At 44.2% G+C, this 221,733-nt stretch overlaps 2 protein-coding genes and 1 pseudogene across 19 annotated transcripts; 1 reads left to right on the top strand and 2 right to left on the bottom strand.

The window, feature by feature from the left end:
- Positions 1 to 790: 790 nt before the first annotated feature.
- LOC110498349 lies at positions 791 to 3,447 on the bottom strand (annotated as a pseudogene).
- A 1,755-nt stretch (positions 3,448 to 5,202) lies between these two features.
- syne2b (spectrin repeat containing, nuclear envelope 2b) lies at positions 5,203 to 148,056 on the top strand. 14 transcript variants are annotated; one of them, XM_036954791.1, is made up of 132 exons: positions 5,204 to 5,390; positions 13,120 to 13,255; positions 19,787 to 19,848; positions 21,612 to 21,707; positions 22,031 to 22,108; positions 22,203 to 22,295; positions 22,452 to 22,654; positions 22,886 to 23,085; positions 23,451 to 23,551; positions 23,904 to 23,993; positions 24,995 to 25,072; positions 25,498 to 25,611; positions 25,816 to 25,953; positions 26,195 to 26,359; positions 26,456 to 26,568; positions 26,660 to 26,828; positions 26,961 to 27,057; positions 27,237 to 27,436; positions 27,610 to 27,774; positions 27,891 to 28,028; positions 28,156 to 28,257; positions 28,482 to 28,658; positions 28,935 to 29,093; positions 29,194 to 32,193; positions 32,284 to 32,418; positions 32,859 to 32,984; positions 33,456 to 33,652; positions 34,741 to 34,822; positions 34,908 to 35,023; positions 35,248 to 35,371; positions 35,467 to 35,781; positions 35,983 to 36,578; positions 36,681 to 36,839; positions 36,976 to 37,126; positions 37,269 to 37,427; positions 37,556 to 37,723; positions 37,870 to 37,971; positions 38,156 to 38,350; positions 38,599 to 38,806; positions 39,467 to 39,579; positions 39,848 to 40,050; positions 40,266 to 40,373; positions 40,486 to 40,756; positions 40,841 to 41,170; positions 41,361 to 41,690; positions 44,240 to 44,569; positions 44,760 to 45,089; positions 49,398 to 49,718; positions 49,916 to 50,245; positions 50,433 to 50,762; positions 50,903 to 51,247; positions 51,868 to 52,046; positions 52,131 to 52,446; positions 54,238 to 54,402; positions 56,559 to 56,906; positions 57,112 to 57,248; positions 57,584 to 57,713; positions 58,253 to 58,426; positions 58,520 to 58,861; positions 58,934 to 61,531; positions 64,716 to 64,913; positions 65,171 to 65,326; positions 65,570 to 65,811; positions 65,993 to 68,069; positions 68,181 to 68,515; positions 68,680 to 68,824; positions 68,919 to 69,119; positions 69,361 to 69,620; positions 71,852 to 72,011; positions 73,785 to 73,940; positions 74,074 to 74,214; positions 74,388 to 74,564; positions 74,834 to 74,971; positions 75,157 to 75,342; positions 78,434 to 78,547; positions 78,762 to 78,914; positions 79,013 to 79,159; positions 79,325 to 79,429; positions 83,396 to 83,488; positions 83,726 to 83,830; positions 84,925 to 85,539; positions 86,926 to 87,117; positions 89,775 to 89,978; positions 90,893 to 91,027; positions 91,177 to 91,292; positions 92,315 to 92,426; positions 92,559 to 92,693; positions 92,938 to 93,093; positions 93,270 to 93,464; positions 94,072 to 94,173; positions 94,515 to 94,634; positions 95,078 to 95,278; positions 95,474 to 95,647; positions 96,508 to 96,639; positions 107,733 to 107,926; positions 108,396 to 108,534; positions 108,651 to 108,866; positions 109,211 to 109,363; positions 109,478 to 109,639; positions 109,938 to 110,093; positions 112,179 to 112,322; positions 112,451 to 112,621; positions 114,559 to 114,692; positions 114,777 to 114,981; positions 115,134 to 115,316; positions 115,448 to 115,567; positions 115,654 to 115,808; positions 115,975 to 116,122; positions 116,315 to 116,409; positions 116,644 to 116,875; positions 116,963 to 117,157; positions 118,938 to 119,063; positions 119,593 to 119,748; positions 122,549 to 122,707; positions 123,469 to 123,635; positions 132,160 to 132,322; positions 132,988 to 133,175; positions 133,310 to 133,460; positions 134,212 to 134,394; positions 135,127 to 135,264; positions 135,402 to 135,596; positions 135,852 to 136,158; positions 136,323 to 136,391; positions 136,904 to 137,040; positions 137,188 to 137,311; positions 137,506 to 137,717; positions 137,873 to 138,073; positions 145,116 to 145,244; positions 145,519 to 145,725; positions 145,916 to 145,990; positions 146,244 to 146,293; positions 146,525 to 148,056. In XM_036954791.1, exons 2-132 carry the CDS (start codon positions 13,171 to 13,173, stop codon positions 146,733 to 146,735), a joined length of 30,414 nt encoding a protein of 10,137 aa, XP_036810686.1. In that variant the 5' UTR covers positions 5,204 to 5,390; positions 13,120 to 13,170; the 3' UTR covers positions 146,736 to 148,056. The 14 variants fall into 14 exon arrangements, 13 of the variants coding, with proteins under 13 accessions (XP_036810693.1, XP_036810686.1, XP_036810691.1 ...); XM_036954796.1 differs by having other exon boundaries at positions 40,841 to 41,048; positions 41,569 to 41,690; positions 58,520 to 61,531; XM_036954787.1 differs by having other exon boundaries at positions 58,520 to 61,531; positions 64,719 to 64,913.
- erb2 (estrogen receptor beta 2) lies at positions 146,877 to 183,445 on the bottom strand. Of its 5 annotated transcripts, none has more exons than XR_002469643.2 (10): positions 183,149 to 183,445; positions 159,699 to 160,207; positions 159,313 to 159,509; positions 155,835 to 155,951; positions 155,357 to 155,680; positions 154,331 to 154,469; positions 150,766 to 150,899; positions 149,589 to 149,797; positions 149,171 to 149,406; positions 146,877 to 149,082 (listed from the first exon to the last, which is right to left on the bottom strand). XR_002469643.2 is itself a non-coding variant. In XM_021573115.2 (10 exons), the coding sequence occupies exons 1-10, from the start codon at positions 183,185 to 183,187 to the stop codon at positions 149,027 to 149,029; spliced, it is 1,935 nt and encodes a 644-aa protein (XP_021428790.2). In that variant the 5' UTR covers positions 183,188 to 183,426; the 3' UTR covers positions 146,877 to 149,026.
- Between the last annotated feature and the right edge of the window lie 38,288 nt (positions 183,446 to 221,733).

The raw sequence follows: 221,733 nt of genomic DNA, 5'->3' as shown, positions 1-221,733 counted from the left end.
TCCTCTGAAACTGACATTCATCAATATACTGTAGGAGCGTCATGCCATTGAATTCTCTTGAAATATTATTGATTGTGGCTAAATTTACTAATTTAAAGCATTTTAGGTGTACCTTCTCTTTGGTGTACTCTAAGTAAAGACATTGATTATCAGACCTAAGATCGACAAAGAAAAAGACCAAGCTCCCTTTCCACTCAGTAAGGACCACTATAGATCATCCATTAAAACCACCAAATACAGTATGTGGTAATTATTTTACAGCGGTCAGTTAGAGGTGGATTTGGGTTCAGCATGGCCTTTGCGAAGGCTATCAATGTTCATGTTTTTGTTATAATTTCCCTTTTGAGTGAAAATCTTATCACAGAATCTCAGCAGAGGAGGGGTTCACCATAATCTTCACCATCATAATCAACATCATCACCTTCATCCTTATCATCGTCATAATCATCATCTGTTCCTTCCTCTCAGATCCTGCCTCCTCTTTTTCCATTAGGACGTTGCAGTGTGGTGTGTTGCACCAGTGCCCCCCAACCCCCCACACCTCCCCCTTCAGTCCTCCTGCCAGGAGCTGTTACAGGTCCCCCTTCCACCCTCCTCCCCTCTCCCCCTCCCTCCCCCAGCCAGAGGAGGAAGCGACGGTAATGTCAGAAACGATTAGAAAGACAGGGGCCGTTACAGCAGCTCTCAACAGGGCCACAGAACTGTGCTGTCTTGAGACACACAGCCAGGTCTTCTAATCTCGCCTATTTAGGCTGTGTTTGACAGTGCTGTAGATTGTCAGTGAGTTTGATTAGGAGACCCAGGAGACATGGCCAGCTGACACAGAGACACAGGTCTGTTCACTGTTCCAGGTTAGGTGTACTGGGTCAAACATGTTGGCACTATGTATTTTTTACCTTGTCCAGATTTACAGATGTGACGTGGAGTCAAACAAGGATTAAAGATGGTAGAACTGTTGTTGGCTTTTCCATGGTAATTTATAACAGAGATCTCTTCATTTCCTCTCAATGATATTTTCCATTCTAAGATGGTGGAACTCTGTTGATCCTTTAATGTGGCCTTTTGGATGATCCTGGTGCCACAACATGAAATGCCCAAAAGCAATAATCACAGAGAGACTGTACTATTAATATTAATATCCGGGGGAAGAGGGTGATAATGTCTGTGTTTATGTTTCGAGTCTTGAAGATTTTGTGATGAACCCAAGAGGCACTCTAAATGAGTCTGACACCCCTGACACCATAGGGTGTGTGTGTGTGTGTATTTTTGTTGTTGTATTTTTTCAAATTCGGATCCCCATTGGCTGTTGCCAAAGCAGCAGCTACTCGTCTTTGGGTCTTTCTTCGTGAGTGTGAGTGTGTGACACTGTGAGCGAGGGTGTGTGTGACGCTGTGAGTGTGTTTGACTGTCTAGGGAGTGCTCCACAGCCTCCTAAACCCCACCCACATAGTGAAGATGCTCCAAGCATGAGAGCTCAAACACAGCCCTGAAGCACCTTAGTGACACCGGTTACATAATGCTCCTTCTCATGCATATTCATAACGCTTAGAAAAACAAGTTTATATCCTCTATGAATGATTTCAAGTTCATTATCAACCACTATGCTTTGAATTTCTTGACTCTTTTTATTCTTCTCGTCTGCTTTTTCAGTAAAGAGAGCTGAGTGAGCTATATCTTATTGAAATAAACTATTCAGAGTCAGATTACATAATGTGTTAACATGTTTCAAGTTTTTCCAAGTTGCATAATGACTTGAAAAAGAAATAGAAAGGTGATTTATTCTATGGAGAGAATGGAAATGTCCAGTGCTGCTCTCCCTGTCCAGTACTAGTGATGGCAGCAGTTAGACATAGGTGGTACACTCAGTGGTGCTGGTCAGACACACTCCACAGCGGTGGTGTAAAGTACTTAAGTAAAAAATATTTTAAAGTACTGCTTAAGTCGTTTTGGGGGGTATCTGTACTTTACTATTTATATTTTTGACTACTTTTACTTCACTACATTGCTAAAGAAAATAATGTACTTTTTACTCCATACATTTTCCCTGACACCCAAAAGTACTCGTTACACTTTGAATGCTTAGCAGAACAGGAAAATATTCACCCACTTATCAAGAGAACATCCCTGGTCATTCCTCCTGCCTCTGATCTGGTGGAATCACTAAACACATATGCTTCGTTTGTGAATTATTTCTGAGTGTTGGAGTGTGCCCCTGGCTATCCATAAATTTAAAATACAAGAAAATTGTGCGGTAGGGTTTGCATAATATAAGGAATTTGAAATGATTTATACATTTACTTTTGATACTTAAGTATATTTTAGCAATTACATTTACTTTTGATACTTAAGTATATTTCAAAACAAATACTTTTAGACTTTAACTCAAGTAGTAGTTTTCTGGGTGACTTTCACTTTTACTTGAGTCATTTTCTTTTAAGGTGTCTTTACTTTTACTCAAGTATGACAATTAGGTACTTTTTCCACAACTGCTCCACAGTCACACCTCAGGGCTACAGGGTAGGTGTACATGGGGTCCATGTTGGCTGAGCAGGTAGGCAGCTGCACTGTCACCAGGTGTGTCTTGTTGTAGGTACACACACGATGGTAGGACTCTATGTAGGGAGGGTCCAGGACAGGCTTCTGAAGAGACACACACAGAGACCAGGTTAATTTCGATTAACATGTTCGTTCATTCAACAAACTCCACAATTAAGTTACTCCATTGGAAGTACAGTTTATGAGAAATTAGTTTAGAATATATTTGTTTATTACTTGCTTTATTTTGTCACTGGTCAATTTAGCCTTTAGCCGGGATACAGTGATGGATTGTTCTACAATAATCATCACGCTGTAGTTTAGTACTCATAATTAAATAGTTTACAGAGTTTGCTGACATCTACTGATTTGTAACCGTTATCTGCAGTCTGACTGCATAGGACTCTCTCCTGCTCTCCGTCCTCACCTCCCAGGTCTCACAGCGCCCCCAGCAGGTGTCCGTGGTGATGTGCAGCCCGCCACAGCCTGGTTTCCTGGCCCGGAAAGTAAACTCCGGACAGCAGAGCCAATGAAGCGGGCAGGTTGACGGATGAAGCCTGGATTAGTGTAATGCCATGATCACAGCACTGTACAGCACAGCTGCACAGAACACAACCTGCACAGACACCACAGGGTTATCTCTATATTGCCTAACATTACACTCTCTCTCTATCTCTATATCTTTTATCGAAGTCTTCAAATAGTTTGTGTATAGCGAGTTAATGTGGTTAGTATTTTTGTACTTTATTGTTGGTATTTTAATGAAAAATGTAAATAAGTATTAAGCAAAATCTTAAAAAATGAAATATTCCAGAGATCTCTGATTGCTGACCCAAACTCCATAAAGAGTAAGTGTGACTGATCTAACTAAAGTGTTATAACTCACCACTGAGTACCTCTCCTCTGGGTCATCTGGGCTCACAACTGGTCTCACTGCAGTAGATCTCCACTGAAGAGGACTACCACTGAACCTCTGAATCAGGAGCTGCAGTAACTCCGGTAGTTGTGATGTCTCTGACAGCACCTGCTAATGGATCCCAGGGAGGAACTTCCAGCTATTTATCCCAGCATGTCACGTCAATCAGGAGCCAGTCAGGGAATTAGTAACCTGACTGGCTCTTGCCAGAGAGTCAGGCTCCTGTCTGATCCCCCTTAGGCCTTTCTACCTCATCAGCCCAGTCACCTGTGAACTACAGGCCATTAGCCTGATTAGGGACTGTGGCTGCTTCTTTGTTCATAGCGATCCACATAGAAGAGGGGGGAAACACAATCATACCTGTAGATCTACACCCAGGCTAATTTAGCTGATGGACCTCAGGAGCTGTTCTTACACGTGAGATCCTTTCCCTGGACCTGCTAATTAACTTGTGTGTTCTTATCCATTTCAGTACAAGTCTGTAAATGTAATTACATTTTGTAAATATTAATTTATATTTTCACAGAGCACTTACTGTAGCTCTAATTTGGATGTTTAGTGTGTGGAGCCCATGGAGACAGGAGTATTTTACGGTCTGGTCTGATATGTGTCAGCCACAGTAACGGAGATGAGAGCAGGGAGAGAGAGAGAGAGAGACGAGAAGACCTGATGGTTTATTTGGATCAGTAAATACTTCGCTCATCATGAAATGACCGCCTCCCTCAGGATAATGGGGATTGGCGCAGAAGAACTCAAGTACTTTACGTAATGAACCTCAACCTCCACCCAGTTATGGTTAGATTAGAGTAGCAGGGAGGGATGATGAGTCAGGGATGACTCCACCTGATCTCAGTCATCTAAGCCCCCTCCTCACTTCCTGGATATCACATATTACCTGGCATTTTCTAAAGAGTTCTAAAGTTCAAGCCATGTTTTCTAATACCTGTATATCTCTGGCTCTGGTTAAGATGATAATACAGTGACCTCTTGTTCCTGCTGGCAGGACTGACTATTCCCATAAATCAAAGGACCTCATTCAACCATGGACGTTTAGTTAATGATACTGTATGAGTTGTGGGGTGGGGAAAAAAATTGCAATTCTCAAAAACTATACAATGATAATGGACTGGCTGCCTTTGCTGTTGTCAATAACTGTACAAAAGGCCAGGTGTATATTATGTTTATTTATTTTTCAATTAAATCTGCAATAAATACTAATTTCATTACATGGCCCCAGCAGACAGCAGATCTTAAACTGGTGAGACAGTTTAACGTTTCACTCTGTTCCAGGCATACAGCAATTGATATGTAACACTGACACTCTAGTCTCTAGTCAGCTATAGAGACCAATTGGAGGAGGAGTGTGGTGTTTATTTGCTAGTGTAACATTATTACGATTCCATCAAAGCCGCTAGTCTGGCAATAGTGTTGCTGAAGAACATGCCAGATTTAAAAAGGACACTCCAAACCTACCTATCCATAAGATCTGCGTTTGGTGAAGTGGATGGGTTTTTATATCAATATAATACCTGAATTGTGAGATGTGATTTGAAGAAAAAGTTGTTCTTGCAGTGACTATCAGTGTTCATGTTGTTGTTCCACTGGTTACAATGGGATACACTTTTGTAGGCTATAGCCCCCAACCCCTACAGGTGTGACAAAATGGGGAGTATGTCCGACGTGACTGGATGATATATTTAGCTGGCCGGACTCGGTCTGAAACCCACTCCTCGATCGGTAGAGGCTCTCTTTACTCTCGGAGTTGTGTAGACATCTCCACATTTGCGCGCGGTGGGAGGGGTGTAACTGTGCTGGTGCTTCACAACTTGTACTGTACAGCGCACTCTGTTTTCCTTATTCCAATCAATGAGTATTGCTATTGCCGGACTTGTATCTGATTGCCAGACAACTGAAACACGTCTATTCAACTTTGTTACATGTAAGTAGACACCTTTTGGCGAATGAATGATAGTGGCTTTCAGTTTGGAAAGCGCAATATTACTTTACTTACTCTGAGGAAGCTTTTAGTGTTTGATTTTAGGCCTATTGTTAGAATATTTGACCCTCTATTCACCCCTCGACTTGTGTTCAGATGATCATATTAGCCAATATATCATTGAATTAGCATATTTGAGTTTTGTTCCCCCCTCTCTTCATAAATCGTGTAGCCTATGATGAGTTTCTCATTAGGCAACTTCACCATATTTTGACAGAACTATAGGACGACAGTATAGCCTTCATTATTAAAATTCTTCTGGTCCATACTTGTCTGCCTCAAGGACTCTTGACATTACAGAACTTGGGTTTGAAGCGCACTAGAGCGGCACTGAACACGTGCCCACTGGTGCTCTATTTTAGGCAGTGACAAGTTCACGAAGTCGACACGCCTGTCGTGCTATCTAGCATTTCGCTAGTCAAAGTGCACGACATTTATTCTTAACTCGACCTATGTGAGGAATATTTTAAACTCTAATGGAAAAAACTATCCTCCCACTGGGCACGGACTTAATTTCAAAGTCTAGTTTGATTGACATTCGGTTGAGTTGTGAACTAACGTGAATTCAACGTGAAACCAACAACAAATGTCACCACGTCATTGGATATAGGTTAAACGTCGGGTGAAAGAAAATACAACATTCCCTTATATTGATGACTTTTTGATTATCCAATCAGTTTTCCTCATGGATTCAACTTCATCACATTGCCTTTTGTTGTTTAAATTAGTGGAACATTTGATTGACCATTTTTTGCCTAAAAACAAGCTTGTTTGATTATGTTTAACTGTTCTCTCAACAGTGTATGACTGGCATTTTTATGGGACACATTAAGTTTCATTCATGCAGCCAATTTGCAAGACAAGACCCTCTGATAGTTTCTTTATGAATGGAAATAATGCTACAGGTTATTTTTAGCTGTAAAAACATTATACAACTACTTGAATTAGCATGGACTCTTTTTCAATGTGATGAAGTTCTTGCATTACTTACAATTGATCAAAGTTACTGCTTTGTTGCTGTTCTATTTGAGATCTTTGCATTTTACTTTTAAGTTGTTGATTCGTTAAAAAAATGGTAAAAAAAAAAAAAAAAGTTTCCCCATAGGAGAACCCTTTTTGGTTCCAGCCAGGTAAAACCATTTTTCGTTCCAGGTAGAACGCTTTTGGGTTCCGTGTTGAACTCTGTGGAAAGAGTTCTACATGGAACCCAAAATGGTTAGACTCAGAACCAAGAAGGGTTCTTCAAAGGGTTCTCCTATGGGGACAGCCAAAGAACCCTTCTAGTTTCTAGATGGCAGTTTATTTTCTAAGAGTGGACACTGGTTCTCCTGAGCACATACCATAACATTAGGTCAGGGAAATGATAGTCATGATTGATGTTGGATTGACTTGAGTTAGACCCAGAAAGTAGATGCTGTGAAAAGTCAGATGTCTGGCAAAGTTTACAATGACTTTACTTGTATTAAACTTTGCCTTGAAACGATCAGAGAGACCAAATATTTCAGATTGAATAAATTCACAGAGATAGCCTAATCTGTCAGTTAGTTTTTACAAGGTGGAAGTTGATTTGTAAAACTTTTTCTTAGTATAATTTCCCTCATGTTAACGGTCTCATGTCCATTTTGTCAACCATAGAATCTGCTTGGACCTGAATGCTCATTAAATGATTATCTGACATGTAAAATCATGCTTCCTGGTTTATGGAACCGATGAATGAAAGCTACAACCAGAGGGAGATATACAGCACAAGCCCAGTCAAGTAATTGGTCTCTTTGCCAATAACAATGTCTCTGCACTGCATATTGGATGTTAAATACTAACAATGAAAGGCAGAACGGATCAGAGCAGTATGACTTAGTCATTATGAGTGGGAGTCATGTCCTTGACCCTATTTGCCAACCTGTTCCCGTGAGGCCTGGGCTAGACTGGCTGAGTGGTTCTGATATGGGGAGGCCTGTCTGTCTGTCCTCTGCCTCCTCTGAGTCGGCAGATTAAAGAAAACAATGCCCTCTCTCTGTTGAACACTCATGTCTCTCCACAGGCTTACACAGGATACTGCATATGCCCCAAACTGCCCTTCCCAGTGTCCCTTTCTTTAAATGAAACGAGAGACTATTTTTCCTCACCCTCATCTCTCCCCATTTGTGTCACGTGTGTGTCAGAATGCTTGGCTGGATGGGTGGAACTAGCCCAACACACTACTGATTTATTACCCCTGTTCAAACATGACAAAAGGTCTGTGTGCCCTCAAGTCTTGACAGCATTAAAGCCACACTGTAGTTTTTTGTTGCCAATTACATACACAGGCTGAAACCAAACAAATGCACCAGCAAAACAAATATTGTTCAATTTATGCAAAAGAGGACACCAGCACCTCTTTGATATATCCCTTGCATAGGCCCTCCCCCCCCAGGCCTCCAAAAACAAAGAAGTGTTAGGCCTATACTGTTGACGGAAATAGAGGATATGGTGCGTAACCCTCCACCTCGTTGTCCAGCCATGGAGTCATTAGGTGAATGGACTGGACATGTGTTCCATTGGACAAACAGACGGTTCTATGTCATATGTCTGAAGCCTGTGTTATTGTGTTATTGCCTCCCCCCCTGGTCTTTTTCCAGTGCATTGTTACAGTATGTGTTTTTGACCCCCACTGTATCCACAATTAGAGCAACCCTGTATGACTTTGTCTCAGGGACACACAATCTCTGTCCCCCTCTCTCTCTCCAGCTGACATTAACCTTTGGATAGCACAGATGCCACACTGAGGATAGCGACAACACAGTTTAGCACTATGATTGAATTGAGTTGCTTCTCAGTCCTGACACTACGGTCTTTCCACAAAATGAGTGCCTTTTGCGTCCCTTTGTAATTTAAATAAATATTACATATGATATTAAATCAATCCTGTTATATTAAATAAAGTACCCTTTAATACAGACCACGTGTAGAATTCAATCAAATGATTTTTATTGTGAATAAAAACTTACTAATGTGCCAAAAAACAAACAATTACTTATCCCTCTGTGCACCTTCTGTAACTTCTAGAACCATTTAACCCCAAAATATCTTCCAAGTTCTCTCCATCATTCCAAAGCCCTAGTTATTTTGTTGCTTTGACAAAGTCATTTCTGAAGATGATTTATTTAAATTTTTTGTGATTTTTCATTTTATGGTCAACCCTGTTATTTGAATTTAGCTCTTGTTTTAATATACACTGCTCAAAAAAATAAAGGGAACACTAAAATAACACATCCTAGATCTGAATTAATGAAATATTCTTATTAAATACTTTTTTCTTTACATTGTTGAATGTGTTGACAACAAAATCACACAAAAATTATCAATGGAAATCAAATGTATCAACCCATGGAGGTCTGGATTTGGAGTCACACTCAAAATTAAAGTGGAAAACCACACTATAGGCTGATCCAACTTTGATGTAATGTCCTTAAAACAAGTCAAAATGAGCCTCAGTAGTGTGTGTGGCCTCCACGTGCCTGTATGACCTCCCTACAACGCCTGGGCATGCTCCTGATGAGGTGGCGGATGGTCTCCTGAGGGATCTCCTCCCAGACCTGGACTAAAGCATCCGCCAACTCCTGGACAGTCTGTTGGTGGATGGAGCGAGACATGATGTCCCAGATGTGCTCAATTGGATTCAGGTCTGGGGAACGGGCGGGCCAGTCCTTAGCATCAATGCCTTCCTCTTGCAGTAACTGCTGACACACTCCAGCCACATGAGGTCTAGCATTGTCTTGCATTAGGAGGAACCCAGGGCCAACCGCACCAGCATATGGTTTCACAAGGGGTCTGAGGATCTCATCTCGGTACCTAGGCTACCTCTGGCGGGCACATGGAGGGCTGTGCAGCCCCCCAAAGAAATGCCACCCCACACCATGACTGACCCACCGCCAAACCGGTCATGCTGGAGGATGTTGCAGGCAGCAGAACGTTCTCCACGGCGTCTCCAGACTGTCGCGTCTGTCACATGTGCTCAGTGTGAACCTGCTTTCATCTGTAAAGAGCACAGGGCGCCAGTGGCGAATTTACCAATCTTGGTGTTCTCTGGCAAATGAAAAACGTCCTGCACGGTGTTGGGCTGTAAGCACAACCCCTACCTGTGGACGTCGGGCCCTCATACCACCCTCATGGAGTCTGTTTCTGACCGTTTGAGCAGACACATGCACATTTGTGGCCTGCTGGAGGTCATTTTGCAGGTCTCTGGCAGTGCTCCTCCTGCTCCTCCTTGCACAAAGGCGGAGGTAGCGGTCCTGCTGCTGGGTTGTTGCCCTCCTACGGCCTCCTCCACGTCTCCTGATGTACTGGCCTGTCTCCTGGTAGTGCCTCCATTCTCTGGACACTACGCTGACAGACACAGCAAACCTTCTTGCCACAGCTCGCATTGATGTGCCATCCTGGATGAGCTGCACTACCTGAGCCACTTGTGTGGGTTGTAGACTCCGTCTCATGCTACCACTAGAGTGAAAGCACCGCCAGCATTCAAAAGTGACCAAAACATCAGCCAGGAAGCATAGGAACTGAGAAGTGGTCTGTGGTCCCCACCTGCAGAACCACTCCTTTATTGAGGGTGTCTTGCTAATTGCCTATAATTTCCACCTGTTGTCTATTCCATTTGCACAACAGCATGTGCAATTTATTGTCAATCAGTGTTGCTTCCTAAGTGGACAGTTTGATTTCACAGAAGTGTGATTGACTTGGAGTTACATTGTGTTGTTTAAGTGTTCCCTTTATTTTTTTGAGCAGTGTATATACAGTATGTGTTTTAATATCTTCTATTTTAATAGTCAAATCATAGTGTAAAATCAGGTCGAGCATAGTATACATTTTTAACCTCTTGAGATGGGGAAAAGTTTTATATGTGCTCTTTATGACAGAATGTTAAAATTAGGTAAAATCAACTGTTATTTTTTTGGGACCAAGTTACACTTCTCATAAGGGACCAAATTGGCGAAATGACCCATTAGCAGTGGTGGATAAGGCCTCGCCTCGTGTTTATGCATTTTAAAGTTCACCCTGTGTTTATTGCCATTATTCTCTGTATAAGTTATATAGGGAGAGGTGAAGAGCTGTAGGTTAAGACTCTTATTGTGTATTGAGTATTTTGGCCACAGTCACCTGTTTCCTTTTCATAGCTGTCAGTCAAGTTTGACAATTGAGAGAGAGCAAAGAGTGTGGAGCGAGCAGAGAGAGAGCAGAGAAATTAAGTAGACATCTTTAAAGGTCACACATATTTCCTATCACTTATTTGCATCCTTGAGCTACATGAAACAAGACAAAACAGAACTTCCCCGACCCCCACCAGAGACAGAACTTAAACTGATAGAAGCAATCATGGCTTGAGACTCAGGTTAGGACAAATTGTGAAGAATTATTAAATATTAAAGCATTCGATCTCTCACTAAAGGCTTCAGTCATACAAAAGTTATACTTCAATCTGAACTGGTGTCAATGGTGTATTGGAGGTGAAGGCAGGTGCAGGAGAGCAGAGTATAATGAACAGGCGCACTTATATTATCGTTCCAAAATCGAGAGCACTCCATAAATCAAACGGGCTAAAAAACGGAACATAAAAGTAAAGCGCGTAAACTAACATCACATAACATGAAACAATTACGCACAAAACATGATGGGAAACAGAGGGTTAAATACAAGTAGATTGATTGGGGAAATGAATACCAGGTGTGTATGGAAACAAGACAAGACAAATGGATATATGAAAACGGGAGCGGCGATGGCTAGAAAGCCGGTGACGTCGATCGCCGAACGCCGCCCGAAGTCGTGACAACTGGTTCTCTAGCAGATTAGTAAGAATTTCTCACCCCATGTTCAAGAATGGCCTTTTCCGTTTATTTAGATTACAACCTCTCACGTTCGGTTATTTGAAAATGAAATCAAAATATTAAATTCACACAGGACACCGAATAAGGCAGGAGAAATACTCCAGATATAACAGACTGACCCCAGCCCCACGACACATAAACTATTGCAGCATAACCAACTAATTGCAGCATTACCTCAAAAATGGAAGAGGCAAGTGGAAGTGGGATAAAGTAAGGAACTTGCCTGACAGCCCTGCATTAAGAAAATTGCGATAAATAAACAAAATCTACCAGTTTAATTTAAGGACCTGAAAAATGACAGCTGTGTCATAGATTGCTAAAATAATGTAGTTGTGAAGATATTTTGATGTACTGATTCCATGGCACATGGTTTATGAACTGATACGCAAAATGACACCTGATTCAAAACGTATAATATTAAAGTTGATCTACCCCCTAAAAAAATCTAATAAAATACATGTTTGGCAAAATGTTGGATTATGCAGTCTCCTGGTGTTCTCCATGTTGTGATTTCTGTCTTCACCCTGGTGAGTGGTAGGGTTGCAACAGTCATAACAAGGTATAACTGGGGAACAAGGTATAACTGGTTAACACGGTGACGGTGATTTACAGGCTTTAAGTGTGAATACATGGATCGGTATGCTATTGCTACTACTGAGTGAATTTCAGTATGTGTGCATCTCATTGACTGTTCTTGTGTAAAGGGTATTGCATTAAATTGAAGGTGTCACTCATAAACAATAAACTGAACAGAAGCAATAAATATTCTCTACACTCCTTATGTCAGTGTTATGTCAGCGTTATGTTAGCGTTATGTCAGTGTTATGTCAGCGTTATGTCAGTGTTATGTCAGTGTTATGTCAGTGTTATGTCAGTGTTATGTCAGTGTTATATCAGTGTTATGTCAGTGTTATATCAGTGTTATGTCAGTGTTATGTCAGTGTTATATCAGTGTTATGTCAGTGTTATATCAGTGTTATGTCAGTGTTATGTCAGTGTTATGTCAGTGTTATGTCAGTGTTATGTCAGTGTTATATCAGTGTTATGTCAGTGTTAAATCAGTGTTATATCAGTGTTATGTCAGTGTTATATCAGTGTTATGTCAGTGTTTTGTCAGTGTTATGTCAGTGTTATATCAGTGTTATATCAGTGTTATGTCAGTGTTATATCAGTGTTATGTCAGTGTTATATCAGTGTTATGTCAGTGTTATGTCAGTGTTAAGCCACTGTTATGTCAGTGTTATGTCAGTGTTATATCAGTGTTATATCGGTGTTATGTCAGTGTTATATCAGTGTTATATCAGTGTTATGTCAGTGTTATGTCAGTGTTAAGCCAGTGTTATGTCAGTGTTATATCAGTGTTATATCAGTGTTATGTCAGTGTTATGTCAGTGTTAAGCCAGTGTAATGTCAGTGTTATGTCAGTGTTATATCAGTGTTATATCAGTGTTATGTCAGTGTTATATCAGTGTTATATCAGTGTTATATCAGTGTTATGTCAGTGTTATGTCAGTGTTATGTCAGTGTTATATCAGTGTTATATCAGTGTTATGTCAGTGTTATATCAGTGTTATATCAGTGTTATATCAGTGTTATATCAGTGTTATGTCAGTGTTATGTCAGTGTTATGTCAGTGTTATATCAGTGTTATATCAGTGTTATATCAGTGTTATATCAGTGTTAAGCCAGTGTTATGTCAGTGTAATTCAGTGTGTGCCAAATGTAACATGTAAATATGATCCTATACCGCACGTGTTTCAAACAGGAGATTGACGTATATGTGTGTCATGTTTGTCTCTGTTAATCTCCAGAAAGGTGCCATGCTGTTGGGGGTCCGTGGATGAGCCCCCCTTTCAGGAAGCATGGCGTCGCCAGGAGACAGAGATGCACTGGTGGAGAGGGGATACATCCCCCTGGACATTGACAATGTCCACATACTTCTGCAGGGTCAGTGACTCTCTCTGTGCCTTCCTCTTTCTCTCTTTCTCCCTGATTCTCTTTCTTTCTTTCTCCCTGATCCTCGTTCTCTCTCTCTCTTCCTCCCTGATTCTCTGTCCCTCTTTTTTCCTTTCTACTCTACTCCCCCTTGACTCTGTGTTCCTTTTGTTGTTTAAACAATAAAGTTGATGTAGTGTTGGAAAGCAGCTCTGTGGACATATTGTACATGAGGAGAAAACAATCTAGTTATTCATGTCTTAATATTTGAGCTAGCGTGTTTTCGTTTCTGAGGCAACCTAATATTCATCATAATAATAAGGATTTTCTCACACCCAGGGGAAATTTCACAATCGTATTAACTTCTCTCACTCCAACTTGTGCCTGTTCTGTCCTGTTTTGGCTCAAAGTAGTCACTTTGGGATGTGTTGTGTTTACTGTTGAAATGTAAACCCTATGAGATATGAGTCATATGTCAAACAGTCATCCAAAGGGGATGGAATTCAGTAGTGGGTCGTGAAATGTCATGTTGCATGCCTATGAAGCCACTGTCTCCAAGGCATCTCACAGTTTTGCATACAATAGCAGAGACTATTCACTTTGTGGTTTGAATTACTATATAAGACCTGTGCTTTTTTTTTATCAGCTTTTCCTGTAAGGGTTTGTCTCTATTTGGTTGCTAGTAGAGAACATTTGTTGATTAGCTATCAGTTTTCATTGGCAGAGGAGAGGGTAATGGAGAGGTTGATTTGGTCTCCTCTGTTGACCTTGGGAATGGCACAGAGGCTTCTCGTCTTGTATGTTGGCACTGTATGCAGGTATTCTTCCTAGGGGGATAAATATGACACTGCCTCTCTGACTATCTGCCTTGTCCCTGTCCTCATGCCCCTTTTCTCTCTCTGTCTGTCTGTCTGTCTGTCTGTCTGTCTGTCTGTCTGTCTGTCTGTCTGTCTGTCTGTCTGTCTGTCTGTCTGTCTGTCTGTCCGTCCGTCCGTCCGTCCGTCCGTCCGTCCGTCCGTCTGTCTGTCTCCCCACTTTCTTTCTCCTTTTACTTTTACTTGTATGTTGAGTGCCATTATAGAGAGGCCATCAGCAGTACTATTTCAGACCCACGACTGTTGCTCTGTTAACCTTATTTAAAAACAACTGTTTCTGGATCTATTTTTCACAGCTATGCAATTACCAGATGATGCAATGTACTGTGAGGGGTGATGTATGCTTATTGCCCCACTGACAAGGCAGCTTGTAAAATAATGGTCTGAAAGTATGTTTTTCTTTGCATATTTGGAGTCGTAGCGATACAAGAATGCAGCTAAATATAGTTCACATGTTCACAACTCACTGATATTCTCACACATTTCTCGTTAGGCCGTGGTCAATTCCTAGACCTAGATTAGCAAGAACAGGATTACACAGGACATTTCCTAGAAAATAGAAATCCAAGCTGGGAAAATATGCAGACTAATGTTTTCCGTTTCCCCTCCCCGTGGGACTTTGAGGGACAAGGAGAGTCCTGATGGATGAACACTATTTACATACGGCTGCAGTGTGATGGGATCTGACTCTTAAATCTCTTCACGTTTTGTTATACATACATGTACTGTATGTACAGTGGCAGTAGAACGGGAAGCACTTCCCCTCCTTTGAATGTGAGTGACTAGTTGAGTTAGAAGAGGTTCTCCACTGTCTGCTAAGCTCTCCCACTCTTAGACTGTAGGCAACAACAGCTTTCATCACAGACTGTCCCATGTCCCGGGATATCTAGAGATACACATAATGGACGTTGTATCATCAGATAGATAAAATCATTAATGATCTAAAGCAGGTAATGCAGCACCCCTCTTTGATGGACTCTTCTCTTTTGTGATGGCACTTGGAGGACGACTTGAGAACCGGGTTTTGTTTGGGCAGGCGGGACCAAATCCACCACGCCTTAACTTTTTGGATGGGTGGAGCTGAGGTGATACCATTCACCTGCCTCCCCAGGAGGCGCAGCACAGCAGGCTGGCAGGGTGATTGGTGGTTATACAGAATCCACTCACCAACGAACTTCGCATTCCAATGATACATTTCCCATTGGATCCCATAGCTGCTTGTCGTTGCTCTTGTAGAATACCTCACATCTCAGACAAAGGATGGTATCTTGTGTATGCAAACCATGCTTATACAGCAGCAGAAAGAAGAGGTTTAGCTTCTTTGTTCAATTTTCAATTTTTTTCTTGTCTGATGCAGCACTGCTGTTCACATCATGAGTGAGTACATTGATATTAGTTTGTATGGCTGTTACATTTCTGAAATCTGTGATTTCTGGGGGTTGAACTTTTCTTGAGCAAAGAAAATATAATGTATTGGAAAACAGAATATATTAGTCTACTTGTTACAACTGTCATACTTCAACATAATGCTTTGTCAGCTGTTCATTTGACCAAATACCTGACCTTGTCAGATGAGACTGGTTCTCAGGCCAGATCAGGTCTCTTTCTCACTTTGTTGTGATTGTGTGTCAAATATCAATTCCTTTATGACCGCCCAATTACAGTTTTCTTCAGAACATCCACTACCATGCAAAAGTTTGGGGTGACTTAGAAATATCCTTGTTTTGAAAGAAAAGCATTTCCTCTGTTTGCTTCTGTTTGGTTACGAGAGTAAACGGTAAACAGTTTCTGTTGCAAAACGTTTCGCAACGGTATGCAGTTAATGAATACACCCCAGCTACTGTACCTTAATTGTGTGTCTATGTTGAGCAGGTTGAAAACAACATTGCTCAAAAAGGCTGTGGTTTCAGTCATTTGGAAAGTTGTTTTTTAAAACTGATTGGCAAACCAGCAAGTGTGTGCCAACTCTCGGATTTCTTCTTCTTGACACGCCAATGTTGAACTTCTCAGCATTTATCATGAAAGATTTGTTTCACAGATGTTTGTTGAATGCTCATATGGAAGGCATCCACCTATGTTTGCAACTGTTAGAATATGTTTGAAAGTTTAAAATCGACCATGTCTATTTTTCTAGTAATAATAATATATTTATTTGTTATAGTGCTTTTCATACAGAATATAAAGTCGCTTTAAAAAACAAACCAAAATTAATTCAGGGAGATGGCAATTGATGGGAGATGGTCTTCCACAGCAGGTAGCCTAGCAGTTAATAGCTTTGGGCCAGTAACCGAAAGGTTGCTGGTTCGAATCCCTGAGCCGACTTGGTGGGGGAAAAATCTGCCGATGTGCCCTTGGGCAAGGCACTTAACCCTAATTTCTTGTGTAAGTCACTCTGAATAATAGCATCTGCTAAGTGACTAAAATGTCAAATGTAAATGATGATCAAGTCAAATCAAATTTTATTTGTCACATGCGCCGAATACAACAAGTGTAGACTTTACCATGAAATGCTTACTTACAAGCCCTTAACCAACAGTACAGTTCAAGATGAAGAAAATATTTACCAAGTAGACTAAAATAAAAAGTAATAATTAAAAGTAACACAATAAGAATAACAATAACGAGGCTATATAGAGGGGACACCGGTACCGAGTCAGTGTGCAGGGGTACAGGCTTGTTGAGGTAATCTGTACATGTAGGTGGGGGCGAAGTGACTATGCATAGGTAACAAACAAACAGCGAGTAGCAGCAGTGTACGGGGAGTGGGGGAGTGTTAATGTAAATTGTCCAGTGGTGATTTTTCTGAATTGTTCAGTGGTCTAATGGCTTGGGGGTAGAAGCTGTTGAGGAGCCTTTTGGTCCTAGACTTGGCACTCTGGTACCGCTTGCCGTGCGGTAGCAGGCGTCTCTGACAATTTTCTGGGCTTTCCTCTGACACTGCCTATTATTTAGGCCTATTTAGGTCCTGGATTGCAGGAAGCTTGGCCCCAGTGATGTACTGGGCTGTTCGCACTACCCTCTGTAGCGCCAGGCGGTGATGCAACCGGTCAGGATGCTCTCGATGGTGCAGCTGTAGAACCTTTTGAGGATCTGGGGGCCCATGCCAAATATTGTCAGTCTCCTGAGGGGAAAATGGTTTTGTCGTGCCCTCTTCACAACTGTCTTGGTATGTTTGGACCATGATAGTTCGTTGGTGATGGGGACACTAAGGAACTTGAAACTCTTGACCCGCTCCACTACAGCCCCGTCAATGTTAATGGGGACCTGTTCGGCCCGCCTTTTCCTGTAATCCACGATCAGCTCCTTCGTTTTGCTCACATTGAGGGAGAGTTTGTTGTCCTGGCACCACTCCAGTTCTCTGACCTCCTCCCTATAGGTCTCATCGTTGTCTGTGATCAGGCCTACCACTGTTGTGTCATCAGCAAACTTAATGATGGTGTTGGAGTCGTGTTTGGCCACCCAGTCGTGGGTGAACAGGGAATACAGGAGGGGACTAAGTACACACCTCTAAGGGGCCCCAGTGTTAAGGGTTAGCATGGCGGACATGTTGTTGCCTACTCTTACCACCTGGGGGAGGCCCATCAGGAAGTCGAGGATCCAGTTGCAGAGGGAGGTGTTTAGTCCCAGAGTCCTTAGCTTAGTGATGAGCTTCGTGGGCACTATGGTATTGAACGCTGAGCTGTAGTCAATGAACAGCATTCTCACATAGGAGTTGATTTTGTCGAGGTGAGGAGTGCGATTGCGTCATCTGTGGATCTGTTGGGGAGGTATGTGAATTGGAGTGGGTCTAGGGTGTCCGGGAGGATGCTGTTGATGTGAGCCATGACCAGCCTTTCAAAGCACTTTATGGCTACCGAAATGAGTGCCACAAGGCGGTAATCATTTAGGCAGGTTCCCTTCACTTCCTTGGGCACAGGGACTATGGTTGTCTGCTTGAAACATGTAGGTATTACAGACTCGGTCAGGGAGAGGTTGAAAATGTCAGTGAAGACACTTGACAGTTGGTCCACGCATGCTTTGAGTACACGTCCTGGTAATCCGTCTGGCCCAGCGGCTTTGTGAATTTTGACCTGTTTAAAGGTTTTGTTAGGCTACCGAGAGCGTTATCACACAGTCATCCAGAACAGCTGGTGCTCTCATGCATGCTTCAGTGTTGCTTGCATCGAAGCGAGCATAAAAGGCATTTAACTCGTCTGGTAGGCTCGCGTCACTGGGCAGTTCGCGTCTGGGTTTCCCTTTGTAGTCCATCATTGTTTTCAAGCCCTGCCACATCCGACGAGCATCAGAGCCGGTGTAGTAGGATTCAATCTTAATCCTGTATTGACGCTTTGCTTGTTTGATGGTTCGTCTGAGGGCATAGCCGGATTTCTTACAAGCATCTGGATTAGTCTCCCGCTCCTTGAAAGCGGCAGCTCTAGCCTTTAGCTCGATGCGGATGTTGCAATTCAGAAAATGAATAGTTTGATTGGAAGTGACTTCGATGGTACGGCCAGGGAGGGAGAAACATCAGTCAGACAGGCAGGCCCGGAGCTTTTCATCAGTGACCTGTCTCTGAAGTTCACAGCTAGGCTTACTCCTCCTCTGTAGGTAGGCTGGAAAATCCACCACTGAATGTGTAGCACCCACTTGGGTGATGCTTTGGCAGCTATAAGCACCTGAGAGACCACCACACCTCGGCAGTAATCAGTAACAGTCTCCTATGAGGCGAGCCTCTGTCATCCCCTCACACCACAGTCCACATCCTTCCAGAAACAGGAATAGACCTGAGTCACACACTTGGAGCAGGTCCTTATAATTAACATTAGACACCGACTGGAGCCAAGACTGGCATTCTGTAAAACAGCTTAATGGGTCTATCAGTCTCTGTCCTTTTATCACAGAGCTCAGTAGAAAAGACTGGGATGACTTGGATAGGGGCTTACCATGGAGTAGTTTAGTGGTGCACAATAGTACAGGGGGCCTACATCAAGTGGGCTAGAAAGAGCAAGTATCAGATGAACACATCACCATTCTGATATCAAGGACCTATTTTGAAGACAGTTGAAGGTAAAGAAGATCTGTCACAGAGGAAGTGGAATATACTATGTTTGAGGTGTTTGTGAGAAGCTGGGGATAGTTGACTAATGTTGGGATGCTTCACTCAGTCATGGACCTGATGGACTTTGTTGAGATATATAATGGTGAGTGGGCCTCTGCCAGTAAAGCTGGAAGTTTATATTTTTAACTTTATTTAACTAGGCAAGTCAGTTAAGAACAAATTCTTATTTTCAATGACAGCCTAGAAACAGTGGGTTAACTGCCTTGTTCAGGGGCAGAACAGCAGATTGTTTACCTTGTCAGCTTGGGGATTTGATCTTGCAACCTTTGGGTTACTAGCCCAACACTCTAATCACTAGGCTACCTGGCCGATATAACTTTAAATGGGTAAGAGGGAAGTTATTGGATGTGTTCAGCAGCATGTTAGACATGTGACCATGATTGTGGCGTGTTTAAAAAGCTAGGAACCCTCTGGCAGCACCTTGAGCCTTACTGAAGGTTTGTATATTAAAGAAAACGTATTGCTGCTATATTTCAGGATTTGAATGCATCACATATGTACTCTTGGGTGTTTATTTATGTAAAATATGATACAATATTGTCATATTTCTTTTGCCTCTCCCTTTCATAGTGGAGCAAGAGCAAATTCAGAAGAGAACCTTCACCAACTGGATCAATGCTCAGCTCTCAAAGGTAACACTGTCTGCAATACTGTATGTCTTCCACTAGCACGCCTCACTCACTCACTCACACTTACTCACTCACTCACTCACTCACTCACTCACTCACTCACTCACTCACTCACTCACTCACTCATCCACCTGGAGAGAAGGGTTGTGTTGATCTCCTGCTCATGGTAGAGGTCAGTTGTGCATGCGTCAGGGGAGGGGCAGGGTGGAATCATGTAAATATAGCCCCTTGGAGCGTGGTTTAGAGAGCACACACAGACAGACAGCAACAGAAGTCCCCCCCAGCCCTCCCACCCCGTGGAGTCTGGCCAGCACACAAAATCAAATCAAATGTATTTATATAGCCCTTCGTACATCAGCTGATATCTCAAAGTGCTGTACAGAAACCCAGCCTAAAACCCCAAACAGCAAGCAATGCAGGTGTAGAAGCCCCGTGGCTAGGAAAAACTCCCTAGAAAGGCCAAAATCTAGGAAGAAACCTAGAGAGGAACCAGGCTATGAGGGGTGGGTCCTCTTCTGGCTGTGCTGGGTGGAGATTATAACAGAAAATGGTCAAGATGTTCAAATGTTCATAAATGACCAGCATGGTCAAATAATAGGTCTGGGACAGGTAGCACTCCGGTGAACAGGTCAGGATTCTATAGCCGCGGGCAGAACAGTTGAAACTGGAGCAGCAGCACGGCCAGGTGGACTGGGGACAGCAAGGAGTCATCATGCCAGGTAGTCCTGAGGCATGGTCCTAGGGCTCAGGTCCTCCGAGAGAGAGAAAGAAAGAGAGAATTAGAGAGAGCATACTTAAATTCACACAGGACACCGGATAAGACAGGAGAAGTACTCCAGATATAACAAACTGACCCTAGCCCCCCGACACATAAACTACTGCAGTATAAATACTGAAGGCTGAGACAGGAGGGGTCAGGAGACACTGTGGTCCCATCCGATGATACCCCCGGACAGGGCCAAACAGGAAGGATATAACCCCACCCACTTTGCCAAAGCACAGCCCCCACACCACTAGAGGGATATCTTCAACCACCAACTTACCATCCTGAGACAAGGCCGCGTATAGCCCACAAAGATCTCCGCCACGGCACAACCCAAAGGGGGGCGCCAACCCAGACAGGAAGATCACATCAGTGACTCAACCCACTCCAGTGACGCACCCCTACTAGGGACGGCATGAAAGCACCAGTAAGCCAGTGACTCAGCCCCTGTAATAGGGTTAGAGGCAGAGAATCCCAGTGGAAAGAGGGGAACCGGCCAGGCAGAGACAGCAAGGGCAGTTCGTTGCTCCAGAGCCTTTCCGTTCACCTTCACATTTCTAAGCAAACAGCTGGAGGCAGGGCTTTCTCCTATAGAGCTCCATTTTTATGGAATGGTCTGCCTGTGGGTTGACATGGATCCACATACCGCTGTGGGTTGACATGGACCCACATACCGCTGTGGGTTGACATGGACCCACATACCGCTGTGGGTTGACATGGACCCACATACCGCTGTGGGTTGATATGGACCCACATACCGCTGTGGGTTGACATGGACCCACATACCACTGTGGGTTGACATGGACCCACATACCGCTGTGGGTTGACATGGATCCACATACCGCTGTGGGTTGACATGGACCCACATACCGCTGTGGGTTGACATGGATCCACATACCGCTGTGGGTTGACATGGACCCACATACCGCTGTGGGTTGTTTAGTATTAGTCACTATGTCTTATGAAAGAGACTAACAGCAGCTGTTCTGTGGTCTTGTCTCAGAGGATTCCCCCGTGCATGGTGTTGGACCTGTTCAATGATTTCCGGGACGGGTCCAAGCTGCTGGACCTGCTGGAGGTGATGAGTGGCCAGCGGATGGTAAGTCTCTATCTCTGTCACAGATTAACTCTTAACACACTCTACCGTAGATACATTACAAGTTCATCTCAAGTGAACTCTTGGAAGGCTAGTCCTAAATAGACAAGGAGCACCTGCTGTAGTGTCTCCCCCTCTTTTTCTGGGACTGTATTTTTCCTTTTCTCTTAACCCTGTACATCAGCATCAACCCTTTCCTCACAATAACTTATTTTCTATTTTCCTCTCCTCTCCCTCATTTCATTGTAGGTATATATGGCCCTCTGTCATCTCTTGTGCCCTTTGCCTTTGTCTATGGTTCTGATGTCTGTTGTTGTCTATTGTAGAGTCGGGAGAGAGGCAGAGGCATCTTTCAGCACAGGAGCAACATTGAAACAGCCCTGTCCTTCTTGAAGAAGAAATCGGTAAGAGTTTTCGTGCTTTGGTTCCAAGCTCATGTGAGTTGCAAAGCCATTTGTGTTGAACCGCTGATAATGTTAAGCTGCCCTCCTCACACAGATCAAACTGGTCAACATTAACATTCCCGACATCATTGACGGCAAACCATCCATCATCCTAGGCTTGATCTGGACAATCATTATGCAGTATCATGTGAGTCTCAGTCAGAATCAGCTGTAATCACTCTTAGATACTTGCTTTTATGAGAAAATGTATGCAGGAGCTACATGTCCACGGTAATACATTGTTGTTGTAGTTTTTGTCTATTGTTCCCGGCTGGGCTACTTTACTAAACTTTTCTTCCTGCAGATTGAGGAGCTGGCCAGCAGCCTGTCGTTCAGCTCCCGTCAGTCCTCTCTGGAGTCACTGGCCAGCCTGGACTCTCGCTCCACCCTGTCGGCCCGCTCTACTAGCAACAGCCCCGTGCCCCCCAGGGGCTCCCCCCTACACCAGCGTTTCCGCGTCTCTGCCAAGAAAGCTCTGCTGCTCTGGGTCAGGGAACAGTGCCACAAGTGAGCCCCCTTCCCTGTTTAGGCCCTCGGCCCTCAGGCCCTCACCCTCCCGTTTAAGCCCTCACACCTCTCATATTCACTGTCCAAATTAATCTCAAGATGTTATTGTTTTGGTTCCTGATGAGACCTAATGCCTCTACACAATATCACACACATTGACATTCACTGATGAAAGGGTGTTCTGTCTGTTGCCATTATTGCCATTATTATATAATGTGGCACCCTCCATAGGGCTGGCTGTACTCTGAATGTGAAGGACTTCAAGGCCAGTTGGCGGAGCGGTGTGCTCTTCTTGTCCATCCTGTATGCCCTGAGACCTGACCTGGTGGACCTGTCCAAGGCCAGAACCAGAACTAACCGGCAGAACCTGGAGGAGGCCTTCCGCACTGCCGAGCGCGAGCTGCGCATCCCCAGACTACTGGAGCCCGATGGTGTGTGGGTGGTGTTCACATAACCTAGGGGGAGGGGTGACATCTGATGTCTAGCTCAGTTCCCTGGTTAAATCAGATATGTACTCTGTTGTTGTGCTTTTTAAGCCTCATTTACACTACCTTGCTAACATGTGAGTTTCATGTTTCATGTATCAAGGTTTGTCAAGTCTACACATTGTATTGAAATGTGTCTCTTATACGTCCACTGTGTCCACATTGTGATCAGATTAGCTGGTGCCTCCCCTGTATGCACCAGGTATAAACAGGGCTTTGGAAAGCCACTTTAGTGCATCAAAATATATACTGTTTGTCTCAGCTGCTTTGGCCAAAAGTGTGAATTTCTCAAGGAACTTTTCTTGGTGTAGATGTCGATGTGAGAGACCCAGATGAGAAGTCCATCATGACCTACGTGTCCCAGTTCCTCCAGTACTCCAGAGACATGCCTGTGACAGAGGATGACATGCAGGTTTGTACCACACTGTCATCTACTCACTCTCTTTTAATGGCCTTTTATTTGAAATTATTTTTGTAACACTGCTCATAGCTAATCTAATCAAATGTATTTATAAAGCCCTTTTTACAACAGCAGATGTCACAAAGTACTCATACAGAAACACAGTCTAAAACCCCAAACAGCAAGCAATGCAGATGTAGAAGCACGTCCTATCTGCTCCACTTTTGTTTTGGCTTTCCTCAGGTTCACTGTGTACTGTGGCTCCTTGTTGTGACTCTTCAGTATAATCTCAATTCTTCTCACTTGAATTCTGTTTCTTCTACCTCACCTTTTCTATTCTTCACTCTCTGTTGTATCTATTCAGATGTACTATATGACTCCTCCTAAAAGCCTCTCTCCTGTCAACCTGCCCACTCACTTCACTCCTGCCATCGCTGCCTCCCCTCTGCGCCAGGTAGCCTATCCCTCACTTTGCCTACAGCACTGTTTATTTCACCTCTCAGACTTCTGTGAAACATGTTACATCATGTAAGACATCTGAAATTAATTCCCAATCAGCACCTCCCCCACTGCTACGGAGTTCTACTTTGGTTTGAAGTTTAAAAATGACTTAAAAAACAGTTTTCTCAGTAACTAGTATGTTTTGAAACAGAAGTAATGTCTCTTGTACTACATTTTTGTGACGTCAGTGGCCTCAGGTTTGTAGTACCCCAGGGACAACTGTACAGCTATACTTTACCACCAACAACGAATACCCTATACATTACTCAATATAAAATATCAATCAAACACAATGCTGTCCACAATGGCAACATACCTGCAGTACAAACAAACACATGACACCTATTCCAGGCATACCAACAGAGCTGTATAGAATACTGTCTTCCTTTAGAAAACAATTTAATTACTCAAAGCCAAGATTACCTCTAAATGTCAGAGTGATTAAAGTCAGAGGAAAAATTAGGTTGTTTTACAACCAGTTCACCCTGTTTTCCCTGTTCGGTTGCTGCCAGCCCTGAGCTACAGGAGGGTGTGTTGCTGTTCCCCACCTTAAAAATCAGAGTGGCAGTAATTATTTCCACTGAGACCAGGGTATCTCATTTCATGTCTCAGCGGACTCATGCCAGATCAGGCCCACTGTTCAGCTCATGTTTCCTGCTGTGTTTCAGGACGGCCTGAGGTTGGAGGTTCAGCATAGTTCTAGTGATCTGGATGTATAGGATAGTTCAGAAGTCATCTGAGAGACCATGTGGTGAACTTTCAGATCCCTTGAAGCCCAATTCCCCATGATGTGCCTTATTTCTTTTTATAGGGGTTTGTTTCGAAGGATCCTTTTCTGAGATATAAGAGGATTGGAAGAGAGAACATTAGAGTTTGTCATGTTATCTAGAATCTTCCCTGAAGCCTGAAGTACCTAGCCCCCATTCACTGTCTATCTGTCAATTCTCTGGTCAGGCTCGCCTGCTCCAACCCCTACTTATGAGATCAGCTCCTTGTCAAGAACCTGAACCCTCCAGAGCTGCTGCTGCTGCGGTAAACCCTGTTCATCTCCTCTCCTCTGCCTCGTCCCAAGGCTTCCCTCAAGGCTTTCCTCAAGGCTTCCCTCTCCCATAACTGTCTAAACAACGATCGGAAATCAGCTGTTTCATTTCACCCCTGCCTGTTTCACAGACTGCTGTTTATTTGGACACATCTTAAAAGGAAGATACATCTTAAAATCATCAACTCATGCGAGAGGGAGAGAACTTTACATACTAGAGTTGAGCTCCACCTTACTCCACCTTACCCACTAATACTTCACTTCCCATGTGAAGAGGTTCTTTGAAAGGTAATCTTCAGGCTACATAGAGTGGAAAGGGTGTTTTGAAAGTTTAACGTTAGGTTATGGGTAGGGTTAGTGCTTTATTTTGGTTCATAATTTGTCTGATAACTCATTCGTCTTTTTGCTGTGACTCAAGACCACAACCAATCAGAAGACCCAGGAAGTGACCTGCTGGCTGTTGCAGGCCTATCAGGAGTTACTGGAAGGCTGGGACTCCACAGAAGGCGAGAGCTATGCAGAGAGATACCATGTATGTAGTACTGTACAGTATGTGGATGCTGCTAGTTGGATTACAAGTTGGACTGTCTATCTTTTATATGGTTTAGGGGGAAACATTTGCATTCTATTCAAGTCTGATACTTAAATAGTGTTAACCTCACAGCACTATCTGAGAGCTTTTCCTGTTTGCGTGCATGGGTCTGTGTGTGTGTCTATGTGTTTGTGTGTCTTCCAGGTGTTCCAAACCTTTGTGGTGTCCTTTAACGAGCAGCGTCGCCCCGTGATGCCTCTTCTGACAGCCATGAAGCGCACCCCCCAGCTGAGTGAGGAACAGAGGAACCTCAGGGGGGCTTGGGACGCCCTCGCCGAGAAGGTCTGCTCACTCCTCACACTGGTTATCTTACACACTAAGTCAAATCACATGATGTCCTGCAATATAATTTAATTATCTTGGTGTACTGATAAAGCATGATATTCCGTGTTGATGTGGTTTCGCAGTAATCATCTATTTATGCTTTTACAGTGTACACAAATATATTGTTTTGTGTGTGTGTCTGAGTATGTTTTTTCATGTGTTTGCTTGGTTACATTTCTATGGGATTGTTCCCGCCCAGCTGCGTGAGTATAAGACAGAGCTGGACCTTAGTCTGCCTGCTTCCCTGGACATGGTGGGCCGCTGGCTGCTTAGGGCTGAGGGGGCGCTGGCTGAGGAGGAGGGGGACCCTCAGGACCACGCCCGCGCCGCCGAGGAGGCCAGGGAGAAACTGGATCTGCTCAAGGTAATATCTCACAATCTGCATCACTAAAAAAAGTTAATTGCCTCTTAACCAACTTGTAACATTAGTCCTTTCAATCAAAATGTATATTTTTTATAGACATCCCTGGACGAGATGCCCCAACAACTTAAGAACTTTCAGAAGTTCCAGAATATGGATGAATATGGAGCCATCCTGGTGCCTACTGACAAACTGGAAGAGATGAAGAGAAGGTGTGCACTTGTCTACCTGTTTTTCCCATAACTGTAGCGTGAATGTCCGAGAGAGCCTCCAACAACCCACCTCTCTCTACCTCCTCCTCAGGTTCACCAGTGTAAGAGTCACTGCCAAGTACCATGGGATCAAACTGGAGTACCAGGAGCATCGGCACACAGTGCTGGACCTGCTGGGCCAGATCAGCAGCAAGCTCCGTGTCTGGAAGAGACCCTACATATCCCAGGAGGCTGTGCGTGTGCTGCTGCAGGACTGGCATGTGAGTAATCTAGTTTAATGACAGAGTTTGACGACTTTCTGTAGACAAGAGGCAAACTGGATTCACAATAGTATAAGTTATAGCCGGCCTATATGAAGTCATTGACTAATCTCTACATTTGTTTTCTCACAGGAGTTAGTGGATAAACAGGACCTACCATCCTTGCTGGAGGGGGCTCTCCTTAAATTGAAGTTTGTTGCAAGCAAATATACTAGCAAATCTGCCCTAGGTAAGAAGACTGCGTGTGTGTGTGTGGTAATGTGTTCTAATTCAATACGTTCTGGTCCAAAATACATCGCCAAAGAAAGAACTGTGTGTACCAGTCTTTCTAATGTTCTTCACAAATTGATTTATTGATGGTTAATTGATTGGTTGATCTAAGAGAGGTTTTCCTGGCTGTTCCCCCAGCTGCAGACTCCAAATACATAATGTGCCAAGTGAAGGAGTTGGAGGAGGAGGGTGCTGTGGCTCTGGAGGGAGTGTCTACGGTGAAGAGCACTATGGGCCGTGTGCTGTCTGCCTGGGACTCCTACTGTGACTGTTACAGCTCCCTGCAGGCTTGGCTGGAGCAGGCCTCAGCCTCCCACACGCTCGCACAGAGGCCAGAGGTACAGACAGAAACCCTCCACTAATCTGCAACCTTGTCCACAATGCAGGGGTATACCATGCCTGCTCTTAACAAACCTATTGCCATTAGTTCCCCACATGTGTTCCTAAAGAACAAAGTGTTCAAAATTATTATTTTGCAATAATGATGATGAGGTGTTTGTATGTTGCTTAGGTAACATCTGAGAGTATGTCAGAGTGGAGTTCCCGCCAGGCCCATCTGAATGAGGTAGGGAACTTCCTGGTCCAGCTGACTGACCCCATGACCAGCCGAGCTCTGGCAGATGACCTCTGCAAGCTCAACCTGCATTGGGCGGACTTTATCAAGATAACACAATTTGTAAGTCAGAGATAACACTTCCATTACAAAGTGAGAATGCAATGTTGTTATGCTCTCTAGTTCAATTTCGGTGAAAATTGTGTTCAGTTCAAAAAAAGCTGTTATTTTGCCCCAAGGCTGTTGTAGCTGTGCCCAGCGGAGCTGCAGCCAGACCCCAAGACCTCCAGGCCCTCTTCAGAGAGGCCACCCAGATCCTGAAGGAACCTGTAGAGGCCATGTCTGGGCCCCTGAGGACCTACACGAAGAAACTACAGGTACACTGTTATTACAACATTATTACAATGGTCTCAGAGTTTTCTAACTATAATTGATCCTTTGGTATACATTTTCTTCCACAACACAATGCATTTTAATGGTGCTGTCTATTTTGACCTTGTTCAGTTCATGATGAGGAAGATAAAGGAAGTGGATATGGATGCCCTCTCCCCCTCCACAGAATGCTCAGCTGAGACTCTACAGAAACTGAAGCTGGCTTTACCTGAGGTGAGGATGATGACTTCCTTCGTATATTTACTTTAAATATGAAAATAACCTTTTTTTATGCCTACGGTCCTGTTTCTGGTCTGTGGGTTCTTAATATCGCGTGGACAGACTACATAAACACAATCGAGCATCTGACCAAATTACGTAAGATTTTTGTTTGCGGTAATGAATGTGTACGCTGTTTGTTTCTATGTGTGTGTGTGTGTGTGTGTGTGTGTCTGTAGGTGATGCAGACGCTGGTTGAGGCTGAGCAGGTGTGTGTGGAGCTGCAGCACAGTGTGTCTGGTCTGGACTGCCGCCTGGCAGAGCTCCTGCACTGGGAGACAGAGGCCCGGGACCTCTACCAGATCTTGAAGGCAGGAGAACGCAGGGCTTTACGGTGCCAGGACCCCCGCGCCAGGGTAAGACTTAGACAGGGGCCAATAGTAACATACTAGACTAAGGAAAACATCATATAAGTGCCAAAGGAATAAGGTAAACAGCAGTAGCTTTACTCGAATAGTTAGCTAGCCTGGTTAGGAATGTAGTAACAAGGTATGTAAGCATGTTCAACACAGGGGCTAGACAAGCATTGATAGTTATGTGCTGGGTGAAGATCAGAGTATTACCTTGTTTATGAATATTGTCATTTACTTTTGTAATTTAGTGGTGCTCATAGTGTTTGCTGTTCTCTCCAGGTGCTGATCTCTCGTGGGCTGCAGCTGGAGGGTCAGGTGGTGACTGAGGAGCAGGATCTGCAGGTGATGGTGATGACAGGACAGAAGAACTCTCCCCTCCAGTATCTCCTTGTCTCCGCCATGCAGGACAGAGTCAGAGCTGCCGTGGCTCAGTCACAGGCCAGTATTCCCTCTCTCACATCTCTTATCACTTTCCTTTTTCCTTTATTGACCTTGAGAGAAATTGTGATTGACACAGCTATCTTTGAATTAATTACAGGAGGCAGTTGGGATGCTGAGCTCTCTGGGAGCCAGAAGAGACAGAAGCCAAAGCCCCACAGAAGACCAGCCCCCACCCAAGATCTTCATCCAGCCTGAAGAGGGGACTCAACCCGAACAGTCCCTATCACTCTCTCTTGCCAGGCATGCAACTCAGGCTTTTGCTCAATTAGCATCTCAGCCTGATGTGAAACCACAGCCCCAGTCCCAGCCTTCCCCTACTCAACCACAAGCTCAAGCTCAGGCCCAACACCCACCAATACCACAGATTATAGTCCAGGAATACAGAGAGAAGAAGGCAAGTCCCAGTCCTCCACTCCTGTATTCCTATGCACAAGCTGTGACTCAGTCAAAGGGCCGAGCACAGTCACCTCCAGAGCCACAGGTTGCTGCCCAGAGCAAAAAACACTCTCCACCCCTAACCCAGAAACAACCACTAGTGCAGCAACCACCATCTCAACAACAGCGTCCAACTCAGCAACAAGTACTCTCTCAGCAACAAGTACTCTCTCAGCAACAAGTACTCTCTCAGCAACAAGTACTCTCTCAGCAAGTACTATTTCAACAACAGGTTCTATCTCAACAACAAATATCTGCTCAGCAGCAGGTTCAAAGCCAGAAACAGGCCCAACAATCAGCACAAGCCCAGAAACAGACTCCATCTCAGCAACCGGAAAAGACACAGAAGCAGCCTCTAACCAAGGAAGAGATGCTGAGCTGGAAGAAGCAACCTCAGGCCATGAAGAACCGACCCTGGCTCCAGAAGAAGGTCAAGGATCAGGATCAGGCTTCAGCCCAGGCTCCATCCCAAGCTCCAGCCCAGGCTCCATCCCAAGCTCCTGCCCAGGCTTCTAATCAAACACAGGCTCAACAACAGCCAGAGAAACCAATCATGTCTCAAGTCCCTGTCCAGGTAGTTCCACAGCCTGCAGGAACACCCAGGCCCCAGCCTCAGGCACAAGCCAGGACTATGTTTCCTTCTCAATCACAGGCCATGTCTAGTGCTCAGGCTCTACCCCAAGCAGGGCCACAGCAAGTCCCCCAGGCATATCTTTATGGCCAGCCTCCTGCCCAATCTCTGACCCAACCCCAAGCAAAGACCAAGAGCCACACTCAACCTAAACCAACGGCCCAAGCCAAACAGCAACCCAAGACTATTATCCATGCTCCATCCCAAACCATGACTCACACTGAACCCCAGCCCATAACTCAATCTCAACCTGTGACCTACTCACAATCACAGATGCAGGCCATGTCTCAATCCCGGATGACTCAAGAGAAACCCCAGCCACAGGTCCAGAAACCTCAGCCACAGGTCCAGAAACCACAGCCACAGGTTCATCAACTGATGCATCCACAGTCTCAAGCTCAGGCCCAACCACATGCCCAAGCATGGGCCCCAGTCAGGCTGCCACAAACACTCACTGAGACGCACCGGCTGGGCCTGCATCCACAGGCCCAGTCTCACCCCCAGGCTCACCCACAACTCCAGGCCCAGCCTCACCCTCAAGTTCAGCCTCACCCTCAAGTTCAGCCTCAACTCCAGGCCCAGCCTCACCCTCAAGTTCAGCCTCACCCTCAAGTTCAGCCTCAACCCCGGGCCCGTCCTCAACCTCATGTCCAGCCTCACCCCCAGGCACAACCTCACCCTCATGTCCAGCCTCACCCCCAGGCTCAGCCTTATCCTCAAGTCCAGCCCGAGGCCCAGCCTCATCCTCAAGTCCAGTCGCATCCCCAGGCTCAGCCTCACCTTCAAGTTCATCCTCATCCTCATCCCCAGGCCCAGCCTCAATCTCATGTCCAGCCTCAACCTCAGGCCCAGCTTCACCTACAGGCCCAGCTTCACCCCCAGGCCCAGCCTTACCCTCAAGCTCAGTCTCACCCCCAGGTCCAACTTCATCCTCATCCTTATTCCCCTGCTCAGGCTCAACCCCAACAATGGGCCCCAGTCAGACCCTTCAGCCCAATTTACCCTCAGCCAAAGGGTCATCCCCAGGTAACCCCAGTCAGACCTGAACCACGGCCACAAGCCTATCCTCAGCCCATCATGGTCCAACGTCACCCTCTTCCTCAGGCTTGCCCACTAGGTCAAGCTCCACAGCAGCAATGGGCCCCAATCAGGCCAGAGCAAGCCCCCCAGGCATATCTTTATGGCCAGCCCTATGGCCAACCTCAAGCCCAAATACAGCCCCAAAGCCATGTTCAACAGCAGCCTCAGGTGAGAGCTTACAACCTTACCAATGTTAAGGCCCAGCAAGGCCAGTTCCAACAGCAGCTATGGGCCCAGCCCCATCCCCAGCCTCAAATTCAACCCCAGCCATATTTCCAGCCTCAGCCACCTCCCCAGACCCAAATTCAACCCGCAACCCATTTGCAGCCTCAGCCCCTCTCTCAGACTCATTCTCAGTCCCAGATCCAGACCCAGCTCAAACTTCAGCCTCAGCCCCACTCTCAACCTCATTCTCAGCCCCAGATCCAGCCCAAGCTTCAGCCTCAACCCCCCCCTCAGCCACAGCCTGAGCCCCAGATCCAGATGGCGCCCAAGCCCCAGACCCATATCCAGCCTCAACCCCACTCACAGCCCCAGACCAAGCCTCAGACTCAGCCCCAGCCCATGATCCAGCCCATGCCCCAGCCCCAACCAGAGCCACCACCCCAGCCCAGTATCCAGCCCCAGACCAAACACCAGCCACCTCCCCAGCCCAATATCCAGCCTCTTCCCCAGGTCAAGCTTCAGCTCCAGCCTAAGACCCAGCCCCAGGTCCTTTTCGAGCCTCATCTCCTTCCCCAGTCACCACCAGATTCCCCAGAGCTCCAGATGAAACCCCCAGCTCTGGCCCAGGCCCCACCCCAGGCTTACACCGAGGCCTATGCCAAAGCTCAGGCCCTGGCCAGGAACCAGTTTGAGGAGGCCAAGCACTGCCTGCAGGAGCACATCCTGGCTGCCATTAATGTCTTCAAAGACAAACACATATCTATCGAACAAGTTTCAGTTAAGGAGGTAAGAAATTTGAATACTTTTTTTGGGTTTATAGTTGTTCTAAAGCTCCGTTATTACCCAGTCTAATTGTGTTTGTGTTCCCTCAACCAGGAGACCCTGAGGACCCTGGACCCTGAGCTGTTGAAAGTGTTCCTGAGGGCAGCAGAGGGTATGGAGGCCTTCTGCACCATGCCTCAGCTCAGAGATATGGAGTTCTTCACACAGTCTGTCAGGACCCAATGGGAGGTAGGGTGTGTGTGTGTGTGTGTGTGTGTGTGTGTGTGTGTGTGTGTGTGTGTGTGTGTGTGTGTGTGTGTGTCTGTGTCTGTGTGTGTCTGTGTCTGTGTCTGTGTCTGTGTCTGTGTCTGTGTCTGTGTCTGTGTCTGTGTCTGTGTCTGTCTGTGTGTGTGTGTGTGTATTTTAGGATGTAGAGACTGCATGAATTTGTTTTGCAGATAGCAAAAGCATATCATTCTGTGTGTATGACCATCTTGTCCCTAATTATATTGAATTCATTCTACACGGCATGTCTGTGTGATATTCACTTGGATGAAAATCTGTTCTGAATCTTTTTGAATTTACTCCACTCTGTTTTGTTATTCGTATGAGCAATGAAATTCCTAACAAGCATGCTGCTGTATGTCATCAGATTAAGTTTGCGTATGCTTTTGGTTTTTGTCCTGTAGGCTGTGAGAGCTGAGACAGCGGCGTTTTTGCAGCATTTACGATTTGAAATGAAGAGAAAATACTTTAACACAGCTGCCTTGCAGTGTGAGATGCACTTTAACTCAAAATTAGCATCCAAAGCGAAGGTAAAATAACTATAACCTAACACTAACCCCATTGCATGCTCTGGTGGACAGGTGCATGAAAGAACTGGTGTCAAAACTGCATGCACATTTTTGGGGGGTCTTCTGCTCTCTATTCATCTATTGAAGTTCTATAAATGGTAACTAAGCAATATCTGCTTCCTGATGCTAGATCAGAGAATTTCATATAACTAATGGGTTGATTTGACATTTTGAAGGCGCTGACTTTTAACCCGATTTGACTGAATTACAACTTTCTGGTTCCACGAGTAGCTCTCCTCTCCCCTTTGTTGAGTTAGGATTCTGGTCTCGGGAGTTGCAAAAGACAGTTATGTAGTAGGCAATAACTTCCAAAATGATACTCTGCTGGGAGTTGTGGGTTGTTTTCAAACACCTGTGGGTTGTTGACACCTGTTGGGTCGACAGTGGCAGTACATCAGACACCTGTAGACTGATGACTCTCTTGCGCTCCAGGCGTGTTTCTCTGCAGAGGGCAGCCTAGCCCAGGCTGGGCAGCACCTGGAGGCCCTGAAGGAGCTGTGTGACACCCTGAGCCCCGAGGATGCCCACCGTCTGGCCCAGGCTCAGCTCAGGGAGTGTGAGAAAAGACTGGCCGCCATCCAGCGTCAGTTCAGTGGGGACAGGGATACACCACCCCCCGACACACCTGGGTGAGACACAGAGGAGAGAGACAGGATTAGGCCCATTAGACAGGATTAGTTGGCCGCCTGGGGCGGCAGATTGATGAGGGCAGCATTTTCAGAGCTAAACTGACCAAGACGCACCTCCAACAACACATAACACCTAACACCTAACATAATCCTGCCCAAAAACAATGACAATTTCTCTCACCCAGTGACATATGGGCTATTTAGTTGAGCACTGATGCTACCCCGTGATAAGCAGTGCCCACTTTGTCAAAGGCGATGGGCGGAAAATATTTAGCTTGTCCAAGCCCCATACTCCTCTGCATTATGTTGTTGGAGAGACGCACTGCTGTGGCGCTCAACCAACGTTCCGTCAAAAACAGAAATCATTTAGCTTATAGACTATGGTAGAAAGAGTTTGTGGCGTTGTCTGTAGCCTACAGGCTGGAGAACACATTTATGACAATGTCACACTTTTTACATCATGGACATTTCTCCGATCAAATAGCCTAACCTAGCGCACAATCAAATAAAAAATGCTTTTCGATTTGAATATGACATGTTAACAAACAATATATCCTAAAACAGGACAGGTTAAAATAAAATGGACAATATAGAATAGACAATCATACTACTCGCAAATACTGTCTGGGAGATTCACCCCTGGGCTAAATTGTCATTATGATTAGTGATTTCAAGTTTGTACATTTTACAAGATGCATCATAGTTAAAAATAAACTACTTTTGCATTTCTCACTGTGTAAACACATGGATTCTATTTGAAAATAGAGTTGGGTAGCTGATGCAGAGCTTAAATAGCCTAAATGATTAGTCACAGTAATCAGGACCAATAAAGCCAATGCATCTGCTTGTTTTACAAACGGTAGGCCTACCACATAGATGGACATTCATAAAATTCCATTCGGGCCACACAGTGTAGGCTACACTATTCTAGTTTTGCAGGGGAGGAAGGCGGCAATTTGTTTTGTCTGCCTAGGGTGGCAGAACGACCAGGGCCGGGTCTGTGAACAAGACATTAGCTTCAAAATGTATGACTGACAATTGCAATTGCAATACTTGACTGGATTGTTTTTTCAAAACATTTCCAATAGAATTCCTCTTGACCTGGGGAAAGATCTGACCCCACAGAGGGAATCTACAGTGCAGAGTGACAAACCTCCAGGCCCAACTGAGGTAGGACCTGGTACCTATAGTACCTATGATAAAGACACATGCACTGATTTAAGAAATAATGTATCTGATCATTTCTCTTTTGTAGGTTTCACAAGTTGTTGTGAAGACAGTGGTTGTTGAGAAGAGGGTGATTGACGAGAAGGAGATTGACAAGCAGGCAGTCATAGAGGAGGATCCTGCCAAAAAGGAGGCATTAGAAAGGTAGGCTTGCGGCTTGGTGAGTGTAAGGCTGGGTGCAAGTCTATTCTTGCCTTAATCAACTCTGTTGTTTTTTGAATTACCAAACAAGGCAATGATCATTTATTTTTTAATTCCAAAACAGTCTGGAACTTAGGCTATGTTGATTGCACTAACCAGCACTGGAAATATCACAATAAACCTCAATTGATCAGTTTCTTCATCATGCTGACTAATTTCTCCCTCAGATATGACATTACTAAGAAGACTGTTCAGGCTCAACTAGCCAAGATCGAGCAGAATTCCCAGAGAGACCTGGCCGCTGACTCAGTCTCTCTCAAAGACCTGCACACACGTCTACAGGAGATACAGGTACACTGCATATTACTTGACCTCTTAGTTCCACGGGCCTTTTAGTTGGAAGGTTTTTGTCTTTTTCTATGAGTGATTATATTTCTTTCATCCAGACATTGTGCCAGGACACAGAGTCTCTGTGGCCTGAGTTTGGCCACCAGTGTTCTCAGAGCTCCCAGTACAGTGGGGAGAGGGGTGATGGTGGTGTGAGTGTGGAGCACGACCAAGCTGAGCTGATGAAGCAGTGGAGAGGCCAGCAGTCAGCTCTGCATAGGAGAGGCAGCTCTCTGGGGGCAGCTCTGAGACAGATAGACTCCACAGAGCACCACGTTGTTGACTTCTCCGAACGCCTCGACTGCTTCATCAGAGAGCCCAAGGACATCAACGCATTTACACTGGCCAACACCAACATCCTGACGGACATCAAGGTACACAATACGGCTTACCTTTAAGGAAAGAAATACCCAGTTAATATTAGGATTTGAGTTGACTGATTGGTGTCATTTAAAGATAATAACTGGATCCTTATTAAATAAATTGTAATGTAATATATACTATATCCCAATAATAATCACAAACTCCAACATTCAGTACATTATCTTTATAGTCTCTCTCTCTTTTCTCAACAGGCCCTGGATGAGAGCATTCAGAGAGAGCTGGACCAGCTGTCTAGTTTTGACTCTGATTCCAGTGAGCTGGAACCCAGTGATCGCTCTCCTTTGACCCGTGTGGTCAAGACCCACAGAACCAGTCTAGACAAGCTGAGACAGCAAGTCCGTAAGAGCGAGGCGGCCGCCAGGGCCCTGGACCGCTTCCTCATGTCCCTGCGCACCGTAGAGCAGGACATCTCTGGAGTACAGGGTGCCCCCTGCAGCGATGCGTGGGTATTGCAGGACTGCCGCTCCAAGCTGGCCCTGATCAGGCAGAGTGTGGACAGTCTGGGGGACAAGGCCCCCCAGCTAGACTTGCTACTCCAGGGGGCCAGGCTGTCTGTGACTCGGGACGGTGCCCCAGCCTCCTGCCTGGACATGGTGTCTGCCTTGGTGCTGCGGCTTGAGGAGGCTGACGGCGGTCTGGTCAGCCAGCAGCACAGTGTCCAGAGGGAGCAGGAGATGAGGGGCCTGGGCCTGAGGAGGAGGACTCTGCTGGCGGAGCTGAGGAAGGTGCAGGAGGCAGCAGAGAGACACGGACTAAAGGAGCCAACCATGCCTGCTGTGCAGCAGAGGTTTGTGTTTGTGTTTGTGAGTTGGTGGACCTTTGAGTGGTCATTATTCATTTTTTAAAGTCAGAGACTTATTCCATATTTCCTCTTTATTTATTTGTTCAGGCTGCGTGTCCTGTCTGACCTGGAGAGCCAACTGAACTCCCAGCGCTCTGAGCTCCAGAGACTCCGGGAGGCCCACTCTCAGGGCCAGGAGGGAGAAGGCAATCCCCTGGAGGAGCTGAAAACCCAGTGGGAGGACACCCAGAGAGCTGTGGCTGACAGGTGGGCAGGAAGAATAGAGGGATAAATGTGTCTACTATTAGAGGAATAGAGTATACAGATCTGCGAATAAAGCAAACTGACAATCATACATGTTCAATAATATTTACATATATCCCAATTTTTGCTCCCTTTGCAGACAGGAACAGTGCAACATCCTGTTGGAACTACTAAAGATGTTCCAGAGCTGTCGCAGTTACTTAAGCACCACCATGCAGAAGGCGGAGCAGACCATCAGTGAGCAGGCCTCCTACATGGGCAAGGAGAACCTGCAGAGGCTTATAGCTAAGGTAACACTACTTACTGTACATACACCTCTGTCAGAGAGAAGTTGCCCCTGTATATACAGTACATAGCACTAGATGGCAGCCACTACCTTAGATTCATTTTCGGCCTTAACAGTCTGTTATATTATAATATGTGTTTCCCCAGGTCCATGGTATAAAGCAGGATCTGAGTGGCTTGGGGACAGGCATGGAGGATATCAGGGGGGTGTGCAGACAGCTGCAGTCCCATCTGAAGAAGATCCCTGACTGTAATGAGACTCCATTTGAGGCCGAGGCTGATGGACTGGTGGACCAGTGGCTGGATGTAAAGAGCAAAAAACAATACATTATAGTACACTGAACTACACCACACCAAACATTACACGCATGCCCACACACACACGTCACAGTGACACTTCACAGATTGACACTGTGTGTTTTTGGGTGACCCAGGTGACAGAGAAGACAGACTCCTGCTTAGATAACCTGCGCATGGGGCTGGAGCTGTGGGACAAGCAGCTGATGTTAGGGGGAGAGGTGGACGGCTGGGCGGGGGCCAAACTTGCCCTGTTTGCAGAGAGCCACCCCTTCCAGAACGAACAGGAGGTCCTGACCATGAGGGTAAGACACAAGACAATCCCTATCACAAACAACCATCCTATATTATCACCACTTAAATACTTGTCTGGTTCAGTAATGCTTGTTTGAAGTCATTAGTCTTCTACAGCAGTCTATCTGTTTTAGTGACATTGTGCTGTTTTCCTCAGGATGAGATCCATGCCCATGAGGAGAACATTGAGCGTTTCCACAAGAAGTCCATTGAGATCCAGGAGCTTCTTCAAACCCAAGAGGCCCCATTGGAGCTACAGGTGAGTTAACTAGCATAACTATTTCCAGAATACAGGTAGCTCTATTTCATAGTATTTACTGTAAACATGATACATGTTATTGGAAAGGGTGAAATTCTAGAATGGAAATAATTTTCAACTTAACTGACCTACCCTCCCCAACACACCCCATGTCATGTGACCCCCCCCCCCCTTTTCACCTCAGGTGATGGAGACCCAGCTGAGGAAGAAGATGGATCAGGTGGACGAGCTATTCTCCGACAGCACTGATGTCTTCCAGGAGCTGATCGCTGTAAAGAGACACCTGGCAGAGAAGATGACAGAGTGCCAGTCTGCCCTGCACAACATCCAGTCCTCTCTGGGCATGCTCAGTATGCCAGGAGACCAGGCCCAGATGCAGGTACTGTACATCCTCCTCGTACTGCACAACGTTCATTAAACTAAACTCATCTGACAACTAAATGACAAAACTCACCTGCCATTGTTTATACTATGTGAAATGTATAATTCATATGAGTAGTTCAGATGACTATTTTGAATGACACAAACAAACTCCTATCCAGACAAAACATATCTACCCACATAGACCAGAATATAACCTGACTGGTCCCCGTGTTGATATTGAACATGATTTCTCTCATGGTGTAGGATCTGTGTGAGCAGCTACAGGCCCAGGAGGAGCAGGCAGGGTCAGTGCTGAAGGAGGTGGGTCTCATGTCCAGTGTGGCCAGCCCCCAGGTGCTACAGACCCTGTCTATAGACTGCACCAGGCTCAGAGAGAACATCTCACACACCAAATACATGATCCACCAGAAACGGGAGGAGGGAGAAAAGGGCCTCATCAAGGTCATCAAAAGTAAGGAATTATTGTTAATTGGTTGTTGCTTTCATTTAAACTTAGTTTAAGACCGGGGTTCTCAAACTTCTTTGGGGCCGGCGACCCCTTTTGTGATAACAAATTCATCAGGGAGTTTCACTATGACTTCTGCAGTGCATGGCTGGACAAACTAAGTCTCGAGCCCGAGGAAAGGACATTAAAAAGGGCCGCCTCTTGGCATCTGAGAAGTTTTGCAGTTTTCAAACAAATTTGCCATTCTACACATTGTGTCATGGGGCAGAGAGGTTTTGGTTGTTGTTGCAGATTTAAAGCTAATATCTTCTAATTCTACACATTTTTCAATGAGACAAATACAAAACGTTGTGTTTTCAAGCGTACATTACAGTGCACTTAGGAATAGTATTGAGTTAAAAAATATATATAATTGGTAGAGTACTGTGTATACCAATATCCCTGTGAGCCTCCCAGACCCATGTTGCCCAGGGTTAAGAATATCAATTGTAGATTAATAATATTATATTGTATTACACATTAATGGATCCCTTGGCCAAAAGTCCTTTATATGTTTTTAGTAATATTTATAAAAAATCTAGTTTCATTGAGTAGTTACTTGGTTTAGTCAGGTATCAGTTCCCCCTAATTTTTTCAATACTTCTTTCGTCATTTTCCCTTCTTCAGATGAGAGCCATTTGTTTGAAGAGTGGTTCCAGGACCTGCAGTTGTCTGTGAACGAGTGCTTTGAGAACCCAATGTGTAAACAGGATGTGGAGGCATCCATGAAAAGACTGGCTGTGAGTAGCAGGCTGGATATCACATCTTACAGAATCATCTGACTATGTAAATGGACATAAGGGGAGGATGAGTTTTGGTCTTGATCAAATCTTTTGATCTGTAATCACATGGGTGAACACAGTGTTGGTTGGGATTGACTGAATTCTCTCTATTGAATCTCTATTTCACTTAGAATATCCCAGTACTTTCTTGACATGACTGATACATTGCTTGAAACCCCAGCATCAGCTCTGTCTGAGTTATAATGTCTCTTTATTTTTCCTCCAGTGTTTCCTGGCGTCTAAGGATGGTGAGAAGCGTCTGGGTCAGGTGAGAGAGCACCTGGAGAGAGGCAGAGAGCAGGTTCCGCCAGAGCAGCTGGCCCACCTGAAAAGCTGGCTGGGGGAGCAGGAGAAGGAGCTGGCCACATTCAGAACCCACTGTCAGGGCAGACAGAGCCAGCTGGACACTGTCCTCAGAACCCTCAACAGGTAATCACTATTACCACTAAATACTATACACTCCTATTCCTAACAGTGTTACTATACATCATTACTACTATACACTGCTGTAAGCACTGTTATTACTAGGTGGCGCCACAATGATACTGAAGGGAGCAATGTAAGCAATTGGTCATTTGACGATGGGTCATTATCAGTCGCATGCGTCATTTTAGTCAACATGGTGTCTTTCTTGTGTTCTTCAGTCTACAGCAGGAACATGAGCGTTTCCATGACTGGCTTCAGGCCTGGGAACACAAGTCAGTGGAAGGAGAACAAGTCAACAACTTTCTCAAAGATCTCCACAAAGAAAGGTGAATTGAGTTATTGCAGACTTGCTCGAGGGTTAATGTAGAGCAGTGATGTAGTGTTGTGGTGGTGTGATGTAGTGAGTAGTGGTGATACATTGTCTTCTCTTTGATCCAGTGAGAGAGTGGAGGCCCTCAGTGAGCTGTGTTCGTCGGTGCGGAGGCAGGGTCTGAGAGGGGACAGCCTGCTGACTGACACTGACGACCTCCTGCAGCGCTACCGGTGCTTGGAGGCCAGACTGCAGCAGCAGGCTGAGACCCAGAGAGTCCTGGAGGAGACCAGTAGGAGGTTTGATACCCAGACTGACAGCACCAGGACCTGGGTTAGAGACCAGCAACAACGACAGCATCACCAGATCCATAAAGAGGAGAGAATACACACAGCACAGGTATGTCAATAGGAGATGATGGAAAACTTCATTAAAAAATATTAAGAGGACTCCCTTAAGATGTTCATGTGTTTTACTATCCAGGCCATTCTCAGTTCGAGACCTGAAGGAGACTCTAAGCTGCAGGACTTGAGGAGACAAGGTCAAAGTCTGTGTGAACATCAGGACCTGGAGGAGAACAGGAGACGAGAGGTTCAGCAGACAGTCAGAGACATGGAGGAGGAGTGGAGGAGAGTCCTGCAGACTGCTGAGGAAACTCTTACCAAAGCTGAGATGCAGAGTGCTATCGAAGGCCAGCTGAGAGTGTTTGACTCCCAGACAGAAAGTACCAGGACCTGGGTCAGAGACCAGCAGCAGCAACTCCACTCTCTGGGCAACCAGGCCAAGACTGAGGACCAAAGACACACAGCACAGGTCAGTCTCCAGCTGCTACAGACACGTATGGTACACTGTCTGGGTGACAAACAGTGGCAGTTAGTTTAGGGTTAACGTAAGAGTCATGGCATGGGCCCTGGTTTGGGATACAGTTTTGGATATGCCTTTGGTCAGTAGTCAATTAGACATACTTAATGTACTTATTAAAAAAATATGTGTTTCTTTTCAGACCATCCTGAGTTCCAGACCTGAGGGAGACTCTAAGCTGCAGGACTTGAGGAGACAAGGTCAAAGTCTGTGTGAACATCAGGGCCTGGAGGAGAGCAGGAGACGAGAGGTTCAGCAGACAGTCAGAGACATGGAGGAGGAGTGGAGGAGAGTCTTGCAGACTGCTGAGGAGACTCTTACCAAAGCTGAGATGCAGAGTGCTATCGAAGGCCAGCTGAGAGACTTGGAAACCCAGAAGGAGAACTCCAGGGCCTGGATCAAAGGCCAACATCAACGCTTACTTTCTTTGGGCAGCCAGGCCAAGACAGAGAACAGAATGCAAACTGCACAGGTCAGTCTACAGTTAATGGTAGACATGGTTAGTGTTTGGGTCTGAGCTACAGCAGGGCAAAGCCTAGGACTTGAGCTTAGGCTCAGTTTTGGACTAAGGTTGTTATGAATGTTTATTTTCGTGTCAAATCGCCAATTGGCAACCCATCCCTTCTGGGATTAATTGACACATTAACAAGCATTACAATAGTTTACTGTGGTAATTCAATGATAATTCTTCTTCCGGTGTTCTCTGCTTTGCTCATCGAATAAAGAGTGAAAAATCAATACAAAATAGTAAATAAGGTTATCCAAACTGTAATTATACATACATATACGCATTCATATATACACACACTACCATTCAAAAGTTTGGGGTCACTTAGAAATGTTCTTGTTTATGTAAGAAAAGAAAAAACATTTGTCTATTAAAATAACATTAAATTGATCAGAAATACAGTGTAGACATTGTTAATGTTGTAAATGATTATTGTAACTGGAAACGGCAGATTTTTTTATGGAACATCTACATAGAAGTCCAGCATCCCGGAGTTGCCTCTTCATTGTTGACGTTGAGGCTGGTGTTTTGCGGGTACTATTTAATGAAGCTGCCAGCTGTTTCTCAAACTAGACACTCTAATGTACTTGTCCTCTTGCTCAGTTGTGCACCGGGGCCTCTCATTCCTTTTTCTATTCTGGTTAGTGCCAGTTTGCGCTATTCTTTGAAGGGAGTAGTACACAGCATTGTACCAGATCTTCAGTTTCTTGGCAAGTTCTCGCACTGAATAGCCTTAATTTCTCAGAACAAGAATAGACTGACGAGTTTCAGAAGAAAAGGGCTTTGTTTCTGGCCGTTTTGAGCCAGAAACAAAGAGTATATCTGGTGTATCTGGTGTGCTTTCTGGAATAAATGCAAGCGTATATCTTGGTTGCAAGTGCAATAGAGGATACAATGAGTTTCAGTCTCTATTTCTTCGAGGTCACAATAGCGGAATAGTCTTTCCTCTTCCATTTCACTACAATACCGACCTGTTTCAATACGTAGAGCCAATATACCTGATCTCATCTGTTTCAATACGCAGAACCAATATCCCTGATCTTATGTTTCAATTTGCAGAGACAATATCCCTGATCTTATGTTTCAATACGCAGAGGCAATATCCCTGATCTTATCTGTTTCAATACACAGAGACAATATCCCCGATCTTATGTTTCAATACGCAGAGACAATATCCCTGATCTTACCTGTTTCAATACGCAGAGACAATATCCCTGATCTTACCTGTTTCAATATGCAGAGACAATATCCCCGATCTTACCTGTTTCAATACGCAGAGACAATATCCCCGATCTTCCCTTTTTCAATACGCAGAGACAATATCCCTGATCTTACCTGTTTCAATACGCAGAGACAATATCCCTGATCTTACCTGTTTCAATACGCTGAGGCAATATCCCTGATCTTACCTGTTTCAATACGCAGAGACAATATCCCTGATCTTACCTGTTTCAATACGCAGAGACAATATCCCTGATCTTACCTGTTTCAATACGCTGAGGCAATATCCCTGATCTTACCTGTTTCAATACGCTGAGGCAATATCCCTGATCTTACCTGTTTCAATACGCTGAGGCAATATCCCTGATCTTACCTGTTTCAATACGCTGAGGCAATATCCCTGATCTTACCTGTTTCAATACGCAGAGACAATATCCCTGATCTTACCTGTTTCAATACGCAGAGACAATATCCCTGATCTTACCTGTTTCAATACGCAGAGACAATATCCCTGATCTTACCTGTTTCAATACGCAGAGACAATATCCCTGATCTTACCTGTTTCAATACGCAGAGACAATATCTCCGGATCTTACCTGTTTCAATACGCAGAGGCAATATCCCTGATCTTACCTGTTTCAATACGCAGAGACAATATCCCTGATCTTACCTGTTTCAATACGCAGAGACAATATCCCTGATCTTACCTGTTTCAATATGCAGAGACAATATCCCTGATCTTACCTGTTTCAATACGCAGAGACAATATCCCTGATCTTACCTGTTTCAATACGCAGAGACAATATCCCTGATCTTACCTGTTTCAATACGCAGAGGAAACATCCCTGATCTGTGTACATATCGATCTCTTGCTTTTAAGTAGGTTATATATAATATATCTCTCACACAGATTCACCCTTAATCAAACAAAATGTTCTCATTTTGGATTCATGATTAATCGTCTCCACCCATTTTTTTTTATATTGCTTCAACAGTTATTTTTTAGTCATTTCTAAGTCTCCCTTAATTTGGGTTTCATACAGATATTCACAGTCAGACTGTTGAAAAAGGTCAGACATTTCCATTGCCCAGGCTAGGCTCCCCTATGGATAGTATTTTTTTGTGCTAAGTCTCCCACTATGGATAGTATTTTTTGTGCTAAGTCTCCCACTATGGATAGTATTTTTTGTGCTAAGTCTCCCACTATGGATAGTATTTTTTGTGCTAAGTCTAAGTCCATAATGCTTACTATACTACCTTAGTCTTAAGCTAGTGTTTGTGTCTGTTACCAGGCCGTCCTGAGTTCCAGACCTGAGGGAGACTCTAAACTGCAGGACTTGAGGAGCCGAGGTCAAAGTCTGTGTGAACATCAGGACCTGGAGGAGAGCAGGAGACGAGAGGTTCAGCAGACAGTCAGAGACATAGAAGAGGAGTGGAGGAGAGTCCTGCAGACTGCTGAGGAGACTCTTACCAAAGCTGAGATGCAGATTGCTATCGAAGGCCAGCTGAGAGTGTTTGACTCCCAGACAGAAAGTACCAGGACCTGGGTCAGAGACCAGCAGCAGCAACTCCGCTCTCTGGGCAACCAGGCCAAGACTGAGGACCAAAGACACACAGCACAGGTCAGTCTCCAGCTGCTACAGACACGTATGGTACACTGTCTGGGTGACAAACAGTGGCAGTTAGTTTAGGGTTAACGTAAGAGTCATGGCATGGGCCCTGGTTTGGGATACAGTTTTGGATATGCCTTTGGTCAGTAGTCAATTAGACATACTTAATGTACTTATTAAAAAAATATGTGTTTCTTTTCAGACCATCCTGAGTTCCAGACCTGAGGGAGACTCTAAGCTGCAGGACTTGAGGAGACAAGGTCAAAGTCTGTGTGAACATCAGGGCCTGGAGGAGAGCAGGAGACGAGAGGTTCAACAGACAGTCAGAGACATGGAGGAGGAGTGGAGGAGAGTCTTGCAGACTGCTGAGGAGACTCTTACCAAAGCTGAGATGCAGAGTGCTATCGAAGGCCAGCTGAGAGACTTGGAAACCCAGAAGGAGAACTCCAGGGCCTGGATCAAAGGCCAACATCAACGCTTACTTTCTTTGGGCAGCCAGGCCAAGACAGAGAACAGAATGCAAACTGCACAGGTCAGTCTACAGTTAATGGTAGACATGGTTAGTGTTTGGGTCTGAGCTACAGCAGGGCAAAGCCTAGGACTTGAGCTTAGGCTCAGTTTTGGACTAAGGTTGTTATGAATGTTTATTTTCGTGTCAAATCGCCAATTGGCAACCCATCCCTTCTGGGATTAATTGACACATTAACAAGCATTACAATAATTCACTGTGGTAATTCAATGATAATTCTTCTTCCGGTGTTCTCTGCTTTGCTCATCGAATAAAGAGTGAAAAAAATGTTCAAGTAAAAATCAATACAAAATAGTAAATATCCCCGATCTTACCTGTTTCAATACGTAGAGACAATATCCCTGATCTTACCTGTTTCAATACGCTGAGGCAATATCCCTGATCTTACCTGTTTCAATACGTTGAGGCAATATCCCTGATCTTACCTGTTTCAATACGCAGAGACAATATCCCTGATCTTACCTGTTTCAATACGCTGAGGCAATATCCCTGATCTTACCTGTTTCAATACGCTGAGACAATATCCCTGATCTTACCTGTTTCAATACGCTGAGGCAATATCCCTGATCTTACCTGTTTCAATACGCTGAGGCAATATCCCTGATCTTACCTGTTTCAATACGGTGAGGCAATATCCCTGATCTTACCTGTTTCAATACGCTGAGGCAATATCCCTGATCTTATCTGTTTCAATAAGCTGAGGCAATATCCCTTATCTGTGTACATATCGATCTCTTGCTTTTAGGTAGGTTATATGTAATATATCTCTCACACAGATTCACCCTTAATCAAACAAAGGGTTCTCAATTTGGGTTCATGATTAATATTCTACACACATTTTCTTTCCATTTTGCATCAAAAGTTGTTTTTTAATCTTTTCTTTGTCTCCCTTAGTTTGGGTTTCATACAGATGTTCACAGTCAGACTGTTGAAAAAGGTCAGACATTTCAATTGTCCAGGCTCCCCCTATGGATAGTATTTTTTGTGCTAAGTCTCCCCCTATGGATAGTATTTTTTGTGCTAAGTCTCCCCCTATGGATAGTATTTTTTGTGCTAATTCTCCCCCTATGGATAGTATTTTTTGTGCTAAGTCTCCCCTATGGATAGTATTTTTTGTGCTAATTCTTCCCCTATGGATAGTATTTGTTGTGCTAAGTTTCCCCCTATGGATAGTATTTTTTGTGCTAAGTCTCCCCCTATGGATAGTATTTTTTGTGCTAAGTCTCCCCCTATGGATAGTATTTTTTGTGCTAAGTCTCCCCCTATGGATAGTATTTTTTGTGCTAAGTCTCCCCCTATGGATAGTATTTTTTGTGCTAAGTCTCTCAATATGGATAGTATTTTTTGTGCTAAGTCTCTCAATATGGATAGTATTGTTTGTGCTAATGTAACAGTATAACTTTAAACCGTCCCCTCGCCCATACCCGGGCTCGAACCAGGGACCCTCTGCACACATCAACAACAGTCACCCACGAAGCATCGTTACCCATCGCTCCACAAAAGCCGCGGCCCTTGCAGAGCAAGGGGAACTACTACTTCAAGGTCTCAGAGCAAGTGACGTCACCGTTTGAAACGCTATTTAGCGCGCACCACCACTAACTAAGCTAGCTCTTTCACATCCGTTACACTAAGTCTCCCACTATGGATAGTATTTTTTGTGCTAAGTTTCCCCTATGGATAGTATTTTTTGCGCTAATTCTCCCCCTGTGGATAGTATTTTTTTGTGCTAATTCTCCCCCTATGGATAGTATTTTTTGTGCTAATTCTTCCCCTATGGATAGTATTTTTTGTGCTAAGTCTCCCCCTATGGATAGTATTTTTTGTGCTAAGTCTCCCCTATGGATAGTATTTTTTGTGCTAATTCTTCCCCTATGGATAGTATTTGTTGTGCTAAGTTTCCCCCTATGGATAGTATTTTTTGTGCTAAGTCTCCCCCTATGGATAGTATTTTTTGTGCTAAGTCTCCCCCTATGGATAGTATTTTTTGTGCTAAGTCTCCCCCTATGGATAGTATTTTTTGTGCTAAGTCTCCCCCTATGGATAGTATTTTTTGTGCTAAGTCTCTCAATATGGATAGTATTTTTTGTGCTAAGTCTCTCAATATGGATAGTATTGTTTGTGCTAATGTAACAGTATAACTTTAAACCGTCCCCTCGCCCATACCCGGGCTCGAACCAGGGACCCTCTGCACACATCAACAACAGTCACCCACGAAGCATCGTTACCCATCGCTCCACAAAAGCCGCGGCCCTTGCAGAGCAAGGGGAACTACTACTTCAAGGTCTCAGAGCAAGTGACGTCACCGTTTGAAACGCTATTTAGCGCGCACCACCACTAACTAAGCTAGCTCTTTCACATCCGTTACACTAAGTCTCCCACTATGGATAGTATTTTTTGTGCTAAGTCTCCCCCTATGGATAGTATTTTTTGCGCTAATTCTCCCCCTGTGGATAGTATTTTTTTGTGCTAATTCTTCCCCTATGGATAGTATTTTTTGTGCTAAGTCTCCCCTTATGGATAGTATTTTTTGTGCTAATTCTTCCCCTATGGATAGTATTTTTTGTGCTAAGTCTCCCCCTATGGATAGTATTTTTTGTGCTAAGTCTCCCCTATGGATAGTATTTTTTGTGCTAATTCTTCCCCTATGGATAGTATTTGTTGTGCTAAGTTTCCCCCTATGGATAGTATTTTTTGTGCTAAGTCTCCCCCTATGGATAGTATTTTTTGTGCTAAGTCTCCCCCTATGGATAGTATTTTTTGTGCTAAGTCTCCCCCTATGGATAGTATTTTTTGTGCTAAGTCTCCCCCTATGGATAGTATTTTTTGTGCTAAGTCTCCCCCTATGGATAGTATTTTTTGTGCTAAGTCTCCCCCTATGGATAGTATTTTTTGTGCTAAGTCTCCCCCTATGGATAGTATTTTTTGTGCTAAGTCTCTCAATATGGATAGTATTTTTTGTGCTAAGTCTCTCAATATGGATAGTATTGTTTGTGCTAATGTAACAGTATAACTTTAAACCGTCCCCTCGCCCATACCCGGGCTCGAACCAGGGACCCTCTGCACACATCAACAACAGTCACCCACGAAGCATCGTTACCCATCGCTCCACAAAAGCCGCGGCCCTTGCAGAGCAAGGGGAACTACTACTTCAAGGTCTCAGAGCAAGTGACGTCACCGTTTGAAACGCTATTTAGCGCGCACCACCACTAACTAAGCTAGCTCTTTCACATCCGTTACACTAAGTCTCCCACTATGGATAGTATTTTTTGTGCTAAGTCTCCCCCTATGGATAGTATTTTTTGCGCTAATTCTCCCCCTGTGGATAGTATTTTTTGTGCTAATTCTTCCCCTATGGATAGTATTTTTTGTGCTAAGTCTCCCCCTATGGATAGTATTTTTTTGTGCTAATTCTTCCCCTATGGATAGTATTTTTTGTGCTAAGTCTCCCCCTATGGATAGTATTTTTTGTGCTAAGTCTCCCCTATGGATAGTATTTTTTGTGCTAATTCTTCCCCTATGGATAGTATTTGTTGTGCTAAGTTTCCCCCTATGGATAGTATTTTTTGTGCTAAGTCTCCCCCTATGGATAGTATTTTTTGTGCTAAGTCTCCCCCTATGGATAGTATTTTTTGTGCTAAGTCTCCCCCTATGGATAGTATTTTTTGTGCTAAGTCTCCCCCTATGGATAGTATTTTTTGTGCTAAGTCTCCCCCTATGGATAGTATTTTTTGTGCTAAGTCTCCCCCTATGGATAGTATTTTTTGTGCTAAGTCTCTCAATATGGATAGTATTTTTTGTGCTAAGTCTCTCAATATGGATAGTATTGTTTGTGCTAATGTAACAGTATAACTTTAAACCGTCCCTTCGCCCATACCCGGGCTCGAACCAGGGACCCTCTGCACACATCAACAACAGTCACCCACGAAGCATCGTTACCCATCGCTCCACAAAAGCCGCGGCCCTTGCAGAGCAAGGGGAACTACTACTTCAAGGTCTCAGAGCAAGTGACGTCACCGTTTGAAACGCTATTTAGCGCGCACCACCACTAACTAAGCTAGCTCTTTCACATCCGTTACACTAAGTCTCCCACTATGGATAGTATTTTTTGTGCTAAGTCTCCCCCTATGGATAGTATTTTTTTGTGCAAAGTTCCCCCTTTGTATAGTATTTTTTGTGCTTAGTCTCCCCCTATGGATAGTACTTTTTGTGCTAAGTCTCCCCCTATAGATTAGTATTTTTTGTGCTGAGTCTAAGTCCATAATGCTTACTATACTACCTTAGTCTTTACCTAGTGTTTGTGTCTGTTACCAGGCCGTCCTGAGTTCCAGACCTGAGGGAGACTCTAAGCTGCAGGACTTGAGGAGACAAGGTCAAAGTCTGTGTGAACATCAGGACCTGGAGGAGAGCAGGAGACGTGAGGTTCAGCAGACAGTCAGAGACATGGAAGAGGAGTGGAGGAGAGTCCTACAGGCTGCAAAAGAGGCGCTGGATCGGGCTGAGGTACTAGAAAAAGAGCTGAGAGCTTTTGAAACCTGGAAGGAAGGCACTTGGGTCTGGGTGAAAGACCAGAAACAACAGCTACACTCTCAGAGCAGCCAGACCAAGACTGAAGAGAGACTACATACCGCACAGGTCTGTGTACAGCTAGAAGTGCTTATAAATCCTTCGAAGATATGGACGTATTGTTGTTGTCAGCATTCGTTCTGAATTTACAATTCATGGCTCTTCCATCAGAGTCTTACTTGGCATAAAAACATGGATTTGGCTTTTGGTCTTTCTCTAAACTGCCTAATTCAGTTTTGACTGAGTACCTTTGTCTTTGTCTTCAGGCTGTCCTGAGTTCCAGATCTGAGGGAGACTCTAAGCTGCAGGACTTGAGGAGACAAGGTCAAAGTCTGTGTGAACATCAGGACCTGGAGGAGAACAGGAGACGAGAGGTTCAGCAGACAGTCAGAGACATGGAGGAGGAGTGGAGGAGAGTCCTGCAGACTGCTGAGGAGATTCTTACCAAAGCTGAGATGCAGAGTGCTATCGAAGGCCAGCTGAGAGACTTGGAAACCCAGAAGGAGAACTCCAGGGCCTGGATCAAAGGCCAACATCAACACTTACTTTCTTTGGGCAGCCAGGCCAAGACAGAGAATAGAATGCAAACTGCACAGGTCAGTCTACAGTTAATGGTAGACATGTTTAGTGTTTGGGTCTGAGCTACAGCAGGGCAAAGCCTAGGACTTGAGCTTAGGCTCAGTTTTGGACTAAGGTTGTTTGAGTATTTTTTGTGCTAAGTCTAAGTCCATAATGCTTACTATACTACCTTAGTCTTTACCTAGTGTTTGTGTCTGTTACCAGGCCGTCCTGAGTTCCAGACCTGAGGGAGACTCTAAGCTGCAGGACTTGAGGAGACGAGGTCAAAGTCTGTGTGAACATCAGGACCTGGAGGAGAGCAGGAGACGAGAGGTTCAGCAGACAGTCAGAGACATGGAGGAGGAGTGGGGAGAAGTTCTTAAGGCTGCAAAGGAGGTGGTGGATAAGGCCGAGGTTCAGAGTGTCATAGAGAGGGAAATGATTGAATATGTTACCCAGAAGGGAAGCATTCAGGCCTGGGTCAGAGACCACAAACAACGCCTACACTCTCTGGGCAGCCAGAGCCAGACTGATGACAGAATAAACGTAGCACAGGTAAGTCTATAGCTACTTGTGCCTAAAAAAATGTCAGATATCAAGTCAGTAACACATAGTCAAGTCAGTAACACTTCCAACAAGGTCCGATCTAGCTGAGGCCCTAAGGCACTACTCTTTTTCTGTCTCTCTATCCACAGGCTGCCCTGAGTTCCAGATCTGAGGGAGACTCTAAGCTGCTGGACTTGAGGAGACGAGGTCAAAGTTTGTGTGAACATCAGGACCTGGAGGAGAGCAGGAGACGAGAGGTTCAGCAGACAGTCAGAGACATGGAGGAGGAGTGGAGGAGAGTCCTGCAGACTGCTGAGGAGACTCTGCGTCAGGCCCAGGTGTGGTATTCTCTCTCCAGGCAGCTAGAGGCCTTCCAGGCCCTGGAGGAGAGCAGCAGAGCCTGGTTCCAACTGCAGCAGCAGAACACACAGTCCCTGGGAGCAGGCACCCGGGGCAGCAAGGAAGAGATCCAGGACAGGCTGCAGAGAGCAACGGTGCGCGCTACACTACACCGCAGGATCTTTGTATTGTCACAATTGATTGGCTGATTAAAAATAGGAAAATGTTATGTTAAGATTGCAAAGCCAAATCTTCAAGCAGTTTATACTATTGACTGTAGTCAGACCATTCCTCGTATATTCTGTTGCATTAAAGTCCCAGTGCAGTCAACATTCTGTTTTTCCTGTGTTTTGCATCATTTACAACAGCTGATAAAACTATCACTGTAAAAGTGTGAAAATATTTGATCTGTGTTATTTCATGATATTTGCTGGTTGAAAATACAATATACACAGGACCTTCTAATCAGCAGGTTTTTCAATGGGGGGGTTTCGGCTTGCTTGTTGGTATCACCAGGTGGTAAATTAGTTAATAGACCAATAACAAAGAGAGTTGCAAACCTCTCTGCCAATAACAGCTAGTTTTCAGTTTTTCCCTCCCCACTCAGACAACTCCCAGACAGTCCTATCAAATGTATTGCTTGAAAAATGTGTGTGTATTTTGGACAGTTTTAATGGAAAACTATTACAGTAAGTTACTTAATTGTTACCCAGAAATGATTTGACATTGATATAAAACAGCTTCATTGGGCCTTTAACTCAAATGTCCTCTTCAGGCTGTCCTGAGTTCCAGACCTGAGGGAGACTCTAAGCTGCAGGACTTGAGGAGACAAGGTCAGAGTCTGTGTGAAAGCCAGGCCCTGGAGGAGAGCAGGAGACTAGAGGTTCAGCAGACAGTCAGAGACTTGGAGGAGGAGTGGGGAGAAGTTGTACACAATGCTGAGGTGGTGCACAGGTACAGTGACATTTTATTGCATTTAAAGGTGTGTAATGAATAAAAAAACGACCATGTGAAACAGATGTTTCCCTGGTGTGTCAGACTGTTGCAAGGTGTGGTGGAACGCCTGGTGACCTGTCAGTACCAGAAGTGTCAAGCCCAGTCCTGTCTGGCTGAGGTCCAGCACCAGACAGCAGAGCTGCCCCGTCACTTCCCCTGGCCTGGGCTGGGAGACCGGGGGCAGGCTGTGGAGACGGCCAGGACCCTGCTGGATAAAACCAGGAACCTGGCCCCAGCCCTGTCTGTCCTCCACACCCAGGGCAAGGAAATGTTCCAGCTTACCCAGGACCCCAGCTGGACAGACCTCTTCTGGGCCACCATGGAGGAATGCATCCCTGCCCTTCTCCAAGAACTGACGGTGGGTGTTAGATCTCCCCACTCATACTGATCAGTGATACACTCATCTGTAGTATTCGGTGCATTCGGAAAGTATTTAGACCCCTTGACTTTTTCCAATTTGTTTTACTATACAGCCTTATTCTAAAATGGATTTGATAGTTTTTTTCCCCTCATCATCCAATCTACACACAATTCGTCATAATGCAAAAGTATAAAAAATTAAAAACTGAAATATCACATTACATTATGTATTCAGACCTTTGACTCAGTACATTGTGTGAAAGGCCGTACCTATTCACTGACGAAATCCTAGGCGGGACAGCACGAAATGAGAATCAGAGATGTGACTTCAACAAAACAAAGGAAACTGTATTGGGAGTTCTTCTTTCAACTTTCCCCGGGAGCGTACAAACAAAGGCCACGGTAATGGCTATCCAAATAAACCCCCCCCCCCCCCAAAAAATAACAGTTGGTACCCAACGCCACTCCAACAGCTTGAGCAAAACCTATAACAGGGGATCCTACTGTCCCGGAATTCGGCATAGTCTCCGGCTCATAATCACTCTCCCTTTCTGCCCCGTCCTTAAGAGAGCACAAACAACAATCAGTCAATTGGCCTCAGGTGAGCTCGTCAGTAGTGGCTGTACTGCGGCCCACGTCCAGGAGAGGGTGCAGTCGGACCACTTGATCCGGCTGATCCCTCACATTTGTTTAAGCACCTTTGGCAGCGATTACAGCCTTGAGTCTTCTTGAGTATGACGCTACAAGCTTGGCACGTCTGTGTTTGGGGAGTTTCTCCCATTCTTCTCTTCAGACCCTCTCAAGCTCTGTCCGGTTGGATTGGGAATGTCGCTGCACAGCTATTTTCAGGTATCTCCAGAGATGTTTGATTGGGTTCAAGTCCGGGCTCTGGCTGGGCAATTCAAGGACATCCAGAGACTTGTCCCGAAGCCACTCCTGCGTTGTCTTGGCTGTGTGCTTAGGGCTTTTGTCCTGTTGGAAGATGAACCTTCGCCCCAGTCTCAGGTCCTGAGTGCTCTGGAGCAGGTTTTCATCAAGAATCTCGCTGTCCCTTGCTCTGTTCATCTTTTGCTTGATCCTGACTAGTCTTCCAGTCCCTGCTGCTGAAAACATCCCTACAGCATGAGGCTACCACCACCATGCTTCACCTTAGGAATAGTGCCAGGTTTCCTCCAGACGTGACACTTGGCATTGAGGCTAAAGAGTTTAATCTTGGTTTCATCAGACCAGAGAATCTTGTTTCTCATGGTCAGAGTCCTTATGTTCCTTTGGGCAAACTCCAAGCATGCTGTCATGTGACTTTTACTGAGGAGTGGTTCCCGTCTGGTCACTCTACCATAAAGACCTGATTGTTAGAGTGCTGCAGAGATGGTTGCCCTTCTTGAAAGTTCTCCCATCTCCACAGAGGAACACTGGAGCGCTGTCAGAGTGACCATCGGGTTCTTGGTCACCTCCCTGACCAAGGCCCTTCTCCCCCAATTGCTCAATTTCGAATCTCATAGCAAAGTGTCTGAATTCGTATGTAAAAATGTTCTATAAACCTGTTTTTGCTTTGTTATTATGAAGTTTGGTGTGTAGATTAATGAGGAAAAAAATGTCTTTAATTCATTTTAGAATAAATAAAATAAAATAATTAAATAAAATGTGGACAAAGGGAAGGGGTCTGAACACTTTCCGAATGCACTGTATATTGTATAGAAATTGTTAGAATTGTAATTTTCCTCTTTGAATCAGTGCCCATTGAAAGACGTGTTGGTAATTATAATGTGTGTGTGTATGTGTGTTCAAGGAGGCCTGTGTGAGGATGGAGGAGGGCATCCACATGGAGAGGCACTGTGCCCAGCTAGTGGAACAGCATGGGGCAGCCCAGGACTGGCTGAGGGAGCATGTGAAGGGTATGGGCCCCCAGCCCACAGACAGACAGGCTCTACACAGCTACGCCAACACCCTGAAGGTTAGTTACAGGAGCATGGAAAAGAGCATGAAAGAACAGCATTGTATTGCAATGAAACCTGCCATTTGCTATTAGCTTATTTGTGCATCGCAAAATATCAAATCAAATCAAATGTATTTATATAGCCCTTCTTACATCAGCTGATGTCTCAAAGTGCTGTACAGAAACTAAGCCTAAAACCCCAAACATCAAGCAATGCAGGTGTAGAAGCACTGTGGCTAGGAAAAACTCCCTAGAAAGGCCAAAACCTAGTAAAAAACCTAGAGAGGAACCAGGCTATGAGGGGTGGCCAGTCCTCTTCTGGCTGTGCCGGGTGGAGATTATAACAGAACATGGCCAAGATGTTCAAATGTTCATAAATGACAAGCATGGTCAAATAATAATAATCACAGTAGTTGTTGAGGGTGCAACAAGTCAGCACCTCAGGAGTAAATGTCAGTTGGCTTTTCATAGTCGATCATTAAGAGTATCTCTACCGCTCCTGCTGTCTCTAGAGAGTTGAAAACAGCAGGTCTGGGACAGGTAGCACGTCCGGTGAACAGGTCAGGGTTCCATAGCCGCAGGCAGAACAGTTGAAACTGGAGCAGCAGCACGGCCAGGTGGACTGGGGACAGCAAGGAGTCATCATGCCAGGTAGTCCTGAGCCATGGTCCTAGGGCTCAGGTCCTCCGAGAGAGAGAAAGAAAGAGAGAAAGAGAGAATACTTAAATTCACACAGGACACCGGATAAGACAGGAGAAGTACTCCAGATATAACAAACTGACCCTAGCCCCCCGACACACAAACTACTGCAGTATAAATACTGGAGGCTGAGACAGGAGGGGTCAGGAGACACTGTGGCCCCATCTGATGATACCCCCGGACAGGGCCAAACAGGAAGGATATAACCCCACCCACTTTGCCAAAGCACAGCCCCCACACCACTAGAGGGATATCCTCAAACCACCAACTTACCATCCTGAGACAAGGCCGAGTATAGCCCACAAAGATCATCGCCACGGCACAACCCAAGGGGGGACGCCAACCCAGAGAGGAAGATCACGTCAGTGACTCAACCCACTGAAGTGACGCACCCCTCCTAGGGACGGCATGGAAGAGCACCAGTAAGCCAATGACTCAGCCCCTGTACTAGGGTTAGAAACAGAGAATCCCAGTGGAGAGAGGGGAACCGGCCAGGCAGAGACAGCAAGGGCGGTTCGTTGCTACAGTGCCTTTCCGTTCACCTTCACACTCCTGGGCCAGACTACACTCAATCATATGACCTATTGAAGAGATGAGTCTTCAGTAAAGACTTAAAGGTTGAGACCGAGTCTGCGTCTCACATGGGTAGGCAGACCATTCCATAAAAATGGAGCTCTATAGGAGAAAGCCCTGCCTCCAGCTGTTTGCTTAGAAATTCTAGGGACAATTAGGAGGCCTGCGTCTTGTGACCGTAGCGTATGTGTAGGTATGTACGGCAGGACCAAATCGGAAAGATAGGTAGGAGCAAGCCCATGTAATACTTTGTAGGTTAGCAGTAAAACCTTGAAATCAGCCCTTGCCTTGACAGGAAGCCAGTGTAGAGAGGCTAGCACTGGAGTAATATGATCACATTTTTTGGTTCTAGTCTAGATTCTAGCAGCCATGTTTAGCACTAACTGAAGTTTATTTAGTGCTTTATCCAGGTAGCCGGAAAGTAGAGCATTGCAGTAGTCTAACCTAGAAGTAACAAAAGCATGGATACATTTTTCTGCATCATTTTTGGACAGAAAGTTTCTGATTTTTGCAATGTTACGTAGAGGAAAAAAAAGCTTTGAAAGTCCTTGAAACAGTCTCGATATGTTCGTCAAAAGAGAGATCAGGTTCCAGAGTAACGCCGAGGATGAATATAATTATAATGAAGAAAAAATACATCTGTTTAACTTGTGTAAACTAAAGGAGTGTGTTTTGAATAATTTTTGTTGTATTAATGCTATTTAATCTCTCCTCAGACTAATATTATTCCTGTGGGTACCTTTGCCACTGTTCCACCCCTGTCATGGTGTATTTATTTGTGCATCGCAAAATATGTCATACTATTGTTTTACTGTATGTGTTTCAGGACAGCTTGTTAAGACCATATTGTCCATATTGCTAGTCTGAGGGTTGTAAATACTGTATGTGCCCTTCCCCCCCAGGCCCTGCTCCAGACTGTCGACAGGGAGGAGAGGGAGATGAGGGAGCTGGACGCAATCCGAGACACCCTGCTGAGCCACTGCACCCCTGCCGGTCGTGACACCCTGACCCTGGAGGTCAGCCACCTCCACGACCTCCTCACTTCTTCTGAGAGGGAGATGACGGAAAGGCTGGCAGGCTGCGAGGCCCAGCTGAAGGAGCTGGATGCGAAGATGGCCAAGAAGGCCCAGGGCCTGAGGGAGAGGGCCAAAGCCCTGCAGTGGGAGCTCCGTTCTCTGGACCAGGCCCTGAGCTACAGCGAGCCACACCCCAACATAGCCCAGCTCCAGCAGCACTGGCACAGCCTCAAGGTACCTCCGCTGCTCCAAATGACTCTGCTCTGTTTGGCACTGTACTAGTTCCCATATTACGGTATTTATTTTTAAACAACTCAAAATAATCAATGTACACAGTCTGTGGGACAATTGCAACAAAGCAAATACAAATCAATTATAGTTCTATATTGCTCCGAGACTCTAACCTGAGTTTTACACTTGTGATTTCTGCACCCTTTAGAACTGCGAGAGGTCATTGGAGGGGTTAGGGCTTAAAGTTCATGACCTGCGTCAGGCTGCCAGATCTGCATCCACAGAGGAGGACCTTCCCGCTGAAGTCATCTCCATAATGGAGTTACTGAGCCAGCAGCACGACAGGTACTAGACTTGGCATCCCAAACATTCAGCTCATTATCAAACTGTGCAGTGCACAGAACCTCTTCCTGTTGCTCTCCAAGTTTAAACTCAGCTGGCTCTCTTCCATTTCAATTTCAGTTTTAATTGTTATTACTCCTTTATATCATAGATAACGGAACATGCTGATCTTTCTTTGTAGTTTGAGGGGTAGCAAGTTGCAAAGATAGAGACATGGAATTCTTATATACATGAGTAGCTGGGATGTTTAGTATAGTAGCTATTAACTAATCTAAGAGATTGTATCAGCTTGTACATATGAATATCCTGTCTCTCACTCTCTCTCTGTGTGTGTGTAGTCTGAAGACCAGGTTGGGTGAGAGGCAGAGCTGCTGCACTGAGAACACAGCTCGCTGCCTCACAGCCTCTGTTCAGCTTCTGCAGCAGTGGAACCACTCCTCACCCACACGGACAGCCCCCTCCATCCAGGTTATAGCACAGGCCTCTCAATCAAACAGAATGAATGTTGATATGATGAAGTTTAACGTCTTCAATATATCCAAATCGATATGTAATTCGGTTTGTGTCAGCTTTTGTACTTTCATTGCACAATCTAGTTGTATGAGCATCACATACAATACAATTGAAAGTTTCCCAGTAATGTTGGCTACCTGGGTATGGGAGCAAATTATTGGAACTGTAGAGGGAACACAATATTCCTGTATGCCTTGCTGAAGTAATTGCCAGGGTGCATAAGTGTGTAGATGTTTTGAATTTGGTCATTATTTCCAATTATTACAGGAACATTATCAAGGACTTTGTTTAGTGCCTATGGGTACATCCTGTAATACGAGTGACGTAGGTCCACTCACTGTGGTCCATTTGCTAGATTGTTGAAACAACATGAATCAGAGCTAGTGAGGTCAGGGATATAGACTATTCCAAGAACTCAGAGTTGTTGAGAAAACATGGAAACACTCATCACTCACTGATGGTAGAACATGTGACAGTGGTTCTTCCTGCTTCAGGCTGCATTAGAGGAGGGTGTGCAGTTCCAAAAGGCCCTGAAGGAGGTGCTGTCTCACAGACAGTTCCTGGTGGACTGCCTGAAGCCTGACCAAGCAGACAGACTGGAGAAAGACACCACTGCAACACTCAGGGATGCAGACACACACAGCACCTTTCTCACCAAGACTCTGAAAGTGAGAACTTTACTGATCCCCAACCAGTCCATTGTTAAACTGTGTAATGCAACAACATTTTATATTCATATTTTCTCTCCTTTTCCCTCCCAGGATGTAGCTGAGAAGAGTAAACAGAAAATAGATGTGACTCAGCTCGTTGCTGTCACCTCAGTCCAGACAGAAGACAAACCAGCCGCACCACCTAGGAGGACAGCCAAGACGAAGCAGACAGAGAAAATCATACCACAGCCACTCCCCCCTGTCACAGAGAAAATCATACCACAGCCACTCCCCCCTGTCACAGAGAAAATCATACCACAGCCACTCCCCCCTGTCACAGAGAAAAACATACCACAGCCACTCCCCCCTGTCACAGAGAAAAACATACCACAGCCACTCCCCCCTGTCACAGAGAAAAACATACCACAGCCACTCCCCCCTGTCACAGAGAAAATCATACCACAGCCACTCCCCCCTGTCACAGAGAAAAACATACCACAGCCACTCCCCCCTGTCACAGAGAAAATCATACCAGTCAAACAAGAGACTTCAGCTGTCACTGCCATGGTGCATACTGAAGCCCCAAGTTCAGGGTCTGTCATGACACAAGAACTGGCAAAGGAGAATAAAACTGCTGTCACACAGGTGCCAAAAGCTGCAGTAGAGCCTAAACAGAGCACGATAGTGACCACTCGATCGGTTGAAACCGACATAACTTCCACCACCATCCAAATACAAGATACCAAGAGTCGATCGTCTGAGACCCTGATGACAGAGAGAACTGCAGTCAAGGAGCATGGTGATACTCATGTTACAAGAGTAGAGACTACAACTGTGAAGACGGTTAGTCAGGCAACTGACCAGATAGACCAGGGCCTTGATCAGGAGACATCTTTGACAGATGCCCTACGCTCACAGCATGCTTATATTGACTCTGAAAAACAACGTAGTCATGACGACACACAAGTAAAACAATCTCAGGTAAAACAAGCTCACGTCCCTGACACAAAAAGCCAAGTGTGTTATGATGTCGACACACCGCAGCCACTAGAAAATAAATTGTCCTCTGTCATTCTGGACACTGACACTGTGTATGTGCAGACACCAGAGATGTGGCCACTGATGAGCAGTGACACTGCACTTATCATATCCTCCGGAGCAGTAGTGCTTGATACTGACAAAATGGACTCGGACACTCAGTCCACCAGTCACAGTCCACAGCAGACAGAATCACAGGACTCCACGGTAAGGCCCAGTGAACACCCTGAGAATAGGCTTCCCCAGTCCCAGCCGGACAGAGCTGTGGAGAACAAGGTCAAGTATGACACTGAGGAGTTATGGAAGGACAGCAAGACTGAGACTGAACAACCAGACCTTATACTGGACTTGCCTGATGTGGCTCAGCCCACTGCTGTTGCCTCTTTCCAGACTGTAGTCAAAGCACCACCCCCGTCCACACCACCTCGTAACAAGAGAAAAGCCAAGAGCCAGCAGGCCCAGCCCTCTAACACACAGCCTGCTGTGGAGAACAGGGTCAAGTATAACACTGAGGAGTTATGGAAGGACAGCAAGACTGAGACTGAACAACGATACATTGTACTGGACCTGCCCACAGTGAGCAATGTGGCTGTACCTCCTGCTGTCACCTCAACCCAGACAGATGACAAAGCAAAGGCACCATCCACACCACCTCGTAACAAGAGAAAAGCCAAGAGCCAGCAGGCCCAGCCCTCTGACACACAGCCCGACACAGCTGTGGAGGACAGTGTCAAGTATAACACTGAGGAATTATGGAAGGACAGTGAGACTGAACAACGATACATTGTACTGGACCTGCCCACAGTGAGTGATGTCCAGAAAGAGCCTGTTGCTAATGCTGTCACTTCAATCCAGACAGAAGACAAAGCTAAAGCACCATCCACATCGCCTCGTACCAAGGAGACAGCCAAGAGCCAGCAAGCCCAGCCCTCTAACACACAGCCTGCTGTGGAGAACAAAGACAAGTATAACACTGAGGAGTTATGGAAGGACAGCAAGGATAACACTGAACAACGATACATTGTACTGGACCTGCCCACAGTGAGCGATGTGGCTGTACCTCCTGCTGTCACCTCAACCCAGACAGAGGACAAAGCAAAGGCACCATCCACACCACCTCGCACTAAGAAGACAGCCAAGAGCCAGCAGGCTACAACCCAGGCCCTTCTACCCCAGGCCTCTAACATACAGCCCAACACAGCTGTGGAGAACAGGGTCAAGTATAACACTGAGGAATTATGGAAGGACAGCAAAACTGAGACTGAACAACGGTACATTGTACCGGATCTGCCCACAGTGAGTAATGTCCAGAAAGAGCCTGTTGGGAACGAGGACAAACCAAAAGCACCAACTCCACCAGCACCTTCCGCATCACCCCTGACCTCTGAGATAAGTAAACAGAAGGCTGATGTGGCTGTACCCCTTGCTGTCACCTCTATCCAGACACAAGTCGAACCAAAAGCACCAGTACCATCCACACTGCCCCGGACCAAGAAGACAGCCAAGAGCCAACAGTCTCCCACCCAGGACAGTCAGCAAGCTAAGCCACTGTCACACACCCCTGTCAAAGAGAAAACCATACCAGTCAAACAAGAAGCTTCAGCTGTGACTAAACCGGAGAGCAAGGTAATTGGTTCTGATCAACCCAATCAAACAAAGACACACGTCACTAAGACAGTGCAGTCAGAGAAAGCAGAGACAGTGTGGACTGAAATTGACATATCTCAGGCAGAGGTTAGCAAAGCATGCCTACCACAGACTCAACCAGAACCCTCCAAAGCAACGAGTGACAGAGCTATTGAGGTTGAGGACAAAGGGACCTGGGAAGAGCATGCTAAAGAGTGGAGAAGTGAACATGACCAATGTGAGGTGCAAGAAAGTCTGACCGAACCAAAGGTGAAGTTGGAGGCTACTGCCCAAACAGACAGAAAACAGTCAGCTAAAATCGAAAGTGAGAGTCAGTCAGTGAGTGAAAAACAGCCAAAGAGAGATGCTGCCCAACCAATCAAACAACATGGAGCTACAGCTGCAACTGAGAGCACCAGAAAAGAAGACAGGGAGAGCAGCACTAAAGGCCAGCCAGAGGTAAGTGTGGCCAAATTAGACAAACAACAGACAGATGAAGAGGAGCGAAAGAGGAAGGAGCTCAAGGAGGGACCAGGGCCCAGATTCATAAAACCTTCTGACATTTTTTCCTTAACTATAAAATTAAGCAAAGTTGCTATTCCTCAAAGGTTCTTGAACATTTTCTTGCGCTATTTCCTATGTTTCTCCTTAAGCCAAAAGTTAAGAAGAAATTAGATTCTTGAAAATAATGTTATTGGAAATGTTGTTAATTCCAAAATGGCTCAACCCTTACACTCAGGCCAGTGAGAGAAAAAGCTCAGGAAAGCAATTGAACATATTTAATTTACTCACAAACTTCATCTGAAAGTTTCAGTATTGATTATTTTAAACCCAAAAACATGTTTTAGAACAGTCATCTCAGTAAGAAATATGCTAACATGATTGCCACTGCTAGCTAGATAGCTAGCTAAAACGGTTGCCTAGCAACAAACATCTTAAGAAGATTTGTAAGAAGATATTTGAGAAGTTTGTAAGAAAATCATTCAACCTTAATATATTGTTGAGGAATTGCATTTACAAACTATCTTTCTTAAGAAGCTTCTTAAGTTTTTGTATAAGAAGTGTTTTGGGAATCTGCGCCCTGGTCGTGTTGCTATGGCAACAGAGAGCACAGAGAGGGCAAAGCCGGATGGCAGTGACTTGCCACAGGTGAGTCCATTGCTCGCTCACTCACTCAAAGCTGTAAAATACCCCCATGTTTGTTTTGAGAACGTGTGGGGTTCTATCTCCAGGCTCTGTAATATGAGCTGTATAAGTGAGACAGGCATGATTCTAGTCTGATTTATCTCTGGGGTTCTGTGGCACATTGTTCTAAAGGACAGAACATTTTGAATGCCCCTGTACCTCAGAGCAGCTTGGAGGGTTAGAGGTCTTACCTAGAGAGACAAAGAGAGGACAGAGTGAAATAAATAGTTGGAAAGATGAGAGTGAATACAGTGAGTGAAGTTGCTTCAGGGAAGTAATGTTATTGCCAAAATTGTATTAAAACCACCACGTTTGCATGGCTCTAGGTGGAAAAAAACACATGTTATTTTGTGTGTGTTGTAGCTTGGGTCTACAAAGAATGCTTAGTCTTTTGTTAATGACATTGATAGCTGTTGATAACTTTTGATAATGTTGATAATGTTAATATTTACTCCCTTGTAATGTTCTCACTCATAATGCAGCAAAGGACAACTACCCAAGGTACTTTTAGATGTTTTTTTAAAGAATACAATGTAGTCTGAACAAAGAACAAAGGGCCTGTGCCCTCTTGACCATAGACTGTATATACAGTGGGGCAAAAAAGTATTTAGTCAGCCACCAATTGTGCAAGTTCTCCCACTTAAAAAGATGAGAGAGGCCTGAAATTTTCATCATAGGTACACTTCAACTATGACAGACAAAATGAGAAAAATAATCCAGAAAATCACATTGTTTATGAATTTATTTGCAAATTATGGTGGAAAATAAGTATTTGGTCACCTACAAACAAGCAAGATTTCTGGCTCTCACAGACCTGTAACTTCTTCTTTAAGAGGCTCCTCTGTCCTCCACTCGTTACCTGTATTAATGTCACCTGTTTGAACTTGTTATCAGTATAAAAGACACCTGTCCACAACCTCAAACAGTCACACTCCAAACTCCACTATGGCCAAGACCAAAGAGCTGTCAAAGGACATCAGAAACAAAATTGTAGACCTGCACCAGGCTGGGAAGACTGAATCTGCAACAGGTAAGCAGCTTGGTTTGAAGAAATCAACTGTGGGAGCAATTATTAGGAAATGGAAGACATACAAGACCACTGATAATCTCCCTCGATCTGGGGCTCCACGCAAGATCTCACCAATGATGGTCAAAATGATCACAATAACGGTGAGCAAAAATCCCAGAACCACACGGGGGGACCTAGTGAATGACCTGCAGAGAGCTGGGACCAAAGTAACAAAGCCTACAATCAGTAACACACTACGCCGCCAGGGACTCAAATCCTGCAGTGCCAGACGTGTCCCTCTGCTTAAGCCAGAACATGTCCAGGCCCGTCTGAAGTTTGCTAGAGAGCATTTGGATGATCCAGAAGAAGATTGGGAGAATGTCATATGGTCAGATGAAACCAAAATATAACTTTTTGGTAAAAACTCAACTCGTCGTGTTTGGAGGACAAAGAATCCTGAGTTGCATCCAAAGAACACCATACCTACTGTGAAGCATGGGGTGGAAACATCATGCTTTGGGGCTGTTTTTCTGCAAAGGGACCAGGACGACTGATCCGTGTAAAGGAAAGAATAAATGGGGCCATGTATCGTGAGATTTTGAGTTAAAACCTCCTTCCATCAGCAAGGGCATTGAAGATGAAACGTGGCTGGGTCTTTCAGCATGACAATGATCCCAAACACACCGCCCGGGCGGGGTCAAGGTCCTGGAGTGGCCTAGCCAGTCTCCAGATCTCAACCCCATAGAAAATCTTTGGAGGGAGTTGAAAGTCCGTGTTGCCCAGCAACAGCCCCAAAACATCACTTCTCTAGAGAAGATCTGCATGGAGGAATGGGCCAAAATACCAGCAACAGTGTGTGAAAACCTTGTGAAGACTTACAGAAAACGTTTGACCTCTGACATTGCCAACAAAGGGTATATCACAAAGTATTGAGATAAACTTTTGTTATTGACCAAATACTTATTTTCCACCATAATTTGCAAATAAATTCATAAAAAATCCTACAATGTGATTTTCTGGATTTATTTCTTCTCATTTTGTCTGTCATAGTTGAAGTGTACCTATGATGAAAATTACAGGCCTCTCTCATCTTTTTAAGTGGGAGAACTTGAACACTTGGTGGCTGACTAAATACTTTTTTGCCCCACTGTATATATATATAAGGAAGGTCTTTACCTGTGTTTGCACGGAACACACGGCTCCTGGACAGGAATGTGAGCTGCCCGCCTCTCTCATGATGTCACTCTCTATAATGTCATAGGCAGAAAGACTAAACACTGATCCTGCCCACTCTAGTGTTCACTTCACTGCAGTGAGTGTTGTTGTGGGGAGTATTATTTTTCCGCTTCCAACCGTGGTTTTTGACACCACAGGTTTGACGTAGGCTTTGGTGAATGCCTGGAAGCCCGCTATTCATTCACAGGTTAATTGTTATTTTGGTTTTCATAGCAGCAACAGGTGTGCAGCACAGAGAAGCCAGAAGCTCCTGTTGAGGCAGCAGTCCCTGTTGTAAAGAAGGAGACTCTAACCCCAGACCCTTTTGTGAAAAAAGAGACCCCAGCTGTACCAGAAGGACCCACCATGCAGGACATCTTCACTGACATCCAGCGCCTGTCACAAACTGGACCAAAGAGCATTCTCATTGAGGTACGCTCAAAGGTTACTGTGCAGAGTTGCACATGCACATTTTTCAGTTTGTGATAGTAATGCTTTGTATTAGTGTTTGAAATGTGTCTGATATTTGAACGTTTGTGCGAGCAGTTCAGAAAAAATTGCCCTGGCAAGGAAAAAACGTATTACAATAGCTTGAATTATTAGTATCTCAATCTTTGTCGAAGTGCACCACACTGTTCATGCACCACACTGTTCACATGGTCATACTGTCTCTTTGTGTGTACCCACAGATTAAACCTTGGGAGGACCCCATGAGGATTCTGAACACGTCTCTGGCTGACCTGCAGGCTCGTCTGAGCAGGCTGGTGGTCAGGGTACTGGGCTGCAGAAACCGCCCTGCAGACCTCAGCCCCGCAGCCATGGCTTTGCAGGTGGAGGAGGCCGAGGTGAGAGCCAGGCCAAAATAAACCGCAACCCAATGGCAACACACAACACACCAGAAAACCACAACAGCAATGCACAACAGAAACCCACACCATAATCCACAGTACAGTTCACAATAGTAACCCATTTAAATGTCAACATAGAGGTTGATATTTAAGTTATAAGCTTTTCAAGTCTGTCCTATTGAGCCAGTTGATCATTATTCCTAGAGTGAACATGCTGTGTTTTGTATGTTGTGGTTCCAGGAATGCAGACAGGCTGCTCAGACCCAGGTGTCTGTGTTCTCCCAGCCCAGAGAGGCTCAGACTGCAGACCGGGAGGCCTTTGAGCATGTGGAGAGCCAGTGGGGCACAGCAGTGTGGGATGCCTCGGAAGCTGTCCACTGTAAGGAGGCCCAGCTGCAGCTGGTCACTGAGACGGACAGGCAGACACAGACAGTCAAGGCCACTCTGGAGAAACTGTCTGGAGAGCTGGAGGCCCTCACAACGTGAGTGTTGTCACTGCAGTCTCTGATGAATAGATTTACTTTAGTTTTTATCAGTAAGAATATTAGGCATTTTCTAATTTCACAATACAATTTGATGGTCATACTGCCTAGTGAATAGTGGAGAATATGTCTATAATGCTCAGTTTTTTTAAATAATGCCCCTCTACCATGCTGTGTGCAGATCCCCTGTGGAGAGCAGCTCAGCAGAAGCTGAGGAGCTACGTTCCTTTCTGCGGGGTATGGAGGAGGACAGGACCGTCATGGGGGAGCTGACCCTCACTCTCACCAAGCTGTCCCCCCACCTGAACCAGGCAAAGCGAGCTGCTGCACAGATCCAGCAGATAGGCCTGCAGGAAGAGTGGAGGTCACTGGAGAGAGCTTCAGAGAAGACCCTGTACTGTGTCAATGGCTATGCCAGGGAAACCAGCAGCCTTCTCGCAGAGATCTCCTCTCTTCAGGAGCAACTGGAGGTCATAGGAAAGGCTACAGGCTCACCCCATTCTACTACAATCCAGTGGGACAGCAAGAGGGCCCAGGAGCTGATGATGGTGAATGCTGAGCTGACTGCAGCTCAGCAGAAATACCTCTACCTGCAGCAGGGCTCAGAGGCTCTGGCCCACAGCTCCCTATATGAGAAGGAGACGAGGCAGATAGAACAGGGGCTCCAACAGGTCAAGGAGCAGCTGGATCGTGTTGGAGAGCAGGTGTCCTCTCAGACCCCCAGCAGTGACAACCCTATCATGAATAAGATCCACAAGGTAATGATGGATGCCTTTGCCTGGGCCAAGCAGATGGAGAGCGACATCGAGGGCCGGAGGAGGAAGGTGGCCCTGCTCCCTGAGGGGGTGCATCGGCAGATCAAAGACCTGAAGAAGCTGCAGTGGGAGATGGCGGCCAAGCAGGCCCAGCTGGAGGCCCTGGTGGAGGAGGTGGAGGAGCTGCTCCCAGAGCTGGACCAGGCTGATGAGGTCCCCATGGTGCACTCCTCCCTGGTCAGCCTGGAGAGTCTGTCCAGGTCCACCACAGAGAAGCTAGCCAAGGCTGTGAAGGAGATGGAGTCAGGCTTGCAGACTAGAGAGAATATGTCAGAGCAGATAGCAGACCTGGACTCCTGGGTGGTGGGTCACCTCCATAGAGAAGCCTCCAGGAGGGGAGAGGGGGAGGGCCAGAGTGCTAAAGACCTGGATCGCCGAGTCAGACAGATTCAGGAGACCCTGGTAGAGGCGGAGAAACAGGCTGCTGTGTCCGAGGCTCTTCTCATGAGGAGCAGAGACATTGCCTCTGAGCTCAGCATCACAGAGAACTGCCTCCTCAATGAGAAACTCACAAACCTCCAGGAGGACATCAAGAGCATCATCAGCTATGAGAAAGCTAACCAGCAGGAGCTGGAGGAACTCCTTCAGACTCAAGATGCATCTAGGCAGAAGGTGACCACGGTGGAGAAGAGCCTGAGACAGATGCTGGTGGACCTAAACAGACACAGGTTCCCGGTCACCAGGCAGACTCTAAGCACCATTGAGCCGTTTAAACACATGATCATGGAGCACAAGTGCCAGGTGGACAAGCTGCAGCCCTTCATCCCTGAGGAGAAGAAACAAGAGCTGCTGTGTGTCATTTCCCAGTTGCACTGCAACATGAGCACGCTGAGTATGAAGGCCAAAGAACACGAGAGGTACCTCACCTTCAGGCAGTGTGTGGAGGAACTGCGGGAAAATGTGGAGGAGCAGGTCCTCCAGACCAAGGAGGAGAACAGGGGGGAGGAGGAGAGGTACACGACTGGTCAGGTCATCCTCACTCAGCTCCCTCTGATAAAGAGACTGTGTGAGGAGGCTGCCGATGAGCTGCAGAGCATCTCCCAGGACCTCTATCCCTCACAGCTGTCTGCAGAGCGTGGGCGGCTTAAGCAGAACCTGGAGAGCTTCCAAACCTGGGAGATGACTGTGATCAACAACATCCAGATCCTGGAGTGGGGCCTGCTGAAGGAGGTGCACCTCCAGTCAGAGCAGAGAGCTGTGCTGGCCTTCCTAAGGGACATCCAGCGGGAGCTGCAGCAACCATGCCAAGTGGAGCCCACAGAGGAAGCCGTCGACAAGGAGCACTGGAGGATTGTGACCCTGCGGATGACCGTGGAGTGCAGACTGAGGGTGTTGAAGATTCTAGAGCGCAAGAAAGGAACTAGGCAGCAGGATGGATCCCCGGAGTATAGTGAACTGATGGACCTGAAGAATGCAATCCTGAATGAATGTGACTTACGAATGGCAAGTTGTTTTGTTTTTGGTTGATTGTGTTTCAAAACCATATTAAATGCATGTTCTACTAATTTAAAAGGTAATTGACTATTCATGTAACAAATTGTGATGATTTTTCAGGAGAGCGTTTCCCAGGCACGGAATTCTTTGAGAGACTACACTGGAGCTGTGAGTGGTGCTGTCAGGTTCCTCCAGGAGGCTGAGGCCCTGCTCCATCCCTCATTAGCCCCAGTCGGAGGTTGCCTTGAGAGGCTGAGGGACATCCAGCAGGCCCTGGCCTCCATGGAGGAGCAGCTCCATTCCCATATAAGCCAGATCCAGACCCTGGCCTTCCAGCATGACTACCTTTGCCCCCAGATGGTGGAGCGTCTACAGAGGGAGGTGCTGAGCCAGCTCCTGGTGCGGATGTCCACCCTCCAGGCCCAGGCCCAGCTCAAACTGGAGGCCCTGCAGAGGTAGAAACTGTCTCTTAAGAGTCAAAGGACCTTAGATACAGTCATGATAGTGAAATGATTGTAAAACTCAACTGCCAAGTCAAGCCAACAATCTAATGCTTAATGCCATTTGTAGTAGTCTTATTGATGTGACGCCTGATTGATATGTGGCTTGTGTTTGGTAGGTGTGCTGAGTATCACAGAAGGTATAGGAAGTGCCATGAGGAGATCTGCCAGTGTGTAAAGAGCGCAGAGACCCATCTCTCCTACTGTCACTCTCACAAAGTCAGCTCTCTCACAGACTGCACCGACCAGCAAGCTAAGCTAAAGGTATGGGGAAAGAATGCTAAACACATTTTTCGTAGTGTTAACTCTTTTTTTTAAATATCTATTTTTTACCCACCACTTTCTCTCTCCTTTACAGGCTCTGTCTGAGGAGGTGGACTCTGTAACTGGGCTTCTAAAGTGTTTGGGGGAGTGGTGCCCGGAGCAGGGTTGCCGTTGCAGCAGGGAGGGGGCGGTGAGCGCGCTCTGGAGGCAGGTGGCAAGACTGCAGCGTTGCACCCGCAATCTGAAGACTCACTCAAATCAGAGGGCAGACGAATGGAGTGATATTACAAAGAGCGTGAGTTACATGATAGATACTGGACACCTCTTCCTCAATCTTAAAAATAGCTTTGAAATTAAGTTGAAATTAAATTGTTTTCAACCCTGCGATATAAAATCTACCAAACTCTTTCAGCCAATGATTGACACAATATAGAGAGAGACCCCCCTCTTCCCTACACACCCAGCACAGAAAGTCAGGTTGGAAGCAGCCATTTTACCGACTGACCCATTAACTCCAATTCTTGTTATCCTTCCAGGTGGAGCGAGCGTCCATCATGCTGGAGCAAGTGGAGGCTGAGCTGCCAAATGACTCCAGGGAGAAGGTGTGTGGGGAAGAGCTGCAGGTGCTGCTGTTGTACTGGGACCAGTACCAGGACAGGCTAGACTGTGAGCACCGAGCTCTCTCAGCTCTCGAGCTCCGCATCGCCAGACTGCTGGGCGTCCCCGCCCACCTGGAGCAGGCCCCGCCCAACCCGCTGTGTCAACAGTTGCAGGTCATGCAGGACCGCTATGGCAGGTGAGAGGTCAACCACCATACAACAGACAGGACAGGAAACACATTGTTTGGTATTGTTGTTTCAGGAGCTGAGTGTGTGGTGCCGCAAATATTACACTTAATTCCCACTTCTCAAAGACACAAATCCCCATATGCCAGCATATGCCCATATGGCATGAATTAACAACTATAGGCTTTAAGACAAGTGTTAAAAGCCAAGCGTGTTGCATTGATGGTCATACCAATCAGTGTTTCTGTGGTAGTGCAGGACATAGGTACTCAAACTCCCAGCGGCTCCACACATTCACACTTGGATGAGCATTCTGGGAAAAGTGGGTCGGGAAAGGGTTGCTGTGCCTCTCCACTCAGGACAACAAGCGCAGAAAGATGCACACTCATACCTACTCAGTCATCCACAGCATACACACACATGCCTACTGTGTAGATAGACAATCACAGATGCAGAGGTTGTGAAATACTTAAATACCTGAATTGAGATGATGCTCTGCATCCTGATTTTGGTGTCAGCTTTAGTTCCCAAAGGAAACTCTTTTCCTTATGAAGTCAAGGTAAGAGAGTAGAGTTTTTTAAATCTCTTTTTTAAATGGACTATGTGTTATATTGGTTATGTACCATGCTAGCTGTTTTTGATTCACAGTGATATACAGAGCTTTTCAGATCACTTGACTTTTTCGAAAATTTGTTACGTTACAGCCATATTCTAAAGTTGATTAAATTGTTTTTTTCCCTCATCAATCTACACACAATACCCCATAATGACAAAAACAGTTTTTTATAAATGTTTGCTAATTCATAAATAATAAGAAAAATTAAATATGACATTTACATTTACTCAGTACTTTGTTGAAGCACCTTTGGTAGTGATTACAGCACTTCTACTTGGGGAGTTTCTCCCATTCTTCTCTGCAGATCCTCTCAAGCTCTGTCAGGTTGGATGGGGAGCGTTGCTGCACAGCTATTTTCTGGTCTCTCCAGAGATGTTTGATCTGGTTCAAGATCAGGATCTGCCTGGGCCACTCAAGGACGTTCAGAGACTTGTCCCGAAGCCACTCCTGTGTCATCTTGGCTGTGTGCTTAGGGTCGTTGTCCTGTTGGAAGGTGAACGTTCGCCCAAGCCTGAGGTCCTGAGCACTCTGGGGCAGGTTTTCATCAAGGATCTCTCTGTACTTTGCTCCATTCATCTTTGCCTCGATCCTGACTAGACTCTCAATCCCTGCCGCTGAAAAATATCCCCACAGCATGATGCTGCCACCACCATGCTTCACCGTAGGGATGGTGCCCGGTTTCCTCCAGACGTGATGCTTGGCATTCAGGCCAAATATTTTAATCTTGGTTTCATCTTTTCAGAGAATCTTGTTTTAGATACCTTTTGGGAAACTCCAAGCAGGCTGTCATTTGCCTTTTACTGAGGAGTGGCTTCCGTCTGGCCACTCTACCGTAAAGGCCTGATTGGTGGAGTACTGCAGGGATGGTTGTCCTTCTGGAAGGTTCTCCCATCTCCACAGAGGAACTCTGTCAGAGTGATCTCTGTCAGAGTGACCATTGGGTTCTTGGTCACCTTCCTGACCAAGGCCCTTCTCCCCCGATTGCTCAGTTTGGCCGGGCGGCCAGCTCTAGGAAGAGTCTTGGTGGTTCCAAACTTCTTCCATTTAAGAATGATGGAGGCCACTGTGTTCTTGGGGACCTTCAATGCTGCAGACATCTCTTGGTACCCTTCCCCAGATCTGTGCCTCGACACAATCCTGTCTCGGAGCTCTAAGGACAATTCCTTCAACCTCATGGCTTGGCTTTTGCTCTGACATGCACTGTCAACTGTGGGACCTTATAGTGTGTGCCTTTCCAAGTCATGTCCAATCAATTGAATTTACCACAGGTGGACTCCAATCAAGTTGTAGAAACATCTCAAGGATGATCAATGGAAACAGGATGCACCTGAGCTCAATTTCGAGTCTCCTAGCAAAGGGTTTGAATACTTATGTAAATAAGGTATTTCAGTTTTTTATTTTTAATACATTTTCAAAAATGTCTATAAACCTGTTTTCGCTTTGTCATTATGGGGTACTGTGTGTAGACTGCTGAGGATTTTTTTAAATCAATTTAAGAATAAGGCAGTACCATAACAAAATGTCGAGGAAGTCAAGGGGTCTGAATACTTTCCGAAGGCACTGTAACTAAGACTTTAGCCAGCTGTTTGGTGCACTATAGACCTGCCTGTCTGTTTGTGTCTACAGTCTGAAGGAGAAGAGCATGCTGGGACGGTGTGTGGTGCGGACAGAGGTGGAGGAGAGGGACAAGGTGAGGGAGGAGCTGAGTGGGGTGAAGGCGTGGCTGGTGACTGCAGAAGACCTCCTGTCACAGCTGGAGCAGTGTCCCAACACACATAAGCTACATGTGGGTAACCCTCTGTCTCACAACACCTTAACATCACACAGTGTGGACAACACAATGTACCTATACACGCAGAGTGTAGTAATTTAGTAAATATTCTCAGCAGCATGCAGGAGTTAAGAGTGCCAGATTGAAAGGTTCCACAGTTGAAGCATGGCATTTGGGGTCTTTGCTTTTATCATCCTCCTATGGAAGCATATGGTAGACTACAATTAGTAGAATTAATGACAAAATACTGTTTACTTGTCATTTTCAGTAATTTACTGTATTTTATGGAATTGTCCATATATTTTTTCATATTTAGTGTGTTGCTTATTGAGGTGGTTTTGGTTGTTTGTGTTCTTGACAAATTATAGCATAGCCTACTGTGAATGCTAATATATTTCATAGGGATAAGTGCATAGTTGAGATTTGAACAACCCCCTCCCCTCTGTACAGTGATGCATGCGTAACGGGCTTCTAATGAGTAGGTATTTCCCATCTCTGTACCCACAACACAATGCTGTGTCTGTGCTCTGCAAACAAACATGATCAACTCAGAGGAAACATTTACAAAGACAATATCTCTTCCAAATTGCACAGTTCACATTTTGATCTAATTTGAAATTCATAGAATTAATGATTTGTACTATATATTTCCCGATTCTATCATTCCCCCATGAACTGTATGTGGCGGTTGGTTTTGAGTTTCACTGCTGAAAGGTTGTTGTAATGAAGGTCTTCAGTGAGACTGTTAGCTCAGTGAAAGAGTTCCCAACAAAGTGCCACATTTGAATATAACCGTTGGCTGGGCCCTCATCCCTTTAGCTAGCTTAGTTTTATCAACCTTCCCCGGAGCTTTGTCTTGGTACTCAGTGGATGAGAGGGGACCAGTGTTAGTGTTGTCTAAAGACCTGAGTCTTGTCCAACATTTTCTCTATGTCTCCCCACCCCCCTCTACTCAGAGAGGGTCTATGAAAGGGCTCTAAAGCCCCCCCATACCTGCCTCTTTTTGTTCCACCTTGTAAGTGGATCCTCTTGGTGCATCTGTCCCAGTCTCAGACCAGCACTGATGTCACCTCCCTGACACACACACACATACACACATGCAGCTTCCTATGTGGCGTTGCCCTGGTCCCTGTCTCAGAGCCAGGTTGTGCTGTATTTCATCTGCATCACTGGTCGTGTTTTTCCTATCTTCCTATGTTTAGTCTGTGGACTAGGACTGTGAATAGCCTCTCATTAGCTGTGTGCTGCTAGGTGGGAGGTGAAGAGGGTTCATGCTGAGTAGCTTCAGGAATGAAAGACTTAATAAGGAAGCCTTTCTGAGCTAGTTAAACCAGCCCAGGAGAGAGAGGTGCGACATACTCGGCTGTACATTCTGTCTGGTAAGAGCTGGACCCTATGGAGGATGTGAATGAATCTATGAATGTGTATTAGCGTGTTTGTGACCTTGGAGACATAATGATGGCAGAGAGAGGGTATAGGCTGTAGAACAGTGGAGGCTGTTGAGGGGAGGACGGCTCATAATAATGGCTGGAACGCAGCGAATGGAATGGCATCAAACATATGGAAAGCCATGTGTTTGGTGTATTTGATTCTATTCCACCTATTCTACACCAGCCGTTACCACGAGCCGGTTCCTCCCCAATTAAGGTGCCACCAACCTCCTGTGCGGTAGAATGAGGAACGCTGAACTTTGTTTTTTCTCCTCTCTCTTTCAATCTCTTGCTTTCTCTCTCTCTTATTCTCTCTTCATCTTTCTCTCTCTTTCCCTCCCTCTCTGTCTCTCCTCAGGAGGTTCACACCCAGCTGTGTACCCAGAAGGCAGTGCTACAGCGTATCATGGAGGGTCTGAGGATGAAGTACTCGGACATGTACACCCTGGTTCCCGTGGAGATAGAGGGGCCGCTACAGGACGTGACACACTCACTGCAGGAAGTAGAGGAGAAGGTACAGTAGCTGAAACCTTTACCTGTGCTTGTAGCATTGTAATGTGGTCTATTTGTAGATATTTTCTATGAATGTCAAGAACAAGCTACATTTATTTCCACTACTTGTGTCTGACTGTCTTACTGCCCCCCAGGTAGGGGATGTAATGGAGAAGAGCGGTCCCCTGCACAGACTGGGAGCCAAGGTGTCTGAGATCAAGGCTGGTCTGGGATCAGTGCAGGACAAACTGCAGCAGAGAAGCCCCTCTCTGTCGGAGGCAGAAAGCACACAGAAGGTGAGTGCTAAGATAGCAGATATGAGAACTGATCTAGGATCAGAGTTTATCAGGCTGATGTACATAGCAGAAAGAGACTGTGTTATCACATTTGTGTGTGTGTGTGTGTGTGTGTGTGTGTGTGTGTGTGTGTGTGTGTGTGTGTGTGTGTGTGTGTGTGTGTGTGTGTGTAGCGTGTGTGGGACGAGCTGGACATGTGGCACTCCCGTGTGGCAGCGTTGGAGGTGGAGGTGCAGGATCTGGAACAGGCTGAGGAGGCCCAGGTCCTCACAGAGAGCCTGACGGAGGCCCAGCTGCTCCACTCACACATGGCCAAGCAGGCAGAGCAGAGGACCGCCTTCCTCAGCAAGGTGAGGAACTACAATTCCCTAAACCCCCCTGGTTACTCTAACACATGTTCAGTTAACCCCTTGGGTAGTGTTAGCCCCTGTGTTTGTGGACTAGGACTGTGAATAGTCCTAGTCCAGTGTGTGATAGATAGATAAATCATATTTTTTTGATGACATCAGGGTTGACTTTTATTTGTGGATGATGATATCATAGCATGTCTGATGTTATGATTTTTCTATATGATTTTATAGCTGATTTAATACTGACTATGTGTTTGTGTTGGTTGCAGATCAGCACATGGTTACAGGAGCATGATGAGATGATCAACAGCTCCAACAGTTGGCTAACTGAGGCTCAGTCCTGGCTCACTGCTCCCTGTACCTACACTACAGCCAAAGATTTGGCCAGCTACGTCCACGCACTACAGGTCAGTACAGCGCAACTCTTACCCAAAACTTTCACTACACTCACCCAAGTCAAATGTACTACAATGAAGTGCACAACACAATTTGATTAATCACCGCATAACAAATGTTAAGGTTAGCCCATATTATCAGAATAATCATATGGTCTCCTGTAGATGTTACTGATCTCTATCCTTCTGTGTTGTAGATGGTGCTGGATGACTCTCAGCAGATCCGCATCACTCTGCAGGGCTTTGTGTCCGTGCTGAAGGAGATCTCCCTGGTGTGTGACATCACAGCGCAGCAGGAGCAGCTGGCCGAGGCTGACCGCCATGTGGCCGCTGTGCAGCAGGGCTTTGTGGCTCCACTCTCCCAGCTAGACCATGCCGCCGCCGTGAGTACACCTCTCTTTCTCCACTTCTCCTAATTTCTACTCCTTTCTCTCTCTCTTTCTTTCTCTCTCTCTCTCTATCTCGCTCTCTCTCTCTCTCTCTCGCTCTCTCTCTCTCTCAATTCAATATCAATTCAATTTAAAGGTTTTATTGGCATGGAAAACATGTGTTAACATTGCCAAAGCAAGTGAGGTAGATAATAAACACAAGTGACATAAACAATAAAAATGAACAGTGAACATTACACTCACAAAATTTCAGAAAAGAATAAAGACATTTCAAATGTCATATTATGTGCAAATAGTTAAAGTACAAAAAGGAGCAAAAAGGAGCAATTAACACATTAACATAAATATAGGTTGTATTTACAATGGTGTTTGTTCTTCACTGGTTGCCATTTTCTTGTGGCAACAGGTCACAAATCTTGCTGCTGTGATGGCACACTGTGGTATTTCACCCAATAGATATGGGAGTTTATCAAAATTGGTGCTGTGATGACACACTGTGCTATTTCACCCAATAGATATGGGAGTTTATCAAAATTGGGTTTGTTTTCAAATTCTTTGTGGGTCTGTGTAATCTGAGGGAAATGTGTCTCTAATATGGTCATACATTTGGCATTAGGTTAAAAGTGAAGCTCAGTTTCCACCACATTTTGTGGACAGTGTGCACATAGCCTGTCTTCTCTTGAGAGCCAGGTCTGTCTACGGCGGCCTTTCTCAATAGCAAGGCTATGCTCACTGAGTCTGCACACAGTCAAAGCTTTCCTTAAGTTTGGGTCAGTCACAGTGGTCAGGTATTCTGCCACTGTGTACTCTCTGTTTAGGGCCAAATAACATTCTAGTTTGCTGTTTTTTTGTTAATTCTTTCCAATGTGTCAATTAATGATTTGGTCTAATTGTGTTGCTGTCCTGGGTCTCTGTGAGGACTGTTTGTGTTTGTGAACAGAGCCCCAGGACCAGCTTCCTTAGATAACTCTTCTCCAAGTACGTCTCTCTCTGTAGGTGATGGGTTTGTTATGGAAGGTTTGGGAATCGCTTCCATTTAGGTGGTTGTAGAATTTAACAGCTCTTTTCTGGATTTTGATCATTAGCGGGTATTGGCCTAATTCTGCTTTGCATGCATTATTCTGTGTTTTACGTTGTACACGGAGGATATTTTTGCAGAATTCTGCATTTTGTGAATTCTTGGTTGGTGAGCAGACCCCAGACCTCACAACCATAAATGCCAATGGGTTCTATAACTGATTAAAGTATTTTTAGCCAGATCATAATTGGTATGTTGAATTTTATGTTCCTATTGATGGCATAGAAGGCCCTTCTTGCCTTGTCTCTCAGATCGTTCACAGCTTTGTGGAAGTTGTGGCGCTGATGTTTAGGCCAAGGGATGTATAGTTTTTTGTGTGCTCTAGGGCAACGGTGTCTAGATGGAATTTGTATTTGTGGTCCTGGCAACTGGACCTTTTTTGGAACACTGTTATTTTTCTCTTACTGAGATTTACTGTCAGGGCCCAGGTCTGACAGAATCTGTGCAGAATATCTAGGTACTGCTGTAGGCCCTCCTTGGTTGGGGACAGAACCGCCAGATCATCAGCAAACACTAGACGTTTGACTTCAGATTTAAGTAGGGTGAGGCCGGGTGCTGCAGACTGATCTAGTGCCCTCGCCAATTCGTTGATATATATGTTGAAGAGGTTGGGGCTTAAGCTGCATCCCTGTCTTAACCCACTGCCCTGTGGAAAGAAATGTGTGTGGTTTTTTTGCCAATTATAACCTCATATTTAGCTCTGGCATCTTCTACATGGATTTTAGAATGTTGTATGTTTTTCCCCCAACCCCACTTTCCTTCAATTTGTATAGCAGACTCTCATGCCAAATTGAGTCAAAAGCTTTTTTGAAATCAACAAGGCATGAGAAGACTTTGCCTTTGTTTTAGTTTGTTTATTTGTCAATTAGGGTGTGCAGGATAAATACGTGGTCTGTCGTATGGTAATTTGGTAAAAAATACAATTTGGCATTTGCTCAGTACATTGTTTTTATTGAGGAAATGTACAAGTCTGCTGTTAATGATAATGCACAAGATTTTCCAAAGTGTGCTGTTGACGCATATCCCAAGGTAGTTATTGGGGCCAAATGTGTCTCCACTTTTGTGGATTGGGGTGATCAGTCCTTGGTACCAAATATTGGGAAAGATGCCAGAGCTAAGGCTGATGTTAAATAGTTTAAGTATAGCCAATTGGAATTTGTGGCCTTTATATATTAACATTTCATTGAGGATACCTGTAGTTCATTCAATGTAATTGGAGAATCCAGTGGGTTCTGGTAGTCTTTAATAGTTGATTCTAAGATTTGTATTTGATCATGTATATGTTTTTGCTGTTTGTTCTTTGTTATAGGGCCAAAAAGACTGAACAAGTGGTTTACCCATAAATCTCAGTTTTGGATAGATAACTCTTCATGTTGTTTGTTTAGTGTTTTACAATTTTCCCAGAAGTGGTTAGAGTCTGTGGATTCTTCAATTACATTGATCTGTTTTCTGACGTGCTGTTCCTTCTTTTTCCATAGTGTATTTCTGTATTGTTTTAGTGATTCACCATAGTGAAGGCGTAGGCTCAGGTTTTTTGGGTCTCTAAGTTTTTGGTTGGACAGGTTTCTTAATTTCTTTCTTAGGTTTTTACATTCTTCATCAAACCATTTGTCATTGTTGTTAATCTTCTTTGGTTTTCTGTTTTACATTTTTTTGATTTGATAGGGAAGCTGAGAGGTCAAATATACTGTTTAGGTTTTCTACTGCCAAGTTTACACCTTCACTATTACGTTTTGTCCAGGAAGTTGTCTAAAAGGGATTGAATTTGTTGTTGCCTCATTTTTTGGGGGTAGGTTTCCACACTATTTCCTTCCATCTATAGCATTTCTTAATATTATTCAGTTCCTTTGGCTTTGATGCCTCATGATTGAGTATTTCTCTGTTCAAGTAAACTGTGATTTTGCTGTGATCTGATAGGGGTGTGGGCTGACTGTGAATGCTCTGAGAGACTCTCTCTGTCTCACTTTCTCTCTCTGCATTGCCCAATGTTCTTTTCTGATTGTGTAGGAGGTGGAAGCTATAGAGACGGAGGTGAAGATGATGGAGAAGGACGTCACTGAGATCAGGACGTTGTTATCGTCCCCTGACACTCTTCCCAGCCCCAGAGAGGAGAGCCTGAAGGTGAGCTGGGTGAAAGGAGTATCTGGCACGTTTAGCCCTGGGACAGAGAGTGAGTGCTGATCTAGAATTAGTTTTGCCTTTCAGATCATAATGAATAACAAATGGGAAACCTGATTCTAGATCGTCAATCATACTCTGAGACGCTTTGTGAACACAGGCCCTGGTCTCCCTCCTGTAACCCAGAGTGAGTCACTGTGTGTATATCCTTATACAGGTGTGTGTGGACAGGATCCAGTCTTTGCGGACGACCATAGCAGAGATCCAGAGCTGTAAGCCAGGCCTGTGTCTGCCAGAGAAGGCTGAGGAGACCCTCACTGTCTTTCAGAGAGTGGACCAGCTCCAACAGCAGCTAGAAGAGCTGGAGAAGGTGGCTGGGCAAATAAATGACTCCTCACTACACACAAACACACTTTCTCAAATGTACACTCAGGATGAATGTTTTCCTTTATTTTCCTTTATTTTCAGATGGTTCCAGGGGAGTTCATAGTGAAGAAACAGACACTCACTTTACCGCCAGTGAAGGTCCCTGCACCTAGCCCAACTGTACCCACCTCTTCCACAGAGAATGTTTCTGTGCCCAGCTCAACATTACCAGCCACTGAGGAAGCAGATGTGAGATCATTCCCTACAGCCACACCACTGCATGGGTCACCTCCTCACTATAATGATCCTCAGATTTTAGGCTGGGTTTCTGTATAAGCACTTTGTGATATGTAAAAATTGCTTTATAAATAAATGTGATTGATTGAACCTGACCAAGATATTCTGTTTTTGCAGGAGAATGGAGTGAAACAGGGCCAGATCCAGATAGTCCATGTAGAGGAAGACGCGCTGAAGTCTTCTCCTGAACAGAGACTCAGCTGGGGAACGGAGAAGAGTCGGGTAAAAATCAAGTCACCCATATGTAGACAGTCTGACATGTTGTTAGCATGTGTCTACCTGGTAGTATCGTGTACCTGTCTGACTACACACATCCATAGACTGTGCTGTCTATTATAGTTTAGAAGCCTTTGAAGTCTTACTCCCACTCAGCTGTCTCCCACTCACTCAGCTGTCTCTCCCTCACTCAGCTGTCTCCCCCTCACTCAGCTGTCTCACCCTCACTCAGCTGTCTCCCCCTCACTCAGCTGTCTCCCCCTCACTCAGCTGTCTCTCCCTCACTCAGCTGTCTCCCTCACTCAGCTGTCTCCCACTCACTCAGCTGTCTCCCACTCACTCAGCTGTCTCCCACTCACTCAGCTGTCTCCCACTCACTCAGCTGTCTCACCCTCAATCAGCTGTCTCACCCTCACTCAGCTGTCTCACCCTCACTCAGCTGTCTCACACTCTGCTGTCTCACACTCAGCTGTCTCACACTCATTCATCTGCCACCCGTCTTACCTCTAACCTGTCTCACCTCACTACTTTGTGTCAGCTGTAATCTGATTTATATTCTAAAAATGAGATGTGAGAGTAGATGACTTGTTCTAACATCACAGACACTGGTCAGGGGTAGGCAGGTCATGCTCCGTATGTCATGTGGCTTTTAATGGTACATTTGTAATGACTTAGTGCTTAGTTAGTTTGTAGTGCTTAATAAAGCAGGACATCAGCATTGCATGCTTTTCATAACTCTTTGTTTTTCTACTAGTCTGTCTTTTTACAAGATGACCTCACTATTACATAGGGGGAGGGACATACCATATTCAAAGACAAAACGAACACCTGAGAAATGATGAATCATTTATTATTATATATAATGTATATAACATTAGTAGGGGATAGGGGTTGGGGGGATATATGTTTATAACATAGGGGATATAGGTTTATCAAAAGGAGAAAAGGTCTCAAAATAGGAGACAGACATGAAGCATCAAACAACCCATCATTAAAGGGCCTATTGTCAACATACAGTATAAAGAGTTGAAGTCGGAAGTTTACATACACTTAGGTTGGAGTCAATACAACTTGTTTTTCAACCACTCCACAAATTGCTTGCTAACAAACTATAGTTTTGGCAAGTCGGTTAGGACATCTACTTTGTGCATGACAAGTAATTTTTCCAACAATTGTTTACAGACAGATTATTTCACTGTATCACAATTCCAGTGGGTCAGAAGTTTACATACACAAAGTTGACTGTGCCTTTAAACAGCTTGGAAAATTCCAGAAAATTATGTAATGGCTTTAGAAGCTTCGGATAGGCTAACTGACATAATTTGACTCAATTGGAGGTGTACCTGTGGTTCTATTTCAAGGCCTACCGTCAAACTCAGTGCCTCTTTGACATCATGGAAAAATCTAAAGAAATCAGCCAAGACCTCAGAAAAAAAAAATTGTAGACCTCCACAAGTCTGGTTCATCCTTGGAACCAATTTCCAAACGCCTGAAGGTAGCAAGTTAATCTGTACAAACCATTGTACGCAAGTATAAACACCATGGGACCACGCAGCGGTCATACCGCTCAGGAAGGAGACTCCTAGAGATGAACGTACTTTGGTGCGAAAAGTGCAAATCAATACCAGAACAACAGCAAAATACCTTGTGAAGATGCTGGAGGAAACAGGTACAAAAGTATCTATATACACAGTAAAACGAGTCCTATATCGCCATAACCTGAAAGGCCGCTCAGCAAGGAAGAAGCCACTGCTCCAAAACCGCCATAAAAAAGCCAGACTACGGTTTGCAAATGCACATGGGGACAAAGATCATACTTTTTGGAGAAATGTCCTCTGGTCTGATGAAACAAAAATAGAACTGTTTGGCCATAATGACTATTGTTATGTTTGGAGGAAAAAAGGGGGTCTTGCAAGCCAAAGACCACCATCCCAACCGTGAAGCTCGGGGGTGGCAGCATCATGTTATGGGGGTGCTTTGCTGCAGGAGAGACTGGTGCACTTCACAAAATAGATGGCATCATGTAGGAAAATTGTGGATATATTGAAGCAACATCTCAAGGAAGTTAAAGCTTGGTCGCAAATGGGTCTTCAAAATGGACAATGACCCCAAGCATACTTCCAAAATTGTGGCAAAATGGCTTAAGGACAGCAAAGTAATGGTTGGCGTGGCCATCACAAAGCCCTGACCTCAATCTATAGAACATTTGTGGGCAGAACTGATAAAGCATGTGCAAGCAAGGAGGCCTATAAAACTGACTCAGTTACACCAGCTCTGTCAGGAGGAATGGGCCAAAATTCACCCAACTTATTGTGGGAAGCTTGTGGAAGGATACCCAAAATGTTTGACCCAAGTTAAACAATTTAAAGACAATGCTACCAAATACTAATTGAGTGTATGTAAACTTCTGACCCACTGGGAATGTGATGAAATAAGTAAAAGCTGAAATAAATCATTCTCTCTACTATTATTCTGACATTTCATATTCTTAAAATAAAGTGGTGATCCTGACTGACCTAAGTCAGGGACTTTTTACTGGGATTAAATGTCAGGAATTGTGAAAAAACTGAGTTTAAATGTATTTGGCTAAGGTGTATGTCAACTTCCTTCTTCAACTGTATCTATATATTGCCATGCATTCAGTTTACTGACATTAGCTAAATATTATAAAAGTGGGTGAACCTATAACCTGTGAAAGCAGTGGGACATCAATTTAAAGTGATCTGAGATATAGTCATATAACAAAAAGATACAGTAAACTCCAAAAAGTAATAGAGATGAGGATATCCTAGATTCCAGGGAAGTTACTTAATATTCAGAGAGGGTGGATAGGAGTTTCTGAATAGATTGTGTATAAGAGCGAGACATAGAGACCCCCCCTGCCTATGACACATGAGCCCCGTCCAGCCCACCACACATGACCCCTGACCTGCAATAAGGCGACCAATGTGAGTACAGTGAGTAAGTCTCAAAGACAGTGTCCATACCTACAGTTTCTAGTATGGGTTTACGGTTCTGTAAAACTCAGTAGCCAACGATTCATGACATTGTTCCATGTGCCTAATGCAACACACAACACTGAAGCATGACTAACCCAATTATATTTAAATGTATACCAAATAAGAGCATTGCTCTTTCTAATTCTCAATCTATCTTTGTCATACCCTCTTTTAGAGTGTGCTTCTATTCCGGGACGTGCATTTGTTCCCATCATTCAGCTTGTTTGTATGTCTGTGCATGTGTCCTTGACTTGGCGTGGCAGGAGTCCAGGGGCGTGTCATGTCCTGTGGAGGAGGAAGAGGGAGGGTAGGAAAAAGAGGAGGAGGGGAGAGGAGGCTCTCTGTGGTGGCTGTCTGGGGCAGAGCTCCAGTGTCCTACTGGACCCTCTGACATCACTGCCCCTGGCCTTCCTGTGACATGCCCGTGGGTCACTCTGCCCCCTGTTTCACTGCAGCACTGGGAGGCACTATATCCAACCCTGCTTCCCTATAATCTTGTTCCCATGTTTCCTCTTCCTCCTCCTCTTCCTCCTTGCTGGTCTCACACACACTCTGGAAATTTGCTTGTCTGTGTTCAGTTTCTTTCCACATATTTTTACTTTGACAATAAAATCATTATCTTCTCTATTTCATTTATTTAAATTCTCTATGTTGCTATTTTGTTTTCAGGTGGGTCGTTGTTATTTAATGCCGTCCCCTCAAGTCTTCCTCTTTACTTTTCAGAATGTTGAGGGTACTGCTGCCAATGTGATTGATTACCTCTAGGGGGCAATGTGGTGCAATCTTTGCCAATGACTTTTACCAAAACATCTATGAGAAGTTTTTAAAACGTTTGTTTTTACTCATATATCTGCACCTTATTTTAGAACCAGGGTGTTTCACAGTTTTGATGTTTTTTGTTGTTGCCTATTATTTCATTAAAATGTTTGTGATTTGTTATCGACTGTCTCCACTGTGTTGCTGTTCTGGTCAGGACCCTGAGGTTGCAGCAGAAGGGAGCCATGCTGCCGCTGAGGAAGAAGGGGGAACCACAGCCATGGAACAGAGTCAGGACACAACTGAACAGGTACCAGACACCTCCATCTATGGGAGTCAGACAATGGCACCTAACAGCACTGTATGATGTAACATGTATAACAACCCTCATATGAAAAACATGTAGAACATAACATTACATATAACAGGACTGTTTTAGTGCCTTAATGAATGACTGTGTATGGTTTTCTCATGGATGATAACATAATAATGACTGATGCTGTATCTGAGTAGTGTCCACATTGTAACACTGCTCATGTCTCTTCAGGACCTCTCTGTAGTGGGTCTCTCGGTCGCCTCAGGAACAAGTGTGTCCGAAGCTTTATCAAAACCTGTGGGCACAGTCAGAACACAGTCTCTGTCTGAAAGCATGGTAAACACACCCCCCTCCATTCAACTCTCAAAATCCTCCAAGTCCCAATGTATTGTGTCCTAGACCTAGTCTGGAGTAGAACCCATTGTTTAGACTCCCTCTCTATCTCGATCTACGTTCGGTGCATTTACATGGCGGAAGAATCCCAGAAATTCTATCATACTGCAGTTTGATTCTCACAGGTTGCGGTATGAGTCTGAACATTCTGTTAACACATTGTCAGGAATTCGAATTCCGATTTTTATAGTTTTATATGTTTACGTGATAAATGACAACTAAGCATGCTATCCAGAGAACTGTCAGGGAGTAGGCTCATGTGAATCTGGTTCAGCCCCGGTTACTGATAGCTGGCAGACCACCTCTTTTACAACAAAGACAATTCCTCTAACTGTAAGGGAAAGAAAGGAGTTGATGATGTGGGGTGCGTTTTTAAAAAGGATACTATATTGTACTGCATGGGTCCTTTTTTGTTGTTTGATGATCAAAAAACATACTTGATATTGATACGCTGATAATTATTTGGACTTTCCATAAAATCGTATACCGGTAACCACATTTGTGAATCCTGTTTTATAATGTATAATATACATTTATTAGACGTTGTTGACCCTTAAGACTCTGAGTATAATTGCACATGCCTCGAAGCAATATGCATATCTGTTTAGTTTATTACTCTATGTGCTTGCTTACACACATATGCATTGTATTTCAATGAGTTATGATCGTTTTGCATAATATGCTGTTTACACACTATTCCACCACTGCCTGGAAGCAGGACGGCGTGGAAAACTATATTCTTGGAATTAGTATTTTCCCATTTATACTTTAGATAAAGTCCCAAGCAAGTACGTTTATAGTAAAGTATACACTACCAAGATGACTGTTGGCCATGAAAATGCACTGATTGAACTTAATTGATATTAATATAGTACTTAGTCTTAATACTTCTGCATGTACTGTACTGTAGGATGTTCTTTTTCATTTTTCCTTTGTGAACAAATACAGCTGCTTCTTCTTATGTGGCAAAACTAAAGAAAAGAGAAATAAATCCAGCCAAATGATCTACTCCCCCCGTCTCTCTCTTTCTGTGTCAGGAGCTCATGGGACAGAGGGGGCTTGCATGGAGGGGGGATGACAGCCACCCAGAGGGGCTGAAGACACACATCAGAGACACACACACACACCCAGGGGGCTCACCTGCTGCACATATACTCACAGAGGATGTGCAGACACTCACTGAGGTCACAGTGGACACAAGTGTCCCCAAAGACATCCAGACAGTAACTCCAGTCATTTTATCAACGATGAGGCTGTCAAAGGTGGATAGTAGGCTGGTGTTATCTGAGGCAGGGCTGGCCTGTCTGGTTCAGCCACCCTCTGAGAAGGCTCTGGTTGTTCCAGAGCAGAGGCCCACAGTGCCCCAGCCAATGCCCAGAAAGAAAAAAAGTGCACCTCAGACAGGGTTGCTCACGGCACCATCCCAGCCTATAGAAATGGCACTCAATGTATCCACTGGACAGACACACACAGCCTCTGATCTCACACACCAGACACCTGTGCAAGTTAAGGCATCTACCCCTCTAGCAGCACCTGAGGAGACACCCCCCACCACCACCACCCTGGGCGTGGTCAGCACACACACTGTCCCCCAGACCACACTCAAACCCACCGAAGAGGACATGGAGGGTGTGCATCCAGCAGCAACCCTGGTAAGCACTGAAACGTCCCAGTACAATACAGGCCCAACAGTCCTAACCCCTGCTAACCATGCAACCACAGTGGTCTACGAGTGCACACACGAGTGGGTCTTAAACAATGTTTCACAAAGACCTGGGTTCAAATAGTTTTTGAAATTGTTTCAAGCACTTTACTTGTGCTTGATTGAACTTGTCTGCTTAATGGAACCAATAGAATGGTCCCAAAACTGCAAAACCACACCCATCTGTCACTACAGGCAGAATAAAGCAAACCTTCAAAGTATTTGAAGTATTTCAAAGAGTATTTGAACCCAGGTCTGTTCACAACTGTAGTGTCACATTAATGGAATGGGTTTACACAGTAATGATGCTGATAATTATCATAATGATGCACATTTGTGAATAATTTCAATAATCCCTGTTGAGTGATCCGTTTAATGTAAAGTAAAGACTGTAATGTACAGCAGTGTAGAGGGCTTGAGTGACTCATGGTGCTAACCATGGTGTTACATCTTATTCTCACACTCTCACCCTGTCTGTGCCTCAAACATCTATATGTGCATATGTGCTGACAGGAGAGAAACGGGAGAACAAATTTAAAAGAACTGGCATAACAGAAGCAAGAGGAAACAACAGCAGATAGTACATCAGAGAGAAAGATAAAAGATTGAAGGAGCGAATAAGGAGGTTTGCCGATTCAGCTGACTGATCTGCCCGTAGATCCACCTCCTCGGTCTCAGCCCCGCCCCTGTGGCCTGGGGCCTCTAACTGGGTGTGTGATAATGAGTCCCTGTCACCGGAGCTCCCTCTGAGCCTACCTGCCACCGCTTTCAGGAAGTGGCTTTGGCCACAGATGGGTGGGGCACCATGGGTGAAAGAAAGAGAGAACTAGAGGCAGAGTCAGTCTGGGAGAGAGAGAGAAACAGACAGAGAAAGAGACAGACAGAGAGACCTGACAGACAGAGAAAAAGAAAGAGGGAGAGAGACAGACAGATAGACAGAGAAAAAGAAAGAGGGAGAGAGACAGACAGACAGACAGACAAACAGACAGACAGAGAAAAAGAAAGACGGAGAGAGACAGACAGAGAAAAAGAAAGAGACGGAGAAATAGAGAGCGAGAGAGAGAGACAGGGAAATAGTGAGGAGACAAAAGAGAGAAAAAGAAAGAGAATGGGGTGGTGTGAGAAGTAGATTTTTAAGTGCCGAAATCCCCAGGACAGTCAGCTGTAGACTGAGTATTCACCGGCCAGTGCCTGTCAGTTACTGTCAGTGTATACTAGTATTAGTTAAGAATGTCATCCACTCCCTCTCCTCCTATCTGCTGTCCCTACTAGCCGATTGTGAGGGGGAGGTGATTGGTACAGGAGGAATCTCAGTGGCTGTGTGTCTGTGTCCCAGGCCCCAGGGGTGTTCCCAGCCCCAGCCTTGACTGGGCCCTGCCCCACTCTGGAGGTGCTTAATGCCTACAGTGAGCAGGCCACCCAGCTAGAGGTTTGGCTGGAGAGAGCCCAGCACACCCTTGGAGTGCTGGAGCGGGCCGCCACTGCCAGCATGCAGGACAGTGTGGAGCAGCAGCTCCTCACGTGCCAGGTAAGAACTGCAGACGGGTGTCAAAGTTCAGCTCTGTGGAGGACCTGCCGAGTGGGGCTTTATCCAGGAACTTCCCCAGGCATGGTAGTTAATAGCAAGGATATAAGAGACGCCTCAGTATCATAAACTTGTGTGTATTCGTCTTATCGGTTTGCTCATGCTTTTCTTTAGCACATGAGAGGGATTCGGTATCTACTTACAACCACAAATAGCGGCGTCATATTAATGATGTACATCACTGTCAGTCGTTCTGATGTCATGCCAATCATCTGCTTTGACTATTAGGTTTATTTCCTTAACAACCTCTCTTATTTATTGACCTGCCTTTCCATAGTTGAAAGTCTTTCTAAATCACCAGTGATCAAGGTTCATCAACAGTCATTTTCCTGCTTTTAGCTGCTTTGCCTACTGCTGCAGGTGGGAGTTGTTTTTTTTCATTCAATCTTAGTAAACACCACCAGTTGTTGGATAGAAAGTGCTGCTGTCTCACAGGCAGATAGGTTAGTGTTTGAAATGAGGCAAGGTTGAACAAACAGTGAAGTCCAGCTAATGTGTTGCTGGTATTTGTCTTCAGGGTGCAGTGTATTTTCTAAAGGTGCTGGCCACATGGCCACGATCAGTTGTACTAGATAGGCTTTTGTCAAGTGCACTAACTGTTCTGATTTGCAGGGAATTACTCCAAATGGCTATTTGTAAATGGAATTAGCTAATATTTTTACAGTCTCATTTCCTTGCATGACCTTAGACATGCTAAACAAAGACATGCAGCAATGAAGCATTAGTTATGATTGCTGTGGTGATGTGGGCAAATCATTGGAAAATCACTTGTAGGACCAGCCAGTTCTGGAATATAGACTATTATGTTCTTACTTTTTTACATCAACAGTGTTCACAATATATTCTTAGCTATCACCATTTCAATCTAGAATAAACCTGGTACTATCCAGCCTGGATTCTCTGGGTGTGTAATCTGATCCCAGCATTAAAGTTTCAGAGGGTAAACACATTCCTATAGCACGACAGATTTGAATGAAGGCTTTGTAGGCAAACAAAAACACAGCATCTCATAGGATCTAGCCTCATATTTAAATTGATCAACATCTTTAGAGAACCCTGTACACCCTTTTTCCAGGAACCACCCTTTTCACGACCTCAATCCCAAATGGACTCTAACCCTAGCAGGTTGCCTTTCACATGGAGCCTTATGACTCCTAGAACCTGCCTCAGGTGCTGTAGGTCAGTCAAACCTGGTACACTCTGGCAGGTGATGTGGGTCAGTAAAACCTGGTACACTCTGGCAGGTGATGTGGGTCAGTCAAACCTGGTACACTCTGGCAGGTGATGCAGGTCAGTCAAACCTAGTACACTCTGGCAGGTGATGTGGGTCAGTCAAACCTGGTACACTATGGCAGGTGATGCAGGTCAGTCAAACCTAGTACACTCTGGCAGGTGATGTGGGTCAGTCAAACCTGGTACACTATGGAGGGTGATGCAGGTCAGTCAAACCTGGTACACTATGGCAGGTGATGTGGGTCAGCCAAACAGTACACTCTGGCAGGTGATGTGGGTCAGTCAAACCTGGTACACTATGGAGGGTGATGAAGGTCAGTCAAACCTAGTACACTGGCAGGTGATGCAGGTCAGTCAAACAGTACACTCTGGCAGGTGATGCAGGTCAGTCAAACAGTTCACTCTGGCAGGTGATGTGGGTCAGTCAAACAGTACACTCTGGCAGGTGATGTGGGTCAGTCAAACCTGGTACACTCTGGCAGGTGATGTGGGTCAGTCAAACAGTACACTCTGGCAGGTGATGTGGGTCAGTCAAACCTGGTACACTCTGGCAGGTGATGTGGGTCAGTCAAACAGTACACTCTGGCAGGTGATGTGGGTCAGTCAAACCTGGTACACTCTGGCAGATGATGTGGGTCAGTCAAACCTAGTACACTCTGGCAGGTGATGTGGGTCAGTCAAACAGTACACTATGGCAGGTGATGTGGGTCAGTCAAACATGGTACACTCTGGCAGTTGATGTGGGTCAGCCAAATCTGGTACACTCTGGCAGGTGATGTGGGTCAGTCAAACCTGGTACACTCTGGCAGGTGATGTGGGTCAACCTATTAAAAGTGACACATTAAAGGAGCATCAGCAATTCTTGGAGGACAGTGGGAGTTGATAAAAAAAACATTATTTATTGATAAAACTGACATGTTTAATTCCTTAGCCTTCATCAGTGTTTTGCATGCACCCTGGTTGGAGAGCGAGCTAGCTGCAGGAAAATAGTCTGTACTGTATAGTGTATACCCAGTGTATAGTGTATACCCTATTCCCTAGATATAGTTGATCCATGGAGAGAGTCTGTGTGCTCAGGTTCACACCTTTAGGGGATTAACCAGTGTGAATGGGATTGTGCTCTACTTACTCTCCCAGGACACTGTGTTCTGATGACATTAGCACTCACGCTGCTGCAGGTGTCTCGGTCCACTTCCTTTTATTGTTCTTCGTCAGAATTAGGTACTAAAATGAGGCAGTGTGTGTGTGTGTGTGTGTGTGTGTGTGTGTGTTTGTGTGTGTGTGTGTGTGTGTGTGTGTGTGTGTGTGTGTGTGTGTGTGTGTGTGTGTGTGTGTGTGTGTGTGTGTGTGTGTGTGTGTGTGTGTAGGAGATGTTCCTGGAGATAGAGCAGAAGGTAGCCAGTCTGTCTGTCCTGGAGCAGCAGGAGGGCTCAGCAGGGTCCCACCAGGAGGCTGAGGCCCTCTCCTCCAAACTGGAGCTGCTCAAGACCAGCCTGGTCACCTTCCAGCTGTTGTTGCAGGAGAGACAGAGCCATGAGCAGATGCACACCAGCACACATACAGAGGAGCAGGTACATCCAAACAGAGAGCCACGTGCACGGATGTGCACACATTAACACACATGCGTGCACACACACATACACGCACACACACTCACTGAACTTCTGCAAAAGAGCTGTCTGCTGATGACACTGACAGTGGAATAGGTGTTTTGTCTATTTGGTAATCTCTCCATGACAATGTTACCAAGCTTCCAGATAAACAAACAGCTATTGTTAGTGAAATGCCAGGTCCTCCCGAGTGGTGCAGTAGGGCACTGCATCGCAGCGTTAGCTGTGCCACCAGAGACTCTGGTGGCACAGCCCAGACTCTGGTGGCACAGCCCAGGCTCTGTCGCAGCCTGCGACGCACAATTGGCCTTGCGCCGTCCGGGTTAGGGAGGTTTTGGCCGGTAGGGATATCCTTGTCTCATCGCGCACCAGCGACTCCTGTGGCGGGCCAGTGTGTGCTAACCAAGGTAGCCAGGTGCACGGTGTTTCCTCCGACATTGGTGCGGCTGGCTTCCGGGTTGGATGCACACTGTGTTAAGAAGCAGTGCGGCTTGGTTGGGTTGTGTTTTGGAGGACGCATGGCTTTCGACTTTCGTCTCTCCCGAGCCCGCACGGGAGTTGTAGCGATGAGACAAGATAGTAATTACTAACAATTGGGGAGAAAATTGGATTTAAAAAATGTTTAAAGTGAAATGTCAAAGAGAGATCATTATCACTTCCTAATGCTTTAGTTCCTGTGGCAAGTTTTTATTTCAACAAGGGGTGTAAAACCCGCTTGTTGACGAAAACACCGAAACAAGCCTTGTAATGTTGATGAGTAATACATCATGAGACTGGGCATTATGTTCCAAGTCACGACTGTGAATATTTAACTCAAACAACAGAAATTTCTCTCTCTCTCTTGCCGTCTTCCTTGTTCTTTCCATCCTCTGAAGGTGCCATCACCGTCACCGTCATCACCCAGAAAGCTTCCTCTAGAGGGCAGACTGCAGCGTAGCGGCAGTGTCCAGGAGATTCTCTCTTCCTCCAAGAGCAAACTCTTTAGACAGACCAGCTTTCAACAGCAGAAGGTAAACTGTCCAAAACATGTCTGAACGGAGAGTGTGGCTGGCTATTTATCGGACTTTAATTGTATTGACAAATTCACATATGATGGCCCAGTGAAGAATTATAAGTACAGTGTTTGCTAGTCGTGGCTGTTATTTTTGTCCCCATGCAGGAATTGGAGCAGGAGCTGAGTGAGCAGAGAGGCCTGACCAAGGCTATCGCCCAGCAGGGGAGTAGAGGTCGTCTCCACAGCCAGGCCCAAAAGGATCAACCTGAGCCATCCACACGGTACTGATTCCCTTAGAGTGCTCCAGTCTGTAGGCTTTGGAACTAGAATAAATCATGAACGATGCTATACACAATTTTTAGACAATCATCTTTTGATGGTGTTTTTCCTTCACTCGGGAGAAGGGGATTGAGTAGTTGTGGTTGTCCACATTCTCTACAAATGTATACTCTATGCTTTTGTTCCATAATCATAATCATGTTCTTGAAATAGAATCAGCTCTTTCCCCAAATAATCATTTTACAATGTGATCTTTGCCATTGTCAGAGGGAAAAAACACAGCACGGCACAGAGAGTTAGAAGTAATTACTTTGTTTGTCTGTTACATTTTCATTTCTCTGTGCTTCTCTTCAGTGAGAGTGGGAGAGATTCATTTAGATGGACCTTCATTTCTTCTCAGAAACTAAAAAAGTCAGCTATATAAAAATTATTATGATTGTGTTCTCAATGGAATTCTCCAAGGCTGTGTGTGGTTCTGACAACCATCTAACTGCACAACTTGGTATCAAAGCATTTCGTATTATTGTGTACGTCAATCTCAAACACTCCATTTAGCATGATATGTTACGTTTTGTATGGTATGTATTAATTTGTCCACCATCCATTTCGTATGATATGTTATGAATTACAATTCATATATGTTATGTTACGAAATTTAAAAACGTATAATATGTTACAAATTTGTAAAATGTACAATATGTTACGAATTTTAAAAACTAATGATATGTTACGTATTCCAATTCTACGTTGGCTAGGGGTTAAGGTTAGGAGTTAGAATAAAGGCTTAAGGTTAGGGTTAGGGGAAGGGATAGCTAAAAGTATAAGGGTTAGGGGAAGGGATAGCTAACATGATAAGTAGTTGCAAAGTAGCTAAAAAGTAGTTAGTAGCATCCGCCCATCCATCCACCCTGACCAACCAACCACCCGCCTTGCCTTTTTTTGTAACCATACCAAATGTAACATATCATACTCATGATCGGATTTCAGTCTATGAGACCAGGCTGAACTGCAACTCATTCCTTAGAGTTCCTGTTGAACCTGAAGGGGGGGGGGACGCAGGGGTCCAAAGGAAGTGGACACACCTTCACAACCAGCTTCTGGCCTTGGAGCAGACTGCACAGCAAGGTCCTTCTGATGTAAGCAGCTCCCACTCTTAAATGACACACATTTTCAAGTGTGTAGTGTTCCACAGTGGGTATGTGTGTTTGTGTAAATGTGGAGTACAAATGGTGTCATACTGTACGTGAGTTCTTTCTTTCACTCTAAAGGGGACAGACTCATCTGTGAGTCAGAGCAATGGATCAGCCAGTAGTCTCATTGACTCCCACAGCATTCAGGACATACAGACACACATATGTCGGCTGCGGGAGCTGGGCCAGACTGCCAGTGAGGTGGTGACTCAGGTGAGGGAACTGATCTGTGGGTGTAGAATTCAAGTCAGTCTCAAGACATCATTGCTCATTAACATATCACTGTTTTCATGGAATTGGGAAAAGGGTGTCACCGGAGAAGAGATTCAATTCCATGTGAGAAAAATAGTCAGACAAAGTATTTTAAAATCAGTTTTCTTTCAGGGTTGTCACTTTCTCCATGTTGGTTTTAATGATCACTCTCTATATTTGATGTTTCTATGGCTTGTTTTTCCAGTCTGTGCCGGATGAGGAGGTTCATCAGAGGCTGGATGAGGGTCTGTTTGAGGTGCTATGTGGGGTGGGCCTATCTCTGTCCCCACTGACCCGGCTCCTGCCGTCCCCCTCAGGGAAGTCACATGAGGACACACAGCTCCAGCTGATGCAACTCGAGGTAGGGTCAACACTAAAGCACTCTCAATCCCCACCAAAGTACTTTAAACCATATGGTTTGGTTTTCATAACTATGTTTTATTTGATTCCAAATTTGATGCGTGTTCAGTGCAGAGTTCAGTCAGTTGAACGAGACTATTGACTCTGTGTGTCTATGTGTTTGATCTTTGTTCACAGACTCTGGCAGCAGAGCTGGTGACCCTGGGTGGTGAGCTGACCTCCCAGGGGTCAGAGGTAATTGGTGTTTTGGGGTCAGGTGGAGGTCATCGGTGTGTGGATCACCTAGGTAAACTCCTGCCTGTGGTCCAGAGCGGTCTGGCTGCCAGAGAGAAGCAGCTGCAGGCCCAACTGGAGAAGACAGGCCATCACCAGGTCAGAACCACCACTGCACTCCCTGTAGTTTATTTAAGGAATTAAGGGGGTGTGGTATATGGCCAATATACCACGGCTAAGGGCTGTTCTTATGCATGATGTAATGTGGAGTGCCTGGATACAGCCCTTAGCCATGGTATATTGGCCATATGCCACAAACCCCCGAGGTGCCTTATTGTTATGATAAACTGGTTTCCAACATAATTAGAAGAGTAAACATAAGTGTTTTGTCATATCCGTGGTATACCATCTGATATACCACAGCTTTCAGCCAATGAGCATTCAAGGCTCGAACCACCCAGTTATAATATAACATTTATAACAACAACTGGACTTCTGCATTACAGTTTCGGTACAGTGCACATCTGTATTACGTATGTTGTATTACTATATGGTGGTAGATGTTTAGATTGTGTTTACTTGGTGGATAGGGATTTGAAATGATCTCTTAACTTAACATTGCCTTGTCTCACTTAAAACTGTACAGTTTGTAATGTTTTGACTTACCGTAAGGATATGATATGTAACACAGCATCAAATATTGATTTGTTGTGCTATGCAGTAATTGTTTTGGTATACTGTACTTTGTGTTGATCTAACTCAACAGACACTCTTAAAAGAGTTGCATGCAGCCCTTCTTGCTAATAAGTTGGCCGTACAACAAATGACTAACGAAGCTGTCCCTCAAGACACTTGCAAGCAGCTACAGGTACTGTAAACTCATTCATATGTAGTCATTAATAGTCATAAGTAAAGCTATCGATGTTAAATAGTTACAGTTGGGTCTACTATAAATCCTTCTATGTGGATAGCTTACAGCTAAGTCATTAATTCATGTCCGACTTAAAGATGTTGTCATCTGGATGAACCATCCACAAACTGTCATTAAATGACCGTGATATTTAGTGATCACCTTCGAAGGGGCAATATCCATTACAAAAAACAGCAAAGTGTCACCCCTCCACTGATTTGGTAAACATCTGATGGGTCTGAGGGATCAGCTGAGGGTGTGGGCTGTTTGACCTGTGTATTTGCATTGTGTGTGTTTAGGCTGTGGTGCAGGTCCAGGGAGAGCTGCAGCTTCAGTCCTGCCAGGTGTCCTCCCTGCAGGAGAGGGCAGAGAGACAGGGTCTGCCCTCCACACTCATAGAGGAGGCCTACAAGCTGGAGGTACAGTATAGTCCTGTATAACACCTACACCTGAACACATTTATTGAACACATTTATATGTACTGAACTCCATGGACCATGCTGAGACATTAGTCTATTATATTACCCAATGAAATAAGTCACCTCAGTTAAATTATTTGGAATAGAGCTGACCTTACTTTCAACCTCTCCCTCTTTTATTTATTTTTATTTGACTCAGAATGACTGCTGTCCGACTTATCTTTGGAACTACATTCCATTAAAACAAGGCCTTGCTCAATGGAATCGGAGTAATGAACACATTCAGTGGGAGTGATTGGTACCATACATTTGAATGCTGAAACCGTGACCCCATACATAATGATGAAGATTTTAGTTCTGAGCGTGTGGTTACGTATGACCATGTGTGTTATCATGTAAAATTACTGCATGTGGGTATCATACTGTTTATAATGTGTATTTAGGTTGTGCTGGAAAGTGTGTTGGGCTCTGTGGGGGCCAGACGTGAGGAGCTGAGGGCCAGTGTGGATCTCCAGCAGCAGTTTGAGAGGCTGCTACATGGCCTGGAAGTGCTGGTCACCCTGGGCTCAGAGCGTCTCTCACAGAGGCCTGGTCTGGAGCTCCACACCAGGACTGAGCTACAGGACTGCCTTAGCACACATTCGGTGAGCGCACACCATTCAGATCCTCCATTGTGTACTGATCCAATCAAGTGCGATTAGATAGCTACCTTGGATTCAGTTTTCATTCAGCCACCATAGAAACCAAGATATGGCTTCTTGTGTAATCGTTGGTATTGAAACAGCATGCATTGGTGCTATTGTTCCTTCTTCCTGCTATGGTTCTTATGGATTTGACAGAAGTTCTTCCAGTTCCTGGGGATCCACCTGGGGACCCTGCAGCACCTATCCACGAGAGTCGCAGAGAGCACCTTCCAGAGGTGGGAGGGAGGGATGAGGGGCCTCCAGGAGAGGGTGACCCAACTGCAGCAGCAGGCCCTGGAGAGAGGCACCAGGATGCAGTGGATATTACAGGTAGGCACCAAATAGTTAGGAATTAGAATACTGGAATGGACATGAGCCTTCTTATGATGGGATAAAGGTCAGCCATTTTGGTCAGGGAGTGGCTCATCCAGGGTTTGCCTGTGCTATGATAAGATATTGTGTAAAATGATGAATTTGAAGTATTTATCTGTACTGTATTTTTGTTCGCTAGCTAGCCAGACAGTTTTAGAGGAATGATTCCAGAAATGTTTCAAATGAACTGCCATTCAAACCATTCAAACAATGCAGTCAATTCACAGCCATACACTGGCTGAAATCAGTTGATTTTATGACTTAGAAAAGTTGTAAATGTAACAAGTACTGATATTGTATCATATAATAGCATTCACACTTTCAAAACAATTAATAATTTAGACATGACATTTTATGGTCTGTTTACATATATTTCAGAGGCTATTTATAGAGACAATTGCTATAAAACCCATATAAACTGTATTGATAAATGATATGACAATATTTTACATTGACAATAATTCTATAACACTATTTGTTATATAACACATGCCTTACTTTTATTTTCCTACACAAGTAAAATCAGGACTATCCTTCTACTGCCATTCATTCCAATTAGACTGGTTTGGAATTCTCCCTGACCGATATGGCTCCCATTTTCACCCCATTCTGGAACTTTGAAGGTTCATGACATAGTCCCTCTAGTAATTGAGTAGGATTTCTATGGTAGACACAGCACAGGAAACATTGGCTTTGTTAAAGCTAGATATGGACTCATATTGAGGTGTGCCGGTGTGACTGTTTGAGATGGTGTATAGAAAAATGTCTGTTGTGTTATGTGCAGTTGTGTTCAATTGTTGTTGTTGGTTTGGTTGTAGATATGGACACAGTGGGAGGAGGAAAGTACCAGTCTGGACACCCTGCTTAGGGATATGGACGCTGACCTGTCCAAGATGCACCTGGAGGAGGACTCAGTGGCACAGATTTGCGAGAAACTCTCTGTCTATCAGGTAGCACTCCATGTGCTTTAACATCTTATTAATAGAAAATAAAACATAAAAAATGTGTTATTTATCAAAAGAATGAACACTGATCACAGTTCAGTGGATTCTCTGTCCAATCTTTGGAAAAAAATTGGAAAGTTTGGAACCTTTAGGGTTCTTTGTCTGTCCCCATAGGAGAACCCTTTGATTAACCCTTTTTGGTTCCAAGAAGAACCCTTTTGGGTTCCATGTAGAACCCTTTCTACAGAGGGTTCTACATGGAACCTAAAAGGGTTATATCTGGAACCAAAAGGTTTCTCCTATGGGGGCAGCCGAAGAACCTTTTTTGTACATACTTTGTCTTGGTTGTGCACAAGTTTTTTTCCACTCATTTGGAACCCATTGGACATTCTATGTACTCGTGCCCGCTGCACTCTACCTCCAATTACGCTTTGTGCTTTGTCTCTATCCAACCCCCCCACCCCCATGTTTTCCACCCTGCCTAGCAACACAGGTTGGTTGTCAGTCCCCACCCCCCATATCTCTACCTTAGATCTATGGACCATACTTTTTACTGGCTAGCTCGAAATATAAGCTTTACAAAAGTTGTTTATATATTTTTTTATTTTTATTTAACCAGGCAAGTCAGTTAAGAACAAATTCTTATTTTCAATGACGGCCTACACCGGCCAAACCCGGACGACACTGGGCCAATTGTGCGCCACCCTATGGAACTCCCAATCACAGCCAGTTGTGATACAGCCTAGAATCAAACTAGGGTGTCTGTAGTGACACCTCAAGCACGGAGATGCAGTGCCTTAGACATCTGCGCCACTCGGGAGCCCGAGATACTGTATTTATTAGTGCTGAGCAGTTAGTGCTTTTTGAGGTCGGTTCGGTTTCGGTTCGATTATTTTAAAAATAATTTTGATTATTTCGGTTGAAATCTGTAACAAAACAGAATAAAACAATTAATACAAGTCTGATGATGGTAGTGACTGCCCATTATTGCTTATCACTTATTAACCATTATTTATTCACATTACTTTACTTGTTGTGTATATTTCATTTGTATTATATGATGACTTAATTATTTCCTTCCAAGTCATCATCTCATCTCTATAGAGCTGCTGCCAATGCTGCCTGACACCATCACTATTTTCTATTTCTTCAAAGTAAATAAGGAATACTTTTATGACTGATGAATACCAACTACTGTATCAATCATTTTGATAATGTATTTTCAGGGAGAGATACCTCGTGAAGCAACAGGAATTGGAATTCATGGAATTCAAATAATTGCACCGACGTTTGTGAATTAGTTGTTTAAATACCCCAAAATAACAGTGATTTCGGGTTAAGAGCTCAGCACTATTATTTATAGATCTATCATTGGATGGTTCGGTAGTTGGGTTTCCCCAGGGAGTTGCCTGGAATGTGTATGTGTCTTTCAAATCTTGGAACCATTACTGTCCATGATATCGGCAAGGTTACGGATTCCACTTTTGGACCATTGGGGGGATGCAAAATGCTGCCCTCCAGATCACAAGGCATTATTGTGAAATATTGGAGTATTGGCATGCTATTTTGATTCCAAATTACATTGTTTTTCAATTTTGCGCCAAATAGAAATTGTGTGAGCAATAATAGGACCAAGGCGTAGTTTGCATTGTTTAAGGGATCTATCAGTGGAGACCACCTCTTCCAATCCAGTAGGAGACACCATATTACATTGTTTAAGGGATCTATCAGTGGAGACCACCTCTTCCAGTCCAGTAGGAGACACCATATTACATTGTTTAAGGGATCTATCAGTAAATGCCACCTCTTCCAGTCCAGTAGGAGACACCATATTACATTGTTTAAGGGATCTATCAGTGGAGACCACCTCTTCCAGTCCAGTAGGAGACACCATATTACATTGTTTAAGGGATCTATCAGTAAATGCCACCTCTTCCAGTCCAGTAGGAGACACCATATTACATTGTTTAAGGGATCTATCAGTAAATGCCACCTCTTCCAGTCCAGTAGGAGACACCATATTACATTGTTTAAGGGATCTATCAGTAAATGCCACCTCTTCCAGTCCAGTAGGAGACACCATATTACATTGTTTAAGGGATCTATCAGTAAATGCCACCTCTTCCAGTCCAGTAGGAGACACCATATTACATTGTTTAAGGGATCTATCAGTAAATGCCACCTCTTCCAGTCCAGTAGGAGACACCATATTACATTGTTTAAGGGATCTATCAGTAAATGCCACCTCTTCCAGTCCAGTAGGAGACACCATATTACATTGTTTAAGGGATCTATCAGTAAATGCCACCTCTTCCAGTCCAGTAGGAGACACCATATTACATTGTTTAAGGGATCTATCAGTGGAGACCACCTCTTCCAGTCCAGTAGGAGACACCATATTACATTGTTTAAGGGATCTATCAGTAAATGCCACCTCTTCCAGTCCAGTAGGAGACACCATATTACATTGTTTAAGGGATCTATCAGTAAATGCCACCTCTTCCAGTCCAGTAGGAGACACCATATTACATTGTTTAAGGGATCTATCAGTAAATGCCACCTCTTCCAGTCCAGTAGGAGACACCATATTACATTGTTTAAGGGATCTATCAGTAAATGCCACCTCTTCCAGTCCAGTAGGAGACACCATATTACATTGTTTAAGGGATCTATCAGTAAATGCCACCTCTTCCAGTCCAGTAGGAGACACCATATTACATTGTTTAAGGGATCTATCAGTAAATGCCACCTCTTCCAGTCCAGTAGGAGACACCATATTACATTGTTTAAGGGATCTATCAGTGGAGACCACCTCTTCCAGTCCAGTAGGAGACACCATATTACATTGTTTAAGGGATCTATCAGTAAATGCCACCTCTTCCAGTCCAGTAGGAGACACCATATTACATTGTTTAAGGGATCTATCAGTAAATGCCACCTCTTCCAGTCCAGTAGGAGACACCATATTACATTGTTTAAGGGATCTATCAGTAAATGCCACCTCTTCCAGTCCAGTAGGAGACACCATATTTCTCTCTAAACTCAGCCAGGGGACGGAAGAATCATGTCTAAACCAATTTAGGATGGGATAAATGCTGGTGCCTGGAAATAAAATTTAAAGTTTGGTACGGATAGTCCTCCTACGTCTTCCCTCTGCAAGTTTGTTAATTTTATTCGGGCTCGCTTACCTTGCCATATACATTTTGAAACCGAACTAAGAATTTTATCCCAATAGGCAGAAGGGGGAGACAAGGGAAGAAATGAACTACAGAAATTCAGCCATGGCAATATATTCATTTTGACAATAGATATTCTGCCGGTTAAACTGGGATAATAGTCCATCTACTTAGGTTGGATTTAATTAATTTGAGCATTCTGTTAAAGTTTCAGGCAAGGAAGGAAATACATCTATTCCCAAATATTTAAAATGGGAAATGATTGGGATTCCATTAGTAGAGATGGAGTCCTCCATCAGGGTCTTGAGAGGCAGTAGGGAAGATTTGGTTCGATTTATTTTATAACTTGAGATGCTGAATTTGTCTATGATCTTCCAAGCTATTGGGAGGGATTGAGACACATTGTCTAGATAAAGTTTGATATCGTTGGCATATAATGAAATTACGTGATCCATAGAATTGAGTGATATTGGTGTACTTTCTATAAAATAAAAATAACAGAGGTGAGATGGGATCACCTTGCCTTCTTATTTCAGTTATTCCGAAGAGAAAGGACTATCAACACATACTGAACAGCTCACGTTATAGACAGATGCATGCTACATGGCAGACCAATCCCGGCAATCCATTATCTCAGCCAATCATGGCTAGCTGGAAGTTTCCTGTCTTTTTTGTGGCTAAACCATCTAGGCTCGTAAGCTAACAATTGTATTCATATTTATGGATGAAATACAAGTTTGTTATTAGGGCACATGAAAGTTCATCTGTTCCAGATGGCATTTCTGCCCAAAAAATGCATTTTGATAAAAAATGATGATTACTTTCAAATGCCTCTCTGTCAAGTAGTGAAGTGCGACATACACCTAGTTTCCTGAAATGAGTCACATATGTAATAGACAATGGAGGTTATCTGAGGATAATTGTTTTTTAACAAACCCCCTTTGATCCGGATGTACCAAGTTGGGTAAGTAAGTTTTGAGACAGGATGACAGAATAAAAAATAAAAAAGTTGAATATATGTATTTTCAAAGATAGAGGTAGATAGTGAGAGCACTGGGTGACGTCCTTTACCCTTTTTTAATAAAAGCATGATTAGTGCCGTATTTACATCCCTTCAAAAGGAACCTTTGTGGACAGCTGTATTAATCTTTTTAAGTAACAATGGAGCTAATTGGTTCCTTTTTTCATGTTATCCAGTGCACTTTTGAGTTCATGGAGAGCGATTTGGGCTACCAGCAAGCCGGCTTCCTCAGTTTAGAGAAGGGGAGTTCTTATAACTGCTAAAAAAGGCTTTAACTGGCTTGGTGTGGATTTACAATCAGAGGTGTACAATTCTTTTTAGAAACGGGACAATCTTTGGTTGATTCATTTGGGTTCTGACAGTAATTCACCTGATTCAGATTCAATAGTTGCAATATCCACTAATTAATTCATTACTGAGAAGCTTGGAAATAATTGTTGTGTCTAAGTCGATGGGTGGCAAATTCTGCTCTCTTTCTTATCATTATATTTAGTTCTGTCTTGACTTTGATGAGAGTAGTCGCTACCTAGTCTGAAAAAGAGAGAACGCTCTAACGTTGTTAACAACTTTTCAAATTCTGATATTTTCTTGAATTGTGATTTATTCAGCCCAGATGCAAATGCAGTTGCATTGTTTTTTTTATACAAAACCTTTAATGGAGTCCCATAAAATCTGAGGATCGTCGATGGAATTTTTAAAACTCATTATGAATTCATTCACTTCAGTTTCAAACTGTTTACAGAAAGTAGGATTTTGTAGTAAGGAGCTACTGCCTTTAAAAAGGAACAAATCCCTTTGAAAACGGCCTATGTGGCATCGATATGAGTCAGAAACAGTTATTCTAGTGTCAAAATTGACTACAAAGTGTAAATAGGACAATTTTGGTTATAAAGTGAAGTTTGAAACATCTGTGCGTCACGACCGGCAAATGAAGGTTGGGTTTTTGATTTCACGGTGTCCATTTGCCCACTAACATGGGATGAACAGCTGTGGTGATTGCTCTATCTATCCAAAGCATAGACAGTGAGACAAATCTGCCCAGCAGCTCCTACTTTATTTACATAAGACAACACATTGCACATTTTCTTCCTTGAGAAATACTGCACTACTAATCTTAGTTAAATATAAAATTGTGCAACTAAAACATCCTTGGCAAAACGTCAAAATTAATGACAGATTTCTTGAGTTATAGATTCATTCTGGGGATTTTGAGGAAATGAAATAGTCTTCAGTGTTTTATGGGGGTGTCACACCCTGACCATAGTTTATTTTGTATATTTCTATGTTTTGGTTGGTCAGGGTGTGAGCTGAGTGGGCATTCTATGTTTCATTGTCTAGTTTGTCTATTTCTATGTCTGGCCTGATATGGTTCTCAATCAGAGGCAGGTGTTAGTCATTGTCTCTGATTGGGAACCATATTTAGGTAGCCTGGGTTTCACTGTGTTTGGGGGTGATTGTTCCTGTCTCTGTGTTCTCACCAGATAGGGCTGTTAAGGTTTTCGTTACGTTCTTTGTTTTGTAGTGTTTGTATCGATTCGTGTTTTACGTTTGTTTATTAAACATGGATCGCAATCTACACGCAGCATTTTGGTCCGACTCTCCTTCACATACAGAATACCGTGACAGAATCACCCACCACAACAGGACCAAGCGGCGTGGTAACGGGCAACAGCAACAGGAGCAGCCCAAACAGGAGTACAGTATGGAATATACTTCTTGGGAGGAGATTGACAGGTGGGCGGTCGACCCAGGGAGAGTGCCGGAACCCGCCTGGGATTCGATGGAGCAGTGCGCGGAAGGTTATCGGAGAATGGAGTTGGCGAAGCAAGCAAGCACGGCGGCGCGGAAGGAAGCCCGAGAGTCAGCCCCAAAAATATCTTGGGGGGGGGGGGGGGGGTGCTCACAGGGAGTATGGCTATGCCAGGTAGGAGACCTGCGCAAACTCCCTGTGCTTACCGTGGGGCTAGAGAGACCGGGCAGGCACCATGCAGTGGTGCGCACGGTGTCCCCAGTGCGGGTGTATAGCCCGGTGCGGTATATTCCAGCTCCGCGTATCGGCCGGGCTAGATTGAGCATCGAGCCAAATGCCATGAAGCCGGTTCTACGCAGCTGGTCTCCAGTACGTCTCCTTGGGCCGGCTTACATGGCACCAGCCTTGCGCTCGGTGTCTCCGGTTCGCCTGCATAGCCCAGTGCGGGCTATTCCACCTCGCCGCACTGGCAGGGCGACCGTGAGCATTCAACCAGGTAAGGTTGGGCAGGCTCGGTGCTCAAGAGCTCCAGTGTGCCTGCACGGTCCGGTCTTTCCAATACCACCTCCACACCCCAGCCCTCCGGTAGCAGCTCCCCGCACCAGGCTTTCTGTGCGTGTCCTCGGCCCAGTACCACCAGTGCCAGCACCACGCATCAGGCCTACAGTGCGCCTCGCCTGTCCAGCGCTGCTAGAGCCTTCCTCCTCTCCAGCGCTGCCGGAGTCTCCCGCCTGTTCAGAACTGCCAGTCTGCATGGAGCTGCCAGTCTGCATGGAGCTGCCAGTCTGCATGGAGCTGCCAGTCTGCATGGAGCTGCCAGTCTGCATAGAGCTGCCAGTCTGCAAGGAGCAGCCAGAGCCGCCAGTCTGCATGGAGCAGCCAGAGCCGCCAGTCAGCATGGAGCAGCCAGGGCCGCCAGTCAGCATGGAGCAGCCAGGGCCGCCAGTCAGCATGGAGCAGCCAGGGCCGCCAGTCAGCATGGAGCAGCCAGGGCCGCCAGTCAGCATGGAGCAGCCAGGGCCGCCAGTCAGCATGGAGCAGCCAGGGCCGCCAGTCAGCATGGAGCAGCCAGAGCCGCCAGTCAGCATGGAGCAGCCAGAGCCGCCAGTCAGCATGGAGCAGCCAGAGCAGCCAGTCAGCATGGAGCAGCCAGTCAGCATGGAGCAGCCAGAGCAGCCAGTCAGCATGGAGCAGCCAGAGCTGCCAGTCAGCATGGAGCTGCCAGTCAGCATGGAGCAGCCAGTCAGCATGGAGCAGCCAGAGCAGCCAGTCAGCATGGAGCTTCCAGATCTGCCAGTCAGCCAGACTCTTCCAGATCTGCCAGTCAGCCAGACTCTTCCAGATCTGCCAGTCAACCAGGGGCCGCCAGTCAGCCAGGAGCTTCCGCCCCTCTGTCCAGAGCTTCCGCCCCTCTGTCCCGAGCTGCCGCCCCTCTGTCCATTGAGAAGAGTTGCCATGGTGAGGAGGGCACGGAGGAGGACAAAGTGGGGGAAGACTAAGGTGAAGTGGGGGCCACGTCCAGCACCAGAGCCGCCAACGCGGACAGATGCCCACCCAGACCCTCCCCTATAGGTTCAGGTTTTGCGGTCGGAGTCCCATAGTTTACTTTGTATATTTCTATGTTTTGGTTGGTCAGGGTGTGAGCTGAGTGGGCATTCTATGTTTCATTGTCTAGTTTGTCTATTTCTATGTTTGGCCTGATATGGTTCTCAGAGGCAGGTGTTAGTCATTGTCTCTGATTGGGAACCATATTTAGGTAGCCTGGGTTTCACTGTGTTTGGGGGTGATTGTTCCTGTCTCTGTGTTCTCACCAGATAGGGTTGTTAAGGTTTTCGTTACGTTCTTTGTTTTGTAGTGTTTGTATCGATTCGTGTTTTACGTTTGTTTATTAAACATGGATCGCAATCTACACGCCGCATTTTGGTCCGACTCTCCTTCACATACAGAATACCGTGACAGGGGGACAAACACAGAATTGGTCAGGAAACACACCTCCAAGACTGATTTTGAAATTTCGTTTTTATAATGAGAAACAAAGTGCCTTTTACCCACCCTTAACACATGCAAGGGTGGGTAATGAAGAAAAAAGAACGGAAATGAAAACAGAAATAAGGTATGACAGATATGGAAGCCTAATGCCCAAACAGTCAAAAATAGGATAGCTGTAGGATCCATATATTGATCATGAATTGGCATGGTGTCATCATTGTGTAAATGTCCTGGACTATAGGCAATATAATTATAACAAGTTCAATGCTCAGAAATAATAGTACTATTGTTCCTTGTACCCAAACATGAGGGGTGTTCTTATGCTGAGGGCAGCATCATAGCCATAGGCTGCGTGATTGTGCATGGATAGCATACCTGAATAATGAGCCAGTCATGGGGTTCCATCTGTCGGCGTGTCCCCTTCTGTGTTGGATTTGAGGTGCTTCTCCAAGAAGTCTTGAGCCTTCCTGGCAGTGGAAAACGTGTGTATTGTGCTATGGAAGATCAGAATTCATTTTTGCTAGGTGGATGAAGCCGCATCTCAGGTTTAGCCTAAGTAGCTGGGATCTCACCTCGTTGTAGGTTTCACTCTGTTTAAGCAGTTCGGCACTCAGGTCAGGGTATGTGCTGATCCTCTTCCCTGCATAGGTCAGACCCCCAGATTCTGCTGTAAAGGCATATAATTAGCCGCTTGACTTGACCCGAACAGTTTATAGAAAAGATTGCTCATGAAGGAAGCTCCATACCAGTTTCAAGTCTTCTGACTTGCACATGGAATTTACAGGAATGATTTTTGAGTGATTTAGAGTGATTTATTTTTTAGGAGTTTGATTATCCCTTCCAACTTAGCATGCGCTGTTTCCAGGTCATGGAGCCGCACCTCTGTCGCATTGGCTGTCTTCTCCAGACCTTCCACTTTGGTTGAATAGGTATCCACTTTAGCAGTGAGCACTGCCAATGATTCATTTACCAGTTTTAATTGTAAGTCCAGGGCAGAAGAAATCTCTTCACAAACAATCCCTCGTATAGTAGCATCCAACTCTTTCTGCTGGCTGTTGTTGAGAGCCTCCATGTTCCCACAGTTGAATTGTGGACAGACAACTTCTAGCTGCTGGAGCATAATAATCCTGCAAGTTATATACACAATGAATGTCCCACACCTTAACATGGTGTTTAGTATTGACAAGTTTTAGGAAATAAGTCTGTTAATTCATAGTAATTTGCTAAAGAAATATACTAATTTTCAGCTCAGAGTACAGTTGAAGTCAGAAGTTTACATACACCTTAGCCAAATACATTTAAACTCAGTTTTTCACAATTCCAGACATTTAATCCTTGTAAAAAATCCCAGTCTTAGGTCAGTTAGGATCACCACTTTATTTTAACAAGCTTTTGTTTCTTTCATCACATTCCCAGCGGGTCAGAAGTTTACATACACTCAATTAGTATTTGGTAGCATTGCCTTTAAATTGTTTAACTTGGGTCAAATTTTTCGGGTAGCCTTCCACAAGCTTCCCACAATAAATTGGGTGAATTTTGGCCCATTCCTCCTGACAGAGCTGGTGTAACTGAGTCAGGTTTGTATGCCTCCTTGCTTTCACACACTTTTTCAGTTCTGCCCACAAATTTTCTATAGGATTGAGGTCAGGGTTTGTGATGACCACTCCAATGCCTTGACTTTGTTGTCCTTAAGCCATTTTGCCACAACTTTGGAAGTATGCTTGGGGTCATTGTCCATTTGGAAGACCCATTTGCGACCAAGTTTTAACTTCCTGGCTGATGTCTTGAGATGTTGCTTCAATATATCCACGTAATTTTCTCTCCTCATGATGCCATCTATTTTGTGAAGTGCACCAGTCCCTAAAGCAGCAAAGCACCCCCACAACATGATGCTGCCACCTCCGTGCTTCACAGTTGGGATGGTGTTCTTCGGCTTGCAAGCCTCCCCCATTTTCCTCCAAACATAACAATGGTCATAATGGCCAAACAGTTCTATTTTTGTTTCATCAGACCAGAGGACATTTCTCCAAAAAGCACGATCTTTGTCCCCATGTGCAGTTCCAACCGTGGTCTGGCTTTTTTATTGAGGTTTTGGAGCAGTGACTTCTTCCTTGCTGAGCGGCCTTTCAGGTTATGTCGATATAGGACTCGTTTTACTGTGGATATAGATCCTTTTGTACCTGTTTCCTCCAGCATCTTCACAAGGACCTTTGCTGGGATTGATTTGCACTTTTTGCACAAAAGTACCTTCATCTCTAGGAGACAGAACGCGTCTCCTTCCTGAGCGGTATGACTGCTGTGTGGTCCCATGGTGTTTATACTTGCGTACTATAGTTTGTACAGATGAATGTGGTACCTTCAGGCATTTGGAAATTTCTCCCAAGGATGAACCAGACTTGTGGAGGTCTACCATTTTTTTTCTGAGGTCTTGGCTGATTTCTTTTGATTTTTTCATGATGTCAAGCAAAGAGGCACTGAGTTTGAAGGTAGGCCTTGAAATACATCCACAGGTACACCTCCAATTGACTAAAATTATGTCAATTAGCCTATCAGAAGCTTCTAAAGCCATGACACAATTTTCTGGAATTTTCCAAGCTGTTTAAAGGCACAGTCAACTTAGTGTATGTAAACTTCTGACCCACTGGAATTGTGATACATTGAATTATAAGTGAAATAATCTGTCTGTAAACAATTGTTGGAAAAATTACTTGCCATGCACAAAGTAGATGTCCTAACCGACTTGCCAAAACTATAGTTTGTTAACAAGAAATTAGTGGAATGGTGGAAAAACAAGTTTTAATGACTCCAACCTTAATTTATGTAAACTTCCAACTTCAACTGTATATTCTCAACCTAGCAGTCATTTTCCGTTTTTTCTCCCCCAGCCAGCTCCATGGCTATATCTGGTTCTGCTACTTTTTCTTCTCAATCATCCAAAATGGCCAGAGTGGTGCACCTCGTCCAGAAGCCCTTCTTGTGATGTTCTATTAGAACTAGAAGTGTTTTCCTCATTCACAGCCTGGTTCTGAGGAGCTGGGGCTGGGGCCATGTGTGAGAGATGGGGTTTTATAGTGTGTTACAGTAGAGATGGGATGTGGGATATGATGGGGGCGTATAGGCTTATGTTGAAGAGACTGATGATTAGGTTCTCTCTCTTGGGCAGAAAATGAGAGCAGTCCTGGATGAGAGTGGGGCAAAGTTCAGCCGGATGCAGGAGCAGGGGAGGTGGCTGAAGGAGGCGGGTTGCCAAGGGGTGGGTGTGTTTGGGTGTGGCCTGGAGGCTCGCTGGACCACCTTTCACTTCAGGCTGGAGCAACAACGAGTCAGCACAGATAGGAACAGGAAACTGTGGAGCAGGTGAGGACTTTGATACAGTGCTTAGAAATGAGATATGAAACTTCATAATTGCATTTGGCAAGTTTTCAGCTTTGACATTTTGAAACCACTTGGGATAGTGGTGTTGCATTTACTTATTAAATGCCAATGCAATCAAAAATGTGATTTTCCTATGTTTCATACTGTATTTCCACACTATGAGGATGGAATAATATGTGAATTTGTGAAAATGATGATAATGCCCTTTTAGTGTAAGAGCAGTTTTCACCTACCCACTCAGACCACTCCCAGGCAGTCCTAGCAAAATTATTGCTTGAGAAATTGCTCTTGGCTAAGAAGCTATATATATAAATACATATCTTACCATTTTAATATAAAACAATCACAGTAAGGTACCTAATTGTTACCCATAAATGTTATATTGAGATGAAAACGTCAGAATTGAACCTTTAAACCAAAATCCAGAAAGACCCTAATCTCACGACTGCAGGTTTTCCCGTGACTTTGTGGCACTGAGCAAGTGGATCGGTGGGGCCAGAGAACACATCAACAGTTGGATCATTTTCACTCTCACAGCCAATCAGGAGCGAGAGCTGAAACCCATTCACTCCCACCTTAACCAGTATATGGTAAATCCAGAATCTTATATGGACAGTTTTTTTCCATTCAAGTCAACGCCTGTGAGAATATGTTGGGGTGAATGACCCTCTGATGAATATGACCATGTCTGTTGTCATGTTTGTAGGACTTCACCAAAGAGCTGGAGGTTAGGTCGGCTCTGAAGGCCTCAGTGATCACCACTGGAACACACCTACTGCAGCTGAGAGAGGCAGAGACGGCGCCAGAGCCCCAGTCTGCTGCGCCAGAGCCTTGCTCTGTACAGACCCAGCTCAGACAGATAGAGCAGGACTGGGCTGGCATTCTGTCTGATATACCTGCTGTGCAGCAGACTCTGCATCAGGTGAGTGGGTCATACACTGAGTGTACAAAACATTAGGAACACCTGCTCTTCCATGACATAGACTGACCAGGTGAATCCAGGTGAAAGCAATTATCCCTTATTGATGTCACTTGTTAAATTCATTTCAATCAATGTAGATAAAGGGGATGAGACAGGTTAAAGAATGATTTTTAAGCCTTGAGACAATTGAGACATGGATTGTGTATGTGTGCCAATCAGAGGGTGAATATTTAAGTGCCTTTGAACAGTGTATGGTTGTAGGTGCCATGCACACCGGTTTGAGTCTGTCAAGAACTGCAATGCTGCTGACTGTCTCCTCTCCCTTCTCTTCTTCCGTCTGTCAGTTGTTGATGGAGAGGCTGTCCCCACAGGGGGCCTTGACAGAGCTGCTAGCCTGGGTTGGAGAGACTGAGGCCAGGCTGGAAGAGCAGCGGGATAGGGTCCACCAAACCACCTCCACCAACGCGAACCTCAACCTAGTCCTTCAGAGCTTCAAGGTAGCAACTGCCAGATTCAGTTTGTCCTCTCTTATTCAATACCTGGTCATGTAAAAATATTTATATTTGCATAAACAAATTGTTCGATTCCCGACGTCTCTCTCTCTCCTACAGGTGTGTAAGGCTGAGATAGCAGTCCGCCAGCTCACAGTGGACTATGTCAACCAGTCGGAGTTGCAGACGAGCAGAGGGAGATATGAACACCCAGATTATGCTGATGAGCTGGGCGGTCTTAACCACCGCTGGCTCAGTCTACAGGGCACCCTCAACAACCAGGTGAGAACTCAATTGGGAAAAGAGAAAATAGCTTACAGAACCTCAACCTATGGATAGTCTTTAATATAAAATATCAACGTGATGCTCAACCCCTTCGATTTTTAAAGCTGTTTCGGTAACAAATCCTAGGCTATTTTAAGAGCATCAATCCGTACTATTGATGATTTGATCCCATAGCTATTGGTCATTTTTAGTGACACCTCCTGTTTTATAGAACCAATCATTCCGACTGATTATGATTTGATCCCATATCTATTGAATCTATTTGACCCCATATCTATTGACTTTCCCTCTGCAGATCCAGGATGTTGAACAGGAGCTGAGGATGTGCACAGAGAGACAGGTCAGACTGCAGCACCACCACACCTGGCTCACCAGTCAGAGAGAGTGGATGGGCTCAGCCCAGAGGCCCGTCAGTCACTCTGAGGTGGAGAAGAGCTTAAGAACCTGTGAGGTGGGTTGAAAAACAGAACCTGGTGTACAGTACCACAGGTGTCAAGTCATTTGCCCTCTAGCTATTTCTATGATGACAGGGCTATGTGCAATATTTTGTTTTTACCAGGTGTTTATGTTTTTTAGAACCCCAATATTATCAGATCCAACAGCAATTTATTAGCAATAAAGTGCACTGATTTTGATGTGTAATGTCTTGACTTCTGTTTTTAAGATGTCTGAAGCATGTACAGTAAGATGTCTGCTAGTATATAATGTTTATATGTTTATATGTTCACCTACCAAGGGACTGCAGATGGAAATGAGATATTAGTTAAATACAGTGCCTTGCGAAAGTATTCTGCCCCCTTGAACTTTGCGACCTTTTGCCACATTTCAGGCTTCAAACATAAAGATATAAAACTGTATTTTTTTTGTGAAGAATCAACAACAAGTGGGACACAATCATGAAGTGGAACGACATTTATTGGATATTTCAAACTTTTTTAACAAATCAAAAACTGAAAAATTGGGCGTGCAAAATTATTCAGCCCCTTTACTTTCAGTGCAGCAAACTCTCTCCAGAAGTTCAGTGAGGATCTCTGAATGATCCAATGTTGACCTAAATGACTAATGATGATAAATACAATCCACCTGTGTGTAATCAAGTCTCCGTATAAATGCACCTGCACTGTGATAGTCTCAGAGGTCCGTTAAAAGCGCAGAGAGCATCATGAAGAACAAGGAACACACCAGGCAGGTCCGAGATACTGTTGTGAAGAAGTTTAAAGCCGGATTTGGATACAAAAAGATTTCCCAAGCTTTAAACATCCCAAGGAGCACTGTGCAAGCGATAATATTGAAATGGAAGGAGTATCAGACCACTGCAAATCTACCAAGACCTGGCCGTCCCTCTAAACTTTCAGCTCATACAAGGAGAAGACTGATCAGAGATGCAGCCAAGAGAACCATGATCACTCTGGATGAACTGCAGAGATCTACAGCTGAGGTGGGAGACTGTCCATAGGACAACAATCAGTCGTATATTGCACAAATCTGGCCTTTATGGAAGAGTGGCAAGAAGAAAGCCATTTCTTAAAGATATCCATAAAAAGTGTCGTTTAAAGTTTGCCACAAGCCACCTGGGAGACACACCAAACATGTGGAAGAAGGTGCTCTGGTCAGATGAAACCAAAATTGAACTTTTTGGCAACAATGCAAAACGTTATGTTTGGCGTAAAACCAACACAGCTGAACACACCATCCCCACTGTCAAACATGGTGGTGGCAGCATCATGGTTTGGGCCTGCTTTTCTTCAGCAGGGACAGGGAAGATGGTTAAAATTGATGGGAAGATGGATGGAGCCAAATACAGGACCATTCTGGAAGAAAACCTGATGGAGTCTGCAAAAGACCTGAGACTGGGACGGAGATTTGTATTCCAACAAGACAATGATCCAAAACATAAAGCAAAATCTACAATGGAATGGTTCAAAAATAAACATATCCAGGTGTTAGAATGGCCAAGTCAAAGTCCAGACCTGAATCCAATCGAGAATCTGTGGAAAGAACTGAAAACTGCTGTTCACAAATGCTCTCCATCCAACCTCACTGAGCTCGAGCTGTTTTGCAAGGAGGAATGGGAAAAAATGTCAGTCTCTCGATGTGCAAAACTGATAGAGACATACCCCAAGTGACTTACAGCTGTAATCGCAGCAAAAGGTGGCGCTACAAAGTATTAACTTAAGGGGGCTGAATAATTTTGCACGCCCAATTTTTCAGTTTTTGATTTGTTAAAAAAGTTTGAAATATCCAATAAATGTCGTTCCACTTCATGATTGTGTCCCACTTGTTGTTGATTCTTCACAAAAAAATACAGTTTTATATCTTTATGTTTGAAGACTGAAATGTGGCAAAAGGTTGCAAAGTTCAAGGGGGCCGAATACTTTCGCAAGGCACTGTATCTTACTTCTGAGACATATATTTTGTTGTACGTTGTCCCTGTTTCAAATAAACTGAATAAATAAATCAAATACATTGGGGATTGGACCTACAGTTGAACATGCATGTGTTACTGTGTTTTCTTACTGCTACTCCTGTCTGTCAGGGTCTGGAGGAGAAACTCTCGCTAAATTATACAGCTCTTCAAGAGTTGAGAGAGAAACACCTCACAGGAAAAGAGGATGGCACCTGTGCCTTCATCACTCAGACAGATGATCTCATTAAGGCCTGTACAGCCCTCAGTCAAGAGGTAAGCTCAGGGGAATGAGGGCAGTTTCTTAACAAATACATGTATTCACTGTATGGACACTAGTTGTAAAAACCTTCAAATTGTAGGGTGCAGTGACTCCTATTTTGACTCATTGTTTCCCCCTCCAGAACCAAGCTGTGCGACAGAGACTGAAACAGGTATTGGAGCTGTGGGCTGGGTTTGAGAAAGGACTGAATGATGCAACACTGGACACAGTGAAGACCTGCCAGGCTATGGAATACAGCTGCTTCCCTCAGCTTTCTCTCCAGGCCCTGCAAGGACTCTATGAAAAGCTCCAGGTAGGTACTACAGTATAGCCATCAAGTTTGATTTGCAGTGGCGATTTTAGCATGTAAATCTTAGTGGGGCATGCCAGCATCACTACACAAACACAGCACAACACTAAACAATACATTAAGTGCACTATAATGGTGACAAACGGTGCCCACAAACTGTTAGGGCCTACATAAAGCTGTCCCAACAGCAGAGTCCCAACAGCAGTCCCAACACCTTACCACTACTACACCTGGCTATCAGCGGAGCCTTGTCTGGCTTCGAAACAGTTCATTCAGTCTCATTTTCTGCCTCAAAAAAAAAAGTACCTAATATGGCTGACTTGCTTAACAAATGTTATTTCTAATGACAATTGAGATGTATAAACTATGGCATAAGTGGATGATGAGGGGATAAGAGGCAATCCGTAATTTTGATTAAGACATTAATGAGCGAGCTAGGACAGACATAGTCAATATAACTGTTTAGAATTCAGAACATGAGCCGTTCTTACGGTATTCTCCCTGTACACCAAGTCAGAACCGTTGGAGAAATAAAGGGGGCATATAAGCAGACAATGAAAGCTTTTACAATATTCAATGATTACATTTCTCTAAAACAAGCTATAGGCTACATGGGCACCACCAAGTCAGAACAGTAGGCGAAGTTAAGAGCGGAAAAGGGACCATTTTTTAATTGATCCTTTTATTTAACTAGGCAAGTCAGTTAAGAACAAATTATTATTTGCAATGACGGCCTACTCAGGCCAAACCACGACGATGCTGGGCCAATTGTGCGCCACCCTATGGGACTCCCAATCACATCCGGATGTGATACAGCCTGGATTCAAACCAGGTACTATAGTGACGCCTCTTGCACTGAGATGCAGTGCCTTAGACCGCTGCTCCACTCAGGAGCTCACATGCTAACAGCTTACTACACAACATACACTTAGTATTAATTTCTTAGCTACAGTATACATATCTCCTTGGAATATTACATAATTTATGCAGCGGCATACAATACATTTTGGACTCACCTTGTTGTGCTGTGCTCAGTTGAACAGGAAGGTGGCACGGCGGTCCTCCGTAGGCAAATTTTGTTATCAAACTTTGCATTCTCTGGATGTATTGTGCTTTCAAGACAACTGGGAACTCAGAAAAAACAAGGTCAAATTGTGATAATGTCAGTGATCTTCAGGTTGGAGCTCTAGAATGAGGCCTGAGTTCCCTACTTGCAATTCCGAGTTGGATGACTGTTCAAAATGTTTTTTTCCCAGTGGGAGCTTGTTTTTTTTCAGAGTTCCCAGTTGTCCCAGTATAATTTTCCCAGTTCTGAGTTTCCAGTTGTTTTGACCGCGGCAGAGGTCATGCTGGATTGACAGCATGGGCAATGTTGAAAGTTTATCCTTTTAAGCTTGGAAAAGAGACCCGCTAACCCAGACTTGGTACCACACACCCACTTTATGTCCAATGGCCGATAAGCACCGATACGTTTTATCTATAATTTCTCTTAATTATTTATCTTCATATGACAAGGATTAAAAAGCATTTGACAGTAGATTGTCGACTTGATTCATGATGATGACAGCTAGCTAAGGTTTTGAAAGTATGATGTTGACAAGATCAGTCCAATCAAAGCTACTGTAGATGTAACGTGATTTGACATAATTTTATATGTGGCCAATGACCTTGAGCCTTCTTGGATCAACTAACCATGTGTATGTGACCAATAAAATGTGATTTGATTTGATTTATTAATGTGAAAATAACATGTAAAACAGGCAACCCCCCCCCCCCACTTTTTTTGCTATAAAAGGTGGGGCCCTGAATGGCGGGTCACCACTGTTGATTTGTAACTGGGTATATGACCTCTGTCTTTTAACCTGTCATTGCACTGTTCCTGTTATAAGACAGTTTATGAGCAGGCAATCACACTGTTGTGTATGTGTTCCTGTATCTAGCTTCTAAGGAAGGAGACTGAGGGGTGTGACTCAGAATGGGACGGTCTGATCCACACTCTCTCCATCCTCAGGGACATGATCAGTCCTACGGCCACCTTCCTCATGTCAGAGCAACTGGATAGAGAGAGAACCAGGTCAGTGTAAACTACAATACACACAAACACGCATATACACATGCACACGCACTTACACTGAGTGGTCTTTCGTGGTCTTTCAAGGTGGAATAAGGTGAATCGTGAGCTGGAGAATCACCTGAATAGAACTCAGACACTGCTCCAGATCTGGGGGGCTTATGCCCGTCTCTCTGTACCTTTCTCCCAACGTCTGCAAACACTGAGGGGTGATGTCACAGCTCTGATGAACCAGCCACCTGGTCAGGACAACACTACACAACTGGTTGCAGCCCAGATACAGGCCGTCCATGTAAGTGGGATATTATGAAAGCTACATGGTAGAGGGAATATGCACATAGTTAATGAGTCGTATGAGAGTATAGATCAGACTGATCCTGAATCAGTTCTTGTGAGAACTCTGTCATTCTCGCTGCTATATTTATTTCATTGCCCCTGTCCCAGAGCCTGCAGGAGAGAACAGACAGTTTACAGACCGACCTGGAGGGGGTGCTAGAGGCCTCTAAGGAACTCAGTGGACGAGTGGAACCCTCGTCTGCCGTCTTCATCCAATCAGAGAGCCGTATGCTAACCCGTGGTGTCCTACATCTGAGCCAGTCACTGGCCGATACACTTGGGCATCTCCAGGTACTGTGTGGTGATATTTGCCTTATTGTTTTATAGCTACTTGTATCACATTACATTCTTGTTTAATTATGTTATGAATGCCTTTATGCCTGATCCCTGACCATGTTATTAATGTGTGTATCTGTGTGCAGGAAGAGCATGAGCAGCTCCAGGAGTTTGAGAGTGTCTTGGCATCCCTTGAGAAACACCTTGAGGACTGGGAGGGGAGACTGAAAAGTGTAACCGTGCCTCCACAAATGTATATATCCAAGGTAGGCCAACACAAAACAGACCTCATGCTAAAGTCAAACCTCTATACTGTATATCCAGAGACTGACTTTGGATCCATGTGTTCCAGATGGGTCTGCTGGAGCTGAGTGGTTTCTCTCCTGACCTTGATATACTGAATGAGCTGAGCTACAGGCTGACCCTCAGTGACCCTGCCACCCACAGACTACAGAGCCTCAACTGGAGCTGGGCTCAGGCCTCGGCCCGCGCTGTGGAGACCTACAGGTCAGTACAGGAGAAGTGATTTACTGTCAGCGTGGTGACGTGAGAGACACTAACAGACAGAGTCTACCACAAATTAGTCAATAAAAAAACGAAATTCTGGCTATTCCCTACTATTACACTAGAAAACAGTATGGCAGGTTTAAAGTGTGTCTTGTTTGTGTGTCAGTGAGTTGCAGACAGAGTCACTGAGGCAACAGAGTTTTCAGGAGAAGTGTGAGAACTGGATGGACTTCTTACAGACGATGGAGGACAGCCTAGCAGTAGACCTGGCCAGTACCTACAGCGGCCTGAGAGAGCAGCTACGCACACACCAGGTGACAAACACACATACGCTCGCACGCTTACATCACACACATACACACGCACACACAGACTCATGCACTCACGCACGCATGCACGCACGCACGCACACACACACATAAAAATACAGCCACTATCAGTATCTATTCAGTAACACTAACTAGACCAGTGAATATGACAGTAATATTGTGATTCTGGTGTCTCAGAGGTTCCAGTTAGAGATGTCTATCGGTCATCAGATCCTGCACTCTGTCATCAATGATTCTCTACGTCTGCTGCAGAGGGGAGACGTGGATGATAGGTGAGGACAGGACAGAGATGATCTGCTCACATGATCAATGTTAGAGTCTTTGTAAGAACTGTTGCACCATTGATGTATCCACCTCTATTAACGGGCGTCGTGGTCCTTTGACCATCAGCTGGTGATTAGTTACACGTTTTTGATCATTATCAATCATCGTCATTGATTTTAGCTTTCAGAGTTACTCTTAAAGTTGTATTCATTTGTATGCTGTTACCGTTCTCTGTCCCCCAGGAGCGACTTTATCCTGAAGCTGGCCCAGCTGAGGGAGCACTGGCAGGGGGCTGTGCAGAGGGCAGCTCAGAGGAGCTCCCTGGTGGAGGGGCTAGTCAAACACTGGCACCTCTACAGCCGCAGCCTCAGGAAGCTCCAGAGGTTCGTAGCAGATGCCCATGCCCTCCTGCCCCCCACAGGGCCAGCCCACTGCAGCCTGCAGCAGCTCCGAAGCTCCCTCTACGACATGAAGGTAATAGGTTAGAGATTGATACAGCCAAGGGGAAGGGCAAGGGTTCATAAATGACAGTGCATTCCTTCTGTCTTCTGTGGACTGTAGCACACGGAGCTGCTTTTCCAGAGGTACCAGTGCAGCTACATCCACACTCTGGAGCTAGGCCGTCAGCTCTTCTCCATGGGGGACGAACAGACTCAGGCACAGCTGCAGACCGAGCTGGCTACCCTGCAGGAGGACTGGGAGAACCTGCAAGGACTGCTGGAAAAGAGAAAGGACATAACAAACGCTATCATTCAGGTGCTCCTCTTGCCCCTCAGTCAGTGGGAGACAGCAGCTTGGGGAAGAGACTACTCAATCAGCTGACCTATAGGAAGATCATTATCTGTGGATCACAGTTTAGTGGAATAACATGTTTTAAGTGTATTTGATTATAAAATGATTGATACAAATGATAGGTCAGAGTTAAGAGGATACCTTTGAATCAATAGAATTGAGTAAAGTTCTGTCAGAGTCACAGGTTTACAATATAAAGAAAGATCTTAGCTTAGCCTTGAAATGTCGGATGTGAAACAGGCATTCTCTACAGTCAGAGGTCTACTTTTAGAAACGCCTTATTATATTTGACCCCCTACCCCCCTACTGTGGTTACATTTCACCTTAAATGCCCATTCTACCCCTACTGTTACATGCAGTCCATTTCCTCCCTCATTGGGCTCAAAGCAGTAAAGTCAAATTTAGCAGTTTTGTGCCTGAAACACACAGATCAGCCCACTGACCTACAGTACATTCCTGGATCTTCTCTATAACAACTATCCACTCATCCAGTAGTCTGGCTTAGTCTAGCACTGATCTGGGTTTCTGGCAGTGTGGGATACTGACCGATTGACTGAGTTGATTACTGGTCAACCTTTTGTCAGAGGGAGCGCCTTAGTCAGCTTTCAGACTTGATAAATCATTCAGTCATGAGAAGGCTCTTTGACCCACAGCACTCAGTAGTTTTAAGACTCTTTATGACAGCTTGTGGTTCATGGAGGAAATATTTTCCCATTGAGTAGGCCTGTAAAAGTGATTTGTCCCTTATCAGAGTGAGTGGTCCTAGAAACAGATCCCCATATACACTACCGGTCAAAGGTTTTAGAACACCTACTCATTCAAGGGTTTCTCTTTATTTTTGACTATTTTCTACATTGTAGAATAATAGTGAAGACATCAAAACTATGAAATAACACATCATGTAGTAACCACAGCGAGGGAGGAGGCAGGCAGGGAGAAGGCAGGCAGGGACTAGGCAGGCAGGTAGGGACGAGGCAGGCAGGGATGAGGCAGACAGGGATGAGGCAGGCGGGTCTGGAGGAGGCAAGCATGCAGGCAGGGAGGAGGCAGGCAGGGACGAGGCAGGTGGGTCTTGAGGAGGCAAGCATGCAGGCAGGGAGGAGGCAGGCAGGGACTAGGCAGGCTGGCAGGGACAAGGCAGGCAGGCAGGGAGGAGGCAGGCAGGGAGGAGGCAGGCAGGGACGAGGCAGACAGGGACGAGGCAGGCGGGTCTGGAGGAGGCAAGCATGCAGGCAGGGAGGAGGCAGGCAGGCCGGGAGGCAGCTTAGTGTAAGCCTGTCTGGGTATTAGAGCACTTGAACTCCTCCGGTCCCTGTGCTGTCAGGAGCACTAAGGTGGACATGGAGACCAGAGCCTCTCCAACTGGGTAAACCTGCTTGTTTTTGGCCCTGCTGTTCCTCGGGCATTACCTAGAGATACTCTACGAAGGGCTGAGGCATGAGATATGTTGATGTTCACTGACCTGAATTGACACCTGGCCTCTCCTTCTGTGGGAGGTCTCGTGTCTGTTCTTGGAAACTTAACCCGCTCTCCCCTTTCGTCTGCTTTTTGGCCAAGTCTTTCTTTGCTTTGATGATATCCAATAGATTACATCAATTCCCTTTTCATCCACCCTGACAATGGAGGCACTAAAAATCCTTTTCAATGCTAAAAACAGAAATGCTCCTCTTAACTTCTACTAACCTTCTCAACTACTCCTTCAACTAGTGTATATCTATTTACATGACTACCTTTCTACTCTCAGAACTGGGAGCGCTGCGAGGCCAGACTAACCTATAGCATGCAGCAGCTGGACACCATGCAGACTGGACTGAAGCAGTTGATCCCAGAACATGACAATGAGCTCCAAATTACAGAGACACTCACTAAGGTAAGTAGTAAACACAGTTGTTTCCAAATGTCTCGACCCTTTCACCCAGTGTGTGAATACATAGGGCAGAATGGAGTGGGACAAAAGTTAGGAACAAAAGAGTCCTTTTGGTGTTCATGTGGTAATTTGTTTTGTTTTATCAAAGTTTATTGTGTGCACTGTGCGATAGAAGCTGATGAGACTTCAGTCCTTAGACTGGGAAGTCGTTAGTTGGCCCACTAAAGCACATCTAAAACAGATAAAGTATCAGTCAGAACACAAGAGCAGAGCCAAGTTAGTAACATGTTTGGCTTTTCAATCTCTTGTGGCCCATCAGGGGTTTATCCCCTCCCCCTACCCCCTCCCCCCTCCTTCTGTCCTGGTCTGCTGCGGCCCTTAATCCTCTCCTGGGGCGGGGAGAAATAGAGAGAGAGAGAAGCAGAGCAAAGAGAAGGGGCAGGACAGAGAGAGAGAGAGAGGGCGCGTGGCATGGACTGGAGTGGAGGGGGCCTGACGGGACAGTTTGTTGGTGCTGTGTTATGGTATGCAGGAGGCTGAGAACTCACTGGATGACTGGGCTGAGAGCCTGACTGAACTTGCCACCATGAAGACGGACCTGTCCCAGTACATCATTGCTGACGACGTGCTGCTACTCCAGGAACAGGTGGAGCACCTCCACTGTCAATGGGAGGAACTCTGCCTCAAGGTAGGGGACATGGCTGGCTAGGGCTGGGGAGACGGCTGGGCTCTGGGCTAGACAGCCTGCAGGCTCAAGGCTCACTAGGCTGAGTGTGTTTAGTGTGAAGGCAATAGCCAAACAGTCCCTGTGTGTGTGTGTGTGTGTGTGTGTGTGTGTGTGTGTGTGTGTGTGTGTGTGTGTGTGTGTTTGTATTGGGACAGCAGCTGCCGTGGTGACATATACAGAAAAAGTTGGTTGGCATGAATGTCCAGATAACTAAATGCAGAAACTCAATTTCTTAATCCAATCAGTAGTTGTTTTGCAAGGGAAACAAGCCTGTCATCTGACTCTGATTTGATTACTCTTTTGATTAGTTTTATATAAATATAACCCAGTTGGTAGTGGTACACTTCAAGAACTTTAAAAATGTCAAATTTTCTGAAATATTATTGTATAATTGTTTTATTATGGTATGGTCAACCATAGAATGAAAACCAAGTTTGGTGGATATGTGCTGGAGCCTGAGCTTTTGGGTTAGTTTCTGGGGTAGAGACATACAGGTTTGGGGGAGATGGCTGTGTGGGAATGGGGGGCCAGATGGTGATGGAGAAATTAGTTTAGGCTTCAGGAAGCAGGCCCTTTGTATTGGAAATCAGCCTGTCGTCAGGCTAGGGCCGTTGCTATGGCTATTCTAAGGCTTTCACTTCAACCGGGTGAGGAAAAAAACACTGATTCAATGTTTTCAGGCTTAAATTACAAAATTAGTACAGTTTTGACAACTTTACTGATGGAATTTGTGATTTGATTTCAAGGGGAGTGTTGACTCCTGTGCCTGGTGCTCATCCCAAAATCTGTCACATGGGAACACGATGCAGCAGTCAGCTGAAGGGTGTTGCTTACACCTCTCCTAATGTTCCTCCACAACATCCACCATGTCTATCTCTCAGAGTTGTGTACCCATCACTGACTCCATTAGACTCACACTCAGTCTGGCGAGTGGTGGAAAATTAACATGAAGTCTTTGGGAAAGTGTTTTTATTAGTGGAAGTGAACGTAGATAAAGAGAGAACTGATTTATTTTGCATTTGTTTTTGATAAATGGTGAATAAGCACATGATGTTCATAGCAGATGGAGTCCATCTTACCTTTCACTTTCTTGGCCTAACTTTGGGTTAACTCTTTCTGTGCTGCTGTGGCTACTCTGCCTGAGTACAAGATACACTATATATACAAAAGTATGTGGACACACCTTCAAATTGGTGGATTCGGCTATTTCAGCTACACGCGTTTTTGACAGGTTTATAAAATCAAGCACACATCCATGCTATCTCCATAGACAAACATTGGCAGTAGAATGGCCTTACTGAATGTTCGTCACATTTCTGCCCTGCTAGATCAACTGTAAGTGCTGTTATTGTGAAGTGGAAATATCTAGGAGCAACAACTGCTCAGCCGCGAAGTGGTAGGCCACACAAGCCCAGAATGGGACGCAGAGTGCTAAAGCGCGCAGCGCGTAAAAATCATCTGTCCTCAGTTACAACACTCACTACCGAGTTCCAAACTGCCTCTGGAAGCAACGTCAGCACAATAACTGTTCGACGGGAGCTTCTTGAAATGGCCGAGCACAGAAGCCTAAGATCACCATGCTCAATGTCAAGCGTTGGCTAGAGTGGTGTAAAGCTCGCCGCCATTGGACTCGCATTCTCTGGAGGGATGAATCACGCTTCACCATCTGGCAGTCCGACAGACTAATCTTGGTTTGGCAGATGCCAGGAGAATGCTATCTACCTCAATGCATAGTGCCAACTGTAAAGTTTGGTGGAGGAGGAATAATGGTCTGGGGCTTTGAAGGGAAATCTTAACAATGACATTCTAGACGATTATGTGCTTCCAACTTTGTGGCAACGGTTTGGGAAAGGCCCTTTCCTGTTTCAACATAATGTCCACATGCACGAAGCGACGTCCATACAGAAATGGTTTGTCGATCGGTATGGAAGAACTTGACTAGCCTTCACAGAGCTCTGACCTCAACCCCATAGAACACCTTTGGGATGAATTGGAACGCCGACTGCGAGCCAGGCCTAATCGCCCAATATCAGTGCCCGACCTCACTAATGCTATTGTGGCTGAATGGAAGCATGTCCCCGCAGCAATGTTCCAACATCTAGTGGAAAGCCTTCCCAGAAGAGTAGGGGCTGTTATAGCAGCAAGGGGGGACCGACTCCATATAAATGCCCATGATTTTGGAATGAGATGTTTGACAAGCAGGTGTCCGCATACTTTTGGTCATGTAGTGTAGATTATATTGGTTTCTTTTATCTGTGAGCATAGGACTACACCTGCCTGTTATTTGGGTGGTGAAGTGAGGTGGCATCGTCTTGAAGTACTCATAATCACGGCAGCCATTAATAGTGTGAACCTGTTTCTCACGCGCCACAACAAATCCTTCTCTCTCGTGTCACACAGAGTAGTACGAACAGACTTCATTTTGGCATGCAATGAAGTACAGTTCTACTCAACTCCTGGTTGAAGAGAAATCATACCTGTCTGTGTGAATGCTCCACATCTTTGTGTCATCATTATTTATCATTACATCATTACTAACTTGAAGGAAACTTTGGTGAAGCAATTGAACTGGTTTCCCTGACATTCCCTTGGCAATCTTACTGTCACTGTTATTTAGTCTGGAGAAACCCTTGCAGAATCCATGCCCACCTAACTCACTATTTAACCATATAGTAGATATGATAACAGTTATCTATGGTACATTGACCTTCTATTATTGCCCATTAAGCATACATTGTCCATATTCTGTGTTTCCTTTAAGGTCTCCCTACGCAAACAGGAGATAGCAGACCGTCTCAACGCATGGATCATCTTTAATGAGAAAAACAAGGAGCTTTGTGAATGGCTGACGCAGATGGAAAACAAAGTAGCACACAATGCCGACATCAGCATCGAGGAGATGGTGGAGAAGCTGAAGAAGGTAGGGGGGCTGTACCATGCTGCTTGGCCCACAAGGGGGGTCCTGAGTCTTTGTGATTAAAATATAATCAAAACAGTTTGAACAGTTTCACTCCCTTTGGTGTATATCTTAGTCAGAATTATCTAAATCAAGTTTAGATCAAAATTATAAAAACTTTAAAGTTGAATTGGATTATTAGAACAATAAACCGGCCTGGCACTGTGGAACGTAAACAGTGATTCATTTATCTATTGTCATTTAGATTAGATTTATCCAACAGCCACAGTTCAACGGTTAGACTTTTAAACATATCCAGACTGGTTTTTATCACTCCACTGATTGGCTCCCCCTCAACAGCCGATCAAAGTCCACCGTATGAAAGTAGGGAAGTAAACAGAGATAGTAGCTCTCTACAGACAGAAGATAGAGTGGTGGGGAATGTTGTGAAGGAGGAGACCGAGAGGAGGAGGGAGGGATACAAAGTTTTCAATGTGTTGTGAATTATCGTGCCAGTGAATGGAACGACAGCTGTTTTAATCTCAGCAGCAGGGCCGCTTGGAGAGAGGTGGATGTCACACTTTGTTGACTGGACAATATTGGACTTTTTAAAACATTGATACCATAATACATGTTATTGGGGGAAATGTTCTCTTATAGAATACCATCATTCACAAAACCTTTCAACCCACACTCACATACCCTCTCCCTCTCATATTAAACATTACTTTGACACAACACGTGCACTCATTCAGATACTCATTCCCATTCTGTGTGACTCCCAGGACTGTATGGAGGAGATCAACCTCTTCAGTGAGAATAAAACCCACCTGAAGCTGCTTGGAGAGCAGCTCATCACCGCTAGCAACAAGACCAAGGAGACCGAGGTCAACGACAAGCTGAAGGACATCAACGACCGCTGGCAGCACCTGTTTGATCACATAGAGACCAGGTAAGACCACAGTTGGACCTTTACGACTCTCTGACCACAATATTAGCTTGGTTAGGGCATATCGAGTGCATAGTATATCAGTCTTGCAAATGGATTGATTTCTCTTTGTCATTCAAAACAACACAGAGGATGCATTACAACAACGCATCGTTATAAGACTGTGGTCTGACCGCTGTCAGAACTGGTTCTACCACTAGGGTTAGGTGAGGACAGGACAGGGTAGAACAGCTGCTGCTGCTGCAATGTTCCAAGCTTTGAGATTATAACAGGGAAAGCTTCAGGGAGCCATCACAGGGATATAGTTATTAATCCAGAAACATTAATCCCAATCCAACACAGAGTGGAATGAAGAGAACTGCTGAAATACCTTTACACAGGCTTACCTCTTATGTGTCATCATACAGCATGATGCAATTATTGATGGTACATGCGTGTCTCGGAAAGCAGTAAACACATGATCCATTTAGAGGAATATCAAGGCGGATATATAGAATACTTTAGGACTAATGAGATTGAAAAAAAAGATGCTCTAATCTAATGCATCAGGGAGGACTGGTGTATTATGAGACTATGATGCCATTCCAAGTGTAGTCTTCTTGTAACGATTCACCGTGCGTCTGATGGACACTAGGTCTGCAGTGTGCAGCGGGTTAAAACTGTGTCCTCCTTCATGTGTTTTCTTTTTCCACTAACAAGATTTATTTCTGAGATGTCGATCATTAGGTGAAGTGTTTCGAACTCTGGTCACTGATGCGGCCTTGTTTTCTCTGGGCATCATTGGTATAATGATGTCTGCAGTCTTCTCTGCTGCAGCCTGTTTACAAGCCTCTGCTAGAATATTTTTAAGAGACTTTTGAGTCATTCTCATCATCCAAGCTTTTTGCATTGCATGTTAGTTAGTAGCATTCATTCAATTGCTATTCATTATTGAGGGTAGCATATAGTGCACTGGTATTAGATCTCCAGAGAGAATAGGTTATTCAATCTAACATGCTGGCGTCATTGCTGTTGTTCACAGGCAGGCACTACTATAGCCTATACTAGCCCCCCCACCCCCAAGTGGTTAATTGGAAACTCGGAGGCCCCACTTGTCAGAGAGAGCCAGCTGACCTGCTCTTCAGTGGAATGTTTTTACTCTGGCCACAGGGGCCAGACATACAGAGTCACTGCGAAGGGGAGGAAGGGGGAGGACTTATCCTCCATGAGAATGAGGGATTTAGCTGGGCCATATGGTGGCTGTTCTTGGCTCTCTCTAACATGGTGTCCAGCTGCCTTGTCTTTCTCTCACTAACAGGAGTCTGCCTGCATAGCAACAACAGGCAGAGGGAGGGGTTTCTATTTGAGTGATATTCTGGACTTGTCTATGGCCATGTGGACCAAGGGACAGGGAGAGGGTTCTCTCTATGAATGACAGGGAGCCTAAAGTTTGAGGTCCTTAGGATTGCGGATAGATATAGGATGGAATAACACAGAGAATGCAGGGCAGGCTGCCCAGCCCACTAACACACTGTCCTTTAAGCCAACCTTGCATGGATGTTTTATCCTGTTAATGAGCTAGTTAGTCCATTCTGCCACTTAGTACTGGTCCATGTGGCGCTATGCAAAGGAATGTGTGGACCCCCAGTTTAGCCTACATATTCTGCCGCTATTCCAGAGACATGGTGTAAAAGTTGGGATGAAATTATTCCGTCTTAGAGCGCATGAGGACAGGATTTGGGCCTCAGTCTCCATGGTTGTTTGTAGCTGTAACGCCCTGTAAGCAGATAAACGTGAGGAATGTCTGCCTGTTGCACTTGAACAAGCTGCTTAACGCGGTGTGGAAACCATTTAGCCTGTTGCTATGTCTCTGCCCTGAGTTCCCTCTCACGACATGTACATGGCAGTTTTCATTTCACCACAACAAGAGGGGAAGGCTACAATTGGCTTTGTGTGTCGTATAGACTAGAGCACTAAGGCTACAATTGGCTTTGTGTATTGGGGGGAAAAGTTAGAGGGCTACAATTGGCTTTAGATCAGTAGGTAAGTGAGAGAGAGGGAGCTGAAAGAGAGATACAGGGCAATAAGAGAGAGTGGTATAGAGGGAGGGGAGATGGCTGGATAGCCCCGGGCCCTCAATTAGCCTCCTCACGGCCCGTTTAGGAAGGATGTCCTGTCAGCTCCACTTCCCATCATCTCCGGTCATCCCATGATGCACTATAATCTTGTGTACAGGTGGTACACAACCTTCCCTCACCAAGACCAGAGCATGCCATCATTGCAATAGCATACATGTGTATAGCATTTCACAATTTCAAAGTCTAATCCTAAAGTCTTCAATGATGCCTACACTGTAGATCTATTGCATTATTAAGCAATGAGTGGTCTTAACTCTGCTATGTGTTGCTCATCGACCTCACAAAGGGGATTTGAATCATCCTTCATTTTATCATGCTTACAACAGGAAGTGTTGTAACTGAGTTGATTTGGAGGTTGACAGTTTATGTTGGTCTATCATAGGGTCCTGAAATGATGTGTCACCTATTTGGATGAGTGCTTATTACAGACAGGGGACATTTCAGAGTGGTGATGAGTGAGGACCGTGCCTCAGCCTGTGCCTGGGCGGACCCACTGCAGTGTGTTATGGAAGATTAGTGAAAGTTGACTTGGTGAAGATTAGATGCGCTGACACTGGCTCAGGCTCACCGGTCGCCTTTGTCCCCCAAAACAAACTGGATGCTCCGTCACCCTGTCCAGCAGCTGCCGTCTGCTGACACAAGGCATTGTGTCATCCATAGGGCCCGTAGCCCCAGCTTCCCCTACCCAAGGCCCCCAAGGCCCCCGCACTCTTCACCATTGTCTGAACGAGGGGCGTGTGAGGCAGATGTTTTGTTGAAACAACCCCCTCTACGCCAGGAGTCAGCTCAGTGCTCACAAGTCTGATGAGACAGGGATTTGAGTTATATCTGTTTTTCTTTGCTGTAAGTACAGGATTCAGCATGTTTTATTCAGTGTTTGAGTACGGCTGTTAAAAAAGCACTTCTTTGGCCATTCGTCTCCCCTTTATGGTTGAAGTTCCTGTAGCCATGGCGATGCAGTATATCTCAAAGAACTTTGGCACCAGGTTACCAGCTCAGTTGCCATGGTGATTGGTTGAGTTCAGACAAGGGGGTGCAAAATAGAGTTGTCTGTCTGTGTGTGTGTTGGTGTGTGTGTGTGTGTGTGTGTGTGTGTGTGGAAGGGGGTAGTCTGGTGATAATAATGGGTATTGAGTCATAGATTGTATTACTGTTCAGCACTCATATTATATTGAACCATAGCAAGTTTCTTAGCATAACAGACTCATGAGCCGTCATAAAGGTGACAGCATGCAACATGCTCAGACAGTGGGTAGCTGAAGTGAATCTTTTCAACACTTTTATGGGAGACACAGTTACACAGTAACATACTTAACATGCCACAGGGATTTGTCTCTTATCTCATTACAAAGTGAATGTAAGACTTAATGTTGCATAGGATTCCTCAGAGACAGAGACATCTGTCTTATGACAGATGAAAGGCTTACCCTGACTTTCTATGTAAATTGGTGTCACTAGATATTTCAATAGTTGCTGGGTATTGCTCTATGCTGTTCTTTGTATGGTGTCTTTAATTGCTTGGGTGAATGACAGATATACTGTAGGTGGGAGTTAAGCAGTGTTTCCTGGCAGGCAGCACTGCGTCTCTGGTCTTGCCCTTGTTGACAGTCGGGCGACTGCGGCCCAAGATGCCCACCTGTCAGTGTGGTGGCAATAACAGTAATAGTAACGGAAACAGAAACAGAAACAGAAACAGTAACATTAACAGTTGTAGTAATAGTAACAGTAACAGTAGTAGTAACAGTAACAGTAGTAGTAACAGTAACCGTAACATTAGTAACAGTAGTAGTAACAGACACAGTAACATACACAGTAACAGTAACAGTAGTAACAGTAACAGTAGTAGTAGTAACAGTAACAGTAGTAGTAACATTAACAATAGCAACAGTACCAGTAGTAGTAGTAACAGTAACAGTAGTAGTAACAGTAACAGTAGTAGTAGTAGTCACATGAGTAGTAGTAGTAGCAGTAACAGTAGTAGTAACATTAACAATAGCAACAGTACCAGTAGTAGTAGTAACAGTAACAGTAGTAGTAACAGTAACAGTAGTAGTAGTAGTCACATGAGTAGTAGTAGTAGCAGTAACAGTAGTAACAGTAGTAGTAGTAGTAGTAGTAACAGTAACAGTAGTAGTAACAGTAGTAGTAACAGTAACAGTAACATTAGTAACAGTAACAGTAGTAGAAGTAGTAATAGTAACAGTAGTAGTAACAGTAACCGTAACATTAGTAACAGTAACAGTAGTAGTAATAGTAACAGTAACAGTAGTAGTAACAGTAGTAGTAACAGTAACAGTAGTAGTAACAGTAACCGTAACACTAGTAACAGTAACAGTAGTAGTAACAGACACAGAAACAGTAACAGTAGTTGTAACAGTAGTAGTAACAGTAACAGTAGTAACAGTAACAGTAGTAGTAACAGTAACAGTAGTAACAGTAGTAGTAACACTAACAGTAGTAGTAACAGTAACAGTAGTAGTAGTAGTAGTAACATGAGTAGTAGCAGTAACAGTAGTAACAGTAACAGTAGTAGTAACAGTAACCGTAACATTAGTAACAGTAACAGTAGTAGTAACAGACACAGTAACAGAAACAGTAACAGTAGTAGTAACAGTAACAGTAGTAGGAGTAACAGCAGTAACAGTAAAGGTAGTAGCAGTAACACTAAAGGTAGTAGCTATAACAGTGACAGTAGTAGTAACAGTAACAGTAGTAGTAACATGAGTAGTAGTAGTAGTAGTAGTAACAGTAATAGTAGTAACAGTAACAGTAGTAGTAGTAACAGCAACAGTAGTAGTAGTAACAGCAACAGTAGTATTAGTAACAGTAACAGTAGTAGTAACAGTGACAGTAACAGTAGTAGTAGTAACAGTAACATTAGTAGTAGTAACAGTAACAGTAGTAGTAGTAACAGTAACATTGGTAGTAGCATGCCTCGGCCCTGTAACCGTAGTAGTAGTAACAGTAACAGTAATAGTAGTAGTAACAGTAACAGTGGCAGTAGTAGTAACAATAACAGTGGTAGTAGTGACAGTAACAGTAGTAACAGTAAAAGTAGTAGTACCAGTAACAGTAGTGGTAGTAACAGTAACCGTAGTAGTAGTAACAGTAACAGTAGTAGTAGTAGTAGTAGTAACAGTAACCGTGGCAGTAGTAGTAACAGGAACAGTAGTAGTAGTAGTAACAGTAACAGTGGCAGTAGTAGTAACAGTAACAGTAGTAGTAGTAGTGACAGTAACAGTAGTAACATTAACAGTAGTAGTAACAGTAACAGTAGTGGTAACAGTAGTAGTAGTAGTAGTAGTAGTAGTAGTAACAGCAACATTAGTAGTAGTAATAGTAACAGTAACAGTAATACTAGTGACAGTAAAAGTAGTAGTAGTAACAGTAGTAGTAGTAACAGTAACAGTAGTAATAACAGTAGCAGTAGTAGTAGTAACAGTAACAGTAGTAACATGAGTAGTAGTAGTAACAGTAACAGTAGTAACAGTAGTAGTAGTAGTAGTAACAGTAATAGTAGTAGTAACAGTAACAGTAGTAGTAGTAGTAACAGTGACAGTAACAGTAGTAGTAGTAACAGTGACAGTAACAGTCATAGTAACAGTAGTAGTAGTAGTAGTAGTGAAAGTAGTAGTAACAGTAGTAGAAGTAAAGGTAATAACAGTAGTAGTAGTAGCAGTGACAGTAACAGTGACAGTAACAGTGACAGTAGTAGTAGTAACGGTGACAGTAGTAGTAGTAACAGTGACAGTAGTAGTAGTAACAGCGACAGTAGTAGTAGTAGTAACAGTAACTGTAGTAGTAGTAACAGTAGTAACAGTAACAGTAGTAACAGTAACTGTAGTAGTAGTAACAGTAACAGTAGTAGTAGTAACAGTAACAGTAGTAGTAGTAGTAACAGTAACTGTAGTAGTAGTAACAGTAACAGTAAAGGTAGTAGCTATAACAGTAACAGTAGTAGTAGTAACAGTAGTAGTAGTAACAGTAAAGGTAGTAGTAGTAACAGTAACAGTAGTAGTAGTAGTAACAGTAACAGTAGTAGTAGTAACAGTAGTAACAGTAACAGTAGTAGTAGTAACAGTAGTAACAGTAAAGGTAGTAGCAGTAACACTAAAGGTAGTAGCTATAACAGTGGCAGTAGTAGTAGTAACAGTAACAGTAGTAGTAGTAGTAACAGTAGTAACAGTAAAAGTAGTAGCAGTAACACTAAAGGTAGTAGCTATAACAGTGCCAGTAGTAGTAGTAACAGCAACAGTAGTAGTAGTAACAGTAACATTGGTAGTAGCATGCCTCGGCCCTGTAATCCCTTTAGCGCTAGACTAACTTTAACTTGAGTTTTTATGGCTCTGGCTCTAATCTCCAGGTAGGTACCAGGACTCAGGGCTGTCCCTCAGGTACACTGACCTCCCAGCAGCCCCCCCATCAGCCCACTCCCACAGTCCACTGACACCTTGAACAATGGCTGCTGCCCTGCCAGCTGGAGGCCTAGCTCATAACTTACTGGATGTAGGTGTATAATGAGTTGTTTTGGCAGATGCTCCCATCTACAGCCAATTACAGAGCCAGTACGGTGGTATCTTGTCTGTGCAACATAAACAGATACTTTTTTTATAAAGGAATAAAGTACTTACTAGTGTGTGTGTGTGTGTGTGTGTGTGTGTGTGTGTGTGTGTGTGTGTGTGATATGTAAGTACATTTCCCTGTGCCCGTGCATATTGCTGAGGAGAGGTGCTGATCTAGTCTGGTCCAGCGTGGCTGAGGCTGAGGGAGGGGGGAGGGGACAGCTGACTGCAGAGAGTATGAGGCAGGCAGAGCGGGGGGAAGCGCTTGCTAACGGGTGAACCGCCGTGGAGTAGCCTCCTCACTAGCCCAGCCGTAAGTACCTTTCTCTCCCTAATCCCCCAGCCCTCACGCCCCTACACACAGCAAGCATGGGACTCAATAGGTGGCTGGGTTAAAGAGGAGCGGAAAAAGGTGTTGTGTTGTGTCTGTGAGAGAGAGAAAGAGAGAGAGAGGGAGAGGGAGAGGGAGAGATAGAGGGCAAGAATGAGGGGGGATGGGCTGTGCTTTGTCAGTGCATGCAAGTAGCAGCCACAGCCGCAGCTTTTGCCATTCAGACTCAGCGTGATGGCTAACACAAGGCTGGCTCATTGTGTATTTTTGCACGGTGTCAGTGTATGTTTATTTGCCATTCATGTTCAGACAGAGTTGTCCGTAGCTCCAGTCTCTCTCAGTATGATGCATGTTATTAATTCAGTCTCTCCTCCACTACCAGGCATCATCCTCAGGTACACAGAACCTTAATCCACCACAGCCTGCAGCAGTATTCTCTGGATGCCTCAGTGATGAACACAATTACTCAGCCAAAAATAGACACACAACAACACTGTATGTCTGTCTTTCTTCCTCTCTCTCGCTCTGTTGCTCGTTCTCAGCAGATCAGTTTAGAATTGGAGTCTGTACCTTGTCTATGCGGGTGGAATGACAACCGTTATGAGCAAGCCTGAGAGCAGCATGTTTCTGTTTTTTCTCTTGTGTTGCATCAGATCTCTGCTTTGCTAGTCAGGTTACAAGCACCGGTCGGGCACCTTGCATTACAATGGTGGTGTCTCATAGCTGAGGGAGTAAGTGGATATCTCTCTGGACCGTATAATGAGAGCAGCCAGTGGTCAAGCTGTGTAGTAGTAGACATGCACAGGTTTGTTTGTGGGAGATTCCAGTGGAATGCTCAGTGGCGGGTCACATGACAGTGGAATGCTCTTCATGCGTTGTGTCACCTCCTGCAGAGGAACGCACTGATTTAGGTCATTGACCAGTGGAAATGAAATCGCAGTGTAGTGCTCTACATTTTTGGCAGACGTCATTCAGAGGACCGTGCTGATATAGGTCATGCTCTAATGTAGGGATGGGCAGCTGGCGGCCCCCCTTTTGTAGGCCAAGATTTTACAAGTGTCAAAACTCTATTGGAGGGATGTGACATCATTCTTCCATGAGAAATCCGTCATTTGGTGTTTTGTTGATGGTGGTGGAAAGTGCTGTCTCAGGCACCGCAACCGAATCTCCCATAAGCAGTCAATTGGGTTGAGCTCTGGTGGCCTGCCCAGTATTTTTATACATGACCCTAAAGATTGATGGGATGTTAATTACTTAATTAACTCAGGAACTACACCTGTGTGGAAGCACCTGCTTTCAATATACTTTGTATCTCTTGTTTACTCAAATGTTTCCATTATTTAGGCAGTTACAGTGTATCTGGTTTCAATGTCATTGCTTGGGAGGGATAGTAAATAGGTGAAGAATTGTGCCACTGGTGACAAACAGGATGAAGAAACTTCCTGATTTCACTGATTTGATTGGTCGATTTATTTATTTATTGATTGACTGACTAACTGATTAGATTGACTCCCCAGGGTGAGGAAGCTAAAGGAGACTCTGGTGACAGTGCAGCAGCTGGATAAGAACATGAGCAACCTGCGGACGTGGCTGTCACGGATCGAGGCCGAGCTGGCCAAGCCCGTGGTCTACAGCGTCTGCCACAGTGATGAGATCCAGAGGAAGCTGGCTGAGCAGCAGGTGGGTACTAGGGGCCAGGTATCAGACACCCCATACACTAACCACAAACACCATTCAGTACAGGCTGTTTAACATTAACTGAATATGTTTAGTTTACATAGTCTCTGTGGGTCAGAAAGCTGAGGGGAGGAATGTAGAGTGAAATATATTTTTTGACACTTTTGAATGTGGTATGCTGTATTGGGGTCCCAGCGGGTTACAGAGAGCAGGAGACATGCTATCACACCAGTGGGGGGAGATGTGCTGTAATGAAGCTACTGTAGGTTTCCGAGAGCTAAGAATGCAGGTGGAAATGGACTTTAGCCTTAATAGTCCTGCTTCCCGCTTCCGACACATGTTCTTTGGGAACAGTGTAATGGAGCCGTGCTTCATAGAGAGGGAAAAACAGTCTCCTGCGGCTCCTGAGAAAGGGCTATTCTGGTCATTACAGGGAGTGAGGGAACACTCAGATGCATTTGGAAATGACACTTACATTGCTGTGCTCTCCAGGCCTCCAGGTTTGGCCAGGGCAACGCCAGATTCCATAGAACAAACCGCAGCTTCTGAAAGATTCTATTGTTCTGACAGGAGATGTGTTGTGGAGGTTGAGGACTTACTTCAAAAGCAATGGGTGTTACTCAGGTGTATCTAAACAGTTGACTCTATCTTCCTGTGTCTGTATGCAGGATTTGCAGCGGGACATTGAGCAGCACACGGAGGGCGTAGCGTCAGTTCTGACTCTCTGTGATGTTCTTCTCCACGATGCTGATGCCTGCGGGAGCGACACAGAGAACGACTCCATCCAACAGACCACCCGCAGCTTGGACCGTCGCTGGAGGAACATCTGTGCCATGTCCATGGAGAGGAGGATGAGGTGAGGCATGAACTCACACATACACACATACAGTACACACGCACACAAACACAGACACAGATGAACGACTGTCAAAAAGGTAAGCCCCTCGTGTATATAGCTTATAAATTCTTTCTACAACCTCTTCCTTTTAGGATTGAGGAAACATGGCGACTGTGGTGTAAGCTCCTGGATGACTACTCCCGCTTTGAGGACTGGCTGAGGACAGCTGAGCGCACCGCGGCCAACCCTGTCTCGGCGGATGTCCTCTACACCAGCGCCAAGGAGGAACTCAAGAAGTTTGAGGTCAGCAAAAACACCCATTGATGACCTATGAACCCTCACACCAAAATGTTCTCGACATGTCTGCCACTGAACTTTTGAGAAAGCTTTTGGTCGGAGTATTCTTTCTGTTTATGAGTAGTCAGGTTCTCATGTGGTGACGAGAGACAATTGACCTTCGGCCTTCCGTGTTTGTATGGATTACTAACAGAGATTAGCCTGGTTAATCTGGGCTCTGCTGAAGCCCTCTCTTTTTCTTGAGAGCAACCAGAGTAGCTGTACGACACTATTATTTACCAAATATGATTGTCTTGCTCTTCCAGTATGTTTCCATGGCTGAAATGATGTCATAACCTGATGAAGACAGCTTGGCTGTCGAAACATTGGTTATTAAATGATTCCATCTGAGCTCCTAGAGTGTGCGGCTCTCCTTTAATTTTTCAAGTGTTCTACTCTGCTAGCCAGCACTTCTCCTAAACAGGTGTGCGTTTCTTTTGCCTCCAGATTGACCATGGTTGATATTGAACATTTAATTGGCATAATCGTGCATGTAATTGTTGAACTATATTGATTAGAGGAATCAATGTTGGCGTTGATTACATGTATTCACCGGGAAGCGTTGCCATGTTTTTCATCTATTCTTCGACTCTGGAGTGCAGAACACAATGTGTTTCTCCATTCAACATCAATCCAATATCACTCTTAAAATATATTTGATGTCAGTCTTAACCCAGACCTATCTCCCTGCCCCCCTACCCCCTGATTCCACCCCCAGGCTTTCCAGAGGCAGGTCCATGAGAGGCTGACCCAGCTGGAGCTGGTCAACAAGCAGTATCGCCGTCTGGCCAGAGAGAACCGCACCGACGCCTCCAGCAAACTCAAGGTCATGGTTCACGAGGGCAACCAGCGCTGGGACAGCCTGCAGAAGAGGGTGGCCGCCATTCTCCGTAGACTCAAGGTGAGAGGGTCAGATGTCAGGGGATAGGGGTTAAGGGTGAGAGGAGTTATCAATATTTCCTCACTGAATCAGTTACCCTAAGGTATCTGAAATTCTGGTGGGTAAGGTCAAGTCAGAATGGGAATGTGAACAGATTGGGGCTATTCAAGAGTCACGTAAAAACACGCCCTATCTTATAGTGCTGATGTGTAAGGTCACCAGTGTGCTATTTTAGGTTCTGAGTGTAGATGTGAGTAGTGATCTGAGTGATGCGTTAGCTCAGCATCAGCACTAAGCCTGCTGTATTTAGGTCACCGCTCTGATGGTGAAAAAGCAAGGACAGTCATGTTGCCAAGCAGCTGTTAACATTGTGGCATGTGGTTGGAGCCAGATGGAGGATCTTTTTTAAAAGAAGCATCTGATTAGGGACCTTCACTTCTGTCGCCCTCTGCCCCTTCCCCACATTGCCTGGACAGAGCAGCTAAATTCTCTCTCTATAGGACATTTCCATATATGCTATGAATATACTTTCTCCTTTGCCAAGAATAAATCCGTTATTCCACATTAGATTGAATGAACTTGCTTTCAATCTAGTTCAATATCAATGCTGATGATTTCTGATTTTGAAATAACAATGCACTGTTATTTCCTATGCTGATTAGTGCTGGTTTTACAAATCACTCAATTTAAGTGATCCACTAAATCTCTACTAAATGTCTGAATGTTAATCTTCTATTCGGTTGTCCCCTGCAGCACTTTACCTCTCAGAGGGAAGACTTTGAGGGCACACGGGAGGGTATCCTGGTCTGGCTCACTGAGATGGACCTGCAGCTAACCAACGTTGAGCACTTCTCAGAGAGCGACATCGAGGACAAGATGAGGCAGCTCAATGTACGTTGACTCCCACTGGCCACTATAGTCTATCCATCTTCCTTTCCTTTTCCTCTATTGATACGATGTGTTTATGCTTAATGTTTGGCTGGCGGGTTGATAGCTGATCTCTCTCTCTCTGGTCTCCCCTCCTTCAGGGCTTCCAGCAGGAGATCACTCTGAACACCAATAAGATCGATGCTCTGATCGTGTTTGGGGAGAACCTGATCCAGAAGAGTGCTCCTCTGGACGCCGTGCTGATAGAGGATGAGCTGGAGGAGCTGCACTCCTACTGCCAGGAGGTGTTTGGCAGGGTGGCCCGCTTCCACCACCGCCTCATCAACAGACGCCCGGTCAGTGGGCTGCATCTCTTTTCACCGCAACACTATGACACACTCTACCTCACCTCATTTAACAGTCTTTGACTGTAGTCAAATATAGTTATATAGTCATATAACTCCAGTCTGTGAAACTGTGGATATGAATCCATTTCATTCCTGGACAATTACACTTACAAACAAGATGCTTTTTAGGAAAGTATAATTGGAAATGCTATGCATCTACACAGTATGACTGAAGGTTGGTATCCCTACCTCTTTCTCCCTCAGGTTCTGGAGGAGGAGCGGGACCTGTCTGACCGTGACACCGATCTGGAGGACTCAGCGGAGCTGGCTGGAAGTTCCTGGGGGGAGGAAGATGAAGAGGAAAAGGAGGAGGATGAGTCCCGAGTGACGGGCGAGTTATTGGGACGGCAGGCCGGGTGCCGTCTCTTGGCCCCCCCTCTGGAGTGTTCGGGGCGAGAGACCCCGGTCAGCGTGGACTCTATCCCCCTGGAGTGGGACCACACTGTGGACGTGGGGGGATCTTCATCCCATGAGGATGAGGAGGATGCTACCTACTATAGCGCCATGTCAGGTAATGACCACTGATAGACTTCTCTAGTCTCTTGTACCTGGCTTTGTCTCAGTCTTTGTTACCAGGTGAATGAACATGAATGAAGAAGAGTGTGCTGAAGAGAGCCATTCTATCCATAGTGGTCCAAGAGAAGAGTACCTATTGACACCCTTCTTTTGTTGCAGATGTAGAAATCACTGAGAGCTCAGAGTCCTTTGTTAAGGCAACTGCCAAAGCATTGAGAGCAGTCCCGGGTAGGCACTCTGCCTCTTGTCCTGCATGTGTGGTTATGCTGCTGTGTGGTTATGACCCCCCCCCCCCCCCCCCCCCCCCCCCCAGCTCTGCTATCCGCCTTCCCCTGGACATACAGGCCTACAGATTGGTTTTGTACATTATTGGATGTTAATAACACTGTCCCACCACAGGCCTTGACCATGACTTGACCCTAACCACCTGCATCTGTATATCTTCATACACACCACTGCATGATTATACAGTACATCACTGGATTTTATTGATGTTATTTGTAGATTCACTATTTGATTACTGAGTGTTCTGCTGCATGTAGTCAGTTGTCACGGCATTCTCATGGCATCTCCTTTGGTAGAGTGTGCATGTACATTTGGTAAAAAATGTTTTCTGTGTTTTCAGCATAAGGGAATCTCAAAGTGGCCATAGGGGAGCCCAACTGCCCATGACCACTCAGTGAACCTAGAACTATCTTGCCCTAGTCTGACTTGCTTCCTCCTCTTGTTCCCCATCCCAGTGAAGTCGGTGACAGACCCCCCCAGCTGGCACTCCCCTGAGCCACAGGAGAGGAAACATGTTCCCAGGGACATCATCCTGGGCCTGGGCTCCTCTCCCACCCACATCACCAGCACCCCCTTTCACCAGCAGGGCTATGTAAGTCACCAAACTGTCTGCCTGTTATTTCTCAAAACACACAAATTAAACTGTATAGACATTAACATCATTGAATAAAGACATAACTGTTAGTTGATGATAGTGCTGATAGGTAGTGACATTGGCATGTCTGTGTCCGTGGGCCAGGTCAAGCTGATGTCAGAGTGCAGTGGCAGTATCGACAGTGTGAAGAGGGTCAAACTGATCTTAAATGATGAGGAGCTGGAGGACCAAGGCCTCACCACGTTAACCACCGCAGACAAACAGACTGGTAGGTGTCATTGGTAACACAGACTGATCTACAGCCATTTATATTCTGTCTGCTATATCTATATCTGCTAGCCTGGTCCCAGATCTGTTTGTTTTTTGTTGCAAAGTTTGGAAAGACAGCACAAACAGATTTGGGACTAGGCTTTACATCTGCCACAATGGCCTTTATAACCATTGTGACCTGTTGTCGTGCAGGTGTGATCGAACGCTGGGAGCTGTTGCAGGCCCAGGCCCTCAGTGACGAGCTGTGCATCAAACAGGACCTGCAGCAGTGGCAGAAGCTGAACTCTGACCTCAATGAGATCACTTCCTGGATGGGCCATGTGCTGCCAGAGCTAGAGAGGCTGCAGAGGCTGGCCCCGGCTACCAGCATCCGAGACATGGAGGGCAACATCAGGAGACTCAAGGTGAGGGCCCAAGTATGACACATCTCCTGTGATGCCAGTGGGGCAACAATAGACAAAAACTAGGGATTGTTATTTCATTAGTAAAAGAGATGAATGGGAATCATTATTTGATTTATGGACAAACAAGAAACACAATTTTCCTGTTCTCTGTCCAGGAGATGCAGAAGACGTTCAACAGCTACAAGTCTCTGATGATCTCCATCAACCTGAGTGGTCAGGACTTCCAGTGTGGGGACAGCGCTGAGCTGCAGGAGCTGCAGGAGGGCCTGAGGACAGCCAATCACAGCTGGACACAGGCCTGCGCCGGCCTGGAGAGCTGGGAAGAACGACTGCAGAGCGCACTCATGCAGTGCCAGGTGAGGGAAACAACTCGATACAATACACTCTGAGGTCAAATCTCAAATGATACCGTATTCCCCATAGTACACTACGCATATAGAAATGAAAATCAGTAGATAGTTCTGACATCATCCACATATTCCTATGGAATACTCCTAATGGAGCATGAAGTATTTGAAGCACGCCATATTGCTGAATGGGGCTGAATCAAAAATATTTATAACTAACCTGTCGTTTACACTGCTAGCAAATTAAGCATAGTGGGCATAACAAGCAAGGAGGTGGGCAAAGCCAAGCACGAGCTAGCAAGATCCTAACTACCTCATCCCATATTGTTATTTATTTATTTTTTGCTCCTTTGCACCACAGTATCTCTACTTGCACATTCATCTTCTGCACATCCATCACTCCAGTGTTTAATTGCTAAATTGTAATTACTTCGCCACTATGGCCTATTTTATTGCCTTGCCTCCCTAATCTTACCTATTGTGTTATTGACTGTAAGTTTGTTTATTCCATGTGTAACTCTGTTGTTGTTTGTGTCGCACTGCCTTGCTTTATCTTGGCCAGGTCGCAGTTGTAAATGAGAACTTGTTCTCAACTGGCCTACCTGGTTAATTAAAGGTGAAGTAAATAAATAAGTACAATTATTGGCGCGTTTTAGCATGCAATTCGACCCTGCACTCCTTTTAAACAATGCTTTTTTTTTTTTACTTTGGCAAAGCATCAAGTCTATAAAACTTTGTTTATAAAATATTCTAGTTTTGGGAACAGAAAAACATATTGAGATCAGATGTTTCATCGATGAGAGAATTGGCAGAATGTTGACCAGTTCTATCCTCTCCCACTACCCGCAGCTGGACTTCCTCTCACTACCATATTTGGTGGTGAGAAAATGTTCTAAACGAATGCTTCAGCTTTATAGCCCCTGTGACGAGGCTGGGTTACTCTTTCTATCTGTGGCTAAATAGCACCAAAACATCGCTAACAATTGTGGTGAAAGTGGCCGTAACTAGCAAAGGATCATGGTCGATGTAGTTGTTTTCATCTTGCCTGAGAAATTCAACAGGGAGCCTCCTCGTTGCCTGTGATTGATTTCTGTCAGAACTACAAATGACGACACATGTACAGGGAGCTCCAAAAGTATTGGGATAGAATAATAGTGAAGACATCAACACTATGAAATAACACATATGTAATCATGTAGTAACCAAAAAAGTGTTAAACAAATCTAAATATACAGTGCCTTGCGAAAGTATTCGTTCCCCTTGAACTTTGCGACCTTTTGCCACATTTCAGGCTTCAAACATAAAGATATAAAACTGTATTTTTTTGTGAAGAATCAACAACAAGTGGGACACAATCATGAAGTGGAACGACATTTATTGGATATTTCAAACCTTTTTAACAAATCAAAAACTGAAAAATTGGGCGTGCAAAATTATTCAGCCCCCTTAAGTTAATACTTTGTAGCCCCACCTTTTGCTGCGATTACAGCTGTAAGTCGCTTGGGGTATGTCTCTATCAGTTTTGCACATCGAGAGACTGGAATTTTTTCCCATTCCTCCTTGCAAAACAGCTCGAGCTCAGTGAGGTTGGATGGAGAGCATTTGTGAACAGCAGTTTTCAGTTCTTTCCACAGATTCTCAATTGGATTCAGGTCTGGGCTTTGACTTGGCCATTCTAACACCTGGATATGTTTATTTTTGAACCATTCCATTGTAGATTTTGCTTTATGTTTTGGATCATTGTCTTGTTGGAAGACAAATCTCCGTCTCATTCTCAGGTCTTTTGCAGACTCCATCAGGTTTTCTTCCAGAATGGTCCTGTATTTGGCTCCATCCATCTTCCCATCAATTTTAACCATCTTCCCTGTCCCTGCTGAAGAAAAGCAGGCCCAAACCATGATGCTGCCACCACCATGTTTGACAGTGGGGATTGTGTGTTCAGCTGTGTTGCTTTTACGCCAAACATAACGTTTTGCATTGTTGCCAAAAAGTTCAATTTTGGTTTCATCTGACCAGAGCACCTTCTTCCACATGTTTGGTGTGTCTCCCAGGTGGCTTGTGGCAAACTTTAAATGACACTTTTTATGGATATCTTTAAGAAATGGCTTTCTTCTTGCCACTCTTCCATAAAGGCCAGATTTGTGCAATATACGACTGATTGTTGTCCTATGGACAGAGTCTCCCACCTCAGCTGTAGATCTCTGCAGTTCATCCAGAGTGATCATGGGCCTCTTGGCTGCATCTCTGATCAGTCTTCTCCTTGTATGAGCTGAAAGTTTAGAGGGACGGCCAGGTCTTGGTAGATTTGCAGTGGTCTGATACTCCTTCCATTTCAATATTATCGCTTGCACAGTGCTCCTTGGGATGTTTAAAGCTTAGGAAATCTTTTTGTATCCAAATCCGGCTTTAAACTTCTTCACAACAGTATCTCGGACCTGCCTGGTGTGTTCCTTGTTCTTCATGATGCTCTCTGCGCTTTTAACGGACATCTGAGACTATCACAGTGCAGGTGCATTTATACGGAGACTTGATTACACACAGGTGGATTGTATTTATCATCATTAGTCATTTAGGTCAACATTGGATCATTCAGAGATCCTCACTGAACTTCTGGAGAGAGTTTGCTGCACTGAAAGTAAAGGGGCTGAATAATTTTGCACGCCCAATTTTTCAGTTTTTGATTTGTTAAAAAAGTTTGAAATATCCAATAAATGTCGTTCCACTTCATGATTGTGTCCCACTTGTTGTTGATTCTTCACAAAAAAATACAGTTTTATATCTTTATGTTTGAAGCCTGAAATGTGGCAAAAGGTCGCAAAGTTCAAGGGGACCGAATACTTTCGCAAGGCACTGTATCTTATATTCGAGATTCTTCAAAGTAGTCAACCTTTGCCTTGATGACAGCTTTGCACATTCTTGGCATTCTCTCAACCAGCTTCATGAGGTAGTCACCTGGAATGCATTTCAATTAACTGGTGTGCCTTGTTAAAAGTTAATTTGTAGAATTTCTTTCCTTCTTAATGCGTTTGAGCCAAACAGTTGTGTTGTGACAAGGTATGGGTGGTATACAGAAGATAGCCCTATTTGGTAAAAGACCAAATCCATATTATGGCAAGAACGGCTCAAATAAGCAGAGAAATGACAGTCCATCATTACTTTAAGACATGAATGTCAGTCAACCCGGAAAATTTCAAGAACTTTGAAAGTTTCTTCAAATACAGTCGCATAAAACAACAAGCACTATGATGAAACTGGCTTTTATGAGGACCGCCACAGGAAAGGAAGACCCAGAGTCACCTCTGCTGCAGAGGATAAGTTCATTAGAGTTAATTGCACCTCAGATTGCAGCCCAAAATAACAGACACATATTAACATCAACTGTTCAGAGGAGACTAAGTGAATCAGGCCTTCATGGTCAAATTGCTGCAAGGAAACCACTACTAAAGGACACCAATAAGAGGAAGAGACTTGCTTGGGCCAAGAAACACGAGCAATGAACATTAGACCGGTGGAAATCTGTCCTTTGGTCTGATATAAGATTTTTGGTTCCAACCGCTGTGTCTTTATGAGACGCAGAGTAGGTGAACGGATGATCTCCACATGTGTGGTTCCCACCTTGAAGCACGGAGGAGGAGGTGCGAGGATGTGGGGGTGCTTTTCTGGTGACAGTGTCAGAGAATTATTTACAATTCAAGGCACACTTAACCAACATGGCTACCACAGCATTCTGCAGTGATACGCCATCCCATCTGGTTTGTGCTAAGTGGGGCTGTCATTTGTTTTTCAACAGGACAATGACCCAAAACACACCTCCAGGATATGCAATGGCTATTTGACCAAAGAGAGGAATGGAGTGCTAGATCAGATGACCTGGCCTCCACAATCATTTGACCTCAACCCAATTGAGATGGTTTGGGATGAGTTGGACAGCAGAGTGAAGGAAAAGCAGCCAACAAGTGCTCAGCACATGTCAAATCAAATCAAATGTTATTGGTCACATACACATGGTTAGCAGATGTTAATGCGATTGTAGCGAAATGCTTGCGCTTCTAGTTCCGACCATGCTTGCGCTTCTAGTTCCGACCATGCTTTCCACCTTCCTGACACCACACTCTGAGGGCCCTCACCTCCTCCCTTTAGGCCGTCTCGTCATTGTTGGTAATCAAGCCTACCACTGTAGTGTCGTCTGCAAACTTGATGATTGAGTTGGAGGCGTCCATGGCCATGCAGTCATGGGTGAACAGGGAGTACAGGAGAGGGCTAGGAACGCACCTTTGTGGGTCCCCAGTGTTGAAGATCAGCGGGGTGGAGATGTTGTTTCCTACCCTCACCACCTGGGAGCGTCCCTTCAATAAGTCCTGGACCCAGTTGCACAGGGCAGGATCGAGAACCAGGGTCTTAATGATGAGTATGGTGTTAAATGCTGAGCTACAATCCATGAACAGCATTCTTACATAGGTATTTCTATTGTCCAGATGGGTTAGGGCAGTGGGATTGCGATTGCGTCATCTGTGGACCTATTGGTGCGGTTAGCAAAGTGGGTCTAGGGTGTCAGGTAGGGTGGAGGTGATATGATCCTTGACCAGTCTCTCAAAGCACTTCATGATGACGGAAGTGAGTGATACTTTTAGTTGTTTAGCTCAGTTACCTTAGCTTTCTTGGGAACAGGAACAATGGCGGCCCTCTTGTGGGAACTCCTTCAAGACTGTTGGAAAAGCATTTCTCATGAAGCTGGTTGAGAGAATGCCAAGAGTGTGCAAAGCTGTCATCAAGGCAAAGGGTGGCTGAAGAATCAAAAATATAAAATATGTTTAGATTTGTTTAACATTTTTTTTGGTTATTACATGATTACGTATGTGTTATGTCATAGTGTTGATGTCTTCACTATTATTATACAATGTAGAAAATATTCAAAATAAAGAAAAACCCTTGAAATAGTAGGTATGTCCAAACTTTTGTCTGGTACTGTATATCAAATCAAATTTTATTGGTCATAGCAGATGTTATTGTGGGTGTTGCGAAATGCTTGTGGGGGTATGATATTTATACCTCTGCAACTTTCTCACTGATAATTATCCATGATTCATTCAGGACTATCTGTAATCATGGTAGCATCCACATTAATGTAGAAGTGTTTAGAAACATTCTATTGTTATTTACAATAAAAGTGACTCCAAAATTTGTCACAAAAGCATCTGAAACACAATCAAAGCAAACAGCAAATGCATCCAACAAGTTTGTAGAGTCACAAGCTTGATGTAATCACTGCGTGCTAGGAATATGGGACCAAATACTACACTTTTGACTACTTTAATACACCTATAAGTGAATTTGTCCCAATACTTTTGGTCCCCTAAAATGGGATGACTATGTACAAAAAAAGAGCTGTAATTTCTAGACTGTTTACCCGATATAGATGAAAATACCCTCAAATTAAAGCTGACAGTGTGAACTTTAACCTCATAGTTGTTGTATCATTTGTGCTGGAGTACAGAGCCAAAACAACAAAACATTTGTCACTGTCCCAATACTTTTGGAGCTCACTGTTTAAAAAAAAAAATATATATATATATTTATTTTTTTATATATATATATATATATATTTCACCTTTATTTAACCAGGTAGGCAAGTTGAGAACAAGTTCTCATTTACAACTGCGACCTGGCCAAGATAAAGCAAAGCAGTTCGACACATACAACACAGAGTTACACATGGAGTAAAACAAACATACAGTCAATAATACAGTAGAAAAATAAGTCTATATACAATGTGAGCAAATGAGGTGAGATAAAAAAAAGGCCCAGGTGGCGAAGGAAATACAATATAGCAAGTAAAACACTGGAATGGTAGATTTGCAGTGGACGAATGTGCAAGGTAGAAATATAAATAATGGGGTGCAAAGGAGCAAAAATAAATAAATACAGTAGGGGGAGAGGTAGTTGTTTGGGCTAAATTATAGATGGGCTATGTACAGGTGCAGTAATCAGTAAGCTGCTCTGACAGCTGGTGCTTAAAGCTAGTGAGGGAGATAAGTGTTTCCAGTTTCAGAGATTTTTGAGGTTCGTTCCAGTCATTGGCAGCAGAGAACTGGAAGGAGAGGCGGCCAAAGGAAGAATTGGTTTTGGGGGTGACCAGAGAAATATACCTGATATATGTATATGTAATATGTATGTATGTAATATAAATATGTAATATGACTACTGTAGCAGTCATAGTTGATCACTATTAAATTAAATATCTCGATTTGCAGCGAACTTTAAAACAATTCACTGTGAGGATCAAACTTGTTTGAAGTTTATCAAACTTGACACATATTTTTTATTTTTTGTTGTTGTTGAATTTACCCCTTTTTCTCCCCAATTTCGTGGTATCCAATTGTTAGTAGCTACTATCTTGTCTCATCGCTACAACTCCCGTACGGGCTCGGTAGAGACAAAGGTTGAAAGTCATGCGTCCTCCGATACACAACCCAACCAAGCCGCACTGCTTCTTAACACAGCGCCATCCAACCCGGAAACCAGCCGCACCAATGTGTCGGAGGAAACACCGTGCACCTGGCAACCTTGGTTAGCGTGCACTGCGCCCGGCCCACCACAGGAGTCGCTGGTGCACGATGAGACAAGGATATCCTTACCGGCCAAACCCTCCCTAACCCGGACCTCCCGGTCGCGGCTGGTTACGACAGAGCCTGGGCGCGAACCCAGAGTCTCTGGTGGCACAGCTGGCGCTGCAGTACAGCGCCCTTAACCACTGCACCACCCAGGAGGCCTTAATAAACACATTTATAGCTCAAAACAGGTGTCTAAAACATTTTATTTGGCCGTTCTGGCAATCGTAATTTACATAGGCTTTCTGGGACACACCAGGGCTTTTGGCACCACTAGTCAGAGCTCGTGACTTCACATTCCAGACCAAACATGGCACTCCATCCTATGGCTCAGGTCAAACGGAGCACACTATGTAGGGAATTGGATGTAATTTAAGACACACCTAAAAAAAACAATGGATAAGACTAACCTTGTCCTATTGACCTCTGACCTATCTGTTTAGGAGTTCCATGAGACTCTGCACTCCATGTTGCTGTGGCTGGCCAGGTCTGAGAGCACACACTACGCCGTCAACATCCATGACCGGTTTGCACAGCACTCTGTCCTGCTGGAGCACAGAGACACACTCATGGTGAGGAAGGGAGTACAAGCTCCCATAGAAACATTTAGAATCAAATAACAGAGCATAGTGGACAATATTTCCTAATATATAGTATAGCTGCTAGCATGGCATAGAAAGGTTTACAAGCTGGCCTACTTTTATGTGCACAGAGCAATTTGAAATAGAATAAGCTTGATTATAAGATAGAGCTGACCTATAAGTTGTAATAGTTACTGTAGTTGTCCTACTGTATGAGCGTGCTGACTGAGGCCTGGTCTTTCTTGTGCCCCCTGCTCTGTTGCAGGCCCTGGAAGAAGAGTTGCATGGGCGGCAGCGGCAGGTCTCCTCCCTTCAGGAGATCTCCTCCCAGCTCCTCCTGGAGGCCACGGCCGAGGACAGCGTCGAGGCAAAGGAGAAGGTCCACGTTATTGGCAACAAGCTCCGACTCCTACTGCGCCAGGTGGCCAATGACCTGCACATCCTGCAAGGCAGGCTGGTACGTCAACATTGGGTAATTTACCTATGCAATATCAGGACCCCGTCATTCATTTTTTTGTGAATAGGGTTTATGTGCTGTGGTACAGTCATTGACAGTATTATTATTATTATTATTATTATTGTTGGTAGTGTCAACAGGTTTGGTGTGTCTGTCTCTCTGACTGATGATGTGACTGTTTGTGTACCGTCTGTGTGTGTCACAGGAATCGTGTCCAACCAGCTCTGAGATGGATAGTGTTGCTCCGGGATCGCTCAGCTCTCAACTCCAGCTGCAGAAGGTACACCTTCATTCACGCATGTAGTCTGGTGCTCTAATGCAGAGTATATGCAAATAGTGGCTGACTGCTACTGGTTGTTCACTGTTGGGTTCAATCAAGCCTCCAACGCTATTTACAGTGAACATTCTGTAATAACCATAGATTAAAATACATTTAGCATGTTTTGGCATGTTTACTATGAATCTATTTGAAATGCTATGCTGCATTGACTGGAATGTGATCGAACGGCATGGTATGATGTGTATGTGTATAGGAGAAAGCTGGAATGAGAGCTGCAGGACTCCAAGACGCAGGCTGCAGAAAGTACGTGCTAATCTAAACGCCTGATCACTCACAACTTTCACACCTTTTACACCCTTTTCCTTTAACATGTAGGAACAACATACCTGAGTGATAAGAACAGGGCTTGGGCTTGACTACTGCTGTAAATATGTTACCGAGAAAGATTATGCCAGTGTCCGTGACTGTCCTCAGACAACTTTTCTTATCCGTTTGACTCTGTCCATAGCCGTACTAATGCCTTTCTCTCGCCAGGGAGGAGAAGGGGGACTCTTCCTCAGCTCGGCCATTCTTCTACAGGGTACTGCGTGCTGCCTTCCCCCTCCACCTGCTCTTCCTGCTGCTGCTGGTGCTGGCTTGCCTGGTGCCTCTGTCTGAAGAGGACTACAGCTGTGCCCTGTCCAACAACTTTGCCCGCTCCTTCTACCCCATGCTGCGCTACACCAACGGCCCCCCGCCCACATGAGACAGCAACAACACCCACTCCCCTAACACTCACCCCCCTGCCCCCGTCTTTTAAAGTCCCCATCCACCACTGTCGGAAACTGCCCCGAAAAACAGAGACTGGAGCCAAGCGTTCTGTTTCTCCACTCCAAATGTTTTTTTAAAAAGTTGTCTAAAGTAAAATTGAATTTAGGTATTTATGTATACATATTTATATTTAATATATGTTGATCGCTCATGAAGTTATGTGGCTCTGAAAATAAGCCATATCATTGGTTTGAAGTAAACATTTTTATATGTAGTGAAGATGATTATTATCCCCATCGAGTTGTTTTCCACATACAAAAAAATATTTAAAAGTTATTTTGATAGCTTTGTTTTTATCATTGCAGATACTGTATACTCATAATAACGGCAAACTGCAGTTGCTACCAAAGGATCAGAGTACTGAGGATATTGATCATTACTGTTTCTACCATTATACTTCGGACAACCAATTGTGGATAGCACATTTTTGTACATATCGACTGAAAACAATTTAGTTTTTGTCTATTTGATTTAGAATCAGGTACACTGTGATGTCATTTTCACTGAATTATGGTAGCGAATCAACTGCAAACATGCCTTGCTGTAGTCAGTGCTTTAGAAAATCTGTTTTTGTTTAAAAATATTTTATTTACACTAGTGTACCTATGATTTTGTGTGTATGAGTGCATTTGTACATAATGGCAAACTATTGACAATGTGTGTGTGCATCCCTATCTCCCACAGAGGCCTTGTGTGATTGTGGGCCACCCTGGGCTGATGGGGGACATAGAGTGCGGCTTACAAATCGTTTTAGCACCGGAGAACTAAATCAAAAATGTTTGGATGTACCCATCTGGAAGCTGCTCTGTTACACTTTTCTTTCCTGCGGTTGAATATTGTGAGTAAAATCTGATGCTGTCATAGCTGTAGAATACCGTAAATACACTACAGTATATGAATATATAGGTGACATGAACCTGGACCAGTCAGTGAGCGATTAATGTTGCGGTGTACATGCAGAATCAAAGAGTACGTATAGACTAGAAGGTTTACAGTTGAAGGAATGCTTTGGCTTTCTTCACAAAGAAGGCTTACTCATGTGTAAAAAAATTAGTCAAGCTGGAGCTGATCAGAGAACAGTTCATTTACCTAGTTTCATTATTAGTGTACATAGTCAAGTCACTTTGTACTGCTCTGTAGTACAATGAAACAAAGAAAACAATGGTGTACAGTTGAATACATTTTTTAATGCTTATTTATGGATGATGAATAGCTTGAATTCATTTTTACTTGACAATAAACATTGTTTGCCATAATCTGTGCTTATGTCAATAGAACTACATTCACGTTTTACAGTTGCTTTTAAGATGTTTGGTTGCAATTCCATTGGGGCTAAAATGCCTCAATATGACAAGCTCTGTGTATGTAGATTTTCTATCAATACAAACATGACTTTGACATTGAACATCAGAAACAGCACAAGCACCAAATCATTACAGGGGGGACAGGGTATGATCAGGATGCATAAGTACAAGTGTGTGAGTTTCTAGCAGTTGCTGGTTTTTGTTTGGCTTCTGATGGCTCACACAAACTTGAATGGAGACTAGCAGTCATCTTAAATCAAAGGCCACAAAAGTCAACTGGTTGAAATGTAGGTTTTTACAGAGTACATCATAAAACATCCCCTCCACACATCCAGCATGAAAAGTTACAGTTACTGTACTGTAATAGCAGTGTGCCCTGGTATGGGGCAAAGAACACCCACAATCTGAAATGTCAAATGCACATCTCATTGCTATAGTCCTGTTTGATAAATCATGTTCACAGCATGGACTTCATGCACCATTTTCCAAGTAAGCCAGTTACAGTAGGATGGTATGAATTGTTCACAGACACTGATAAAGGTGAAAAAGTTTAGAAATATATCAAAAGGAGACACATTTTGACTGGTAGAAGTTAAACGATGTACTCATTACTAGCTACATTACCAACTGCATTAATACAAGGAAATTACACCAAAAATACAGTCAATTCACTGTTACAAATCATATTTTTTCCATAGACCAAAAACATCCGAAAAGGATACAACTGTAATATTTACCTCACAATGACACATTCTGCAGTCTATAAGACATTTTACTCTCAGTCAGCCTATTGGGAATGGTGTACACTGTCCCAGAGTGTGCCAGTCTGTCCTCTCCTTCAGTCCATTCACCCCTTTGGGGTGATTTACAGTCTCAAGCAGTCTCCATCCATGTCCCACGCTGTATCCTGTCACTGTCCCTCTTACTGAGGTACACATCTCCCCTCTCTCGGCTGGCCAGCACCCTGGCTGGATGTACCTGGAGAACATATTGGATTATGATTCATGGAGTATTGGTGAACATACATTCTACGTCTTCAGTGGCTAACCCAACTTCGTTAACTTACTAATGCTCTCGAGTGTTTGGCTCTCCTCTGGGTTTTGGAATGTTAGCAGGAACTGAGTGTCTACAGCAGGAGCTGGTGCTGCTGGGGGCTCTGTGGGGTCATTGTTAGAGGGGTCATGAGTTGCGGACATACGGCTGCTGTGGGTTGTGTTGGCGTCCAGCATTTCCAAGAGCAGGTCATAGAGCAGCACGACATTCTTCTTCTTCATGCTAGAGAGGTGCTGCATGCCTTTGTTACTAAGGAGACGTGGAGAGAAGCAGCATGGGAATGTCGTTTTGATAAACATCCCAAAAAGTGTCGCTGACTGAAATGACAATGGACAGATCTGCAGGTGTGCTTTTATGTCACTGACTGAACAGACACTGACACAGTAGACTCTTGTTGCTGCTAGTGAGACATTGCTGTAGCTGTAGTCTACCTGACGTGGCGAATGTGTGAGAGTAGCATGAGGAGGTGGGCCAGGCGGGATGACTGCTGCTGGAATGACAGGCCTCGTTTGGAGATGGCCCACACCAGGGCATCCGTCACTGAGTCCAGCAGACGCAGCAGCTTCCCCCTGCTCTCCAGATCTTCTGCCCTCTCCGGAGAGGTAGAGCAGATGTCTACAGGTGGACACAAACATAGACCCTATGTAACTATTAATTCATGAAGCAGAATCACTGGCAAACATACACCTGACACACTTACTTTAACACCATAAAACAAAAAATCCTACTATCACTTAACATATAATTAATTTGTATTTGAAACACTAGATGGCACTGGTGGGGAGAAAATGCTTCAGCCTACAAACATCTCCTTCATAAATCAGACATTCCAAACATGAATAGACATTAAAATGTAGGCCTGAGGAATTGAGACATATCTTACTTCTGTCCAACAAAACAATTCTGCAATCCTATGCTCTGAGTTTCTAAACTAGATTTCTGTTGCACAATTTGTATTTTTCCAGTGTTTTTGGAAAAGAATCAGAGTCTGGCAGTGATGGGAGCCAGTGTATGTGGTGGCCGAGCTCTGACCCCAGTGAGGACAGACAGAGGAGTCAGTCACCCCACTGAAACCTGGAGTGAACATTGATAGGGATAGGACACCTTGATCCCTGGGAGAGGAAAACAACTTGTGCTTTTCCATTGAGACTTACCCCCACACTAGTGGGCCGCCAGTGTTTAATGTTAATGTGAGCTATAGTGTTATTGGGTTTTCAACAGGAGTGTGACAATAAAAAAAAGACTTGTGGCGAGCAGAATTAATTACATCTGCATCATTCAAGACTGTTGCTTTGTGAGGTTAAAATTCAGTTAGCCATTGTTATGAAAATGCAAGCTGAAAAGTACCCAGGGCCTTGCCTTGGCTCCAAGTTAGAGCAGGTCCATGAGACACGGGTGTCCCGGCCCATGTAGATGGAAACAGAAAAGTCTGAGTCTTTTGGGTAAAACACTGGTGTAAATCCTCAATGGAAATATGGCAAATGTGCCCAATTGCAAAAGTATCTCCTAAAGGTGCTTTCATCTCCAGGTCTCTGACTGGGGACAAACACACACTCAAAACATACACAACCTCTCATACAGTACAGAAGTACTAATTATTTGACTTACTGGAGTTGAGGAGGATCATGGCTTTCAGACAGACGTACTCCTCCCTCTGAAGGTTCAGCTCCCTGAACCTAGAGGTGGCTGCCAGCAGCATGTCAAATATCTCCATAATGCCCTCCACACAGTTTCCCTCTTCCCTACAAAACACACAGCGGGAAAGATATGTATTATACATACAGTATAGTTCATTCGGAAAGTATTCAGACCCTTTGACCTTTTACACATTTTGTTACGTTACAGCCTTATTCTAAAATCAATTCAATTATTTTTTCCCTCAATCTACTCACAATACACCATAATGACAAAGTGAAAACAGGTTTTAGATATTTTTGCTAATTTATTCTAAAAAAAACCACAAAAAAACAAATACCTTATTTTCATTAGTATTCAGACCCTTTTGCTATGAGACTCAACTTGTGGTAAATTCAATTGATTGGACATGATTTGGAAAGGCACACACCCATCTATATAAGGTCCCACAGTTGACAGTGCATGTCAGAGCAAAAACCGAGCCATGAGGTCGAAGGAATTGTCCGTAGAGATCCAGGACAGGATTGTGTTGAGGCACAGATCTGGGGAAGGATACCAACACATTTCTGCTGCATTGAAGGTCCCCAAGAACATTCATTCTTAAATGGAAGAAGTTTGGAACCGCCAAGACTCTTCCTAGAGTTGTCACCCGGCCAAACTGAGCAATCGGGTGAGAAGGGCCTTGGTCAGAGAGGTGACCAAGAATCTGATGGTCACTCTGACAGAGCATCTCTGTGGAAATGGGAGAACCTTCCAGAAGGACAACCATCTCTGCAGCACTCCACCAATCAGGCCTTATGGTAGAGGAGCCAGACAAAAGCAACTTCTCAGTAAAAAAGGCACATAACTGCCCACTTGGGGTTTGCCAAAAGGAACCTAAAGGACTCTCTGACCATGTGAAACAAGATTCTCTGGTCTGATTAAACCAAGATTGAACTCTTAGGCCTGAATGCCAAGCGTCACGTCTGGAGGAAACCTGGCACCATCCCTACGGTGAAGCATGGTGGTGGCAGCATCATGCTGTGAGAATGGCCAGCAGCATACCACCCTGCATACCACTTCTGGCTTGTTTCTGAAGCTAAGCAGGGTTGGTCCTGGTCAGTCCCTGGATGGGAGACCAGATGCTGCTGGAAGTGGTGTTGGAGGGCCAGTAGGAGGCACTCTTTCCTCTGGTCTAAAAAATATCCCAATGCCCCAGGCCAGTGATTGGGGACACTGGCCTGTGTAGGGTGCTGTCTTTTGGATGGGACGTTAAAATGTGTGTCCTGACTCTCTGCGGTCATTAAAGATCCCATGGCACTTATCGTAGGGGTGTTAACCCCGGTGTGCTGGCTAAATTCCCAATCTGGCCATCAAACCATCACGGTCACCTAATAATCCCCAGTTTACAATTGGCTCATTCATCCCCCTCCTCTCCCCTGTAACTATTCCCCAGGTCGTTGCTGCAAATGAGAATGTGTTCTCAGTTAACTTACCTGGTAAAATAACAGATAAATAAAAACATGTTTTTTCATCAGCAGGGACTGTGAGATTAGTCAGGATTGAGGGAAGATGAACGGAGCAAAGGACAGAGAGATCCTTGATGAAAACCTGCTCCGGAGTGATCGGGACCTCTGCCTGGGGTGAAGGTTCACCTTCCAACAGAACAACGACCCTAAGCACAGAACCAAGACAATGCAGGATTGGCTTCAGGACAAGTCTCTGAATGTCCTTGAGTGGCCCGGACTTGAACCCGATCGAACATCTCTGGAGAGACCTGATAATAGCTGTGCAGCGACGCTCCCAATCCAACCTGACAGAGCTTGAGAGGATTTGCAGACAAGAATGGGAGAAACTCCCCAAATACATGTGCTAAGCTTGTTGCGTCATACCCAAGAAGACTCGAGGCTGTAATCGCTGCCAAAGGTGCTCCCATATTTATTTTCCTATCTTTGAGTTTACGTGTCTGAAGCCTTACAGCAGTGTATGTGAGTGTGTGTTTTGTTGTGTGGGTTGGTATGTAAATGTGATTTCATTTTTTTTTTTTTTTTTTTAATGTTTTATACATTTGCAAAAAAATTCAAATAACCTGTTTTTTCCTTTGTCATTAGATTGATGAGGGGGGAAAAAACAATCAATTGTAGAATAAGGCTGTAACATAACAACATGTGGAAAAAGTCAAAGGGTCTGAATACTTTCCGAATGCACTGCACATTATTCATATTGTAAAACAGTAGGTACCCACATACTGTAATAAAAACTCTTAGTAATGGAGTGCTACAAATGAATTAAATTAATGTTGAGAGATTTGTTGAGGGGTGTGAGAAAATTAAAGTCCAATCAAAACACTGACCCATTTGTCTACTTAATGTGTTTTTCATGGCAGCCTCAAGAGACAGTGCCAAAGCCACACAATGGCCAGAGGACTGAACAATAAGTCCCATGTTATGGGAACACACCAAGGTTAGCTAAGCCTATAGTGATAGTCGCCGTGGTAGTGTAAAAGGTGAAACACTACTCAACCACACCAACCCACACAACAAAACACACACTCACATACACTGCTGTAAGGCTTCAGACACGTAAACTCAAAGATAGGAAAATAAATATGGGAGCACATCTGCACACATCTGTATTCAAAAGACACACACCTCCTTAGACAAGTTAATAGCACACACACCTCCTTAGACAAGTTAATAGCACACACACACTCACATATAGACAAGTAGTACAAGCACTCACACATCCTTGATCTTAGTCTCAGGGGTGAGATCATTCTCAAGGTCAATAAATCCTCTAACCTTCTGGCCTGATCAGATTTACCCAAAACCAGAAATACAGCTAAATAACCAACATTCAATGTTTTAACAAACCCCAATGCTAAAGTTTTGTAGGCTACAACACACATGTATAATTCTGACAAACAAAATGGGATGTGTGATTTAGAGACACAAACCTTTTGTTTACTAACAATTCAAAAAGGTTGCTTTGTCATCAAATTAAGATTTTGATATGGCCTAAGTTCAAAGTCAAAACAAAACACAACATTTTAACTTAAGAACCTCAAAATACTAATCAATCAGGAATTTGAAAATATTCTGTCCAATCATTTGAAGCAAACACTGATATTATTGCATTTTCATATAGCTCATAGATTTATGAGAGGTCAACCTCAGCAATTTATAGGGAGAACACACTGTAACACGATCATTCTTATCAGTACCCACGCACACACAGAGTGAATAATGCTGGCCCCAGAGGGTACTGAGAATGTGAGTGTTCTTTTCCTGGCGTATTGGTGAAAGCCAATGAGCAACCCCAGGCCTGCCTTTCCAACACAACCCTACATATTAAAACACATGCTTTTAACTGGACACATAGTAAAAAACTATTATTTTGCAGTTTGGTCTTTTCTAGATAAAAAAGGATGCACTTAATACTGACCAAGAGATGACAGGAAATGCAGTATGTCAAATGTCTTTACTTAAAGATGTGATATTTAATCTTATATCGGTATACTGTATTTTGAAGCTTAGTGGTAAAACATAAGCAGTTGTACCTGTTGAGCTTTAAGTCTGGTGAGAATATGAGTTTCCCAGGGTGGTCGACAGACCTCCACATCAGACCCAGCATCAGCACCTCCAGCCAGCAACACTCCAACAGGTGCACCTGGTCCGTCAGACTTAGCTCTACAAAGCCTGTAGTACACAAATGTGCATGCTCGCGTGCATATACACACACACACACACACACACACACAAAAAGAAAGTGTGGGAAATGAGTGTTCATTGTTCACTGTAGCTATTGTATAGCTTTACTAGGACTGAGTCTGGGAACCAGAGAACATAAAAAGAACTAAAAAGACCCCTAACTTTAGAGTGACTAATTAAAGGACAGATTAAATGCATGGTCGAGCCCTCACACACTAGAGACACCCTTCGCTCCCAGCAGTCTGTTGGTACAAGTACTGAAGGATGGACATTGGAACAAAGCCAAATACTGAGACACCTTGCATGCAATGATTAAACAAAAATCCACAATGCATATCTAGTCTGTGGAGTTCTTGTTCTTCTTTATAGCAGACAATACAAGCTAATTGTCACATCTCATTCTTTCACCAAACCCCCTAAACCCCATCTCAGACAAGAGTGTGTGTGTGAACTCAGTCCCATCTCCTCTGAGAGGGCACCTGCTGGGCTCACCTCTAAAACCCTGAGTGAGGAAGGAACAATGCTCACCAGCAGGATAGAGAGGAGAGGAGTAGTAACCCCTTCATAGCCTGTGAGATATCCTGTCCAACAGGACTACACAGCTGTGTGCCTGGCTGCAGTACTGTATGTGGCATAAAGAGAAGGCTAAGGGCCAACTACTACAGTAACGGACACAGTTAAAGGGTAGGGTGCGAAGGGTTTACAGCCAGACAGCTAGTCTTTCTTTGTTTGGAGATATACCTCCTATCTCATATATAGACCTGGGACACCAACTCAGCCTTGCACATATGTTGCAGACAGACAAAGACAGACAGACACACAGGCAGAGACACACAAGCAGGCAGGCAGGCACACACACCCTCCATGTGTCTCACCAGGGATCTTCTTGGCCCAGCTGATCATGAGGACCAACTCCTTGTCGGCCAGGTTGGTAAGTGACATCATCATGCTGGCCTCAGTGAAGGGCTTCTTCAGGTCCTCCATCAGGTAGATCTCTGGCGGCTCCGCTTCCATGATGCAGGAGATCAGCTGTTCTGGGGTCAGGGACGAGTGGTGCACCTCCAGCTGGGGGTGGGAGCCCCCCTCCAGACGCATCTGGGCCCTGGTCCCTACCCCCACCAGCCCGCCTGACACCCCCCGCCCCTGAGGTACACGCCGGTGCCTCGCCCCCCGGTAACTGCAGCGCTCTCGCCTCACACCTGGACAACAACACAGACAAGCAACAGAGAGGTTTCACTCCTGAAGATACTGTACCTCTACAAGCTTACAGTATCTGTTGCCAAATGTTCTATTGACTACATAAGGTTAGGTTTCAAAACACAACAAGACTAGATAAGGAAGATGGCTGCCTACCACACTTCATCATGCCCACTTCATAACACTTGCGTAGGCGGCAGGCCTGGCAGCTTTTACGGCGGTTCTTGTCGATAGTGCACTGGTTAGTTGCTGGACAAATGTAATCATTGTGGCCTAGATGAGATAGATGGAGACAGTCTGAGAAATTATATGGCTGCACTATTCATCATATCTGATCAAACTACAATCAACCTTATTCAGCGTTCACCCCTAGGATTTCTTTCAGCAGCGATGGCCAAGTTAGCTTGGGGGGGGCGAGGCCAATGGCACTGAGGCCCTCCTATTGGCCGCAGAGACAAAATGTTTCTGTTTTAAAGCTAGTTTCTTGCAATTCTAAACATTTTGCCATGATTTATGCTGTGTTCTTATGCTATCTGAGTGACTAAAACATAACAAAATCAATGGGGGCCCCATGCCATGACATTTAGGGAATTTTAGATTCTCCCTGACTGTCTAGGTTTTATTTTGGTGATTGTTAGTTCTCAAATATGATCTTATTTAAAAAATAAATACAGTACCAGTCAAAAGTTTGGACACACCTACTCATTCAAGGGTTTTTCTTTATTTTTACTATTCTCTACATTGTAAAATAATATTGAAGCCATCAAAACTATTAAATAGCACATGAAATGGAATCATTTAGTAACCCCCCAAAAATGTTAAACTACTCAAAATATATTTACGATTTTTCAAAGTAGCCACCCTTTGCCTTGATGACAGCTTTGCACACTCTTGGCATTCTCTCAACCAGCTTTACCAAGAGTGTTGAAGGAGTTCCCACATATGCTCAGCATTTGTTGGCTTCTTTTCCTTCACTATGCAGTCGAACTCATCGCAAACCATCTCAATTGGGTTGAAGTCAGTTGATTGTGGGGGCCATGTCATCTGATGCAGCTCTCCATCACTCTCCTTCTTGGTCAAGTAGCCCTTACACAGCCTGGAGGTGTGTTGGGTCATTGTCCTGTTGAAAAACAAATGATAGTCCCACTAAGCACAAACCAGATGGGATGGCGTATCACTGCAATATGCTGTGGTAGCCATGCTGGTTAAGTGTGCCTTGAATTCTAAATAAATCACAGACAGTGTCGCCAGCAAAGCACACCCACACCATCACACCTCCTCCTCTATGCTTCACGGTGGGAACCACACATGCAGGGATCATCCGTTCACCTACTCTGCGTCTCACAAAGACACGGCGGTTGGAACCAAAAATCTCAAATTTGGACTCATCAGATTAAAAGGACAGATTTCCACCAGTCTAATGTCCATTACTCGTGTTTCTTGGCCCAAGCAAGTCTCTTCTTATTGGTGTCCTTTTGTAGTGGTTTCTTTGCAGCAATTCGACCATGAAGGCCTGATTCACGCAGTCTCCTCCGAACAGTTGATGTTGAGATGTGTCTGTTGCATTTATTTGGGCTGCGATTTCTGAGGGCGAGGTAAATCTGGGACTTCCTTTCCCATGGAGGTCCTCATGAGAGCCAGGTTCATCATAGCCCTTGATGGTTTTTGCGACTGCATATGGAAACTTTCAAATAAATTTTCCAGATTGACTGATCTTCATGTCTTAAAGCAGCGGTCGCCAACCCTTTTTTGCACCATGGACCTGTCTCATATAGATAATATTTTTGACACAACCAGAATATCGATTAGGCCTATAAGTTTAGTATAGCCACTTTTTCATAACATTTTAGTTTAAGTAGGTCTAATGTAATGATATTATAAAAACAAAGCTTATATTTTTCTCTAACGACCATATAATAAAAACATTGCAACTCACCATGTCTCTGAATCAGTGGGAGCCCTGAGCTTGTTTCCAGGCAACAAGACGGTCCCATTTAAGGGTGATGGGAGACAGTGATACCCGAATGGTGTTCCTTATGTCCAGTCTACTCCGTAACTAAGTTTTTGTTGACATCATTGCGGAAAACCCTGCTTCGTAGAGATAGGATGTTGGAAATGGAAGCAACGTTTTCAGTGCTTTTGTGGCTATCTCAGGATATTCAGCCTTGATTTTAATCCAGAAGGTCGACAGAAATGAGGTTCTCAAACATACTTTTAAGGCCACCGTCATTTGCAACCTCAAGGAGTTGATCTTCCTGCACGGACGATTCACCTGGGACATTCACAAATGGGTCGTGGATCCTTTCCTTCACTTGACCGCTGTTGACAGCGAAGCTATGTGATCGCGCACCAGCTGGGAGAAAGACGGCTCAGTCTATCCCAAAATCCCCACTAATGTTTGGAACATGTCAAATATGCCCCTGTCCACTCGCCGTCCCCGCAGTTCCAGTTTGGCGTTGAATGCAGCCACGTTACCTGCCAACTTAAAGACCGTTGTCAATTCTCCCCTGAAGTGGCAGAATTAGTCCGTTTAGCAGGTTGAATATGTCGCACAGGTAAGCGAGTTTTGCGACCCTTCCTCGTTATTGAAATGTGTTGCCAGTGGTGACTTTTTCTGCAAGCGATCTCCACTTACTACCCAACAGTGGGCTTGGAGCATGTGAGTCACCTGTCGCAATAAATCCATATTTTAGGTAGGACTCAGCATATTTTCTATTAAACGAGGCTTTCTTTTTCTTTCATAAAAAAATAATAATTACAGTCTCTGGTTCTGCTGTCTGCATTATCGACATGGTCGTTGGGCCTTGTATCCCCCTTGCCCCTTCAGAAGAAGCGACGTTTGTTTGTTTATATTTATGTCAGCTAACGTAGCTAGTTAGTACAAAGTTGCCGGGCAACATAGCTCACGCAGACCGTGATGAACTCGCGGCGCACGCATTACTGAAGTTCAAAATCTGTAAACTGTTGTGGGCGTGACAGAAATATTAGAGTGGTGAGGAAAGGACCAACAGACTGCACAAAGTTCAATGTACTTACTGCACAAATAGCCTAAAATTGTATATAATGATTATTTAATTTGACCATTTAAAAAAATATATATATATATCCTTTCCGTGCAGCCCAGTCTGCCGGGACCGCTGTCTGAAAGTAATGATTGACTGTCGTTTATCTTTGCCTATTTGAGCTGTTCTTGCCATAATATTGACTTTGTCTTTTACAAAATAGGGCTATCTTCTGTATACCACCCCTACCTTGTCACAACACAACTGATTGGCACAAACGCATTAAGGAAAGAAATTCTACAAATTCACTTTTACAAGGCACATCTGTGTATTGAAATGCATTCCAAGTGACTACATCATGAAGCTGGTTGAGAGAATGAACACACCTACTCATTCCAAATTTTTGACTGGTACTGTAGCTCTATTATCTTTGCTACATACTTTATATCTGGTTCGAGTTGTTTTAAGTTTACACTGAAAACGTTTTTTTTAAACCAAATTATATTTATATATCACACATTTTTTGGGAGTGGCAGACCTTACAGGACACTGAGACAGAGGGTGGCCACCATGACCACAGTCCCTAGGGTAGACATGGTAATGATCCCACACAGCTCCCCTGGTGGTCATACCTTGGATGCTCCTCTTGAAGAAGGCCTTGCAGCCCTCACAAGACCACACGCCGTAGTGGTAGCCCGAAGCGTAGTCATGACACACGGCACAGAAGTGCATGTCTGCCTTCACCACCACACAGCTGGCTGAGGAGGAGTTCACTTCCTCTCCGTCCTCCAGTCTCTTCCCCAGCAGCTTGGTAGGGTGGAGGAGAGGGCTATGAGAAGGAACGTCAATCAATGTTTAACAAACTCCAAAATAGAAGCCTCAGTTTTGTTAAGAGGCTGTCTCCTATTGTTTACCCATCTGAGATGTTATAGGAGACAAGAAAAGGTCAAATAAGACAGGTGTGTACATTAAAAGATACAAAAGGAGGGTGTGTCAGATGTTGAAGGCTTGTAGCTACCTGCTGGGGCTGAGGCCGTGGGGTTTGGGCTCCACCCAGGGGGTGTGGGTGTTATGCTCACTGTACACCAGGGGCTGGGGGCAGTGCAGGGTCAGCGAGGGCATGTTTTGCTGGCCATGGTTGGGCCAGAAGAGAGAGGGACTGAGGGGTGGACATAGAGAAGGGCTGTCGGAGATAGGTGGTCTGCTGTAGCCGAGCATAGAGGGGTTGTAGAAGGCTAGGGGTCCGTGGCTGTGACTGTAATCATGGCTGTTGTCTGTGTAGGGAGAGGGGATGCAGAATGTGCGGCTCTCCATGCCGCTCGGAGGGCTGTAGAGGGCGGGTAGGAGTCCCGGGGAGCTCCCCCTCTCTTGGACCTTGCTGGAGCCCACATCCTGGAGCTGGAGCAGGGAAGAAATGTCTGTCCCACTTTCAGGAGAACATGCCATGCTGGGGATAACGTTGGGCTGACGTTTTGGCTGCTGCTGTCGTCTATTGCCTTCCTCACCGGGACCAGTCAGTGAGAAGTCCTACTGCAGCATGGAGGGTGGGATGGAGAAAGTGTATGCAGAGTCACATTCAAATACCACATAGATATTCTCAAGTGCACACAAAGTCACTCAACAAAATAATGTTGTCTTCACTCGTCATACTGTACATACTCAACAAAAACTATATGATCATATCTGTTTATTTGAGGAAAGATCATTGTTTGCATTGCTCAGAGTTAGAACAGTTTCAATTGCCAATCCTGAGTGGTAAATAGTTGTAATATATCTTGCTCACATTGAGCCTGTAAAAGGACAGATGCAACAGGAAATAATTTATTTAATTTGGTCTCAAACCTTGTCTAGACTACCAGTTACTTTTACTGTTGCCACTCGAGTGCACTTGTAGAGACTATTAAGTCAGGATGGAAGAGGGAAACGTGAATACTCAAATCCAAATCACAGAACATGTTGTACAGAAAGAAAAATGTGCACCTACATCAGACTGATAACAAGCCTGATCAGATGAAACACATGAAAAAGAAATAGGTGCAACATCAAGTAACGTGATATATTAAAATTGGGAAAAGTGTGCATTTTTATGTGTATAGGTAGATGTGTTCTGTACATATGGTATGTACTGGACGTGTGGGTCTGACCTTAATTCTTTTGTTATGTCTTTGTTTTAGTATGGTCATGGCGTGAGTTGGGTGGGTTGTCTATGTTCCTTTTTCTGTTTTGGGATTTCTGTGTTTGGCCTGGTATGGTTCTCAATCAGCAGCTGTCAATCGTTGTCCCTGATTGAGAACCATACTTAGGTAGCCTGGTTCCACTTTTGAGTTGTGGGTGATTATTTTCCGTGTCACACGAGACTCTTTCGTTTGTTTCGGTATTTCACGTTGTTATTTTGTAGTTTAGTGTTCATGTAAATAAAGTATCGATATGGACACTGACAACGCTGCGCATTGGTCCGATCCTTGGTACTCCTCCTCAGAAGAAGAAGAAGAGGAAAGCCGTTACAGGGCCTTACGTAAGGCTGTACATATAGTGCCTTCAGAAAGTATTCATATCCCTTGACTTCATCCACATTTGTTGTGTTACAGCCTGAATTCAAAATGGATTAAACAGATTTATTTACACACAATAGCACAGAGACTAAATGAAAACAGGTTTTTCTTTTTTTTTCAAATGTATTGAAAATTAAATACAGCATTTAGGTATTTAATTTACATAAGTATTCACACCCGAGTCAATACATATCAAATCAAATCAAATCACATTTTATTTGTCACATACACATGGTTAGCAGATGTTGATGCGAGTGTAGAAAAATGCTTGTGCTTCTAGTTCCGACAATGCAGTAATAACCAACAAGTAATCTAACTAACAATTCCAAAACTACTGTCTTATACACAGTGTAAGGGGATAAAGAATATGTACATAAGGATATATGAATGAGTGATGGTACAGAGCAGCATAGGCAAGATACAATAGATGGTATCGAGTGCAATATATACATGAGGTGAGTATGTAAACAAAGTGGCATAGTTAAAGTGGCTAGTGATACATGTATTACATAAGGATGCAGTCGATGATATAGAGTACAGTATATACGTATGCATATGAGATGAATAATGTAGGGTAAGTAACATTTTATAAGGTAGCATTGTTTAAAGTGGCTAGTGATATATTTACATAATTTCCCATCAATTCCCATTATTAAAGTGGCTGGAGTTGAGTCAGTGTCAGTGTCAGTGTGTTGGCAGCAGCCACTCAATGTTAGTGGTGGCTGTTTAACAGTCTGATGGCCTTGAGATAGAAGCTGTTTTTCAGTCTCTCGGTCCCAGCTTTGATGCACCTGTACTGACCTCACCTTCTGGATGATAGCGGGGTGAACAGGCAGTGGCTCGGGTGGTTGATGTCCTTGATGATCTTTATGGCCTTCCTGTAACATCGGGTGGTGTAGGTGTCCTGGAGGGCAGGTAGATTGCCCCCGGTGATGCGTTGTGCAGACCTCACTACCCTCTGGAGAGCCTTACGGTTGTGGGCGGAGCAGTTGCCGTACCAAGCGGTGATACAGCCCGCCAGGATGCTTTCGATTGTGCACCTGTAGAAGTTTGTGAGTGCTTTTGGTGACAAACCAAATTTCTTCAGCCTCCTGAGGTTGAAGAGGCGCTGCTGTGCCTTCTTCACGATGCTGTCTGTATGAGTGGACCAATTCAGTTTGTCTGTGATGTGTATGCCGAGGAACTTAAAACTTGCTACCCTCTCCACTACTGTTCCATCGATGTGGATAGGGGGGTGTTCCCTCTGCTGTTTCCTGAAGTCCACAATCATCTCCTTAGTTTTGTTGACGTTGAGTGTGAGGTTATTTTCCTGACACCACACTCCGAGGGCCCTCACCTCCTCCCTGTAGGTCGTCTCGTCGTTGTTGGTAATCAAGCCTACCACTGTTGTGTCGTCCGCAAACTTGATGATTGAGTTGGATGCTTGCGTGGCCACGCAGTTGTGGGTGAACAGGGAGTACAGGAGAGGGCTCAGAACGCACCCTTGTGGGGCCCCAGTGTTGAGGATCAGCGGGGTGGAGATGTTGTTGCCTACCCTCACCACCTGGGGGCGGCCCGTCAGGAAGTCCAGTACCCAGTTGCACAGGGCGGGGTCGAGACCCAGGGTCTCGAGCTTGATGACGAGCTTGGAGGGTACTATGGTGTTGAATGCCGAGCTGTAGTCGATGAACAGCATTCTCACATAGGTATTCCTCTTGTCCAGATGGGTTAGGGCAGTGTGCAGTGTGGTTGAGATTGCATCGTCTGTGGACCTATTTGGGCGGTAAACAAATTGGAGTGGGTCTAGGGTGTCGGGTAGGGTGGAGGTGATATGGTCCTTGACTAGTCTCTCAAAGCACTTCATGATGACGGAAGTGAGTGCTACGTCGTTTAGCTCAGTTACCTTAGCTTTCTTGGGAACAGGAACAATGGTGGCCCTCTTGAAGCATGTGGGAACAGCAGACTGGTATAGGGATTGATTGAATATGTCCGTAAACACACCGGCCAGCTGGTCTGCGCATGCTCTGAGGGCGCGGCTGGGGATGCCGTCTGGGCCTGCAGCCTTGCGAGGGTTAACACGTTTAAATGTCTTACTCACCTCGGCTGCAGTGAAGGAGAGTCCGCATGTTTTCGTTGCAGGCCGTGTCAGTGGCACTGTATTGTCCTCAAAGCGGGCAAAAAAGTTATTTAGTCTGCCTGGGAGCAGGACATCCTGGTCAGTGACTGGGCTGGATTTCTTCTTGTAGTCCGTGATTGACTGTAGACCCTGCCACATGCCTCTTGTGTCTGAGCCGTTGAATTGAGATTCTACTTTGTCTCTGTACTGACGCTTAGCTTGTTTGATAGCCTTGCGGAGGGAATAGCTGCACTGTTTGTATTCGGTCATGTTACCAGTCACCTTGCCCTGATTCAAAGCAGTGGTTCGCGCTTTCAGTTTCACGCGAATGCTGCCATCAATCCACGGTTTCTGGTTAGGGAATGTTTTAATCGTTGCTATGGGAACGACATCTTCAACGCACGTTCTAATGAACTCGCACACCGAATCAGCGTATTCGTCAATATTGTTATCTGACGCAATACGAAACATGTCCCAGTCCACGTGATGGAAGCAGTCTTGGAGTGTGGAGTCAGCTTGGTCGGACCAGCGTTGGACAGACCTCAGCGTGGGAGCCTCTTGTTTTAGTTTCTGTCTGTAGGCAGGGATCAACAAAATGGAGTCGTGGTCAGCTTTTCCGAAAGGTGGGCGGGGCAGGGCCTTATATGCGTCGCGGAAGTTAGAGTAACAATGATCCAAGGTTTTTCCACCCCTGGTTGCGCAATCGATATGCTGATAACATTTTGGGAGTCTTGTTTTCAGATTAGCCTTGTTAAAATCCCCAGCAACAATGAATGCAGCCTCCGGATAAATGGATTCCAGTTTGCAAAGAGTCAAATAAAGTTCGTTCAGAGCCATCGATGTGTCTGCTTGGGGGGGGGGGATATATACGGCTGTGATTATAATCGAAGAGAATTCTCTTGGTAGATAATGCGGTCTACATTTGATTGTGAGGAATTCTAAATCAGGTGAACAGAAGGATTTGAGTTCCTGTATGTTTCTTTCATCACACCATATCTCGTTAGTCATAAGGCATACGCCCCCGCCCCTCTTCTTACCAGAAAGATGTTTGTTTCTGTCGGCGCGATGGGTGGAGAAACCCGCTGGCTGCACCGCCCCCGATAGCGTCTCTCCAGTGAGCCATGTTTCCGTGAAGCAAAGAATGTTACAGTCTCTGATGTCCCTCTGGAATGCTACCCTTGCTCGGATTTCATCAACCTTGTCAAGAGACTGGACATTGGCGAGAAGGATGCTAGGGAGTGGTGCACGATGTGCCCGTCTCCGGAGTCTGACCAGAAGACCGCCTCGTTTCCCTCTTTTTCGGAGTCGTTTTTTTGGGTTGCTGCATGGGATCCATTCCGTTGTCCTGGGTGAAAGGCAGAACACAGGATCCGCGTCGCGAAAAACATATTCTTGGTCGTACTGATGGTGAGTTGACGCTGATCTTATATTCAGTAGTTCTTCTCGACTGTATGTAATGAAACCTAAGATGACCTGGGGTACTAATGTAAGAAATAACACTTAAAAAAACAAAACACTGCATAGTTTCCTAGGAACGCGAAGCGAGGCGGCCATCTCTGTCGGCACCGGAAATAATCACCTTTGGCAGTGATTACAGCTGAGTCTTTCTGGGTAAGTCTCTGAAAGCTTTGCACACCTGGTCTGTACAATATTTATCCATTATTCTTCTCAAAATTCTTCAAGCTCTATCAAATTGATCATTGCTAGACAACTATTTTCAATTCCTGCCAAAGCTTTTCAAACCGATTTAAGTCAGAACTGTAACTTCGCCACTCAGGAACATTCGCTGTCTTCTTGGTAAGCAACTCCAGTGTACCTTTGGCCTTGTGTTTTAGGTTATTGTCCTTCTGAAAGGTCATCTCCCAGTGTCTGGTGGAAAGCAGACTAAACTGGATTCCTTTAGGATTTTGCCTGTCCTTCGCTCCATTCTAAGTATTTTTTATCCTGGAAAACTCCCCAGTCCTTAACGATTACAAGCATACCCATAACAAGATGCAGCCACTACGATGCTTGAAAATAGAGTGGTACTCAGTAATGTGTTGTTTTGGATTCGCCCCAAACAACACTTTTATTCAGGATAAAAAGTTAATTGCTTTGCCACATTTTTTTGCCGTATTAATTTGCAAACAGGATGCATGTTTAGTAATATTTTTATTCTGTACAAGCTTGCTTCATTTCACTCTGTCAATTAGGTTAGCACTGTGGAGTAGCTACAATGTTGTTGATCCATCCTTAGTTTTCTCCTATCAAAGCCATTAAACTCTGTAACCATTTTAAAGTCACCATTGGCCTTATGGTGAAATACCTGAGTGGTTTCCTTCCTCCCCGGCAACTGAGTTAGTAAGGACACCTGTATCTTTGCAGTGACTGGGTGTATTGATACACCATCCATAGTGTAATGAATAACTTCATGCTCAAAGGGATATTCAATGTCTGTTTTTTACCCATCTACCAATGGGTAAATCTTTGTGAGGCATTGGAAAACCTCCATGTTCTTTGTGGTTGAATCGGTGTTTGAAATTCACTGCTCGACTGAGGGATCTTACAGATCATTGTATGTGTGGAGTGCAGAGTGAGTCCATGTGACTTATCATGTGAATTGTTAAGCAAATGTTTACTCCTGAACTTATTTTGGCTTGCCATAACAAAGGGGTTGAATACTTTGACTCAAGACATTTCAGCTTTTCAATTAAAATGCATTTGTAAAAACTTCTAGAAACATAATTCCACTTTGACATTATGGGGTGTTGTGTGTAGGCCAAAAATCTAAATTTAATCCATTTTAAATTCAGACTGTAATACAACAAAATGTGGAAAAAGTCCATGCTTGTGAATACTTTCTGAAGGCACTGTAGGCTGTGACAAACAGGCCATCAGCACGTTAATCAGTGTCAGAGTGGATAACACAGGTACCAACTGCACAGCTACCAACAGCACAGGCCGAGGGCTGAGGACAGGCATTGGTTAGGTTTCCATTTCCATTCACACAAAAACAGGCCCACACATGAATGCAGAGTAAAGATGTCCATTACAGCACATGCCCAGGAAACTCACCCAATCAAAGTATTTCACCTGAAGTTGCTGTTTCAATTCCTATTTAGGTCAGTTCCATACTTATAGCTTGATCTAAAACCATCCAGTCAAGCCTGAGTGAGATAACTCTTAAACCTCTTAAATATAAAGGCAAAAACTTAGTATATTTGGAAAGAAGACATCTGGGAGATTGTGAAGAAATTATCAGAAGATAGATAGGAGTTACATAGTTCAGAATACACAAGATCAAACGCACACAAAATAACATTTTTTTGTTTTTTAAAATTTGAACGTAATCTGTCATTGACAAGCTATAAGTGAATTATTGATGACTAGAGTTGGAAACTGAACAAAATCAGCAAAAAAAGGGATTGATTGACTTAACAACTAGAAATGGGCAGATGTTTTAGTAAGTTGTGTCAGGTGTGGTCACGGTACATTTCCAAGTCTCTGAGCCAGGAAGCAATAGTTCGCATTACGCATCAAAGGTTCTAGGCCTTGCTTTGTCCCACCCAGGTCAACTGCATATCCCTGGAAAGCTTATCTCATTGGCTACAAGAGACTGTCAAGGTGCCATAGTAGCCAATCCCGTGTAATGTAAGCAGACATCATATTTTTCATGCGCAAAGATAAATGTTGCTATTAAGTCATACATCATAATTGACAATAGGCTAGATGTGTTCCTACCAACCAAGGGATGAATTTGATACCTCCCATGTAGCTATAGCTCAAACACAGACCAAATCTATCTAAGCTTACCTTGTAAGATGTTTGCTATTTGGTGAAAACGTTGTCTAAAATAAACATTTTGACTCTCGGGCTGGTGATCAATAATGGTTGTTCACAGTCAGACAAATAAGATATCCTCATGATCTGTGGAGTCCCGGCTTTCGGTGTGAATCAACATATTCTGTGTTTATTTCGTTTATGCTTCACAACGCTAACCGGAATGTAGGTAGCAGCCGTCTTGAAATTATGTCATCAGCTCGGCCTCCCTTTATACATTCGTATGCCCATTTTTGGTCAATAGCCAAGATACTCAGCTTTCCGCAGACACCCTGCTTTTGCAGATATGGGCTACTGTTCTTGTTACAGACTAAATTGAATAAAATCATTCTAATAAGTTCCCCAAATATGGGGACTTTACATTTAATTAACTATAGCCCATACTACGCTTTTGTATTTCACATCATCACAAACCTCAACATGAGACCAAGCCTGTGGAACTCAACATTCAGATGTAGGGAAAATGTTGTTTATTTCTACTCATCTTAAATAATATATCATACAGTTTGAATATTAAATCAATATTAAATTAGAAGGTAAGACAAAAATATTCCAACCAATTTCTTGCCCAAAATCTCAAATACATATTTTTTAATTAACATACAGAACATATAAGAATGGACTGAGTCACTTACGTTTACATGCTGAGGATATGGATACTATTGACAGTCTGAACGGCCCGATGTTTTGTCAAATGCTGGCAATCCAGTGGTGTGGTCTTTGGACAGACAGTCTAGTTGTTGAACCTGCAGCCTGGCAGAGGTCCATGGTAAACCCAGCACTGCATCACATGTCAAAGGTCATGGTGCCAGCTCTGTTAATAAGACTATATACTTGGAAGATGGAATGTTCTTACCAAGAGAGAACACCATGCCAGGCCTGGGATAACTATAGATGTAACTATACTTTGTGGAAAGGAAAAAACTATTGGGGGTGACTAAAACTATTTGAATACATATCCCAAATATAACAACTTTTTAAAACTATTTGAATACAGATCTCAGGAAGTGACTACTTTTCAGAAACTTTTGGATTGGCTGCCTTCAACTAATGGCAGGGCTGTATCTAGAAATGCATGTTGAAGATAGAAATATAATTAATAAAGAACACAATCTTCTATACTATTCCAATCTATCTGACAGTCATATTTGATCAATACATTTCTAGCTGAACATTCTGCAGAAAAAACTAAAAGCAAAAACGACTATATTGGTTCACTAATACAGGACTAGTAAAGGCTCAGGGCCCAGTTGTATAAAACATTGTATGTTAATTCCCCCCTGTTCTTTTCCTTTAAAGTTTCCTTAACTTTAAGTCATTTGCACCAAACATTTTAAGTCGAATTTCCTCCTTAAATTAAGTGAAAAAGTTAATAGTGCCGATGAGGTCCCTTAAGTGCTTCATTCAGTATGGATAAAATTATTCCTTTAGGTAAAACACTTAAGGGAACTTCTTGACGCTACCCATCCATGTAGCGGGATAATTGTCATCATCAACCGCTGAATTGCATAGCACCACATTCAAATAATATTACTACAAATATGTATATTCATGAAATCACAAGTGCAATATTGCAAAACACAGCTTAGCCTTTTGTTAATTCACCTGTCGTCTCAGATTTAGAAAATATGCTTTACAGCGAAAGCAATCCAAGCGTTTGTGTACGTTTATCGATCGTTCGACAAAACATTATGTACACTTAGCATCAAGTAGCTTGGTCACGAAAATCAGAAAAGCAATCAAATTAATCGTTTATCTTTGATGAACTTCGGATGTTTTCACTCACGAGACTCCGTTACACAATAAATGTTCCTTTTGTTCCATAAAGATTATTTTTATATCCAAAATACCTCCGTTTGTTTGGAGCGTTATGTTCAGAAATCCACAGGAAAGAGCAGTCACGACAATGCAGACGAAAATTGCAAATAATATCCGTAATGTCCACAGAAACATGTCAAACGTTTTTTATAATCAATCCTCAGGTTGTTTTTAAAATATATAATCGATAATATATCAACCGCAACTGTCTTTATCAGTAGGAGAGGGAGAGGCAATGGCTGCCCAAACTCTGTTGCGCGAGCAAAACTCATGCGAACACCTGACACAATGTTATCTTTCTCGCTCATTTTTCAAAATAAAAGCCTGAAACAATGTCTAAAGACTGTTGACACCTTGAGGAAGCGATATGAAAAGGAATCTGGTTGATATCCCTTTAAATGGAGCGAAGGCAGGCTATGGAACATGGAGCTTTCAAAATAGAAGCCACTTCCTGGTTTGATTTTCCTCAGGTTTCGCCTGTTATACTCACAGACGATATTTTGACAGTTTTGGAAACTTTAGAGTGTTTTCTATCCTAATCTGTCAATTATATGCATATTCTAGCATCTGGTCCTGAGAAATAGGCCATTTACTTTGGAAACGTTATTTTTCCAAACATAAAAATAGTGCCCCCTAGCTTCAAGAGGTTTAAGGGAAACACTTAAGATGTTTTATGCAACCAGGCCCAGTGCACTACTTTTGTGAGAGAGAGAAAAAATCCCCCCCCCCCAAAACATTGCAAACAGCAAGTTGGATGCTTAGCAAAAACAACTTCGAACCTCTGACCGTCTGGAGGTAAGTGTTCTTGTTTCAAACACACTACACCCTTCAAACTTAACTCTGGACCTCAAAGTCAGTTCCACTGCATTTTTCATTGTTTCCCTCTAATCAGGGACTGATTTAGACCTGGGACACCATGTGTGTGCAACTAATTATCAGGTAGAACAGAAAACTAGCAGGCTCTGGACCTCATAGGGAAAGTTGAATACCCCTGCACTATACCATCTTTAAAGGGATAATTTACTCTGAATACCGACTAAGATAATTGACTCTTGACAGCCCCATCCCCATTCAAAGGGGAAGGGGGAAGAGAGTTATCTAGCAGCTACCAATCACCCAAACCACAAGCAATGATTTGGACAAAGCACAATTCATCAAGGTCAATTGAGCATTGTATTTGGTTGAAGCTCTGGATGATTCACAGGCATATTCTCTCTGTCACATTTTCATAACACTTCCCAGAAGGCATAGAGTACAACTACAGCTCGCAGCCCGGGAGATGCCTACGGATCTCGATTCGCTCATCGCCTTGACCATCTGGATCGATGGGCGACTATGGAAACGTAGGAGGTAGAGGAGGTCTGATTCAGGTCCCACTCGCTCGCCCAAGGATCCAGGAAGTCCCCGGCATCTACGTTCCCAAGAGAATCCGAGGTTACCCGAGTTCCCATGAGAGCCGATGAAACTCGGCAGAGCTAGATTGTCTCCAGCCGAACGTTTACGCAGACTTAACACTAAGAGTTGTCTGTAATGCGGGACTACCGGTCATTAAGTGTTTACCTGTCCATTAAAAGATCATGCTCATTAGTAGGTATGAATACTCTGGTGGGCCATACAGAGAATTTTCCTTCTCCCCTTACTTGTACCCCTCTCCATGCCATCCTGCTCTGGGGCGACCAGACAAAATCTCTCCGGGTACTTATTGACTCTGGGGCCGATGAGAGTTTCATGGACATCATCCTGGTGTCAGAGCTGGGCATCCCCACTCAGCCCCTCTCCACTTCCATGGACATTAGAGCCCTGGATGGGTGCTCTATAGGCAGGGTCACCCACAATACTACTCATATCAACCTGTGAGTGTCAGGAAACCACAGTGAGTCTATGCAGTTCATGCTCAATAAGTCTCCTCAGGTACCCGTGGTGTTAGGGTTTTTCATGGCTCCAGCGAAACAATCCCCTTATCGACTGGACTGCTGGTGTTATCATGGGCTGGATCCCATTCTGCTATGCTCATTGCCTGAAGTCGGGGCAGCCTGCCCCGGGAATTCTTCCTGTGGGCTCGGAAGAAGCCTCGGACCTCCCCACGGAGTACCAGGACCTCCGGGAAGTTTGCAGCAGGATTCTTCTTTGTGGAATCGACTACCGGGGCCTTAATGACATCACGGTTAAGAACCGCTACCCGCTCCCACTAATCGCCTTGGCTTTCGACTGCTCCAGGGGTCAATCATTTTCTCTACATTGGACCTGAGGAACGCCTACCATCTGGTGCGGCTACGGGAAGGTGACAAGTGGAAGACAGCCTTCAACATGACTAGTGGACACTACGAATACCTGGTGATGCCATTCAGTCTGACCAACGCTCCTGCTGTTTTCCAGGCCCTGGATAACGATGTTCTCCGTGACACGTTGAACCTTGACGACATCCTCATCTTATCCCGCTCAGCTTAGGAACACTTTCTCCATGTCCGACAAGTCCTCTAGCGTCTCCTGGAGAACCATCTTTTTGTTAAAGCAGAAAATTGCAAATTCAATCGTTCCACCATCTCCTTCCTAGGATACATCATCGCTGCTTGTAATGTGAAGATGGATCCCGGAAAGTTGAGAGCAGTGGTGGATTGGCCCCAACCCACGTCCAGAATGCAGCAGCAACGATTACTGGGATTTGCCCATTTCTATCGCCATTTTATCCAGGGTTACAGCACCCTGGCTTCCCCCCTTTCAGCACTCACCTCTCCCAAGGTTCAGTTCACATGGTCCCCAGCTGCTGACTGGGCGTCGCTTCAGGTAGCCTAGTGGTTAGAGCGTTAGTGGGCCAGTTACCGAAAGGTTGCTGGATTGAATCCTCAAGCTGACAAGGTAAACATCTGTCGTGCTGCCCCTGAACAAGGCAGTTAAACCACCGTTCCCTGGTATGCCGTCATTGTAAATAAGAATTTGTTCTTAACTGACTTGCTTAGTTAAATAAAGGTTCAATATATATGTTTTTTTAATTCACCACAGCTCCCATATTAATCCAACTCCGATGTCCGAAGCATCGACCTCCACCCCGAACTAACGGGATGTTAGTTCGTGGTGGAGGTCGATGCTTCGGACATCGGAGTGGGGGCTGTCCTGTCCCAGCATTCTGCCTTGGACCGTTCGTTGCCGCCTGCACTGTCTGTGCTCAGAATAAGACTTGTCAGCAAGCTCCACCTAGTCTCCTTCAACCACTTCCTGTCCCTCACTGTCCCTGGTCATATATATCCCTGCACTCCCCCCATGGGCATCCGGTGGACATGGTCTCCGACTGTGGTCCTCAGTTCTCGTCCTGGTTCTAGAAGGCGTTTTGCAAATTCATTGGGTTGTCGGCCAGCCTGTCTTCCGGGTTTCACCCCCAGTCTAACGGCCAGTTGGAGCAAGCCAATCAGGACCTGGAGACGACTCTTCGTTGCCTTGTCTTTGTCAACCCCACCAGCTGGAGACAGTAACTCGTGTGGGTGGAATACGCCCACAACACCCTCCCCTGCTCAGCCACTGGTCTCTTGCCTTTCGTGTGTTCGATGGGTTATCAGCCCTAGCTCTTCCATGATCAAGAGGAAGTTAGTATACCCTCGGCGTTGATGTTCGTCCGCTTGCTGTCGCCGGACCTGGAAGAGAGCCCGGTCTGCTCTTCTCAAGATCATCTCCTGGTATCAACGACGCACGGACCGCCACCGGACCACTGGACCAAGTCAAGGGGTCTGAGTACTTTTCGAATGCACTGTAAAATATTGAAAATGCTATATTGGCCCGCTAATACAGGGCTAGTAAAGGTCCAGTGCACTACTTTTGTGAAGAAATTGAAATGTAATGCATTTTGTGTTTACCAGCATTTGTAATTTGAGTCTGATAATTATCTGTACAAAACAGTTCATCTGATAATTGTGGAATATGAAAATACTTGCTTGATACGATTTCCAGTTTTTGAAATACTTTGCAAACACATGTGAATACCAAAATGGTCTATTCATTCCTTTTACATTTTTAGTAAATGTATTGAGTGCATACATTTTCATACTTTTTCATACGGGTCCCCCATGGGAGTCGAACCCACAACCCTGTCACAATCCCTCTGGAACTTCCATTGCGCACACCTGGCCCCTTTTCCCACTAATTGTATTTGCATATATGTGCCCTTTGTTCAACATAGTGCTGTCAAATTATTGTTACAATGTCCGTTGGTGCGTGTGAGTACCTGTGCTGTGTGTTTTGGCTTTCGTGCCATTGTGGATTGCGCAGATGATTACGGGTCACCTCCCATGTGCTAATCATTGTGTGTGTGTTATTTATTAGAAATACTCCTCGCTCTTTTGTTTGGGTTTCAACACTGTGTTTTGTTATGTGTTTGTTTGGTCTTTGTCACTGTGCCCTTACACGGCATGCCGTAATTTGGGTGTAATAAAAATCCATACCACCCAGACTGCGCCTGTCTCCTGAATCATTTATGCCAGCGTTATTCAATAACTCTTACAATTCCAACAATTGAATCCTGAAAGATGTTCTGTTCTTAATTATACAACTACCTTTTTTGCCAAAGCAGAGATACTAAAAAAAATGTTTTCCCCGCGCTAAAGACATCTATATCAGTCTGCTAATAAAGGACTAGTAAAGGCACAGTGAATTGTATTTTTTATTTTGTTTTATGAATATTCATATACAGTGTGCAAAGCTGTCTTCAAGGCAAAGGGTGGCTACTTTGAAGAATCTCACATATAAAATACATTTTGATTTGTTTAACACTTTTTTGGTTACTACATGATTCCATATGTGTTATTTCATAGTTTTGATGTCTTCACTATTATTCTACAATGCAGAAAATATTAAAAATGAAGAAAACCCCTGGAATGAGTAGGTGTGTCTAATCTTTTGACTGGCACTGTATTTACATATATACAGTATATATACATAAACATTTTATTCTGATTTTTCATGGAGTGCTGCAGCACCCTCAGCACCCCTACTTCCTGTGCCTATGTTCATAACCATATCATATGCCATTGCATAGACAACTTAAGTAAAGTGACTAATTTGAGGTGTTATAAAACAGTTATGAATGTGCTTAATACCCAGTGTTGGGGAAGCTCCTCTGAAAATATAGTTTGCCAAGCTACCAATTACTTCAAACCAAAATAATTTAATCTACACTAAAGCTACCTGTAAGACAAAATATTATTTAATGTTCATATGTATCTGTACTGTACTGTAATATACCGTACTCTTTTCAAACTGGGGGGGGGGGGTGGGGGGGTGGGGGGGGGGGGGGGGGGGTTAGGGAGTCCGTGGAACAACAATAAAAAAGGCTTAGTGCAATACTTTTGTGAGAATTCATTTAACATTAAAAGGTTTGAAAACCCCTGCTCTACTCTGCTGAATTAGACTCAACTGTACTGTGCTGTACTCTGCTGAATTTAACTCTACTAGACTCTACTGTACACTACTGAATTAAACTGCACTCTACTGCAAAGTCACAAATCATAGGCCAAGGGACTATGCTGTTTGCTCAAAATAGGGAGTTGTTGAGAAACAATCAAATCTATTGGTTCTACAGACAGATGAGTCTTCTCTTTTCAGCAGTAGGCATTTGCTTTCCAAACTGTTTTTCTCAAGATTGTATTTTGAAATTTGCAAAAGACTAACTGATAGCAACCAACCATAGAAAAATAATCCATAGATGGCATTTCCAATTCGAATCAGGACTGGCAGCCATCTCTAGTGTGCCCAAATTGCTAAGGGAATAGGTTCCAAAACCCTTCTATGGATTATACAGTTGAAGTCTGAAGTTTACATACACTTGGTTGGAGTCATTCAAACTTGTTTTTCAACCACTCCTCAAATATATTGTTAACAAACTATAATTTTGGCTAGTCTGTTAGGACATCTACTTTGTTGTAATTTTTCCAACAATTGTTTACAGACAGATTTCACTTATATTTCACTGTATCACAATTCCAGTGGGTCAGAAGTTTACATACACTAAGTTGAATGTACCTTTAAACAGCTTGGAAAATTCCAGAAAATTATGTCATTGCTTTAGAAGCTTCTGATAGGCTAATTGACGTAATTTGAGTCAATTGGAGGTGTACCTGTGGATGTATTTCAAGGCCTACCTTCAAACTCAGTACCTCTTTGCTTGACATCATGGGAAAATCATGGGAAAATCAAAAGAAATCAGCCAAAAATTCTAGCTCTCCACAAGTTTGGTTCATCCTTGGGAGCAATTTCCAAAAGCCTGAAGGTACCACGTTCATCTGTACAAACAATAGTACGCAAGTAGAAACACCATGGGACCACGCAGCCGTCATACCGCTCAGAAAGGAGACGCGTTCTGTCTCCTAGAGATGAACGTACTTTGGTGCGAAAAGTGCAAATCAATCCCAGAACAACAGCAAAGGACCTTGTGAAGATGCTGGAGGAAACAGGTACAAAAGTCAATTACGCACGGCTGCTATGCGGTCACTCTTCATCTCCACCCCTGAGGTGGAAATGCGATACCTCAGGAAGGAGACAGACTGATGAAAGAACAGGCATTTCTCAGCCTTGACGTACAAGTCATGATCCAACAGTCGTCCAAGTACCTTGCGCACCAAGGACACATGCTCAGCGCGTGTAGTGGAGTATATCAGAATGTCATCGCTATACACCACTACACCCAGCCCGTGTAGGTCCCTGAAAATCTCATCTACAAAAGATTGGAAGACCGATGGAGCATTCATCAACCCGTACGGCATGACGAGGTACTCATAATGCCCTGAGGTGGTACTAAACACCGTCTCCCTCTCGGATACGCACCAGATTGTACGTACTCCTGAGATGCAGTTTAGTGAAGAAGCACGCCCCTTGCATTGACTCAATCGCCTTGGCGATGAGAGGTAGCGGATAACTGTACCTCACCTTGATTTGATTGAGACCTCTATAATCAATGCACGGGCGCAGACCTCCATCCTTCTTCTTCACAAAAAAGAAAGTCGAGGAGGCGGGTGAAGTGGAGGACCGAATGTACCCCTGACGCAGGGATTCAGAAACACATGTCTCCATAGCCACCATCTCCGCTTGCGACAGGGGATACACGTGACTCCTGGGAAGTACAGTGTCTACAAGGTGATTTATCGCACAATCCCCCAGTCAATGGGGTGGTAATTGAGTCGCCTTCTAAACTAAGTGCTAATGCTCTGTCAATAAAATTCCCAGCTGCGTCTGAATCGACAAGCGCCTTATGCTGGGAATGCGGGGAGAACTCAGGGAAACAAATAGGTACAAACAGGTGGACAACAGAGGACTCTGGATGAGAGTGGTGCATACTCACCTGGGGTGACGTTAGAGTGCCCTGTCTGCTGCCTCGACTCCCAGAGTGACCAACCCGGCACCGACTGACATTGTGCACTCTGCGGCCTCAGATGGTGCACGTGAAGGCCCCTCCTCCAGCCTCCCTATGCACAGCCCCTCACAACTCCATGGGCACCGGAGTGGAAGTGCTGGGAAATGGAACCGACAGAGCCCCTTCAGGACGTCCACGGAGGACCAGCAGGTTATCCAACCGGATGGACATATCCACCAGTTAGTCAAAGGTGGTGGTGGCATCCCTGCAGGCCAACTCCCGTCGGATGTCCTCACGTGAGCTGCATCGATAGTGGTTGATAAGGACCCTGTTGTTCCATCCTGCTCCGGTGGCAAAGGTCCGGAACTCCAGCGCAAAATCCTGTGCACTCATCGTCCCCTGTCTCAAATGGAAGAGTCGTTCACCCGCCGCTCTACCTTTGGGCGGATGGTCAAAGACGGCCCGGAAACGGCGGGTAAACTCCTTGAAGTGGTCCAACACAGCGTCTTCCTCTCCCCACACGGCGTTTGCCCACTCCAGAGCTCTACCCGAGAGGCATGAGAGGCATGAGATGAGGGCGGATACTCTCTCCCTTCCTGAGGGAGCTGGGTGAACAGTGGCCAGGTATAGGTCCAGTTGTAAAAGGAACCCCTGGCACTGTGCGGCCGTCCCATCATACTCCCCGTATTCCACTGGAGCTGGATCCGGACGGGACGTGTAGAGATAACCCTGGTTGAGCTGGTCGAGGCGCTGGAGAGACTTCCTGTTTCTCCCAGCGGTCCATGGTCTGGACAACGCGATCCATCATGCCACCGAGATGATGTAGCATATCCGCGTGTTCCTGGACGTGTTCCTGGACTCCTCTGACCGGGGTACTTGCTCCTGCTGACTCCATGATTGGTGTAGGATTCTGTTAGGAGTGTGTATTGGAGGTGAAGTCAGGTGCAGGAGAGCAGAGTGTAGTGAACAGGCACACTTTTTATTCCGGTCAAAATGACAGCACAAAATAACATAAAATGTGCCCAAAACACGGAACATAGACAAAAAGTAAGGCACATAACAATATCCACAATATCAAAATACACATAACACCAACAATCCTACACAAAGACATGATGGGGAACAGAGGAATAAATACATATGAATTGATTGCAGAATAAAAACCAGGTGTGCAGGGAACAAGACAAAACAAATGGATACATGAAAAATGGAGTGGCGATGGCTAGAAAGCCGGTGACGTCGACCGAACAAGGAGAGGAGCCGACTTCGGCGGATGTCGTGACAATGGGGACACAGATCATACTTTTTGGAGAAATGTCCTCTGGTCTGATGAAAGAAAAATAGAACTGGTTGGCCATAATAACCATCGTTATGTTTGGAGGAAAAAGGCGGAGGCTTGCAAGCTGAAGAACACCATCTCAACCATGAAGCACGGTGGTGGCAGCATCATGTTGTGGGGGTGCTTTGGTGCAGGAGGGACTGGTGCATTTCACAAAATAGATAGCATCATGAGGGAGGAAAATTATGTGGATATATTGAAGCAACATCCCAAGACATCAGTTAGGAAGTTAAAGCTTGGTCGCAAATGGGTCTTCCAAATGGACAATGACCCAAAAGCATACTTCCAAAGTTGTGGCAAAATGGCTTAAGGACAACAAAGTCAAGGTATTGTAGTGGCCATCACAAAGCCCTGACCTCAATCATTTAGACATTTCATGGCCCATCTTTGGACATTGTGTTAACAAACCTCCAGACGAGCTTCAATGCCATACAACACTCCCTCCGTGGCCTCCAACTGCTCTTAAATGCAAGCAGAACTAAATGCATCTTCAACTGATCACTGCCCGCACTCGCCCGCCCATTTTGCATCACTACTCTGAAAGGTTCTGACTTAGAATATGTGGACAACTACAAATACCTAGGTGTCTGGTTAGACTGTAAACTCTCCTTCCAGACTCACATTAAGCAACTCCAATCCAAAATGAAATCTAGAATCAATTTCCTATTTCGCAACAAAGCATCCTTCACTCATGCTGTCAAATATACCCTCGTAAAACTGACTATCCTACCGATTCTTGACTTATAAATAAATAGCCTCCTACACTCTACTCAGCAAATTGGATGTAGTCTATCACAATGCCATCCGTTTTGTCACCAAAGCCCCATATACTGCCCACCACTGCGACCTGTATGCTCTCATTGGCTGGCCCTCATTTCATATTCGTTGCCAAACCCACTGTCCCCAGGTCATCTATAAGTCTTTGCTAGGTAAGGCCCCGCCTTATCTCAGCTCACTGGTCACCATAGCAGCACCCACCCGTAGCACGCATTCCAGCAGGTATATTTCACTGGTCACCCCCAAAGCCAACTCCTACTTTGGCCGCCTTTCCTTCCAGTTCTCGGCTGCCAATGACTGGAACAAATTGCAAAAATCACTGAAGCTGGAGACTTTTATCTCCCTCACTAGCTTTAAGCATCAGCTGTCAGAGCAGCTTACCGATCATTGCACCTGTACATAGCCCATCTGTAAATAGCCCACCCAACTACCTCATCACCATGTTGTTATTTATTTTTTTGCTCTTTTGCACCCCAGTATCTCTACTTGCACATTCATCTTCTGCACATCTACCACTCCAGTGTTTAATTGCTAAATTGTAATTATTTCGCCAATATGGCCTATTTATTGCCTTACCTCCCTAATCTTACTACATTTGCACACACTGTATATAGACTTTTCTATTGTGTCATTGACTGTACGTTTGTTTATCCCATGTGTAACTCTGTGTTGTTTGTGTTGCACTGCTTTGCTCTATCTTGGCCAGGTCGCAGTTGTAAATGAGAACTTGTTCTCAACTGGCCTATCTAAAATGTAAAAAAAATAATAATATTAACACAACACAAGCACCCCTGCAACTGTAAGCATACTGGTAACTGCCAAAATAAAGGAAACACTTGAGTAAATGATGATACAAAGTATATATTATGGTGTGGGGTGCATTTTCCTGGATGGTTGCTGTCCACTTGTAGAATCTATTCCAAGGCGTATTGAAGCTGTTCTGGCAGCTCGCGGTGGCCCAATTAGGGCACTTTATGTTGGTGTTTCCTTTAGTTTGGCAGTTACCTGTATGTGCGTGTGATAAACCTTAATCCACTTTTATTTTTTAGAAACTATTGATCCTGTGTGGCTAAATTATGCTCTCTGGTGTATTTTGAACATTGAGAGTGGGCTCCTGTGGCTTTTCGCTCCTGGGCCCCTATAAGCCCTTTCATTAAACTGGCCCTGTGCGCGGATCTGTACTCTGCTAAATTCAACTACTGGACTGTACTGTGCTGTGCTGTCCAAACTTGTGAAACATAGACATCTTTTCACATCTGGAAAATACATTTAGCTTTCTGGATACATTGTTACAATAAGGATTCATTGTCAGATTGTGACAGGCAACTCCAATATCCATGTGACAGCCCCCCCCCCCCCCCCCCCCAACCCAAACGCTAATTAAGATGCCAGTTTCCACATGGCTTGACGTAGGAACTCACAAATAGACACAAATAGACTCAATAACAGTATTTTTTTATGGATACCCCCAGAATACAACTATTTGTTAAATAAATAACATTCATATTTACTTTCACCCATGAAAAATGTTAATATTCCTCTCACCTCCATGTTTTGTGATCCTTACCTGAATTGGCCACATGGATGACCTCTCCTATAGAGGACACACATTTTTATCTTTAAATTATTGCATAGCCCCCCTGGATTTTGGGTAATAAACACAATGACAACCAACCTGTGAGACAACCAACCCCTGGTCTCCCCTATCCTGTAAACAATGGTACTGTTCAGTGATACCTAGTACTTCACATTTATTTCACTTGCACACATTTTTCTTGTGCACAGGATATTCAGCTGTACAGGTAGTTTCATGTACAGGGCTCTCTCTCTAGCTGCTAATGAGAGATTGAACATCAGAAAATGAATATTTTCATTGCACACTCCCCCCACCACCAGTTTCGATAGCATTAAGATCAAAGCGCGGTTCAGGAGCCCTATGCCATTATTCACTGAGAACAAAGGTCAGCAATGACTCACTCATTTCCTCAGTGTTAGTGCCTTTAGAATACTGTACCAGTTGGACTAATGTCAATCGTAATGAAAAAGCATTGTGAATTCGGAAAAATAAATAAATTAAGAATTCATTAAGAAGATTGCATTCTAGAACATTTCCAGACAATGTTGTTCAGACAATGTGGAGGAGATAGTGATTGAGAGAGTGATTAAAGCAGAATGATTAAGTCAGCCATGCTCCCACATCGTTCCCTCTCAGATGGAGGCAAAGAGCCAGGGACACATACCTCCACACAAAGAGCTACAGCAGCCCCATTTAGCCTCCTTTCGCTCTCCCTCAATACTGACAAGTAAGCGCTCAAGAAAAGACTTGTCTCAATTTGAAGGAGGGAGAGAAAACGAGCCTTGTAAGCAAATTACACGGGAGGAGGAGTTGAGGGGCTGCTTTTGGTAGAGTAAAAACTCTTGTGAGAGTGGAGCTGAGCAGAGTGCAGTTGAGTGGAGCAGACAGGCTGATTATGGCACCTAGAGCTTGGAGGTAATTTACCTGTCACCTGTCACTGGAGCTCCTACACCTGGCTGGCAGCAGAGCCTTCCCCACTGTACTGTACCTCTGTGCTGTAGCAGCTAGCTCAACTACTCACCGCTTAACCACCCAGCTCCAAATAACACCAGCTATGCCTAACCACTCAAACATCAACCACATAGACCTCGTTTGTACGTGATAAACCCTTCTGAATGATGGTTTCTACATGGTTTATTGGTGTCCTCCCTCAAATTGCCCTGTGATAATTTATTCCTCCGAACCTGGTTCCTCTCTAGGTTTCTTCCTAGGTTCCTGCCTTCTAGGGAGTTGTTCCTGCTTACAGCTGAATGGAAAAGGAGATAACATCTGCAATGGAGGACAAGCTGTAATGTAATACCACGACTAAAGAGGTTCGTTGTAAACACATTGGCATGTACAGTACTATCCCTGATGGGCATGTTGTAGTAGTGTGCAAGGTTTAAGTTGAAACGTGACGCCTAAAGCTGGCTGCACAGCGCAACACACTCCTACAGCAGCCCTTATGTGCATGACTGCCAGTGACTGAGTGTGTAGCTGTGTGCCAGTGTGGGGCTGCGTTTGATTACTGCATGGAGGCATGTTTTAGTAACATGGTGTATTAGTTTTTGGATAATGTACAAACAAAGACAGTCTTTTGAAACCGTGACCTTGGTGTGTTTTAGGTGCTTGCCAACGGAATGTGTTTCAAGTGGTTGAAATGCAGGAGGACGGAAGGGGATGCACAGTTGGGTTATTATTTTTGTACATGACAGGACATCCCCCACACATAGCTCCCCCACAGTCAAGTTATTTGTAAGTAGAAAGGAGAGTAACCCACAGTAACAGTAAGATTAGTATTACATTGTGAGCAGTGTCAAGGCTATCAGAGGAGATTGCCAAATGTAAATCATGTTTGATTTATGATATGACCATTTTTGTTTATGTGATGATGAGAATTGGAAATATCATTTGGGTGCATAAAAATATGTTTTAAAACAGTGTAAATAAGATAACACTAGCAACAAAAAGGCACTTGCTGTCATTTTGGTCATAGGTGTGATGTGATGCATGCAAGCCAGGGTTAAATAGGCTAACACTTGCCTAATATTAGCTTATAATTGCTTGTTAGTGAGGCAACAATTGTTCTGCCCCTCTGTATCCTAAATCCATACCAAATACCAAATATTTTTGGTGGGTAATATTTCCAAAAAAAAATCTATATATTTTTTTTTACAACCATACCAAATCCAAATCTATCTGTACATTTAAATACGATCTTCTGCTGGTAATCAACCAAAGCAAACAACCCGTCTAGCCATTCATCCTCTATTTCACACAATCTGGGCAGGGTTCTTTTCTAAATGAGGAGGGAGCAGGCAGGCAGCCATAATAAGGGTATGAGTCTCTTATCACCTGAAGTTACTGGTATATTATCAACCTATGTTATCTCCCACGGACAAACCCAACTGTCCAAATATCACTTCTCAACCTCTGATTATCCTAGATTGCATGCCTCTTTAAAGCCTTTGCTAAGTTTACATGCCTCTTGTTGTTTCTCAAATTGCTCATGTGTTTCTTTTCGTGGAAGTCTAGATCAATTTGCTATTTAAAGTGTTTTTATAAAATTATAGTACTGGACTGGAATGTTTGTAATGGTCAACTACAGCAGTAATAATACATTCATTACATTATAAAAGGGTATGAGATAATGCCTAGGCTACTGTGTCACTGAGTAGCCTACAGTATATAAGCTACCGATATTTCAAGTAAAGTATAATAATGTGTGCCAAGCATATAGCAATATATAGCTGTTAATTCAACTTGATGAGTCCAGATCTGTTATATGTTTGTCACCAAATCTATAGTATATAAAATCTTAAACTACTGTTAATCTAAATCACAACTGTAGCCGAAACGAAATGTCTCATCGATTTACTGACAGTAGCCTAAGGATATCCACAGACCACAATACGAGTTATAGATTTGAAATAATATAGCCTTGGATACTCTACCAAATCACACATCAAAGAAAATATTTTACAACGCTTTAACACAGTGTTTCTATTAAAGTGTAAACGGCTAGCTAGTAATTTCATATAGGCCTATGACAATTGTGTGAGTAACTTTTTCAACATAATCTAGCTGTCACTTATATACAATCATGTTCAGCTTTTTACTTTCACTTTGTTTCTCAGTTTCAAAGACGCCAATAGGATACAATAGTTTGATCAAACCAACCTGCCACTTTGTAGTTTGATCTGCTGCCAAGCCTGTCATCAGTGGACGGGGACCTCTTTCCCAGTCGGTGAATTGAGCCAAGTGCCAGCTGCCTAGGGTTGCAGCGCTTCCGTGGAGTTACTGTAGAGCACACTCGCACAACTAGAGAAAACAGAAAAAGAAACGGCGACGCAGCCTAAGTTTATTATAGTCCAAAACATGTACGCGTGCGCGCAGCAGTGTTCTAGAATATTGGACCGTTGACTTTCATAGCCTAGCTCAAACAAATTTCACCATCTGTCAACACATCCAAATGAATTGAGGACCCGTAACAGAGAAGAAGCCTTTGTTGGGAATTGTGGGGAGGTACTGTAGGTGTGCGTTCAGGCTGTGCATTCCACGTGGATGGTGGTCTCAGAGCCGTGTAGCTACAGTACATGGAGTGTACAAAACATTAGAAACACCTGTTCTTTCCATGACCAGGTGAATCCATATGAAAACTGTGATCCCTTATTGATGGCACTTGTTAAATCCACTTCAATCAGTGTTGATGAAGGGGAGGAGACAGGTTAAAGAAGGATTTTTAAGCCTTGAGACAATGGGCAAGACAAAAATATTTAAGTGCCTTTGAACCAGTTATGGTAGTACAAGAGTTCCCAAACTTTTTCACCCTGGGCCCGAGCACTGTTCAGGACACAAACTGTTCACACCCTTCTTGTTGGTGCAGAGAATTTTGCAGGTTGAAAGCTTATTTCCTGCAATTCTATACATTTTGCCATATCTAATGTGTATTCATGTGATATTTGAGTAACTAAAAAATTACAACAATATCTATGGGATAAAAAAACAAAATAAAAAAACGTTAGCTGATATGGGCTAGTTGATCTGGACATTTCTGATAAGTTATAAATAGCTCTCTAAGCAAGGTATGCAATGACTAACATGACAAGAGGAATTGATGATGCACTACCCAATTTTGAAATTGCACCTTGTGCATTCTACTATTACAACTTATTACAACTTACAAGAGTACGTTTAAAGCCGGAATGAGTTTCTTTAAAAATATGAAAAATAAATAGGAACCACTGCAGTAGTAGTTTCCCTTGGATATCAAGAATGGTCCACCACCCAAAGGACATCCAGCTGACTTGACACAATTGTGGGAAGCATTTGAGTCAACATGGGCCAGCATCCCTGTGGAACGCTTTCGACGCCGTTTAGAGTCCATGCCATGACAAATTGAGGCTGTTCTGACTGCAAAAGGAGGGTGCAACTCAATATTAGGAAGTTCCTAATGTTTTGTACACTCAGTGTGTGTCACAATGTGGACTATGATTTACATTGCTAACGTAGGCATGTAGAAAAGAGAGTCTTGTTATGGATAAAATATAACTGCTCCATTGGGTCATTCATTTGTTACTTCTTTTTGCCAAGTTTATCTGTTCTGAAAGCACTAGGATTAAACGTTTGCTGATGTCACAGACCACACCCTCTCTAGTCTGAGCCGCTGTTTCATACACTGCAGCGGTGCGCACGTATCTGTTGTCCTAATATTAATAGTCCTCACCAGAATACTATTGTTTGCAATAACTAATCGAGAGTGCATTGACATTTAATCAAGATTAATTGGCCTTAAGCTTGTTAATTGGACAAGAGCCAGAGCTCAGCCTAATCATCATCTCTTAAACAGGATTGTCCCTTTGGCCACTGTTTCATTTCAACAAGAATGCAAAAAAAAACACACCCATTGCTGACAGGTGTATAAAATCGAGCACATCGCCATGCAATCTCCATAGACAAACATTGGCAGAAGAATGGTCTTCCTGAAGAGCTCAGTGACTTTGAACGTGGCACCATCATAGGATGCCACCTTTCCAACAAGTCAGTTTGTCAAATGTCTGCCCTGCTAGAGCTGCCCCGGTCAACTGTAAGTGCTGTTATTGTGAAGTGGAATTGTCTAGGCGCAACAACGGCTCAGCCCCGAAGTGGTAGGGCATACAAACTCACAGAACGGGACTGCCAAGTCTTGAAGGGTGTAGCGCGTAAAAATCGTCTGTCCTTTGCTCTAACACTTTCTACGAGTTCCAAACTGCCTCTGGAAGCAATGTCAGCAAATCACGCTTCGCCATCTAGCAGTCCGATGGACAATTCTGGGTTTGGCAGATGCCAGGAGAACGCTACCTGCCCGAATGCATAGTGCCAACTGTGAAGTTTGGTGGAGAAGGAATAATGGTCTGGGGCTGTTTTCAATGGTTCGGGCTAGGCCCTCTCCTGTTTCAGCATGACAACGCCCCATGCACAAAGCGAGGTCCAGACTTAAATGGTTTGTCGAGGTTGATGTGGAAGAACTTGACTGGTCTGCATTAAAGCTCAGACCTCACCCCCATCGAACACTTTATTTTTATTTAGACTGACTGCGAGCCTGGCCTAAAAGCCCAACATCAGTGCCAGACCTCACTAATGCTCTTGTGTCTCAGTGGAAGCAAGTCCCCACACCAATGTTTCAACATCTAGTGGAATGCCTTCCCAGAAGAATGGAGGCTGTTATAGCAACAAATGGGGGACCAACTCCATATTAATGCCCATGATTTTGGAATGAGGTGTTTGACGAGCAGGTGTCCACATACACTTGGTCATGTAGTGTAGCTCCTTACCAATGATGTAGGCTATATAAACCCTGGAATGCTGATGCTGAGTATTGGCCAATGAGGGGCTTTGAAGCCACCGTTCGGCCATATTGGCACTGCCCAGAAGGAGCAGTCCTCCATAGGAATTAATGGAATTCTACAGTATTTCAATTAAATGTTTCAAGGACAAAATTACATGTATGTAAGTATTGTTGGTTTTAGTGGGGACTGTAACATTAGTACTTTCCCAAAAATGATACATTTTTTAAATATATATTTTCATATTTTTGTATGTTTAGCTGACATAATATATTTTAGAAGTATGCATTAACGTGTCTTTAATAGAATAAACATGGCATAAACAAATATAGCCTTTAATAAATGCATTACTATAGCTTCCAAAATATATTTTACAACAGAGCAGGAGCGCTAAGATGGAGGCGTGATGGCTTCAAAACAGCGGCCCCTGTTAGTCATCTAGTGTGTATATACATTATTTGCCCTCACCTAGTATTTGTTTACATCTTTGCTTCTAATGATTTTCTAATGTTTTTATATAAACTCTCTAAAAGGCAGATGCCATCATGGCATTTGTACATACATACACGGCAACTGTGGCGTGCAAGATCCTTTTACTAGTGTCAGACCATCCACACCTTGCCTGAGTTCTCCCAGTGCCATAGTCACTACTGATTTTATGTATGTTTTATTTTATGTAAATGAGATTTCTGTATTTCATTTTCAATATATTTGCAAAAATTTCAAAAAACGTGTTTTCACTTTGTCATAATGGGGTGTTGTGTGTAGATGGGTGAGCAAAACATCTATTTAATCGATTTTTAATTCAGGCTGTACACATAAAATGTGAAATAATCAAGGAGTAATACTTTCTGAAGAAACTGTATCGTAATAATATTGAATTGTGAGGCCTCTGGCAATTTCTAGCCCTAATAGTCACAGTCCCATAAGAGCGGAGTCAATTGTGTCCAAGCATAAATACAAAATTAACATTATTTGCCTAAAATATAAAATAACATGTGCAGGCCTACTATTTGGGAAAAGAACATGACAAACAGCATGTGCTGAACATGTGCTGAACATGTGCTGAACATGGAATGCTGAACCTAAAACAAGTTTTCCAGATGGATCTTCAGTACAAGAGGAGCTGAGGACAGCATCCACTCTTTTCATAGTACAAGGCCACATATACCCAGTTCCTGGGAAGCTGAGAAGTGTACACTATGTTACTTAATTCATTCAGAAGGCAGGATAGCAACCAGTATTCATCCAGTACCGTCTCTCTCATCCTCTCCTCCATCTTCATGATGACACTGAGCCTATTACCTGAGTCCCTGTAAGATATGGTAACAGGATGTCAAATTGCATGTGTAATCACTAGTTGGCTATTTTATATCCAAAATCGTGATTGGAAAAGGAAACTTAGAATTGGAACTGTGTGTTCCCACTTCTGTTCCCCTCCCCTATATTAGCGCTGCTTTAAGGGGACAGAGAGGGTAGCACTTCCCAGAGACATGGGGAGACATCGAGCATATGCTAGCTCTGAATCATATTGTGGGTGGAGTGGGCACATTCGTAGCTGAGGTTACACTGCGCAGCATGCAGGTTAATTCATCTTTACCACAAATTCTTCTGTTACTCATCCCTGAATTATTTCCATTGCCCCAGTACTCTACCCGAGCATTGGCAGTAATGACAGGCAGGAGGAAGGGACTGGGTTCCAGGTGTTTTCATCTGCCTGCTAGCTATTACTCTGGTATTAGACCACATATTCAGCATCGTGTCCCCAGAGCTAAGCTCCAGGTTAGGTCAGGGGAAGAATGAAGAAATATTAGCAATGATATAATTGTATCCTGCAGTCTGTAATGGACAGTCTGCACATTACGTAGGTTATGACTGGACATGACTGGAATGCAAAAAAAAGGTTAGGGTTAGGGGAAGTAATAGCCAATTAATAGCAGTTTATACATCCTGGATGGTCTAATCCTGGATGGTGATTGGTTAAAACCACATTCAAACCGTTGTTTATTTCATGAGTACCACCAGCTCGTATTACTCCAGTGCTAGCCTCTCTACACTGGCTTCCTGTTAAGGCTAGGGCTGATTTCAAGGTTTTACTGCTAACCTACAAAGCATTACATGGGCTTGTTCCTACCTATCTTTCTGATTTGGTCCTGCCGTACATACCTACATGTATGCTACGGTCACAAGACGCAGTCCTCCTTACTGTCCCTGGAATTTCTAAGCAAACAGCTGGAGGCAGGACTTTCTCCTATAGAACTCCATTTTTATGAAATGGTCTAACTATCCATGTGAGAGACGCAGGCTCGGTCTCGGCCTTTAAGCCTTTACTGAAGACTCATCTCTTCAGTAGGTCCTATGATTGAGTGTAGTCTTGCCCAGGAGTGTGAAGGTGAACGGAAAGGCACTGGAGCAACGAACCGCTCTTGCTGTCTCTGCCTGGCCGGCTCCCCTTTCTCCACTAGGATTTTCTGCCTCTAACCCCATTACAGGGGCTTAGTCACTGGCTTACTGGTGCTCTTCCAATGCCGTCCCTAGGATGGGTGCGTCACTTGAGTGGGTTGAGTCACGGACATGATCTTCCTGTCCGGGTTGGTGTCCCCTTCGGGTTCGTGCCGTGGGGGAGAACTTTGTGGGCTATACTCAACCTTGTCTCAGGGTTGTAAGTTGGTGGTTTGAGGATATCCCTCTAGTGGTGTGGGGGCTGTGCTTTGGCAAATAGGGTGGGGTTATATCCTGCCTGGTTGGCCCTGTCCGGGGGTATCGTCGGACGGGGCCACAGTGTCTCCTGACCCCTCCTATCTCAGCCTCCAGTATTTATGCTGTAATAGTTTATATGTCGGGGGCTAGGATCAGTCTTTTATATCTGGAGTATTTCTCCTGTTTTATCCGGTGCCCTGTGTGAATTTATGTATGCTCTCCCTCTCTCTCTCTCTCTCTCTCGCTCTCTCTCTCTCTCTCTCTCTCCTCGGAGGACCTGAGCCCTAGGACCATGCCTCAGGACTACCTGGCCTGATGACTCCTTGCTGTCCCCAGTCCACCCCAGTCCACCTGCTGTTGCTCCAGTTTCAACTGTTCTACTCGCGGCTAGAGAATCCTGACCAGTTCACAGGACGTGCTACCTTGTCCCGGACCTGCTGTTTTCGACTCTCTCTCATTGACATTGACTGACCGGGTGAATCGAGTTTAAAGCTATGAACCCTTATTGATGTAACTTGTTAAATCCACTTCAATACATGTAGATGAACAGAAGGACACAGGAAAAAGAAGGATTTTGAAGCCTTGAGACAATTGAGACATGGAGTGTGTATGTGTGGCATTCAGAGGGTGTATGGGCAAGACAAAATATTTACGTGCCTTTGAACGGGGTAGGATAGTAGGTGCCAGGCACACCAGTTTGAGTATGTCAAGAACTGCAATGCTGCTGGGTTTTTCACGCTCAACAGTTTCCTGTGTGTATCAAGAATAGTCCACCCGTAGTCCACTCATTGGATATCCAGCCAACTTGACACAACTGTGGGAAGCATTGGAGGCAACATGGGCCAACATCCCTCTGGAATGCTTTCGACACCTTGTAGTGTCCAAGCCCTGACAAATGGGGGCTGTTCTGAGGGGGGAAAAGTAGGAAAGCATGCATCTCAATATGAGGAAGGTGTTCTTAATGTTTTGTATACTCAGTGTATAAAGTGGGTAAAACAGGATGTTAACATTATTAAAGTGACCAGTGTTCAATGACGATGCACATAGGGCAAAGCGGTATCTAAGGTGCAGGGCATAAACTTGATCTCCAATGTAAAAACACATCTAGACATTATTTCCCCTTTCTTTTAGTTTAGCATTTGGTTATGTATTTCCTTTCTCTTGTCTAGTATAGCTATTTAGCTTAGATAGCTAGGCTAGCTTGGCATAGAACGCATAGAACTAACGACCAGCCGTGCCTTACAACTCTCATGCCAATATATCCTCCAAACCACAGCTTCTCTGGCATTATAACTTAATTTAGGAGTGGTTTGGAGAACAAACTGTTTAAATGCAATGACTTGACAGGCAGTAATTCATTGACTTCATTACCCTAACAGCATGGAGGGAGAGGGAACACAGTCTGCTCATGTTGTGTGGATACTACACACAGAACTCCATCCACATAGTCTTGTGTTTCTTATCAGAGCTATTAGGGAACAGCTTTTGGGAACTACTTCCCACCAGAAGATCCTGGAACTTGAGTTTCACAGTAATTGAATTGTGTTCTGGGTTTCCAACCAACAGCTGTAGAGGAGTATAAAACAGGTGACCTAGATCTTTCCTTGGTAAAAATCCTTATCCTGTCAGACTAATTTAGTACTTTCTGAATATTCTGGCAGGACTGAGGCTGTCCTCTGTGGCCCTGACAAGAAAGGGGTTGTGAAAAACAGTGTGCATGAGAAACCGGCCATGTCCCAAGGCCATAGCATACACACACAGGACTAGAGGACAAAGGGAGCTCATCAGCTCAACACTGGAAAACTGGAGAACTCCACAGGCTCCAGATGCAATATGCTACAACACACAGCACAGACACTTTACTGTAATATATGATAACAGGCTTTATATGGACTGTCTGTTGTTTTGATGCAAGTATTTCAATGTGAGCTCCTTTCGAAGATTAAGATTATTTTATTGATCAATTGCACATAAGGTTAAACCGAAATTTGACTTCCACTTTTAATCCAACCCCACCTAAAGACATACGTACATGTTTTGGAGAGGTGCAGGGGGCTGCCACGTCTTGGTTCAGGGCACAATGCCAGGCAATAGCTTCTTTGATTTGATACCAGCAACCCTCCATTTGCCATCTCACTTCCCTCCAGATGTTTTGGACCCTCCAGCTGCTAGCTTCTTGCATCTCTAACCGCTAGACTACCTACAGTGCTGTACTGTTACAGTTGAAACACCTGGCTGCATGCCTGCTGCTCACATAACAGCCAGTTAGATTACTGTAAGAAGAATTTCTGAGCAAACTCACAGAGAGGCCAGTGATTAACACACCCACACACGCATGCACATGTGCACACACACACACACATCCGCTGGACCTTCATCAGTGTGTTCACACACAACTGGGGATAGAATACCATTGATGAGGTTAAGAGGGAAACGCAGCTAAAGCCCCGCTCAAGACCTTTCATTGAAATAATTCAGAACAACGATGTTATGACAACGATGTTGTCTAGTTTACATGGATTGGCCATGATTGACAAATCTGTTATTGTCCTTCATGATCACTCAGTATCAGGTAACATCAGGATTATTTAGCCCCAACATAGCAAGATGCTGACCCTGAACCAGAGCCTCATCACCATGCTGTTCTCACATAATCCTGATTTAATACATTATTTACAGGTCTATCTCACAGGTGTTGTGCAGTTACATACTGTTAATCCTAAATCTGGATTTATGTAACTGCACAACTGCTGCTATGGAGAAGGCTGTTTATGTAATCTGGGCCTGGGGCATCATGTGAATGGCCCCTTGGTCCCCTTGCCTCGTCTCCTCTCACCTAGCATCTACAGTACAGACATAGGCATAGTACATCCTCATCATTGTCTGTGAGCCTGTAAAATGGGCTTAGTGGGGAGGTGTGCGTGCGTGCGTGCGTGCATGCGTACGTGCGTGCGGAGAAGCTCTGAGGAGCTATTGGAGAATGTTATTGGTTTATGGACGCGCTGAGTGATAATTTATGGCTAAAGTGTTCTCTGCATCTAGAACACATTGTAATAGGGAGGAATCGTCTGCTGTTTCAATAGTGCATCATTAACCTTAACCCCCTGCTCACACACCATCCCTCCCCAAAAAAAATCAACATGATATGGATTGATAGCATCAAATAACACTCAAATTACATAGGAAAAATAAATCTTTCTCTCTCTCTGTCCATGAAGGGCTAGGGCCTTGGCATCAGCTTGGCACTCATTGAGAAATATCTGTATGCACAGAGTATCCTCCAATCAAGGAATACCTAACAACAAAACCTGTGTACCAACCTTTTTGGTGGGTATTTAGCTCAACTATGGCCTGATGATGGTTATGTAACAGATTAATGAAGCAGTAAGTAGTTGCAAAGTTGTTAATTCGCTACAATTCTAACGTTGTCCGTGATGAGATTCAAACACGCAACCTTTGGGTTGCTAGACGTTTGTGTTATACACCTATATTTTGTATTTATTGAAATGCCTCTTGTACTGAGATGCAGTGTCTTAGACCACTGCGCTACTCGGGAGCTGAGTATATATCCACCCCAACCAATCACCGTCCTTTCGGTTTTGCCTTAAGTAACTTTCTGTCTTATGTAATCATACTAAACATAACATATCAAATCAAAGTTTATTGGTGGCGTACACAGTTTAGCAGATACAGTATGGTAATTTGATTGTCTCGGATTTACATTTACCATGTTACGTCTAATCTGAGACCAGGCTGTAGATATATATACGTATGTACAGTATGGTGATTAGGAAGCATTTCAGTACTATGGAATATTTATCCCTTACACACACGCACACACACACACACACACACACACACACACCGTTTTTTAATCACAATTAACTGTAAAATCTGAGAGGTTCATTATGTCAAAAGGAACCTGGAGTTACAGTAAAGAGAGGTGGATTGCCTTCTCAATCTGCAACTATTAACTTTAAGATCCATTTAGATTCATTCATTCTCGGATGGATACAGTAAACAGACATTTTATTGCTCCTTGTGACTGTAATGGGAGAGGAGCATTTGCTCAGGTTAAGTAAAGTACTTTTAAATCCTGCAGGCTTTACGACTGAGACTGGGGTAAGACTGCATTTTCATGCAGGGAAATTTGTTCTGAGGAGAAGTATATATTTAATTAGACTCAGGCTTTAACAATGGATCTCAAGACTGAAATTTCAACATACTGTTGCTTCGCAAAATACAGACAGGGACTCACTCTCTCTCTTTCTTTCTGTCTCTCTTTTTCCCTCTATCTCTGCCTAATATCAGAGCTGACACACTTTAATGTACCAAATGGTTGTTCTCTCCTCCCCAATACCAATGACACTATTCAGTAGTAAACTCTTCTCTGTTGGGACTGTACTATCTCTGACAATAGACAAGGAGGAGGTTAATATGAGTTTGGCAGTGGTAAAGTATATTCTGAGGGAGGATTTTTCTCTTCTTTTCTGTTCGTTCACTGCGCGAAGGCCTTTCAATGCCCTGATGTGACGGAAATTGAAATCCTGAACGGAATCAGGGAATTGTGGCCAGCACAAAGAGAAGGCCATTCAATCAGGAAGGTCCCTGCACATCTCTCTTCCATCTTGTGATGTGAATTACACGTCAGCCATGATCCTCTACTCCATGTCTGTGTGATATGTGATGTTACAGGTCTCTGAGGTGACACACACATTTGTCTTAACAACCTGCAAAATGTCCTACTTCAAAATACAGTACCAGTCAAAAGTTTGAACACATCTACTCATTCAAGGGTTTTTCTTTATTTTTACTATTTTCTACACTGTAAAATAATAGTGAAGACATCAAAACTATGAAATAGCACACATGGAATCATGTAGTAACCAATAAAGTATTAAAGCAATCCAAATGTATGTTCTGTTTGAGATTCTTCAAAGTAGCCGCCCTTTGCCTTGATGGCAGCTTTGCACACTCTTAAAAAAAGAAATAAAACCCTTTAATGAGTAGGTGTGTCCAAACCTTTGACTGCTACCCCACCACACCAGATATTTATAACATACTCACTTACACTTCCCAGATTTGACTGCTTCACTGGGTCTTTTTCTCTACAGTTTGACCCCTCCTGACCCTCTGTTGATCTCTCTGTTGTCTACTGTCAACTCTCAGCCCTCTGCTTTTCTGGATGCTCTGCTGCTTCCCAACCTAGCAACTCACACATTTACAATTCTGCTACCATAAGAACATAATTATATCTGGGTCTACATGTGTACAGTGTGTATGTGTACTGTGTATGTGTACTGTGTGTGTGTGTGTGTATATGTGTCTGTATGTAGAGGGATTGCTGAATGCAGTTTCCCCCTTCCAAGCCCTGCTGTGTGCTCCCCTGATCCACTGATGTAATCCTGAAAGATCATCCAACTATTTCATCAACAGCAGAATGATTGTGCCATATCACAACTTTACTTACTGATCATGGACTGACTTGGCAACTCAAGGAGGAAACCACAAGGAGGCTCAATGGCCCCATCTACTGAAACCATCTATCCTGTGATCTCATCACAGCTGATTGTTTATTTTTATGATTGTTCTTTACATTTAATCCTGCATGAAGAGTAATCCACAAAAACATGTAGGCTGCAGATTATTCTATTGTATTATGTTTGTATTGTAGACATAGCCTTGATTCTTTGTGTTTATGTCTTGCTGTCCTGAAATTAAGCCATCTAATCACTTGAGTCCGCAGTGAATCGAACATGTTCCAATACCATGTCAATTAGGGTTATCCCACTGGACACACCAACATGGACATTTGGGTAATATTTGGTTGAGACGTTGATCAATGAGATTTTAACCTTTATTTACCCACTCAAAACGACAGCCAGAGGTTTGTTGAATTCTCAATGTGTTATCACTATACTTGCAACCATTTAAAAGTGCAACAAAGCTCAAATGGGAATACAATGTCAGATATTTTGTATTGATACAACAACGTAATGTGTTATCACAGTGCTTTATCAATTAGCACAACCAAATTACCTGGATTGCAGTTGAGATTACATTAAAAGTACATGGCTCAAGGGATCAATAGTGCTCAGCTTATTATAGCAATTGTAGAGATCTCCACAGACTTGCGACCCTTGCATGCTATCTTGAACATGCACGCCTTCTATGATTACATAAGAAGACACTTATAGTGACATTAACCTCAAAATATGGCCATGGATGTGTTCCTCAGTTTAAGGTTGAATAAATACTGTTACATTAGTTTGTAAAATAGCCTTAACTTTAGGCTATTACTGCCTGGTATAGCAACTGCTCGGCCTTCGACGGCAAGGCACTACAGAGGGTAATGTGTACGGCCCAGTATATCACTGGGGCCAAGCTTCCTGCCATACAGGACCTCTATACCAGGCGGTGTCAAAGGAAGGTCCTAAAAATTGTTAAAGACTCCAGCCACCCAAGTCATAGACTGTTCTCTCTGCTACCGCATGGCAAGCGGTACCGGAGCGCCAACTCTAGGTAAAAAAGGCTTCTAAACAGCTTCTACCCCTAAGCCATAAGACTCCTGAACATCTAATCAAATGGCTATCCAGATTATTTGCATTGCCCCCCTCTTTTACACTGCTGCTACTCTCTGTTATCATCTATGCATAGTCACTTTAATAACTCTACCTGCATGCACATATTACCTAAATTACCTCGATTAACCGGCAATCCTGCAGATTAACTTTGTACCTGTACCCCCCGTTTATAGCCTCGCTATTATTATTTTACTGCTGCTCTTTAATTATTTGTAATTTTCTTTTTATTTTTTATTTTTCTTAAAACTGCATTGTTGGTTAAGGGCTTGTAAGTAAGCATTTCACTGTAACGTCTACACCTGTTGTATTCGGCATATGTGACAAATACAATTTGATTTGATTTGATTTGAAAATAAAAAGCAATAATGAACTGTGGTTGACAACGCAACCAAATATTAATATTTAAAGGCGATCTAATACATGGATAGTTCCATCTGAGCCACTGGCTTCATTGTATTCCTTAACTTTTATTTTTGGTTTAGTTGGAGATGTGAATCCAACATATCATTAATTTGTTAAGTTGTCAACAAGTTAATAGTCTATTGATTGTACTGAAAACGTGATACTGAATTGTGTTTGGTTGTCAACGCAACCAAATATCAACATTTGAAGGAGATGTATCTTCTGTGACCAACAGATGCATATCAATATTCCCAGTCATGTGAAATCCTCAGGGCCGAACACATTTCTTTCAATTGACTGATTTCCTTATATGAACTGTAACTCAGTAAAATCTTTGAAATTGTTGCCTGTTGCGTTAATATTTTTGTTCAGTGTAGTATCATTGATGATATATGACATGATATACGACTACGACTTATAAAGTACATTTTATTTGCTCTGTTAAACCATTTGGAATGACTTTGATAGCAACAGTGAATCTATTTAGTTATTAAGCAGAGATCTCTCAATAATCATTCTCAGGATAGCACATTGGAAGTAGTCAGTGACAAATATCAAAGCAGGGCTTGGTTAAAACCCTGGATGGGAGCACCTCCAGTAGCAGGTGCTGCCCAGCCTATAGTTTTTTTCTGATATTGGATATAACGTTGAAAATCTGACTTTGTTTCAAAGGCAAATTCCACATATTTTATACCAGGTTTGTCTATATTGGAAATTGGTTACCATGATGACATAATCCTGTTGTTGAACTTTCACTCTCAAAACAACAGTTGATTATTACTTTTTTCAAATCCAATATTTTTTACGTGTAGGTTCTACGTCACGATATGTTGACAAATTTGGTTGAAACAACGTTGATTTAACCAGCTTGTGACCAGTGGGATATCACTGGTTCATGCAGAGTCTACTGCCACTCCGGTAACCATTCTAAGAATTCACTGCATCAGATAAGCTTCCTGGAAACAGACCAATTACATCCATTAATATTTAATTCACCAGACTAACCAGACTGGCTGGTCCATAAACAAAAAACAACCTCTCCGCTCAGGTGAATCACACAGACAAATAAGTAGCTGGCCACGCTTTAAAATTACAATATTAGCCAGTGGTGGAAAAAGTACCTAATTGTCATACTTGAGTAAAAGTAAAGTTACCTTGATTGAAAATGACTTAAGTAAAAGTGAAAGTCACCCAGTAAAATACTACTTGAGTAAAAGTCCAGAAGTATTTGGTTTTAAATATACTGACGTTTCAAAAGTAAATATAATTGCTCAAATATACTTAAGTGTCAAAAGTTAAAGTTAAAGAATAAATTATTTCAAATTCCTTATGTTAAGCAAACCAGATGGCATGATTTTTTAAAACAGAGATTTAACAGACACTCCAACACTCATTTACAAATGAAGCACTTGTGTTAAGTGAGTCCACCAGATCAGAGGCAGTAGGGATGACCAGGGATGTTCTCTTGATAAGTGCGTGAATTAGACAATTTCCCAGTCCTGCTAAGCATTCAAAATGTAACGAGGTCTTCTGGGTGTCAGGGAAATCATGTGGAGTAAAAAGTACATTATTTTCATTAAGAATGTAGTGGAGTAAAAGTATAAGTTGTCAAAAAATATAAATAGTAAAGTACTGATACCCCAAAAACTACTTAAGTAGTACTTTAAAGTATTTTTACTTAAGTACTTTACACCCCTGCTATTAGCCCTATAAGGGAGACTACACTCTCAATGGGGACTGACTAAAAAGGTGGCTTTGTATTTTCACTGACAACTGAAGTGATTCAGGAGAGAATTCCGATTTAAAATCTTGGCTGGAAAATATAAGTAGCCATATTGAGTGTAGCTGATTTATTGCAAAAAGCTGTGAAATGTTTTGTTTTAATCTCCCCACCTTTGTTGAACTCAAACATGATTCATTTCATTAATTTGATTAATCGCATGCTTTTTCTGATCATTTTTAATAATGTGGGAGCAAAATCAAACACTTCACTTTAAGCCTCTGGATTGTCAAAAGAAAAACTCATTATAGAAGATTTCCCATGTGTTACTAAAACAAAGAAAGAGTATTAAAGTTTATGTGTGCCTGCTTGCTTGCTTCAAATGTTTATTAATCTCCATGAGGAAAATAGATAAGCATTAGAGAAGATTTATAGTGAACCAAAATACACCACTAGAGGGCTGTCTTTCCATACAACAAATTCAAATGAGGAGGCATCCCAGAGGTGCTCCATGTCCCTGTTGGATGAGCTATGGAGTAACACCCCTGTCATATAAAAAAATCATGGACACATAACCCTGAAGCCCTTCAAACCCTGGGACCTTTGTGCCATGTTGCTTTATGAGAGGGTTGACACACAGCACGTATTCACTGACCCAAATCCTCCTCAGAGGCTGTTACAGAGAAGGAGGTTTCACAACCTCAGAGAGAGGAGAGGTTCTGTCGATCCTGCCCTGTGACTCTCTGCTCAGTGCACCATCACAGGAGAGGAGCAAACGGAAATACACTAAACATGTAGGTAACTGCCAAAATAATGGAAACACTTGAGTAAACAAGGGATACAAACTATATTGAAAGCAGGTGCTTGCACACAGGTGTGGTTCCTGAGTTAATTAAGCAGTTAACATCCCATCATGCTTAGGGTCATGTATAAAAATGCTGGTCAGGCCAGTATTTTGGCTAGCATGGCTATGCCCCTCATACGATGACAATGACCCCATTCAAGATTGGTTACTGCATAGTCTGATGAGCATGAAAACAATTTAAACCATTACCATGGCCGTCTCAGTCACCAGATCTCAACCCAATTGAACACTTATGGGAGATTCTGTTGCATTGTCTGAGACTGCGTTTTCCACCACCATCAACAAAACACCAAATTGGCCTCCCGGGTGGCGCAGTGGTTAAGGGCGCTGTACTGCAGTGCCAGCTGTGCCACCAGAGACTCTGGGTTTGTGCCCAGGCTCTGTCACAACCGGCCGCGACCGGGAGGTCCGTGGGGTGACGCACAATTGGCCTAGCATCGTCCGGGTTAGGGAGGGTTTGGCCGGTAGGCATATCCTTGTCTCATTGCGCACCAGCGACTGCTGTGGCGGACTGGGCGCAGTGCACGCTAGCCAAGGTTGCCAGGTGGATGGTGTTTCCTCTGACACATTGGTGCGGCTGGCTTCCGGGTTGGATGCGCCCTGTGTTAAGAAGCAGTGCGGCTTGGTTGGGTTGTGTATCGGAGGACGCATGACTTTCAATCTTCGTCTCTCCCGAGCCCGTACGGGAGTTGTAGCGATGAGACAAGATAGTAGCTACTAAAACAATTGGATACCATGAAATTGGGGAGAAAAAGGGGTAAAATAACTCCAAATTATAGATGTTTTTTTGTGTGGAAGAATGGTGTTGCATCCCTCCAATAGAGATTTCCAGACACTTGTAGAATCTATGCCAAGGTGCACTGAAGTTGTTCTGGCTCGTGTTGGCCCAACACCCTATTAAGACACTTTATGTTGATGTTTCCTTTATTTTGTCAGATGAAATAGTTTAGAGTTTAAATGCTAGATGTAATCTGATCGACCCTTTTCGGTTATGCACCTTTTAAAGGCATTGTTAGCTCATTCCCAGAGACCGCATTCACGGAGACACATTCATGGTAAATGCTGTGTATGTCAGCTCAATCGGAAATTACCTTTACATGTCTGTCAATCGCGCTATAATGCGGATCTTCCACGTTCCAGATAGAGAGATACCTTTCTACTCCATTCGTAAATTGGTCAGATGCAGTCAGATTGGGATCTTGGAGGTGTTGTGATGCTGCTGCTTTACACAACCACAGCGGTGGAAGATCCTGTGACGGCATGGCCTGTTTCGAGACCGTGTGTGTGTGTGTGTGTGTGTGTGCGTGTGTGTGTGTGTGTGTGTGTGTGTGTGTGTGTGTGTGTGTGTGTGTGTGTGTGTGTGTGTTTACGTAAGACATTCTACAGCCTGTTGGATTTTGCACATGAAACGTATCTATGGAGATATTGTTTTTATCATCATCACCCGCACAAAGCATTAATGTAGCACACATACTGTACAGTACCCCTCCTGTCTCAGCCTCCAGTATTTATGCTGCAGTAGTTTATGTGTCGGGGGGCTATGGTCAGTCTGTTATATCTGGAGTACGTCTCCTGTCTTATCCTGTGTCCTGTGTGAATTTAAGTATGCTCTCTCTAATTCTCTCTTTCTCTCTTTCTTTCTCTATCTCGGAGGACCTGAGCCCTAGGACCATGCCTCAGGACTACCTGGCATGATGACTCCTTGCTGTCCCCAGTCCACCTGGCCGTGCTGCTGCTCCAGTTTAAACTGTTCTGCCTGCGGCTATGGAACCCTGACCTGTTCACCGGACGTGCAACCTGTCCCAGACCTGCTGTTTTCAACTCTTTAGAGACAGCAGGAGTGGTAGAGATGCTCTTAATGATCAGCTATGAAAAGCCAACTACATTTACTCCTGAGGTGCTGACTTGCTGCACCCTTGACAACTACTGTGATTATTATTATTTGACCCTGCTGGTCATTTATGAACATTTGAACATCTTGGCCATGTTCTGTTATAATCTCCACCCGGCACAGCCAGAAGAGGACTGGCCACCCAAATCAAATCAAATCAAATGTATTTATATAGCCCATCGTACATCAGCTGATATCTCAAAGTGCTGTACAGAAACCCAGCCTAAAACCCCAAACAGCAAGCAATGCATGTGTAGAAGCACGGTGGCTAGGAAAAACTCCCTAGAAAGGCCTAAACCTAGGAAGAAACCTAGAGAGGAACCAGGCTATGTGGGGTGGCCAGTCCTCTTCTGGCTGTGCCGGGTGGAGATTATAACAGAACATGGCCAAGATGTTCAAATGTTCATAAATGACCAGCATGGTCCAATAATAATAAGGCAGAACAGTTGAAACTGGAGCAGCAGCACGGCCAGGTGGACTGGGGACAGCAAGGAGTCATCATGTCAGGTAGTCCTGAGGCATGGTCCTAGGGCTCAGGTCCTCCAAGAGAGAGAACGAAAGAGAGAAAGAGAGAATTAGAGAGAGCACACTTAAATTCACACAGGACACCGAATAGGACAGGAGAAGTACTCCAGATATAACAAACTGACCCTAGCCCCCCGACACATAAACTACTGCAGTATAAATACTGGAGGCTGAGACAGGAGGGTCAGGAGACACTGTGGCCCTGTCCGGGGACACCCCCGGACAGGGCCAAACAGGAAGGATATAACCCCACCCACTTTGCCAAAGCACAGCCCCCACACCACTAGAGGGATATCTTCAACCGCCTGGTTCCTCTCTAGGTTTCTTCCTAGATTTTGGCCTTTCTAGGGAGTTTTTCCTAGCCACGGGGCTTCTACACCTGCATTGCTTGCTGTTTGGGGTTTTAGGCTGGGTTTCTGTATAGCACTTTGAGATATCAGCTGATGTAAGAATGGCTATATAAATACATTTGATTTGATTTGATTTGATACTTTAGTTTGGCCACCCTGATGGAGAGCTCATCCATTAGGCTAATTATGTGCACTGAGATGTAGTGCTACTCTACACGACACACCAATACCCTGGAACCAGAGGAGGCTGGGAGGAGCTATGGGATGACGGGCTCATTGTAATGGCTGGAGTGGAGTAATAAATGGAACGGTATCAAACACATTAAACATATGGAAAGCACATGTTTGACTTCGTTCCACATATTCCATTCTAGTCATTACAAAGAGCCTGCCCTCCTGTAGCTCCTCCCACCAGCCTCCTCTGCCTGGAACAGATACTGCACTGGTTGCATGTAATCAACCAACACCGCGTCCCTCAAGTGGCTGCACAATTCAGGGCATTCAAATCCACTAAGTGGCCCCTGAGTAGAAACAGCTAATTGCTGTATGTGCTAGTTTTGGTGGGCACAGTTAAACAGCTGTGGTGGCCATTGTTTTCACATAGCCATGTTTTGTTGCCATGGCAGGGGAGGCATGGTAACACAAGATTAGGTCCAGACCCATATATTTTCAATAGGATCTTGGCGCCGTTGTGCTAAAATTTAACAATGCTTTCAACCTCCTATTGCTCATAATGCCGCATCCTCAACTTTCAGGTCATGTGTATAATACTATGATTTCCCTGGAGTGTTCTGATGAAGGGCAAAACACCAAGATTTGAATAAAATAACACATTTTTAATGGTGAGAGATCATTGTGACTATTCTTTTTCAAGTATGATTTCTCAACAGAAGGTTTCAACATAGCAAAACGCAGGAGAAAGCAGTAACTCTCCCCATAAATCTAATTTGTTGGTCTTGTGTTGGTCGTGTGCACGGAAACAGCCATCATAATAGATCATAATGATGAATTCTATCTATAAGCATAGAGTACAACAGCAGATATGAATAGAAAATGAATTTGCAGCAACACTGGGTTCACAATATGCCACAATACTTAAATCATGCAGGGAATAGTGCATCTGAATGTTTGCGTAACAGTGATGATTATATGGGCCAGCGCTGCCAAGCTCTGCTCTGAGCACTACGCACGCCTCCTTGACCTCCTCCGCTGAGCACAGTGTGTAAACTGTGGGCGACTCTGTGGCTGCTGCCTCGCGTGGCTAACTACTAACAGGGTTCTAGCTCTGCCTCTGCTGCCCAGGGAGGACTGTGTGTGTGTGGAAAGTAAGTGGGTGGAATGAGAGGTCTGAGAGTCCAGCAGGGGTCACAGTAGGTCAAACAGGTCTCGTGGAGCTTCTGGTTGTCCAGTTTTACTACTGGTAAAGTCACAGAGACAACACATGTCTGGATGAACCCATGTTTCTTAATAAAAGCTTTGGTGGCATTGGAGCTGATTCCCTTTCAGACCTCTCAGTCTCTACTCTGGACTGAACTAAGAACTGATAGAAGTGAGAGAAGCCACAGAAGCAGAGAAGACCGAACAGCAGTTGTTTACGGGCATCAATGACATCTCTGCACTATGTGGTCTTCACTGGTTTAGGCAGCCAATGGGAACAAAGAGAGAAAGGGAGGGGTGGTGGTGGCTGGGGGGTTGTAGAGTGATGGCGCCATTTGGCTGTCCATAAATTGTGAAATAGAAAGGCTGTCAGGGGTTGGATAGGCTCTCTTGGGTTCTTTGCTCTTGGCTTACATATCGTCCCTGTGTGTGCCTAGAGTGCTTGGCTCCTGTAGTGGGACAGCTCCTCCATGAGAATAAACAGAGACGCTCCCCCTTAGAGCTGACTCAGCCATCTACTGTATCATTGCCTCATCTTCACTTCTGACCAAACTGTTTGGATCTTGTGTAAGCCTTTGAAGGTACAGCTATAATGTCTAACCCTAACCCTAGCCCTGGGTTCATGTCCACACCCTAGCTCAACCCTCAACACTAACCCTAACCCTAGCTTAATGTCCACACCGCGGCAAAACCTAACCCTAAAACCAAAGCCTAACCCTAAAACTAACACTAACCAAATCAAATCTAAGTACACAGATTTGTAGATGCTATCACAGGTGTTCCTAGCTTCAACAAGTGCAGTAATATCTAGCAATACAATAAACACATAATAAAAATAAAGAAATTAAGAAATATCAGAATGTCAGAGTCCAGAATATGAATATATATATTGGTGTGTATAGACAGTATGGACAGTATATGAATATAAATAGTATGTACAGCAGTAGTTATATAGGATGAGCTATGACTAAAATACAGTATACACATATAAAGTGGGTAAAACAGTATGTAACATTATTAAAGTTACTGGTGTTCAATGACTCTATGTACATAGTGCAGCAGTCTCTAAGGTGCAGAGTAGAGTACCGGGTGGTGGCAGGCTAGTAACAGGGACTAAGGTTCAGGGCAGGGTACTGGGCGGGGCCCGGCTAGTCGTGACTGTTTAACAGTCTGATGGCATAGAGATAGAAGCTGTTTATCCATCTCTCATCTCGCTTAGATGCACCTGTACTGTCTCCGCCTTCTAGATGGTAGCGGAGTAAACAGGCCATGGCTCGGGGGGTCAAGCCTAAATTCTTCAGCCTCCTGAGATTGAAGAGGCGCTGTTGCACCTTCTTCACCACACTGTCTGTGTGAAGGGACCATTTTCAGGTCATCAGTGATGTGCAAGCAGAGGAACTCTATGCTTTTGACCCTCTCCACTGCGGCCCTGTTGATCTGGATGGGGGGGTGCGCTCTCTGCTGTCTCCTGTAGTCCATGATCAACTCCTTAGTTTTGTTGACATTGGAGGAGAGTTTTTTTTCTGGCACCAATCTGCCATAGCTCTCACCTCCTCCCTCCTGTAGGCTGTCTCATTGTTGTTGGTAATCAGGCCTACCACTGTTGTGTCATGAGCAAACTTGATGATTGAGTTGGAGATGTGTGTGGCCACACAGTCATGGGTGAACAGGGACTACAGGAAGGGGCTGAGCACACAACCCTGAGGAGCCACACACCCGAGTTGAGGATCAGCATGGCGGAGGTGTTGTTGCATATCTTCCCCACTTGGGGTCAGCCCGTCAGGAAGTCCAAGACCCAGTTGCACAGAGAAGGGTTCAGACCCAGGACCCTGAGCTTAGTAAGGAGCTAGGAGGGCACTGTGGTGTTGAAGGCTGAGCTGTAGTCGATGAACAGCATTCTTACATAGGTATTTCTCTTGTACAGTTGGGATGTGGCAATGTGCAGTGTAGTGGGTACAGCACTTTGATATATCAGCTAATGTAAGAAGAGCTATGTAAATACATTTGATTTGAATGGTGATTGCGTCGTCCCTGTATCTGGACCCTAGCACTAACGCCAGCCAGTGTTTATAACCTTGTAATTCTTATTCTTATTGTGTTACTTTTTTATTGTTGCTTTTTATTTTAGGCTAGTTGGTAAATATTTTCGTAACTCTTCTTGAACTGCACTGTTGGGAAAGGGATTGTAAGTAAGCATTTTACCGTATAGTCTACACTTGTTGTATTTGGCGCATGTGACAAATAAAGTTTGATTTGATTTGATGCAACCAGTGCTCTCGATGGTGCAGCTGTAAAAACTTTTGAGGAGCTGAGGACCCATGACAAATCTTTTCAGTCTCCGGAGGTGGAATAGGTTTTGTCTTGCCCTCTTCACAACTGTCTTGGTGTGCTTAGACCATGTTAGTTTGTTGGTGATGTGGACACCAATGAACTTGAAGCTCTCAACCTGCTCCACTACAGTCCTGTCGATGAGAATGGGGGCTTGCTCCGTCCTCCTTTTCCTGTAGTCCACAATCAACTCCTTTGTCTTGATCACCTTGAGGGAGAGGAAGTTGTCCTGGCACCACATGGCCAGGTCAAACGGCAAACTTAATGATGGTGTTGGAGTCGTGCCTGGCCGTGCAGTCATGAGTGAACAGGGAGTACAGGAGGGGACTGAGCACCACCCCTGAGGGGCCCTCGTGTTGAGGATCAGCGTGGTGGATGTGTTGGTACCTACCCTTACCACCTGGGGCAGCTCGTCAGGAAGTCCAGGATCCAATTACAGAGGGAGGTGTTTAGTCTCAGTGTCCTTAGCTTAGTGATGAGCTTTGAGGGCACTATGGTGTTGATCGCTTAGCTGTAGTCAATGAATAGCATTCTCACATAGGTGTTCCTTGTATCCAGGTGGGAAAGGGCAGTATGGAGAGTAATAGAGATGGCATCATCTGTGGATCTGTTGGGGCAATATGCAAATTGGAGTGGGTCTAGGGTTTCTGGGATGATGGTGTTGATGTGAGCCGTGACCAGCCTTTCAAAGCACTTCATGGCTACAGACGTGAGTGCTAGGGGTTGGTAGTCATTTAGGCAGGTTACTTTAGTGTTCTTCATGTCTTCCTGAGCTTCCCTCTTGATTTCATCCCATTTTTTGCATGATGGGGTCGCAATAATTTTCTGATATCAAAATGTAGTGGTAGGAACCCCTGACCTAACCCTAGCCTTAACCTTAACCCCAGTACAATCTTAGACTGCAAATCAAACCCACATACAACACAGCATAACTCTTGATGAATAATAATATATACCCCACTCTGTTCTCCTGGAATGTCAACAACACGTTCACTCTGATGAGAAAACATACGAGCGTAATGCAACAGTGAAAGTCTTAGTCTACTGCTCTAGAAGTCAGCAGTCATAAAAGTGAGCATTTGATTCCTATTAACAGTAGTGCTGGATGGAAAAACACATTTGACAAGGCTGGTGCCACTGAGAGAGCCTGAGCGTCTCCACATTATCTTGTGTCTCCCCTCTCCCTGTTCTCCTAGCTCCGCAAGCAGCTACATCATACGTTGGCATGGAGATGAAAAGTTTGGGGAGGTTTTGGACATAAAATGATTACCACATGAGGGTAATTACAGCATTAGAAAAATTACAGCCGTTTATAAAAGCCTGTTTCGATCAATAAATCAGGCCCAAATAAAAGTGTCAGCTCTTTTAACGCTAGACATTGTGGCGGTAAAAGTTATTTGTGAAAACACATTAAAAGCGTCTTGGTGCAGTAAAAGGGCATGGTGGATTGTGTGGCAGAATATAATATTTCAATGCATTCAACTCTCTAAAAAGACAGTATGACGTTTGTGAGAACCCAACAGAACAATGTAGTATTGTGGTATGGATGTGGCTGATGTCTTTATTCTGGGGATGTTCTGTTCCGAGTCAGAAGGTGATACAGGATTGACCCCTACAGTATGAGAGCTGTGACCTTTGACCTTTGGCGCCACAATCATTCTGAGGAGAGCTGGACAACTGTGAAAACAGCCCTTTCCCCGGCCCGGCCCCTTCAACACAACAACTGATACAAATACAGTAAAAGGGGCTAAAGAGGACACAATGAGATCATCTTACGGCTGCATCTGTCTCACTGCACACGCCCAGGAGCATGCCTGCTCTGTCTGTCAGACGTATGGCAGTTAAACCATCACTCAACTTACCCCCCTGGCCCCTAACCCCCACCCCACTCTTTGCTCCACGTCTCCGTCCCCTCTCTCCAAGTCTCTCTCTCCCTCTCTCTATTTCTATATAACCATCACCTGTTCCCCTCTCTCAAACACATCTCTCAAGCTTTAGCCACACAAACATGATGGTGACCGTTATGGCCACAGTCACTGAGACCTCGGGACCCAGAGGCTAACAGGGCGTCTATGGGATCAATCTGCCAGGAGAATGCCAGCCTTGTCTGGGCCAGACTGGGACAGGACTTCAATAAATTCCCAGGTTTTCCTGATATCCCGGTTGCAGGATTCCCAGAATCAGGAGGGAATAAGCAGGAAATACGGATTATTGGAAAACCAGGGAATTTATTGAAGGTTCACGGAATTTTGCAACCCGAACAACACAGACACACACACACAGGCACAAGCACACACACGCACGCCCAACATATCCCACTCTCTCTTCGTTTCCCTTTCCCTTTCTGCTCCAGCTCAGCAAATCTCATTTGCACCATGCTGTTCCATATGCTGAAGAGATAATTACATAGCCTGACAAATCAGACAGCAAAGCAATCCAAATAAACACACTCTGCTTCTTCCCACACTCAATCAAGTGGTGGGTATCACTGGCTGAAGGCAGAGGAGGGTAATCATGGTTATGCAAGGCCAGAAACAAAACCAAAAACACAGAGGTGGTGTAACAGAGAAATAGAAAGAGCTGAGGAGGAGGAAGAGGAGGAGGAAGAGATGGCGACCCGGATAAGAGATAAAGTATAAAGATAAGAAGAGAGAGAGAGAGAAGTGGGGTAGGAGAGAGACACAGAGAGACAAAAACAGGGAGAGCGAAATGGAGAGAGAGTGAGAAAATTAAAGAGAAAAAGAGTGGGAAAGACCGTGTGTGAGAGAGCGAGTTAGAGAAAGGGAGTGCAATAGAGAGAGAAGTGGAGAGAAAGAGAGAGAGAGAGAGAGAGAGAGAGAGAGAGAGAGAGAGAGAGAGAGAGAGGGAGGGGTACCATTGTCATCCCACCTGTTTGTGGTGAGAGGATATCCGCTCTAGCTGTATTGTCTGGGCTCCTTTATGTGGTTTGGAACCCCCAGGATATGGGAACGCATTGGGATATCTTTACACACTTCCTGTACAGCACAAAGCAGCACTGCGTGGCTGCAGAGATCACCAGCTCGCCCCAGCCCTGGGACTGTGGATTTAAGTAAGCCGCAGAAACATGAGCCCGGACAGTATTTCATATCAAACATAATGATAATGTCCTTATCACACGCTTTATTTACCTTACTACTCCATTACAGTGAGTGTTAGTTACTGGCATGACATGACCTGCATTGTTCAACGCGCCAGGCGTTGAAGGTGTTGAAAGTGGTGAGTTCTCTGAAAATTGTATTAGGTATAAAAACTATCTGATCAGTTTGGTAGTTGTATTTGTTCTACCTGCTCTGATAATGAATAATGACAACATCCCTCTAACAGAGAACCTGGGCATCCTGAACTAGACCCAGCTAGCAATGAGGAATCAGCCCAGAAGCGGCCCTATTCGGGGTCCGGAACTGATTGAATCAGCCCACTGTGCTAGCTGGGGAAGCTCTAGAACATTCACATCAGCCAATACAGATCTCAAACCACAACAGTCTAAGATGACTGATGTGTTTGTGTGGCTGAATAAAGACACTTGTTAGGTGCACAAAGGGAGTTGGTAGCTATTGTTGCTAAAGATGGCAGGCAGAATCACGTTACTCCTCCGTGGACAAAAGAGGAGTACATTCATATGGTATGGAGAAATATTTTCTGTGGACATCTCTGATTTTTCAGGTCTTTGTGAAGTAATCACAGCAGATTCAGTTCCTCAAGAAGCATATTTTCAACAAATAGGTTTAAAGCTTCTGAAATGCTCCTGTTTGGTGGTTGTTGATGGTTTGCTGCGAGTCAAAACATCTCAAACAGAGCAGTGCGGATCATTGGATTACAGATCTCTTTCTAAAATACAATTCCTGAGAGGCTTAGGAAATGTTACAAGGCCAAATGTGTATCTACAGTGTCTTGCGAAAGTATTCGGCCCCCTTGAACTTTGCGACCTTTTGCCACATTTCAGGCTGCAAACATAAAGATATAAAACTGTATTTTTTTGTGAAGAATCAACAACAAGTGGGACACAATCATGAAGTGGAACGACATTTATTGGATATTTCAAACTTTTTTAACAAATCAAAAACTGAAAAATTGGGCGTGCAAAATTATTCAGCCCCTTTACTTTCAGTGCAGCAAACTCTCTCCAGAAGTTCAGTGAGGATCTCTGAATGATCCAATGTTGACCTAAATGACTAATGATGATAAATACAATCCACCTGTGTGTAACCAAGTCTCCGTATAAATGCACCTGCACTGTGATAGTCTCAGAGGTCCGTTAAAAGCGCAGAGAGCATCATGAAGAACAAGAAACACACCAGGCAGGTCCGAGATACTGTTGTGAAGAAGTTTAAAGCCGGATTTGGATACAAAAAGATTTCCCAAGCTTTAAACATCCCAAGGAGCACTGTGCAAGCGATAATATTGAAATGGAAGGAGTATCAGACCACTGCAAATCTACCAAGACCTGCCGTCCCTCTAAACTTTCAGCTCATATAAGGAGAAGACTGATCAGAGATGCAGCCAAGAGGCCCATGATCACTCTGGATGAACTGCAGAGATCTACAGCTGAGGTGGGAGACTCTGTTCATAGGACAACAATCAGTGGTATATTGCACAAATCTGGCCTTTATGGAAGAGTGGCAAGAAGAAAGCCATTTCTTAAAGATATCCATAAAAAGTGTTGTTTAAAGTTTGCCACAAGCCACCTGGGAGACACACCAAACATGTGGAAGAAGGTGCTCCGGTCAGATTAAACCAAAATTGAACTTTTTGGCAACAATGCAAAACGTTATGTTTGGCGTAAAAGCAACACAGCTGAACACACCATCCCCACTGTCAAACATGATGGTGGCAGCATCATGGTTTGGGCCTGCTTTTCTTCAGCAGGGACGGGGAAGATGGTTAAAATTGATGGGAAGATGGATGGAGCCAAATACAGGACCATTCTGGAAGAAAACCTGATGGAGTCTGCAAAAGACCTGAGACTGGGACGGAGATTTGTCTTCCAACAAGACAATGATCCAAAACATAAAGCAAAATCTACAATGGAATGGTTCAAAAATAAACATATCCAGGTGTTAGTCAAAGTCCAGACCTGAATCCAATCGAGAATCTGTGGAAAAAACTGAAAACTGCTGTTCACAAATGCTCTCCATCCAACCTCACTGAGCTCGAGCTGTTTTGCAAGGAGGAATGGGAAAAAATGTCAGTCTCTCGATGTGCAAAACTGATAGAGACATACCCCAAGTGACTTACAGCTGTAATCGCAGCAAAAGGTGGCGCTACAAAGTATTAACTTAAGGGGGCTGAATAATTTTGCACGCCCAATTTTTCAGTTTTTGATTTGTTAAAAAAGTTTGAAATATCCAATAAATGTCGTTCCACTTCATGATTGTGTCCCACTTGTTGTTGATTCTTCACAAAAAAATACAGTTTTATATCTTTATGTTTGAAGCCTGAAATGTGGCAAAAGGTTGCAAAGTTCAAGGGGGCCGAATACTTTCGCAAGGCACTGTACATGGGAATAATACAGTATTTCCTGCTTGTCTGTAGGATGTGTGGAGAACATGACACAACGGCAATTCTAGGGTCTTTGCTTTGATATGTTGGATGAAATGACGCATGGCTCAGGGTTTTTGGTTTGGAAGCGTGTCTGCGAGTGTCACTTCATGAATACTGAAGTGAAACATGTTTTAAATAGGTCACAACACAATCCACTCAATTATTTGACTTTTTGTTTAATCGCCCCTAACTTGAGAGGATTATCAATAAAGGTGGGTTAAATTAGGGACATCCACAGATATCTGTAGATAATTAGTTAGTTGGTTTCTGTTTTCTGACCCCTAAAGGAACCTCCCCAGTTGCCTACATGTCTTTCTGGCACTAATTAATTCCAGTGCTAAACACAGTTGTCCTTGCTCGGACCAGCAAAAATGTCAATCATCCAAGACCATACTGACCCATATAGGCTATCGCATGTGCACACACGCACGCACACACACACACGCACACGCACAAGCACACACACACGCACGCACACACACACACACACACACGCACACACACACACACACACACACAGACACACGCACACGCACACGCACACGCACACACACACACACACACACACACACGTATACATATACAGTACACACATGCCACCACACAGCCAACTGCCAACCCTTTTCTGCTCCAGAAGAGAATCCATAACATCTCAGTTCCCCCTGTCTGGCCCCCCTCCCTGTGACCGAGGAACAGGTGATCAGCCTCAAATAGGGGAGGGCAGGGAGGGGCTATTCATCACCCCAGGATAGAGAGTCTACTTGTGTCCCACAGCCACGGACATCTCCATTTAAGACAACTTTAAGAGCAGCTAAACAAACTCAGCCCCTCAGGTCAGTTAGGGCAAACAATTGTGTTTAGAGCATGTCCTACATACTGCCTCCCATTAGCCCTCGGAGTTCAAAGAGAGAGTCAGAGGGAGACACTCATCTTTACTGTTTTGTAGGGGCTGCTGGAGAAATAATCCTTTCTTTTTTAGATTTTCAGAAAGTTACATTAACATAAGTTATTCATTGTTACTAATTCTTTATTTATTTTTTACTATTTCACCTTTATTTAGACAGGTAGGTAAGTTGAGAACAAGTTCTCATTTACAACCACGACCTGGCCAAGATAAAGCAAAGCAGTTCGACACATACAACAACACAGAGTTACACATGGGATAAACAAAACATACAGTCAATAATACAGTTGAAGAAAATCTATATACAGTGAGTGCAAATGAGGTAAGAAAAGGGAGGTAAGGCAATAAATAGGCCATGGTGACGAAGTGATTACAATATACCAATTAAACACTGGAGTGATTGATGTGCAGAAGATGAATGTGCAAGTAGAGATAGTGGGGTGCAAAGGAGCAAGATAAATAAATAAATAAGGTATGGGGATGAGGTAGTTGGATGGGCTATTTACAGATGGGCTATGTACAGGTGTAGTGATCTGTGAGCTGCTCAGACAGCTGGTCCTTAAAGCTAGTGAGGGAGGTAAGAGTCTCCAGCTTCAGTGATTTTTGCAATTTGTTCTAGTCATTGGCAGCAGAGAACTGGAAGGAAAGGCGGCCAAAAGAGGAATTGTCTTTGGGGGTGACTAGAGAGATATACCTGCTGGAGCGCATGCTACGGGTGGGTGCTGCTATTGTGACCAGTGAGCTGAGATAAGGCGGGGCCTTACCTATCAGAGACTTGTAGATGACCTGAAGCCAGTGGGTTTGGCGACGAGTATGAAGCGAGGGCCAGCCAACGAGAGCGTACAGGTCGCAGTGGTGGGTAGTATATGGGGCTTTGGTGGCAAAACGGATGGCACTGTGATAGACTGCATCCAATTTATTGAGTAGGGTATTGGAGGCTGTTTGTAAATGACGTCGCCGAAGTCGAGGATCGGTAGGATGGTCAGTTTTACAAGGGTATGTTTGGCAGCATGAGTGAAGGAGGCTTTGTTGCGAAATAGGAAGCCAATTCTAGATTTAACTTTGGATTGGAGATGTTTGATGTGAGTCTGGAAGGAGAGTTTACAGTCTAACCAGACACCTAGGTATTTGTAGTTGTCCACATATTCTAAGACAGAATCGTCCAGAGTAGTGATGTTGGACGGGCGCGGCAGGTGCAGGCAGCGATCGGTTGAAGAGCATGCATGTAGTTTTACTTATATTTAAGAGCAATTGGAGGCCACGGAAGGAGAGTTGTATGGCATTGAAGCTCGTCTGGAGGGTTGTTAACACAGAGTCCAAAGAAGGGCCAGAAGTATACAGATTGGTGTCGTCTGCGTAGAGGTGGATCAGAGACTCACCAGCAGCAAGAGCGACATCATTGATGTATACAGAGAAGAGAGTCGGTCCAAGAATTGAACCCTGTGGCACCCCCATAGAGACTGCCAGAGGCCCGGACAACAGGCCCTCCGATTTGACACATTGAACTCAATCAGAGAAATAGTTGGTGAACCAGGCGAGGCAATAATTTGAGAAACCAAGGCTATCGAGTCTGCCAATTAAGCACCATCCACAGGGTATGGTATGGCGCTACAAAATGGAGTGATAGCCTTCCTTCTTCAGGATTCTATTTACCCTGTACAAATCTCCCACTTTACCACCACCAAAGCACCCCCAGACCATCACATTGCCTCCACCATGCTTGACAAATGGCGTCAAGAACTCCTCCAGCATCTTTTCCTTTTTTCTGCATCTCACGAATGTTCTTCTTTGTGGTTCGAACAGCTAAAACTTAGATTTGTCTGTCCATAACACTTTTTTCCAATCTTCCTTTGTCCAGTGTCTGTGTTCTTTTGCCCCAGCTTAATCTTTTCTTTTTATTGGCCAGTCTGAGATATGGCTTTTTCTTTGCAACTCTGCCTAGAAGAACAGCATCCCGGTGTTGCCTTTTCACTGTTGACATTGAGACTGGTGTTTTGCGGGTACTATTTAATGAAGCTGACAGTTGAGGATTTGTGAGGTGTCTGTTTCTCAAACAAGACACTCTAATGTACTTGTCCTCTTGCTCAGTTGTGCACCATGGCCTCCCAATCATCTTTCTATTCTGGTTAGAGCCAGTTTACGCTGTTCTCTGAAGGGAGTAGTACACAGTGTTGTATGAGATCTTCAGTTTCTTGGCAATTTCTCACATGTCCTTTTTTTCTGGCCATTTTGAGTCTGTAATTGAACCCACAAATGCTGATGCTCCAGATACTCAACTAGTCTAAAGAAGGCCAGTTTTATTGCTTCTTTAATGAGAACAACAGTTTTCAGCTGTGCTAACACAATTGCAAAAGGGTTTTCTAATGATCAATTAGCCTTTTAAAATTATTAACTTGGATTAGCTAACACAACGGGTCATTGGAACACAGGAGTGATGGTTGCTGATAATGGGCCTCTGTCCTAGAGGTCACAATACTGATTATTGGAGGACCAAAAAAGCCGATACCGATTAATTGGCCGATTTTGATTTATGTGTATATATATTTGTAATAATGACAATTACAATAATACTGAAAGAACAATGAACACTTTTATTTTAACTTCACATAATACATAAATAAAATCTATTTAGTCTCAAATGAATAATTAAACATGCTCAATTTGGATTAAATAATGCAAAAACACAGTGTTGGAGAAGAAAGTAAAAGTGCAATATGTGCCATGTGAAAAAGCTGACATTTAAGTTCCTTGCTAAGAACATATGAAAGCTGGTGGTTCAATATTCCCAGTTAAGAAGTTTTAGGTTTTAGTTATTATAGGAATTATGACGCGTCAACTATTTCTCACTATACCATTTGTATTTCATATACCTTTGACAATTGGATGTTCTAATAGACACTTTAGTATTGCCAGCCTAATCTCAGGAGTTGATAGGCTTGAAGTCATAAACAGTGCTGTGAATGTGATGTTTATGGTTAGGTACATTCGTACTACGATTGTGCTTTTTTTCGTGAACGTACTTTTGTTAAATCATCACCCGTTTGGCGAAGTAGCCTGTGATTCGATGATAACTTAACTGGCACCACATTGATTATATGCAAAGCAGAACAAGCTAGATAACCTAGTAAGAGGCCTCCTGGGTGGCGCAGTGGTTAAGGGCGCTATACTGCAGCGCCAGCTCCGCCACCAGAGACTCTGGGTTCGTGCCCAGGCTCTGTCATAACCGGCTGATACTGGGAGGTCTGTGGGGCGAAGAACAATTGGCCTAGCGTCGTTCGGGTTAGGGAGGGATTGGCCGGAAGGGAAATCCTTGTCTCATCGCGCACCAGCTTCTCCCGTGGCGCAGTGCGTTTCCTCTGACACATTGGTGCGGCTGGCTTCTGGGTTGGATGGCGCTGTGTTAAGAAGCTGTGCTGCTTGGTTGGGTTGTGTATCGGAGGACGCATGACTTTCAACCTTTGTCTCTCCTGAGCCCGTACGGGAGTTGTAGCTCCCGTACGGGATACCACGAAAAAGGGGTAAAATGTAAAACCATGCGTAGTTAACTAGTGATTATGTGAAGATTGATTTAATTGAAGATACGTTTAATTCTAGCTAGCAACTTACCTTGGGTCCTTGCTGCACTCACGTAACAGGTGGTCAGCCTGCCACGCAGTTTACTCGTGGAATGCCAATGCCAATTAATCGGTCGACCTCTACTCTACATCTACAGTGTGGTCATCTTTGAGATCACCACTGTTATTTTCTCAAATTCATTAAGGACTATTGTGATGAGTCCAAATACCAAAGTTTGAGTGAATCCGAGTTTTAGTCCATGAGGAGAAGATATTTTAGGATTATTTTAAGCATTAGCGTTACATAGTCCAAAAAGTACATTGTTAATGGTTTCCTTATTTTGATGATATCAATGTTCGGTTCATCGTGGTAATGTATTTGATGACCCTTAACATTTTCAAGTGGATTTACAAAGGATTTAAATGGACACGTAAAATCTGATTTCCTGATTTATCAATAACTCAGCCATCTCTTACACCTACATACACAGTTTCAAGTCTCTAGGTCAAACCAGGTGAAGGATATGAGGGTTTAAGTGAGACTGCTAGAGCACCACCTATAGGTGGCATTCTTTTTGACCAATTTACTCATGGTCTCTACTTTCTGTGTGACAATTTAGAACAAATCTATGCTTGAGTAATTTGACCATGTAAAAAAGAAATTAGAATTAAGAGAATAACAATAGGTTTCAAAGATTCGCTGTGAACCCCTAATAAACATTTGCTCACCAAAAAAATACAAGTTAAATAGATTGTTCCATTAAAGGTTTCAAGAAAAAACACAGCACATCCTTCATCAAGATCCCAGATATAAATAGCTGTTTACTCCCTTCCTTTCCATGTGGGGGCGCTATTGACATCTAATTACTGAGGGTGACAGTGTCGCCCACTGCATGACAGGAGTGACTAGCGCTTGAAGGTGAGCTACTTCTCTAATGAACAGGGCCCTTGGGAAACTGTTATTTTCAGTGGCTGGATTTATTACCGGGTCTTACTTCAGAATCTCTAAAGTGCACACTGGCTAAAATTCGCTTCTGCTCACCCATCTAATGTTATGGTTAGTAGTCTGGGACACTGCCTACTGGCACATAATATCACAGCTTTAAGAATGCAATCAACAGGTTTAGCTTGAGCCCTTGCAAACCAAAATAGTTAACCAAAACACAGTTTGTCCACTTTAAGTAGCATGTGAATCTAAAGCACTATCATAAGAGATAAGCTTTCAGCTGCTAATATAGGTTATTATGCAGCCTATAACACATGTGTTAGTGTGTGTGTGGGAACACTCCCAGTGAGTAAGCTAAGCAGGGCTCTGGGCCCCCAGTGTGGAGCGTGACTGTGACACAAACCTGTGGTCAGGTTACCTGCCTACCTGCCTGCCTGGGAGACTCTGGGTATTTGGCGTGACTGATGAGAGGGTATGACACAGTCTGTCTGTTCCCAGCAGGCACAGGGTAAGCCTCCCTCCCAGTACTCACAGTGCTGGAAGAGGCCGGGACAAGCCCAGGCATGCAAGCTAACACCAGAAGTTTTCATTTTTCAATGGGACTTTTGGACTGAGTTACTGTAAGAAGTAGACTTGACGTAGTAACGTAAGACACTAGTCACATTTTGGGTCTTCTACTGTTGAGCTTATACTGAGAAAATGAAGAACCCTGTCTAAAGTGAATGAATAGCTCTGAGATATTGCTCTGAGATACGCTTGTTTTAAAAGTTCAGTACAGTCTAACTGAACATACAGTAGTCTCAGAGTGAAAGAAGGGGGAGAGAGACAAGAAGAAAGAGAGAGAGAGCATTGAGGCTTGCATGTTTGGTCTACATGAACCAACTCTCAGCCGTAACCATGTCAATGATTGATTCCATATTCTCTAATTTCAACATAAAAATCAAGAAATCAGCAAGAGCACGTCTCTGATGTTCACTATGTAAATGTTTCCATTTTATTTGGACACAGGGAAATTCACTCCAAAAACAGTAAAAATGCACAGAACATGCCAAGTCTCTGCTATTAATCCCAGGATCCATGGCGGGCGCAGTGTATTTAATGTGGCTGGGTGGGTTTGAAAAGATTTTTGCCTCTGATAATTAGCATATCAGATCATTTACACAGCTAAGAATCATTAGCACCCATTTAATGAGGTGACTAAAAATAGAGGAGCCACATAAAAGATTTAAAGAAAGTGAAATAACACCACTTCACGGTATTCCATAACCCCCTGTTATTATGTGTGGAGAGAATTCCCTGTTTGGGCATCCTGGCTCCCCTCCTAATGCGACCACCTGTGTCTGACCGGTACTGACCAGCACGACCGCTGTTGACCATTGTTGACACACACTTACAGTCAGAGACTGGCCCACTCTCTTCTGCATGACTTCAGTGAAGTGACGTGAGCAACTGTTTGGGATGAAGGTAGAGTAGGTTACAGTCTGGGGCAGCTGGAGCAACACACACATAGCGCACACACATACACGCACACACGCATGCATGAGCACACACATACACAAACTGACTGTGAGACGAGGGGGGGGGGGGGGGGTAGTAAGACAACCCTGGCCAGCCCCTTGGCCTTATCCGTGTCCAGTCAGTTGCTGATAAAGCCCAAGCTGAATGTAACAACTGCAGCCATAACTCAGGCTGCCCCAGAAGATCTCACTGTCTGTCTGTCTGTCTGTCTGTCTGTCTGTCTGTCTGTCTGTCTGTCTGTCTGTCTGTCAGGTTAACTACACAGTCTACCACCCACCACTGACACTGTATATACCAGTAACACCACTGACATGGTAACGGTTTGAAGCTTAAAGGAGAATCCAGTCTGAATCCGGTCTCAAGTGGTCTTATGAACTAGGTCTTGAGAATTTTCTTTAACATTATTCCAAACTAACTTAAGTAATACATTAAACTGAGACATGGTGACATCAGTGGCATTGTAGTGGAGTACATTGTGAGGTGTGTCAAAGTGGTGGTTATTTAGTGGAGGTAAGTGTTGGTGTGAACAGCGTTGGAGGAGAGACAAGGAGAGCTGGGAACCTCCTAATGACAGGCCAGGGAGATAGCTCCAACTGTGAATCATGTGCTAATTAATGACCAGGTTCTCTTGAATGTCTCTTTGTTTGAGGGTGAAACAAAGCAAAATGAACAGAAGACAAATTAGCCAAGCTTTATTTACCGTCTATGACTGTGAGTGATAAGAGAGCTGGAGCTCGGCTGTAGCTAAGGAAATATTGTGAGGCCAACATAGGTCACATATTGTACAGAGTAGAGTAGAGTAGGATAGAGTAGAGTAGAGTAGAGTAGAGTAGAGTAGAGTAGAGTAGACTAGAGTAGAGTAGAGTAGAGTAGAGTAGAGTAGAGTAGAGTAGAGTAGAGTAGAGTAGAGTAGAGTGGAGTGGAGTGGAGTGGAGTGCTGGTGACCTGCTAATTATAGCCTGGTCTATAAGTCTGTGTGACTTACTGACTATGGTCACCAGCAGGCTCCATGCACATCTGTGGTCACCAGCACACAAATGCACACATATGCACACAATACTCCTACAGCATGGTCATGCTGACTGGATGAGAGAAAGCAAGAGAGACAGAGAGAGAAAGAGAGAGAGAAAGAGAGAGAGAAAGAGAGAGAGAGAGCGAGAGAGAGAGAGAGAGAGAGAGAGAGAGAGAGAAAGAGAGAGAGCGATAGAAGGGGGAAAAAGAAAGAAAGAGACCCTCCGGAAGTGTCTCATCATGCTAGCGTGGTTCACCGAACCACCTTCGTTCCACTGGGCATAGCCACAGTTTGGGGTTGGTGCTGGGTGCTGTACCGGGTGGGAGCTGGCAGATTGATGGCCATGAGAACAGGAACATGAAAGCAGGGGTTGAGAGACGATCAGGACTAAAGTTACAGCAGGTGCTACAGTGAGACAGTCAGGAGAACAGAGACCAAGTGTTTTCTCACTGTCATTTAATTAGAGTTGTGGGTGATAGATAATATAACAAGCTCCCATCAGCATGCAAAAACACATTCATAACTCAGGTATAACTCTTTTGATTCCATGCTAGATTACGGAGATTTTATAGATTGGCAGGTAAAGGGGCTCTCGAGCAGCTGGATGTTCTTTACCATTCAGCCATCAGATTTGCCACCAATGCTCCTTATAGGACACATTATTGCATTCTATACTCCTCTGTAAACTGGTCATCTCTGTATACCCGTCGCAAGACCCACTGGTTGATGCTTATTTATAAAACCCTCTTAGGCCTCACTCCCCACTATCTGATTGTTTATTGTAAGTGCTTGTGCACGTCTGTCCTGGTGTGTATTTAACCCTCTGTTCCCCCTCATGTCCTTGTGGGTGATTGTTTATTGTAAGTGCACATCTGTCCTGGTGTGTGTTGGGTTATGTACCCATTTATTTTATTATTCTGTTTTCCGGTGGGTTTTTGTTAATAAACTGCGCCGTTGGAAACACAGTTATTTCTCTCCTGCGTCTGACTTCTCTGCCGCCAGTTCGCACCCCTTACATTTATATGGTATTTCTTTAGATTTTTTTATTCCAGGGCCCCGTCCCTGCAGGAGGACTTTTTCCTTTTGGTAGGCCGTCATTGTAAATAAGATTTGTTCTTAACTGACTTGCCTAGTTAAATAAAGGTTCAATAATACTAAATACATGTTTAAAACATCTAGGTAGAAATAACCCTTTTGGGTTACATTTAGAGGATTCCACTTGGAACCAAAAAGAGTTCTACCTGGAACCAAAAAAGGTTCTACTTGGAAGCAAAAAGGGTTATCCAATAGGGACAGCAAACATAGAACCCTTTTGGAACCTTCATTTCTAAGAGTGCACACACATAAACATAGGCCATATCTGTGCTTTCATTTCTAGTTTGTAGCTGAGAAAGAGATGGTGAGAACTTCACATCAGGAGGTGAAGCTGCTGACAGTGTGTGTGCGTGAGTGTGCGCATGCTTCCCATGTGTCTGTGTATGTTTGTGAGTGTTGTCTTTCTGGAAATGTGCCATTTGGCAGATTGCACCTACAGTAACAGGTCTAATCTAGTTAGTGGGCAGACATTTTTAGAGCTGACCAGAGATGTGGTATCAACAACCCCTACCCCATAGAAGAGGGTCCCACCCCCGCCCCTCTTGGTACATCATACACCCCACCCAACCTCACACTGTGTTTTTGTCACACAATCAGCTGTTTAAGAGCCCGGACACTTACAGGCAAAGAGAAGGAGCTATTTTCAGAAAGTGTTGAGGAACTCTAGAATACGACGATTACACCTCTGTGTCGATACTGTGTGCGTGCGCGCGCGCGCGCGTGTGTGTGTGTGTGTGTGTGTGTGTGTGTGTGTGTGTGTGTGTGTGTGTGTGTGTGTGTGTGTGTGTGTGTGTGTGTGTGTGTGTGTGTGTGTGTGTGTGTGTGTGTGTGTGTGTGTGTGTGTGTACATGTACGTGGGTACATTTACAGTGCCTTCAGAAAGTATTCACACCCCTTGACTTTTTCCACATTTTGTTGTGTTACAAGGTGGGATTAACGTGGATTTAATTGTCATGTTTTTTGTCAACAATCTACACAAAATACTCTGTAATGTCAAAGTTGAAGAAAAATGTTTTTTTTGTTAAAGGACAAATAAAACACATCACTTATATGTAGTAAAACGTTTATTATTTGGTCCCAATACTATTATAACACACAGAGTGAGTCTATGCAACTTATTATGTGACTTGTTAAGCACATTTTTACTCCTGAACTTATTTAGGCTTGCCTTAACAAAGGGGTTGAATACATATTGACTCAAGACATTTTAGCTTTTTCATTTTTTATTAATTTGTTCAAATTTTGAAAAGCATAAATTCAACTTTGACATGATTGGATATTGTGTGTAGGCCAGTAACAAAAAAATCTAAACGTAATCAATTTTAAATTCAGGCTGTAACACAACATAATGTGGAACATTTCATGGGGTGTGAATACTTCCTGAAGGCACTGTACATGTGTAAGAAACTGTGCAAAAGGCTTTTATTCCTTCATTCATCTCTTTGTAAAGTGCCTGCTCTGCTGTGAGTTCCATGCTACAGCTGAACATTGAGAAAAGCTGACTGGTGAACTCAACGAGTAGAAACATGCTCCTGATACTTTCCCAGCCACTCAGCAAACAGCCACGCAGATTGTTAGGCAAAGTAAAGCAAAGCCACCCCTTATTGACTACCTGTACTCCTATGATCAGCCTGGAAGGCTTGGCAATTATCCGGGAAGCATGCAGCACACAGGAGCGATGAGCTGACACCAGAGAAACAGAGGGTAGTTACTATGACGCTGCTCAATCTACTGTGTGCTTACGTGTAGACTGCGCTGAGTTGGTCCGTCCAGCCGAGCAAACAAACAAACACAAACAGCTGGTCCCACATGCCCCTAATGAGTGGGGGGCTGACTGGCAGATCACACTCACCAGGCAGGGCAGCAGGGAGGCAGCAGGGTTTAGGTTACCCTCCATTGCTCTCAGCCTCCCCTGCCTTCCTCCCACCACTCAGCCTGTGTTTGGCATCTGCACACTGGCTGGAGAGCTCAGGTAATCAAAGTGATAGGAGCAAGACAAGCGTGTTATACCTGCTAATGATGAGTGATGATATCCCTGGATGAAATGTCTCCCATAGATTAACCAAACTGAACAACAATAACCAGCATATGGTATTCTTAGCTGGCCTGATGAGCGGATATGCCAGGGGGGATATATTTCACCCTTTGCAAGGTGTGGGGGTGTCAGGTGTAAATGTGAGGGGTAAGGGACTGACTATGTGCCCTGTGTGAGGGGTAGGGGGTGAATGTGTGCCCTTATGAGGGTGATTCAGAGTGGTGGGCCTGACGTGCTGCTGACAGTGTGGCCAGGGTTGAGACAGCTGGGAATGCAGACAAAGGCGTCCTAACACAGTCACGCTAATCAGGCAGACCTGCTTACTGCTAGCTAGCCAGCTAATACCATTGTCTGCTACTACAACTAATCTGATAGTGATTAAGCAAAGCCACAGGTGAACTAACACTCTTTGAACTGCTGGGGCTTGACTTTACAGGATGTTCATGCTAACTAGATGAGCCTGCTGCTCGCTAATAGCGATACGATGGAATACATATCAGAATATGATTTTTGATCATATATTGTATTGCATTGTCTTGACAATATCACTATATTATTTTTGCCCATGTTGG

Source organism: Oncorhynchus mykiss, chromosome 19 (genome assembly GCF_013265735.2).
Source record: "Oncorhynchus mykiss isolate Arlee chromosome 19, USDA_OmykA_1.1, whole genome shotgun sequence".
Classification (NCBI taxonomy): domain Eukaryota; kingdom Metazoa; phylum Chordata; class Actinopteri; order Salmoniformes; family Salmonidae; genus Oncorhynchus; species Oncorhynchus mykiss.
This window is presented reverse-complemented; position numbering and strand designations above follow the sequence as displayed.

Excerpts from the sequence above, each read along its gene's own strand:
- erb2 (XM_021573115.2), bottom strand. The coding sequence starts at position 183,187 with ATGACAGGCTTGGCAGCAGATCAAACTACAAAGTGGCAG. Across the intron at positions 160,208-183,148 it reads ATCAAACTACAAAGTGGCAG|GACTTCTCACTGACTGGTCC; the intron begins GTTGGTTTGATC and ends ATGCTGCAGTAG. Across the intron at positions 155,952-159,312 it reads CTTCAAGAGGAGCATCCAAG|GCCACAATGATTACATTTGT; the intron begins GTATGACCACCA and ends TATCTCATCTAG.
- syne2b (XM_036954786.1), top strand. The coding sequence starts at position 13,171 with ATGGCGTCGCCAGGAGACAGAGATGCACTGGTGGAGAGGGGATACATC. Across the intron at positions 23,994-24,994 it reads CTGCCTCCCCTCTGCGCCAG|GCTCGCCTGCTCCAACCCCT; the intron begins GTAGCCTATCCC and ends TTCTCTGGTCAG. Across the intron at positions 94,635-95,077 it reads AGGAGGCCTACAAGCTGGAG|GTTGTGCTGGAAAGTGTGTT; the intron begins GTACAGTATAGT and ends ATGTGTATTTAG.